At 38.9% G+C, this 288,358-nt stretch overlaps 2 protein-coding genes across 2 annotated transcripts; one reads left to right on the forward strand and one right to left on the reverse strand.

Annotated features, from left to right (window-relative positions):
• Positions 1 to 8,347: 8,347 nt before the first annotated feature.
• Positions 8,348 to 43,914, forward strand: LOC134882360 (sodium- and chloride-dependent taurine transporter-like). The gene is made up of 15 exons (XM_063910003.1): positions 8,348 to 8,590; positions 19,185 to 19,414; positions 19,510 to 19,644; positions 26,607 to 26,695; positions 26,994 to 27,148; positions 28,275 to 28,407; positions 29,307 to 29,441; positions 29,940 to 30,043; positions 30,151 to 30,275; positions 33,400 to 33,512; positions 34,901 to 35,038; positions 36,472 to 36,574; positions 37,292 to 37,392; positions 38,410 to 38,580; positions 38,721 to 43,914. The coding sequence occupies exons 2-15, from the start codon at positions 19,186 to 19,188 to the stop codon at positions 38,877 to 38,879; spliced, it is 1,890 nt and encodes a 629-aa protein (XP_063766073.1). The 5' UTR covers positions 8,348 to 8,590; position 19,185; the 3' UTR covers positions 38,880 to 43,914.
• Positions 43,915 to 55,198: 11,284 nt separating this feature from the next.
• On the reverse strand, positions 55,199 to 233,193 carry LOC134883617 (glutamate receptor-interacting protein 2-like). The gene is made up of 25 exons (XM_063912076.1): positions 232,871 to 233,193; positions 107,938 to 108,015; positions 103,018 to 103,153; positions 102,398 to 102,543; positions 100,462 to 100,548; positions 99,892 to 99,967; positions 94,765 to 94,910; positions 93,678 to 93,825; positions 92,527 to 92,696; positions 85,623 to 85,778; positions 85,234 to 85,386; positions 84,962 to 85,148; positions 79,516 to 79,661; positions 77,796 to 77,876; positions 74,651 to 74,714; positions 73,952 to 74,097; positions 70,745 to 70,889; positions 67,447 to 67,586; positions 66,143 to 66,337; positions 65,193 to 65,349; positions 63,069 to 63,183; positions 62,414 to 62,609; positions 62,020 to 62,243; positions 58,969 to 59,115; positions 55,199 to 57,931 (listed from the first exon to the last, which is right to left on the reverse strand). Exons 1-25 carry the CDS (start codon positions 233,019 to 233,021, stop codon positions 57,767 to 57,769), a joined length of 3,555 nt encoding a protein of 1,184 aa, XP_063768146.1. The 5' UTR covers positions 233,022 to 233,193; the 3' UTR covers positions 55,199 to 57,766.
• Positions 233,194 to 288,358: the final 55,165 nt, after the last annotated feature.

Below are 288,358 nucleotides of genomic sequence, written 5' to 3' on the forward strand. Positions count from 1 at the left end.
ACATCAACACTAGTGTAAACAGCATCACCACTTTCCCAAATCAGAAGCCGTGGATGAACAGTGAGGTTCGCCTGCTGCTGAAGGCACGTGACACTGCTTTCAGTTCAGGTGACTCTCAGGCCTACAGTTCGTCCAGGGCTGACCTGAAGAGGGGCATCAAAAAGGCCAAGCACAGCCACAAGCTTCGGATCGAGGAGCACTTCAAGAGCGGCTCCGACCCCCGACGCATGTGGCAAGGCATCCAGGCCATCACAGACTACAAACCAATCAACCCTTCCCCCCAAAGCGGTGACACCTCCTTCCCTGATGAGCTGAACAGCTTCTATGCCCGCTTTGACAGGGACAATCAGGAGGTGGCCATCAAGGCTGTGCTCACAACAGACCATCAGCCCCTCACACTCTTCCCCACCGATGTGTGTGCTGCACTGAGCCGGATAAATGCACGTAAGGCTGCTGGCCCTGATGGCATCCCCGGACGCGCGCTCAGGGCCTGTGCTGGGCAGCTGACTGAAGTCCTGACGGACATCTTCAACCTGTCACTGGCCCAGGCAGTGGTCCCCACGTGCTTCAAGACCACCTCCATCGTGCCGGTGCCCAAACACTCCAAGGCAGTGAGCCTTAATGACTTCCGCCCCGTTGCACTCACCCCCACCATCATGAAGTGCTTCGAGAGGCTGGTCCTGGCTCACCTCAAATCCTGTTTACCACCCACACTGGACCCCCTACAGTTTGCCTACCGCAAGAATAGGAGTAAAGAGGATGCCATCTCCACGGCACTTCACTCCGCCCTCTCTCACCTGGACAATAAAAACACTTATGTGAGAATGCTGTTCATAGACTTCAGTTCAGCATTTAACACCATCATCCCCTCCAAACTGATCACTAAACTGAGGGATCTGGGCATCAGCCCTTCCCTCAGTAACTGGATACTGGACTTCCTAACCAACAGACCCCAATCTGTCAGGTTAGAGAACTACACCTCCTCAACCCTCACATTAAACACTGGTGTCCCACAGGGCTGTGTGCTGAGCCCTCTCCTCTACTCTCTTTTCACCTACGACTGCATACCTGTACATGGTTCTAATACCATCATCAAGTTTGCAGACGACACTACGGTGATTGGCCTCATCAGCAACAACGATGAGTCGGCCTACAGGGATGAGGTCCAGCGCCTGGCTGAGTGGTGCGCCAACAACAACCTGGCTCTCAACACAAAGAAGACCAAGGAGCTCATTGTGGACTTCAGGAGAACCAAAGGTGGCACACACACCCCCATCCATATCAATGGGACGGAGGTTGAGCGTGTCGCCAGCTTTGAGTTCCTGGGTGTCCACATCTCCGAGGACCTCTCTTGGACACTCAACACCTCAACTCTAGTCAAGAAGGATCACCAGCGCCTCTTCTTCCTGAGGAGACTGAAGAAGGCTCATCTGTCCCCTCAGATCCTGGAGAACTTCTACCGCTGCACCATCGAGAGCATCCTCACCAACTGCATCTCGGTGTGGTATGGCAGTTGCTCTTCTGCGGACCGAAAATCGCTTCAGAGGGTGGTGAAAACTGCCCAGCGCATCACTGCTTCTTCACTTCCCACCATTGAGACTGTACAGCACAAGAGGTGTCTGCGGAGGGCACGCAGTGTTGTCAAGGACATCTCTCACCCCAACCACAGACTGTTTGCCCTCCTCCCCTCTGGGAGGCGCTACAGGGCCCTCCGATGCCGAACCAGCAGGTTCAGGAACAGCTTCTTCCCTTCGGCTGTCATCCTGCTGAACTCCGCACCACGGTGATGGCCCCCCTGGTTACCCCTACCCCACCCTGCACCTTCCCCAAGCCACTGAACTTTTTGCACTAATTACAAATGTTACTGTACATATTTTATATTTATTCCGTTTATACACTGTACCTACCTCAGCACCTCATTACCTACCTCATTCTGCAATTTCTACCTCTACCATCACTTGAATTCAACTGCACTTTACATACATTATGCCATTTGCACTACCTTGCTGCTGTTTACTCATACATACCTTAAACTCATCTCTGTTTACTTTTTACCATTCTACTGCACATACCTAATTCGAGCTGTTCATATCCTTTATTATTTATATTTCACTACCTTCATATGTATATACATTCTCTGCACTTTTACTGCTTTACTTGCACTTCTGGTTGGATACTAAACTGCATTTCGTTGTCCTAGTACTTGTACTCTGTGCGATGACAATAAAGTTGAATCTAATCTAATCTAATCTAAACCTAACACAAACATTACAGACTGTTCATGTCTTTGAAAGTATGTAAACTAACTAAATTGACAGGGGATCAAATACTTATTTGATGTATATATACAGTATCTCACAAAAGTGTATACACCCCTCACGTTTTTGTAAGTATGTCATTATTTCTTTTCATGGGACAACACTGAAGACGTGACACTTAGATACAATGTAAAGTAGTCAGTGTACAGCTTGTATAACAGTGTAAATTTGCTGTGCCCTCAAAATAACTCAACACACAGCCATTAATGTCTAAACCGCTGGCAACAAAAGTGAGTACACCCCAAAGTGAAAATGACCAAATTGTACCCAATTAGCCATTTTCCCTCCCTGGTGTCATGTGACTCGTTAGTGTCACAAGGTCTCAGGTGTGAATGGGGAGCAGGTGTGTTACATTTGGTGTTGTCGCTCTCACACCCTCTCATACTGGTCACTGGAAGTTCAAAAAGGCACCTCATGGCAAAGAACTCTCTGAGGATCTGAAAAAAAGAATTGGTGCTCTACATAAAGATGGCCTGAGCTATAAGAAGATTGCCAATGCCCTGAAACTGAGCTGCAGCACAGGGGCCAAGACCATACAGCGGTTTAACAGGACAGGTTCCACTCAGAACAGGCCTCGCCATGGTCCACCAAAGAAGTTGAGTGTACATGCTCAGCGTCATATCCAGAAGTTGTCTCTTGAAAATAGACGTACAACTGCTGCCAGCATTGCTGCAGAGGTTAAAGGGGTTAGGGGTCAGTCTGTCAGTGCTCAGACCATACGCCGCACACTGTATCAAACTAGTCTGCATGGCTGTCGTCCCAGAAAGAAGCCTCTTCTAAAGATGATGCACAAGAAGGCCTGCAAACAGTTTGCTGAAGACAAGCAGACTAAGGACATGGATTACTGGAACCATGTCATGTGGTCTGATGAGACCAAGATAAACTTATTTGGTTCAGATGGTGTCAAGCGTGTGTGGCGGCAACCAAGTGAGGAGTAGGAAGACAAGCGTGTCTTGCCTACAGTCAACCATGGTGGTGGGAGTGTCATGGTTTGGGGCTGCATGAGTGCTGCCGACTGTGGGGAGCTACAGCTCATTGAGGGAACCATGAATGCCAACATGTACTGTGACATACTGACACCCTTCGGAAACTGGGCCGCAGGGCAGTATTTCAACATGATAACGACCCTAAACATTTCTCCCTTCAGATATACGATATCAGGATCGGGGTCTAATAGCCAAAGACTATTAACATTTCTATCACATGATGTGTCTGTCAATAAATGTTCTTTAAACAAACATGAAGTCTCTCCTGATTGAAATGGTCTCCAAAGTCTAAAATTCATAGTTTTGTAACATTATATATCCCTATGTAACACTCGCACTTTTATTTGCTAGCCCTCCAACACATTGTAAGGGATAGGGTAAGGGGTGGGACATCTCCAAGCAGTTGACCAATCACAACAGAGTCGTCTAGCTAACTAATCAGAGCACACTGGGCTCTGGTTTCAGACAGAGGGTGAAAAGAGGTGTTGCAGCACAGGCAGTATAGGAAAAATAAAGAGCTTTTTGAACATTAAAGCATGGAGACATAGAGGCACTTAATACTGATATGAACCTGAAATTGAGCATAATATGTCCTCTTTAATAACTGCAAGATGTTTCAAGGACAAGTCGAAGTAAAAGCTCACCAGCCAACGTGACTGTTATTTCCTTGAATTAAAAAGTGTATTACATTTGGCCCGTTTGATTTTAAGCATATTGTTGCTCAGTAGATGCAATAGCAATCTAACCCTTAGATGTTTTGGTTTCTCATGAGCAAATTATGAGTTAGCCCTTACTGTAGTGCAGGGGTAAGCAACAGGGCAATCGCGATCGACTGGTCGATCTTCAAAGCCTTCACTGTCGATCCCTAGCATTTTCACATTTTCTAAAAAAATGTTCATGCTCTGGTTGGTTGGTTGTTTTAACACGCTTTTTAGACCTAGCTCTAGCTTGTTGATTTGAATCACGCATAGGTCATTTTACAAACTCCAATTGTTTTTTTTATATGCTGAGGTCTATGCTGAGGCTGCATGCAATTGTGGGCGGGGTTAAAAAAAAAATATCATATCCTAACGGTCATCTTGAGAAAGTAGTAACTTTAAACTGTGCCAAGTTTTGCCAACCTTAACTAACACTTAATATAGATATGGCTGAGGGTCCGGCAAAAAATAAATCAAAAACGTATTATTTCCACCCGGAATGGGAGCATGAATTTCTTTTCACATCAGCAAAAGAGAAGACTATATGCCTCATATTCCAACAGGCGGTAGACTTGCCAACACGTGGCAACCTGGAGCACCATCATGCTAGCACCCATGCTAAATTCAAAGACTCATATCCACTCAACAGCGCATTAAGATCAAAAATAATTGATGAACTGAAAAGGGGACTAAAAGCACAGCAGTCGCTTTTCATTGCGCCTACAGCAAAGAGCAAGGCAGCTACAGAAACGTCCTTCCGAGTTAGCCATATTTTGGCTAAGCACAAAAAACCATTTACAGATGGTGAGTTGATCAAAGAAGCAATGAGCGTACAGCCGACGTCTTGTTTGCTGATTTTAAAAACAAAGAGGACATAAAAGCAAGGATAAGTGTACCAGTTGGTGCGCTGTAGCCAGACGAGTCGAGTCATTGTCCGAAGATGTATCCCAGCAAGTATTAAAAGACTTATCTTTCTCTGAATACTTTTCAATTCAATTTGACGAGTCTACCGATGCCACAGACACAGCCCAGCTAAGTGTGTTTGTCCGAATGGTTTTCATGGATTTTACTGTCAAGGAGGACTTTCTGGCCCTTATCCCATTAAAAGAAAGAACCAGGGGTGAGGACGTGTACAAAGCATTCAAGGACTCTGTTGCGTGAGTACAAGATTCCCATTCATAAAATAGTGTCCGTCAAAACCGATGGGGCACCGGCGATGATCGGTGTTCGTTCAGGAATCGTCACGTTGTGCAGAAAAGACCCAGACTTTCCACCATTTTTAAACTATCACTGTGTAATACATCAACAGGCATTGGCAGCTAAAGCAATTGACATGTCACATGTAATGAATGTTGTTATTAAAATAGTCAATTCAATTCGCGCAAAAGTGCTTCAGCACCAACTATTTAAGTCTTCATTGGACGAACTTGACTCTGCATATGGAGATTTGATCCCTCACGCAGATGTAAGGTGGCTCAGTCGGGGCAAGGTGCTCCAGCGTTTTCTGGATTTGCTGCCAGAGATCATCAGTTTTCTGAAGTTGAGGAACGAGGAATATGAGCAGCTGTCCGACGATACTTGGTTATTGGACTTGGGGTTCTTTACCGATCTGACCGCAAAACTCAATGACCTTTACCGAGAATTGCAAGGGAAAGACCGAGAGCTTGGTCACATGATTAGCGCAAGCTTTCAAAGTGAAGCTCAGTTTGTGGACCACTCAGTTAAGACATGCGAGGCTGACACACTTCCCCAATCTTGAAAAGGTGTCACAAAACCTAACAAACAAAACTGCTTTTCATTCTGAACAATTCTGCGCCCATTTGAACAAACTGACATCAGAATTTGGCGCTCGATTTGTGGAGGTACAAGACATGGGGCAAGTAGTTGGTTTTGTATCAAACCCTTTCCTCAGCATTGACATTGAACAGCTGTCAGTTAAAATGCAGGAGGTGTTTACATTACCTATGGGTGTTGACATGGAGATTATTGAAATGCAAAGCAACATTGAAATTGAAGGCCAGAGCAAGAAACCAGGACTTTTGGTCTCTCGTGAGTAGAGAGAGGTACCCACTGATTGTGTCATGCGCGCTTAAACTGAAGGCCTTACTTTGGCTCCACATACTTATGTGAAATGGCCTTTTCACAAATGAAAATGACAAAATCCAAGTATAGAACTCGTATGAATGATGCTCATCTTACTGACTGCCTCAGACTGGCAATCACTAACTATCAACCAGATTTCAAAAGACTTACAGATAATGTGCAGTCACAGCAGTCTCATTAAAGTCAGGCTGATAGAGCAACTTGAGCATTGAAAGATATTGTGCATTGAACAGAGAAACTTAATATGGATTGTCTTCATTGAACTGTAGGCTAATATCTGTAAATGTGAATATTATTAATTGAACTGAGAAACTAAATATTGTGCATTGAACAGATACTGTAAATATGGATTGATTGTATTGAACAGATATGCCTACCGTAAATATGAATATTGTGCATTGAGCAGATAACTGTGCATAACTGTGTTTTTCTTTGTGTGTATGTATGCACGTACATTGAGCCTGTCTATCCATCCATCCATCCGTCCATCCGTCCGTCCGTCCGTCCGTCCGTCCGTCCGTCCGTCCGTCCGTCTGTCTGTCTATCTATCTATCTATCTATGAGAAAATTCACCTAACCATATTGACCTCTGAGAACTATTTTTTTAAATTTTGGATTTAACGTGAACTCAATTTTTCATTTTCAGTATATTTTGCTCTGGAGAAATTGTGAGTCATAGAGAAAATAAAGTATAGTAGAGCTTAGAGTAGATACTGGAGTAGTGATCACAGGGTCAACAATCCTCTTTCAACCATCAAAAATGTTGTGTACCTGCAACAAATCTTGAATAAACAAAGGGGAAATATCACAATAAAACTACACATTCCACTGGAAAAATATAATAATGTATGGAAAGAAAAATAACTGAGTACAACACAGTAAGTGCCTCAAATAATGATACCATTACATAAATGATACCATACAAAGTCATCCACTTTAAGGTGGAAAATAAAAAGAGTTACCATCATGACATCAGAGAAACTGATGGATTTCAGTATTTTTCACAAAATAAGATCTGTGGTAAAAACATGTTTATGATACTTACACATGTTGTTCAGCAGGATAATCTCCACATGACCACCACTTTATGATTTTTGAAGCCTGAATGCAATTGCCAGAGGTAAAAAGCACACATCACATCACATGACTACACATCACCATCACTAAGCTATAGGCAGCTAACTTTCTTCATCATGACGTTTAGTAATCTCAGTTGGACGCTTGTTAGAAACCGCCATTTCTAAGAAGTTCACATCCACCAGTGTGGTGTTTACTTTCGTATCAAAATCTCTACAGCATCTAAACAAAAACACCTTTGAAAAACCATTGAGATCAGTGTGGGAATCAGAAGTGCTTGAAATGCTAACTAATTTACGGGTTTTAGGACTCATTCCTGCACCATTATATTAGACTCATATAGCTCCACGGAACAAGTATGAATAGTGACTATCGGACACTCATTAGACCCTTAAAGAGATGTACAGATGGTGGACAAAATAATAGAAACACACACTCTTAGAGTAACACTGAAATAAACAGTAGTCTGTGGCAGGAAGACATTGAATTTTACATGTGTTCATTGCATTACAATGGATAGCAACACTGTAGGGGGTTCCTGTTATTGGGTATACAATTATTATGTCGGATTAAAAGTTAATAAATACTTGGTGTTGAAGCTGTTCCTGCTAATACACTGTATCGATGTAAAAGATTATTCTTTAAATGTTGAGTGAGGCTCAGATGCTGTTTCTCAGCATGGTAGATCAGCTGCCTTTATTTCCTGTGCAGCGTGCGCACCAGCGCATGCTCACGGGCACGCGCGTAGTGTGAATGGGCGGGTGTAAGGTAGCATGAGCGCGGCTGAGAAAACGAGCGTGAGCCTTGAGAGTCGGTTAAGCAAACCAACCATCGTGAAATGGGTCGGGGGGGAACTACCAGTTAGTGCTGCCTTCAGGTGCTTCTCGTAAATCTCCCCTTCCTACTTTGAATAAAACACAGCTGTTTCACTTGGCGGAGCCTTAAATTGCCAATGATAGGCCATTGATGATAAATGGAGCCGGGTACAGAGCCACTCTGCGGCAGAATCAGGAGGAGAAACAGTGCATAAATGCATTTTAGAGTTGATCCGATGGATTCGGAAGGATGCGCCGGTCGTTTGCATCACTGCCATTCCAACTCGCTGCTGCTTCGCTCGTGTGACGGCGCACTTGACAGATATCAGAGGCGGGTCCTAACAGCGTCACACTGCTCTCCTGTTGCTCTGAGAGGAGGCAGGCCGGTGTTTTTCCACTGTCTCATGTCCCCCGGTTAGAGAGACAAAGGTCAGAAAGAGAGGCTTATAAACAGGCTAAAATAAAGGCTTCCGACACGCTCAGACCTCAGTCGCTCTCAGAGACATAAGAGGACACGGACAAGACGAAACCCACAAGGGACTGCTCAAAGGACATTAAAAGGACAAAATAACAATATTTCATCAACATAGCAGGTAAGGTAAAAACTACCCCTACAGCCAGGCTCTCATTCATTTTCTCATTTTTTTTTTTATTATGATTTGAATTTAAATGCGTTTATTTGTGTCTGTGTTGAGTTTGAATTGCATTTTTTTTGGTGCAAATAATGATTTAAGGAGAGATACTTTGCACGTGTGGATGGACAATTCAATTATCAGGGTTTTTAATTCGATTGTATTTATTGATGTTTTCACTGGTGGCAGGGTGTGTTTGTGTGTGTTTGTGTGTGCGTGTGTGTGTGTGCAGGTGGTGAATATAGGTGGGGAAGCTGTGATGTGCATTTAGATACATGCTACCTATCGGTGGATTTCTTAATAAACGAAACCTTTTTTTGCATTAACATGTTTTTTCACGTATTCTTTATGTGCTAAGTGAGGACTGCTGTCCAAATGCTTGAGTAAAACGCTTTTATGGTATATTGCATGTTTTGTGTTATTAGTAATTGCTTCTTTTTCTGTCTTGTTGGTCGAGCAGACCATTTTTTGAGCTCCTTAGGTATTTTTTCTCACACAGTCATACAGCATTTTTCACCTTTGCACATCAGCACAGTCTTGTCTGTTTTTTAAACATATGTGTTTCATTAATTCGGGGTTTTTTGTATTGGGTAAACTATACGAGAAAAGGGAAGTAATGTTTTTTCGAGGGTGAGGAGGCGGAGATGCTCGCGAGTCGCACGTTTCACATCGCGCGCGCCTCATCACCAGCCTATCTCTCTTTCTCGCGCGTGCGCTCACCTCACCCTTCCGTTCTTTGTCGGATCGCTTAGTTTAATTTGATCATAACATTATGGTTACTAACCACTTGAACGATGAAAAAGAGAATATATGAATATATAAAGAGACTCCCATCTGGCCTATACGTCGTGCATTTTTGTCAGTGCATGGGAATAAAGCCAGTTTCCAACATCTAGTACACCTTAAATGTCAAATGCATGCTTTGAAACATCGATTTTATAATTTAAAAAAAATAGTATGGATATTAAAGGTCAATCAAGGGGTTGTAAATAAATAACTTGGTACATATCTTGCAATGTCTGATAAAGAAAAGGGTTTGATAAGGGCTGCAAAATGTCTTGAGTAAGGTTGGGTGCTGATAGCAATCCTTTTGGATCCGACTCAACGCTGGAAAATTACCCACAGTTGTTATGGCTCAGAGTCCAACAACTGTATAATGGACTTTTTCTCAAAAGCAAAATGCACTGTACAAAACATCACGACAGCCAGGTGTTGTTAGACATATGTAATATACATAGCTACATTTGATCATATTTTTAATTTAAGTTATTGTATATAAAGTTATTCATACCATTTAAAGTCTAAATATCTCAAAGGTGAGCGTGGATGGTTTTGATAAGCCATTTTAAATCGAGATTAGTGTCAACACGATGTTATCACACTCCAACCAAGTAGTCTTCAGGATGACCATGTTTGGTGTCAAAATAACACCCTGCAGGGTTACACTGCTAACCCTGCAGGATAGGCATTTCGTAGGTGATACTTTTATTTTGTATTTTCCGCTGTCAGTTGAGACTTTCATAGACTCAAGAAATGTAGTCTACTCAATCAGATTTTGTCCACTAGTTGTTTATTTTTTTTGTGACACAGATGTTTTTGTGTGTGATCTCATAGCCTTGAGTTTTATCTAACATTGGCTGCCGTAGAGTCAACACCACGCTGGTGTGTGAAACTCTTTTGAAATTGGCCTCTGTAATTTGGCATTGAATCAGATATATTGCACCCAGAGACGCACCTAAGGGTTGACTACGTTGATCCCTTTGCACCCTCTGGTTGTTTGTTTGTGCAATTTGGGGAGTTAGTATCTAATCTGGTGTTGATATATATCTGGCTCATGTATGCTGTAACTTGACCCAATGTCTGCTTACTCAGTTATCAATTCTTGTCAAGAGTAAACATCTTAATGCAACATTTAGGTAGTGTTGCAAAAAAGATACACTTTTTCTAAGGTGGCACAGTTACTCTTACTGCTCAGTCCTACCCAGTTATTCATTTTATTATGAAAAACATTCCTCAGACATAGACACAGCAAAACGTACTCAGTGCAACATAATACATTTCTAGCATCCAGTTTTGTTGTGAGCGATGGGGACAAAAGGTTTCTTTTATTTGCATGACACGGGACAACACTTACGTAGAAAAACCCTTGAAATTCCTAAATTCCTTTTTTAATATTTGTATTTACTTACAAAAGATTTGACTTTTCCTGCAGGTTTTGCTAATGTTATATCCCTAAAACCCGACAAAATACTGCACAAATTGATGATAAAAATGAAATAATAAATAATCTCACTTACCTCGTGAAGGAACTGCGCACAAATCACAAACAGCAGCAGTCAAAGCAGCTCCTGGTAACGGCAGACTTGTTTGCTTTTGAATAATTTATTAAGTAACCTGAGGTTAGTGAAATTTGTGTGTTTGTGAGAGTGTGCTGAAGAAATCACAGCACACGTCTGAATTCCAAAAGTGATTTTTACATATAAAAACAGAGAGCCTACAGTGCCACAGTAGATGAAAACGTCACCAAGTAATACTGTAAGAGCTGCTGTCAGACTTGAAGTATGGTTAAGATGAGTGTGTGTCCTTGACTCGCTAAAGCTGCATAGCTTCTGTACATTAACATTTGTGAATGACTCACCAACATGCGTTCAAATTAGACATATCACGAGAAATTATGGTTCCAATGATCCAAAAATCCAGTTTTTTCCTGAAAAGCGCTTCATTGTGAACAACCAATCTGAGTTTAAAGGAGCGAGCACAAGCTTTAATCTGTTAGCAGCCGGTGAGCGAAGGTCACATGACTTTGCATTTAACATTTTTTTAAGATATATTCAGTAAATTGGTTGTAAAATATAGTTTTTGGTGAGAAACTTAAGAAAATATAATATTTTCACTTAGATATTCTAGAAAGATAACTATGGCCTGTTCACATTTCTTATGAAAACTGAAGTGGATGCCGTAGTAAAGGATTGTATGTTGACCTTGGTAGCGAGAATCATGGATATTCAATGGCATTGGTATCCACAACTACATTTATGATATCTTGACATCCCTAATGCAATTGCCCCTGTTTAATCTTGTATGATTATGTCTATATCTGGTTTTTGAACCGCTAATAATCGTGGTCTTTAGCTTTTGAAGGTAACATTCACCTGGCAGCTGAAGGTGAAAGCAGATGATTTACAGCTGCTTCTCATGGGTTGGTCAAGCTTAATGTTCTTAAAAGGAATGCGAGTGTACATCTTCAGGCAGGATGATTGAAGTCAATCAATCTTACGCAAGGTGAAGGACAGAGTGTACAATATGAGCGACTTGTGAAGAAAAAACATTTTTGTTAGATTTTATTAGTACTGAAGAGATGGACTGGAAAAAGCAATAAAAAAACACAGCATACGATTTAAAACCCAGGTCATTGCTGTGCGCTCTCAGATCAAGTGTCATTTATGTACATGGGAAATTAAGTGTAGTTCCTCTATTTTCTAGAACCACATGACTCAGACTTACTGGCCTCAGATTAGTTTGTGATATGACTCAAGTCACAAGTTAGTCTTTACTTCCTGCAGATCATATCAAAGCTGTGGTAAGATGATAAAAACATGCACATTTTTGCAACCAGCAGATACTTAATTATAAACCCAATCTTGGTACTAACCTCATGAGAAGAGCAGGGATCTTTATACATTTACACATCCTCTCTACAATACCCTTTGGAAGGACTGAAGCCTGTTGACAGAATAGGAAAAAAAACGTTGACTTAGGTTAGATAACACTCAAAAACGTGTTTTTCTGTAACTTTTTATACTCCTGCTATTTAATTCTTTTTGCGTCTATCTCACATGAACTGTTATTCTTGCTATAATTTTCTTTGTGATACTTTCTTGGCACGTCATCTTGTATCTAATCATACTCCGTTTCTTTTTATCTATTTTTGTCAGTATCTGCATGTGACTTTTCTTTGTCTCTGTTCTTACTAACCCCTGTCTGTATCTGTATCTGTATACCCGTCTCCTGTTTATTTTTAACTCCCCTTTCTCTCTCGGTTAACTTTTAACAGGTCTTTGTTTCACTTTGTCCCACTGCCCCTCACCCATCTCTCCCTCTTGGTTCCCTTCCCCAGTTTTTGTGTTTTTTCATCCTCTGTCTCACACATTTATACACAATCTGTCTCATTTCTTATACTCAAAAATGAAAGTGATGCCTAAGGAACAGGGAATACAATGATAACACTAAGAGAGTCATTAGTCGAAGATGGAGGTCAAAAAGAGTTCAGAGGGTAAACAGCCGGGAGGAAAGAAATAATGGAAACCACACAGGTGAGGACATGAGGAGAATAGGGAGTTAAATGAAGAGGGGAGGTTAAGTCAAGAGGATGGTGGTTAGGAAGAGAAAAGGAGGGGGATGGAAAAAAAGGTTACTCCAACGAGGGATAGAAGATGATTGGAGATAGAGGAGAAGGAGTGAAAGAAATGTGGAGCAAAGGAGGAGGAGGAGTGATTTAATAGGTGGTCAGCCCAGTGGAAATGTACATGGTCTTAAAATAGGAGAGTGTGTTATGTAAGTGGTTTGAAAGCGTGCATGTGTGTGTGTAATGCTGGCTGGGTACTGAAGTCACTACATGAGTCTTGGCTCAGAAATCAAACACACACAGACACCAGACAATGAGTCTCTATGTTTTACAGCAAGCTTTTGGTTTCAGCTTTAAATCATCTCACTGTTAATTGCTCTTCACACAACAGGGTTTGCTCTCTAGAGTTCGTTTTGTAGGCGATTTTCCAACACAAACATTCCTGCAAATGTATCACTGTTGTCATCTGAGAATGTTTTAACTCTGATGACTTTCACTGCGATCATAACTATGAAATCTGCCTTTTGTAATGTGATTCTGCAAATTCTTCATCCGTCAATCAAACTTTAAATCCACATGGTGACTTTGGGTCTTCTGATGGAGCTTCTCTGGATGGCAATCTTTCCTTAAGAATACGCCATGGAGTCTACTTTTGGTCATTATCACCGCTATCTTGCTTCCTCGGTTTCTGGTGGCAGACGGTTGCAGCTCTTTCACACATAGAGTCACGGCCTATCACAGTCTCCACCAAATTGGTTGGCTTGGAACGCCTCCACAAGAAAGCGTTCAGGAAACATTCAAAACAGATGCCAACACCACCTCAGCTGGATCGGTTTTTTTTTTTATGCAAAGGAGCAGCAACCATGCAAAGTCTCTTTTTATACATGATCTTATTATACATGATCTTATTCTGTCGGCCATTTCCCCAAAGCTCAGAAGCAAAGATGATCACCCATATGTGTGTATGTACGTACTTGTCAACATGACTGACCAACGTTTTTTTTAAATTAAAGGCTTGCAACAGATTATTGTTAGCTTTTTTAAAAGCCTGACAACCAGCCCTATGTCTAATTTGTTTTCGCTGTAAAAACAACACGCTAGATCATATATTTATATCATCATTATGCTTTCCCTCTAACATCCATAATGGCTAATTAGGTGTTGAGAAGGTGTGAACAACTATGGAGAACACTGTTGCCTGGAAGAACTCATTAGCATTTTCCATATAGTCCATATTGGTAATACAAAATGAATCACTTCATGTACAGCAGCTGAGGATTTCCAGGTTGTAAAGCACTACCAGAAGGGACATTTTTAACACAATTGTAAATGCTATCATGAAGTTGACCGATTCCAAGATACAGAAATGTTAGGAAGCAAACCAAACATATATATTAAACCATTCAGAAATGTTCATTAATAATTCATATTAATTTGCATCATTATTGATTGTGGATCTCATATACTCTAATCATCCTCTCTCTGGTGCCTTCATCTTGTTTAGCAAAATCCTTATGTGTTGTAAATGCCCTAAGGTAAGGCTTATATCCTGGAAACCTTTTAAAATTGGAAATAAATACATTAGAGATGGGGAATGATCAACAAACATTTTGTTGTGCTCAAGTGAGTTCAACGCATGCATGGAGTTCCACAAGGCACCATTTTGAGTCCTCATCCTTTTTATACTTTTGGTGTTTTGTTTTGTTTATTTTGAGTCATTTATTTGCGGATGATACCCATCAGTTTGAACGTATTGTTATCAGTAGGATTCACAAGAAAACACAACTCATTTGCTACGTTATAATGAACACAAACAAGGCAGTCAGACTTAAATCAGACTAAAATGTATGTATCATGCTGTATACATACAGCATGATACATACGCTTAAACAGCGTTCATGTAGTCTTGCATGCCCGAAAAAAGTTATAATAATATTGAATAATAAACGGTGTTACCAGAAACATATCCTCGATTGTTTTATTACTTTGTGTTAAAACCATCAGTAGGTCATTTTGCACGATTTCCTCTTATCTCTAACGAGCTCCTTTTACACATAGTTACTTACTGGGATAGCATTTTAGGTTCCATTTAACAATTTTCCCTTTACAGCCCAATTAAGAGCATTTCTGCTTTGCACATTTTCACGCATGCTATGGTCATTCTGAAATAAATGGGGGGATGGACACTCCAGTTGCTGTAATGCAACAACCATGGATGCCAACCACCATTAAACTCAACAGAAGCAGAAGCAGAATAAGATCAGTTAGGGATGGACCTACATGTATATTTCTCAGGAAGATGGTGTGCTTGGAGCTGTTTTTGTTTGGTGCTGGATGTTTGTGTAATGTGTTGAATATTCAACGTTGACGTCAAATCACCTGCAAAAGCATAGGCACAAATGCTATTCTGTAAAAAAATTGCACATTCAGATATAGTGCTGCGTACCGGTACGCCAAACCAGTACTGGACTTGTAAAAAGTTTCAGTTCAAGTCTGGTTAAAACCGGAACGTCGGCAACCGGTACTTGGACTCGCAAAAAAACTAGCACTTGCGTATATTCTCCTTTTTATTCTAAACCATCTAAAACTTTACATAGATCGAGAAATTTGCGCTGAGAAAAGATGAAAAACATTGTGTCGGCTTCTGATATAGCGGCCATTACTGAACTCACCAAGTCTTGCGAAATATCGCAAGTGCTCGCAAGATCTTTGTGACGTCAAGGGAAGGTAGCGATGTGATTGGCTTAGACATAGTGGACAGCGTGGGCTGCTGTGGTCGCCATATTGGATATTTGGTAGTATAGCTAACTCCTTTGTTTGGTCTACGGCGTCATTGGTCATGTAAACACAATGCCGCGGGGCTTTAAATCCAGTAAGGTGTGGGATCATGTGACGAAACTGCCGCTAGATACTTCAAAGTGTAACCTGTGCGGGAAAGTGATCAAGTGCGCTGAGGTAACATCGAACATAGCGAGGCACTTGAGGCGAAACCACAAAATAGAAACTAATCTACATGCAGCCTCAGCTACATTGGCGGCGATGTTTGGCAGGCAAAATAACAACGATCGAGGTAAGCTGAACAATACTTTTTGGAATTTAGGCTTTCATTTTAAATAGGCTTGTAAAAAATAGGCATTCTTAGCATTATATTATAAGATATACTAGTAGTAGCATCATGACTAGCCGACTAGGGCGTTTATTCAGCGTCATCTTTTCTTGTGCAGGGAGCTTTTGGTTTGGTTGCTTTAGTTTGGTAAATGAAATACATGTTTGAACTTTGTAGTACACTAGTAGTTTACTGTAGTTGATGTCATTTGTAGACTAAGTGGCAAAAAGTGTTTGTAACTTTTTTTTTTACATTTGTAGTTTGTAGAGAAATGTAGACACAAGTTGGAAGGACAGTAGCAGGGAACACAATAAACCGGACAAGTTTGAATTTGAGTTGATTATGAGTTTATTTTCAATTGATAATTAGCTTACAATAAGTTCACTTTAGTTACTCACACAAGCCATGGGTTCAGGTCCGGACTTATAACCCTAACCTGAATGTGAGTCTAGGTAAGCAGCACTATTCAGATATGTCATCTGCATGTTCTAGTGACTGGTTTTATTACTAAAAGCAAAAGTGTCTCCCCTTATATTTTCCCTGAATTATTACTAGGACTTGAGGCTGGAATTTGGCTTCACAGATTTTCCTGAATACTGATAACTGCTCCAATGCACACATGAACCCATGCAGACAAAAAAAAATCCTGAACTTTTCAGGGATATACTGCATGTGTGAAAGGGCCTATTCATGGTAGCTGGTTTACTTATTTACCTCAATATGCCAGCCTGCGTCTATTATGGACATTATATTACTATCATTTGTGGCAGTTTACAGTCAAATGCTATCATCAGTTTGTCACAGACATAATGGAGTCTACTGTCTTTCCAAGCAGGAAATACTTAGACACACGCACACACACACACACACACACACACACACACACACACACACACACACACACACACACACAGACACAGGCGAGTGCTTTCAGTTTCCTCAGTGTTATTAATTAACTGTCTCGGAAGTTAGTCATGAAAAGAAAAGTGTGTGTTTGTGTAATGATTAACTACCTTGAGGGGTCTTTAGGTGCACTAAGAGATATAGAGCAGATACTTAACATATACGTCACAGTTGTTCTTTTTCAGTTTTTAGTAACTCTCTTTGTTCATATCTCCAGTTTACAATATTTCCTCCTTCTTTACGTGTTTTTTTGGTAGCTTGTGGATCAATATTTGTAATGCGCAGTGTAAATATCTTCCAGAAAGTGAAATAGAGATGAATGAATGAGAGCGACAAAGACAGAGAAGCTCATAGCACAGCAGTGTGGCAGATGGAAGAGATTAAGACATGACATTTTCCACAATGACAGACATCTGCTGACTACTAAGTATGTCTGTCTCTCCCTCTGACTCTGCCTCTCTCATGGCCATTGTCGAGTGGAAATTTACAAGCTCTGGCTGTGTCATTGTCACCCTGATCTCACTGCTTACACATTCTGACTAATCACATTTCCACATTTAATAGTTTTAATTAAGGAATGGAGGAAGAAGGGTGGAGTTTAATTTTTAATTAGAATTTTCTTGCCCTTACAAACACACACAGGACTTAGGGGTTCTGACTTTTAAATAAAGTTAGCTTGTCTTGGCTTTGTTAACTGTAGATTTTATTCAGTGCAGGTACAAACAATAGAATAACACACATTTCCTGTACACTGTTTAATGCTGACTGTTTTAGCAATGACCTCTTAAACTTCGAAATGGCTATCAATGGCTACCAAATCTCAAAAGTACTCAGTATCGTTGTTCTGTGTCCACTCTTCAGTTTTTTTATCTGGTCAGATCACAAACACAATATGATCTGAGCTGCCATACAATCACCCCGCTGAGAAGTACACATAGTTGGAAGAAGTTCTCAGATCTTGTACTTAAGTAAAAGTAGAACTGCCAAAGTGTAGGAATCTTCCCAATGTTTCTCCAATAAAGTATTGCGATCTAGTCTTATATAAGTGTTGATCATATTTTTCATTTTCATTAATCCATATCGGCAAAGTAATTTAAGGTGGTTAGGTAATGATATTGTTGAGGCATGTTCATGGTTAACATCAGAGGGCTTCAATTAGGTGGTCTGCGGAGTTACTGCAGTAGGGTCACAAAATTGTTGGTTGATTTATTTTTTATATATATATAGTGTGTGTGTGTGTATATGCACCTGTGTATATTAACCTGTGTATGAATTGAATACTTAGTATTGAATGCACAATAACAGGGTAGCTATGTTTATACATGGCACAAGGCCCAGTTTAATATAACACACCATTTTATACAATATATATAATAGGGTGTCCCTGCTCCATCTCCTTGGCCTGAAAAACATTGAAGACCCCTGGTTTACATGATTGAAGGAAACCTGTGTGTGTGTGTGTGTGTGTGTGTGTGTGTGTGTGTGTGTGTGTGTGTGTGTGTGTGTGTGTGTGTGTGTGTGTGTGTGTGTGTGTGTGTGTGTGTGTGTGTGTGTGTGTGTGTGTGTGTGTGTGTGTGTGTGTGTGTGTACTTACACAAACCTCCCCAAGTCAAACCACAGACAGCAGAGAAGCCAAGCTACAAGAATCCGCTTGTACCCAGAACCCTCAAAGCCACTGTTAGGCTTGTGGTGGAGAAAAGGTTATAACACTTGTGACAACATAGCCAAACATGGAATTAATAATGGAGGCTATCTTTATTCCATTTAAGCACCATGCTGTAAAAGTCTAACTGAATGAGTTATCCTACAACTCATGAGATAGACTTCTGGCAGCTTGGAAGCATTAGTTAGACATTAATCAACACTTTAAAATGTAATTGCTGCAAACGTAGTGAAACACAAGGTATTTTAATGCTCTTGGAAGTCACAAAAGTTACCATTATACTCCCTGCTGAAGTAGTACTACTTCCACATCTGCTGAATAGTCGAGAGAAATTGATTCTGCAACTGTGTCTGTAACTATAGGACCACAAGTTTGATTCCCAGCGCAACTAAAGTGGTTTTATATCGATTAATTCTGGTAAAATCTAGAAAAACTACTTTTTTTGTATTGAAAACAGTTTTTAAAGACTGTTCTGAAACGCTGAAACTATTTCAGACCAGTTCTAACTGGATTCTTCCTCTGCTTCCTGTTTCTACAGAATGGCTCAAAAAGAGAAACTCCAGTGCCTGAAAGATTTCCACAAGGACACTCTGAAACCATCTCCAGGTAAAAGCCCTGGCACCCGGCCTGAAGACGAAGCAGAGGGCAAACATCCCCAGCGTGAGAAGTGGGCAAGCAAGCTGGACTTTGTTCTGTCCGTTGCTGGCGGCTTTGTTGGTTTAGGGAACGTCTGGCGTTTCCCGTACCTCTGCTATAAGAATGGTGGAGGTGAGGCCTTTGGATCTCAGTCTTTTGAAACGTGCTCTGATTTTCCATATTGGTCTTCTTTGAAATAATGCTAATTATGTTTTCACTCCACCCAGGTGCATTTCTCATCCCCTACTTCATTTTCCTGTTTGGCGGAGGTCTACCAGTCTTCTTCCTGGAGGTTGCCCTGGGTCAGTTCACCTCCGAGGGTGGCATCACCTGCTGGGAGAAGCTCTGCCCCATCTTTACTGGTATGTAGCTCCTTACTTATGATTAGATTATCAAGTAGCGTTCCATTCGGCACACAATGTGTTTTATAAACTGAATGGTTGTAAAGAACAGGAGAAACAATGGGTGTGGAGGTGGGCTGGTGGGAGGATGAAACATTCACACTCATAAACAGTGACCCAGGTGGGTTTTGACCATACACCTGGAAACCCTAAACATACTCATGGACACACAGTCACATTTTTTGAAATTGTGGTTTGCATTCACAAATGATCATTTGTTCTCTCAAGACTTGAAACCTGTGTTGTTGGACATTAGTAGGACAAAACGAGGACATTTTCGTGACACATCACATGAACCGTTCTCACATTATCCTACTGTGGGCTGATGAGAATCTAACATGGCGTCACAAACCTTTTCCTGCCCAACTCCTGGGTTTGAATTTTTCCAGACCTCTGTTGGTTTTCACAGAGGAATGGCTGTGCAACATAAGGCTGAGTCACGCCAGACTCTCCGCCAACCAGAGCGCTGAGACTGTACTCTGCAACCGTTTCTAGGCAACCAGGCTTGCACGGGTACAGCAACACACTGAGGCCTCTATTCTGCATGAACCTTCCCCAGCTCTCACCTCCTCTCCTGTGAAAACCCCCTCTCTTCAAGGAAAGCACACTCACAGTTCCTAGATGTAGCCCCTGATTACAGGTATCAGACAGAGGCAGTTCTTTTGTTTTTGCGTGGCCATACTTTCCTTTCTTGAGTCTAATTCCCATGTTATATTTTCCATTTTTGTAAATGTGTATATATATATATTTATTGACTCAGATTGATATGTACCATGCTCAAAATACAAAATCCATGTCTTTACAGGCCATATAAGTAAAACAAAGAAAACAAAACTAACATGGTATGCCTGAAAAAAACAAGGAATGGAAAATGAAATACTTAAAGTAGTAGTAATAATAATAATAATAATAATAATAATAATAATAACAATAATAATAACAATAATAATAATACAATGTTAAATAATTTAAGTAGTTTTAATAATAATAATATTTAAAAAAAAGATTATATATGTGAGGTCATTTTAAATAAAAATAAGATACACATATATATAATAATGAGCTATAATAATATTAATAAAGATAATATAATAATTTATTGGTTTGTTTATGTTTTGTTTTAACCTAATGGCTGCTATCTAAAGTTGTGAAACAAATAAAGTGCAGTAAAAAGGAAATTGCTCAAAATGATAATATATATTTCATAAATAAATACAAATTAAATGTATTATTAGAAAGCAAATATTCAGGTGAGAACATACCACTATTTTTCCTTGCAAAGTACTGCAAATCAGAAGATATGAAAACATTCTTCTGAAAAGGCAGATTGATAATAACATTTTAATATTTAATTTGCTTCACTCTAAGCTTCTCCTTTTCCTCCTTTCCCTCATCAGCTCTTCTCACCTCCCCCTCTCCTCCTGCTCACTAAAGATTAAGGTTAATGCATTCAGCGCTGTTTATTTATCTCTCAGTGGGTATCTTTTCGGTTTTCTCTTTTTAAAATTAATGCTGATGATTCGCTCTGATCAAACAAACATAAGCCTTCTCTCCAATTCTTGTCTCATGTCTGTTGAATTCAGTTCAATCATTTTATCGTTACTGACGACAACCGTGACCGATCATTGTTTCATTAACTCCATTTAATTATTTACTCATGTTGCAGTTTTCACTTTCACATTACACACATTCTGTCTTTGTTTCGGACACATTACCCCTCCGCCATCTCACACACACACACACACACACACACACACACAACCGAGACGATGTACAGAGTGTCCCAAATCACACGTTGCTACGGCAACAGTGAGGCAACACATCAGAGAGATGAAGAGAGAGAAAGAAAAGCAGCAGAGCAGCGAGATCTGAGGAGCTTGGAGATGGATTGATAAAGACTAGAGACAAAACGGGGGAGGAAAATAAAGGCAGAGAAAGATGAAGGGTGGAAAAGACTGAGAGGAGGGAGGAAGAAGGAAGGAAAGGAGGTAAAGACAAATACAAATGGAAGGAAATGAGGGAGACAGAGAAGAGGAGACTGTAAAGGGACGAGCCGAGAATGGACGACATAAAAAAGACAGAAAGGAAATAAAAATAATGAAAGCAAGAAACGGAGAGAAAGAGAAAATAGGAGATGTATGAGAGAGAGCCCTCTTTATGTCTTATGTTTCTGTAAACATGATTGGGAAATATAAAGATATTACCGTTCATGCAGATATAACATTATGGCTCTGACCTGGAATAAGAACGAAAGAAGAGAATGGAGACGTGTCGTCCCAGATGTCTGATTGGCTGCCCACGTGTCGGATTTTCAAGAGATTAAAACATGTCACAAATGATGATCTTTGAAAATAACCAAACCAATTACAGCTCTGCCTGTCAGTTAAAAGAAAGAAATGACCACAAACTGTGACTCGATAAGAACTGCTGTACAAGTAAACGTTGAGATACAGAAGTAACAATGATAATCAACAGAAGTCTCGACTTCTGTATTTCAACGCTTTTCTTTGATATACATGGAAATCGTACAATTCTGTAACCATCACCAACACCATCGCTCATTACAATCTTTATTAATGAATGTATAATGAATACTACGGAGTATCATGCTGTGTTGTGACATTTTAATGGATCATAAATCAGTGGAAGCACAATCCACCTTTATAATGACTACCACTTAGTCACTTGTAGACATTGACAAGCATGATTGTTGTGTATTGTATGTTGTGCTGTGATGATGTATTTTATTAGGCCGACCCGGAAGTTAACATTGCAAGGACTCCCTCCACAAAAAGCAATGGGATGTTTAAATTGGATTTTGGAATATTGCAGAAAATAAAATCAGTGGCAAACACACGTTTATCATACTTATCACATTTTGTTCAGTGGTATAATCTCCACATATTTACACCTCTTTGTGATATTAAAAGCAAAAGCAAACAGCAGAAGACGTATTTTAGTAGAACACAACATTTAAATATGTTCAGCCTGTTAATCACTTATGAAGGTAGATATGGTGCAAAATGCGAGAGCTTGTAAAGCCTGATGTGAGCACAAAACATTTGCCATGAACTGACTATACTGGCATATGACTGTGACTGACCAGAGATTGCGCCTGGTTGTTCTGATTGCTCTGCCCCTTCTCTCCAACCCCCCTCCCTCCCCCACATATGCAGTGAAAATTACTTTAGTGACACATTCATCACAAGAAGTGTAGCAAAAGTCAAGACTGCAGATTCGTTGATTATAGTATCTTGGTTAAGCTGCCTTGGGCTCATTCTGCTGTACACATGAAAATGTCCCCTCTGTGGGACGATTAAAGGTATTCTGATTCTGCCACAGAGCAGATTCATGAAGTTGTAATGACCGATTTGAGAGGGTGTAATAACCAAGTTGCAGTTGTAATGAAAAACATTTGGAAAAAATATGTTTTTTTCTGCAAGTGAAAATTTCATTACTAAGTTCCTTTTTTTTCTTTCTACAAGCTACAAAATGTTATTTTTTTTTCTGTGACTTCATATTTTGTTCACAGATACGTGGATATTTTAAGTGTAAATGTATGCTCACAAGCTCAGATTTTTTTTCTGCAAGTGCTCACATCAGGTTTTACAAGCTTTCGCATTTTGCACCATATCTACCTTCATAATCACAGACCTTCTAACCAACACATTCCATAGGAAGTGCTAAAAGGCTACATCTTTCCCGAGTTATAGGACTAATTCCTTCAACACTCTACTGTGAGTGTTGTTTTATTTGCCGGTGCCAAAGACAAATTTCCATTTCATGCACCTTTTAATGGACAACAAAGATGTTACTGCTATTAGCTTATGTTCAAACTAAGAAAATACTGTTAGGTACTGTACACCAGTCATAACAGATTGGTTAAAATAACTGTCCCAAACTGAACACAATGTCAGACTGAGTCATAAAGGTAAAACCAACTGCAGCATAATTACCCGGCAACATGTGATTAGCCTGATCTCCTAAAGCTGGGAACAGGCTTAAAGATTATTGACAAGGACATAGAGAATACAGCCGACCCATAACAACTATTTCCACTAACATCCAGCAAGCGGAACATATTCAATCATGAAGTAAATGCATAGAAACACACAGGCCAACAGGTAGACTATTATTAGACTTGGGTTGCTTGGCAACTAACATGCTCTCGACACGTTCACCTACCAAAACAGAAACAAGCCATTCATCAAAAACAGTTTGACTTAACACTGCCCCCCAAAAAATGGATTTTATGTTTAATAGAAAGCTGATAAAGTGGATTATATAATAACAGTCTTGCAGTTTAATAGGTGGTTTTAAATGTAATGTTATTTGTTGTAAAGTTTTATTTATCCTTCAATTCTTTAGTATTTGTTCATCCTTATCGCACACATGATGTCAACAGTCCCCAGTCTCAAAGAAGACTCCTGTTTTGATACATTTGTGGAGAATAGCTGCTTGAGTTGTAAACACATTACATGAAAGATCTGCAATATAATGACTCCACTCAGAACATAATCTGAAAAATAATTTCATAAGCTAGTAAAGTATTATAATGATCAGAGGACAGAGAGGGAATAATGCAATATTAAACAATGTATGACTGCAGGATTTTTTATACAAAATGTTCTGCTAGGACCAATTCTAGTTATAGGGTCTACATTCAAAACCAGTTTCGGAGTACTTTAGATATCTGCAAAACTCCCAAAAATTGGTTTCACACTTAATTGGCAGTGGTGGAAGAAATATTCAGATCCTATACTTAAGTAGAATTAATGATTCTAAATTGTAAAAATACTCTGTTACAAGTAAACGTCCTGCATGCTAAATGAATAAAGTTACAAAAGTACAAAAGTATAAGCATCAAAATATACTTGAGTACCAAAAGTAGGCTACTCGTTATGGAGCATGGCCCTTTTTGGAATAGTATATCATGAATTACTGTATTTTTTTGTTTATCTCTTCAGTTATCTTGGTAGCTTAACCAAGGATAAATACTAATTAGGGATGGGTACCGAAACCCGGTATTGAACGGGAACCGGGGCTACATTTTCAAAGACCGTTGTATTGATAAACTCTAAAAAGTGTGAAGTAAATAAAGTGCAGTGAAATGTTCCAGTACCAACTATTTCTTTAAGTTCAGTATTTGAGTAAATGTTATTTTCACCTGCTAGTTGGCAGATATTAAACCTTTTTGTTGTTGTCTAAAAAGGCAGATACCGACAATATTATTGTTACGCCGACAGATTAAGTTATTCTTCCAGATAATGGGAATCCTCACATGGAAGGTGAATATTTTCTTCCCTTTTTACCGTTTTTCTGTGCATTTGTAAAGGATCAGTTGTTCATGTAAACAGACAGAGTGAGGTCAGCCGAGGTCAGCAGATGAGCACAAGAAGTGACATCATGGAGGAGGACGCATCTGTTTGTTTGATCAGCACTGTTCCATGTGATCCGAGCAAGAGAGAGAGAGTGTGTTTGTGTGGGTGTGTGTGTCCGTAGAGATGTAGATGTTTGTCAGCTGCTAATTAGCCGAGTGATCAAAAGGACATCATGCAATGGTTGTGCATAACGCAAACTCTAAAATTCAGGAAAATGTACCGAGTCTAATGTTTAACGGCCTATGACGCTGAAAGACATTTTATCTGGATAAGTGCCCTCTGTCGGTGGTGTGTCCAGAATGATGGTACACGCACTTACACACATATAAGCACTAATATACTCAGCAACTTCACTGACCGCGATCATTACTTAACCTCTCACCCAAAACCTAATCCATGTTGCAATCAGACCCGAATTCCAACTCGTGCACCTGCTCCCGTCTTATCTGTGTGTCCTTGTGTTTTAGGGTGCCAGGAACACACAGAACAAAGCCTTGATCCTCTATTTACCCTGACCTCTGTCTCAAGGCCAGTACTGTTGCAACGAAACTCATCTCATCGGTCTTCCAAATCAGTTTACGTTAAGGACAACTTTGTAGGTTAACAAAACTAAAACAATATTGCAGTTAGCATCTTAAGTATGGTAAATGTGCTATAGTTACGCTAACAGAAAAATCTGTATAAAAATAAAACAAGTATTTTCTTCTGACATTTGAGTTTATTATTATCAATTTATTAAAGAGGACCTATTATGCTCATTTTCAGGCTCATATTATTTAGTATTTCTACTGAGTCATGTTTCCATGCGTTAATGTTCAAAAAGCTTTTCATGTTTCTCATACTGCCTGTGCTGTGCACTATGTTCGGGAAGTGGCTATGGCAACTTAAAAAAGGAAGACCAAGAGGCCAACATAAACGCATAAATCCAAGCCTGGTCAGGTTATTTCTTGAGGATAAAGTTTTTCCTCTTTTTTTTTTTTTACAAAATGTAACCCTACCAGAATGTTGTAAATTGTGGGTATTATTTAGGGGCACTAAGCTCAAACTCATATTTACGTTGATTTTTTTTTTACATTTCACAATGCATTTGACAGACGGTACCATTTAAGCCTTTAGTATCTTTTATTAAAAATTATGTTGCTCTTTCTTTGTTTTTCCCACAATCTTTTAACACAAAACAAGAACAGAAAACGAGACAGAAAAACAAACATGCCTCGTCTGTATCTGTATGACACAAGGCAATGATATGAAAACATTATGCAGAAAAGAAATGACACAATGTCTCGGGGACTGCACCTATTCACCCTCATGACTATTAGATACATTCAGATCCTTTACATAATCAATGAACGGCCAACATACATGCTGTCCGGACCTTAATATATAGGATATCTTCTCCAATGGGAGGCCTGACACTGTTGCTCTTTCTTTTACTGCCTCCTGGTCAACAGAAAGTTTTGCTCACTTTAATCTTGAGGACCATTTTCTGGACTGTTGATGGGATATTTTGTATCCTTAATCTGACTTCTCTTCTCTCTCCAGGTATTGGTTACGCCTCCATTGTGATCGTATCTCTGCTGAATATCTACTACATCGTCATCCTGGCCTGGGGTCTCTACTATCTGTTCCAAGTAGGTTTGAGAAACTGGTGGCAACAAAAAAAAAATCTCCATCTTTCTTTAATTTCTCTTTCTGTCTCTTCCATCAGAGATGACTAACTTTGTAGAAATAAAACTGGATTTTAACAAGACTATTTGACCCGTCTGTACTTACTAATACTTAATACTGAGTGTATTGTCACACTTAGGCCATGACCACCTATCATACATGTAGAAAGAAATGTGCATATTGTCATAATTATTACACCAATCAGAAGAAAGGCTGTCCTTAAGCTAAATTGTCCTCTAACTGCTTTTGTATGTCTTTCAGTGTTTTCAGCCGGAGTTGCCCTGGGCCAAGTGCAATCAGCCCTGGAACACTGAACGATGCATCGAGGACACCTACCGCAAGAACAAAACCCTCATGATGGCTGCCAACATCACCAACTTTTCCAACTTCACCTCCCCCGTCACCGAGTTCTGGGAGTGAGTAACATAAGAGCGCACGAACATGCTCACTTGCATAACCTCTAAAATTTTCACGTGAAACAGTAAGATGTGTCATGTTTAACTAAAGGATAAGTGAGTAGCATATCTCTAAAAGACAATGTATTGCCTCTTTCAGTAATAATCCATCTGAATCATCACCTGACTATGAGTCACTAGATGTGTTTCATTGTGTCTGTATCAACAGAGTCCCTGCCCTCAGCTTTTATTTTCTCATTTTGATGTGTTGGGGAAGTTTCATGGCGTCCACTGATATAAAAAGGCAGCAAAATATGGCAGGATTCTAAGCATACATCTATAGTTCTAAAGGAACCTGGACCAAAGATTGTAGAAAAAAGGTGGATGTAGCCAAGTGTAGTATTTTAGACTACGGTTTTGAAGCCTCTAGTTTGCAGTCTTTGGCCTTTGCCATCTTGTTCTTTTTATTATCCACAGTTGACACAGGAGGATAGCGCTTAGCAAAACTGTATGTTGAAGAAGAAAAGAAATATGATTAACTTTCTACAGCTTAGTAAAGGGGTTAAAGTGTCAAGTTCTAGGATGAAAACATGGACAACAACAATGTAGAAATGCCCCTAAGCATACCCTGCTATCATCTATTATCCAATTTACTCAAAATAGAACCAGAATATTGGAGAAGACTCATTAGAAACATGTTTACTGGGCTAGAAAATCAAGTCAGAAGTAGGTTCATTTTCATAGACTTTTATGCAATTTGGCTTGTAAAGTTGCTGGTCCTAGGACAAAATACCGATTGAAAGGCACTTCCCCTTTTGGCTTCACTTCTCACAGCGGCTGCTCGGCATGGGCACATTCGAAAAACTAAAATGAATGAAGGGTGGCATGCCTTTACTTTTTAGAATATTTAGATGGCAGTGCGGTTTGTCAGCCCAGCCAAAGACAACATGTCCAACTGTCCAAAGAAAATAAGAACATTACACAGTTATTTGGTTATTGCACATATAGATTTACACACATGTGATACGCCCACTTGATTAACTTAAAATGGATCAAATCCTCTCTAGCTTTTTGTCACTGTGTGATAATGATTTGAGTCAAACACATGGACCCACACGCTTACGAAGCTTTCCTTTCTGTGTTGCAGACATAATGTGCTGGGTATCAGCAATGGGATCGAGGATATAGGTCCAGTTAAATGGGATCTGGCTCTGTGTCTACTGCTGGTTTGGGTCATCTGCTTCTTCTGCATCTGGAAGGGAGTCAAATCTACTGGCAAGGTAAATAAATGTTTCTGTGAACCTATACTTTCCGGCTTGATCTGTTAATACAGAAGAACAATATTTTGTTCTTCCTGAACTTTATGAACTTTATATAAAGGCAAGAACTGATTGGTCCACTTTTATCATCGCTGCATCATAATGACTGCCTCAAACCATGACATGGTGATGCTCATATGACTTTTTTTGATGTGGTCTTGCTAAGAGAAAAATAGGGGCTATATTCAAACTTAGTGCAAGTTTTTTTTCTCAATGCCTGGTTGTGCTGAGAAAACACAAGTACATTTGCTTGCAATGTTGAGTCTGTAAATCTATATTATTTTTCATCCTGTTTTTGACCCCATGCATTCAACGAATTGTAAGACAGACAAAAATACCGTGGAAAATATGATATTGTTTTGGATGAATAGATAAAGAGAACAAATCAGACTTAGGTTAATTGCTGCTACAACAACAACCACTTTCCGTAGACCAGAAATCTCAATCAATCCCAGACTGCTCTTTTTATAACCTCAACACTATGTATTGATTGGACTGGCCTGATGGATGCGCTCTGGCTGCTCTGAGTTGTAATTCTGGTAATAAAGTCACTCCTACAAGGCCAAGTGTGGTAGCGGCTTTCCAAATAACAGCTGATACACTGCTATTGATTTTAGGGACTGTCTCTGGTCTATAATGGTCAACATCCAAGCATATCTTCACACAACCAACCAAATACCCTGTAACAAAACCACACATATTAGCAAGTAGACCAAACACATTAACAATTATTTCAAGGCCAAGGCAGACCATTTTGAAACTGTAAAATTGTAGCTTTCCTCTGTAAAAAATTACAAAGTCGAACATTTTGTATAGAGTTTTACCTAAAAGTACCCTTATTTTCTCTGTTCCTCCCTCAGGTGGTCTACATCACAGCAACGTTCCCTTTTGTCATGCTCATCGTTCTTTTGATCCGTGGTGTGACACTGCCGGGGGCTTCTGCCGGCATCAAATTCTACCTGTACCCAGACCTGGCTCGTCTGAAAGACCCAGAGGTAGGTGCCATTGTATTGCCAGAGTGAGAAGAATAACAAGTCTTTCTGGTTGCAAATAAAATGTCAGACATGTGGTTAACATCACTAACTTCTGGTTTAGTCTGAACAGAATACTTATACTAGATTTGTACAGACCCTAACTTACCTAGTCCATATAAGTGATACAAATGACCTAAATAAACTAAATTCTAATATCTTTGGACCTACATTTTAATGGAGCAATTCACCTAGACACTGGAGTGAAAAATGTTGACAGCTGTAACATTAGACCATCAAGCGCAGCAATTTATGACTTAGCTAGCTAGCTAACATTTATATCCCGGTTCAAATTCCTGCTAGTCCAATTCTGGCAAGACACCAGTGTTGCTTTTGGGTTAAATTGTTACATAAAATTGCTAAATTCCACCCTAGCTAGCTTCTTTAGGCATTACCCATGCCTTGTAATTGCCCTCATCATCAGGCCTCAGCCTTTTTGTATGTGCTCTCTCCTACTTACAGGTGTGGATTGACGCCGGTACCCAAATCTTCTTTTCCTATGCCATCTGTTTGGGCGCCATGACATCCTTGGGGAGCTACAACAAGTACAAATACAACTGCTACAGGTGAGGCATCAGTTTTCAGTGAGGGGTTAGCTGTAGTGGAGAGAGGGGGAGACGGGATCGTTGTGTGTTCATTAACAAATCCTCCTCATGACATATGTGTGACATAGGGACTGTTTGCTGCTGGGAGCCCTCAACAGTGGTACCAGTTTTGTGTCTGGCTTCGCAATATTTTCCGTCCTGGGCTTCATGGCACAAGAGCAAGGGGTGGACATTGCTGCTGTGGCAGAGTCAGGTACGAGGGTTCTGTAAAGGTGGCAGTGATGGTGGGCGCTGCTTTCCTGGTTAACTAAATAAACGACAGTAATGACAAAGAAAAACAGCAACGAATCCCAAAAGAGAATTAGCCAATATGTTTATTTTTCGCCAAATGAATGGTAACTTGGTATTAAAAGGATTCCTGGATTAATTACAAATGACGGCATCGGTATATGGAAGTTTCCGCAATCAAACACTACTTGACAAAAGCAGAACGTTTCGATCGGTTTATTAGCGCATCATTCCAGTGAAGCAAGATGGATGGATTTGGACTAAGAGAGAGATGTTGGAAGATGTATTTAATTTTCGAGGAACGAGAGTTAGACCTTATATTAACCATAAAAGGCATACACAAATAAGATAGAGTTCACGCTTAGAACAAGCGGTGTGGGGATATACAACGTATCCTGTGCCAGTGTGCTAGCCTAAACATCCACAAGAGTTTTGGTCCTGAGGTTCCTTTTCTACCTTCATGTTACAAACTGATGTGACCATTGCTGTGGTTCCTATCTGGTTGACTGACACATTGGCATATGGTGTTATAAGTTGTTTCTACAAAAGTTTTTTTAGAATTGGCAACTTCATCTTTTGTGAGTTAATAAAGTCAGCCCAGTTCAAGCCAGGAGCCATGCCTGGTTTTCCGATACAATCAGACGAAAGATGTTATTAATGCTTGTTTTTCACATCCCAAAGCAAATACAATTTGAATGTTGGCTTGTTTTAAAAAAAAAATACACTCAAGATTACCCTTGAAGAAAGGTGTTAGCACACCAACAGAGAACTCTGTTTTATCTAGAACAACTATTGGGTTTGTTTGGAAAGTTTGACTCTCGTCTTTTCTTGATTTAACTCACTTCCTTTACATGCTTAAGATATAAGGCATTCTGTTTGAAATCAAATAAGACACAAGTTAGCAACTTTTCATTTTGGCTGCTAACATAGCAATGATGTTGTTACTGTAAAATGCTTTTGTGAAACCCAGGCTTTATTTCCCCAAGATCATCTAGGTTGACAACGCAAATTTAGATTAGCGCATTCCACTTACTCCAAACACTGACTATGCTGCCAACCCAGTCGATACGAATATTGGACAATTCTGTACTCTCCTATTTACATTGCCATGCCATTTTTTGGATGGCCCATTTGACCGACAGCCCATTATCCCAAAAACCAAAGGCCCATTGTTCCAATAATACACACTCTTTGCCAAAAGAACAGATGCCCATGGCCAATTTTTCTGCTTATCTGACATCTTCAGGCATTCCGTCTATGGCGAAGGCATGACCCGCCCTGATATGTCTCTGGTTGCCTTTGCCTTACTGGTTTCACTGCCAATGCCTAAACATGTCCAGCGCAACCAATAAAGGCAAAGTTTACAGCTGTGATGAATTCATTCTGCACAATGATTAGACATTTGCTTCTGTTTGATGCAGAGACAGGTAATTAAACAAGTCATTCTGGAGCAATCGACTTTTGGAACAATGTGATTTTGGCTCCAATTGCACATTTTTCAGACTTTTTGTATTTTGGAATTACGGGCTGTCAGAACGATGGGTAATGCCCCAATCTTAGCAGAATTATCCAATATCAACGTTGTGTTTGGTGAGTGGGTTGATGCCTCACAGGTTAGCAAAGCATAAAAGTGTATATTAGAGGAACTAGGCAGAGCAGCAGGGAACTCAGCTGTTAATGAAAAGGTTATTTTGTACTTTTTGCTGAACAATAGAGATATTTGAAAGGGTAGGAAAATCTCAACTAAGTCTGCCTTAACTGCCATTACTTGATTCCCATGTTCTTTGTAGATGAATGTTACCAATACAGAGATTATGCTAAAATATACTGAATATACATATCTTATATCTCTTGCTATAGAATCTACAAAGTCTGTACTAAGAAGAAAAAGATAAAGAATAGGTTTAGATATTTAGGTGTTAGTTATTTGTACAGTTAAGTAATGATATCACACTGTATGATGATGTTTTTTTTTAGGATTTTAATAAACTTGATTAGCGTTCTGTTAGCATTTAGCATCTCAAGGAATGGAGGTTTGTAGTTGTTAGTCAACGCGGTGTTTGGTTGGATGCCTTGTCATTATTTGCAACAAAAGCTGAACATACTTACACACTGTATGATGCTATCAGCTGCAATGCTGTTTTGCTGTTATGGCTGCTTTCTTGTTTTTTCACTTCTGTTTTACAGTTTCCAAGTTAGAATCAATGTCAATTTAGACCTCTGGTATTAAAAAATAAAAATAAAGCCTTTTGCTTTTTATTCGACATCCCAGTTTATATCTGCTGCTGTTTTGCTTCGGCTCTTTTGCATTCCTCATAGAGACAATCTTTCTTAGTTCAGTCAGGGATGCAAAATGGCTTCAGTGATGTAGGTGTTATTTAAAAACTATATAATTTGAGAAGCCGAGATACACTTGATTAACCTTTTCCAGGAGTTAACTGTCTTCCAGCTGCCTGGAAAGGGGAATCAAGCTCAAGCAGGTTAAATATTTAATAAAGTTAAAGCAAAGTTGGATCTATGGTCCTTTAGTTATCTCAACAATAGAAACAACAATAACAGTCGTCTACATTATGTACTTGTATATATTATTTATATTATTCTTCACAATTTCTCTCTTATTTATTTCCACAGAGATGCAGTTACACACTTCTCAGAACAGTGTACTTTACTTAATATACTTGATATGTTCTTTATAAGTGTTCTGTTTTCCTTTGTTAAATACTCTGTGTTCAATTGTAAGAAGTCCTCGTAAATAGTATGAAATAGTGTTAAGGGCACACGGTTAGAGATGTTGTACGTAATGTTTATAAAAAAGGAAGTTACGGGTAAGTAAAGATGTGTATAAGACATTCTTAATACCTGTTTATTCACAACACCTAACGCTAAATACCAAAACCCAACACAGAAAGGTGTAGATGCAGAATGGTAGCACAGGTTAGAGCATAAATTCATATCTGGTTTTGCATCTCCTTTGATTGGGTTTTCTTCTTCCCACAGAGAGGCAGATCAGATGAGCTTATCGTGATACTAATGTTCCCTCCCCCCCATCCCTCTCTCTTTGCTTTTACCCCACCACCCCTCCTCTGTAGGTCCAGGCCTGGCGTTCATCGCCTATCCCAAGGCTGTATCCATGATGCCTTTCCCTACAGTCTGGGCTGTTCTTTTCTTCATTATGCTGCTGCTGCTTGGCCTCGACAGTCAGGTTAGCAAAAACACATTTAAAGCTAAATTAACTTTTATCTCAGAGCTCATTTTTTTCTCTAAGAATTCTGCATTGACTTGGTCAAATCTCAAAAGAAAAATGTACGTGGCCCTAATCCTTTTCCGTAGATATTGTAGGCAAACAATACCCTTGAAGAAACAGAACACCAACAGAGAACTCTGTTTTATCTAGAACAACTATTGGGTTTGTTTGGAAAGTTTGACTCTCGTCTTTTCTTGATTTAACTCACTTCCTTTACATGCTTAAGATATAAGGCATTCTGTTTGAAATCAAATAAGACACAAGTTAGCAACTTTTCATTGTTGCTGATAACATAGCAATGATGTTGTTACTGTAAAATGCTTTTGTGAAACCCAGGCTTTATTTCTCCAAGATCATCTAGGTTGACAAATTTAGATTAGCGCATTCCACTTACTCCAAACACTGACTATGCTGCCAACCCAGTCGATACAAATATCGGACAATTCTGTACTCTCCTATTTACATTGCCATGCCATTGTTTGGATGGCCCATTTGTCCGACTGACCATTATCCCAAAAACCAAAGGCCCATTGTTCCAATAATACACACTCTTTGCCAAAAGAACAGATGCCCATGGCCAATTTTTCTGCTATCTGACATCTTCAGGCATTCCGTCTATGGCGAAGGCATGACCCGCCCTGATATGTCTCTGGTTGGCTTTGCCTTACTGGTTTCACTGCCAATGCCCAAACAAAACGTTTGTTCTTCAACAAATGGTGTGTTATTGACATGAGTAAGGAAACCAACATATATTTCTCCAACAAACCCTTGAATCTACAAATGTGGGTTTGTTTAATGTGATGGTAAATTCTGAGGGGCACTTCAACATTCAAGATTCAGGATTCAAAGCTTTTAATGTCATATGCACATAAGCTACAGTGTAGAAATGGCAATGAAAATCTTAAATCCTGAGCTGAGAGTTATATAAGACATTAAACAGTAAAACAAATCAAAAAACTAAATAAAAACATAAAATAGTGCAAGCAGAAGTCCATATACACGTACATAGAATATACGAGTGCTTAATGAGGCCCATTAAAGAGCTCAGGTGTTTAATAGTCTTATGGCATGTGGAACTGTGAAAACAGGTGAGGGGGTGCTAATTAGCTAACAAGTAAAATTTAAATTATAAAGAAACAAAAAACAAATACTTTGTATTGCGTAAAACAATATATAGCAAAAAAAGAATGAATCAATTTCAATGAGCTTTAACCAATTCAGCAGCTGCACACAACAGCAAGAGAAGTGCACCCTGAAATGAGACGTGATGGTTTTTAAAGCATGGGAACTAAACATTTGTAAAGTCATGCTATCTATATTAAGATCTAATTTTGTATTCCCTGCAGTTTGTGGAGGTGGAAGGGCAGATCACATCACTTGTGGATCTGTATCCGTCCTTCCTAAGGAAGGGTTACCGCAGAGAGATCTTCATCGCTATCATCTGCAGCATCAGCTACCTGTTTGGACTCACCATGGTTACCAAGGTAAAAAACACTGCCAACAGGAGGACCAGGTTCTATGTCACAGTGGGAGGGAAATGGTAATATATGGATACATGTGTTCACCACAGTGACGGTAATTATCGAGTTTAAACATGCACACAGCACGTTTTGATAATCGTAAACACGATGGCTGCTGACTTTATTTCGAGCCTTAGCCCCCTGATGAATACACCAGGAACAATAGTGTTCATACAGCTATTAGTGTCAGTCCCCGGGGAGATGACAGAGGGCTATTTATACTGCCAAGTCATGAGAACTTCCCTTCCCTTCTCTGGTATTATTAGAGCCAGCAGACCTGACAAAGCTTTTCCAAATTCTTTTGCTATTTATGTTTCTCATCATGTCTTTCCTTCATGTCCTCCCAATCACATCAACTCTTTTCTCTATAATGCATTTGTCTCTCTTCTGATATTCTTCCTCTTTGCATCTGTCATGTTCATTCTCTGTTTTCCGTCCTTAACTCTGTCTGGAAAATTCCACATATGCTCCCCCATGAAATATACAGACACACCATTGTTATGGATCATCCTCCTAACACTAGCCCTGTAGCAAAAGACCCTTTTCACTCCATATGGATTCGCCAAATACAAGTGTAACTGTCATTATCTGCCAGAGCTCTGCTACTGTGCATGTTGGCTCACTGAGGCCAGCGGGTCGCCTACGCAGAATCCGAGTCAGTTGTTACATTTTAGTTTTCATGGACAGGGAAGCATATCAAAACATCTATTCAGGCTGCTGACATTTTAATATTATGACCTTTAGCGAAAGGCCTTTGTCTGTCCTCGTCCTCCCCTTCCTCTCACACTGTCATTCTATTTCCTGCCTCCCTCGCTCCCTCTCTTCCTCTGTTATTCCCATGACAACATCTTTTTATGGCTCCAGTGGCCTGGTTCAACTTTAGGATTCCCATGATTGTTAAAGCAGTCTCACACTGGACACACACATGAGCAAACACAGATGTGTACGTACACACTCAGAAACAGTAGCAGACTCGTATTTAGAATATTTATAAATATAAATGTTATTTATATAGCACCTTTCTAAACAGGGTTACAAAGTGCTTTACATAAAAACAGAATACTTTTTAAAAGCAATTTTACAAATTTAGATTTTATAAAATAATGCCTGATATATACAAATTTGAGTTTTAAACTCCTTTAAAACTCACAGAAGCACAATATAAAACAAATACAAATGAATTAAACATAAATTAACTTGCATTAAAGCAATTTTAACATTTAGTTTTAAAGCTTTTAAGTCAGAAAGGCAAACTGAAACTGTGTTTAAGCTGTATTTACCGCAGGACACCACAATATATACCGTCAACATGTTTTTATATTCATAGTGAGATGAAATATTGCCTGAAATGTCTTGAAAAATGTGATATTAAATCCTGTAATTGTGTTTCTCTGCAGGGTGGCATGTATGTTTTCCAGCTGTTTGATTACTATGCAGCTAGCGGTGTGTGCCTTCTGTGGGTGGCATTCTTTGAATGTATAGCTGTTGCCTGGGTTTATGGTGAGTACCATTCAGAAATATAACAAAATATTCTGAGCCTGTAGGATGTTTACTTAAATAACTAGTTGACTTAAGTGCACAGGAAATGATTGGCTCTCATGTATTGTTTTTATAATGTCTCTGTGCACTGAATCAGACGTCTGCCTGTATTTGCACTCTCTCTAAGAGCATCCACTTTGGATAGATAACAGACACACAGCAAAGTCTATTTAGGAACAGCAAATGTATTGTCTACATGCATACAATATTCTGGAAATGCACTTGAGATATACATTTTTACATCAAAGTCGTTTTCATGGTACTTTCGATGCAGATGACTTTGGGCCTACAAAGGAGAAATTAACCCCTAACACACATTTTTCTGACTTTGGTTGTCATAAATACCAACTTAAAGGGGCCCTATTATGCTTTCTGGAGCTGAAAATAAGCCAATAGGGCTCCTTCATGTATTAATGTACACACAATCTGCAAAACTGCATCGCAAGAATATACTATATCTGCTTAAAACTTAAAACATGAAATTGTAGCTGTAAAGTATCCATCCTCAAGGTATGACAAATACGAAATCACAAATAAAGGGTTCATTTATGTCTTGGGTTAAGCATTTTGAATTGCCTCTTTGCCCAAACATAATCTTGCCTTTTTGTGGTGAACTCTGTGCTGAAGTAAGAATTTAATTTCAAAAACTAATAACAAGGTGTTTTACTGTCTCCACAGGCGCTGATAATTTCTATGATGCACTTGAGGACATGCTTGGCTACAGACCAAATGCTTGGATGAAATATAGCTGGAGTTATATCACTCCTATACTGTGCATGGTAAGAGAGTTGTTAGGTCTGCCGATAAACTTTTAAAAATAATTTGACTTCTTCTTCATTTTTTTTAACCACCTTTCTTCTGCTTGCTCAAACTTGTGTCATCATGATGTGGGCATGTTTCTTAAATACACATTTCGCCATTTCAAATTGGTCAACTTTCTTGAAACACAATCTACATTTGCCTTGGACCTTCTGTAAATGATTCGTCAAAATGTCTCAAAAGCAGGTGAAAACAAAAAGATCAAAAAATAATTGAGTAATTATATATACTCCATTGGAACCGTTTAGTATATATTACAAATTGATAAACACTCAATAATGCTGTTATGTACATTTGGGGTGTAACACATTTAGGTTTCTGATACATTGGAATGATAACAAATACTCTTTGAACTTTAGTAAAGCAGACATGGAACTGTTTTCAATTTGACTCGTTAAAAACTAAAATGGCGGTTGTTGTGAGTTGCTATGGTGAGAATACACATAAGTTGAGCACTAAAGTTTGGTAGCAGTTCCCTGTCTACCTAGCCTCCTATTCTTCTAATCTTTCTGTACCCAATGTGGCATTAGAGCATGGCTGAAGATAGCTAGCGAGCTAACTATCCACTGAATAGTTAGCTTTAATGCTCTGCTGGTTTCAGAACACGACCTGGAAATAGTTGTCACTCATCTCACAATATGAATGTGTTATAGACTGCCTTAAACTGCCAAAAATATCTGTAAAAAATAATTTGCCCCAAGTTCAGTTAAAAACATTTAAAAACCTTAGTTCCGATCAGAAATCCTTAGCCGTGCAGCGGAGAAAATAACAGTGTGACAGTACAGATACTATAGGAGGCTACAATAATAAGAACTGCTCACATAATATTATAGAGATAAGCACACATTCATAAAACAAAGAATAAGGATAAAAGAAGTAGCAGTAGCAGAATTGTTTTATGTCACCTAAACCAATGTGGAACTTTCTCTTTAAAGGCTGTTATTTGTAATAAAACATGTGTTCCTCTTCCTCTTCAGGGCTGCTTTATCTTCTCCTTGGCCAAATACAAGCCATTGACGTACAACAAGATCTATGAGTATCCTGATTGGGCCATTGGAATTGGTTGGGCTCTGGCCTTGACCTCCATGATCTGTATCCCTATGGTGGTTGTGATCAAGATCATCCGTTCTGACGGGCCGCTCATTGAGGTGAGTGGAGCCACCATATGGTTAATTTTAGTTTTTGAAGTTGGCTCTTCTGAATTACCTACTGTAGGTAAAGAAGTAAGCCATTCTTTAACATTTCTTTGCCTCATCCTTCCTTCCTTTTTCTTCCTTCTTTTCTGCAGAGGATCAAAGCTGTGGCAGCCCCGGTTCGCGGTGGGGCCAGCTCCCGCCCCGCAGACCACCGTGGCCTCAAGGAGCTCTCCTACCCTCTGGACCCCAACGGGAACAAGGGCCTGTTGATGAAGGCTCCCACCCACACCATCGTAGAAACCATGATGTAAAGGAATGAGACGGAGGCTCTCCATGAGATCGCTCTCCTCTCCTCTCCTGTCCTCTAACATGCTTCTAAAGCTAGCTAGTTTTCTGTCTTTCTGTCTGTCTGTCTGTCTGGTGGACTGATAAGGGTTATAAGGAAGGAAAAATCCCCCGGTTTCAAATCTTCTAGGAATACTTTAGAAGTAGTTTGCTCTTGGTGGATTTTCTTAAGAGGGTAGCAATCCCATTTCAAATCTATTTCTGAAACAATTAATGGTGCTGGTCTTTATTTTCCTCTTTATAATATCCATGTGACTATATGTCCCACTCTTAACTTGTTTAAAGGCAGAGTGGCAAATTAGCACCAGCCTCTGGTCATCTGTGGTACATTTGTTTGTTCCAAAAGCAAATGTTTTTGCAAAAGTGGTCATTGAGTCTTGGAGTCAAGCAGCTTTTTGCAACCACCAAATGAAAAAAAGATTAACCACATATAAGAGACAACCAGCAAACTACATGTTTTGGGGGAAGTTCTTGGAATATATAACAGCTGTTTGACTGTGATACAATGAACTGGGTCCACTTATCTGAGGGCAAGGGCCACAGGGTTATTTTGGTTTATTATGGTTTATTTATCCAGTTGAGATGGATAAATTAAAGATAGACATATATGAAGTCACATGTCTCCCTTCAGAAATCAGCACATTTTTCGGTTGCTCAAGGCAAGAGTTTCTTGAGAAATATGACTAACCTACATTTCTAAATGTGGCTTTGAAGTGTCTCAATCTCATACATCTTCTAGATTGTTTTCTGTGCTACAATTGATTTAACCAGTACACAGAATTCCCTGTTAAAAGGCTAAATGTAGAGTTGTCACAGCCATGATTGCCAATGACCCCAACCAAACCAGGTTTCTGGTTTTTGCACATTAGCACACATATCCCCATCTTCCATAGCCATGATCTATGGGTCAAACTAGCACTGAACGCATCAGGAAACCCGCTCCTGCTCGAAGACGGTGGTATCTGAAAGGATTTGAAGTGTGGAGGTTGAACCCTTGAGTGTGTTGTCTGTGGCGTACTGTACAGTAGTAGCTAATCAGTCTATCTATATCTATCTCTCTATCTATCTTTCTCTGTCCTAGACCAGTTTACAGTACATTAGTGACTGCACTAGGCGCTCTTGGCTTACAATTTTTGGATTGGATTTCTTTTTTATTTTACAGGGGACGTTACATTGTTATTAGTTGTTCCTCTGTCAATGTTTGGATTTTTTTTATTTTATTAAGACTATAATGTTATTGGTATTCACTATTGATGATAATCGCCGTAGTTATACATAGAGGAATGAAAACGTCTTTTATCGGGTAAACATTTTAAGCTATTATACAAATCATACATTTACAGTGGCAGCCATTGTAGTAATAATCCTCTTTGTTGATTTCCTGCCAACTATTCCTTCTTTTTATTATCAAAAAAACAATGCAACTGATTTATCCCAAATATTTTTCTCCTGTGGTGGTGTGGGTCAAACATTCAGTGAGCAGTTCAATGTACTGTGAAACATGGGAATTCTACAATGGCTCCATCTGTAAGTTCCTGGTGTCGGGGGTTTGTAGCTTTTTACTGTAAAAACCAGGGGACAGTATTTCATTTGGATAAATGTGGCTAGACAGTGGCCAATGGTAATACAACATGTCACCCACTCAGTGGCTTTGAGAAAGCACCCAGCGTCAAACTGTCCAACCGTCTGAGTGTGAAACTATCTTCCAGACACTGACATGGGCAGCTGGCTGCTGACAAATCAGAGCCGATGAATGACAATGAATAAGATCCCTCATGTATTTGCTTCATCTTGTTTCAAATGAACTAAAAGGCTGAATTTCAAAAGCCAAATGTTCTTAAGAGCAAATGAAAAGCTACCTAACCTTGTGTTCATTGAAACTTCCATAGAGGGAATTGTTTGTATCATCATTTGGGATAGAGTCTCTTTAAAGTCAGACATAATGAATTTATGATTTAGTTAATAAAAGCTGTGAAATTAGACACTGTTCAAGACAACGACAGCGGGAAGTTGTGTCTGACACCTCCTAAACCTGTACTTTACATAAAATAATACGCTGATTTAAACTGTCTTTAGACGTCCAGAATACTGTTGATGTGAGCCATTATCTATGGAAAGCAGACATTCACTTTCATATATAAAGTCTAAAATATTTGCATTCTGGGTGATAAATACTCAATTCAAATCAATCCGAATGAATGTTTCTGTCTTAAAGGCCTCACAGATTAGAAAAGCATACAGCTTCCTTACCTTTGTTATCCACAAATGTAAGCAAAAATAAGGAAAGAGTGAATCAATGAGACTTTTTATTGCACCTTATTTTTAAAATGTGGCTTTCATATCAAAGTATGTGGCCAAAAAAACTAAACACTGCCATTTTTTATTCAGGGCCCCCCAAAAAAAATCCTACTACTCGTAAAACCCTTAAGTTTAAGCGCTTCTGTCCTCGCAAAGCAGACATTTTAAAATAGATCAAAACATTAGTAAACTATTAATTCACATACAGTTACACAGTACATTGCAGGAATTTGACCAACAACATCACATCAGAAGTGATTCTTGAGACCATGGCCTCATTATTGTGTGTCATAAGCTTTGATTATTGTTTTTGTCACTTTATTTAATTTTTTTCGACTAGATAAAGTAGCTCATATCGTTAAAAGGGATTTGTGAAACCAAATCCGCAGCAGACATCTATTTTCATACAGTAACAAATGTTTCCTATATAAGTCGTCTTTGTACAGCTAAGCTCCCACTGCAGACCTCCCATTTTAATACGGACACAAAGCTTCATTGTGTTTTAAACTTTTGTACAGATCTGACTCTTGATTCCCCTGAAGGATCTTTGCACTGTGGTTAAGACATAAGAAAAATGGACGTGATGAACTAAAAGATCTGCCAGCATCTGAAACCATTCATAGAACATATAAAAGAACGAGTTTGAAAACAAAAATTGGCGGTTAAATATCATTTATTACGTCTACTGTGAGCCAAGAAATTATTACTTTTTTGGATTCAGCATTTCTAAGATGCACAAAATGGAACATTAATGTTTTATTTAGGGGACTAAGAACCTGCAAAATATATAAGGTTTTTAACATTAGTTTTGACAAATAGCTAAAACACAGGCACCAAAAAACATGTTGCATACCCTCAAACCTGAGTAATATTTTCCCAAGTGCTAATATCCTTCTTTTGGTTGGGAAACATGGGCCAGACATAATACTATAATGCAGTCATGTATGGGTTTATTCTGCCTCTGTGTGTATTTACTGTATGTACCAGTCCCTCTGCCTTCTTACACTCCCCTTCAGTTAGCCTGTGTAAACCTTATGTTAAGCTAAGCTAACCGTTTTTTTTTTATCAGAGTTAATGAATTTGCAAGAGAATCGAAGCATTAGCAATGCACAAGTTTTTACCGCCGAATGTCGAAATGTGAAAGTCACCTGCGGGTGAATGTAAAAGTTTCTGAAGATTTATTTTTTAGCTTAAAAAAAAAATTTGATCCTTTTTTTATTTTTGTTGATCTTGTTTTTTTGAATTCAGCAGTTTTATTTTTGATTGTGTTTCTGTCACATTTGCCTTTTGTATTCCAAATAGTGTATTTCAACCTCTGTCATTGGAGTAACATGTACAACTATCAATCAACAAAAAAAAACAAGCAAAAAAAACAGCTACGTTTTGTTACGTGCAATACTTTGTAGAATACTTTTATTTTTCTTGTTGTTTTTCCTCAAAGGTGCTGGCCTTTGATGCTAGCCTGTGAATTCTTGATGGAGAAAATATGAATCTTCAGGGTCCAGTAAAATTAAATCCTGCCACAAAATGCTCTGCAGTGTGGAAACCCAACAAAGCCACTACTCCATCAAAGATCATGTGGTTTGAAATGCACTGAGACTAAAACTTTGTCGCATCAAAACTGAATTTCCTCGTGAAATGCTATTTTTATTTTTGTGACGGACCGCTAAGTAGTGAGTTTGTAAGAGGTATAAAACACAGTAACACTGCCACTAAGCCCACCATCTTTCTACTTTTTTTATTTCAGGACTGCTGTGTTGCTAAAAATCAGACAATTCTAAAAGCTAGCAGAATTTCAAAAATTAGCAAAAAATATTAACAATATCCGAAAAAAGTAAGCCAGTTCCCTATGATGATTGTAGGCGTCTTGCTCGTGATAGAACAAATACCCTGCAGTAGTTTCACCTGCTTTTGAAAGGCCTGGCTTTCAGCAACATTAGCAGTACATATAATAAATAAAAAACACCATATCAAATGTGGGCATTTCTTTTAGAACTTTGTATGCAATTTATACATTCTGCTTATTCCAACAATTCTATCTTATTCCAACCCCACTTTGCCAAACCCTGCAACCTCAGTGCTTTATCAAAAACAAGTAGAGAACCAAATTACATCTACGGGAACAGAAGTTAAAACGTGTCCATCTCTGTTATGAAAACACCATATCTGCAGGCTTCATAATGTCATTGGTTGTTTCTGTGATGTATCTTTAGGTTTGAAGATAAACAGAGCTTCATTTCCTTGAAACAAATGTGATGTTTGGTTTGGAGTTTGGTAAATATGTGACCTAAGTACATATTTGGCATTTTAATTTTGATTCATGTTCTCAAGAGGCTAACAATGACACAAAAGGCTGTAAAATCATCTTTCCTCAAATGCTGGTAATCTCAGCGCTAAGCCCTCTGGGAAATGGAGTCCCAATCAACCTCCATTCTGATCATGGTCTCCAATGACAATGCCTCCGTCTTTCCTGCATTATATTTGCCAGCCCTCCTTTTTGAGAATGTAAATGAGAAAATGTTTTTTAATTCTTAGTGAAGAAAAAAACATTTTTTTAAAGAATTTGAAAGGTTTTATTTTTTATTTCTATGGCCAACCTGTAAGCTAGGTAAAAAAATGAAAAAATATGTGTTTGAACAGGTTTTACAAAAGGTGTAAAACTTTTTTTATTTCTTAATAAAAAATGTGTCTTCAGAAAATGAACTCATGAGTTTTATTTGCCTGCATGATTTGTAATTTCCGGCTGTATATCGTTACAACACACACAACAAAAGAGACACAGTTAAAACTGTACATAGACACCCACAGCGGAACACTTTTACACACATACACACAAACATCATTCCATTCAAGTTCAATTTCCCAACTCGTGGAAGTTATGTACCCAAATCCCCTCGACAGCATAATAAACTGTAATCCTACAAATCCTGTAATACAAGAATGAAGGTTTTCAAGCCAACACAGGAGGCTCCATTCCAGCACAGTCATGGATGCCAGTTTTCCTTAAATGTGAAAGTAGTCAAATGGGCTGGAAACTGATTATGAGGCAAATACAGGTACTGTAGCCTGTATGTCATTGATATGTCACCTGATTAATTTTACTGTTTATTTGTATAATGCCAAGCATCAACACTGCTACAGACACTGTTACAGGGACTAGCATCAAACTGGTGCTGTTACTAGGAGTCACTGGTTAAAGTGATGTGATTTTTGGGTTTTCCCTTTCCTATAGTGTGTTATTACTGTGCATGTAAATGGTCTGCAAAGTCGAAAATCACTGTCTTCTCTCAAGAGGTAGTTTCTCTCCCACACACTACCCCACCCTGCCTGAAACGCCTCCATGTGACTCCTTTGTTTGCTCACATACACACACACATTGTCAAGGGGAGGGACATTTCCAACACATAGCAGTTTATCAGTCACAACTGAGCTGGCCAGAGCAGATTGGGCTCTGGTTTCAGACAGAGGGTGAAAAGAGGTGCTGCAGCACAGACAGTATGAGAAAAATAAAGAGCTTTTTGAACATTAAATCATGGAGACATGTCACAGTAGAGGCACTAAACTGAAAATGCCTTGTGCTTTTTCGCAGCTTATGCAAATTGTCCAATTGTAAATGGCCTTAATCTCCACTGGGGGTTTGTTGTCAACAGTACATGCAGACATTAGCATGGTATAAGTAAAAAAAAAAACACATAAAAAAAGTAATTCTCCAATCTGATGCACTTGTTAACAATTTATGAATGATCTCAGAGGGTCACAGAGCCGTCACTTTCCACATACTATACCATGTATATATATATATATATATATATATACTTACTATATTATATACTTTTTTAATTACATTTCCAAGACAATAGACTACATACAGACTGGATGTAAGGCTTTCACTTGTCTTATAATAACAAAAAGCCTATCATAAATACATTCAACCAAAACAATGTACTACAAATGAAACTTCAACTAAATTCATACTTAAACTGGAATGCTACTTAAACTATTGTCTTTTTGAAGCTATGAGAAATAAATGCTTACAACTCTAACTTAACATGTACTGTGTAAGTTGTGTATTCTATGGTATATGTCATTGGCTGGGTTAAATGAATGTGCTTTTTAGTGTTGATGGTTTCTTTGTGTGAACCCTTTGGGGAAATACGGCGGATAACATGACTTTAAAATCCACTCTTATTTGTATGTGTTTTGTTTTGAAGTAAATTATCCGATGCAAAAACCTCTGCAACCGTGGGAACTGTTAGTGTGAGTCATTGTGTTCTGTATTTTTCCAAAGTAAGGGATTTGTCTTTGCTTCAACAAGTGAGCTAAACAACCCCCACCTGTGCTCATAAGCTAAGCTAACTACTGAACAACACAAACCACTTCCCAGCCCTCATGAATTTGGCTGGATGTTCTGAAATAACTGCAGTAAGCAGCTCTGTAAACAGCTTCGGTTTATGGGATATTTTCACCCACACATCTGTTTCACAACAGGCAAATACAGGCTCAGACATAATGGGGATTAATGGAAAGCCAGTTACTGGAAACAGACAGTTTTCCCAGACCGTAACTTTCCCTCGATAGCTGGGGTGAAATTATTTTATATTCAAAACAAAAACAACGGACTCCCAAGAGAGTTTTTACATGCTACATAAAACTCTAACATAAAATGTCCTGTTTATGCCTAACAGTAAGTAGTCACTGAAGACATAAGGCTCTTTAGGGCACAGTCACAAGGCTTTGTTCCTCATAATGTCTGCTTATAATTTTGCCTGGAAACATGGTACACAAATACCACCATGATAATAATGTTTATTGCTCCCATGTGACCTGAAAAAGAGGATGTTGGTAGCTAACAGCTGTTGAAATAGCGTCATATAAATGTTGCAGTTGTTTTGTTTTGAGCTTGAAATAACCATCACTCCAAAGAGAGAAACACAAAGTTGACATTTCCATTCAGCGCCTGCCGGCTCCCGGGATAGACTTCACTGCTAAAAAACTCTTGTTCCATTAAAATACTCATGACAGTGTTTTGGCCTTCACAGAGCAAAAACAAATCTGTGTGTTTTCAAGATGAGTGTTTCATGGTTTTTTCAGGGTTGTTTTTTGGACTGTGAAAATATAACAGGAAGTGGAAGGGTAATGATGAGTAAGGGATGATGTGATAATCAAGGAAAGCCTTATCATGTTTGGTTTTGATCCCAGGATGTTGTGGTTTCTTGGTGCAGGCCAAAGGGACACCCAATACAGACTTTTTCCATGTGCTTTTTGCAGATTAATCCAAGGTTCATTTCTATTTGGCATGTCCTGTTCCCTCCACAATGTATCCCAGTTACTATCATATAATTATCAGTTGTTTCTCTAGAATGGCTTTTTCCATTTGCTTTACTCTGTTTTATGTGTTTAGATGCTTTATTTTTTTAATTTTTGGTGTGTTTTACCAGTTTTAGCCTGCTGTTAGCCAATTTAAAGGTGCTATATAAATACAGCTTTTTTTTCATTTCTATTATAGTTTATGTGTAATTAAAAAAGCTGGAATTTCATAAAAAATAACATCATTTGGTAAGATGTAAAAAAAGGCCTTGATAATATTATTAAAAACTCTCAAAGTGTATTTTGCCTTAACATTTCCAAACACATAGTATAGTATGTTAGTATATTATCAAAAAAATGATGGTATAGTCCGCCATCGAATTTTGTGCATGTAATGGTTCATTGTGTCATACAAATATAAATAAGCAGTCATGCTATTGCAATAAAAATAGAGTCACAAAATATGCCATAACAATGCTCTTTAAAAAGTCATGGAAAAAGTTGGACCATGAAAAAATGTCATTCGTACATTTAAAAAATGTCATAAAAATGCTTTCCAAAAAATCACAAGATGGTTTGTACTTAAAAATGTCAAAAAGGATTCAGTTTATTGTTCAGATGGTTTTCAGAAATGTCTTCAGCTTAGTTTAGATTAGTTACCTACACTACATAAACAGGGAAGCTCCTGGGCTTACTCTGGCACGTTTGCACCAAGCAAAGGATGTACTTCAAATACAAGATATTCAAGAAGAAATACTAGAAATACTTTACTATACTTTACTTTACTATATAGTTGGAGGATCATCAAAGACCCCCATCACCCCAGCAACTAACTGTTCTGACAGACGGTACCGCAGCTTCAGGACAAACACCACCAGAGACAGTTTCATTCCGTAGGCCATAACAATATTTAACACTTGAGCTTGCACTATTGTTATTTTCATTGTTGTTTTTTATATTTATTTCTAATGTTTCGTAATTGCAAGGTTGAAGAACCTACGATCTAAGTTTTACATACGTGACATAATTACACCATAGTTTTGGCAATGAGAATAAACCTTTGAAATTTGAATCTGTAAACAATGAGTGCATTTGCCAGTGGAGGTGGAAAGTTCAAAACTAGGGCTGTCAGTCGATTACAATATTTAATCGCGATTAATCGCATGATTGCCATAGCTAATCGCTATTAATCGCAAATTATTGATCTGTTCTAAATGTACCTTAAAAAGGATATTTTTCTAGTTTTTGTAGGTGGATAAATATGATTGCTTTATAATGAATCGTAAATGGTGTTTATAATAAATAAACAATGTTTATTTATTATTTATAATAAATAAACAATGTTTATTTATTATAAGTTATAATGTTATAATTATTATTAATTATACATAATGTAATTATATTCATTCAAGACAGTAAACATCATGTTATTGCAACAATCTGCGACGAAGTTATGAATCTTGTTTAAAGAGGCGTCTCTCCAAGGCTCCTAAGATGGTCGTTTTGACTCTAGCAGAGCCTCATCCTCCACAGTGTTCACTGACCTACAGTCTGTAGCCACCATTTAGCTATTATGCTGTCCTCTGTGGGGTCTCTGAATCAGCGCTATGCCTGGTCAGCGAGTGATATTTTAAACTCGGTGTAGGCCTACTCCGGAGGAAACTTAATTCACGTTGCAGCACGTACATATTACCTCGGTCTTTTCGGGAAAACCACCCGGCAGGGCTTTATAGCTCAGCTTTCCATTCAAAAGTGACTTTTCTTTCTCCATTTGTAGTGTGTTTCTGCTGTGATCCACAACGTTACCATGGTTTCCTGATATTTTCTTAAACTACGGAGTGGGCCGAGGGTCACAGAACGCACACGCGTTAAAAAAAATAGTTCCGTTTAAAGGAAGGTGCGTTAACGTCCTTAATAACAGGTTTAACAGACAGCCCTAGTCAAAGATGAAGACGTGTGACACAGAGCAGAGACAGAGTTTCCTGTTAGAATGCTGCTGTTTGAATGCATGTAAGTACATCTGTGCCTTACTATGTAACAGTAGACTCTTGGGGATAATTAAAGCAGCAGAAGCCGGATGTACTGAACAGTATATACACCCATACTGTAAAATAAACAATTTTATCCAGCAGACCGAAAGAAAACCAAAGATCACGTGTAGACACACTTTCCACACGGACAGGAAAATAAATACTTAAGAGGCTCAAATACTTACATGAGAACGCACTCATTCCGACATAAACAGCCACACACAGACACAACACTTACAGTGGGGCAAAAAAGTATTTAGTCAGCCACCAATTGTGCAAGTTCTCCCATTTAAAAAGATGAGAGAGGCCTGTAATTTTTATCATAGGTACACTTCAACTATGAGAGACAGAATGAGAAAAAGAAATCCAGAAATCACATTGTAGGATTTTTAATGAATTAATTTTCAAATGATTGTGGAAAATAAGTATTTGGTCAATAACAAAAGTTCATCTCAATACTTTGTTATATACCCTTTGTTGGCAATGACAGAGGTCAAACGTTTTCTGTAAGTCTTCACAAGGTTTTCACACACTGTTGCTGGTATTTTGGCCCATTCCTCCATGCAGATCTCCTCTAAAGCAGTGATGTTTTGGGGCTGTTGCTGGGCAACACGGACTTTCAACTCCCTCCAAAGATTTTCTATGGGGTTGAGATCTGGAGACTGGCTAGGCCACTCCAGGACCTTGAAATGCTTCTTACGAAGCCACTCCTTCGTTGCCCTGGCGGTGTGTTTGGGATCATTGTCATGCTGAAAGACCCAGCCACGCTTCATCTTCAGTGCCCTTGCTGATGGAAGGAGGTTTTCACTCAAAATCTCACGATACATGGCCCCATTCATTCTTTCCTTTACACGGATCAGTCGTCCTGGTCCCTTTGCAGAAAAACAGCCCCAAAGCATGATGTTTCCACCCCCATGCTTCACAGTAGGTATGGTGTTCTTTGGATGCAACTCTGCATTCTTTCTCCTCCAAACACGACAAGTTGAGTTTTTACCAAAAAGTTCTATTTTGGTTTCTTCTGACCATATGACATTCTCCCAATCCTCTTCTGGATCATCCAAATGCCCTCTAGCAAACTTCAGACGGGCCTGGACATGTACTGGCTTAAGCAGGGGGACACGTCTGGAACTGCAGGATTTAAGTCCCTGGCGGCGTAGTGTGTTACTGATGGTAGCCTCTGTTACTTTGGTCCCAGCTCTCTGCAGGTCATTCACTAGGTCCCCCCGTGTGGTTCTGGGATTTTTGCTCACCGTTCTTGTGATCATTTTGACCCCACGGGGTGAGATCTTGCGTGGAGCCCCAGGTCGAGGGAGATTAGCAGTGGTCTTGTATGTCTTCCATTTTCTAATAATTGCTCCCACAGTTGATTTCTTCACACCAAGCTGCTTACCTATTGCAGATTCAGTTTTCCCAGCCTGGTGCAGGTCTACAATTTTGTCTCTGGTCTCCTTTGACAGCTCTTTGGTCTTGGCCATAGTGGAGTTAGGAGTATGACTGTTTGAGGTTGTGGACAGGTGTCTTTTATACTGATAACGAGTTCAAAAAGGTGCCATTAATACAGGTAATGAGTGGAGGACAGAGGAGCCTCTTAAAGAAGAAGTTACAGGTCTGTGAGAGCCAGAAATCTTTCTTGTTTGTAGGTGACCAAATACTTATTTTACCGAGGAATTTACCAATTAATTCATTAAAAATCCTACAATGTGATTTCCTGGATTTTGTTTTCTCATTCTGTCTCTCATAGTTGAGGTATACCTATGATAAAAATGACAGGCCTCTCTCATCTTTTTAAATGGGAGAACTTGCACAATTGGTGGCTGACTAAATACTTTTTTGCCCCACTGTACATCCGGTTAATTATACACATTTAAATGTGTTTATGCTGGCCCCCTACCTAAAATAACTCCTTCACACACACATGGCTAGATGAGGAACTAAAACATTTTGCAAATGTTCTTCGTAGAGGTGTTTGGATGTGAACAGCTATTAGATTATATGCATGCAGCTTGTGATGTTAAAATGTAAGACTGATAGTTGTGCCTTCACTCAGAAGTATTGCCTCCACTTGGTGGTTAGCTGGACGGCTGTATTGTGAGAGGTCAACCACTAAGAGATGTCCCGCGCCTTATTCTATCATGTACAATATGTTACAATATACTGTACCATAACACACTACAAACAGACCACAATAATGACGAAACAGTCATTCAGCATAAAATTAGATATTTTATTGTTCTTACTTGGGATCTTATCTCATGTCTTCTCGAAAAGAGAAGTATAGCAGTACATTTGTTTCATAGAAAAAAACAACAACAACAACAAAGTCATACATATTTTTTCTCCTTCATAATTCTTCTTTTGTATTTCCTCCCATATTTGGAAGAGTAGTATCGTCATAGAAAAATACTATATTACATAGAATAGAATTTTACACAATTTGAAAAAAATACACAATATCAACGCATACATTATCATTGGCCCAATCCGGAATCGCCCTTAGCTTTGATGCGACCTGTCAACACACTGTAATTGAAATGACCTTCATAGAGTTACAGCCACAGTGAGTACGTTTGTGTTCATTTTTACAGTTATAGAGAAACTGGTCAGCTCATTATAGTTAGTTACTTAACTGTAGTTCTCGGGGCAAAGTGCTATTGGTTATTAGCTACAGATGCTAAAACTACTAAGTTTACTAGGTTTTTATTTGCAGAAAGCTGATGGTTAAAGTTAGCTTAGTATGTGCTATAGTTGCTGTATCTGGATTGAACAGTAAGCTAATGGCTAATGGTTAAGCTAGCAAGACATCAACAATATTTAGTTTGATAGCTCTGTCTCGTAGCCAAAGGGAACTTCTTGGACAGCTATATGAATACCAGCCCTTTAAAAAAAACAAAAAACTTAAAGCCTTCATTCATAAATCAAGATTCATAATCAATTCTTACCAATATTATTTATGGTTGAATAATCTGTGCTAGGTGGTGTACAGCCAAGCTACACACATACTGTTAACTAGCAGCTGAGAATCTCTAATGTGGCCACTGTAGGGTTTACAACTAAACGTTGCCTCTTTTCTCACAGTAAAAACAGAAAGGTGTAACTTGACATAAACAGCAGTCTTTGTTCCACATGTATCCACAACAAAACACTGAACACATGACTGTCTTACATTGTTACGAATCATGCAGTAGAAACCCCAACACGTGCTCCATCTCAAACAAGAAACAACAAGTAATGACTTGCTGCCAAAGCTGTCATTAAGAAAAAAGAGGGACAGTAACTCGTTCAACTTCCACAGTCTGGTTTTCAGTACTGGTCAAAGGGATTTGAGCTAGCATCCTCTTGGTAAGAAAGTGGGTTAGCCCAGTTAAGTTAAAATCGATAAAGCCAATATATTTTGTGTGAGTGTGTGCTTAAGGAATCGGTGCGGAATAGCAAGCATTTTAAAACACCATTCTGCAGATGATGATGTGATAAATGTTGGATTATGTAATACCTTGTGACATCTAATGACATATATTCACTGTATCAGGGGTAATGACAACAGGCTAGGAAAGGCTATGGTATGCTCGAAGGAATCCTCTGACTAACATTGCAACATATTTAAATATCAGATAAATCAAATACATTTGTAATTTTAACTTTAAAATGTTGCAGTATCAGCCCTACATTGTCAAAGCATTTTTTTTGTTATATCAACCACTTAAATGTATCATTTACATCATACAAATGTGATGAGCACTATTTCTTCCAAACTTCACACATCCTTCACACTTTAAATACGATTCCGGATTGGGCTTTAAACTGACCTTTGACCCAGAAATGCATAGGGAGTATGGATGACCACACATACGAACAAACATACATTAAAATAAACTAAAAGTTTGAAAGGCTTTCCCCACCACTTTTTTCATTTTTTTGTTGCTTTATAAAACCTTTATTTTTTTGGCCACTTGACATTTTGTAAAAAATACTCAGACATGTTTGTAAATGAGATTACTTACAGTGCATGGTATTTAACAGTGTGCTTCTTTTGTAGTAAGTGCATGGAGACCCTTTTTTTCCTATGTATGAAAAAGTTGTCTCTCTTTATACCTTTTTCAGTCTCGTCAGGGTTTCAAAGCGCACCACAGCCCTGAAAAATATCACGACTTTACAATGAGATGTACACTGCCTAGCTCTCTCTTTCTCTGAAACAATTCACACGCACACATATTCACACAAACACACACATGCTCAAAGAGTCATACATGCGTAAAAGAAAAAAAACCCACTGACATCCTTGGATACTTACATGTAAACTCACCTGTATATTGTACACACAGATAAACCTCATCACAAACCGTTGTTAGCGTACCAATACAGTCATATACACATCATTCTCACAACACACTTCTCAAAGGGGGCAAATGGATTTTTACACTATTATGTAACAATGAGGGAGACATGCAAAAAAAAGAGAGGGAGAACAGAGGTTGTGATTGTTCCTGTTGAAAAATGTCCAATCCTTCAGAGGGCAAAGGCTTTTCTCTGTCTCCTCTCTCTTTAACACACACACTACGATTACTGCAGTATTCCTGTGTGTCTTTGTGTTGTATTTGTTGTCTCTTAATCATTATCATTATTATTATTATTATTATTACTATGTGCACTAACAGCATTAGTTATCTCTATTGTGCTTACATACAGGAACACATATACAGTATACAAATATTACCGTACGACCCTGGTACACACTTTCCCTCTCAGACACACTGCCATGTGCAGTAGTATGGCGACAGCCAGTCTTGTTTCTATAATCCACAGATAATAAGGGTGAAGTAAGTTTTTGCAGAAATAAGAGGAAACACGAGGACAGTAGGTGAATGAGGTGAAAAAATCCCCGCTGTAATCAAACAGAACAAAAATAAGCGAGGAGAAATTGGAAGTGGTTAACGAAAAGTCATAAAATGTTCAGGTTTGTATACGGCATATTGGTATGGTAGTAAACTAGCAGCATTGGAGCTACAGTGGTATGCAAAAGTTTGGGCACCCCTCTGAGATTTCATGACAATTTGCTTTTCCTTTATAATAGAAGATCACAGCAACAACATTTGTTTTCCTACAAAGATGTAGACGTTTTAGTGTTTTCCAGACCAAAATTCTTAGGGTAGCATTACATAGTTTTATTATAATAAAATAAAATGCAAAAAATGGGATGTGCAAAAGTTTGGGCACCCTTATAAATAGCATTCATTTCAACACCTGTACGGATTTATAGCTGACAGGTTGCTGCACAAAATTGCTTTGATTAGCTCATTAGACCTTCAATTACAAAGACAGGTGGAACCAATCATGAAAAAGGCTATTTAACAGAGGTAATAGCTGGCTGTGCCTGGCCTAGGTTCTTTCTTAGGGAGTGGCAAGATGGGGACCTCAAAACAACTCTCCACTGACCTGAAAGCTAAGATAATCCAACATTATAAATTAGGAGAAGGGTACAAAAAATTATCTGACAGGTTTAAACTGTCTGTCTCCACAGTCAGAAACGTAGATGGAAGGCCACAGGAACAGTCCGTGTGAAGGAAAGATGTGGTAGGCCGACAAAAATAGGGGAAAGGCACAGGCGAAGGATGGTGAAAATGGTCACAGAGAAGCCACAGACCACCTCCAGAGAACTACAACAACATCTGGCTGCTGATGGTGTAGTTGTTCACCGTTCCACAATCCAGCGTACTTTGCACCAGGAAGAGCTCATTGGAAGGGTGATGTGCAAAAAGCCTTTCCTGAGTGTTAATCACAAGAAGAGTCGCATGAGGTATGCAAAAGCACATCTGGACAAGCCAGAAGCATTTTGGAACAAAATACTGTGGTCAGATGAGACCAAGATTGAGTTATTTGGTCATAACATGAACAGGTATGCATGGCGAAAAAAACACACTGCATTCAATGAAAAGAACTTGTTGCCCACTGTAAAATTTGGTGGAGGATCTATCATGTTATGGGGCTGTGTGGCTAGCACAGGTACTGGAAAACTTGTTAAAGTTGAGGGCCACATGAATTCCTTACAGTACCAGGAGATTCTTGACAAGAATGTTCTAGAGTCAGTCACAAAGTTGAAGCTACGCCGGGGTTGGATTTTTCAGCAGGACAATGATCCTAAGCACCGATCAAAATCCACCAAGGAATTCATGCAGAAGCACAGGTACAATGTTCTGGAATGGCCATCCCAGTCCCCAGACCTTAACATCATTGAAAATGTATGGATTTATTTGAAGAAGGCTGTCCATGCACGGAGGCCAAGAAACCTGACTGAACTGGAGACGTTTTGTGTGGAAGCATGGGCCAAAATACCACCTGCCAGGCTTAAGGGACTTGTCTGTGGCTACAGGAGGCGTCTACAGGCCGTTATTGCAGCAAAAGGAGGCAATACTAAATATTAATGGAATTATTTCTTAGGGGTGCCCAAATTTATGCACATGCCTATTTTTGTTTGAATGCACATAAACATGTTTCTGTTTGACCAATAAAAGTTATTTCACTACTGAGATGTTTCTGTTACCATAAGGTATAACATATGTTAAAATGAAGTTGCTGCTTCAAAAGCTCAGCAAGTGACAAACTGATGCAGTGGTTTTCCTAAGGGGTGCCCAAACTTTTGCATACCACTGTATTTTAGGCACACTGACAGTTGGAGCCCTTCTAAGTTTCAAATTAGCATTTGAATCTTCATCAAAGCTTGTGGAAGCTTATTGCTTTTTTAATTTCCCTCAATTTTGGAGGAATTTTCAACAGAAGTGAATCATTTGTTTAATAAATTTGCACTTCTGACTTGCGTTATCTCCAGAGCAACAGCAGCCAAATCTTATGGGTATTGTAGTATGAAGTGCCATATGCCATGCCAAACTGATGGACCAAACATGATTTTCTCAGAAAAAACATTTGAAATATTTAAAAGAAGCGGGAAATCATTGAAAGGGTTATTAAAGTATATGGAACATTTCATGTTTTCTTTTTCAATCACAATGAGGACATCATTAAAATACCACAATGGCAATTACTTGAGGAAGGTGTTGCTCCTACTACTCTGAAGCTCCATGTACGTATGTTGAAGGACCATTAGTTGCATTTATTTGATCTAAACTCGCTGCAATTCTTTTCCTAATAGACAAATGCCAGGTTACTGTGCAAAATGCAATCTAAAGTTCATCCCAAATTGAGCTGGATGTAATGTGCATCCCCCTTTTCAGATATACCCAGTAAGATAGAAATGTGTAGACAAACAAATATACCTGTACATTTGAAACAGAGATGCAGAATGTCACATCCAAACACACAAACACATGAAATACAACATATTTCATGTCCTTGTGTTATCTGTGCATAATGGCTCTGTTTAGTAAGAAAATATCCTGTAAACAGCATCCATACTCTTCAGCTTCATAACAAATTCAACCTCTATGCAGATGATGCAGTCCACTTCATTCATGATAGTTGTGCTGCAAATAGGTCAGTCCTCCTACAAAGTCAAACAGCAGTTAGTGTTCATGGTTGATCTATACTGTAGATGTCATTCATTTGAGGTGCTATGTGAAGCATGTTTGCCACAACTTGGTATTTATTAATTTCTTGCTTTCAGTAATCTTTTTAAATCACCTTGTTGTTCACACTGTAGGTCTGCACAAGGGAAGCAACTACCTATCTAAGAATCTAGTCAAATAATAATTCAAACTTTGCTATGCTTGTACTTTTTACTATCATTCGTACTGAAGCAGCAATATGTGCTAGATTAAAATGATATCAGTCCAAGTGTGAAGCATAAACGCTAAATTGAATCTTGCAGGAGAAAACGTGAACTCTACATAGTGTGATCTACTGTTAAGACATGTATCTTTGGCTCTTTTGTTATTTTTGAGTCAGTGCTCGTGGTCAAATGTTTTTGTATGTAAGGGGAAATTACAAATGTCCCCAATAGTCTGTATTCTTTAATGTTAAATCAAGTACATATTTTGTGCTTTATACATCTTTTGTATTATTATCATTAAAACTAATGAGGTACTAGATATATCGTAAAAAGTGCTTCACAGACACCTTAAATTAAACAAATAGTTGTTTTTTTCTGATTATTGAGAACCCTGACCATGACCAATGCTATTTAAATTGCATACATATTAGCTACTGCTCTTTGACTTTGTAGTTCAGCAATAAGCGGAGTCGATACCAACCCAGCATTCAAAGACAACTGTCTTGACAGATTGGGAAATGTAAATTGGCAACTCTTCCAGCAAAAAAAAAAAAGGTCAATAATCTAATAAAAGGTGCATTTCCATAAGCACAGCTGCCCCATTGTTGAAAATGTTTAAGCAATACAAATCCTTCCCTTTTATTCCCTTCCCTTAGATGATTGGATAATAAAAATTAAAAGTTGGCAGTTGTGATGACATCAGTGTCTTGACCTTGTAACTATGGCACACATTTATATACATCACTGTGCTGACCCCATTATGTGCAGAGGTATCTAACATAGTCAAACTTCATGCGCCAGCTGGAAAGAGAGCTCATCTTGAGGTTTCCAGGAAATAACTCTTCAAATTGAGCAGATTCTTAGCAGCAGTATGGACTCTCACAACGGCTACATTGTAGAAACTGTTGGTTCAATCTTAATAATGAGCAATAATAACTTTTCAAGACAAAACAAATAGAATCTGCAAACTGAGCAAGGCAGTTTGAGCACTAGATGTTTTTAAGAACCTTGCATTAAAAATAACCAAAATTACATCACCCAAATTGCAGGTTTCTATGATTATTTTTAAGTAAAAATAATATTTAAAGAGTCAAAAATCAGTTAATGGCTGGTTAAAGTGCCAAAGAAGTGATTGTTTATGTTGGAACAACACTGAACCACCAGCCAGCCTTAATGAGAGTGTCCCTGGTGGTTTCTCTGCACGATCCCAGTGCTTCCATAGTAAATAATATTGTATGACAGCAGTTCTACCCAGTGTGAATGTGAAGGGGTGATTGTGTGAGCATGCAATTCACAGTGTGTGTTTGTTCCTGAAGGAGTCTCTGTGTTTGAGTAGAACTATTGCAAGCCGGTGGAGTGTGGTGTAGGTTTGGGCCAGTTCCAGTTGCAACTTCATCACCAGTTATTGTACATCCCCTGCCAGTGTGGCAGAGTGTATGCATGTGCATGTACAGTATGTCGAGAGATTTATCTGACCCTCTTTGTTGTGTGTGTTTGTGTGTTACAGGTCTAGATGATGGTCAAATGCGTTGTTATTGTCCTCTGCGTCGTCATCGTCATTAGCCAGTGGGTTACGACTGATGACCAGCTCCAGTCTGTCCCCGGCCTCTGTGATCAATGGCACCGCCAGGCAGCAGTCAAAGTCCCTCGTCCTTACGTGGTTCACCTGGACAAAGACGGGAGCGGCAGAGAAAGGCTGCTTTTGTAAATTATACTGTTGTTGGTTAGCTGGCTAACACAGAATGGGAAAAGCTTTTGCTTTGTGGATGATTCCTGATTGCAACCACATTTTGTCATCATTCCGCACGTATCCGTTTGTGGTGGTAAGATGTCGGAAAAGTCAGACCAACAGAAATTAAGATGTGTGTGATATTTTTCCTGGTGATATTCTGCCAGGCCTTTACTGCATGTGTCTTCACTTCTTGCTTGTGGCAAGAGATATAAAGGCTAGATCACTTATTAAGGGACTGTTAACATGCAGCGTTTTTAACACTTGAGGCACTTGTTGAGGCACTTTGATTGGGCTGTAGATGCTTACTGTTGTTCCAATTTTTTCACGGCAACTCGGGTAAGTTGCGCCGACATTGTTAAGCGACCCTGACAATCTAACTGTATAAACACGTGTTCTTCCTGGTGTTGTTTTTTAAATATGTAATGAAAACCTGCCCATGAGACACCTGTATCTGTCTCAGCTCTGTCCCACTCTACTTTGTGTCTATGTTTAGGTGTGTGTGCGTGTTACCCACCAACATTTGGGAAATAATAACAGTAGATATTAATGATCGTGCAACATTTTAGCAGAGGTGCAAATGAAATTGATAGAGGTGTATACAGTATGTATGTCTATGTATAGATCTTTAAATTCTGAGTATTGCTCCCACGTTCCAAAATTCTTTCAACTCTGTGAGCAGCTGTCAGGCCCTTATCATGTCTTGAAAATAGTAGGTTATGAAAGCTGGTGCGCCATATTGTCACCACTCTCTCATTTGAGCATGCCTGCAGCATGTCTAAAGTGAAGAAAATGGGAGTCTGAAGTTTTTACAGCGATAATAGAAGCTGCATTTAATTTGTCTTAACCTGTTAGGAATATATGCCACTCTCCAGCTGCTTTGTCATATTCTTGGAACTTTGAATGAATAGGTTTTGGGTTTCACAGTCTTTGCCCAGAAATTAATAATATAAAATAGATTCCCTTTACGTTACCTGCAGGATCCTGTCATAGGGTCTGAGGCCCGCTCGGTCTGCAGGCCCGTCAGGTCTGATCATGTTGACATAAACTCCTTTCTCCAAGAAGCCGTCAGACACGCTGAAGCCAAAGTCATCAATCTCTGGGTCCTTTATCACAGTTACCTACAGGAAACAACACAATGATGTGAGATTGTTCTAGAAAATATTGGCTGACTTAAAGTAAAGCATTAGTACATCCAATTAAACAACAACCCATAACAATGGTCAGCAGGGGTTGTTTCAAGGGTTCATGACACACAAACAACAAACCTGCATTAACTGAAATATGGTGTCACATCTGATAACACAATGTTTCCTGGTAAAAGTGGCTTCCAATGATAACAGCTGGCCATTAGCTTAAAGTGAAAAACTTGGTCAGGAAATGATTGGTCAGCGACTCAACAACTTAACCACCCATTATGTCTCATCATGTTTCAGAAGTGAATTGACATCATGCCTGATGAAAAAATAGCTACGGTGAAGGTGATGTTGGTTTTGAGTTTGGAAGAAAAAGCAAAGCCTATAAATGAGGAGAGACTGCACTCAGTGGTAACAATAACCTTTACCCTAACCCTAATCAACAGACACTGAAAGTTAGTCAGAATTGCTAGAGCCCTTGCTGTTGAAACTCAGCATGTCTTTTTTACCTGGCAAGGCTTTTTATTAATTTTTCCCTATTTTTAAAGAACAGTTCAAAAGATAGAAGATAGAATCAGAGGATGAAACCCTCTTTATTAGTCACATACAGTGGGGTAAACAAGTATTTAGTCACCCACCAATTGTGCAAGTTCTCCCATTTAAAAAGATGAGAGATGCCTGTAATTTTTATCATAGGTACACTTCAACTATGAGAGACAGAATGGGGGAAACAATCCAGGAAATCACATTGTAGGATTTTTAATGAATTAATTGGTAAATTCCTCTGTAAAATAAGTATTTGGTCACCTACAAACAAGCAAGATTTCTGGCTCTCACAGACCTGTAACTTCTTCTTTAAGAGGCTCCTCTGTCCTCCACTCGTTGCCTGTATTAATGGCACCTTTTTGAACTCGTTATCAGTATAAAAGACACCTGTCCACAACCTCAAACAGTCATACTCCAAACTCCACTATGGCCAAGACCAAAGAGCTGTCAAAGGAGACCAGAGACAAAATTGTAGACCTGCACCAGGCTGGGAAAACTGAATCTGCAATAGGTAAGCAGCTTGGTGTGAAGAAATCAACTGTGGGAGCAATTATTAGAAAATGGAAGACATACAAGACCACTGCTAATCTCCCTCGATCTGGGGCTCCACGCAAGATCTCACCCCGTGGGGTCAAAATGATCACAAGAACGGTGAGCAAAAATCCCAGAACCACACGGGGGGACCTAATGAATGACCTGCAGAGAGCTGGGACCAAAGTAACAGAGGCTACCATCAGTAACACACTACGCCGCCAGGGACTTAAATCCTGCAGTTCCAGACGTGTCCCCCTGCTTAAGCCAGTACATGTCCAGGCCCGTCTGAAGTTTGCTAGAGGGCATTTGGATGACCCAGAAGAGGATTGGGAGAATGTCATATGGTCAGATGAAACCAAAATAGAACTTTTTGGTAAAAACTCAACTCGTCGTGTTTGGAGGAGAAAGAATGCAGAGTTGCATCCAAAGAACACCATACCTACTGTGAAGCATGGGGGTGGAAACATCATGCTTTGGGGCTGTTTTTCTGCAAAGGGACCAGGACAACTGATCCGTGTAAAGGAAAGAATGAATGGGGCCATGTATCGTGAGATTTTGAGTGAAAACCTCCTTCCATCAGCAAGGGCACTGAAGATGAAGCGTGGCTGGGTCTTTCAGCATGACAATGATCCCAAACACACCGCCAGGGCAACGAAGGAGTGGCTTCGTAAGAAGCATTTCAAGGTCCTGGAGTGGCCTAGCCAGTCTCCAGATCTCAACCCCATAGAAAATCTTTGGAGGGAGTTGACAGTCCGTGTTGCCCAGCGACAGCCCCAAAACATCACTGCTTTAGAGGAGATCTGCATGGAGGAATGGGCCAAAATACCAGCAACAGTGTGTGAAAACCTTGTGAAGACTTACAGAAAACATTTGACCTCTGTCATTGCCAACAAAGGGTATATAACAAAGTATTGAGATGAACTTTTGTTATTGACCAAATACTTATTTTCCACAATCATTTGAAAATACATTCTTTAAAAATCCTACAATGTGATTTCCTGGATTTTCTTTTCTCATTCTGTCTCTCATAGTTGAGGTATACCTATGATAACAATTACAGGCCTCTCTCATCTTTTTAAATGGGAGAACTTGCACAATTGGTGGCTGACTAAATACTTTTTTGCCCCACTGTATGTTGAGCGCAATTCTGTAATTCTAACACTTTAAATGCTAAATTGACATTGTTTGAGATGAATTTGTGATGTCAAATTGACATTAACACATTTCCCATTTTGGACTTATTAGCTAACATTACGCTGTTATATGTGGTTGCTCTTAACATTGGCAGTGATTCATTTGGAAGTGTCTCCTTCTATTTATTGTTGAGGTTCCTTGACCTCAACAATAAATAGTTTGATTATTTAATTATGAATTAATAGTTTTCTTTAGGATTGACCATTAGGCCATCTACAACAATTATAGCTTTTAGATATTGTGTGATGGTAAATGTAAAGCTGTCTTAACAAAGAGAAACAATGTCAACTTTGCATCAAGTATCATTTTTTCCGCGGTGCATAACGTCCACAGATATGATTAGACTAGTAGTTATAAACTGTGGTAAAGAAAGCAAATAATCATATTTTTTAAAATGCCAAATTATTTCTTGAAGCTGAGTTAAGTCTCTGCACTGAAACCTAGATAAACAAGACTGTAACATAAAACTCTTGCTAACAGCACATCCCACTCTCACTACTGGTTCTTGTTCTTAGTTTTCACCCTACACTAAAGCCCTTAAATCAATATACTGTATATATCAATTCCTAATCAAGAACAGACACCACATCCTGTCTTCAGACGGTTTGGACTCACTTTGTGCAGCTCCAAAGGCGTTGGGGAAAGAATCCCCTGCATCTCCTCTTTGATCCGACGAGACTCCCACGTCCTCTCTGACACTCTCAGCGAGGCTTTAGGCTTGGACTCATGGTGCAGGAGGGATTGGCTATCTTGGTGGATGTAAGCGCCCTGGTGCATGTGGGCCTCATGCTGCAGGTGGGCTTCATGGTTGAAATGGGCCTCCTGGAGCAGGTGGGCATCTGGGTGGAATTATAAGGTTAATACAACAATTAAAAATAAATATTATTTCAGTTCATCATTATAATTCTTCCCAAATTAGAAACATTTTGTGTTAGCCTATAAAGTCCTATACTATGAGCTTGGGATGCAACCACCCCTGCCACACACATTACATCTGCTGTTTACATACCTTGGTGGAGCTGAGCCTCTTCATGCAGGTGGGCCTGCTCGTGCAGGTGTGTCCCCTGGTGGAACAGGTTTCCCTGGTGCAGGAGAGAGTTCCTCCGCATGGGGCTCATCCTGCTGTGGCTCAGTATGGGCTCAGCTTGAGGCTTGTTAGCACCTTCTACACCCAGACTGATGGCTGTTCCTGTCATTATTGACGCCTGCACACCAACACACACACAATTAATTGTCCACTGAAGCTTCTCATTTGTGAGCGATACTGATTTAAAAACATTAGCATATCAAGGGCTCATCTTGTTTGATTAGCTAAATAGGTTTGGATGATAGTGTGGCTGAGGATACTTAATATCACTAATGCTTGCATATTGATCTTAAGCATTTACAATATCTCCATACATTTTTTGGGGGTTGTTACCAAAAGCTGATATCCTATGTTGAATTATGATAGCAAAGCTATAGAAGGACTGTCAAATCCGGCTGGATTGTGCGTAAGTATATCATTTGGGGAGAGTTTTGTTCATGTTTGATGCTACTGCTGAAATGCTATTGTAACCAACAGCTAATTTGTTTGTGGTATCTCTAGGGTTCAAGCATTTTGCTGAATAAAGCTTAGGACTTGTTAATCTAAATTGGCGGAGGATGCTTGCATGCTACTTGACCTCAATCTCTCGGAGTAGTTCAGATTGGCCGCAAGTCTCCAGATCCTCAAGCGCCTGACACCAGAAACTGTCATCTTGATCCAACATTATACCGTCTGGTTGTTGGCCAATGAATCTGTCACATACAAACAAAATGTAACAAATATGTAAAGTGTGCTTTTTGTCTATACATAAGCATTTTATTTTTCCTTGAAAAGCGGTGGAAAAAGTACTCCAAACTTTTATTTAAGTACAACTAGCAAAACCAAATTATAAATTAAAAAGGTATTGCAATGTAAAAGGTCTGAAAGAGGACAAGTGCTCTTTTTTTAAGTTCATATTTGTATTTTTTGCTTCAACTGTGACATGTTAGCATGCTCTAATGTTCAAAAAGAAATTGGCCTGTAGTCAGTAAAGGTGCAAGTGTGACATAATGATGTCACTGTGTTACAGAAGTAAACAAAGGAATCCAATGGAGGCATTACAGACAGGGGGGGAATGAGTGGTAGAGAATCTACCTTTGTAGGGAACACAGGGATTTTAGCATTTGGAGACCATTTACAAAAATCTATACAGCACACTACAAGAAATGGAAAACCCAAAAAGCATAATAGGGCCTGTTTGAATGTACCAAAAATAAAAGTACTTTATACTGGACGTTTCCGAAATACATGTATATATATTAAATGCCTGTATATTTATTATTGATGCAGTTTTCTTCACAGCTGGTAGGTGAATTTAATTCTTATATATACAGCAAGTTCCTATCTTAACCTAAAATGACATGTCCCTGTTTATTTATTAGTTGTTTTATATTCTGATAAAGTATCTATAAAGTGACTGGTAACCAATGCTGTCAAATAAATTCAGTGGAGTGGTATAAAGTATAAAGAACAACACTTGAAGAGTAAAGAAACTCGACTACATTCCACCACAGCTTAAAATATTAGGATTATGTGACTAAATATGAGTCATTTTAATAATGTGTACTGTGGAATTGAGTCTCCACATACAAGCAGAAATGAACGTGGTATGTGAAGACAGAGCAGTGTTAAGACTGTTTGTTCTGGTTAACTGCATCATGAGTAATGTTTTAACACTGAGCGTCCTCGGCTGACAGCATTAATTCAGTTTCACTGTGCAGCTGATATTTTTCTCACCTCATCCTCACTATCTGTCTCTCCAATCCCCATTAGTGTTATATAACCCCGGGTGAATGTTGCTATCCTCACAAGGATTAACCTCCTGACTCCTCACACTGACACAAACACTGCTCTGTCAGTTTCACCGGCCACATGACTCCACTTCCACACTGAAATGTCCAACACAAACAATGTGCTGACACTGGCACAAGAAATGAAATGTAAATACTGGATTGTATAATTTAGACACCAGAGTGATGAAAAATGTAGTTATTTAATAAATGAGAAATACATTAAAAAAAGATTTCTATTATATATTCATATCGATTTATCATAAAAAATGTATCATCTTTTGGTTTTGGAATTTGAAAACACCACCCTGGGCCCAGAGCTTATGCTGGCCCTTTTGTATGAAAAATACAATTAATTGACTTAATTTCACTAAAGAGGAATTTCCAAAATTGCAAATTGTCACACATTTTCATAGTTTTGGCTCTGAACACCATCACTTTTTTTAAAGGCTGAACAGTGTAATAACTATTTTTCTCAATCTTTGATTCAGATCTCAGGACAGTGATAGGCGGTGTACATTTACTTGGTATGCAACCAGCCCTAATATAAATGTATAATTACCATAATGTAAGGAAACAAGTGAATAATTGCATTTTATCGATCTAGTCGTTTACAAAAAAAGCTTAAAAGGATCACATCAATGCCCATTTTCTTAATCTTTGGATATCAGCTTTACTACTAAACTATACTATACTATGACGATTAATCTGTACATCATTTTCTTTCAATAAATCAGCAACAATCTTAGTCAGTGCACACCTGCATGGTCGATGAGATGCAAGAATGAATGGAAATAAATATCCTGCTAAACAAATATATCTGAAATCGTGTTTCACATGTCATCGTGTTAGCATGCATCAAAAAATGGTCGGATAAAGCATAAAGGATACCAAAATGATAGTTAAAAAGACCAAACAAGGTTCAGTCCTACCCCGGTGGTTTGTCCCAGTCATCCTCACTGAAGCCTCCGTCACTGAACGGGTAGTTCTTCCGGCGACCTGGTGGAGGTGTGGTGCTGCGCTGTTGCTTGGCGCTACGCCACTCATGGGGGTGGAGGGCAATACCAGCTGCCTGGTGGTTGTATGTACCTGCAGGATGAATAAAAACAACATGAAGTGCTCATTTATAGATTGACATCATACTGTAGGAGCAACCGGTGAATGTAAAGAAATGTCGGGGTCAGAGCACTGGTGGCTAAAAGCAACATGCTACATATAGCGCTAGCAAAGCAGCGTGGGGGCATGCGCTACAGTGATTCACAGATACAATAAAAATGACTAATCAATTAAAAGCTGATCAACCCCACTCTAAGGATGATTTTAATCTCTGGACTTTAATCACGTTTAAAGTGAGTCATTATTTGGTAAATTGTGTGGCAACGTTAGCTAACTTCAATTGACTCAACAACACTGACAAAAGCAGTGGCCAACAGGTAAAGATTAAAGGATAGCTTTGAATGGCAAACTAATTCCTAATATCCATCCATTGTTTTCTTGCCACGACGTCTGACATGCTACAAATGTTCCCGGGCCAATCGAGCTATATGGCAGCCCTAAAGAGCACTTTGATGTGATATGATTCGGAGTAAAAAGGCAATTTTGTCCTTTCACCATCTATATTTTTCAATCTAGGGTGACAGTTGCTCAGTCTGCTTTTGAACCAAATTGAAACTTGTTTAAGTCCCGAGAGAAGCAAAGTTTGCTCTGATACCTCCCTGTTATGCATGTGTTTGTTCACGTGTTTCAGGTGTACTGTATCTTTTGTAACAACAGTTAGTTACCTCTTGTGGGATTTATCTAGTAATGTAGGGCAGATGGAGACGCGGTTTGGGCTTCCTTCCCCCTGTGGGATTAATACATTTCCTCTTCCTCTAAAGCTTACCCTGGCTGCCATATCCAGCATCCATCCCTGAGCCGTCCCATGATTCCATGGCAGAGTCCACGCTGGGTATGGTTGTTGAGTAAAGCTCTGAGAGCTTATTGGTCTGTTGGCTGTCCGTCAAATCATCCTCTTCAGTGTCACTGATCTCGTTTTCCGTTGTGTCCTCTGCCTCTGCTGCCTTCCTATCCTCTATATCTTTGAGAAGAGAGAAAGGCTAAAGTTAATCCATTAAATGATCATTAAACAAAAAAGAAAATGTTGATGGTAAGTCAGAAGCCTTCATTTCTATATTTTAAAATGCAATCAAAACCTTCTAAGAGTTTAAAAAGTTCTTAATGGTCATGACTAACATCACCACTTCTCCTTTGTTTGATGATAGATAGAATCGGAGGATGAAACCCTCTTTATTGTCACATACATGCACACAGCAGAGCACACACAGTGAAATTGGTCCTCTGCATTTAACCCATCCTAGTACTAGGAGCAGTGGGCAGCTATCGTGCAGCGCCCAGGGAGCAATGGGGAGGGGGGATTGGAGGTGTCCGGTGCCTTGCTCAAGGGCACCGCAGCAGGGCCTAGGAGGTGAACTGGGACCTCTCCAAGTAGCAGTCCACTTTCCATATTTCAAATCTGTTTGGGGACTTGAACCGGCGACCCTACAATTCCCAGTCCAAGCCCCTACTGACTGATCCACTGCTGGACCGACTGAGCCACTGCTGATGTCCCTTGTACTAACTCTAAGGTTCTCAACAGCGCGCTTTTGTATTATTCCAAAAGTCCCCAAGATAATATGGGATAGCTGCTTTGATATTTTTTTATTGTGCATTTGTTTATTATGCATATGTATATATTAATAAACATCAGTATGTATTTATGCATTTTTAATTGAGTCTTAAAAAAGAAATATATATATATATATATATATATATATTGTATATACTGTACATGCATATATTTTATAATATTATCAGTATTATTGTTCATATATTTATTAGCTTATTATATTAAATGTTTTAATTGTATTACATGTATATATTTTTTTCATCTTAATATATAAATATATACTGTATATATATATATATATATATATATATATATATAAATATATATATATTTGTTTTGATTATGTCTTATTTCTGACTTACTCATACTAAGTGGGTTAAGTTTTGGATCATTTTATTTTATTTATTATCTTCTCTATGTTACCATCATGTACTATGCTGCATGTGCGTGAATATGTTTTATCCTAACATATTACTTAGTAACATATTCATCTTTTTTACTATCACACGGTTCATACATACTGTCAAGTTGTTTTTTGATCTTGAGGGTGACGGTCTCCCCAGCCATCTGCAGCAGGTGGATGGCTTCACTCAGGGGCTTCCCTTTCAGACTGACACTGTTGATAGCCAGGATCCGATCCCCTACATGAATAGCCCCTGTCCTGCACACACATGAAAACATAACACCCACACCCAGGGGGAAACAAACAGAATAATGCACAATTAGGTACTATGCTCACAACACCAGATGACTATCACACATGAGGTAGGGATACGTCATAGTTGATTAAGATAATGATTTAATATCATGAACGCTGAGACCACAGTTTATATTAAATACAAAGGGGGAAGTCAAGAGTAAAAAAGGCAGACACATTCTAATTTGATAATTCTAAATAAAAAAGAGTATGAAATTTGAATTACAGACTTATTCCAAAACACACTGTACAGTATGTGCAAGTTCAGACTGGCTGTGTCACATGTTATTTACAGAACACAGTATTATATACAAACCGAAAACATAAGGGTTCAGCTTTCAAGGGATACTGTCAATGTTTACAGATCAGATTTAGGAATTTATTTTTAAGTTATGAGTGTTTCAACTTGATTGACTCATCCACATTTAGTCCCATTATCGCCAGCCACTGCCTGAAACCAGAGTAAATGCAAACCACTCCTTTATCTCGCAGCATACTTTGATACAGATATTAATGCTTTTGATTACTTATCTCATGCATGTTCATGGAATAATATATAAAACTTACATGCCTAAAACATACAGAGCGTAAGTGATTAAAGCCAGAGAAGTGTGTGTTTTGTGAAGCATTTTTATCCATTTTATATCTTGAGTTTCTATTTAATCAAGCTGATTTAGTAATACCAAAGCTCACAATGTGTTAAAAGAAAAACGAGGTTGGTTTGAACATTGTTCATGAGCCACAGAATACTTTATTTGGGGTTAATTGGTTTTGATGACAGTTGCTTGATTTTAGGGTGCAATAAAATAAAAGATACATTTGAAAATAGAACACAAATATTCAACAAAAAAAAAGCTCAAGTAAAGTAAAAATGATACAAATAAAAATAACAAATTAAGACTTTTATTTAAAACATAGAACATTTAAAGTCAAATTTCCAATAAAAATGAAATAAAATAAAAAGCAGTTATTTGAATTGTAGTAGTCAGGAACGTCCCTCTATATCATAAGTATTTGTTGTTGTTTTCTTTTTTAATTTGTTCATTGAATATTTTATTATTTTATTCCGTTTATTTCTTTTTTTTTTTCTTTTACATTTTTGAGCTACATCTGGTGTAATCATGTATAATTGTATTTAAAATGTAAAAATAAATTCAATAATAATATAAACATGCTTTCATCCAACAGGTCTGTTTCATCGACAAAGACAGGAAATAGAAAAATGACATCACAAACTCCAAGTTACTTTGGGTGTGTTATGGTGTAGTAAAGCGCTCGCCTGTTATTAAAGCAGAGTTTATATAAGCTGCATTTACCAGTGGATGATTATGACTCAGAGAACCATTACGTCATGTTCTGTTGAGCCCTGTTGCTGTGCACACTAGCTGCTGTGCCACCTCTCAGCATCATGTTTCTCGTTATCTCATCTGTCATCGACTCGTCTCGTGGAACCTGCTGCACACTCAGCTGCTGCAGGGGAATCCCTCTATTTACTGCCCGAGACATCTGCTATTATTTCTCCAAATAAGGTTTTACCCCACTGCTTCATGATGCCTAAATAAGGCGGCCCAGTCTGGCTGAAGTTTCCTTATGTGCCGGAATGATCAAAATATAGTTCTTGATATGAATCTCACGTACACAAGATGACTTCACTTCGGATCATTTAAATGGGACAATTCTGACTATGTTTTTTCTAATTCAGCAACCGCGCTTAAGAGACAAAAGGTTGTGACCCTAATTTCACTGTTAGGACCTTAGACACCAAAGCGGATAATTGTTTTTCTGACTGAGGAAGGAGGAAGCTGTCTTTAATCTATAGCTCTGCTCCATCAGTGCAAGTTCAAGCTGTGGGTCGCAAGACCATTTCTGTGGGTCAGCAGATTTCTGGGGAAAAAATAATTCCGACTGGGTATGGGCCTTACAGATTGACTGAAGCACACAATGGGCTAAAAGACAAACTAAGTTTGTGTGAACATTTTTCATGAGCCCCAAAGAATCCGCACCGGAAAACTTTATTGGTGGGAATAGTTGTCTGTGACAATCAAAAAGAAACTAAAAGCTAAAATGTAATCTTGTTCTATTTTCATTTATTTTATTTTGTTTATTATTTTAGAATAAATATCTTTATTTTATGTTTCCCTTTTTTGCAAGTTGTTAATTTAGCTTTTTTCTTTATACAGTATGTATATTTCTGCTCTATTTGTTTATTTATATTTTATTTCATTCTAAAAGTCACCGAAACCAATATCCTGCAAATAAAGTATTATCTTGTTATACACATGAAGAATAATTCCAAACTATATAACAATCATTTCTTTAGTGTTTCAATTATTTCTGTGAAAGGCGCCTTAAATAGTGTAGTTTGGTATACTGTCTACTGTTGACCCCTAACACACATGTGTAGTGAGTCCCCTTCCTCAAAAAGCCCAAAACAGGGCTGACGTTTCAGCATTTTAAACTGACTTAGGTTACTTTTATCTGTGTTTTATTAGCAATCTGCTTTCTTGCCTTTGTTGTTTCAACGTTTATTTCAGCTTTATTGTTCAATAAAGCTGAAATAATTATAGTTCCATAGTACTTATAGTTGCGTAAGACTTCACATGGTGCCTGATCACAAATATTTACCATACTAAGTAATGGGTTAAAGTGAAGTTAAAATAGGTATTTGTTACATTTATTTTGTCCTGTAAACCTTTTATTTTTGAAATGTAAAATAATATAAAATACTTCTTTGAATAGTTCTTTGTATACACCTTTTTATACCAAAGAAAATTCATTGTATTTGGACATCTACTTAATTCACCTGATTCTGATCCATCTGTTGAAAACATAGCAATAAACTGATTCATAGGACAATCATTTCTTTAGTGTTTCAATTATTTCTGTGAAAGGCGCCTTAAATAGTGTAGTTTGGTATAATGTCTACTGGTGTAATTTCATTTAGTTATACAACGGTACTGAAGCAGTATTTAACAATGTGAAAAACAAAACAATTATCTCCAGCTGCTTCTCTACTGCGCCAAAACTCTCACTGGTTTCCTAGATTCCTCAGAAGAGACAGCGTGTGTGTGTGTGTGTGTGTGTGTGTGTGTGTGTGTGTGTGTGTGTGTGTGTGTGTGTACCTCTCAGCCAGGCCTCTCTTGGTCAGGCCGGATATAGTGATGGGGTCAAAGGGCTCCTCGGTGCCTGAGATGGTGATGCCCAGAGGGCCCCCATACCTCTTCAACTCCACTGTGTAGATGATGCTGCCCGACGTCTCCTGCTCATCTGAGAGAGACACACACACACACACACACACACACACACACACACACACACACACACACACACACACACACACACACACACACACACACACACACACACACACACACACACACACACACACACACGTGTTACTCTAATGTTTCAACTCCAATGAGTAGATGATACTGCCTGAGACACATACACACACACTTGTAACTTGCTTATTCTTTATCATGTTATCTGTTCATGTGAAATGCACACACACATCCTCCTTAGAGATGCCAGCTCACGAAAAAACCTACTACTCATAAGTGCACATTCACACACACACACACACACACACACACACACACACACACACACACACACACACACACACACACACACACACACACACACACACACACACTGACACAAATCTCTTCAGCTTACTTGCTGATTTTTCATCACGTTATCTGTTCATGTGAAACAAAAAACACACACACACACAAATGCTCTCTTTCCAGAAGTGGGTCAAACTGTTCCCGAACCAACACTGGTGAGGAAGAGGCAGTTTCCATGGTAACTGGAAAAGACTGCCTTGTCATCATGTAGCAGAAACACATAATCTCTGCAGTTTAACATACAGTGTGTGTGTGTCTGTGTGTGTGTGATCACATCCTCCGAGTGATAATCTGGCAAGATCGCACAATCCCTTCCGGTATCCGCTGTGTTGAGTACATTTACTCAAGGATAGTATAATTTCTGGGTACGTGTACTTTACTGGGGTATTTCAATTTGTTGCTACTTTATACTTTTCCTCATCTGCATCTCAGTGTGAAATACTGTAGTATTACTATTATTTGACACCTGTGGTTACTTTTTAAATAAATGACATATTGTGTTTTCACTACGGGACACAAAATATGCTCTACATTAACAAATAACAACACTTAAAAAAACTCTTACAAACAGGATAACATAATATTCTATAATAATGCAACTCAAATCACAAAAGAGCAAGAATCTGAATCTGTATTCTGCATTTTGTATTCATACTTCTAATGGAGTCATTTTAGACTGATACTTTTACTGAAGGAACTTAAAAGATCTGAGTATCATTTTCACCACTAGGTATTCATGTGTGTTCTTTTCCTATGTAAAAAAACATCTCTGCATATCCTGGATGATTTAATTTAAATGAACCTATAATTTACACAGTTTTCAAGAGGTTGGCTGTAAGGTCAGTAACGCGTACATGACGAAGTGATAGAGCACTGTCGTAGGAGCAACTGTCCTGCGCTGGTTTAAAATATACCATTACATCACCAGGATATAATATTCCTACACATTTTTTTATTATATCCATTCAATGTCTTGTTTTCCCTTTATGCTTTTTCTTACTTGTTTCCTCCTTGATCACTGAGATGGATAAAGATACATTTTATGATGATCATTTAAAACTACATCAGGAGCGCTTGAGCTGTGGACAGCAGCACCACCTGGTGCTCAAACACTGTCAGTGCATCTTCTTAAAACTTGCCTGCTGAGCTCATGATTATACAAATATTTGTTTTTGTCATTTGCTTTGGCTTATTCTTGAATCAAAATTATTTTTAGCAGAGATATAAAATATTTAAACAATTAGTCCACAACATACTTGAAATATGTCATTCATTACTTTAGAGAGATGTGGATGGGTTTGTTCTGGCACATCTTTGTAAACAAGTAAAATTGTCAACATTTTGACCAGAGCTTGCTGTTATTCTTTCATCCTTTGAGCCATAGTATGTTATACCGCCCATTCAATAATCAAAAGGAGGCATAAAGTATTTTTGATAAATATTTAAGACATTGAGTCATGTATGCATTGCATCATGTCATTTGTTAGATGCTTCTCTCCAAAGCGACCTACATACATTCAATACACTGGGCAATCCCCTCAGACTTTTACACTTGGGGAGAAGTCTCAGGGACACAACGACATGCTGTCTGCAGTGGGGACGGAACCAGTGTCCCCCTGATCCAAAGATCAGCGCACTATCCCACTGTGCCACAGCCTATGCATACTATGGGTGTGTTTTTATCCATTTTTCTGCTTTCAGTATGAATGACGGGTGCTTTGTGTTTTTTGGTCTTGTCTGTTTTTCCCCCCTCCTGTCTTCTCTCCACCTCATACTCACCTGGCCTAAATCAACAGTCAGCACACCTGCCCTGCAATCAAGCCAGCTCCAGAACCTAACCCTTTTGCAACAGCCAGTCTCTGCCGGGTCGCTGCCATACATGGTTTGCTGTGTGCCAGGCTTCCAGCGTTTGAAACTAGCATTGTGCCAGTCTGTTACTAGTGTGTTTTTGCCTGCCTGCCTTCTTTCATAACACCAGCTCTCCGTTTCCCCCAGGAGAATCTGCAAGTACATTCAGCTCCTCCAGCCAGCCTGCCCGCTCCTACCCCGGATCCTTTTTTTCCCTCACCACTACACTTACTTCAGCCCACAGGATTCTTTCAATGAAATTACTTTTTTCAACTATCTGTTTGTCCCAGTGTCTGTCCTTGGGTTCAGTCTCAGAAGCCTGACAAAGGGGGCCAGGCGATAACATCAGAATAATGCTGACGGAAATTTTTGGCCAGAGTGACATGAGTGAAAGGAAGTTGACCAAGGTTAGCGAAGAAATGAGAACTAGAAGAACACAGTACTCATCATTTTGAAGACTGCAGTCTTTTCCAATTTGGCTTAGGTTTCTTTTTTTGGCACTTGAAAAATCAATCTGAAAAATCAAAGATGTTTGTTCCTTTTACAACACATGTGCTACAGAAATACTGTACATGTACCATACATTTAAAAATGTGCAAATCCTTATTCAACAATCTTCTTTTGGACAGTATTGACTTGGAACAGCTTCAAACATCTAGTCCTTCAACAATAAGAATAATAAACAATGATAATGTTACCGCCAATTTACTGAAACAATAACAATTGAAGCATCAATAAAATGTTTTGGGTGATTAGTTGCCTTTTGGGACTTTACAGGAGTCATGTTGTCCCACAAAACAAGTTGTTGATTGCACTTTGGAGAGCTTTAAGACTGGGGACATGCACATGTACCAGAGTTGTCTTCATCTTTGCGTATTTTCAGTTTGACCAGCTCCTCACACTGCTGCAGGATCTGCTCTGCGTCGTCTTTGGAACAGTTCTCCAGCCTGATGTTGTCGATGGCCAGCAGCTTGTCCCCGGGCTCCAGAGTCCCTGTTCTGAGGAGAGACAGGAAACAACGAAAAAAGAAAAATATGGGACCAGAAACTTTATTCATAATGGTTCAACTGCAGCAGCCTTTATCAGATGTCTGTCAAAGTGTACAGATATAACAAAGACAGTGAGATACATTGAGGCAACAGGTGTGAGATCTCCAGAAGAATATACTATAATATATCGCAGTATAATTAAAACTTAACGTAATAGAATGTATCCTAATAGAATAGAATAGAATGCAATATAGTAGATACAATCTGATAAAAACAATGCAATATAAAATAATATAATGTAATAAAATAAAATGTAATATCATTTTATATCAAATAAAAAAGATACTATAATAAACTATAATATGATATAATATAAAATAACATTTTATGATGTTATGATATGATATAATTAAATACAGTATATAAAATAATACAATATACTATGATATACCATAATGCAACAACATATTAAAATATGATATAATATCATGCACTATAACACAACAATATAATATGATATACTATAGTACAACAATATATATTATATAGTATAATAATATACCTGTGGGCCATGCTGCCCTTCTTGATGTCAGAGATGATGAGGGGCTCTCCTTGCTTATTACTGACTGTGGAGACAACAGCAAAATAAGTGTTTAAAGCATTTCTGACAAATATGCAGCTGTGGAATCTAACTAAAAAACATTTACTGAGTATTGTATTTATATACCATTTTGAAATACTAGTACTTAACTTTAGTATTGTGTAATTATAATTATTCTTCTACTACTTTATTCTTTAAAAAGGGACATACTGTGTTTTTACTCCACTCAGATTACTATTTGCATTTGAAAAACATGCTAAACTTCAAACCAAATTACTTTTCTAAAGATTACAGCAGGGAAATATTGGAGATAAAAAAAGGTCAAATCATCAATCATAGAGAAAGTCCTCAACATCAGTAATATGACCATCACATCTGTGTTTGTCTACTCATTCAACGCTATAAACAATCTGTGTCAATAACACAATCAGATATGGAGGCTCTTTTAATGTAGTTCTTTTACATTTGACGCCTTAAGTACAATTTGCTGATATATTTTGTATGTAGAAGTATTTTTGATATTGTATGGGTGCTTTGATTCAGTAAAGGACGTGAATACTTTGCCTTTTTAATACTGTAAATTGCAAAAAAAGAATGAAGGCCAAAATTATTTGATATAACAAATTAAATTGGCTGAAATATTTTCTAAAATGAGTTGGAGCATGGAGCCATGAATAGTATTTTTCAGAAGATGGCAGTATTGCACCATGCTGTCTCAGAGCCAGCCACAGTACAGCCTGATATTCATAATTTATGAAGTAAAACTGCAGAGGTGTCCGACACCAATCAAACCTCATTCACCAACATCATTTTTAGTATACAGAACATAAACATAGCCTGCAGCCATTTTCTCTTTCCTTTGCACTTTTATGCTGATGAATAAGTCTGAGTCTCTTGTACTTGAATTGATTTTTTGTTACTTAAATAATTCTACGTCTTTAAATCGAACCTTTCTAATGTTCACACAGCTTAACAATATTACAATGCAATAATATAACATATATTATTATTCTGAAATGGGTTATGCTACAGGTACTTCTACTGTGGTACTTCAACTACATATTGAAATTGTCATACTTGTACTTTTATTTTATGTTTTGTATTTGACTATATATGTATACGAGTATTTCAACACAGATGGTTTTTTTTTAAAATAAAAGACTGACAGTGCTAACACCTTCACAGATTCATCAGCCATCTGAGGAATCTTTTGTATAATTTTCTGTTCATACATGCTACTTAATCTTTGAAATACTTACAAATGTATTCATATATCTTTAGTCAAAATATTAAAAAATGTGTCAGGTTCAACAGTGTACCAGCCACTGAGCTCAAACTACTTAAAATACAACAGTTCTTGTTGGCACACTTCAATAAACACACTTTCTAGATGAATTATTAGTATTGCCACTGTAGCAGACCAGCATTGAAGCTTCCCAGTGAAGTGTTAGACTTAATCACTTATTATAATAAAGCCCCTCAACAGCAGAACATAAATAGCATTTCTGACTTCAACCACTATAAGACCTTCAAATAAAAAAGTGAGAACATCGGTGTTGGTTGGTTACTGCATTTAAATATCATGTTGGTCGTAAACACAGCAAGGGTACAGTTATATTGATACCCCACACATCACAGAAATGTGGGTATTAATGTCCTGCTCTTTCTGCCTCAACTTTCCTGGGAAGAGTCCTTGAAAGACTTTGGAACGCAGCCACAGGGATTTTCTAACTTTCAGACAAGCTTTAGTGAAGTCTGGTGATAAGACCTGACTCGTGATGGGATTAAGGTCAGAGCTCTGTGCAGACCAGTCCAATTCTTGCACTCCAAACTGGGAACACTATTTATACAGACCTCTTTCTCTGCGTACATGTAGATAACGGAAAACTGTTCCAACAAAGTTCTGTTTAGAGGACTCATTTAATGCAGTAGCATTACAAGAGGTCTGCATTAAACTTCGAAAAACTATGGTGGCCGACAGGTTCAAATGTCGGCCCAGAACACCTCCATTAGGAGAAATGCAATGCAAATGAAGAAACATATTCACCACCTTCACGAAACATGCGCAGAGTTGAAAAGCGCTGAATAAACGAAACACTTGAAAAAGAAAACTTGGCAAACAGAAAACTCTGCAAGAAGCTCAAAACACAACAGAAAGGGGATACATAAAAGTGATGCACATAGCTGGGATCGGACCGCTTGTTGAGTTTTGGGGATTATAAAGTTGGCCAACTGTCACTTTCACTGGAAACTTGCCTAAAATGTAAGTTTTATTGGTTTATTTTAACAATGTGATGAAATTATTCCTTCTGATATTATTGCGGACCTACGGTAAGCTATCTAGCTAACGTTGCGTAGCGAGTCATTTGTAATATACTGAAAAAATTATGAACACACTAACTCTGCAAACAGAGATGGTTGGCGAACTTTATAATCCCTGAACGCCAACAAGCGCTCCAGTCCCAGCTGTGAGCATCATGTGTTAGTGTCCCCGTTTCCAGTGTGTTCTGAGAGTCTTGCAGCATTTTATAATTTGTACTGTTTTCTTTTCAAAGTGTCTGGTGAATGCAGCACTTTAAGTAAGTGCTGCAAATGTTTCATGAAGTGGGTGAATGTTTTCCAAATGTTTCACATGAATTGTCAAGATGCATGTGTTTTTGCACATTTGTGATGTTAAATTTGTATCATTTTTGAAACTGCAATGGAAGTGTTTTCGGCTGATTGCACCTTTCGGCCACCGTATATATCTGACAAGAAAAACAAAAAAGGACAATGTGTAGACAAACTGTGGCCATATGGTATGAAGAAAAAACAGACTTTGAGTGTGGTCTGGTAGGTTTAATTTGAATTAATCCAGCTTTTCTGCAGGCTATAGTCATCTAAACAAAAGTGTGTGTGTGTGTGTGTGTGTGTGTGTGTGTGTGTGTGTGTGTGTGTGTGTGTGTGTGTGTGTGTATGTGTGTGTGTGTGCGTGTCTGAAAAAGTGCAGGGTGGTCTTTAAACATTCAAACATCCTGCCAGCAGTTAAACATAAAAATTATATCATATGAATAACGTTTGGTATGTGTGTGTGTGTGTGTGTGTGTGTGTGTGTGTGTTGTCCCACCACTGATGGTAAGCCCCAGCTCCACTCCTCTTTTCTTCGGCAGCTTGACGTGGAATGTACCACTGCTCGGCACCACGGACTCTGAAACACAAACACATGAAGAAAAGCCATTATAATAAAGAAGCAAGAAATAAGTCTTTTTCAACCCGCTTAACATTTGTAATTACAAGGCTTTCAGCTCTTGCTCTTATCTCCTCTGAATTGCTCTCCTCCGGGGCAAACAGAGACTCCAAATCCTCACTGTTTGCAAGCATGAGTCAAAATGCTAATTCCAGCCGTAAAACAACTCGACATCCAGGCACAAACATGACGAGTTATAGGCCAACACTTAGACTGTTTTAACCAAGCTATTGAGTCACTTCAGGATCATTGAACATTGCCAAGACGCGCTTATCATTCACTGACAGGATAAATGTTAATTTCTTAATTACTCACTGGCTGTGTTTACTCATTACATGATACAACAAATGATGCCAAAACAGCATAACAATATTTTATAATGTCATAGAGCTACTCAGCCACTCCAAAATATACATTGTCTATAACAGCTTATCCTAATGTTTTAAAGACGACATCATGCTAGTTTATAGATTGATATTGGTATTATGTCTCTACTGGGACATGTCTCCATGCTTTAATGTTCAAATAGCTCTTTATTTTTCTCATACTGTCTGTGCTGGAGCACCTCTTTTCACCCTCTGTCTGAAACCAGAGCCCAGGGGGGGAGGGGGGTTGTATTTACATGCATAAAACGTAATATATTACAGGAAAGGGAAAATCCCCCAAACCATAATACAGTCCATAGAAAAAGGTTATCCCCTAAAAATATAAATTCAAATGTGGGATCCAGCGTACCATAAGAAACATATTCCTGAAAAAACATTTGAAATGAGTTTAATCTAAAGGATGGAATATTAGGTTCTTATCTACATATGTATTTCTGGCATATTTTCTTGTACCAACCATATATATGATGCATTTTGGGGATGAAACTCATTCCACAGGTCACCTTTAAATGCTACTTTTCAACAAGGTCAAGCCACGTTGGGTTGAAGATTAATCCAAAAAGGTCAAGATTATACAACAGTTAAGAAGTCAAAGTGAGGAAAAGCAGCAGATGTGTTTTGCCTACAGGTCCTACATATTAAATACTGCTTGGAAATATATATTCAATTCAAAACAAACATCAAATTCCCCTTTGAAGAACTTGGATTGATTGACCCTTTCTCTGTGTGTGAGTTCAACAAGGCATGCAATGCACCTTTTTTCAATCTAAAATCAGAACTAATGACACAGCTGCAGGGTATCTGTGTGGTTGTTTCACTTTCATCGGGTTAAAAGCATGCAGACAAGGCCGTGCCCTGCAGTGAAGAGCTGTAATTACACTCTGTCCACAAAGCTCTCAGCAAATGAGACCAGTGATCATGCTCTCTGCGCAAATTTGTCTATTTAAACATCCTCCAACAAAACTGCTAAATACTTGCTGAAAAAGAAAGCTGTTTATAACATTTGCTCTCCAAATTTCCTATACAAAAATGGTTTAAATCCTTATAGATGAGCAAAGAATCCAAATAGTTTTAAGGATGTTGCACGATAATCCATAGTTGACATGATCTTAAATAAAGTGACAGGGTAAACGTAATAAGAAACCTAATATAGAGGAAATACATCTTGGTGTAAAGGAATCATAAAACAGAAATCTGGGGACGACTTCACAAACCTGCTACATCAAATTCGATCTCCAATGAGACCTTATTGGTCAGCGCCGCGTCTCGGAGAAGCTGATTGGCCTCTTCTAGTGTTCCGTCTTCTGTGGGGATCCCATTAATCGACAGGAGGCGGTCTCCAACCTGCAGCAGGCCACACCTACAAAAGGAGTTACCATGGTGATGTCAGTAAGATTAGATACCACGAACATTTCTTCCCCTAATAGGACCTGAATATCACTTGGTAAAGTAACAGTGGTTCTTTTTAAAAACTACAGCTCCCAAGTTTTTCCAGTGCAGTAGCATTATTCAGAATCAGGTTAATTGACAGGTATGTTTACAGATAAAAAGGAATTTAAATGAATGAGGTAATAAAAACGTAATAGGATCAGTTTTTGGATGAAATTTGGGTTTAAACCAGTTTTTGGGATCTTTTAATACAACATATGATTTTGTTTTATTCTATCTATTTCTATATAGACCCTTTTAAATAATCACTCCAACTCGAAAGCGTTTCAACATTATCTGGAAGAGCTGCATGTGAGAATGCAAATGCCCGAATCATTTCGACAATCATTTGACATTACCCCTTCATCTTCCTAGTACAACATTTGTCCTGTGTGAATATAGGTGCTTATTCTCCAGAGAATGTACTGTGACTGGGCCTTTCGATGATGCTCCCATAGGGCTGCAATTAAGCGGGAGAAACAAACATCAAAGGGTAAAAAAGAGGGGTCATTTACAAAAAGACCCCATCAAAAATATCCTTGACCTTTCTCTGTTAAGGCTTACAAACTGCTGGATTTTGAACTACAAAACAACCACATGACGGCTGTGTAATCCACATCATGTCGTGCCTCCTTTCACTCTTCCCAGGCACCAAACATACTTATACTTTTTGAGAAAGTGAGAACAAATAAAAATATGACGGGGACAATCTGCTGTTATGTAGTATTTGTATGAAAGGGAAACTCTGGAAAATTACCGGACCCGATTCCCTGGACATTGTCCTGAGTTTATATGAGAATGCTGCTAAATAGGCTTAAGAAAAGGTAGAGGTTTGTTAACTGTACTGTATTATCAAGGAATCAATAAACCTGCTCAGGTTCTACTGTCATTTTAGTCTGAAATGCCTATGAAGATTCCTCAAATAAGAGTGAATAAATGTTTTCCAACAACATCCTGAAATTACACTCGCTTTATAGCGATTCCTTTATAGCCATGACTTAGATATGATTCCTTCCAAGTTTAAAATGCTCACTAAGGGGTAAGAAAAACCCAATCACGTAGGTGTACCATCATCATCAGGCCCCTCTCTGGGATGTTGTTTCCTTTAATTCATTTTACATGGAGAGATGAAGTCAGAAGACGCTTCAGACACCCTGCTGTGTAACACTTCACATTATTTTTGGCTAAAGTAGCTTCTGCTGTTTGGATGTTTAAGATTTCTGTTTTATAAAATCCATCATTTCGACACCCTGGAAGCTGCCATATATCAGCTCTGCAATGGAAGTAAAGCTCATTAGCGCTGACTATAAATGTCATTAATTATGTAAATACCTTTCCTTGGCAAAAGATGTATTACAAGTACTCATTCAGTCTTTTGATGCATTGGCCTGGGAATGCAAGCTATGCTAGGAACTGCTGCTAACTGGCTTAGAATCACTTAGAAAATAATACACCACTAATACATTTACACTCTCCTACTGGTATAATGTGTGTTCATGAGGTAGCGATGACTTTTTCTTTGTATAACTAAACAGTCAGCTATCAAGTACTGCTATGTCCTCAACATTAGGTTATTTAAATGCAATGCATTTAATGACATTTCTAAACTGAAATTGTATCAAAAACCAAGTTTCTGAGACTGCTATTCCAAATCACCCCCCTTTATTAATGGACTCACCCTTGGCACACCTGACCACAGTGCAAGCAGGATAGCATTATCTGCCGTGAACTACTGACTCAGAGTCTTTAACTTGTATTGTGTGTTGCGGACCTGTGTGCGTTTTTGAATATGTAGTTGTGTTTATGACCCAAACACAGCACTAACTGTGCAACATAAGGCAGTTAGCATCAGCCAGCATCTGTAAGCTAGCTCTGCAGATCATCAGGCTTCATAGGGCACGGGCATGTCTTCACAAGTCTAGTTGTATTACTCTACTGGTGTTAACATTCGATTGCAATACGAACGGGACTACTTCATACGGGAACTGTGCCTGTTCCTCATGGTAATTATTTCGGTTAGGGAATTCAAAATAAGGGATCATTTTAACGTGTAAAGGAAAAGCACAAGCTAACAAAGCGCATCTTGTCGAAAGCCAGCTTCTTTGCAAAACACAGAGCTTACCTATCCCCAATGTTGGTTCCTTTCTCATAATCGGAGGAAAAGATCAGCAGTGAGTGACAGTGAGTCAGGCAGTAGACTGACAAATATATAGTATAACCATAGTCAAAAATATATAGCGCATATTTTCAAGTGTTTCCGATTTGTCATTGGTGTGTTATATTTATTTACATTTACTCATCGCCTAAATTGAGGAATACTGGTTGACTAGAAACATCTTTAGTCGAGTTATTGGTTTGGCCATTGTTTTCCTACATAACTTGCCTATTAGCAGATGATGTTTTTTATAATAGTTGGGCCCTTACATATGCTACATTTATGAAAGCAGTACAGCTTTGGCTGAGGCCCTCTACACATCATCAGCATTCATTTGCAGACAACAGGTTATTTATTTCCAACATAAAAAGTGAAGAACCTCACCGTAGTACTTCCTTTGATTTTACGCCTCTTTGCTCCACTTACAGTTAAATCAACTTTGACCTTGATTTTTGATGACCTAATAGCGCCCTTTGGTGGTTAAAAATCTCATTGCCTGTTTGTCGGAACTGCTCCACTACAAGTTAAATCATACCGCAGTTTTGGCAGGAAGGTTATAGTGCGGTTGAACGGGATTTAAATTGCACAAAGTACACCTTTACTGTTCTCACAGCTCGAGAACCTTCAGTGTTCTCTGGATTGCCCAAGGGTCAAAAGTCACGAGTGCAATTTAGAATTGGCGCACTCAACTGAAATAAGAGCCATATTATTAAATGCTCCTGAATGATTACAGTCAATCCGTTTCTGACCCGAGGAGACTTCTCACATGATAAAATGATGATGAAGTGATTTGTCTCACTTTAAGGGCTTCACATTTAGACAGTTACTGCCCTTTGGATTTGCAGGGTACTTAGGATGGTCCCTTGTCTGAATGTCACACACACACATACACACAGTTGATATATCTTCCAATAAAGTCATGAGTGGGTGACCTGTATTAATATGCACTCAGACATATTCATTATGATCTACTGAGGATTTAATGGCTTGCCAAGACTATTGCCTGGTCTCAATGTCTCCTCTGTTTCTTAACTCTTTTTCTCCGTCTCATTTTCCCATTGCTTTTTTCTTTAAATCATTGTCTAGCAAGTGTTTATTCGTTATTGTTCCTGTTGAGTCCTTTTTTATATAATCTTTCCTTAATCTGCAGTTCGTACAATGCTAGTTAGTATTAAATTGGTGGTCTTATTTGGTCTTGCAAACAACTTTATGTCCTGCATGATCAGCACTGACTGAGCGCATAGTTTATGCATAGGCTTAATTCATGTTAATGGACATTTAGCCTGTCGCAGTTTCAGATTGATTGAGGTCAGACTCTTGTACATTTTTGCTATTTTCAACTTTAACCTTTCTTATTTGATCTTACATCTTATTTTTCTATTAGTTTTTGTTTTCCTCTGTGCCCTGTCTAAAGAAGAGTCCTGCAGAGAGAGATTTTGTTAGTTTTTGTAAGCGTAGCTGCTGTTTTGCATCCACACCAAAGCAACCACATGGCCGCCTTGTTTACACCAGGGAAAAGATAATTGCGCTGAGGACGGCTAGCATGGTGTTCGTAACAATGGCTGTTCCCAGTAAAATCTGGTGAAGAACAAAGAGGATGCAGGGGGACACCGAAGAGACGAAAGACTCGAGATAGGTCCAGATTTAAGGGGAAAAGGAGATATAAAGTGCGTTTCCTCTCATCACCAGCATCTTAAGATCACTGGCTAATTGAATGGACAAGCTAATGCGGGCAGCCAGCAGTTAGAGGTAATATCTGGAGTAAATAACTGTTTGTGTGTACCATACTCAATGTCTGACTCAGTGATACAAATGAGGGCATGAAGACAACAGCAGTCACCAAACCCACTTAATAACATTGCATTTAAACTGGCTCTACATTGACAGGAGAAACGTCATACTTATCAAAGCATTATCTGCAGGCAATTATTATTAATAATAATAATAATAATAATAATAATAATAATAACATTTAAACAAATGTGTTTCATTCTAGTCTAAACCTATCCATTATAGATCATACTTTTTGTATAGCAATGTCAGCGGTTTTATAATAAAAGATATTGATTATGGTGGTACACAATGCTCAGTATTAGTTGCAGATTGCATAATAAATGTCTTCAGGTAGTTTTGGCTGACACAGAAACTTGAGGTAGGGAGAATCAGAATGCAAATGATCCAAAATGGCTGCCATCGCCGGTCACCACTGCACAACACTTGTGGTATTAAATACTATTAATTATAGTTAAGCATAATTCAGGGTGGTGTGAAGGGGCTTTATGTGGTTTCATCCTGTCAAGCAGAAAGGAAGGGACTTATTGATTCCTCCAGCGTGGGTGAAGCGAAGCTAACTAATTAGTGTTGTTAGCGTGGGCACTAATGGAGGGACTGCAGCCTCGGGGTGTAGAAGCACACCCCGCACTTAGAGAAGCTGGTAATACAACGGGAACATCAATCATTAAACACACACACACACACACACACACACAATGCTTACATAATTGAGGATGCATACATAGAGAGTTCAATGAAGTCGTGGCAAATTAAAGTGTAACCAAATATGTATTGTAAACACACTTGTAAGCCAATATTTGGGAAACCCTACCTACACTCCTGTACATATAGAAATGCTTAAAAACCTTTATACGCCCACACAAGACACAAAGCCAAGCAGAGCTGTTTATGAACTGCCTACATCACCCACACACACAAACTCTAACATTGACAAACACACAGGAAAGCTAAGCTGCTAACGTCGCATTTAAAGTCAGTATTTTTAATGTTACTCTGTTGTGACATAAAACCTATGTTGCAGTGTGGTGAACCTTAACACTTATGTATTTAACGTTGTAGCACAAAATGCACAAATCTCATCAGCTTGTTATACACAAGATGCGCAATTAATAATTTATCCAAAAACCTGAAAAACCATTGACTTCCTAACAAGGCATCCTGGACTCATTCCTGCAAATCTCTATTCGGCTAAAGAATGAAAATGAACTTGACTAACATATTTATGTCCGGAAGGCTGTACATCACACATTTGTTTAGTCATGCATGAACGCATTTGTGCTCACCTCTCTGCAGAGCTGTCGGGCTCTATGAATCGGATGAGTGGGGGTGCAGAAAGCGTTTCGGTGGCAAATATTCCTCCCTGCAGCTGGACACCGAAGCCGTTGAGTGGGTCGCCTGTTAGGACCACCTCACTGGTCTCCACATGAACCACCTGACCACCCGGACCCACTGAACTGGATGCCAGGGACACTGAACACACACAACAGTGACCTTTGATATTTATTTCCCCTTCAGACAATGATATTATTGTACAGACCAAGACAAAAGGACTCACATGAGCTTTTGTGCTCTTTCTTTCTCTGCCTTCGTTTGAGCAGTGAGTTACGTGGACTCATTGGAACTGTGGGCCTTGGCAGGGTGCTGGAGCTCTGGCTACTGGGGCCCGATGTTGTCGTAGAGCCGGGGGAGAAACTGGCTGATACTAGAGCTGAAAAAATGTAGTGGAACAAAAAACATGGCTATAACCTTTCTGAAATAGGAAATGTGCTGAATCAACTTCAGGGGTTTCAGCACATTATGATGTAAAGCAGGTATTGTTCCATATAACATCTTGGCTTGGCAGGTAAGTTTATCGAATCTCTAGTATTGGCATACTGAAAGAAAAATAAATTGTATATATATAAATATTTGAAAACTGTTTTTTCACTGTGTCTGTGTTCTTACACTTGCAGTAGTCGAGGCTATTGATGGTGTTATTGTTCGAAGCAGTCCACGACTTGTTGAGGGTAGCGCTTGTATTGCAGAGGCTGGAGTTTAGAGTATGACCAAAGTTCACACAAGGATCCCAGGAGTGGGGGTGGTCCGACTTCTGAACCTTCACTGGATCACAAACAAATGATTTGGTTACTTGAGAGGAAATTAATTCACCCTGGACACTATGAACCTTTGGGTTTGTTAGGGATGTTGAAATACTATATTAGCCACTGTTATTAAAACTTTGAAGGTGCCAAGTGTTTTATATTTTGTTGACAAAAAACAAAACAATGAATGAAATCCCATTCCAGTATTGTTTAGCCAACATAATTGTTGCTAGCTTGTAGTCAGCCATTGCTATGGTTTTTATATCTTACTGTCATTAACTGCTGATCAGTCAAATAACATTAAATTAGTGTAACTGTGTCAAAAATAACATATTAATAGTCAAATGTGTCACAGATCTAAGCTAGGTTTACAGTGGTTGTGTTAAGCTAAGTCAAGCAACCGGAAAAAAGCTTTGCATAAACTCTAGCCTAAAAACATGGTTTTGTGGGAAACTCTAGGCATGAATGCTAAGCTTTCTTTAAATGCTACAATGTGCTCAAAACGTTAGCTTCTACTACCATGCAAAAGGGTATAAACCAATGGCTGGGACAGCAAAAACAAGCTAACTATGCTAAGTGAAGCAAATGGTAGCCTATGTGACTGATTTGAGATAGTCAAGGTTATTTTCCTTCTCTTTTAGTAAAACACACCTTGTTTAATGTCCATGGTAGTGCTGTTGAGCCTAAGAGCTTTTAAACAATGTTCACACTTGTGTTTTTGATAAGAAGAGGTAGGACTATAAGGTAAAGGTAGGATCAGACTATTTATGGTGTGACAGTTTGTGTTCAGTTATTTATTTCCCCCAAATGCTCTAAGAAAAACCAAGACACCTGTAACACACTAAATATAGTCAACACCTGCCAGTATTTCCCCAAAAATACCAACTGGAAATCTGTTGTTCATTAGCTTATCATATGAAATCATCTACTTATATAGTGCGTTAACTAGATTAACAACACAATGGCTATACATAAATCAAACAGAAATGCTCGTGCGATCTGCTGAAGTCCATTTCCTCAGATCTCTAGGAGAGTTCATTCTCGGGAAACTCCCACTGTCAGCATCTGCATACAATCAAAGCTAAACTCTGTCAACCTACACAACTTCATGTGTAAATCCTCACATCATGCACATATCTCCGCTCTGAAATAGATCCTAAAATGCCTGTGCTGCCACATCTTTCCCGCCCGACGTCATCTTATCTAAAGCGCTGTGTTGGCAGGAGGTCTGAGGAGCAGAAGCGTTGGGTGGCCTCAGGGTGAGATCTGAAGATATAACGTCTTTATGTCCAGCCAAACACACTGTAGAGACATATCGGCTGACAGGAATTGGCTAGTATTTACATTTTTACTCCACTACCCTTATTTCAAATCTTCAGTTACTTAAAAATAAAAAATAAGCTGATAAATAAACATTGGCATATAACCTATATATATGTAGGTTAAAATATCCAAGCTGACAAACTTTATTTTGGTTTTGTTAACTTTCTAACATTAGCTAACTTGATAATATATCCGGCATTATTGGTAATGCCTGTATTCATTTCATAGCAGCGTTACCTTCAACTGTAATCACCCAGCGAAAGATGATCATCTTAAATTTACAATGTGCCTTTACTTTGAAACCCAGGCTGTTCACTTTAAAACATTGAAAATCGCTGTACAGTATATGTGATACATTTGTTATGTTTTACATTGTGAGTGATAGGCTAAGGGACGGGGCATTTCAGACGCCTCTATAAGCGGTTGACCAATCACAGCAGAGTTGACCAGCTAACCCATAAGAGCAGACTCGGCTCTGGTTTTAGACAAAAAGTGAGACGAGATGCAGCACAGGCAGTATGAGAAAAATAAATAGCTTTTGAACATTAAACCATGGAGACATGTCATAGTAGAGACTTAAATATAAAGCTGAAAATGGGCATAACATATCCTCTTTAAGTAAGATTGTGAATACAGGTCTTTTTCTTTTAATTCAGCTAAAGATCTCTTCTTCCACCTAGCATAAGCGCTTATGCTAGCTTACACACCTTTAATAGAATAAATAATACATCCCCACAAGATTAAGCAAATACACAAACTTTTGCCCAGACTCACCATCACTAATCTTTGCTCCATACACACACAAATAGAGCAAACCCTTCAATCAGATGTCTATTAATAAAGCAGTGGCTGGCTGGCCGCAAGGTCTCCTGCAAGGCCATCAGTATCTTAATGAGCTGTGTTCACTTCCTAACACACACACACACACACACACACACACACACACACACACACACACATAGAACCTCTCTTACACACAAATAAACACAAAGGAGGTCACAATCATGATTAGAAAAAGAAAGGGATTTTGCTTCAAAGAGACAAATGAAGGCGTGCGAGATGAGATGGTGACCTTTTGACTTTTTGATTGTGTGTGTGTGTGTGTGTGTGTGTGTGTGTGTGTGTGTGTGTGTGTGTGTGTGTGTGTGTGTGTGTGTGTGTGTGTGTGTGTGTGTGTGTGTGTGTGTGTGTGATGTCCGATAAGGTGTAGCTTCTAATACTTTGTCCATTTTTTTGTTGCTTTAACGTAGATTAGAATGAAATTAAATTACAGGGTAGGAGAGATAAAAAGAGGAAAGATGAATAAATGAAATGGCGGGGAAAGTTGAGAAAACAGGAAAAATTAGGAGACAATACGAAAGAAAAGACAGGAAGAAACACGAAGAAGAGGAAGAGAGGAAACTAGGAGAGGATGTTGTAAGCAGCATCTGACAGCATGCAGGAGAGTTGTAATGACTTTAATTAAATACCATCCTGCCTTTCCACACCCGATCACACACATCCGTCACTTCTCCTTTCAACTTTCCTGCCGTTGTCATACTGAGATGAAACGCTGCCCGCTAAAAATCTATAAAAAAGTAGAGCTCAGTCAGAGGTTTTAGTTTTTTTCTGCCTAGAATTCATCCTCTCTACATCAATCTCTCTTTTTCAACCTCTCACAAGTCTTAGTTAAGAAACACACAAACACATTTGTCTCACTAACCTGGAAGCTAAAGCTGAAAGGGTACTTTAGAGAAAGAAGGAGGGATTAATTTCTGACGTACGTTTCTACAATACTGGTGGCTTTATCAAAGGTTCTACAGGTGGGTGAAGATGTATACAGTATGTGTGAGTTTCTATGTTTGTACACTTTTCACTTCATGTGTGTCAAACTTAAACCCCCCAGCTGTTAGGTGGTAACCTGGGATAATCATAATTTCCCTTATAAATCCACTGGCACTTATTCTCCTGCACATGAAAAGCCGACACTTGGCTACGGGTGAAGAAAAACTCCTCCGACTAATTACACAAAAACTGGCAAAAATATTTCTTAATGTGTCTTTGCAAGAGAGGAGTGGATAGGAAGACACCTGGGTGGGTCGCTTCTGTTCTTTTCTGATCTGTTAAATGCCCTACTTCTGGGTCCACGTTTATCCAAAAAGATTGGTGAGAAAGGTGTTATGTTACATTAGAACAGCTACAAACATAAAAAAAAAGCTAAATGCTGCGTTGAGTGGACCCTCGCACGTCCATGTGTGCAGGCTTGGGGAGTAATGGATTGCATGAAATGGGTTTACTGTACGTAATCAGAATACAAAACAAATCCTCTGCTGTTAAAAAATATATAATCAGATAGCAGTTACATTTCTAAAAGGATTCAGGGGTTACTCACAGGATTCAAATGTTAGTAAAAAACTAAAAAGCATATTTTGTTTGTTGTAAAAGGATCACATTTTGTTCTCCTTTGTAAGCTGTACTGTTCTGTAGGCTAATACTGTCATAATAATCTGCTTCATGGTTTTACTTTCTTTGGTTCATTTGTTCTGTTTTTAATTCAGCAGGTGAACCTATGTTCATAAAATAGTGTTTGTGAGCTTAACTGTGTGTATTAAACTAAAACGGAGCATCTTCTGTCAGCTTTTTTTAACTGTAGTGTGTGCTAATGTGTTTCATTGTTGGTGTACAGTATAGAATACTGCCTGAATATGCTGAATGAAAGGCAGCTTTTCTTATACATAAAATCTGAGAGCAGGGGACACGTTTTTTATACTTATACACTTTAGTATTGCTATTTCTTTTCTCTTGTATTTATTTCCATTGCATTTGATTTGTAGGTAATCCATAAATAACAGAAAGTAATCAGGTTAAACTACTTTAATTTTATGATACTCAGATGAGTATCAATCATAAGGGAATGCATTTTTTAAGTAAACCTCCCAACCCTGCATCAGTTGGGGTCATGGCGGGATGCTGGTGTTTGCTGTGGTGCATTGCCTAGACTGTAGGAGCCCGGACAAACAAGTGAACATTACAATTAAATAAACACTCCATTCAATTGTAATGTTCATTTGTTCGTCCAGGCTGTGCAGCGGTGGAATTGACATATTGCTCACCGTACGCATCTTCCTGTGTCCACTATCTAGTGCTATACATGTAAAACACAAGCTTGAAATACATAATGTTTTTCTATACCATGTGCAGAACAAACAATGCAATTTAACACAAGGCAGACTTCTTGTTGCCAGAAGGTGGCACAATTATTATGACTCCTATACTTTCACATGACTTCTGATTCATTTCAGAGTGTAAATGGAGTCACCGCAGAACTGCTCCATCACACGTCTGACACAACATCATCAAACAGCTGTGGTGGAGGACAACACAAGGTGTAAAAGAACAACATCAACATCAATTTGAATTTGGCAACGTAACTAAACACACACCATCTGTTTGACAGCGGTCCAGACAGTAATGTGTTTTGTGGGTGATTGAAGGATAATCACTTTATTCAAGCCATGATGGCACTCTGCTTTCTTGAATCATTCAGTTGTATGTATTTGTGTCAGGTCTGCATTGAACACCTGATAACCACAGGAACACTTGGAAATACCCTTGACATTGTAACAAACTTTAACATTTCTTGTCACTTGCAGTTCATTTTTGCAGTTCAGAATTAGAGTGCCAGGTTGCAAAACTGCAGACAAAATTGAACAATTAGTCCAATTTGTCACAAGCATATCAATAAAAAGGCTTGAAAGATAAGTTTGACTTACTCCATAACATATGATGTTGTAGTGTAACAAGTCATATGGGTTCAGTAAAGAGTCATTACAAAACACAGCTAAGATATAAATTAACATATAACCTCACCCTGAAAAAAATGGAAGCACGGTTTATGCCAAGAATATTTTTTTTCAGATTCTGAGATCCAGATTTTCTTGTTTTGTAATTCATGATATATTTGTGTGCATAACCCATCTACAAAAAAAACAAATTAAAGTGCCACAAAATCAAAAAATGGCTGCTGAAATATTAAACAACGAGCCGATGTGAGACGACGGTGACGATGATAGATGGACAGCATCATACGTTTGCTAGTTCACATGAGATAACCGCCATCTGCTGCAGCTCCCTTACTTTGTTCCACTAATTAGTAGTTGCTCTTTCTCTTATTCAACATGAATGCAGCAGTGGATGAGACTAAGTAATGATGAACAAAGCGATATTGAGAGTAACAAGTTCAAATGTAGCTTTCAGTGTTGACCTTATAATGCATTTTCAACAGGCTGCTGAAGCGTGTGAAAGAGTCCCAATGAAACTACCACCTAAGTGATGTGACCTGATGCGAGCCTTTTAAAAGGGGCCTTTCAAAACTTGTGCGTTTGTAAAAGCAGCATATTACGACACATATTTATGCTTGGGATAACCACGACCTCTAGTAGAAGTAGTCGTTATGATAGTAGCAAAGTATTGAGCAGAAGATGGCAAAAATGCTGTGTATGTCAGCCGGAGGATGAGGGTTCATGACTTTCAAATGGCAGTTAGTGTCAATTTGTAACCCAAAAGGCACATTTAATATACATTTTCGTAGATGTTTATGTGCTTGTGTTATGCCTGTCCATGTCACAAATAGATGTATTTTATCAAAACAACAATCTTTTTTCTTAACATTACCAGGTAGTAATACTAATTGCCTATTTTCACAATGTATAAGAAGCTAAGTCTTTAGGGATTGCGAACCGAAGGGTCTCCAGTCACACCTGCACACAAAAAAACTGAGTCAAAGCTAGAGAGGGGCACTGCAAGGCTCTCAACTCCCAACTACTCCAGAGCCCCGTCATTCTACCGCCTCTCCATTAGTGCCTATCTATAGGTCCTGTTGGTGCATGTGTGTATTTCTGGCCTGTTCTAAAAACAATAAGTAAAGAAATGGATTTACCTTTGGGGATTAATAAAGTGGATTTCTTATCTTATAAGTGTTATTTTTAGAAACTTTGGCCATTAGAAAACACTTAGGTCACACAAATGGGGCGAAGCCTGCAAGGTGGTTCAGGCAGTCATCTCGAGCACCAATGATACATTTCCACGTGACGTATCTCGTCCCTCTTACAACCAACCAAACACTCTCCTAAACCTGGCGCTCTAGTTAAGTTGCCAGATCTGCCTGCCTCTGCCTCACAAATGCTGCCGTTGCTACTTCCACGTCGCTGCTGCTCGCCTGCCTAAACCACCCCAGCTTCCAATCTGTGGAGTCTAGAGGACAAAGACTATAGACGCCAGACTCAAACTATATGCTGCTTCTAATTAACATATCAAGAAACACATGAGTTGTCTCCCTGAATGGGTTTAATACTTTTCTTATGTATTACAATTGTAGAGGTCAAATTATTAGCTCATTACTTTTTCAAAAACTTGAAGAGAACCAAGGTCCCACATCCAGGAGGCTCTAAACTCTTTTCACCCACCTGTGTCGTGCTGTTTCCCAGTCAGCCTTGTTTGATGGGAGGGGAGGATTTCTAGTTTCACCAGTTCTGTTGTGCTTGCTATTAGCTGTGTTGCCTCCAGGACCGTACAGTGTTCTGTCGAGGTCCCATCTATGGAGAGCAGATGATCCCCAGCATGCAACGCTCCACATCTGGTACAAACAGACACAGGGAGAATAAGTACAAAAATGCAGGAGAAAGAAATAGAGTTTATTTGCCACTACAGGAATACTTTGCCTCATTTTGGTTCTGTTTGGATACCAAACAGAACCAAAATGTTGTTTGGATACCAGCAATGACAGAGTTCAAGTGCTTCATGTATATTTTAGAGCCAGACTGAGGCTTGGGAAATATCCTGTCTGCTACTGTCTGTATTAGTTATTAGGCTGAAATAACAGCCTGTGTGTGTGTGTGTGTGTGTGTGTGTGTGTGTGTGTGTGTGTGTGTGTGTGTGTGTGTGTGTGTGTGTGTGTGTGTGTGTGTGTGTGTGTGTGTGTGTGTGTGTGTGTGTGTGTGTGTGTGCGTGCAAGTGTGATAGACAGAGGGAGAATACATTGCATTAATATACAATATACGTATGTAAGAGTACTGCAAAGGTTTCAGAACTGAAAAGGGTCATAAGAAACACATGAGCTTCCTGAACTAAAACATGTGATTTGCTGTAGTTACATTTCTATCACATTTTTATATTACAGATTCCTCTTCGTTGTAATGCTTCTTGTCAGGTCAACACTTCTATATATGGTCTAAGATTAAACAAATTGACTTAATATTGATGCCTTATCCCTAATTTCAATCCCAATTACTTTCTAATAGCACTGTCCTTTACTGCTTTATCGTTGTGTGCTGTTCTATGTGGTTTGAGGAGAATATGGTAATGAGGCTGTGAATCCATATTCAGTACGAATATATTTTCCCAGAAAAATATTTGGAGTTTCTTTCTGGCTGTATGTGACCTTCACCACATTAAGCCTGCATGTATCCTGAGACTTGAGAACCATTAAAAAAAGCAGAACATAAATTCTGTTTAAACCTTGAACACCGACTCAGGAGTTATTTCATTTGAAGTACACCAAGGACAAACTGCAGGGGGACACGTGAAAAAATATGTGTGTGTGTGTGTGTTTGTGTACCTGTCTACCACGCTGCCAGGTTTAACCCGGTCGATGACGATGACCTGCTTGTTCCGATGATTGGCCGATGTCATCGTGATACCCAGTGTTGCTCCCGGCGACTTTACTATTTCCACTAACAGCGGCCCAGAGGCATTCGTTACTGTGTCTGGGGAATATCAATGATACACATTTTGGTCGTAACTGTGATCTGCCACTCCTGTGATATGACAGAACCACAGGGACATGCTGTAGCAGCGAACCTTTTACATTCTGTATCACCAACATGAGAAGTATGCCAGCTTGAGGAAAAAAGTGATGACAGAGGGATTCTTAATGCATCCTGGGTAAGTTAAATTGAGCAGTTTTACAAAAAAAATGCAGAGCTCAGCCTGAGATGGAGATGACATTACTAAGACAGGGACAAAACACATCTGATTTTAATGATAGAGTGGTGTAGAGATTACATATTTACACTCTATATATATACACTATATATATATTTAGCTCTGGACAAAAGACCACTCCACATTTTTCTTAAATCTTTATCTCTACATGTATGGCAGCCATTCCAGTGTCCGTTGAATTCCAACACAGAGAAAAATTGTCAGGAGTTGAAATGAATACTGTATATCTGCACTTTCTTTGGTGTTCGGAGTTTGACTCTTAATGGTTTTTGTACTTATTGTTAGTAACTTTGGATGAAAGCATAAGCCAAATTAAATAAATTGTAAAATACTATGAATAAACTACATGGCCATAGCATGACTTTAAGTCACCACGGCTAAGCTGAAGGGGGCTTCTGTTAAAACTCATTTAGCCACTCAGCAGTCGACAGTTCATCAGTGGGGTATTTATCGACGTATAGAACAAAACATGAAAATCTTATAAGCTGGTGTTAACCACAGACCTTTCATTAGACAACTAATAAAAAAATGACCTTGAAAACAAGGTTACCAGAAGTGCTAAAGTGCTAACTAGCATCTTAAGGACTCATTTTTGTACCACCAGTGCCATTTTAAAGTTGTTTTGTCTGTGTGTTTGAGTATGTGTGTGTGTGTGTGTGTGTGTGTGTGTGTGTGTGTGTGTGTGTGTGTGTGTGTCTCACCCATGATAGTGATGTCATACTCTATCTGGAACAAGGCTTCCTGGCCACACTGAGACAACACACTGAGGGCATCGCAGTGGTTGGCGTTGTGCAGCGGCACGCCGTCCACACTGAGGAGACGATCACCGGGACGCAGAGTTCCTTCTCTGAACACACAGACAATCAAAATTAATCTGTAGTTAAAGTACAATATTTCATGAAGAAACACAAGAATATCGAAACATAGACAAACCCAAATTATTGTAGCAAATTAGAGCTGCACGATTTGGAAAACTATTGCGGATTGTGATCGATGTGATGTGATTCACAATGTTGAAACAATTGTTAATCTTTGCATCATTATAATTGGAAGATATATTTGAAATGATCATGGTGTGATTCGCACCAAATAAAGACATTTTCTTAACACAATTTGTAGGCTGGAACATCTCTGCAGCACCATACAACAAATACTGTGCCTCCTGCAATCTAAATATTTACAAAAGAGGATTAGGGCCACATATTTCTGAGATATGACCAAAAGTGAATTGTATTTAATAGTTCTGATAACAAAATAATCTGAGTGATTTTTTAGGTCTATTATTTTGAAACTGTACATCAGAATGTCCTGACATTGTCTGAGGACACTATAGTCCCTCTGTATTTAGATAAGAATACATTAAAAACTGCCCCCCCCCCCCCCCCCCTCAAAATAAAAGACCTTGGAAAATCCCTTATATGAGCTATCGTTTTGAGCTATTTTTTTCACTCATTGCTACCTCCACTGTATAAGGGTTAAATGTATCATATTTGTTTTGATTCGGTAACATCCTTTATAACATAAAGCAAATACATTTATGTACTGTTTGAAAACAGGGAACAACCATGTCAAAATGAATTACTTTTCTCATCATCTCCAACTTCCTCTAACGCCTTCCTCTCATATCTTTCTGTGGAAGTTTCTTTCCTCTCACAACTTTTTCTGCAAGCCTTACTTTCAAACAGATTTCTATCTTTTAACACCTCTCTTATTTTTGGTCTAACTTCCTTGCTGTCCTACTTGTTCCAAGCCTCTCTCTTCTCCCACCTGAACTAGCCTTCATCTTTCTGATCTCATCCTCTCTCATCTGTCTGAGACTTATAATTTATCATCCAGTTCAAATGGAGGACAAACAGTGGAACCAGCAGTTAGATGACAGATTATCCTGCTCTGGTTTGCAGTATTTAAAATATTAGGATTGAACACAACACCATGTTATCTAGTTTTACCACTAACCATTTAATTATGTTAATTCCCTCCTAAAAACAATAGTTTCTCCATATTCTAAAATCACTTAATGGCACATTTCAGGCTACTATTTATTCATTTATTTTTGCTGCATTTTGTTTGTTTTTTTCATGCAAAAAGATTCATGCATTAAAGAGCTGGTGGATGTTTTATGCATGATGCCGGAGAGTGAGTAATGCAGAGCTGTCATCAGAGCAGCCAGGAGTTGTAAAGCACGATACTCGCCCTGAAGCTTTCCAACAACATGATGCACACTAAGCTCAGGCCCAGGGGCTTTATTAAGGCTGGGATGAGGATGTCTGATTGATGTACAGTATTTTAGAAATGAAGTTTTACTAGAAATATGGGGTCAAATATAAGTCTTTGCAAAAACCTAGGCAACAAAATTGATACCAAAAGCAGTTGGATGTCCCAGGAAAACACGTAGGCAGAGCAATAATGGCGGAGTAGTTTTTCCTCATTAAAGAAACTGAATATTGTGTAACCCTAATCTAATGCCACCCATCATTCTATTTGGTCCAATTTTAAGTTTCGTATATGGAGATAGGTAGATTTGTGCCATTATTATGTGTGTGAACAGATCAACAATCTGTGTGCAAAACACCTTAAATGAAAAAAAGGATTGGTAGATCAAATATAAGTTGCAAATATATAACATCTGCAATTGGCAAAAAAACGTTATATATATGTCAATATATTATATTGCTTTACAAGTAAATACATTTTTTTTATACAGTTCTTTTTCAGTCTGGTTGTCACCATCTTGCTACATGGACACGATGGCTGTGGCGCAGTGGGATAGTGCACTGATCTTTGGATCAGGAGAGGGTAGGTTTGAGTCCCACTGCAGTCAGCATGTTGTTGTCATGCTGGGCAAGACACTTCACCCCTAACTGCTACAGTGTGGATTGTCCACATATTGGATTTATGTAAATCGCTTTGGATTAAAGCATCTAACAAGTGATATGTAATGGACAGCATATTTTATTTGTCATGTATTCTTTCAGGGATCAATATAACCGACAGTGGTAAGAGTGAGAGTAGCTTTCCCTTTAGAGATAATTCTCTCTCTCTTAAGAGTCTTATTAAAAGTATTTTCAACCTCACCGACATAAGTTTTGTTTTAGGAGATGCAATTTTATTCTGTTCGTAAGATATAGCCGTAACAACATCTTTTCCAGGTCCTACATAAAGCAGCATGTCTCTTAAACTTTCAGAGTTGGTGCATTAATTCCCACTGGAAGTGCTGAATAATGAAGGCAGTCCTGGGATTGCATGGTGCTACGGATTAGCTTTTCTCCAATTGGCATAAAAATGGGATATAAAGCAGCATGAACATCGCATTCGTTACCCCTGGACTGACCCACATTTTGAAGCAGATTTATTTTTTTGGAGTGTAGGATGAGCTTTGGGCAAAATAATGCAAAAGTATGATTTATTCTTGGTATTGTCCAAGGCTGTCAGTGTGTGTGAAGCAATGATTGATTTGCAATCAATTTTGACAACTTCTGCTAGAGCATGCATTCATTCATGTATCCGACTGAACATTAGACTTAATAACTGTCATTCTTCCTAGCTTTTTGCATGTGTCCTAATTTCTTCCTGCGTTCAATTTTTCACAGATAGTTGCTACTAGAATAAAAATAGCATCTCAGTTTTCAAAGTCTAGCATCCGAGTGATTGAAGCTGCGAGTGATCAGAGGAGGGGTGACACTTTATATTTTTGATATTTTCCTGTATCTTGGCTGGAGTAAAAGCATAGACACAGCTGGGAAAGAATGCATTTTTCTAATGGCAATACTGCATTGGCTGACAGGTGCAAACGCACTACAATGCCAACAAACTTCCCTTAGGAGAAACTCACTGCAGTTTCAAAAACAATGCAAATATAAAAACACAAACATTCCAAAACACAGGCAAAGCATTTTCAAAAACGGGCGGTGGTGGCAAAGTCGTAGGGAATTGGCTTGGGAACCGGAAGGTCACCGGATAAAGTCCTCGAAAGACCCAGTACTACAGAGATGTCCCTGACTAAGGCACCGTTCCCTACACTGCTCATACATATGGCAGCCCACTGCTCCTAACACTAGGATGGGTCAAATACAGAATGTAAATTTCCCCTCTGTGGGACAATTAAGGGTTCCTTCTTATTACATCTTCTCTAAATGTGCTACTAAGCTAAACGCTGTTAATAAAACACAGAAACCAGGAGATGCTAAAGTTAGGCACACAGCTGAATGCTTGTTGAAGTTCAGGGATTATAAAGTTGGTCAACTGTCACTGGAAACGTAGCTGAAATGTATGTTTCATAGGCTTGTTTTAAACATGTGATCACATGACTCATTCAAATATAACTGCAGATAAGCTGTAAGCTAACTAGCTAACCCAGTTCTTTCAAAAATACTGAAAAACTATTGGAATTAGGAAACAGGCTAGCTCTGCGACAGAGACAGTTTATTTGTAGCGTTTTTTCTTTTGCAGTGTTTCGTTTATGCAGAGCTTTTAATAAACTCTGTGCAAGTAGTGAGTATTTCTAAATGCTACACGTGCTGTCAAGTTAGTGAAGATGATTTCTTCTTTTGCATGTTTCGGCACATTCGTGTTTTTATATTTGCATTCTTCATTGCAATGTGCGTTTCTTCAAACGAAAGTGCTTTGGGCTGTTGTAGCGCAATCTGTATCGTATTGGTGACAATTTAAAAGAAAAAAACAACAACAAATAGTGTCTTCATCTGTGTTCTTTTTTTCTCTTAAATTCACTGCGTATACACAACCTGTTTCACTGTTAATTAATCCAAAATGGAAATGGCAAGGCATCTTTATTCCGTATAGCAACATTTCAAATGGTGTAAATGTCAAAGAAATCCCGACCTGGATGAACAGAAGGCTGAATCACTCTTGCGCTACATCACTTGAAAAGTCACAAAGCTGACATTAATATGGAAATGTTAGGGATTAGAACTTAAATATGGAGACAGACACATGATGGCGACATTAAAGGGATACGAGGTGATTCATGCCGCTGCAGCTATGAGTAACACATAACTGTCAACATAACAGTGACGATGACAGGAAGTGACAATATTATCCTCGAGGTTTAATGGCATGAAGACAAATCTCCTACACTCCTGACTCCGTGCTGCTGTTAGTGTAAACTCAATAGAGGTCATTGGGTACTTGGCTTTCATTTTTCCTAGAAATCTCTTTTTTTTCGGGTACTTGCTCTTTAAAACAACATTTTCCCTCTTTCAGTGCTTGAGAGTTTGCTTTGCAATGTCTTATTTGTATCTTAATACACATGTTGCAGCTCACAGTGCTATGGCAAACATAAGTGAAAATAAGTAAATACAGGTGAAGCTTCAAAAGATTGTGACACACTCGATACATATGATTCCAAGAAGGTAAACTATGCAAATTAATAAATTCAATAACAATTCCGACATTTAACAACAAATACACCAATAAGGAAAATTAAGAAAAAGGAACAAGACAAAATGAATAGCTAATGTCAGCGGTGTCAGTGGTGGAATGTAACCAATTTACTCGAGTATTATACTTTAGTACCAATTTTCACATATTTGACTTCTACTTCATTACATTTTGGAGTTAAAAAAACAGTAGTGTACGTTTACTCCACCATATTTTAATAACACTCACAGTTAGTAGCTATTTTGCACTTATAAAAAAAATTGATATGAAATTGAAAAGAAGTATTCTGCATAGTGAACAACTCTTCCTGGTATTCATTTTGAATTCAAAACTTTTTCTTGTAATGGAGTATTCAATCACCTTATTATTTCTATTAATATTTTAGAAAAGGATGTTCGTCTTCACCATGTGTGTGTTTGTGCCTTCAGTACCTGTCTGCAGGCCCTCCTGGCCTGACGTAGGTCACCACTAGGGGGCGTGACTTGTGCCAGTCTTCGTGTGAACCCCCTGCAGGTAAAGTAAATGATAAATCTGTTTACACAAAAAAAAAAAAACTGCACCGACTTTGTTTATTTCAACATCTCGTTCATTGTCCTGAAACCTTTCACCTCTAAATATTGTGAAGTTTGTGTAAAAACATGTCTGGCTGTAAGGGGCTAAGCTAAAACCTCAATAATACCTCACAAATATGTCTACACCAACAGGACAAAATAACAGAAACAAATGTCTTGCTGGAAAGCAGGGGATCATGTAAAAGAAATGAAGAGTCCACATATTTATGTTAATGTGACAGAAATGTGACATTTTTGTTACCCATTGTAATGCCATGTTAGATCAAATATATCAGTAAATATAGATTTTAACAGCTACGTTTTATTTTTTTGGTGCCAACGCAAATAAATAAATAAGGACTTCTTAATATGTGACACAATTCCACTATGGTGTAGTGTTCATTTTTTCACATAGTTCAAAGACATTTTTTTTTATTGTTTGGCTGTTACCTCTCATCACGAATCCAAAGCTGTTTCCCTCCTTGTGCAAACAGATGTCGATTGTCTTTGATATAACCCCTGAGGTGCTGTCTGGAGCTGTGAGGGAAGGAGAGAGAAATAATTTGTGCTAGCTGTTTGTCTATTTCTAAGCATAATTTACTTCTATTGTTCCATTATCGTGAGAAATCAAGGTTTTTGTTCCCTTACACAAAATGTAACATCATGCTCATGAAAATTGTAATACCTATGTTCGTCTTTATGGGGTCTACTGTGGCTGCTTATATTACAATAATTTTGCCTCAAATTGCACTTTAATAAAGTACAGTGACAATAATTGTATTCTCAAGAGCATATTGTGTCCAACAAACCTGTTCCAATGTTTTTCATTTAAATAGTAGCATTATTCCCTTGTGTATGATATTCATGGTGAACAAATCCTATGGTGGCCGACAGGTGCAAAGTCACTACAAGGACCCAAAACATTCCCGCACGCTGCAGTTTCAAAAACGTCGCAAATATAAAAACCCAAATGGGCCAAAACACATGCAAATTAAGTAATTTCTAGAAACCAACAAGAAACAAATATAAATCCAAAATATTTTCAGATCTTGTAGCAAACCTAACTAACCCAGTAATATCGGAAGGAATCGTTGGATCAGGTTGTTATAATAAGTTAGTAAAACGTAAATTTTGGGTAACTTTCCACCAACAGAGATAGTTGGCCAACTTTATAATCCCCAAAGGTTAACATGTTCTCCGGTCCCACTTGTGTGCATTACTTTTTAGTGTCCCCATTTCAGTTGTGTTTGAATTCTTCAAACACACAGCATTTTTCATTCACAACGTTTTTATTTGTATCCGAATGGAAACTTTGGGGCCGTTGTAGCGCTTTTGCACTTGTCAGCCACCATACAAATAGCATCTCAATAAAGGCACCAACTCTCAGTGATGTAAACATTATATTTCAGGAAAGATTGTGGCCAATCCCTCCGATCAGAAGACACAAATGTTTTGAAATTCCCAGGGGAAGATCATTACATCATTCCTGATACAAAACACATTGCTATCTCTTTAAAAACAGACCTTTTTCCATTAAAGTTTTGAAACACTGCACACGTTTTATTAATTTGTCATATGCTTGTACATTGTTTGTTGTATATATATATATATATTTTTTAATTCCTTGCAGACATGTATTTCATTTTACTTTAAATAGGGATTTACATAGTTTTATACAGTACTTGCTTTGTTTTAATAATCTAATTCCTCTTATGTGTGAATATATGAACCATTTTACACCTACTACACCTTCCTTGCATTAGTGTAAACCTACTTGGCGATGAACCTGATGATTCTTCTAACTACCACAACAGCCTTATCATAAACAAGTGTAAAGTTGCCCTGAGCATGACTTACCTACTCTCAGAGTTCTAATTTTTTGTCAGCATCACACTTTTTTTCCCACAAGCTTTAACAATCACCTACAACAGGGATTCCTAAAGTGTGGTGGGGTGCGCGAGATGAAACATGTAATGGTGGTCTGGTGTAAAAATATTACAGTGTTGTTTTTTAAGTGGGCTTTTTCCATAGGCTACAATAAAAAACAGGAACAATAAACATTTCCTTTGTAATCCCTTTTATTTTAAATAAAAAAACTAATACTGTAGCCTAGGATATATGAGCGCCAACTCGTTTCATTCATTCTTTCAAATATGATTAACTGGCTGAAATCAGGGAAACTGTCAATTGAACGTCTCATGACAAGTTATTTATATGGCGATATAACAAAGTTTTGTTGCGTTTTTTCCTTTTGTTGCGTTTTTTTGGGGGGTGCGTTCAACCCGGTTGGGACGTAGAAGGGGGTGCGCCGCAAAAAAGTTTGGGAAACGCTGAAATATCTGCCCATCTTCAGTATACGTGTGTGTGTGGAGCTGAAGTGATGTACCTGTAGGGGGCAGCTCATACTCCACCTCCAACAGAACTCTCTCCCCGACGTTCTTCAGTAAACTGATGATCTCCTCGTGCCGCAGTTTGGTCAGATTGATACCATTCACTGACTTTATGTAGTCACCGACATTTAGCTGGTCACTCCTGCACAACAGAAAAGAAAAATGGAAAAGAGGGTACGAATGACTTTCGATTTGATCACATTTAAAACTTTAAAAGCTTGCAGGCACTTTTTCAATAGGCATTCTTATTTTCACTCGTTTGAGACGTACCATTTGTTATTTATTCATAATTATGTTACTTCATTTAACAATATTGATATGTCGCTGAATATATCGTAATATACATGTTTTATATTGTAATACAGTGAGAAACTGTTCTTTTCAGTGTTTTCATTTTAGAAAGATCTTTATTGTATTTTATTTGAACTGTTTTTGGACAGTTTTCTTGAAATGTCTTGTGTTTATACAAAAAGCTTTATTCTTTTATTTTCATTGAACATTTTTACTTTAGATATATATATATTTTTTTATCTTCTAATTATATAGAACAAATGTCAGGAAACCAAACATCCCTGACACAATGTTCGGACTGATTCTTTACTGGTGTTGCACCCACCTGGCTGCCAGCCCTCCAGGCCGCAGGTTCGATACCCGGGGTTTCCCGTCCTTGTCCGTACCTCCGGAGATGGTCAGTCCCAGCGTACTGCCTTCCTTCTTCACCAGCTCCACCATAGTCACCCCCCGCAGAGCTTCTAACCAGAAACACATATACACATAAAGACAAATACACACACATAGACAAAACAGGGACAGAAATGGACACACACACAGATGTGCAAACAAACAGATACAGCAGAGAGGTGGAAAGTGGTTAGCGGCTGCTCTTTGTCCATTCTGATTGGCGGATTAAAAGGAAGCTGAGTTACAGGAAAGATAAACGAAAAGATGTTTGCTGCTGTGTGTCCTTGAGTGAGATCCCCCGTCTGCTCAATATGAGAGAGTCAGCTGAAATGACTAAAACGTAAATGTGAAGATCAGATAAGATAAGCATCAGCTAATGAGAAATAACAAAGCCTCCGTGTTTCATGCTGTTTCTCCACTCGAAGAGTTCCTAGCAGGGATGGAAAAGCCTTGAAAGGTTAAAGCGCATCATCGGTAACAGCAAATTACAACAGTCACTCTTCGCTGTAAATTATGTGCACTACAAAATATATTTGTTATGACACAACACAATACTTAGCCCTTACCCTAACCCAAAGAAGAGGCATGTTTCTGTAGAGATTGGTTTTCACTGTTGTTATAGTGTGGCCTGTATCACACTTAATTCTCCTCATTAAATACCTGATTATATAACAGTGCATTGACAACCATTAAAGGCACTTGACCGTGAAGGTCTCTATAAGGGAAAATGTGATAATATTTACATAAATAGTCTCTGTGTATGTGCAGTTTCTCCAGCTAGATTTGAACTAATAAGTTAATAATTTATAAAGGTCTGCCTTCTATAAACTTTCTTGTAGAGAGATGTTTTGTTATTTATGTTTTGTTGTAGTTGTGCATCATTGCCGCTGTTGCTTGGATGCCTTGTTTACATCAGGGAGAAGCTAATTGCGCTAAAGCCAGCTAGCTTGGTGGTCAGAAAATTGACTATCCCTACTGCAATCTGGAGAATGACACAGAAAATTTAGAGCTAAACCGAAAGACGTGAAGTAGGAGAGCATGGGCAATGTTAGATCACTGGCTAACGACATGGATGAGCTAACAGTGTTAGCCAGGTGATGAAGCATCTGGAGTGTAGTTTGATGTGCTTTACAGAAACAAAGCTGTTATAGGATACATCTGAAAACAATGTTTTCATCGTCCTTCAGGTTGATAAGGATTGCATTGAGAGCTCCACCATGTCTACACCATGAGCCTGAGTCTTCATCATGTCTTCACAATGAGCTTGAGTCTTCATCTTGTCTTCACATTGAGCGTGCTTCTTCATTGTGTCTTCAGAATGAGCCCGAGTCTTCAGCATGAGCCTGAGTCTTCATCATGTCTTCACAATGAGCCTGAGTCTTCATCCTGTCTTCAGCATGAGCCTGAGTCTTCATCTTCTCTTCACATTGAGCGTGCTTCTTCATTGTGTCTTCAGAATGAGCCCGAGTCTTCAGCATGAGCCTGAGTCTTCATCATGTCTTCACAATGAGCCTGAATCTTCATCATGTCTTCACCATGTGCCTGAGTCTTCATCTTGTCTTCACATTGAGCGTGCTTCTTCATTGTGTCTTCAGAATGAGCCCGAGTCTTCATCCTGTCTTCACCATGAGCCTTAGCCTTCATCATGTCTTCAACATGTCTTCACCATGAGCCTGAGTCTTCATCATGTTTCACCATGTCTTCACCATGAGCCTGAGTCTTCATCAAGTCTTCACCATGAGCCTGAGTCTTCATCATGTCTTCATCCTGGGACTGAGTCTTCATCATGTCTTCATCATGAGCCTGAGTCTTCGTCATGGCTCATCCTGAGCTGAGCCTTCATCATGTCTTCACAATGAGCCTGAGTCTTCATCATTTCAGCATGAGCCTGAGTCTTCATCATGTCTTCATCCTGAGCCTGAGTCTTCATCATGGCTTCACCATGAGCTAAATCTTCATCATGAGCCTGAGTCTTCATCTTGTCTTCAACCTGAGCCTGAGTCTTCATCATGCGTTCAGCATGAGTCTGAGTCATCAGAGGGTCCTTGTGCTGTGGAGGACATCCTGCCTCTCAACTGTGCATATTACACTGTGTCTCTGTGGCTACAAGGAATTTTATTAACTGGAAATAAGGATCAAAGAACTGTGGATCGCTCTGATTTATTGCAACAGGAAGATGATAAACTACTGTATAGTTCAATATTCCCTCAACACTCAATTCAACTACTGTACGAACAAAGGAATCCCAACATCTAGACTGCAGCTACTCTCGGGCTGAGTGAAGGCTTCATGAAGTAAACTTCATGGGTTGAGCTTTTTTGAGGGTTTCAAGGTTAAAAGTTCATGAAGAAAGACTTGTTACATTTTATATCAGACATCTACAAAACATAATGAGTTTGGCTGCAAATCATCAGCAAGCCTTTGAAGAAGGTACTGAACACCAAACTGTTGCAAAAACAGAGTACATATTTTCTCCCAAATCCTGAAGCCTCCTCCTTAGCTGCTATATACAGCACTGCTGTACTCCTCTTTGTTCACCACCTCTCTGAATGCATACGTCCACAGTTTGGTGCTAAGCAGGAAGGTTTTAAGAGTTTCTTCATTGAGGAGACAGCTGCCAAACTATGAAAGTGTGTGTGTCTGAATCAGAACTGCAGATGAACAATGAGCTTAAACTCACCATGAAGCTTTGTAAAGCTGATAGGAGGTGGAGTTTGGATGATAAATATTTGTAGGTGTTTTACAAATATTTGTAAATTACTTGTGTATTACTCAGAGCAACCACTTTCCAATTTCAGGCTTAGTAAAATGCAATAAAAAGAGGAATGATGATTACAATTTTTCACTCATCCTACAGTGTGTTTTGTGACATCTCCATTGCATCGGAAAATAAATGTATTAAAAAAATATTTATATTAAAACATGTTTACATAAAAATAAAAAAGATTTTAAAAACAGACAATAAAAGACAAAATGAAAACAAGTTGTCTACCTTCACAATAAGCTCAAGTAAAAATATTCATTGATAGATAAAATATGTATATGACTGTCCACAGGGTACAGTAAGTTACAAAAATAATAATTGTAAATAAAATAAAGTAGAATATCTAGCAGCATCCATTTTAATGACATTAATAATACAGTTATGCGTGTTAGTCGAGGTGGTTAGGAGAACATTAGGAGGTAAAATGAGAAAAGCATTGATGTTAAAAATACAAATTAAACTTACACACACACACACACACACACACACACACACACACACACACACACACACACACACACAGTTGAGATAAAGCTTTGGTGTGATAGATGGTTAGATTAGTTAAATCCCTGAGGCACACTGAGGATCAGTGAGGTGCTTCACAGTTATATCTGGCGGTAACAACACACACATATTCACACAAACACACATTACCTTCAAAAGGCACTTAATCATTCATTAGTGCCTGTACTGTTCATATTTGCATAAAAGCATTAAAGCTTTTCACGTGTAGTTTGATGCCGATATGTTCTTCTGAACTGAATCCATCCCAAAATGAGTTATTTTATCAACAGATGCAGGAGTGAGTGTGTTGGGATTCATAAAATGTTATCTACCATTTCATTTTGATGCTCAGGAATACACAGGAGAAGATTGTACAACACAGACAGAAACTGATGAAATGGTTTTTATTATCAAAACAGAGAACCAAGGAATGTTATTTCCCCTCTAATGATGATCAGCAAAATGGAAAAATGTTATCTCCCTCAAACACACACATAAAGGTATGGAGGGAAATGACACACATTTAGACAATTGTATAGGCTATTAAAACAAGGTGATGTTTGAACCTATATGAAGCCGAGTTATGCATGCATGCATAAAGACTGGTAAAGAAAATAGGGGGAAACAGCAAAGAAGAAATAGAAAGAAAGAAGAAATAGAGAGATAGGATGGTGGACTCAATGGAGGTATTTGGACACATTTATAAGGGAAAAGGAAAGCTTATACATGAAATAGTGGGCAAGGGGGGAGTGTGTGTGAGAGAAACTCCCTTTGGAGGGATCTTTGGGATTTTAGCCTTTGCAGACCATTCACATGCACACAAACCTATGTAACACACTACAGCAAATGGAAAACCCAGATTGCATAATAAGGTGTCTTTGAATGCATTCAGATGAGATAGAAAGTAACAACGATTAAAGATTTAAAAAGTACAATTGGGCAATATGAAAACGAACATTTTAAAACAATTGTCAAATAATACAGACATTGTTTAAGCTTGTACTGTTGGCTCTCTTTAGGCCATGTGTCTGCTTGCAGGCCCGGCCCTGACCATTGTGCTTGCCTAGGCATGATTTTAGCTGGCACAGTCGTCTGTCCACTGTTTCACAATAACTGGCTGAGCATTAGTTTACTTTTATAGGACATATTGTTTTCATAACGTAAAATAAAGTAAAAAAATTCATCGAATAATCAATGGTAAATGTCTGGTTGGCTTTAGCAACAATAATCAAAATGCATTTAGGGAACCTTTCAGAACAGGCACATTTAGTAGATAAAACACAACCTGGGAGCTATGTGTTATCACACTTTATCTACAGACACAAGGTCACACTGCCATTGGAATACAAAAAGATCAAAATCTCATACTGAACTAGAGTGAAAAGGATCTCGTTTGCACAGCAAGTTTTTGTAAATGCTTCAAGCTCATTGAGCAAATCAATCACTCAATACTATTTAGGCATTTGTCTGAGCCATGTTTTGATAAAAGATCATTATGATGAATCAGTGTGGTGACAAAGTCTGCATAATAGCGTTTACAGTATTCCTCAGGGATGAATGAATGGATGGATAGACAGATGGATGTACCTGGTATACTGTGTCTTCTGGAGGCCATGGTCTGTTCTGGTCCGGAGATGTCTTTCGTTTTTCCATATGGTCCGTCATCTACAAAGAGCAGAGACAAACAAAAAGTTTTAGAGGTATCGATATACTTCTTGGGTTTATCTCAGATTGGGATTATAACATTGGTTTCATTCTCATGTTCTGTAATCTAAAATATTGCCAACAGAACAACATTTTTGTATCACAGGCATTCTGGTTTATGATTCTATTCCTATTATTATGGTGCAGTAATGTTCAACCAGGCTTTTGTTGTAACAGAGTGGCAGCCTGTTACAGCAGCTCCTACTCACCACTGAGCAGTTTCCTTTATGTACTTTATTTAACATACTTGTTTTTGCTCTACTTATTGTATTTAGCTCTACTTTAAGTTATAGGTTGCACTATGGACGCCAGGCCCATCATTTTTGCACTGCTTTGGATACTTTTTCTGTTCACCACGGCGTCTGGGATTTCCTCGTTCAGTGAATGTCCCATTGTTTACACTCGCGATCAGCTGTTAGCCTCCCGAAGCATGGCGATGCTAACCGGCGATAGACCCGTTGTTCCCCGCGAGCTGAGGAGAAAGAGACTGGGACGCCGTTCAGGGGCAAAGCTGCGAGCAAGGAGGAGACGTTACAGACCTGTCCTTCCTTCCATCATCATGGGGAACGTAAGATCTCTCCCAAACAAGATGGACGAGTTAGCGGCGTTGACCTGGCATCAGAGGGGGTATCGGGAGAGCAGCATCATGGTGTTTACAGAGACGCACCACCCAACTGCCCTCATCCTGATCTCTGGGGACTTCAATCATGCCTCTCTCTCCAAAACTCTGCCCACATTCAAACAATATGTCACCTGCACCACCAGAGACAATAAAACACTGGATTTACTGTAGGCCAACACCAAGGAGGAGTACAGTTCATCACCCCTTCCTCCCCTGGGCAGATCTGACCACAACCTGGTCCACCTCTTGCCCGTGTATCAACCTCTGGTCTACAGACAGCCTGTGCCCACGCGCAGCGTGAAGAGGTGGTCTGAGGCATCTGAAGAGGCCCTTAGAGACTGTTTTGACACTACTGCGTGGGATGTGTTCGATGACTCTCATGGGGAGGACATCAACAGCCTGACTGGCTGCATAACAGACTATATTAACTTCCGTGAAGAAAACGTCATACCCACCAGGACTGTACAGTGTTTTCCAAACAACAAACCCTGGATTACCCCTGAGATAAAGGCTCTCCTGAAGGACAAAAAGAGGGCCTTTCGATCAGGCAACAGAGAGGAGCTGAAGGTTGTACAGAGGGAACTGAGGTGGAAGATCAGAGAGGGGAAAAATAACTACAGGAAGAAGATGGAGGAACAGCTGCAGCAGAGGAATGTCAGCGGAGTCTGCAGAGTGCTAAAAAGCATCTCTGGCTACAAAGGGCCAGACACCCAGGTCCGGGGGGACCATCAGTGGGCAAACGACTTGAACATTAATTAAATAGATTTGATCAGTCAGGCGCCCCTACCCCGACACATTCCCCCCTGCTGCACCCCCCATTGTCCCCACTGCCTGGAAATGGCCCCTCCCACCTCCACCCAGCCCCCGACCATCAGCTCATAGACATTCTTCACACCAGCCCGTTTCTTCTCCCCCCGCAACCCTCCCACCCGCTGATGGCACCTTGTCCCTAACAACCAACCAGTTGAGGAGGGAGCTGCAGAGGTGTATGGAGCAGAAGGCAGCGGGTCCCGATGGCATCAGCTCGAGGCTCCTGAAATCCTGCGCGGATGAGCTGTGTGGGATTGTAGAGTTTCTGTTTAACCTGAGCCTGAAGCAAGGGAGAGTACCACTACTGTGGAAGACGTCCTGTGTGGTACCCGTGCCAAAGACCCCACCTCCCAAGGACTTCAACAGCTACCGGCCGGTGGCACTGACATCGCAGCTGATGAAGACCCTGGAGAGGCTGGTCCTTGGACACCTTCGGCCCCTTGTGAGATCATCGATGGACCCGCTGCAGTTTGCCTACCAGCCTGACACTGTGGTGGATGACACTGTCATATACCTGCTGCAGAGGTCCCTCTCCCACGTGGAGAAGGCTGGACGCACTGTTAGACCATGTTGTTTGATTTCTCCAGTGCCTTCAACACCATCCAGCCGCTGCTCCTGGGAGACAAGCTGCAGCCCTCTGGGGTGGATCACCACCTCACCTCCTGGATCCTGGACTACCTCACCAACCGTCCACAGTACATGAGGACCAGGGAGTGTCAATCAGACACCATAATCTGCAGTACGGGGGCCCCCCAGGGGACGGTGCTGGCACTGTTTCTCTTCACCCTCTACACTGCAGACTTCACCCACAACACACCGGCCTGTCACCGGCAGAAGTTCTCTGACGACTCCGCCATCGTCGGCCTCATCTCCAATGAGGACGACAGGGAGTACAGGGAGCTGACACAGGACTTCATCCTCTGGTGCCAGGAAGGAACCCCCTCCAGCTCAACGCAGGGAAGACCAAGGATCTGGTGGTGGATATCAGACGGCACCACCACTCCCCCCCACACCAGTGAACATCCAGGGAGTGGACATAGAGATTGTGAAATCCTACAAATACCTGGGTGTTCATCTGAACAATAAACTGGACTGGTCCGATAACTCTGCTGCTCTCTACAAGAAGGGACAGAGCAGACTCTTTCTGCTGAGGAAACTGAGGTCTTTTGGGGTGCAGGGGGCAATCCTTCAGACTTTCTTTGACTCTGTGGTGGCATCAGCCATATTCTATGGTTGGGTCTGCTGGGGCTGCAGCATCTCGGCTCTGTGCTACGGAGTATTCTGGACACTGTGGAGGTGGTGGGAGACAGGAGAATGGCAGCCAAGCTGTCCTCCCTGCTGGACAATGTGTCCCACCCCCTCCAGGACACCCTGTCTGCACTGTGCAGCTCCTTCAGCGACAGGCTGCTGCACCCGCAGTGTCTCAAGGAGAGATACCGCAGGTCCTTCCTTCCTGCAGCGGTCAGACTCTATAACCATCATGGCCCCCAGTAGACCCCCACACATATAACAACACTGATTATAACACCCCCTGTTGTGTTAATAACTGTGCAATATGTATCTGGCTGCTATACTTTAATTTGTGTGTATTTTCCTAAACTGTGTGATTCTTGTTTGTTTTTTTTCGTATCTTGGTGTAATATTAAGCTGTCTTTGGCTCTTTCTGCTGTAATAATGAAAATGTCCCCTCTGTGGGACGATTAAAGGTATTCTGATTCTGAGATACAGAGTATAGTGGTCAAAATGCTATTTTAGAAACTACCAGCTTCTGTCTGATGATGATTTTGCTGAAAATGAGCCTGCAAACTGGCTACTTGTTAAACAATCCGATTGTTGATGCATCATCTTGCATCCCTAATCCTAAACTTGCATCTCAGGTCGATAAACTGACTGTAAACAATGAACAGAAGTATTGGCCAGAATACTTGTTGCATAAAGGGACCGTGAAGCTGTAGCTCCTAGATGCTAATGGTTGTCAGGCCGATAGCAGATGGGATATGAGACTTGGCTTTTAACCAAAATAAACTGTACAAACTATTAAAGAGTATTCCCCAAAATGAAAGTTTTGATTTTTGCTACTTTTATTTTTTCATTCAGAAAGCTTTGACAGCTGTTGGTGAAAGAGGCGAGCGTGATAAACCACCAACTTCTACACCCAAAAACCCACTTAAAAAAAATACTATATTTCTGACACCAACACTGACACACTCATACAGAAATGATTCACTAAAAACATGTCAGCCAACAGTTACTCATCCTTGAATGTATTTTTTCTCACTTATGACCCATGAATCACATTTAATGAATTCCTTCCTACACACTGCTCATCTTTTGAAAACAACACACAACCCCCCACTTTCCCCCTACACATTGGTGGGGATGATCATAGTAGATGTAACTGATTATTAGTGGAATTGAATATGTTCTACACTGCGTTTGGCTTCACACACTGAATGAAGCAACATTTGAAGCATTGTCTTGATGAAGTTGCAGAAGTACCAATGTAACATTCACAAAACTTGAACAAACAAACAAACAAACAAAACAAATCTTCACCTCACTCTCTTTTGTAATTCACATTTATCACTATGACTGAATTAGGTCATTCATAAGGGTATGATGCACATTTAGTTTCATAAGATAAAAAACGCACCATCTTTACCTCACATTTCATTATAAATGTCAGTATCCAACAAGCATTCCATCGATGAGAAAAAAACTTGACAAAAGAAAAATCTTTACCCTTCCTTTATGTGCTCTTATGTATTTCTGTATTTGCTGATTTGCTTTTTGGTAGATTCTTCCAATAATAACCCAAACTAGTGGCATGGCTGTCGGGACGACAATGTCCATTTATCATTCAGTTGGTCCAATATTTTGCAGAAAAGTGAAAAACCTTGAGTAAAATGTTGTACAAACATCCAGAAATGTCCAGAGAATGAGTCAAAAGGACATCGGTGAGCCCCTCAATTTTCATATATTGCCACAGAATGTCCTCTTGTCTGGATTTAAATGTGACATGTGAACATTTTGATACTTTTTTGAAATCTTCAAAATACATTGAACAGATCCAGCCACACTGGATCTCACTGCCTGAAGAGCTGCTCTCTGTAAATGCTGTTTAAATACTGAAAAACCTTCCTCACACATAATCTACTTAGCATCATCACAAGTGCAATTGCATCTACTTTGTATGTATAACCTTGTAAGCTGATTATGTGTGAGGATACTTTTGCAGGAACTTGTGAGAAAAGGTAGTTTCAGTCACAGTTACTGCTCTTAACACGTTGGTAAATACACAGTAAGGCCATTTTTTAAGGGTTGATTGGTCTCATCTATTCTTTGCCATCACTGTAAAATGTCACAGGGGGGAACAGATGTTCTGTTTTATGGTCTGGCTGAGACTGGCAGAAACGTGTGAGGATTTTAATATTTCATATAAGGTATAAATCCAGTTCTCCTCGGGTCTAAACAGGTGTGTGCAAGTGGACTTTTAATAATGAATGAATAAATGGCACAAGCTAGAGGATAATAAGTCATTGTCCAACTCCAATGGTAAATAGCCAGCCAACCAATCAATCAGCCAGCAAATTAATATATCAATTATAAATTACCTATAAATGTAATCTTTAAGAGGCTAAGACGACAGTAGAAGAAACAAAAACAGAGCCTGGGATGAATAGGGTAAATCATACATAAAATAACAATATAGTCATGGACTCTATGTACAGTATTACTATGCATTTCACATAAGTATTGCATTAAAAACTGGTTGTGATCAAAAGACTTCTACGCAAAGATAAAGTATATCACCAAGTAATCCAACTGCTGTTAGCATTTGGATTTCCTACAGCTGGTTATGTTTTTGACTATGGCACAGGAGATTAATGGGCAAGTCATGGATGTGAATAAACTGAAATCAGGCCAAAAATATAATCTAAAAAAGCAAGGCTGGAGATTTAGTTTTGCAAATGTCAAACTCTAAATCCAGGCCACTGCAAAAAGTAACAGCTAGAACCTTTTGAACAAAGGAATGTAACATATCCTGGTATTTTACAATCGGAGTCACTATTTTAAACTGCATTATTAGTTTTGTTTAGATCTGATTCTAATGTGTTTCCAAAAGAGTGGGATGCAAATAAATAATGAAAGAACTTAATGAAATAAATTGCTTTTTTACAACCGCTTGGCCAGACACCCCCCACAACAATGAAACAATTCAAAAAGATAAGAGAGCACAACATACTTTTTCATCCTTTTTTAAAGTTTTTTTAAAATGTATTCTTATATTTGCCTTTGTTATATGTTTGTATAATGTTATTGTTATTATGTTTGTTGTACACACTTTTGGTATCGACTGTAAAAGATTATAATAAAAAAAGAAGTTTTTCACGGGAAGAAAGTGCAGGTAACCTTGAAGCTTTAACAATCTTTACAAACATGACAGAAAGCCTGATAACTATAGGAGTATTTCAGAGTTTTCCTCGCTTCTTTGGTGGCATAATTACATAACTGTCGATGAACCGGGGGAAAAACAACAACAGAAACGTCAGGACGATGCGACCGGCGCGAACTGTAGTGGGGAGGGGGGCACATGAGGAGATCAACATTTGTATGGTTCCTTTGAATAATAGGGAGCCTTTACTTTTAAAAGATCGATAAATGGATGTTGTTTGTGGAGAACAGTGTACTTAATTCTCACTATTGACATATTTACAGTTGATAATGTCCTTTATAATATTTGATTGATTTGATTTGATATGAAGGCTAAATGAAAAATAAGGCTAAATGAAAAATAAGGCTAAATGAAAATTCTTTCTTCAAGTTACTTTGAAAGATGAGGAAAAGAGGAAGAACACAAACAGCGATCTCCAGCTTCTTCCAGCAGAGTAGTCATGTAAGAATTGTTTTTCTTGTGTGGATGTTCAAAGGTGTGAAAGGTCAGAAAACCATCACAAACACACAGCTAATACAACTGTATGCTAAGTGTCTTGCATAAATATATGATATAGTTTAACAAAATTGAATAATACAAAAAATACAAGATGTATGTGACAATTAAGTTGTACCTTTTTAGTATCAGTTACACTCACTGTTCTTTGTATTAACTTATGAAACATATTATATTGTATATCAATCAGTGTAATTATATACATTACCCAAAAAATGATCTGGTCTTCCCCACCCACAAAGACAAAAACGTGGCTGTACTCCACAAAATTTGCACCTCAAAATGCAGGAAATAATGTTTCAGACAGTTATGAATTTCCACATTTTTCGAGGGGGGGATGCCCCTGGGCCCTCCTACAATACTCGCGCCTGTGGCGCTAGCGCGTTGCTAGGCCATTGAAAAAAGATTGGACACCCTGTAAAAAAAGCCTAGCTAAAGCAATAGGTTTGTATCATTTTTTTGGAATGTTCTAATATTACTTCACTATTTATAGTTACAGGGTGATATGTGTAAGACAGATTACAGTTAAAGGTCAGGTTTTATACTGTATTTCAACAATATATTATGTCACGCATGATCCGAAACCTAATTCACCTATTTTTTTTTACTTGGATCCAGTGGGGAAGAGAAACAACACACAGGGGAGACATTTAAAGGTATTAAAGACATTGAAAAGTGTATTTTGCATAATAGGGGACCTTTAAGGGGCTTTATTTTCATCTTTTTAAGATATTTTACTTTTAGATATCAGCGTTTATTCTTGAGCACTTTAAATTTCAAATGACATATTCTAAAATCTCATCTCTAATATATGATGAGATATTAAGTATTTTGCTAATCCTCACTCTATGACTCAGTGTGACAGCTGCTGTGACAGCGGAGTGTTGTTGTGGCTCTGAGGGGAGAGGAAGTGTCCTACTTTACTTCCTCACAGGGGCGGGATGAGTTTAACAATTCATAAGCCAATTCGCATATTCTTTATTACTCTACTCCAGAAGTGTCATTTAGTTGCATTATAATCACGGACAATTATACCGTGGCTTGCAGAATAAATATGTGTTTGTAATACTTTCGGCACCTGAAGTGACATTTTCAAGCAGCTTAATATAAACCTAAAGTTAGAAAGGATTTTTAAAATTTCCCGAAAATCCTTTATCTTCTCAGCCTTTAATTCCTCTTTAAATTACATTCACACTCTATTTAGTGTGAGTACCTTCAAGTCTCAATTTCACTGTGACGAAGACACTGCAAAAGTTATCAGTTTTTTGCTATTTACTCAAGCTCAAACTTGAAACTTAAGTTGTAAATTACGTGCTTATTCACCCTGAGACAGTCCAAACACATATAGGGTTATGACAAAATAGCAAACAGACCCCTTCAACGTCCTCCTACTAATCCCCAAAATAAGGTAGACATTTAATATTGCCATGCAGATGTGTCTAGTCAGGAAAACAGTACTGGTTGTAAAGTCTTGTCTTGTCACAGGGACTGTTGCAAAACCAAGCAGCTCATAAACATCAGATTTAACAATTAGAAGAGGTTCACAAAAAAAAGAAGAAACACCTCTAGAGATATGTGGGAGTTGTACAATGGAAAGTGTTATGCTCTATACATCTGTGCCATGCTTCTCTTTTATTATGTTGTCATCTTACCTAGCCGACAGTCTTTCTTCCCATGTTCTATGAACTTTAAGGCTATTGGATGCTGCTCTAAAACTACTGTTGCACCCCTTTTACTCTGGCTTTCATACTGACTTTTGCAAAATAACCCACCTAACAAAAAAGCTATTTCATCTCCCAAAAGAAACTCAGATTTCTAAGAGTTCGGTTAAATAAATGAAAGAAAACTTTCATGAGCCATTTCAGAAGTAAGGTAACAAACACACATTACAACCACTACAAGGACATTTTGAGTTGTATAGTAATGCCTTGTAATTGTTTGTTAATCAGAACAGGCCAAAAGAAAACATAGCTGCAATTTACATACCATATAGCACTTTAAAATCTTGCATAAATTCAAAAGGCAAGATAAAACACAAACAAAACAATGAGCTGAAAGACAATAAAACACTCCTTTAAAGTGAGGGACACTGCAGGGTTTAGTCGTTAGTCTGTGCAATACCTTCATACATTCCATAAAGTGTTATTTGAAGCTAATCCACGCAGTCAGTTTATAGTTAGTTAGCTGGTTGACTGAACAAGGGAAATATCGCAAAGAACCTACAGTTCTAGTTAAAACGTGCCATTCAATGTATTCCTCCACTATAAAGTGTTTTCCCCTTTTAACTATTTCTATACGTGACGCATTTTCCTGACAACCCAATGCTAAACATGCAGCACTTTCCCCCCCGGTAATGCTTAAAAAATCAGTCCTCCTCCCAGCAGACAGTGGAAAGGAGGCCATTGTTGTCGCGTGTCATAGTTTAGCGATCCACAGAGGTGTAATGACTTTAATAATTCATAAGTTGCGGATTCAATTTCGCTTTAAACCATTTTCATAAGTTATCTGGCTGGCTGCTTTCCCGCTGTGGGTCTGTCACAGACATAATGGACCCTGGAGGCTGCTCATCAACACACACACAAGCACAAACACTCACACCAGCATGCACCGCCTCTGGCCGCACAGACTGATGCATACCCAAAAGGATTTTAAGCAGCCAACATACACCTGCATGTGGGCACCAAAACATACAAAATAAAAACAGTGTGTTACAAGTTCAAGTCCTACACACACTCTTATATAAACAGTACACAGAGTGAGAGATGCATCGCTGAAGGCAACTTTGCCATCCCTGTCTCTGTAACTGGATGTAAGACCAACTGTTTTAGTCACAATTTGCCCCCATGCAGCAGTATGAATCCTCAGCTCTCATTCTACAATCACAAACATTTTTCATGGCTGATGTATCGACAAACAGGCTGCTGGGAGCAGAACACACGATCTGTTAGTGCTAATGCATATTTATTTTCAGAGGATGTACCATTCGAACATATTTTCTCATCAAACGTCTCTTTTAAACTGTCTTTTCTCAGTTCTCCAACTCTGCCTGATAAATTAGTGTCTCCTGGTGACTAATTTGAATGTGATTAGGCTAATGAGTGCTGGCGCTGTCAGCTTACTGAACAGGTTGAGTTATAGATGAAGCATCAGGCCAGATTTCCCGCCTGCAGTAGAAGCACCGGCATCATGTGAGCAGCGGGAGCATCTTTTAAAACGGTGACAGAGATGTTGTGAGCATGTGCAAGGCAGGTCGATAGACTAACACAGTGTATAAAAGCATTTTTTTCAAAAGTTCAGATATGTTGTGTCTCAATTTGCATATTTCTCTTCCTACATGTCATCTTTTCAGTTCAGAAGTGGCAAAATGCACTGTGATTACCTGCAAGGTGCGCTCATGGTGGTCAGAAAGTTGAGTCTGTAAGTTGCGCAACAAGCTGTAGTTTCATTTGCTCTTGTCAACACTGCAATACCAAAATGACACTTAATGGGTTGTTGTTTGTGATATACACCTACCATCATACAGTACTAGTGTCAAAAAGATGCAATTCTTCATTTTATTGGGTTAATTCAGCGGTTTGAAATTATTTGTTGCTGCGAAATAACTAGCTAGCAAGCACTGTATTGTTTGCTTATCGTTCACCAGCTAGCAGGATAATAACTTCAGCTGGTAAGGAATTAAGAATGATTCAGGATTCAGACAATGGTTCCTGGCTGAAATGCACACTCTGCTCAAATGTCCACAGTGAACGACATGAAGTGAACTAAAGAGTGTCCAAACTGGGACAGCAATCGAAAACAGCACTAATCTGTTGTTGCTGAATGAGCATTTTTTTTTTCTTCTGATTTAACACACGCATTAAAGGCAAAGCTGAAGGTATTTAAACACGTATTCTACATTTTAACAACTCCAATAACATTTGGTTTCTCTGTCGTCTAACTGCCTGTTTTTAAGCAATCAATCAATATTGTTTTCTACTTCTCACTATTATCAGAAATGAAACACGTTGCAGTACCAGTTGTGGTAGACACCAGTTAGATGTAAAGGCAAACCAATGTTATTGTCACAGGCAATGCACACACACTTCAGTGTGCATGTTAAAAAACATTCCTGCTAAAAGTTCAACACAACATGTTTCTTTTTACCAAAAACCACAGAGCCATATTATTCCGCTCTGTTGAAAAGGAGATGTGTGACAGTGGATCTGTAGCAACATAGTTGAAATGTTTTAAACCTGATACACTTTCTGACAAACACAAAATCACGCGCAAATAAAGTTTAAGTATGATCCCAGTGTTCAATATCTTGTGCTTGTTTTACATGGTTGTAGTTGGAAAATGTCCACTGTTCAGATTAAAACCGTCCGGCTTTACGCAGAAACACCTGCTAGGCCTGTGTGTGTGTGTGTGTGTGTGTGTGAGACATGCATGAATGAAGTGAATACTAACAGACACGGCTCTGTCGTATCTTACAGGATTCCCTCAAGCTTTTAGCAAACCTTTAGAGGAACACACACCGACAAACACTACGTTTACAGTCTGACCACACACACACACACACACACACACACACACACACACACACACACACACACACACTAGGGCTGAACGATCTATCGTTTTGGACCGAAAATCGCGATCTCAGACAACACGATTTTGGGATCGTCAAAGCTGCGGTTTTTGCTTGGTGCATATTAATAATCATTTCGTCAATAATTTCACATGAATGCCCAAGGCTCTGTGTCAGCTACTGATCAGAAAGCTGCAGGCTGCGCGTGACCAGATCACGTGTTCGCCACCCAAGTCAGTGTGTAGCTCGTCATTCAATTTCAAGCATGGCTGAAGCAGGAGCAGAAGCGGAGCCGACGAAATTAATAGCAAAGAAAAACAGCACGTCGGTCATTTGGCAGTATTTTGGATTTGAGGCCACTGATGAACACCAGAAACAGGTGTTGTGCCAAACATGTCGTGTAAAAGTGGCTACATCGGGTGGCAATACCACCAATTTACATCGCCACTTGAGAATTCACCACCTGAACTTGTATGATGAGTGCATGGCGAAAAAGAACTGTGAAACATCAAGCAGCAGCGATACTTCGGCAAAACAGCCAACAATAACATCATTGTTCGCCAGTGTGACGCCTTATGAAAGAACTAGCCGAAGACACAAGGAGATTACCACTGCCGTAACGACTTACATATCGAAGGACATGGTGTCTGTAAACACCGTGACCAAAGACGCATTTAAACGTTTGCTACGCAGAATGGATAAGAGGTATGTTCTGCCCTCCCGCACATACTTCAATCAAGTTGCCATCCCACAGCTCTACGCAGAATGTAAGGCCAAAGTTGTAAATGAGCACGAAAACACGGAGTTTTATGCATCAACTACTGATCTGTGGTCAAGCAGAACGACCGAGCCCTACATGAGTTTGACCGTGCATTTCGTCAACGCCAACTTCGAGTTGTGTAGCCGCTGCCTGCAGACAGCATACTTCCCCACTGACCATACCGGGGAGAATATTGCCATGGGGCTGAAGGAGTGCTTGGCCAACTGGGGTCTAAAAGAAGAGGCCCAGACGTGCATAACAACAGACAACGCTTCAAATATGGTCAAAGCAATGGGACTTAACCAATGGACCAGACTGCAGTGCTTCGGACACAGGCTGCATCTTGCAATTGGTAAGTACAAGAATGTGTGTTTGTGCGAGTGTGTATTTTTACAAGGTTACTACAAGTGTGAGAGTTCGTATTATCTGGGGACGAAGCGCCGGGAAGTTTGTTGTCAAGCTGTCGTTAGCTGACCAACTGTTAGCGCAATGCTACTTTAACATACTGTTTATCCTAGGGAGAAAAATGAACCCTTTCATCGGTAAACTTTGTGTGTGTGTGTGTGTGTGTGTGTGTATGTATGTGTGTGCACGTTTTAAGGGTTAGGGATTAGTGAGGCCATGTAATGTGTGTTTCGGTGCGAGGGGGAAACGTGTTTTTGGTACAATAAACAGCTAGCGTGTTTTTGGTACAATAAACAGCTAGCGTGTTTTTGGTACAATAAACAGCTAGCGTGTTTTAGTAGTAGCACATGTCAGGCTGGTGCAACATCAGCTGATGCCACTATACAGATTAAATGATTTTTTGGTTTTTAGTGGAATATCTAAGAAGCATATTAATTGCTTGTACATTAATTACCAATTACAAATTAATTTATGGGCAATAACTTCCTGTGGTAGTACCACCTGAAGTCTGCTGCTAAAAAAACGTCATTGAACTAAATACAAGATGACAACAGATGTAATCAATGGTATGTTATGAATACTGTGTTATGAGCTATCCTTATGGCTTTTCATACTGTAATACATGTAATGTTTTCCCCCAGAAAATGCTGTCAAAGATGAGCAAAGAATCAAACGGGCCACAGGACTTTGCAAGCAGCTGGTTGCGGTCTTCACTCACAGCTGGAAGAAGAAGGCGGCACTAAAACAGCCACAGCAAGACTTGAACCTACCTCAACAGTCACTGGTCACTGAATGTCCGACACGATGGGGCTCCCGGCAGAAAATGATTGGGAGGGTGTTGGAGCAGAGCAAGGCACTGTGCCAGGTTCTGTCTGAAGACAGGAAGACGCGGCACCTGGTCCCCACTTGGCAAGACACAGATGTCCTTGAATCTGTAAACAATGCCCTCGGTCCTCTTCAGGAGTCCACAGACGCCCTCTCAGGTGAGGACTACGTAAGCGTGTCATACCTGAAGCCAGTGCTCCATCTCCTCAGAACAGCAACGCTTGCTGAAACTGACCAGGACACGAATCTCACCAAGGAGATCAAATCAAGAGCTCTCCACTACATTGAAGAGAAATACAGCGACCCAGTGACACAGAAGCTCTTGGACATCACATCCTTCCTTGATCCAAGATTCAAGAAGAGCTACATAAGTGAAGAGAATGTCCCATACATCAAAGACAGAGTGAAGATGAAAATGGAACAGGTGGCACAAAAGGTAAGCTTTCCTTTTTCTTTGTTGTTTCAAAATAAAACAAAGTTGTATTTGTGTTTTTAATTTTTAATTTTTGAACTATACTCTACTGACATTTTAAACTTTTAGACAAAATGCCTCGTTGGTCTTTATCACAACTGATAGCAAAACATTGATGCCTCTTATTACTGTGTGTTGCAGGAGCAGAGGGCTTGTGTCACAACCCATCCCATGCCCCTGAGTGCAGAAAAAGAACCACCTCTACAAAGCGAAAGCGGTCACTGGGCAGCTTTTTCAAGACCAAGGCGGTCCCTGCTTCCTCTACTGTGCAGTTGGAGGATACCATTAAAGCAGAACTGGACACCTACCTCATAACTCCTACCATTGATGGAGAGCAAGATCCACTGGCCTGGTGGAGAGTGCACAATGTCAACTTCCCATGGCTTAGCAAGTTGGCTCGTAAGTACCTTTGCATACCAGCAACGAGTGCACCATCAGAGAGACTGTTCAGTGCCAGTGGCAATATTGTCACATGTCAGCGTGCAAGTCTGAAGCCAGCAAAGGTTGACATGTTGGTTTTCTTGGCCAAAAATCTCTGAAGGGATGAAGGGGAAGATTGATTTTTGTTGTTGTTCTTCTGCACCTTACCCTGACATGTCTTTGTTCCATTAAAAAGGTGTTCACTCTTTTTTACTTATCTTTTGTTTACAGACTAGATGTTAAATAATGTAACCAGTTGGACATCTTTTGTTGATGAGGAAAATGTATTTGTTTTATTATTATTATTATTATTATTATTTATTTTTACTACCTTTACATTTCACTTCCTCTTGCCACTTTATTTGAAGAAGAAGCACAGGTTTCTGAATACACGGGTTGAATATCTGTAACTGCTGCTGATGTTGAGGTTCATAAGCTAGCTCCTTTGAGCCATTTTGCACTACTTTTAAGGTAAGACTTCTTTTTTTGCTCCACTTTGTTGTTACACTGAAACTTGTTTAAATAAAAAAAATCGTGTTTGAAATCGAAATCGCAATCTCTGCCAGAAAAATCGCAATTTCAATTTTTTCTTAAAATCGTTCAGCCCTAACACACACACACACACACACACACACACACACACACACACACACACACACACACACACACACACACACACACACACACACACACACACACACACACACACACACACACACACAAACACACACACACACACACACACACACACACACACACACACACACACACACACACACACACACACACACACACACACACACACACACACACACACACACACTTCCTTGTGCAGGATGTTGAGGAGGAGGCCCAATGCTGACACCGGAGGCCAGAAGAGATGTGATTATCTGCAAAGATCTTCCTGATCTTGCAGCAGTTTGAGGTTCTCTTCAACAAAATGTCTCTGTAGATAAGAACACCTTTGTACATTCCTGGTCCAAATTACAATTATTTGTATTCAAATATGCAGAAAAATCCAGGCTGGAAAAATCATGTGAGATGTTACGGCTTTTCCACCAAAATGATTTACTTGCACTGCAGCAACACCGGCTCTAGGCCCAAAAAACTGGTTCTTTTTTTTAAACCAACAATCTGTTGCATGCGTCAGAGGGTCACGTTGTAACAACCAGCTTGTATTTTAAGCGTAGTTAGAAAAGAAAAGGTTCGGGAGTGTGGAAGCGGGGTGTGGTTAGAGCGCCGGCTGCTGGAGTGATGGAGTGGCTCAGCCAGAGGCCAGACTGCTGATCAGAATAAGGTAAACAGTCTCTCAGTAAAATCATGCCAGTAACCAGGTTCTGGTGTCTTTGTAGAGACAATAACTCTACAAAGTTGCGGCCACCAAGGACACTTTTCAAATAAAACGTGTTTGTTTTCACCATCCAGCTTCTCCTTCCGTCATTTTTACCTATAGTGTGAGCTAAAACGCTCACAGGGAGCTACAGTGGTTATTCAACCTGGGAAAGAGAGGTACTGATACATTTAGTGTACCTATCCTCCAAATAATAAAGTTCCCCCTCAAACTAAAACCTAGACAGTGTGGGACTGGCATCTTAAAAACGGTTTAATGAGCCCAAAAAGCAAATAGCAGGCAGTATCCAACTTAAAATGCAGTCTTCTTGATTGGCTGGATATTCCCACAAAAGCAAAAAAATAAGTCCAAAGTCACTCCACATAAATATAATCCCAGACAGGAAAAAAAAGCAAGACCATATGTAACCAATCAACTTAAATGTTAAGCTTGGTTAGCAAAAGAAAAGGTTCGATAGCTACTTGGCAACCTGGCAAAGTGAGGGGCTGGTACATTTATTGTGTCCTCCAAATCAGCGGTTTTCAATAGTTGAGCCAAAAGAGCCACAGGGGAGGCGCGACGTGCGAAGAAAAAATAACGTACACATCTGTATGCAGCTCTATTAGGATCGGTAATTGTTTGTGTATTAGCTGTAAAATGCATCGTTTCCTTGTCCCAAGTCAACAGAAGTCAGCAGTAAGGGAGGAGACAGGACCCAGCGAAAAACGTAGGAAATATGATCCTGAGTACTTAAAGTTTCACCTGGCCGGGGTCCGAGGCTGCACCTCTGCCGGAGTGTGGTCTGCAAAGAGGTGCTAGCAAATGACAGCATGACACATTGAAACATTGAAGCTAAGCACACACATTTAGTGAACAAGCCAGTTGAGTTTTTTGAGAGGAAGCGTGTTGATTTTCAGTCACAAAAAAGCATAATACAGTCGTTTGGCACTATTTGAAGGCGACAGAAGCATCTTATCGTGTCGCGCTACGTATAGCGAAGGCAGGCAAACCCAATAACATCGGCGAAACATTGCTACTTCCTGCAGCTAGAGATATGTGTTCAGTGATGCTGGGAGAAGCAGCTGCAGCTAAACTTGATGTGATCCCTATCTCTGACAGTACCATCCAGCGACGAATATCAGACATGGCTTGTGATGTCAAAGAGCAGGTCCTGGACGGTGTTCGTGAAAGCCCCTTTCGCGTTATTCAACTATGAGTCCACTGACTTCGCACACTGTGCTCAATTGATGGTGTATGTTCGGTTTATCAAAGAGCTCAGGGTGCAGGAAGATTTTTTGTTTTGCGTTCCTCTACCCGCCCGCACAACAGCTAATCCCCTTCACCTCCACCTACTTGTGTGAGTGTGGGTTTTCTGCACTGACCCTGATTAAAAACAAATACAGATCAAGGCTGCAGGTGGAGGACGACTTGCGCGTATTTCTCTCAGCAGTGCAGCCCTGCATCGAACACCTCTGCGCATCAAAAGCGCGGCCTTATTGTTCCCACTGATATGGACGATTAAATTGAAACTCAAAGTTGTGTTGTCTTGAATGCATAAATTGGTTGGGCAATAGGGTGGATTTCGCTCTTGTAGTGCAAATGACGTGAATGGCGTCATTTTTGTTGTTGGTTAAACCTGAGGCTTTATGTGGCTGAAAACGTTAAAAAAATGTGATGAAAATACGTGAATCTGCTCGATCTGATAACATGCCCTCAATGCAGTTGACTGTTAAATGTTATGTGTTCTGTGAACAACCAGCGTTGTCGTTCATTGATCAGAGAGCTGTCAATTGTGCTGATTTTGTTCGAGACGTGCATCTCCTTCAAATGTGCGCTCAAGGCCCAGACACACTGTGCCGATTGTTTGACTTGTGGATAGGCCTACTGATGTTCAGGGATTTTAAGTTGCCTCAATTAGGCCTGCATGAAGTTTGAAAGTATTTGCTGTTGCAAAGATCGTTTATGAATGCACTTTTTAAAAAGTTGTGAAACTAAAATGTCTTCAAATACAAAATTAAAAAATATTTACATTTTATCAGTTTTAATGAAACTCGTCATTGCCTGCAACACACAAAAGATGGCATTTACTGCAGAGGTGTGTGTGGGTTAGGGCAGGCGGACGGGATTTTGGGGAAGGGGGGCCTCGGCTGTCCTTTCCTATTCTAGGGGAGGCTCAAATTCACCCAATTTGAAAACCCCTGTTCTAAATACATCTCCCTGCAAACCCTGACCTGCCTCGTCACCCAGTTCTTCCTTTTCAATGTCTGCCAATCTAAAGTCTCTTTAAAATAAATGCTAGTGAAAACTACCACCAAAATCAGTTTATCTCTAAACCATTTAACATAAGTTCCCCATACTGGCCACCATGTGTACTAGGGCTGAACGATTTTGGAAAATAATGTAATTGCGATTTTTTCCCTAAATATTGCAAATGATAATTTACGTACCGATGGCAAGATGTAATCGGTTCCCAAAACACTGCAGTCTGGTCCATCCATTTAGCTGTGCTGCCATCACCATATTCGATGCGTTGTCCGTCGTTATGCAGATGTGGTTTTCTTCCTGTAAATCCCAGCTGGCAAGCCCCTCTCTCAGGCTGGCTGCAATATTTTGCCCTGTGTGGTCGACCGGCAAGTAGGATGCTTGAAGGCAGCGAGCTTTGAGATTCAAGTCTTCGTCAATGTAATGCACCGTTAGACTGATATGGCTCCGACGTACGGCTCAACCACAGATCAGTTGTTGTCGCAAAAAACTCCAGTTTTCAGCTCGGCTGCAACTCTCTCTGCATTTTATGTATAGATCAGGTATGACAACCTGGCTAAAATGTGTGTGTGAGGGCATTCTGTACCGCTTATCCAGTGCGCTCACCAAAGCCGCAAACCCAGGATTGGCCACTACACTAATGGGCATCATGTCTTTCGCTATGAACTCCGTTATTTCCGCATGTCGTTTCGAATTCTGTTCATAATGAGTAATACTTTCAAACAGCAAGGTCAGTGATCCCTGTCGGCTGGTACTTGGAAGTTGTAGCACTGGTCGTTGGCATTCTAGCCATGCAACTATCGTACATGGCTTTGTGTTTTTTTTGTGTTGATAAAGGTTTGTAGTGTTACCTCGTGAGGTAGCAACAGTAGCGAGGCACGTTTCGCACAATACCTGACGTTGCGCAGCATCTTCCTTTTTAAAGCCAACATAATTCCACACAACTGACGTGCCGCCCCTCTTTGGTACCAAACTTCAAGCCGTGCACTCTTCTGACGAGCCTGAGGCCATTGTGCAACAGGTTCAAGCGCAGCGTTGACTTCTTTCCCTGCCTGCTCGGCTTCGCTCGGTTCTCTCGCAAGTCACGTGACCAGATCACGTGACCAGTCAACTCGCAGCCTTTGCGGTTGGAAAATCTAATTTTGTCATATCGCGATATTATCGAAAAGGCAATTAATTGTTCAGCCCTAATGTGTACGATGAGCAGGGCTCTGCTAGTGCTGCAGCTTGGTCTCCATGCTATCCCCATCCGGTTTCACTCCGAAAATAAAGGTGTGGAGACCGACGTTGCTGCTTGCTTACAAAGTCCAGGGGCCCACACACTTGATTGGCCACTTTCTATCACTTCAATATCCTTCCAATCGCTGGCTCTGTCATTGAAGAAGAAACAAACTGTCAGACGATCCCTTACTGCGTCTCCAGCCAACAAACCTGCAAACAGCAGCACTCCTCGGGAAAACGGGTACCGAGGCTTTGTGAGGTACTGAAGTAGTTCACTATCACCAGTAGGTACACATTTCCTCATCACTCCAGCATCCTCCACTGAAGTACATGTAGCCCAGTTATTCCCTAGTTTAATCAGGGAAGGGCCCTGAGTTTGTTAACTCTATAAATCAAATTTACAATAAAGAATACATAAGGTAATGTTATCTTATTTCTCTTTCGTTATCCTGTTTATATGTTACCAATGTACCCTTTGTGTTATCTTGAGTCCCTTTAAGCACCTTTAAATAATGTAACTTCACTAGTCACTTACCTTAAACACATTAGTTTAAATACCTCTATTAACAGAAATCACCAAATTTCACACTGGAATCAGTTTAAGAAATAGAGATCTCAATTATTTACTGTGTACTTGTGAACAAACAACATGAAATATACAGTCAGAATGTGCCTTCAATATTGTCAGATTAATAGTCCCTTTAACTGGAAATTATTATAATATCAAACTAGTTCAGATCACCTTTGTATCAATTTCACACTGAACTCAGTGGGCCCACACTCATTCTCACACACACACACACACACACACACACACACACACACACACACACACACACACACACACACACACACACACACACACACACACACAAGCCTGCAAATAATATTAACTAAAACCCCTCACGTTGCAGGCCTGATGTGATGCTTGAGAGCGTTGAAAGTCAAACCTATTTGTCCTCTTCACTCAAATGAGCAATAAAACCAAAGCGATACCTGAACATCTGCAACTCCAAACTGCAACTGTACCGAACCCTCAGTCTCAGATGGCGATCAACGGCGGCGGGAAGGTGTCCAGCCACCACGTGCTCTCTGGTATTGTCCAAAACTCCTCACTGTGTCACCCTCTTGCAGCAAAACTGCTAAAGATCCTCAGGGTGTTCATGCCGAAAAACCCCAAACTGAAGCCAATAGCGCAAGAAGAGTTAGCTATAACAAGTTTTTAGGCATTAGAGCAGGGACACAAGGTGACAAAAATATATGTATGTCCCACGACATACAAGAATATTTATGGGGAAATATGCATCAGGGGACGTAAATAACTAAACGCAGGAGGAGCTTGAGCAGCGTACCACTCCACCTCACTTTGGAGAACAGTATAAAACTGTTGGAGTTGTTCTTAAATTCAACGAGGTAGTGTAATGTGAATCAAGAGTGACTTAGTGTATAACCACCGTGGTAAAGGAGCAATGTTAAGGTTGTTAGAAAAGCAATGTTTGTGCAAAGCAACATATTGGTATTTTTCACACTTGGCAACATGCGAAAGCAATGCTTATCTCTCCTGAGAGCACGAAAAAAAAAGGAACGGCTCTAAAAAATCTATGGCACAATATAGAAAAGGTCAGAACTCAGCCATGTTCAGAGACTCATGTTTAAAAAAGGCCATCATGTGAAATTTGAGAATCACTGAACAGCATTAAGACTTTGTAAAATCACCTTTCTACTGACCAATAAATGAAATAAAATAAGTATGAGAATGTTGCAAGTGACAAAGGTGGAAGTATTTGCAGAAATAATTCAAATATACTATATACATGTCAAATAGAACAAGATAAAATAACAACTGAATGTTATTTAACATACTGAATAGTGAAATAATATTTGGCTTACCGTAGTAATAAATAGATATGTTAGCTGTAACAGATGTATGCTTTACACATGACGAGTTCCTTAACTTCCCCCACCGTATAAATATAACTTTTGCATTTTCGCTATGGTTAAATGTATTACCAATTGCGTTAAAAAAAATATGTCATCAGATTACTGGTTTATTTAAGAAAATAAATTGGATTAAAAACAGGATTTCAATGTTCAAATACATTTAAATATATAATTAGGTAGACGTATTTCTATTTCCTTTTCATCCTTCTATATTTAAAATAAATAAATATATATATATATAAATATATATATATATATTATTTATATTTAGCAGGCCTCCAACTACTGCTTTAAATAAATATAAATATATATATTTATTTAAAGCAGTAGTTGGAGGCCTGCTACTTACTACCTACTCGTCCTCCTTGCTTTTATGATTACATTCTCAGATTTGGTTCCTAATTACATTTTTCTAACATGTAGCTAGTAATTGTAATGGAATGCATTGTTAAAGTAACTCTTCCAAACCTGGTCATACATATGCATTTAGTTATTTCACATTTTGCCTAGAGGTCAGCGGATACCGACTAGACAGGCAGTGTGCCAGACAGACAGAGCGAGAGACTGAGCTCAAGGCAGTCTGCAACAAAACACACACACATAATTTCACACAGACAAAAGACGAATATGAGCGTGCTCTGTCAGGGCGATACAACAAACACATTCACACACACAATCTCTGTTTCTCTTTGTCTCCCTCGCTCGCGAACACACACTTGTATAGCTCTGCCAGCGGGCACTGCTGTGCTAGTTGTGGTGACCTTACATTATCTATGGTGAGACTCACACATGTTTCATTACATCCCAATTTTCTAGGCAAGAATTTGGTTTTGTTTGGTTTATTCCAAAATGTTCAATAATCTAAGAGTACAAAGAGCAACTGTTCTCCTGCCCTGTGACTTTCTCTAAACATTTGCTGTAGTGTTGCAGGAATAAGTCCTTAAACCCGTAAATGTGTTAGTATTTTACCACTTCTGGTTCCTTCGTCTCAAAGTCAATGTTTTTTTGAGCTTGTTTGTTGTTAAAAGCCTGGTAATAAGGTCTGTGTTTAACACAAGCTGAACAGACTTTCAATATGTCAATAAATACCCCACTGCTGAATGTCCGGAGCTTCTATGTGACGTTAAAACAGTGGTTGTTAACAACTGACTAAATTATTGACTTACCATCATCACGCCAAAACGAAGCCGCCTTTAGCTTAGCAGTAGTGACGCGAAGCCATGCGAACGAGGTGTAGTTTGGGTTTATAGCGTAATGTTAGCTTTTTGTTTTTGTTCCAGTCAATTGCCTTAACTTTTCATAAATAAAGAAGCAGTCCTTTGGTCTCCTATTATACCGTATTTGAACCATATATTGCAGGGCCATATCTATACAAAACATGTCTTTGAAGTGCTTTGATCAAAATACCAAACAGCTCCCCCATTGAAGATTAGCTTTAGTTTCACACTTGACAAAATGCATTGTTACATTGTAATCATGCTAATGCTAATAGTTTACGTTTTAAGTACCAGTAATCCGATTACTTTTTTCCTTTTAGTAAAGGAATACAATAACTTTTTTTAATCCTGATTACATAATCCATTTTCATGTATCCCTCCCAGAGCCCCCGGAGAGACTCATGGCCAAAACACATCATCATGCACAGGATGTGCTGCATTTGATATGCAAAGCAAATGCAAAGTATGGCAGCAGACACCCAACTCACCCCCACACAGAGAATCCTACATGCACGGCCTCACAGCTTGTTTTGTATTTGATATTTGATATTCACAGCACATACAATGTTCATGAATAAGCATTTATCATATGGATAGATAAAAGCAAACATACCAACATGTTCATTAACATGCAAAGATCCATGAAGAGATGTTTCTGTATGTGGATGTGTGGGAGGACCAGCATTATGATCAAACTTTGAAGGCAGTGTCACTTTAGATTAGTGTGTTTTTTGTTTGTGTTTTGAAATTGGACTGTGTAATATCATTGTAGCATCTTTCCTTAAACAGATGTGTTTCCTAAGGACCAAAAGCAAATCCTGTTAAGGACGGTGGCTCTGAGAGCTGGTGAATACATCATTTTAAAGCATTGTTTTGACATTTCGCAGACAAAACCTTAAAAAAGGTTATATTTAATGTATATTTTTATCAAATGTATGTTTTATATATTTACGTTTGAAATATATCATCTTTGCATATCACAAATTTGGAGGCACAATGATTCTCTCAAGAAGAATAAACAAAATATAAAATATGTATAGAAATAAAATATATATAATATAATGTTACGTTAATAAATATTTTATACTATTTATAATTCATATTTAAGTTATACTGTAATGAATACTTCTGATGTGTTTAATTGTTCAACTTTGACCTTTTCTTGTTATCAAATAAATTAAATATGTAAGTAGCATTTTCAATTGTTGGCCGTTTAAGAAAATATGTATGTAAGAATTAATCTTAAAACAGAACAACATATAATAATAATAATAATAATAATAATAATAATAATAATAATAATAATAATAATCCTAATAATAATAATAATATTAATAAACATAATAATAATAATAATAATAATAATAATAATAATATTAATAAACATAATAATAATAATAATAATAATAATAATAATAATAATAATAATAATAATAATAATAATAATAATAATAATAATAATGTGTTTCACAAATGCATTATTATGTTTTAAGGTGGTGCATCATGAATATAATATCTTCAAACTGTTCTAATCCCATTTAAAAAAAAGTCAAATCCAACATATGAAACCCTTAAGTGAATGCTACAGAAAGTTTTGGGGTGGTTATTAAAAGTTATATTAAACTTTGGTCTTTATTAAAAAACCAGGTTGGAATAATTATAGTCTCAGCTCCTTAGGTGTGTTTGTTTTCTCTGACTGACGCACCCTGAGGTGGTTGTTTTGATTCAGAAGAACCAATCAATGTGATCTAATTGTAAGATATGTGATATCTTTCTGTTTTTTCAAATTTTCCATTATTTTCTGCCTGTCAATATTAAGACCGCATTTAGAATGCAGAGTTATTAAAGCTGTTTACCTACGCATAGAAAGGCTTTCCCCTCATGCATTCATTAATACTCTGCTGTGATGGATCAATAACTTTATACACAACTACTCCCACACACACTTTAGCAAATGTTCATACTATTCTGTATCTTACTATGAGTACCTTTCTACTTGTGTTAATGTTAAATGATTCAGCAACATGACCACTGAACATATGGAACACTCACTTCTTTATGTATTTACACATTATTACAATAATTTTTAAATGTACATTCTGTTTTTATCTTACCTTACCCTATCTTGCATGTATGTAGTTTATTTACTCTTTTAACTTATGCATTTAACTTGCACCACTGACTTCCTTGCACCATTTTCTCTCACCCATTTTGTTTCTGTTATTTTATTGCAAAATTTGTATTTCATTTTTCGTTTTGAAATGGGCCCTATTATACTACTTTCCAGATCATATTAGTATTAAGTGTCTCTACTGGGACATTTTTACATGCTTTAATGTTCAAAAAGCTCTTTTCACCCTCTGTCTGAAACCAGACACCAGTCTGCTCTGATTGGTTAGCTTGCTGGCTCTGTTGTGATTTGCCAACCGCTAAAAGATTTCCAGCCTCTTAGCCTATCACGTACAATGTGGTGGAGCGATATCCAATAGAATAAAACCTCGAAAAGCATAATAGTGCGTCTCTAAATACAGTATATTGTATGTTGCATTGTTTGAGGAGCAAAAGCCTCAACACCTATTTTGTCAAATATACACTTAATATAATTTTTATTTGACAATCAAAAATTAACATTTTGAAATTGCATTTATTTAAAGAGCAACCAACAGAGAATTGTAGATGTATCGGAAGATATTTTGAGAAATATCTTGCTTTAAAATAGAGCAAATTGTGATACAAAACCCAAAGTGCACCTTTTTCAGTGTCTTTCACCAACAAAAACTGATGCATTATTATAACAACAGCAGCACTCTGTCCCTACTGTCTGAGAAATGAAAGCATGTGTTATTTCTGTGCAAATCGTATCTGGGTCTAGTTTTAATATGACGCAGGATTCTTCCTATTGTGAAAACAGAAGTACTAAATGAAAATTTCCAAATAACAATGTGTTGGCCAGGCTGCAACAACAAATACATGTCCAGAAGGTAATAGCACTGTACACAATAGAGGATATTAACATAATAATGCTGACTATTTATGATGTTTTGTTGTCAGAGGTAATATGCACTGGTACAGCTGAAACTACAGGAGTGTGTGTTTGTATTGGGCCGCTGCCATCTGCTATTGTCTGTATTAAAAGTGAAGCCTGACGCGGCTGAAAAAAACAGTGGCAACACTCAGCCCGTCTTATCTGCCTACATGAAAGAAAACACAAGATGCCATTGAAAGGAGTTGAATTGAGCGGAGTAATCCACTCTCCCTGTTTCATTTTGGTAAATAAGGCATTTAAGCCAACGCGTAATTATAATCAACCAAGTATTCAGGGAAGCTGCAGGTAGGCGTCACAATGAAACACGCTAAAGCGATAAAGCAGCAAACACCTGTTCACTCAAAGCGACAATACAGAGAGATTGGCAGAACAACAGGTCTGAAAATCCTCTTTCTCTAACCAAACATTATTCCATCAGAAAAGTTACGAAATTGTTCATATTATCAATTTTTATTTTCACTGAAAGTTCTGCTAACGTTTATGACTCAAACTCAAACAGGAACTAAAATACAACAATTGTAATAAAGGTATTATGGCATAATGCTTCAGGCAATAAGACCATGCTGATAACAATGGCTAAAGAACCATTGTTTTGTGCCATCAAATCCGTTTAATATAATCCACATAACATTAAGGCACACAATTATAACAAGTAAAACATGAACTTCAAATAAAAGTATGTTTTTATCAGTGTGAATAAGGTGTATTAGACACAGGTTTTTTTTGTTGCTTTTTGAAACACATTTGAAAAAGACACTTCCACATTTGGAGAGCAATAGGGCAGATCAAGCCTTTGTGCACGTGCCTGATCAAATGGATTTCATAGACCAGGGGTGTCCAAACTTTTTCACCGAGGGCCACATACAGAAAGATTCACGGAGAGCTGGGCCACTTATAGAGGTGATATTGCCTCATAAGTTATAAGTTAGCAAAACAAATCAAATGTAGGTGAATAATGCGCAATACCATTTCACATTTACAAGTCATGTGTTTAATAACAATGGCAGATGAGAAAATACTCATGGAGTCATTAGACACAACCTATTTAAGCATCATTTAAGCATGAGGACATGTTGATCACACAGTTCTCGTGCACAGAAACCCAAAGCAAAACAAAAAAAACACATGCACACACACACACACACACACACACACACACACACACACACACACACACACACACACACACACACACACACACACACTGAGTTATTGAATGCCAAAGCGTCTGATTGCGGTCATTATGGTGCTGAAGGCGGTAAAGATGTGTAATTAGCTATTGTCCGTGAACACGCTGGCACACATAGTCATACTCACACACACAGATACACACAAACACACACACAGACAAACACAAACACACACATACAGTACATACATGAGAGAGGAAAACAGATCAAGTGAAACATGTTTTCCCTCTCACCATTAACAAATACAACAGGTATGTGAAAAATAAATTGAACAAACAAAGGACACAATGTGCATAACTAACACACACATGTACCTTACACACACACACACACACACACACACACACACACACACACACACACACACACACACACACACACACACACACACACACACACACAACTATCTCTCACCCACACATATAGAGAGGCTATGGAAGGAACAAGCAGTAATTAGGACGGTTAATGGCTTCTCTGTTGTGTTTAATTGCAGCCTGTATGGATCTGGTGGGAAGGGGTGGGTGAGGGCCGAGGGGGGGTTGTGAAGATGGGTGTCACCACCGCTTTATCTCTAATGAGCTCATGTTTTTTTTTTCTCTGTATCCTTTTTTACCTCTTTTCTCTCAAAATGTTCTTGTTTCTAACTTTCAAACAACAATGACGTAACTCATTGTGATAATGTGAAAAGCAACTCAATGTCATACTTTGAAATAGTTCTTTGTAGCAATTCATAGATTGATACTATACCATAGGGGAAAATTACCTTACATACTGTAGATGGGATCTGGAACATTCTAAAACTGATTTTGGGTCGGTAAAACTACATTTGCCATAACCAATTGTTGTTTCCTTTGTATTTTTATAATGCAATGCATTAGTTATTCATTGCATTCAAAGTAAAAAGTTGATGCTTTACTGTGAGATGTTTAAACCGTTGATACGTACTTAGGGGTGTGTTTGATTAATTTAAGGGTGGGAGGAATCTCAACTTATATCCATTTATGCTCCACCTTGTTGCTCAAAAAGAAAATGTCTTACTTTACCAGCTGACACACTATTAGCAAGTATTTAACCAAATGTACACAGTTCAAAAAGACACACTATTGCAAAATAAGACTAGCCATATTAAAAACTAATATGTCTTTTAAGATGTTTTTATTGCTACCCTGCATTTGCTGCATATAGCAACTATGGTTAAGATCAAGGACGGTTTTAGTAAAAACCTAAAAAAATATATACAGTAACTAGAATCCCATAGAGAATATTTTTGTGTATATTCTTGAAAACCTTACTGCACATTTTATTCAAGATGTAACCAAGGCAAAGCAATTTTCTGGAAGCAGCAAAGGGTTAGGGTTAGGGTAAGGAAATGACATCCTGCAGCTATACTCTGTCCGTCATAAGCCCTAACATCAGAGGAGGACAGGCCTATGCATACACTTAATGGAGTTACTTGTACAAGTACTAGTCATCCATTCCAAACCTAATTCTGAACATTGATTACTAGATATAATTATTATCCTGTTTCCTTCATTAACTTGGGCCTGTGAGTCCTTTGACATGACACACCGTTAAGGAATCTGAATAGTTAGCCACTGCTGTTTGATGTTTTGCGGATCCCTCTCCCCCGGTCTGTACCCTATTAAGACTTGGTCATTCTATAAACATGTCAACCCACGTTGTCTTTTGCTTCGAAAAATGGGTTGACTTTGTGCACGTCCTGAAAGGATTGATGTTTTTTCTTGGGCGGACAGTTTTCGTCAACTACAGATCTTTAACTCAACATAAACTCTCCTGCATAAAAGTCTGTAAGATACACACTTATCAACCAACCAAACTGCAATCCTTTTATCCTGGAACTGAATGCTCCGTCACAAGGATTACATACATGATTGTACTTTCCAAATTCAGCTATTCACAAGAACTGAAAGCGCTTTATTTGCCTCTAAAAGCAAAGAGTACCTAAACCATGAAAATTACTGACTGTACAACTAAACTGATGTTTGTCATCGAAAAAAAGAAAATGATGTGATTTCTGTGTAAGTTCTGCTTTTCAATCGTTTGACACATATGACACAAAGGCCTCCGTAATAGGAAGGCAAACCTCCTGAAAACATGACAAACAAAAGGAAATCAGGATTTCCAAGAGGGAAAAAATGTCTTGCAGCTGAAGAGAAGCAGGCCTGAAGAGGAAACAGCTTGGCAGGTGTAGGGCAGGAACAACAACACTTCAAAAAGTGCTTTGAAGTTACAGTTTGGTTTATTTCTGCCAACACTATGCCACAGATCAGACATAATGCTCAGTTAGCTCTGTTGACAAGGTTCAGCAAAGAACTGGCGAATGGAGACAGATGAATAGATGAAAATGAGAGAAACGTGGGTTTTGTGGTGAGAGAGACCCTTCATTAATGTGTCACATGGTTTGACTCTTGTGAGCTGCCATACCTGAGTACTGCTTGTAAGCTGCTTGAAGTAAGAGCGTTATCTAAAAGCCTTAAAATGTAAATGACAGAGGGAGAAGCAAATTACAAAAACACAGAGATATTTCTATTTCTGAGTCTATCATTATAACATATGACGCATTCAAGTTCAGCTACAGCTCCAACATGTTATCAGAAGGTGCATGTACAGTATGTGTGAATATGAATTCTCATCTTTTGCCGTTTGCCTGCATGAACAGATGCCCTCTTGGAGGATTATGGTTACAACACGCTGAGCGAAATACAGTTTGTAGAGAACAGCAGAGAGAAACTGCACGCGTCATGCACAGCTGATGATAACATCCAACACCCTCGCCGCCTCGCCACAGTCTCTATTCAATTCTCAGCGTGGTCAGCTCAGTAATGCTAAAGTGAATCAACTTGTGCATGTGGCGGAAAGCCAAGATGGCAATAAACCCCTCATCATTCAAATGTTCCCCATTCCTCCTCTGTTTTTATGTGCTCATATCTTCAACAGTGATAAAAAGATTAAATCAATAGTATAAACAATGCAGACATCACTAGGAATAATGAACAGGCATGGTCCCAACAGTAAGGATGAGCTTCATTGAAACACAAATCAAATGTGTCTTGACCTGCTGTTCTCAGACCTCAGCTTCTTGAATTTTCCAATTAATCCCTCTTAAGGATGAAGCAAAAGTGCAGCAGTGGTTTAACAAAGCATGCAGTGAAATGGGAGACCTCTATAGAGTCTGAATCTACATAAAGCTAAAATAAATGAGAGTCGCTTTCTGAGCTCCCCTGAACAGCTATCAGCTTAGTTAGTCTCTGAGGCCATAGAAGAGAATATAGCTCCCACTATGCTCTTTGGTGCATGAAATAGGATGGCGCTCACCTTATTAATACCTCTGATGCATATCTCAAACTCTGCTTATAAAGTTGAGGGCAGAAAATAATAAAACCTGCTTTGTGCTGGGTTCATTTTGTATGTTTTAAATCTGGACTATGAAGGTTTGTAGAACTCTTGACTACTGGAAAGTTATTTAAAAACACTGTCAAATATTAAACTAAAAAACAAAACAGTCAATTATCATTTTGACAGTCTATTTAACTTTTGCAGAAGAGGGTTAAGGCCATTTTTTTATCTGAGAAAAAAGTCAGATTTCAGACCGTTTCGACACTCACCTAGGGTCATCGGCTTTGGGTACTGACTGGAAGAATGAATTGGCAGTTAGAAGACGTCACAGTGGTTTGGACATCTGATTGCCATTTAATCGAGGCTTTCAATCAGGATGCCTCCCAATAGATTTACCAGCAGTGATGGGCAAGTTACTTCCAAAATGTAATACAGTACATTACTTATTACTGTCTTTTTAAAGTAATAAGTTACATTACATTATTACTGTCTCTGAAATGTAGTGCTTTACATTACTTTTGCGTTACTTTGAGTTACTTTCACCAAAATAACCACAAAAGTATTTAAATGCTAAAATGTAGTTTATTGCAGCTCAATAATTAAAGCTATCTATGGCAGTATGCTGAAATTAAACGCATGCTCCGTTTAAGTGTGCTGAATAATATGTGATACAGGTAACACTACGTCTCTGTGTGTTATTGATAACATGTTAGAGGAGCCTCTGCACGGCCCTGTGACCTGCTGTATATGAACGAGTCTCTATGGCAGCGTTAGCTCACCTGGTCATTGGTGTGTTAACGGGGATTTGGCTGACAAACTTTCTAAAAGCCGGCGATTCCACAGAGGACAGAGGCTGCAGATCTTCAACACTCTGCCACGAGTCTCTGAACTTCTCTGGGTTCAAGCAGCAGCCCGAGAGAAAGTTACCTTCTGTTTCCGTCAGTAGTAGATAATGTATCTTGCCTGGCTTGGGAACGCCTCAGGGACAACCAGGAGGAGCTGGAAAATGTTGTTGGGGAAAGGAACGTTTGGACTGCCTTTTAACATGCTAGCCCTATGACCCAGATTAGGATAAGCAGGAGATGGATGGATGGATGGTTGGATGGATGTATGTATGGATGGATGGATGGATGGATGGATGGATGGATGGATGGATGGATGGATGGATGGATGGATGGATGGATGGATGGATGGATGGATGGATGGATGGGTGGGTGGGTGGGTGGGTGGGTGGATGGATGGATGGATGGATGGATGGATGGATGGATGGATGGATGGATGGATGGATGGATGGATGGATGGATGGATGGATGGATGGATGGATGGATGGATGGATGGATGGATGGATGGATGGATGGATGGATGGATGGATGGATGGATGGATGGATGGATATGGATGGATGGGAATCATATCATTTGTTGACAAGCATCATCATTGCTTGTCAACAAATGATGAAACTCATTTACATAACCTTAAATTCTAACTTTTATACGAAAGAAATATGGAAAGGAACAAAGCTTTCTTCTAATGCATAAGCAGCACAGTATTGTTGGTGGGAACAGAAATAGCTGGTTATACCACTGGAAGGCATTTCAAGTATGGAAGTTCATCAGGGACCAAAGTGAAGTCCCATAATATCGTCTTTTCATCCCCATTAAATGCATTTTGAATCTATCTCTGGTGGTCTCTTTAAGATGAGTGTACTTTTACAGTTGGTTTATGTCATTGTCATAAAATACGTAACCAAGAACGAGCTGCTATCAGGCTGCTTGAGTGTTCTCATACATGTTCATGACGCTACTATAATAAAAGGGAAAGATCTGGCAAAGACATTCACAAGAACATACGTGATAATATTGATGTGATTTCATCTGCTTCTGACAGGCATAAAGCAGTAGTCTACTTTCCATACACAGTAAGACTATTTTGACACAGATTACAGAAGCAAACATTTTATATTTTAAAGGAAGAACCAGTGCCATGTATAAAATATATAGAGTCAATATACAGTAGGTTGGTTTCAATAATAATAAGGAAAACCAAAAGCAGAAAACAAATGAACATAGCAAAGAGCACCACCTACAGAAACCTACACTTCAGCAGCAGAAAATCCAAGCAAGAAGATGCCAAAGAACCTTTAAGTACTACTTCAATGGCAGGTGATTTCTGGGAAGTGTAGTTCAGAATCACCTAAACTGCTGCAGCTCAACACCAATGAATGAATAAATAAGTGACTTCAATTTAATCACTGAAAGAATTTCCGTGGGTTCTGCACTCACCAACATTGTTTTCCCCTACATCCCTCTTCAGACCGCAAAACATGACAGCAGACATTGAATTTCCCTCATTAGAGTCACATCCAACGAGGAGAAGAAAAGAGAGACCAATGACTCCAAGAGAGAAGAAAAAAGGAGGATACGGAGAGAGCAAGAGACACAGGGAGAGATGTGGACTGCTGAGCGTTCAGGGAACACAGTGGCGATGATCAGAGATGACTGGCGCTTACGTTACGACCGCTCAACCCCCGAGAGAGAGAGGGAGAGAGGTACACATTGTGAGAGAGGGTAGGAGTATATTAGGAAAGAGAAAGTGTGTAAGAGGGAGGGGGAGGCAAACAAAGGAGAGATGTGAAGAGTTTGAAAGCAAGAGACATGAGAGACGGAGGGAAGAAAGAGGGGAGCAAAGGTGATTGTTTTTAGGTTTGAAGTGATATTTGCCCGTTCATCTTTGTTTAGTTTAACTATGGAATTCCTGTGTACTTCCTCTGCCCCTGGGTTGGTTTGTCCCTAATTCCTTCACCAGTGTTGGGGAGTAAAGCATGCTCCTGCAGGAGTATGTTTTAAAGAGGCCCTATTATGCTTTTTGAGTTTCCCCTTTCCTGTACTGTGTTATATAGGTTTTTGTGCATGTAAATGGTCTACAAAGGCCAAAATCCCTGTGTTCCCTCAACAGGGAAGTTTCTCCTACACATTGCCTAAAACGCCACCTTTGGACTCTTTTGTTTACTTCAGTAACATAGTGACATCACTATGTAACACTTGCGCTTCTATTGGCTAGTGCTCCAATTAATTGCAAATGATAGGATTAAAGATGGGAATTCTCCACGGCCTACACTTCTGTTGGAAGCTTCAATGGAGACGATTCCATTCACTTTGAATTTGGTGACCTCAAGCTTTGCCGAGCTGATTTGTGGTTCCGTTGCTTCGCTATGCCTGCATTGCTCACGGTGAAAGTTGAGAACATATCAATTTTTCAAGCGTTGACGGAAGCGCCAGCCAATCAAATCCTGTTTATGCAAATATGCCAGTACAAACCCTATGTAAGTACCCTGGGAGAGCCATAGCGTGGGTCATTTTGTAATTTGGAGGAGAGACACCACGTCTCCTCTGATACATTGCATACACAATAGCCACCTTTGCTACCAAATTGGCATCCATTTTCGAAATAGCAGAGCTCTAGCAAGCGGGCTTTTTTGATTTGTGTGTCCGGGGCGGGAGATTAAAGTGATTGGTTGTTGGTCGCGTTAACCCCAAGCCATGCCCAGACATGCCCACCAGCAAGCGGCAACACAACGGAACAGCGTAAGTGTTTGATCATTAACAAGCAGAGCAGACCAGCTAACCAATCAGAGTAGACTGGGCTCTGGTTTAAGACAGAGGTTGAAGAGGTGCTGCTGCAAAGACAGTATGAGAAAAATAAAGAGCTTTTTGAACAGTAAAGCATGGAAACATGTCACAGTTTAGTTAAAGCGGTATTTGCCAATTAATCTCTGTTTACATTAAATATGACTTTCCTGTTTTTATCCTCTGCTGCAGGGTTTGTTTGTTTCAACATATTGCCAATGTAAACAGAACATATCCTTGTTTTTGTACAGTATCTGGAAGGAAAGCATGCTCCTGCATGGATACATGATAACATCATTGCAAACCTATGCAGAGAAGGTTGATATGGGTAGCCTACAGTTATTCATAACACTGACGGCAAGCTAATTGGTTCAGCCAACATCCTGTGAGGATGTTTTCTCTGGAGTGTGGGCATGTATTTCAACACAGTACTGCCATAAATGATCTTCGAGCAGAGCTCAGAAGAAATTCCTTCCCAAGTTTTCTCAATATTGTTGCCCATCTTGTCGTTTCCCTGTCCATTAACTTTGATAAATCCAAGATGCACAGGTAGTTAGGGAGCCGAACACTTCCAAATGTTGTTGAAGGCAACATATGGCCTTTAAGATTTTTCGTGGAAACAACTATGAAATCAGTATAGGAAATCAAGTTCAACAATAGTAAATAAATTACAAAACAAAACAAGACCAAAGGTATTGTAAAAATGGAAAATAACAATACTATAGTCAAGTGTAGTCTAATATTGCTGTGAAATTAGTTATTGTGCCTCATGCTAATGATCACCAGTATGATCAGCATTAAAAAGGCCCTATCATACTTTTTGGGGTTTTCCCTTTCCTGTAGTGCTAGTAGCGTAGTGGTCCAATGGAGGCTTTTCAGTGTGTGTGTGTGTGTGTGTGTGTGTGTGTGTGTGTGTGTAGGCATGAACTCTTTGTGTGAGATTAGATAGAGAGAGGATTGACTGGTTCCAGACATCCCACTCCACCTCTTCCAGCTTATCTCAACGTTTGCATTTATGTTTTGTTGACACTTTAATCCACAGCAGCTTCAAACCGCATCTTAAATGACCAAAACAACGTACAATAAAAGTTACTTAAATATAGATTTGATGTAAATTCAATATTTTATTTATTATCAACAAGGACTTCTCTCCTTCATACCAGCAATTTCTTTTTTCTCTTTCTTCCTGAAGTACTCTCCTCCTCCTTTCTCTTTTATTTTTTTCTCCATCTCTTACTCTCTTCACCTCTCTCTTTTTGCTTAGTAAGGTAGCAGCTTCAGGTGCTTCCCGCTGTTTAAAATCATGAAACAAAATATAAATGCACATGCATAGTAAATACATGCACAGCTGACCTGCTTGCACACACACTTGCACACACACAGACTAATCTGTCTGCTGGCTGGGTGAGGGGACAGAGACACTAATAACCCTACTTATTACTCTCTCTCTCTGCCTCATCGTCAGTACACGATGAAGGTTGCTCGCCCTGCGCTGCCTGACCTAGATTCCTCCCAAACATCTTCCCATCAGCAGATGTTCTGAGTCACATTGCTCCGTCTCGTCTGGCTACCAATCACCCAGCAGTGGATGCCGGCGCCACACGTGAGTGGTCAAACAGCTTTTCTGCTTTTTTGAGCTGTTAAATGTGCGATCTAATGTTCGTAATCTCAAAAACAATGCACGCTTCAATATAATATGCTTAACGGACTAACAGGGATATTATGTATCCAAGAACAATCTGACTACATAAGTGATTAAGACACTCAAAATGCACTACAATTAAAATGAACAATAATGATACTAATAATACTACTACAACTACTACTAATACTACTACTGCTAATATTATCATTATTAATAATAATATTAATAATGATAATAAAATAATAATAATAATAATATTAATAATGATAATAAAATAATAATAATGATAATAAAATAATAATAATAATATTAATAATGATAATAAAATAATAATAATAATAATATTAATAATGATAATAAAATAATAATAATGATAATAAAATAATAATAATAATATTAATAATGATAATAAAATAATAATAATAATATTAATAATGATAATAAAATAATAATAATAATAATATTAATAATGATAATAAAATAATAATAATATTAATAATGATAATAAAATAATAATAATATTAATAATGATAATAATAAACCAAAATAACAATCATTATTATTATAATGCATGACATTTATAAAGGGATTTTCACAGTGCTTTACAAGCAAATAAACTAAATAACAACCAAATTATAAAATAATACAAATTAAAATATTGAGGATGAGAGGAAAAAGATACCAATACTTAAAACATTTCTATCACCAACATTTAAAACTACTGATACGTTTTTGGGAAAAATCAAGGCCATATTTGGCCCTGCCTTTACATTACCAAATTGTCGAACTGCCAATATGGTGACAGCCCTTGTGGATTGTTTTTTTAAACCAACCGATGAGTGACATCACTATTTTATATCATCCTGCAAATTATGTCAACTTGCAGTAATGTCAATATGTTTTTGGGCTACCCATTGTGCTGGCAATTCATTTATCAAATGTGGATAGGAATTAAAACATTCAGTTGTTTTTTATGTATTTTATTTCTTGCAAGAAAGTTCAGTCAATCATACAGAGAGCAGACTGTCCGCAGAGTGAAAGACAAAGAATAGGGTTTGGGTTGCATATTTAAACACAGAGAAAAAAGGGGGGGCTCAAGCTTGGTGATAATGAAAGGAACATTCAGTAAGCTTTAGGGAGGTAGGGAGGCCGTATCAGGATGTTCTCAACAGAAGTAGAAGGTCAAACTGTTGATGCACACAGAGTGTAACTAACATTGCAACAAATCTTCTTGATAAGGAATTTTCCCAAGCTCAGCATAACAGTGAAAGCCAGTAAATAGAGATAAACATTAGAAAATACGAATCACACAATGATATTAATAAAGTAAGTAAGTGAGTATAATATTTTTCCATTACACCGTGCCTATAGATGTGAAGGTTTGTGGATGAAAAACAAAAAAAAAACAGAGCTGGTTCTACTCATGGCTTCTTTAAAACACAGCTAGGAAGATCTGTGGCTAAAAATACCTGCAAAGTCTTTCTTCATCTTTACTCCAAACTAAGTATAGCCCGTGCTTCATCTCGTACTGACAGAGCCAACTATATTTCAACTGGAAGGTGAAAGGGGTTCATAATGCTTTCCCTGGTGTTTTCGAGGTGATACAACATTTACAGTATCCATTTTTAAATGCCATATGTTACAACCATAAATGCAGCAGTACTGTCTCTTCAAGATGTTTTCAGTGCATTTTCAAAAGGAAGTAGGTGCCTGTGATGTCTGGGAGATTGGACAAATCTGCATTACAAAGAGCAGTAGGAGAATGAGACTGATAGAAATGTGTTTACAGGAAAAAAAATGCACTTTCATCTGGCAACTGTGATGCATCAAATCATGACAAAAAAATACAAGATGAAATCTCTTATCCATCCGTCATTTTCAATTTGTGGGTCGTAACTATTCTGTGATACATTTCTTGTCACATCACCAAATTTTGGGTGATGGATTTTCAAACAAATGTTCAAAATCAATGATGAGCTTTTTTCATTTGGTGTGTCATTTTGAAGACATTAGTTATTTTTTAAGGTGTAAAAATGTGGCTTGAATAGTCAATGATGCAATCAAAAAATATAATGTAGGATGCTATAAACTCTGGCAAACGTTATCTACCAATACCCCCCATGTCCACATCTGATAAGTAAACTCTGATATCATCTGCAAAAAAAAGTGAATTCTAATCAGATGTCAACCAAACATATCTATGGATGCAAACTATTTCTCTGGTTGCGTACTAAAGAAAATCACATGTAACTGCACAATGCTCTTTTTCTGACCACAGGCCGACAGACAGGCCTGAAGTCACACAGATAACAGAGACAATTTTACCCTGCCTTGCTAGGACTACTTGTTTGTGCTCAGAGGCTCTTAAGGTTTGGAAATTGGCATGAGTCACTGGTTTGAGAGCTCAGGGAGGAGGATGACAAGAAGTACAAGTACAAGTCTGAGACCGGGAAACAAATTCAGGGATAAAAGACTTTACAAACAATTAAAAACACTGAAGAGCCCTGAAAATAAAGAAACATAGACAAAATAAAAGTAAGTCAAGAGGAACTCAATGTCAATTTTGTATTGAACAAAGAGCTTCTACTGGAAGTAAAAGAACAAACAAGACAAGACACAGACACAAACATAGTTAAATGATTATCTTGTCATTAAAGCAGTTTGACGGCTTTATGGAACAATTTACTTTGTGATCAAAAATATTATCTTAATATATTTGATTTAATATCTAATTATTTAAGTATTTTGACACAGAGTGGTGCAGTGATCACATATTTTGTCAGTCGACTCAAAAGCATCTCCCTGGCTCCCTTGACCAAAAACCATTTTGTATATTCCATTGTCTTTTGGAATATTTTTGAAAATGACATTGTTGGCAAACACATGTTAATTATACTTTCACGGTTTGTTCAGCGGGATAACCTCCACATATTAACACCACTTTAATGACTTTTGAAGTGTAAATGCGATTGCCAGAAGAAGAAAGCTAACGTTATGCTTCCGAAACAAACTACCGCTAGCTAAGCTCAAGGTGCTGATGTTTGACTCGATGTGGTTTAGTAGTCTCATTTAGAAACTTGTTAGCATATAGGCTTCAACAGTGGGGTTTCTACTGGTGCGTTTTATGTCATATAACAAATGTGAAAATATTTTCAGCTAATCAGTTCTTATTCAGCCACATTTTTTTTTCTGGCATGTCACCAAAAACAAGTTCAAAAAAGGCATTGGTTTTGAGAGAATGGCATATGGAAGTTGTGAAATGCTAACTCATTCCTGCACCACTTTATTGAGACGGAACAAACACCCACACTCTCTTAACCTGCTACTCCTGAAATCAGTGTGCTAAGAGATTCATTTGTGTGTGGGTGAGCTAGCGCTTCATCTGTATGTTTTTGCATCCCTACTTCCATCTCGATTAATGTGTTTTATGCATGGATCTACATGTGTGTGATTAAGTGTGTAAGAAATGCGTATAAGTGGGTTGGCCAATTGTGTGTGTGGGTGTGTATCAGCGCTCATCAGTGAGTGTGTATATGGGCATCCCTCTGAGAGATTTCCTTAAGGCTGCAAAAAGAAGAAAAAAAAATGATGTAGGGTGGAAGAGAGGCCGAGGGAGGAAGGAAAAATAAGCAGTCAGGAAAATGAGTCATGTCAGCTTGCTCCTTCAGACACACACGCACACGCACACGCACACACACAGTCTTGACACACTTGAGATCATATTTACTGTTGCACATGGTCAGAGTTTTTCTCATCTTGTCTCTGCGTCTCATTTCCTTTCCTTTCTAGCTCTTCTTTTCCCTCTTTACCCTTCTTCTCCCACTCTCTGATTCTGTGGGTTTCAAGTGCAAATGAATCCACACTCCGAGGATTATGGGTAAGTACTTTGAAGTGGCGAATGATGGCCTCCCATGGCTTGATGCATGAAACACACATGCACTCAGACACATCGGATATAGCACATTCAGGGGTTTGCACACACACACACACACACACACACACACACACACACACACACACACACACACACACACACACACACACACACACACACACACACTTTTATGCATGACACAAAGCACTCTCACACGCAGCTCGTTAAGAAAAGCTTTGCGTATAAATGTCTCGACAAAAAGACAAACTATGCAACGTACACGGTTGCTCGGTTAAATTCCCAGGGCATGAGATACAGACGTTTTGTCATTCTCCGTGGCAACTGATATGACACACGAGACACCTTTTAAGTAACTCATTTTCAATATTAAAGAGACCATTCTATGCAATTTGGTGTTTTTCTTTCCTGTAGTGTGTTATATAGGATCGTGTGCATGTAAATGGTCTGCAAAGGCTACAATCTCACAATTCCCTCAACACGTTCTCACTCCCAGGAGTTTGTCTTCCATACACTTCCATGCCTTGTTTGCTATTGAACATATTGACATCACTATGGAACACATGCGCTCCGGTTGGCTAGCGCTCCAACATATTGTACGTGATAGGCTAAGGCGTGGGACATCACTAAGTGGTTGACCAATCTCAACAGAGCCGGCTAACTCCAACACATTGTATGAAAAACTGTTATTATTATAAATGATTTTGCACAAATAAAAAAATATGTGGAGAATAACAATGAAGATAAATAATAACCTTAAAAGAGATCTTTAAATGTTCAATTGCTAATAGAGCAACGTATACAGCAGGACAGCATTAGTAACATAGGCTAGTTGCAAAATCAATATGTGCATATCGTTTGGCTTCCTCATAAATACTCCCATAGCAAAAACAGGAAACAAAATGGTCACAAAAAGTGGATGCTGAAAATGTTCAGCAATATGAAACATTTAAATAATCACAATTTAGAAATGTGTTGAAACAGGAACAGGGCCTTATGGAAATAGAGGTTGGAATTGCATTTGTTTATTTCCTTGTGGTTTAATGATAATTACTTTGCTTTATTATTTTTTATGAGCAATAAATCAGTCTCTCCATACAGTTGTAAACCCTTCTGTCTCGGCAGCATTTTAGTTGCACTTTAATGTGGCTCTACATCCTCTCCAGCTCCTTTAACTCCCTCTGTTTATTCCTCTCTGAGTCTATACCTCCCCCTGCTGTGCATCTCATCCTATCACTGTAATAGCACTCTGCACTGCAAGACGCACATGGGGGCAGATGGAAACTAAAAGTCGTCTGACAAGACATACAAAAAAAAGAGCCCTGCGAAAAAACGAGAGGACAGAGGAAGTCATTTGAAATTGGCTGATTAAAAAAAAAAACTAAATAAGGACGGAAAAAGGACAATAAACCACATTAACGAAATTACAGAATATGGCCCCCTTGATCTGTTATTTTTAACAATTAGCCTGAATCCTATGAACTTAAACTAATATAGACTTTTCAAATATTGTTCCATTATAAGCATATTTTGGACCAATCAGAGAAGCAGCACACAGTAATAATAAAATGACAACAAAACAATTCAAATAAAAAAGACAACCAACAAAAGGATAACATAACATTAAATGTTCTGTTTACAAAATAAAAGTATAACAACATATGTATCAGTATCAAACTAATAGCGCCAGATTTCTGCTAATTTTCTTTTTTTTCTTTCTGTGCTTACACAACGGCATAGCTGTAGACATACTGTAGGCTACATGCATAAGAACATTTGAGTAGATAAAAAGAGAAGATGAAAGGAAATAAAAAAAGAACAAAACATGCTGAAAACTAAAACAATCTTCAAGAGAGACATAAAACAGACAGTTGAATAAAACTGCAGGAGAAGGGTGAAATATTGAGATGTAGGGACATGTAATGAGATGGGGAGAGAAGAGACGGAGCAGAGGGGGAGAGTGCAAATCAGCAGGTTTCCTGGCATCGCACAAGTCAGGCGAGTTTGAAATGCAAATGAATCCCAAATCTGCTTTCTGCTCTTCCTCCGTGGAATCACAGCGTTCTGCCGTGCCAGCCTCTACCTGTCACTCCTCTCGTAACTCACTCTCTTATTTCCCACTCAGCTCTCCTTCTGTTATACTTCCTTTTCTCGTTCTTTTCCTGGATCACGGCTGCCGAACACAGATTACAAACTCAGAAAGAGCAGGTGTGACTCATTGTTTCTTGTTAGGGTAGATGTGTTAAAATAACTCCTTTATAATAATCTGTAGCATCTTGTTGTCCATTTTACTGTATTTGTTTATATAAAAAAAAGACATTTATTTAATTTTTTTATGTAACAATAGATTATATGCTCCTTTCCTTCCAACTTTTCCTCTTAATTCCATCCTCAAATTCCTTGTAAATAAAAAAAATAAAAAAAGTTTTGTATAATAAAGATAGATTTCTGGCATTTAAGTCAGAATCTGAGGGAGAATATTTCTGCAGTTTACCTGACAATCATCGTGACTAAAGATTACAAATGTGGGCCAGTGTGCGGGCTGCCATATAGAGTTGTAGGCCAACCCAGAAATTAGCATCGCAATGGGCTCCCTTGGCAAAAAACAATTGATTTTGGTATGTGGCAGAAAACAAGCTTTGTTGTCAACACAACAAGGAAGAGGAAATGTTGAGCAGGATAATATCCGAACATAACCACTACTTTGTTATTTTTAAAGAATAAATTCAAATGCCAGATGTGAAAGCCAGATGAAGAGTTAGGCTATCAAGAAGGTACATCACGGTCGCATGGCTGCGCATCACCACCGCTAAGCTAAAGGGGCACTCGTGTCAGCATTATGGCGTTCAATAGGTTATCTAGGCACTTCTTAGCAATGGGGTATTCACTGATGTATTTTAAGTCCTGGTACAGAACGTGAAGATCCCTTCAGCTCTTATAACCTGAGACCTTATTTCAGGCATCTTACCATAAACATGTTCATAAAAACATTGACTGTAAGATGAGAGGCACTGGAAGTGGTAAAATGCTAACTAATTTCCGGGTTTTACAACTAATTCCTGCACCCATGGCTGACTTGGTAGAGCTGGGGGCCCATATAGCCTACTAGGGCTCTGTACCCTTGTACAGTAGAGGAACCAGATTGGAATCTGGTCTGGGACTATTTCCTATTTTCGTCATCCCCTTCGTCTCCCCCCTTTAACACTGTCACTCCAATAAAGACACTAATGGCCTGAAAAAACGTCTATATAAATAAATTATAATTGATTATGTGGCAGGCGTAACAACCTCAGCTTCGTGTTTCGGCTGAAAGTCTCTAAACTCATGGATCCTTTCATAAAAATTAACTTCCTGGATCCTATCTGATGTCGTCAGTGTCTTCTATGTTTGTTAGAGTGAAAACAACCGCTCCTTTTTGATTTCAGTCTTGTCCTTGGACACAGACGGTGTCAGATTGCAGATATCCGTCATCTCTTATCAGTCCTCCAAAGAAAACAAATATAAGGTTCTTGTCATTGCCTCCAAAAACAACTTTTAAAACAGTGGTCCTTATCTTCAGAACCATAGTTGTTTTGTTGGAAATGAATACCACCATGAAACAACCATCCAAAAGTCCTCATTTCCTCACCTCTAAAGGGAAGCAAGGTTGAAATAATACTGTTATGGCATTTTTTTAAATATTTTTTTTATGGCACTACAGAAATATCCCATCACTCCTGTCTTTGCGTATTAGAAACAGCACTCATTATTTGTAATGTACGAGTTTTCTACGAGTAAACTTTCCACCTCGGCTAGGTTCTGTCCTGACATGCCCTCTGATCCCTTCTGTCTACTCATTTTATTATTCTCTTTCTAAATATCACTCCCCCGTTTGTCTCTCTTCTCCCTCCTTTAACTCTTTTGCACCCCGGTCTTGACGTAATGAGGCCAGCATGCCAAAAGTGTGAACCATACATCTCTCTTTCTCTTTATTTTCCTGTCTATTCCTCTTTTGGATCTATGTTGTTCTATTTTTCTTTCTTCTTTGAATTCATTGTTGTCACTGGCAGCAATCTAAGGGAGCTGAGAAAGGCCGAACAACTGTTTTTCTGGAAAGGTTTCTTAAAGGGCCTCTTCAAAGTGTCAGCCCGTGCCCTTTTCTGCACAAAGCTCCAAACAACCCTGGCACATGCCACTGCCTTCGTCCTTTTTCCAAACATGTAACACAGCCATTACTCTTGATTAATATCCTGCCCTCTTTTCTCCTTCCTCTTGCCTGCTCTTTGTGTCTATCTCCTGCTCATATCCTGAAGGCTGGATTGCCTTTTCTGACCTCTCTTTCATTAATATCAGCTTCTGACTGTCTATCAACCCTTTGTTCATCATTTCCCCCTATTTCCCATGTTACTTTCTTATGCTATCAATGCTGTTCCCGAATAACCTCCATATTCCATGATTAATGTGTTTATTTCTTGTTGTTCTTTTTTACCTGTCTTTCTTTTTGTTATCTGTAGAATACTATATTATTCTCCCTCAGTGTTTCTAGACAGCCTCACATACGGCATCACTAAGCAGACAGTGCTGCGGATATACATAAGAAATAAATGCAGCGTCTGTTGTTTGTTCCTCGAATGAAACCTGAAGCTAGTTCTCAAGAGCTCTGCCATCCGCTCAGTCAACTGCAGTGTGTTCCTGGAAGTTGGGAAGCACTTTAATTGGGAAACTCTCAAGAGCCAGAGAGGTAGCGCAATGAAAAGGTTTGTATCAATATGTTGGTGGGACATTTTAGTCAAATAATTGATGAGTCACAGTTCTGTTACCCCATTCTTCTCTATAAACTCTGATTGGATTATATGCAATCTTGCTGTTATCCAGTGCAAGACTTCTTTTACTGTTTGTTCCAGAGAGTCTTCTCGTGATTTTGGTTTTTGGTTCATGCAACTGAACAGGTTAGCAGTTAGCATAAGCAACAAGTACAGTTTTTCGTCCATCGCAAAACTCTGTTAATCACAGAGTCAATTCAGAGCAGCTTGAGGAATCCCACGAAAGGTTTTCTCCCAAAAAATGATATGGTATTGTAAAGACCAATATCAAATTAGTTCCGTAAAGCACTACATGCTTATCACATTTCGTTATGTAAGAACTATTTTAAGCTGTTATTTTAAGGTAGTTACATAATGTTGATTCAAATTGTTTTCTGCTACAAAAAAAGTAAAACAGGTGATTTAGGCTAACATTTTCTCAAAGACTTCTATACAATCACACTTCTTTTTCCAATCAGGAGTCGCCCCCTGCTGAAAATTGGAGAGTATTTGCCCTTTACTTAGACCTGATGTTGCCACTTCTTAAAGATCATCACAAGAGTCCCTTAAGACCAGCATGAAAAGATATGCATACAGGGACGTCTGAATGGAACACACTGATTGGAGTTTCTGCTAAGACTATCATCCTCCTGCTGCACCGGGATAATAACTTCTACTGCCTCGATTAGCATGTTGCAGCTGTTAGCAACATATCAAACAACAGGACAATGCTACACATGCATGTTAGTCGCTAGGCATAAGAAATTGCAACGTTTGGGCATATAGGGGCTAACAAGACATAACTATGGACATGTTGCTACTTGCCCTTGGACAAAAAAAGATGAAACACTGTTTAGAAATGGGAAAATGTATTTCAATGTTAATCACTGTAAAAGTTGAAGGGATGTTGCTGTTGCTAGCCTGCCTCAAACTGGTGTAAAGTGTTCCAGAAAATGCCACTTTCAGATTTAAAGGAACAGCGAAAATAACTACAAGCGCACCCGTTCTGCCTCCTGGAGGCACGAACTGTGCTGATGCACCTCTATTTTGTTCACAACAAATTAATAATAAAAGGTTCTTTGTTACATGTTGGTAAGTATTCTCTCTTTGCCTGAAGCTTGGCAGTGATTTGCATGCAGAATGAGTTTTAAAAGTCACAGCGAGTTGAAAACTGACAGGGATGTTAATTTTTGGAAGTTTCAGCTTCAATAATCCACATTTGTCCAGATTGTGGGAATTAATCAGTGTATTTGCTCCATATTCTTCTATACTTTTTAATGACATCTCATCCCTTATCTCTGACTCCCTCTATTACTCCCTCCCTTTCTCCGTGAGTTTACTTACATCTTAAATTCTCGCCTGTCTTTTTATCTGTCTCACTCTTTTCCAAGTTTAATTTTTTCCTCTGTCTCTCTAAGTACTTCTTACACTCTCTGTAACCTTTCCACATTTCTTTAGACCATTTGGTCAAGACCAGACACCCAGTTGTTTGCTTTAACACCTATGTGTATATCTCACAACCACCTCACCATACTTCAAATCATAGGTCTAATTTAGGGATGCTTGGGACATGTCCTTATCACTTATTGAAATGGCTGATTTTGTCATAATTTGTCTACAAACAAAAATGTCCTATAAATATCCATAGTATAACCAAGTACCAAGAACGGTTGACTGACAAATAAAAACGTTTTGAGAAGGTTCATTTTCACAACATACAACACATAAAATGCTATCTTAATATGTCCAAAAGCTGAAAAAACCCCAGCCTTCTTATTCTCTAATGATCCAAAAACATGCATACACTGATCAGTAACTTCTCCCTGTTTTCTTTTTCCTTCTGTGTGAGTATCTACTCTGACCTCAGACCGATCCATGCCTGACCATTAGCCTCACCATATATTTGAATACCACTTTTCAACACAAGTCATACCCTTGCTTATAAAACCTGTATGTGGACTTTGTTCTCAAGGTACCACCACGGTAGTCTTTTGTGTATTCTGTAATTCTGAAGTATGGTATAGTATAGGAATGGGACACCAAAGTCGTTTTTCATTTCCTCTTCCTGTCTATCTGTATTTTGTTCTCCATCTCCAGTTTAGTGGCATTATTTATTATTAACCATTTCATCCCCTGTATTTTCCTTCCTGCTTCTATTTTAACATAATATGTGCATTTGTATTTATTTGCCTTCCTCTTTCTCTTTTAGGTCAATTATTTAGGACTAGGACAACAAAAACACCATCATGAGGCATCTGTACCTGTTTTGAATTTTGGTTGAAAAGACTTGCAGATTTTGCTGTGTTTTTTTCTCTTCATGTCTATCATCTTATAAATGTTTTTTCTAGGTAAAAGATCTTTTTTTATTTATTTTTTTTTACCATTTTAGGCCTTATATTTTCCTTCTCCACCACTGCATTATCTGACATGTTCCTCATATACTTCTTTCTCTTTCATTTGTGCCCCACTTCTTTCTCAATACCCATCATTCACTCTTTCTCAGGTGTTTTCCCATTTCCATTTTCTGTCTCAGTTTATCAGTTTATCGGTCTCTCAGTCTCCTCTCCTCTCCTCATCCCTCTCTCGGCAAGAGGTATAAATAGGACTCATAATAAAGTGCTAATTAATCTCTGGTGACAAAATCAAAGAAAGCACATCTGCATTGCTGAGAGGAGCAAAGGAGGAAAAGGAAAAGGGGTAGACGGAAGAGAGGGCAAACATGGGGAAAGGGAGGAGAACCACAGAGAGAGAAATGCTGAGAGGTAGAGGAGAAAATAATATTTAAAAGAAAGGAGGTTGAAAAACAGCAACAGATAGACAAAATGTCTTCAAAGGGTTTGATTCAATCTTCATAAAAGTATAAAATACAATATCAAATCCAACATTATTCCGTTAATTAAATGTCAGCTTTCCACTCCAAGTAACAGGAAAAACATAACTTTGACGGAGGCATTAAATAAATGTACATCTCTTCAAAAGGATTTATGAAAGCTTAGTTTGGACACTCGTGTGAGTCATCAATCAGCTGATGAAGAATTTAAACAGCTGTCTAAAGTTTACGTCTTTAGCACACAGTGAAATCATTGCCATTCTGCTGTTATTTTTACACCGTACAGTTTAGGAGTCCCACATTTTGAAGCCAATATTTGAAAGTAAAGTTACATGATACTGCTCCTAATTTCCGTTTGTAGACTTCATTGGGGATACGTTTTGACGCTAAGTAGAGTCATTACTTGCTGCAGCTCCTCTTTTCACCCTCTGTCTGAAACCAAAGCCCAGTCTCAGATTGGTTAGCTGGCCAGCTCTGTTGGGATTGGTCAACTGCTTAGAGCTTTCCCACCCAGTAGCCAATCAATTTGTTGTAGCGCTAGCCAATACAATCACGAGTGTTATATACTTATGTCAATATATTGCAGAAGAAAAACAAAGGAGTGAATATGAATGAATATGTGACACTTGTCAGTTTTGGATTTGTCAGCAGCCTTTGAAAAATCTCCACCAAAAGTCAAACTTCACCTTAAAGTGTGCAGACTTCCTTTCCTGGGGAAGGTTCTAGACAATACAACGCTCCACTGAAACTCAAATAGTGATACACACCCATGTAAGAAATTAGATCAAGACATCATGTTGGAATTGAACTCGCAGACACTGTGTGAAAACGGAGACGGAGCTTGTGGCGTTGCAGTGGCAGGGTTCCCGGTGGACGGGCAGATAATCTGCAGAACAACCATCAGCCGCCCGCAGAGAGGAGACCAGTTTCAAAGGCCCCACTGCCTGGTTATTCCCTGGGGTTCTACGTGTAATAGGTTTGATGTAACTTCATAGGCAAACCTGCAGGTCCTCACATTATTCAGAGAGAACTGTTAGAAAAAAAATCACAGGCCACTTGTAGTCCCTGCAGCACGGCAAAGCGGAGCAACATTGGGGACCGGCTTTGCAGAATGACTAGAGGGCCTTGATGTTTTTTCCAGGATTGAACAAAGGAACATTGGTTAGAGCTGCATGGTGAGAATGGGTTAAAGTTCCCTGTGTTAGCAGGAGGGGGAAATTACTTAATGGATATTGAACAACTCACAGAAAAGTTGAGCTTCTGGTCCTTATCCTGACCTGTGACCTTCCTGTTAGGAGTGGTAATAAAAAGCACGTCGCTACAGAGTTTGTCCCATCTGTTGTGTAGTCATAAAACAATACAGTTAAACATGCACTCTTTTAAAACTATGGTGTCTCCAGATTTCAGAATCCTTAAACCAAAATCATGTTGTCCAAACTATCGTTTAGAGTGTCGCATTGATGAAGTAGGGGGACCCAGAAATTAGTATCGCAAGGGCTTTTGACAAAAAGCAATGGGATATTCCAGAAAATAAGCTGTGTGGCAAACACACATTCATAATACTTAACACGTTTTGTTCAGCAGGATAACCTCAATATATAAACACCACTATGTGATTTTTGAAGCATAAAAGCAATTATCAGAACTAAAAAGTATAAGACATGAAGCCAAAAACCAACTACATCACAATCTCATGGCTTCCCATCATCCGCAAAGCTAAAGGCGGCTAATGCTCAGCCTGAAGAAGTTTAGTTGTTTATTTAGTCACTTGCTAGCAACCAATATTCTTAATGACACAAAGAAGTTTCAGATGTTCACCAGAAGGGTATTTAATGACATATTTTATGTCATTGAAGAATATTTGAAAGTCTCTTCAGCTTGTGTTAACCACAGACCTTATTTCAGACAAACACACACAAAAAAAAGACTTTGACAAACCATAAGTGGTAAAATGCTAAGTGTGTAATGTGTTTTAGGAATCATTTCTACAACACTATTTTAATAACAAGATGAGCTATACTCTCTCTGTTTTCTTCAAATGATACTTTCAATTCTGGTCATACAAACTTTTCTTTCTCTTAACCTCATTTTTTTGGATGTAGAAAAAAGTCCTCCTTGGGTCCAAACATTTGAAATGTCTTAATTTTGTGTGCCATATTTCAGTCAGAACATCTCACATGCATACAGCTTTTTGAACAGGGCCCGTCTGCATGTACAGAGCTCTTGTTAGGCGGAGATACATTCTCTTCATGCAGTCATGGCTGAACTTTAACATTTTCACTATAATGTCACTGATCTTTGGTGAAGCTCCTTCGCCTCACTCAATCGAGAAGAGAACATTTCCTAAATGTCACAGAAGAGAGTCCTCACCATAACACACATACTAAATTCATATAAAGGTGAGAACACAGATACAGCAACTGAAACATTCCCAGATTTAACTGCAGCCAGTAAATGTCAAAATGTCAGATTTGTTCTCTAAGCTGTGATGAATTGCTCCAAATCTGCTGGTTTACAGAAATTAGGCTTCTGATCTGGAGAAGCTGTGACAAACATCCCCTAATAAACGCAAACTGATGGGATAAACATGACAGTTGTTTATGTCCTACACTGTGTGGCAATAAAGGCAAGTCATACTCGCATTTGCTCTGGATATTTAAGTTTTTATTATGATAGTATTCCCACAGCGGGCTGCAGTGCGCACAAAAGGGCGATAGGTGGCGTTTTGTCCCTATTTGCCAACTTTTCCAATGCGTCTCCAGGCATCACTTCAAAGTATCATATCCCCAAATTCATTAATAAATCAGCAGAAGAGGGAGAGGGGAGAAAACTGCACATCTCTCCTCTTCAAACACAGGCAGAGGCGGCTGGGGGAGCGCCACAGAAACCGTAGCAGCATAACAACACAGCGTGATAGAGATTATGTGCAAGATAAATTATAGGAAAGGGATACAAAACACAGTAAGAGCTCCTATAAGGGCACTTTTAATCAACACTACACCTCTCATAGCAGTCCAACAGTCATACACACAGGAAATAGAACCGCCTTTATGGAAATTTAACTGTAAAAAAGATGCAATTCCGCTAAAATGTACCGTTTTAAAACTCCAACATCGCCGCTTTATCGTAATCAATTCGAATTAAAACATCACAAATCGACATACAACACATAACTAGGTCAACATTTGGTCATTAACTTACTTTGGAGCACCACATTCCCAAATAAGGACTATTCTACAACATGCAATCTATCCAATCAATTCCATATGTCCCTGTAATTTAACGATACAATCATTTAAATCCCGTGTGCAGTCAGATCTTTGCAAAACATGATCAGAATGAGCAGTTAGCACCTAAATGTAAGTATAAACTACATAATTAAATCGCAAGACACTACAATATCCTATAGCCTATGACTCATAGTCTGTCTGTATATAAAAGCACAAATAGCAATCTCGAGGGGACCAAAGAGCACGAAAAGCAAAACAAAGCATTCACGTGTTGCTTATTCATCATGTTAAAACACACAGCAATTACTTTTTTTTAATGTATATTCGTGGATAGAGGATGACCCAGTAAAACATGTTTGTAAAGGTGCTGACATTAACCTAAATGGAAGGGTAGAAGATCGCCCTCTGATACAAAACACTTCTTGTGCCTGGGCTCACTGCCAGACACATCCTGCGCTGCCAGTCACCGTAAAGTGAGAAAAGCCCGCCTGAAGGGGGGATATCTATCTGTCTGCAGAACAGAGCTGTCAATCACGCAATGATCGATGGATAGCAGATGACGTGAACGTAGCCCTGAGCAGTTTAAGCGCAAATAGTAAAGTTAAAAAATAACCAGATTTAGTTTTTCCTTTACCTTTCTGCAGCAGCCTTCTTTTCAATATAGCCTGAAGAAAAAGCATTTTCCCCCACACCGACTCCAGACTGGTGATGGGTGATTCTCTCCTCAAGGAAGAGCAGAGGAAGTGGGAGGAAGAACTTCTGTCTGCATGCATGCACCTCTCTCTCTCTCTCTCTCTCTCTCTCTCTCTCTCTCTCTCTCTCTCTCTCTCTCTCTCTCTCCGTGTTTTCTCTCAGTGACCCTCCTCCTCTCTCAAAGGGACCCCCTCCCTGATGACTCCAGCTGAACTGTAGGATGTTTGTTTTTGTGTGTGAGCTTTAACTCCACTGAAGACAACAGGAAATAAAAAGGCATGTCTATAGTCAACTTTAATCAGGTTTCAGTGTGATGGTATTGCGTTTTCCTGTGTTCTCCTCCTCGTTTTCTTTATGCACTAATTTAATTACAGGATTCTTCCCCTCTTCCGTCAGATTCTCTTCTGATTATGCGAAAAAAAATTGTAGCTGTAAGCCTCCAGGACTCTTGATGCCCTAGTTTTTTTTTTTTCCCTCTTCTTCAGAGTCTGTGTCTTGTGGGCCTGCATGTGTGTGTGTGTGTGTGTGTGTGTGTGTGTGTGTGTGTGTGTGTGTGTGTGTGTGTGTGTGTGTGTGTGTGTGTGTGTGTGTGTAGCAGGTCTATGTGTGTGTAAGGCCATTGAAAGTGTAGCCAAAAGATGAAAGCCTCCAACACGGAAAGCCACCAGATCATGACTTATTTCTTGACTGCTTGGTGATCACAAGGTGACCGATGTCGCTTGAAGTGACATGAAACTAAGAAATAGTCTCTTCCTGGACATGCACACTCGTCCCATCTATTCACACTGAATGATTTCTGTTCAGGGAGTCGGGGCTGGAACGTGTTCTCAGCATATATTGAGCAAAAGCTAAAAAGTCCTCTTGCCTGGGTCAATATTGAAAAGGTAAAGTTCGTAACAATGAATAAAATGTGGCAAGTAATAAGTTAGTTGGACCAGCCCATTGTGCAGACGCTGTACATAAAGAGGTGACGGCCCACATATGGTGTAGAAATTGCACACTTCTTAAACACAGCCGCTAGGGTCTGCAGGCTCTATTGTTCAGTCATTATGGATGTGAACACCCACAAACTCCCTTGAAGCTGAGTCAGCAATTTAAGCTCCTCAGTGTTTCATTTCACATCCTGGAGTCCTGGAGAGGAGCGGCTATACTGAAAAACATTTCACTGGAGTGACTAATGCAATGTTCTAGTTTAACACATTTTAAGGACATTTCCCCAAACTTGTGCTTGGGATCACGTTGTTATGTTGTGGATAACTTAACTTTATATGGATTTATTTAAATACATGGTCAGACACAGTTTAGGAAAGCTACTGTGTTGCAAGTTGCCAATTAATTCATAATGGAGGAAGTTAAAGTATGGCCAAGCTCCCCCAGGGGGATACCTGGTTGTTTAACTAGCTAAGTAATATAAATGACTTTGCAAAACAAAATAAGAAACAATCAAATTGCGCATGGCCTATTAACAAATTGAGAGACACAATTTCTCTTTCAAGTTTCTGTAGTTGGCTTACCAAAACAACAGCAAAAAAAATGTTTACCTACTTCAAACACAATGCTAATATGAAACTAATATACCTACCAGCAGGCTACTGCTAAAGGGAGTTAAACAACTAGTTAAATCAAACGTAATTCACAGTTCCTGAACACAGGTTATACAAACAGCATCTGCCCTGAAATGAAAATACTGCGATTGGCATTTTTTGGGGGATGAATTTGTAATGTAAGTCAGCCACAACAAACAAACAAGCCATAAAACAATAGTGGGCATTGCCGATCTTCTCACAAACAAACTACTACATAAAAAAAGACATTATTTGGTTAAATAAGCCACTGAGCAACCCAGTCTGGAATACAAAAAACAAAACAAAAACAGACAATAAAAGATAGATAATCAATAAGACCTATGGGGCTGAGTCTTGATCTTCAGCACCACGGAAAGCGACTGTTATCCCCCTGCAGTCTCAATCCCTCATTCATTTTCTTTCCCCCGAACAACACTTTTGGAAGTTGAAGGGGGGGTGAAACTGGGACATCTTACCTTGCACTGGGCAGTGGGCAAAAGGCAAGGTTAGACATCACAGGGTTAACACACACAGGCTAAACCCTGATGTACACACTCCCAAAACTCCTGCTGAGTCCACAAGGGCTTAGAACTGCATCACTGCACAATCAGCAAGTGCTTAAAGGCTCTGTGAAGACTTTGGTAGGAATTCAATGTAGATTTTTTTTTATTTCTCGGAATCTGCAACCCTTTACACTTTCTAGAGGTAATTGTTTATAATTTAGGAAAAACAAGCAGTGATAACCACATTTGAAAATTCACTTCAAGCAAACTAAAAGAAAATAAAGCATGTTCAGATGGTTTAGCTCTCAATATGTTTATATATAGAGTTTAAATTCTCAGCCAACTGCGTATAGAAAAATCTGTTTACATTGCTTAAATGATAAAAAACATAATGGTATATTTATGTATAGATAGTAGCACATTTGTAATCAATGCATTATGTGACATGTTTTTCTCTTAAAAATACTAGATCATAAGACATCATGGAGTTATGTGAAATAGGACAGTGTATCAAACGGAATCATTTATAGTAGAAAAACACCACCTGAACCAAAGAACCTAAAACTAAATTGAACCCTAATTATTAAATGGTCACAAAATGGTAATTCTATTTATCTGTTAATCTTGAGTTCACAATTATACCATAACAATTAGCTAAGGAGTCCAATGGAGGCATTTCAGGCAGGGGGGGTGGGGGGGAGTGAGTGGGCGAGAAACTCCCTCTGAAGGGAACAGAGGGATTTTAGCCTTTGCAGACCATTTACATGCACAGAAACCTCTTTATGGACATCCACTGATAGCCCACCAGCAGAAGAAAAATATGTCAGTAAAATGATTCACGCACATGTTATTACCTAACGATTGGTACAAACTATAAACACCATGTTCATCTTCCAAACTGACAAGCAGTGGAAGGCTGCTATTGCACCAGACAGCTTCTAAAATAGATCGCTATAAACAAGCAAGCATTTCCATAAACATAACCAGGGTAACATAAAGGTTAAAAAAAACACCACCAGCTTCTGTGGTGCTCGGCTTAAAACGCTGTCACTGAGAGAAGTTTCATGAGTTTCTGTCTGGGGAAAAAATCTTTTCATGTCTTCATGTGTCAGCGGTGAAATATCTGTGGAACGGAAAACACACAAACCAAAAACAAGTTACTGCAGAAATTTTGATTTGTATCCACCATTGCACACCAGTGACACAAGGAAGAATGATGGGCAATATATAAAACAGTAAGAAATGGTAAGGTATTTATATCTTTGGCTTTAGATCCTCCAGATATAAGGAGATACTACACAATAAACCAAAGGTGATACATTTAACTTGCACCAATGATCACTGGTTCTGAATAACGCATGACATTATAGAATGTGTTCACCCTGCTGTTGGTTGGCTAGGGCTAGGGTTGTGTAAAGATAAAAGTGGCACAACTCTCACTTTATAAAAATATGTTTCCAGATTGTCTTGAGTAAAGTTTTGCATCTTTAACTCTTCTCAGGGTGAAAACACATTGTTTTCTAACATAGTGCGCCTAGAATGCTTGGTCCTGTTAGTTCTGTTTTCACACAGTCCTTCACCATTGATTGTATTTTTTTTTTGTAAGGGAAGGTTTCATCACATCAGTCAAAGTGTTGATCTTCAGTCACGTGACAACATGTGGCAATCAGGTGTCAACCTCCTATGCTTCGAAATGAAGTCCATGCCACTAAGGGCACTTGAAAAGGGCTCCTTAAGCAATCCCAATGGAAATCCTATGTGAAAATAGAAAACTTTATGGCTGTTATGCATATATATGTCTTCAGCCTGTTCAAAATAAAAACAGGGGTTTCATTTCTGTACAACTCCCCCTTTTTATTAATTTTCTTTACTGCTAAAGTTACAGTATGCATAAAATAGTGATGCAGTAATGAGTCCTAAACCTGGAAATTAGTTAGCAATTTAGCATTTCTACATTCCCTTGTCACAAAGTCAAATTCTTTGGAATGTCAATGTCAATGTCACCACAGTTAAAAGTCGAAACATCATCACGCCAAACATTAGCCCTCGTTAGCTTAGCGATGATGACAAGACGTCATGCATTTGCGTTTCAACTATTATAAAGTGCTGTTAATATGTTGAGATTATCCTGCTGAACAAAATCGTATTTTTGTGTTAGTTCAAGATCGTATTTTTCTGCAAATCCCTATATCTATTGTTTAGGTAGCCTGTGTTATGCTATATTCAGGGTTGGCCTACCAAAAAGACGTCATGTCGGTGTCATTAAAGCGGGTGTAAACAATCCACCTTTTGTCCATTTTTGGATATTGCAGAAAAGAAATGCCCTACAAACGTTTTTCTTTTTTAAAATGTTTTATTATGATTAAATCCAATGAAACTGCAGTGAAATTGCTTGAAAATGACCACAATGATGGATCATTACCTCCTCTTACAAAAACAGTACAATCCCAGACAGTTAGTGTTTGTTGCAGGGATATTGCATTAGTTTCCTGCATGATGCAATCAATTACAGTGGGGCAAAAAAGTATTTAGTCAGCCACCAATTGTGCAAGTTCTCCCATTTAAAAAGATGAGAGAGGCCTGTAATTTTTATCATAGGTACACTTCAACTATGAGAGACAAAATGAGAAAAGAAATCCAGGAAATCACATTGTAGGATTTTTAATGAATTAATTGGTAAATTCCTCGGTAAAATAAGTATTTGGTCACCTACAAACAAGCAACATTTCTGGCTCTCACAGACCTGTAACTTCTTCTTTAAGAGGCTCCTCTGTCCTCCACTCGTTGCCTGTATTAATGGCACCTTTTTGAACTCGTTATCAGTATAAAAGACACCTGTCCACAACCTCAAACAGTCATACTCCAAACTCCACTATGGCCAAGACCAAAGAGCTGTCAAAGGAGACCACAGACAAAATTGTAGACCTGCACCAGGCTGGGAAAACTGAATCTGCAATAGGTAAGCAGCTTGGTGTGAAGAAATCAACTGTGGGAGCAATTATTAGAAAATGGAAGACATACAAGACCACTGCTAATCTCCCTCGATCTGGGGCTCCACGCAAGATCTCACCCCGTGGGGTCAAAATGATCACAAGAACAAAATCCCAGAACCACACGGGGGGACCTAGTGAATGACCTGCAGAGAGCTGGGACCAAAGTAACAGAGGCTACCATCAGTAACACACTACGCTGCCAGGGACTTAAATCCTGCAGTTCCAGACGTGTCCCCCTGCTTAAGCCAGTACATGTCCAGGCCCGTCTGAAGTTTGCTAGAGGGCATTTGGATGATCCAGAAGAGGATTGGGAGAATGTCATATGGTCAGATGAAACCAAAATAGAACTTTTTGGTAAAAACTCAACTCGTCGTGTTTGGAGGAGAAAGAATGCAGAGTTGCATCCAAAGAACACCATACCTACTGGGAAGCATGGGGGTGGAAACATCATGCTTTGTGGCTGTTTTTCTGCAAAGGGACCAGGACGACTGATCCGTGTAAAGGAAAGAATGAATGGGGCCATGTATCGTGAGATTTTGAGTGAAAACCTCCTTCCATCAGCAAGGGCACTGAAGATGAAGCGTGGCTGGGTCTTTCAGCATGACAATGATCCCAAACACACCGCCAGGGCAACGAAGGAGTGGCTTCGTAAGAAGCATTTCAAGGTCCTGGAGTGGCCTAGCCAGTCTCCAGATCTCAACCCCATAGAAAATCTTTGGAGGGAGTTGAAAGTCCGTGTTGCCCAGCGACAGCCCCAAAACATCACTGCTTTAGAGGAGATCTGCATGGAGGAATGGGCCAAAATACCAGCAACAGTGTGAAAACCTTGTGAAGACTTACAGAAAACGTTTGACCTCTGTCATTGCCAACAAAGGGTATATAACAAAGTATTGAGATGAACTTTTGTTATTGACCAAATACTTATTTTCCACAATCATTTGAAAATTAATTCATTAAAAATCAGACAATGTGATTTTCTGGATTTTTTTTTCTCATTCTGTCTCTCATAGTTGAGGTGTACCTATGATAAAAATTACAGGCCTCTCTCACCTTTTTAAATGGGAGAACTTGCACAATTGGTGGCTGACTAAATACTTTTTTGCCCCACTGTAATTTAGTCTACAGTGTGCCGCGAGCACAAGCTGTTATTTTCATTGTCATTGCTAATTTCCTCAACTGAAGCCAGTTGATTTCAACTGAATTGTTTTGTAACATGTTCGCAGAGCTGCTGTCACCATGAGGAGTGTCAGAAAAGTTCTCCCCATCTGAGGGAAAAGGTCTTTTCATCTTTTGCTGTGTCAACAGAGAACCATGTGAAGTGATGGCCCTCTGTGAGAGAGGATGTGGAAGTCGGCTGGAAGTGTCTCCTGGTGCTGCGTTTCATCTCTCATCGTCTACAAGAGAGTGTGACCTCAAACTGCACACTTGAAATTGGCAGTGTAATGTTTTCTCTCGACCTCTCACTTTCTCAGTCTGCCGCTATATATTATAACATAACGTACGAATGTTCCTGTGAATTATTAAAGTCTACTTTTCATATGACAATACATGTCTAAAAAGGTAATTTAACGAAACAATAGAAAAACATTAAAAATAAAAATCACACTTAAGGTCCAAAAGGTGTACTGTAGTTGCTTAAAGAGGACATATTCTGCTCATTATCAGCTTCATATTAGTATTTTCTGCCTCTACTGTGACATGTGTCCACACACAAGCGTTGTTCTCATACTGCACCTCTTTTCACCCTCTGTCTGAAACCAGAGCCCATTCTGCTCTGATTGGTTAGCTGGCCCGCTATGTAGTGATTGGTCAATTGCTTAGAGATGTCCAACATGTTAGCCTATCACGTACAATGTGCTGGAGTGCTTGCCAATAGAAGCATGAGTGTTACATAGTGATGTCACTCTGTCACATTAGTAAAACAAAGTAGTCAAATAATGGCGTTTCAGTCTGAAACAGAGGATATCCTCTGCTGATATACATTTATGGGAGGCAAATGCTTGCTTCTGTAGCTCAGTTACACTCCCCGTCAGTGTGAACCAGAGTTGTTAGCTTTACAAATCCTGCGTGAGGTGTTAGTGACATTTCCATTGACCCCATTCAGATGACTCATTTTTTGCCTTTATGGTGATCCAACAATGCTTTAGCCTCTCAGGAATCACTGGATTTTTTATGTTGACCCGGTGCTGAACCTAAAATGCTAGACAGGCCACTGAATGAGTCATGATTCAGCAGATGTAGAGGCCCTGTCTTTTTATTTTTTTTTACAATTATTCATTCAACCCATAAGAACATTCGAAAAAAAATCTCAGCACTCCTTCCACAGCACCTTATTTAGTATGATCAGTAGTGAAAAAATAACTTAGAATTTACTTTTAAGTAAAAGTACTTATACTGTTAAACTACTCTGTTTAAGTGTAAAAGTGTGGCATTAAATATGTCGGTGTTAAATCGTACAGCAAAATGCAACTGAAGTATTACATGTAATCAGTGCAGGAAATCTAAATAAAAAATGTGATTCATCAACACCTAAAAATGTATTCAAAGAAGTAAAAAAATTCCATAAATGTGTAAGGATGCCGATTATTTTTCTCTTAATTGGATAGTTCATTTGTTGTCACATACTCTAGCTTTTCTTGCGTTGTACAATTGAATTAAAATGAAAACATCATAAATTATAAACCGTTTCACAATTTATTCAACAACCTTCATTATTGAAGTTACTTGAAGCTACAAGATAAATGTAGTGAAAAGTACAATGTTTAATTTTGAGTTGTAGTGTAGAAGAAGTATGACGTGACATGAATAGAACATATTCAAGTTAGTGTATCTTAAAGTTGCACTTAAGTACAGTATATAAGTGAAAGTACTTAGTTACAGTCCACCACTGAGTTTGATAAACTAAAATCGAATGCACCCATACCTGGGGAGCACATATTTTCTCCGGGTCAGATCAGGGTGATTAACTCTGTCCCAGCTGGTATGTCAAGGTGATTAAATCGAACAGCAGCACGCAGAAGCTAAGTGTTCATCAGACACACACAAACACTGAAAACACACACACACACAAACACAGAGAAACGCCGCTAACATATTGTGACAGGTCCCGGCTCCTGACAACTTCCTGCAGAGCCATCCAGTCAGTCAGGGGTTTAAATCTATTGGACAATGGAGAACACTATGTGTAATTTAATTGGAATAGTGTGCATGACTTAATGTGATTGGGCAGCCTCTTGTTCACAAACACAGCTGGAGCTTAGCATGCCACTGTGTGCTCCTGATGAAATAAAATGGCATTCTTGAGAAATTCTGCAGAAAAACATATTATTTATATCTATAATTATATCACTTCTTCCCACACAGTGAGCTGAAATATAACAGCATCACATGTGTGTATAAGGTTCTGCATCTCCACATTTTTGCAATTGGTATCTTTGATGTGCGAAGGGTTTTTTTTTTGTTACGATGGCCGACAGGTGCAAACACATTAGAAGAAACACGCTGCAGCTTCAGAAACAATGCAATAAAAAAATAAGACTAATGGGCCAAAAGACATGAAAAGACATCTTGACCAATTTGACAAAATATGCTTTTAGCAATTATCACCAACCTGTCGAACCATGCAAAGCATTTACTAAAACTGCTGCATAATCACAACACTGCAACTGCAAAACCCTGATAATAAAGCACACTGAAAAGTTCAAGGATTATAAAGTTTGCCAACTGTCACTGGAAACTTAACTAAAATGAAAGGTCTATTGGTTTATTTTAACAATATGATCGCCTGATTATTTATTCATTGCAGATCTTCTGTAAGCTAGTTAGCTAACGTAGCAGATCTAGCTATACTGACAAAACACGTATAATTAGGAAACAGACAAACTCTACCAACTGAATACTCTTGCAAATATACAGAATTACGGCTAAGCAACTAAACCAAACCAAACCAAACCTGATTAAAGTTAATTAAACAATATATTTTTATACACATGATGGGGAAAAAAACCTCTCCTTCTGGCCCGAAAACATTTCTCATCCTTACTTTTTGTCTTGGAAAACTATTGGCATGTCTCAATTACCAAGGAGTAGTGTCCAAAGGTATTTCTTGACAAAGGTTTGACTACAGGTGCAACAATATCCTCTTAACATGATACAAGACACAGTCCATGCTTTTTTGTCCCTTCGTCTCCATCTACTCGCCGAAAGCTGTTGAGACTACACGCTGCCTCCTTTAACAGCTGCAGTAACTTCTGCGAGATTCTTTTATTGGCCACTTTACATTAGCTTATTGTGTTTGTATAAAAATGTATTTTGTTATTGTATTTAACTGTTATTGCACTAATGTTTTCAAATTAGCAGTTCTTATTTCAAAAATACATCAGGAAAGCATTTAATGAGGGAATCAAGTGAAAACAAATCAGAATTTACTTATAGACTTCTATATATATGAATATGGAAAAGTGCTAATTAAATGGCTTCTATTATGAATATCTTATACTTATTTTTGACTTGTGCACAATGGAACATAAAATACTACAAAATGATGGTCAAAATATGACACAGATTAATAAACATATGAAGAAAACAAAGTCATGATTTGGCTATGGCGGAACAGCAAACAGGAGGGACACAGGGCAACATTATTGGACAATTTACCCAAACCTATTGTGTCTATATAAATATATTTAGTCTAATTCTATTTAATTCTGTTTAACTTTTATTGCACTTACTAGTGATGATATAGATACAGTATACTTTATTTCCCCCAGGATGATTAACTTATTCTGATTTTGCTCCTACAGGCTGCTGCAGTGATATGAGTCCAAAGTGTCCATGTTTAAAATGAGTTCCCTTGATATGAGATTTCCACAGACTGCCACTGTGAATAATGGATTAAAGACCTGCTGAGTTAAAGGTGATGCTGCCGACACGACGACTTCTCTGACTGCAGCGGTAATGGTTTTAATCTTCTAACGGGCAATGCAAAGTATACATGAATAATTTGAATACATTAACTTTGCTTCAGTTGTAATGGTAATTTATAATTGGTCTTATCTTCTTCTTTTACTAAACCTCTGTTTCCAGACGTGTTGATACAAAATAGATGTCTAGAACTTTAATTCAATTGCTATTTTTATGCTCTTCAATGCATTTTGCAACTTTCTACAGCTTATAGAAAATAGAACACGGAGCATTAAGCATGCAGATTCAGCAGATGTTGCTGTCAGTTTCTTTCCTTTCTTTCTGCCTTTCCCCTTTCTGCCTTCTTAAAATGTAAATTTCTGTGTGACCTCATTTCTTTATTTTGCCTATTTGCTTAGTGTTTATTTATTTATATATTAAAAATCTGCACAGTAGCACAGCCCTACTTGTCCACATGCATAACAGACTCACAAATATGTGCATGCATGCTGGAAAAGTCCTGCCACAGTTAATAAGGATCCCTTAATGCTCCCACGCACACACATACTCACGGACATTCCTAGTGGGCTCTGCTAGCCTTAATTAAACACAGATGAGAGAGATTCCACTATTGATAGATACATGGGGCTCATTATTTTAAGACAGATTAAGAAGGAATACTTTGTTTTAAAATTATAAGAAATCTCTGATCTATACCACACAATTCTCTTATAGACTTCTATAGAAATAAGTGATGCAATAACATGAGCCCCGATTGTCCGACCACAGTCTTTCAATCCTATTTATTCAGCTAAATATGTACTCCTTAATCCTTCCACAGTGAGGCAGAAATAAGATGCATAACAGAAATGTATTTAGATATAATTTCAACATATGTTGTCAAAAGAAAATGCTTCCTACATCATTCTCTTCTGTTCTGTTCAGTAATACCTGTTGTATTCATCTGTACTGTTAGATTGCACAAGCTCTTCTCGTAGAAAGGAGAAAAGAGGATTTGCTGTGTTTGATCATTGGGATCAGAACAAATGGCAGGACTCAGCCGGGCCACATGGGGTAGAATAATGAACAAGAGAATCAGAGAATCCAGGGAGGCTGCAAATACTGTTGCAGGTTTTTATTTTTTTTATTTTATCTGTGATTTGCTTGTATTGCTGCATGTGTCTGTTGTACTGTGCTAGTGTAAATCATTAATATTAAGGAGGCCTGTGGTCAGCAACAGATGATCATTTGTAATATGTGGGTTACGTTTATTTGCAAATAGTCACTTTCTCCCAGAAACCTTTATTTCTTTGTAATCTGATTCATATTTGAGAGTGCTGCATAATAAATGAGAGTAGCTGAGGCTTTCAAAAAATTCCATAGTTATCCAAGTCAGTCAGTAAAGGGGATCATGGTGATCGAAGGCATGTCAAAGGTTTCCAGTGTATATTTCCAGCGTTCAAAATGATATCCTCAGCAGGCCAGGATTGCCAATTGAGGGGTTAAAAGCAGGGGTAACTTCTTATAGATAATATAGATACATGTATATTTTTTAGATACATATGGAAAATAACTTTATATCTTCCAATATAAATGGCTTCTATATATGTACTTAACATGAAATATTGCAAAATGATTGGGATAAAATATGGAGAAAAAGTCAAAGTTTGGAAAACACAATGCAGGCTAGTATTTGTTTGTTTAACTCTGCTGTTTCCATAACAAAAGTAATAGAATACAGCTTCCAATATAAATATAGCTTCTAAACATGTGTGCTTGATATAGCATAAAGTATTGCAAAATAGATCAGGAAACCTTTTACTGGGGGACTTGAGCTAAAAAATAGGAAACTTTCTCATAGACGTCTATACAAATACATAAATATGGAAATGTACAATAACTAAAAGAGGTTTCGATATGAATGGCTTCTAAATATTGTAGTGTGTGCACAATATAGCATGAAATAATTCAAAATGACGGTCAAAATGATAACAATGGATGTAAAATATGAATTTGGCAATCGTGGAATAGCCCTTGAAAACAGATGAAAACAGGGTCATATTTAAAAGGTCTGGTAAGGTCAATATTTTCCTTATCGTCAAACGTTGTCTTTTCTTAGGATCTTTGTAAACCTTATCACCTTCTCAGGCTGAGTCCTTGATCTTAACATGTCAGCCATATAACTGATGCTGCCATTGGAGCAACACAGAATGAATAAGCCCTACAGAGCTGGCAGGCTGAAGCAAACAAGTCTTCCTCAGTGATAACAGCCTCATCCATAACAGGCCACGACCGGGGAGAAGGTGTACGCATGGCTGACCTCAGACAGGGAGGTTTATTAAGCTAATGTGGTGTGAGAGCATTCACCTCTGTGAGACTGTAATGAAGTGAAGTTAAAACTGTTTGTTTCCTCGGGGTCAGACTTGGCTTGGTCTCCGTCACGTGGAGTGGAAGCTAATGTGATGGGGGTTACTGAAGGATGCTGCTTCACAAACTTGCTTGTATGTTTAGGTCATTCTACCTGGTCCAGGTTGAGTATCATTGGGTTGCATATCAATGCATTTCCCATCGGTTTATCTTTCAAATAAATGTACATTTATACCCTCAACCTTGACCGAAATACTGCTCCACAGTCCTGAAAAAACAACAATGTATACATTTAATAATTAGGTGATGCTTTTACAAGAAGTTTAAAAGACACATTGACCCTCCGATTGCTGGACCCCCATTTAACCGCTGAGTCAGAGCCAATAGAGCAAACTTACTTAAAAATATGACAGTCCTTCAGACTTGACATACTTTGAATTTATAAATTGATTCTCTCAATACGTCTCTGCATTTCTATTTCTCTCATCTCACTTTTGTCTGATGATTGCTTTAATTTGGAAGTGTATTTTTGAAAACTGTGAAAGGTAAACAGGTTAAGAACCCCAAATCATGTGTTGTGTCCATCTACTCCGCAACACTTTGCTCTGCCCGACTCAGTAGGCTACCCATGAAAATGCCAGCAAGCTATAAACAAAAAATATCTTAATCAAAAGGGATAAACACAATAGCTGAGCCCTCTAAAGTCCCTTATACGTCCTCTATTATACTTTTTCAACAATATAAGCTAAGTCTTAGATATATACAAAACATGTCTCTGAAGTGTTTGCAGAAAGACCAAAAAGCTCATTGTAGTCCCATAAACCCCTCTGTTTCAGCCCTGTTCCAAAAGTGCTGCTTCTGTGTCTGTAGCTTTAAATGCTAATGAGCTGCTGTTGGCCACGCCCCTCTGAGAGATGATTTGTTTGAAAAGAAACACAATAGAGCTCTAGAAGGACATTTAGGTGATAAGTTGGGCGGGTGTTACCTTGGTTGGTTATTTGCTAATGGTTGTCCAACCCAAAAAAACAAGTGGCCAAGATCTGATCAGCTCATTTTCAGACGGGTGTTTATAGAGATGGATCAGGACAAAAAGAGAGAGAATCTTTTTTCCTGCAACTTTACCTCTGTGAGATTCCATTATTCGGGCTATATATTATATAAGCTGTCTCTAGTTTGTTTGTATATTCTTATTTAACCATGTAGAGAGAAGGCTGGTTCGTTAACATTTTTCTAAGTGAAGTTCTCTGGTTAGGAATATTTACAGCAGCTTTAGAATAAGAATATGTTATCAAGTTGTGTCTGGCTAATGTGAGCACGTACTCTGGGTAACTGCAAAACATGTTCCTACTTTGGTTAGATATACAGTTCATTAAGTTGTGATGTTAAATAAGGACAAACGAGGACAAAGACAGCCAGTCAGAATGGTTTTGCTGAGTAAAGATTATTTTCTACTTATAGGAATAACGCCTGGTTGGATAAGGTTGTGCTCACAGTCAACTTGCTTTTCAGAAAATACTCTCCGTAAAGATGTAAAGCCGCTTTAGGGAGCAAATTAGAACTCCTGAAATATCAAATAAGTCTTTTCATAGGGTCTTTGTGCTGAACGAGTAAAGTGTCTACACAGAGAAATTGGATCTGCCGGAGTGTTAAAGTTAAGGCGTGGTCTCAGTGATCCTCCTCTCCCGTTACAAAGACTCATTGTTGCAGCAGCTTCGTTCAAGAGCTACTTTTTTAGTTGCAAATTAACGTATTGTGAGTCATATCAGCTTGCCCAAAAATACACTGAGCATTTTTAAGAAAGGAGGGGGTGAAACTCTCTCCGAATCTTCTCTGCTGCTCTTTCAAAGCTGCCGTTTCATGACTGCAGGAAATCATAATTACACTAAATTGCAATCACTGTAATTATAGAATTATGGAGAGTATTATTAGACATTTTCTCACTTATAGAGTGATTGTGTAATTCAAGGACTGACAGAGACCTAATTGCCATGGCTTTTTGTTTATTTTTTTCACCCCTACTTTTCTCATATGTAAATCTACATCTCCCTAATTATTCCTCTCTCCTCACCTCTCCTCTCCGTTTTAATGATCTTACTTTTCACTCTTTCCTTCAGGTTTGCAGACCTCATTTTCCTCTCTCTCATTTATTATTTTTTGTAATTATATCTTGTCATAACTATCCATCCATCCATCCGTCTGTCCTCCCCCTCGCTGTCACATTTCCTTATCCATCTCTCACCTTCCTTTTCTAATGAGCAACATGTCTTCTGTCTCTGCTCCAGATATGTCAGAAATCTCCCTTGACACACACACAAACACACACACACACACACACACACACACACACACACACACACACACACACACACACACACACACACACACACACACACACACACACACACACACACACACACACACACACACACACACACACACACACACACACACAGCATCCCCTCGTCTCTGAGGCTTCTGAGGAGGGTTTGATCGTCTGACGGGAACAAACACAGAGCTTTCCTGCCATCCTTGTCTACTTGCTCCCTTCTTTCCTGTCTGTATACAGTACACAGGTAATGATGGGTTTAAAATAACATGTTGCTCCAGAGACTGTGTAAATATTTCCTCTGGGATCGGAACAAAAGACAACTGTGATCTTGTCGGATGCATTACAACATCTGGCATCCTGCAGCAGATTAACACAAATATTAAGGGGAGGAAAACTAAGGGTGCTAAACCACTTCCAGCTGTATGAAATTCAGAGTGATAGTGAAAGACAAGAAATTGCAGAGTCTGGAAAACTTAGAATTGGGATCTTGATGAGTTTGCAACCATGAGACATTTTCTCATGGTCCCCATTGTAGCCCACTGTAATCCTGATGTCTTGTGCAAAGTCAAACATAATACTATCCATGGTTGGCTCACAGCAAGGGGCTATCAAGTATCTCACAGTAGGTGCGATTAGTAGTAAGAGTGAACTACTTTAATGACGTAGGTCTGGATTTATAGGTTTTTAGGTGTAAGTTGTCCAGTGGTGGAATAAGTACAGAGAATTGTAAAGTTAATTCTGCCTTCAAAATCATGAAGAGGACACACTCTGCACATGTTCAGGTTCATATTATTATTTAGTGTCTCTACTGTGACATGTTTAATGTTCAAACAGCTCTTTATTTTTAATACTGCCTGTGCTGCAGCACCTCTTCTCACCCTCTGTCTGAAACCAGAGTCCAGTCTGCTCTGATTGGTTAGCTGGCCGGCTACGCTGTGATTGGTCAACAGCTTAAAGATGTGTTAGAGATATCCTGCCCCTTAGACTATCAAGTGCATTGTGTTGGAGCACTAGCCAATAGAAGCACTAGTGTGAAAACAAGGGAGTCCAATGCATTTCAGGCAGGGGGTGTGTGGGAGATACTACCTCTGGAGGGAACACAGGGATTTTGTTGGATATTTTAATGTATTTTTTCTATCTATATTTTTCCTACTTCTTCCATGCAATCAGTATGTTTGTTAAATTATGAGCAGATTAATGAGAGATTTCTCAACTTGATTAACAGTTTTTCACATCACCATTTTATAACTAACAGAAGAAAACACAAGTGACCCAAGCTGAGCAAACAGCACTTATTTCAGTGCCCATTAACACATAATCATAATTTTAAGAAAATGTTCATTTCTGATTAATCACAACCATTTCATTTATAGCATTATACCATTTGGAGCTTCATAATGCAACAGCTTGATTGATGTATGATGCTAATGTATTATACAGTAAGATGTATTGGTATTCCTGCTGATGCAAGAGTCAATATGTGAGCTGCCATTTGTTTCCAACTAAAATAAATGATGCCATAGAGGGCAATGTTACTATTGTTTTAATATTTAATCAAACAAAACTAGGCCAACAATTAATACTATTTAATGAACAGTACATTATATAGTATGTTAGCGTTAACAGACTTCTCTGATGCATGACTAATGTTAAGGAGGGAAAGGGATTTCTGTAGATATTTTGGTTAAATAGTATTTTCCAAATGACAGACTACTCATCTCAACACTGACACCTCAGTGGCAAAGAAACAAGACATATTTAGACATCAACTTTAATGGAATAGCTGCAGGGTAAATAATAGTTAAAACCAACTGCTATTAGGTGTCAGATACTCAGTAAAAAAGTTCCTCTTATACTGCATAAAACCTGATAACCTTGAACACAGATGTGAAGGCACCATCAATCAGCAGCAGAGGGCACTGATGGCACAGAGTGGGGAGGCAGAAACGAGAGAGAGTAGAGGATGGAAGAATAAGGGAGATGAGAGGAAAATAAGTACTGTATATTCATATAAAATATATGTAGAGGGGAAAATGTATAAGTAGAGGAGGAACGTGATACAAAAGAGGAGGAACGTGATACAGAAGAGGGGCATAATAAGACGGGATGGAGGACATTCAAGGAGAGGAATAAAGGAAATGTAATCGTAACAAAAGGAAAGTATAGGAGAACAATGGACTGAGATAATAGAGGGATTTGAGGGGAGTGACAAGTATGAGTCTGAGGAATAGTGTCCTTAATCTTCAATAATTACTAAAATTCCCTGAAATAAGATGTGTATGAAATCTAGTATATACAATCATCACCATTATATTACATAGTGTGTCATAAGGCAGGACTTTATTGTTTAGAAAGGTTATTTTGATCCGTCTAGTATACTTTAGATGTTCCACTGGATATATGAAATCTTTGACCAGAGGAAGTGTCAGGGAATCACTAAATCCACGAGGGGTTATCCCTTGGGATCATATTCACTGTCAGTGCAAAATATTTTGGTGATCCATTCCATAGTAACCAAGATTTCTATGAAGTCCCCCAAAACAAAAACCCCTCTTGACATTACACAGAAAAGTCAAAGAATCACCCTACGATACTAAGATACATCCTCTGGGAACCATGAATGTCTGTACAGAATTGCATGGCAATCCATCACAAGTTGTTGAGGTACTCACCAACTGAGAAAGTGCTGTTGAAATGCTTAAGCCAGTTTATTGTCTTCGTCCTTCAAATGCAGTTAGTTCTCTACATCCTTCCGTCAAGCAGCTTAAGTAACAAGGTGTTTGATGTAAACCACCTGCAAAGCAGCCACTAAAGAGAACATAGTATGTTAATTCAGCTTCATATTTGTATTTTATGTCTCTACTGTGTCATGTCTCCATGCTTTCATGTTGAAAATCTCTTTATTTTTCTCATACGGCCTCTTTTCACCCTCTGTCTGAAATCCGAGCCCAGTCTGCTCTGATTGGTTAGTTGGCATAATGTTCAACCGCTTAGAAATGTCCCGCCCCTTAGCATAACACGTACATGTGTTTTAGCGCTAGCCAATAGAAGCACTAGTGTTACATAATGATGTCATTATGTTACGGAAGTCAACAAAGGAGTCCAATGGAGGCGTTTCAGGCAGTGGAGGGAGTGTGTGGGAGAGAAAGCGATTTTAGACTTTGCAGACCATTAACATGCACAAAAACCTATAGAATGCACTACAGGATAGGGAAACCCCCAAAAAGCATAATAGGACCTCTTGAAACCCTTTGGATCAATGGCCTTTCCCAATCCTAGGTGATGATTGGCTGTTGGAGTCATATGGACTGTTTTCAGAAATGTGATGTTATCCAGTGTTAAGTGGTTTCCATAGTGAGCAGGCTTGGATCCACCTAAGAAAATAGCTGTTTTTGACCTAAGAAAAACAAACAGATTAAATTATGCCATAACAAAGAACATGCTTACTTGGCTCAGGGCTCCACTGTGTTCTTCTTTCTTTAGTTCATAATTGTGTAAAACAAACTCCTTTCTTACCGCAAGCACAAAATATACAAGTTCATATGAATTACAAATGGTGATTATGCAAACATATACAGACAATATGTCGGCTTCATTGTCTCTCTGACTGTCTTTGGCTCCATTCAGGGCCTTAATATCTGTGGAAAATGAACTATCCCTGACCTAAAAGCAGACAAATCCACATTATATGTACAAATAATACACATTTATTATGTACATATATACAAAGATGATGACTAAATTGGTTCTTTCTTTGTGTCCTACAATTCAACACTGTTTATATGACTCTTTCATGAATGACTGCAGGGTAATGCCTTGGCTTCATTCAGTATATCAAACAATGCCTCCTAACAATAGAAGCCATTTCAGTGCTATTCTTATTTTTTGACATGCATTACAATATCCGCTGCAACACTTTACGTGCAAAGTGAACATAAAAGAGCAATATGGAGAGGAGTTATCTGCCAATTCTGCCAATAAGTTGTGTCTATCTTTTATTAAATGGTGCTGTGCTTGTATCATAGAAGCCCAGAGCAGCTTCAATTCATTTTAAACACCTACTCATGAAATAATGTGTATTGAAAACAATCTGTGTCATTATCACAAAAAAAGTATAAATGTTTGTTAAAATGCAATTTGGTCTCTTTGTTGTTTCTGACTATCTAAAGAAGTGATGAAAAAGAATCACGTTTTTGGGAGTGCTGCTGAAGAATATGCAAGTCAAAATCTGTAGTATTTTATTACTCTAATTGGACTTAGAATACAGCAGCAATTGCTGTCTTTTTTCTTTCTTTTGCCAAATGGAATACAGTGAAGCTCACATTAAATGACTCTGTATTTGCTTAGTTTAGCTCTCCACCTACTGCTCTGCGACCCGTGGTTGGTGGTAGATTGGAATGATTACTTAGTTTAGTGGCTGATCTATTTAATTTTAAATCAGGAGAAATTGAAACCAAAGTACAAGGCTGATATTGTTTTTTGCACTTTGAGGATAATTGTATTGAATGAGACTAAATCAACATCCAGGCCTCTCAGCACTTCCAACACTACGCCAATGTTAATTTCATCTCAGCTATCACTCTCGTTGAATCCTTATTGTGTTGTAAAGCTCTCTGCGGGGAACATTTGCTATATTCCTTTCAGCAAAATTGTAGATAAGAATATGATGCATCTCAATATTCTGACATCAGCGTTGCTGCGGAATTCTCTGAAATACAAACTGAGATGATGTCAACCTCATACATATACACACGTATAACATCCAGATCTGCTCCAGTTGTGGTTTCTCAGACTGGATACGACCAGATTCACTGTGCATGTATGTGGGCTAATGCGTATGTATCAAACTATGTATAACATTGCATCAGTGTGTGAATGTGTGTATGTCTCTTATGTCATGGTTCTATGAATAATATACAATGTGAGATTCTCACTGTGCTGACACTGTATAATGCACTAAGCCCCAGCAGAGCGCTCCTGATGTTCGCCTCTCGCTTAGCAGCAGCAGCAGACTTAGCGTGTTACATCCTCGCATTTCAAGAAAACTAAGCTATGCTGACACTGTGTGGGCTACAACCACCATTATAACACACAAAAGCAAAGTCAAGCCCTAATGACATGCTGGGAAAAACAGCCCCAACCTATGAATGCTGAAAACTTCTCCTTGGACAAATATAATGACTATACCCCCTTCATTTCTCGCTCTACTCTGTTAAAAGGAATATTAAGTACTTAACTTCCACTCAGAGGTCACAGGAATATGTTGTTACAAGTGTTTTATGTCAGGCTGGTTTTGACCTTTTCACTCATAGTTGTTTGTGTTCTCTAAGAAATTACATCTTTCAAGTTCTATATTAGCACCTCTCGTAATTAGAAAATGACAACCCTTCAGACAGGTACATAACGCACTTCATTTCATTATGCTGATGCAAACAAGCAGTTCAGTTAGCCAAAGGACAAAATAAATAACATGAAACACAACATAACAGAGCCTTTGGAAGGTCACAAAAGGAACTTCTTTTCGGTTTTGCCTTGCAATATTTTTGTATAACCAATGATCGATAAACAATTTATTTTGGGTCAGCTATTTAGGCACTGGCATTGGTAATCCCCAGAAAGTGGCGCTAAGGCAGCTCTCACTACAGTATGTATTTACTGCTCATTACAGTGCTCCTGTTATGTTTTTTTGGGGGTTTCCCTTTAGTTATCGTGTGTTATATAGGTTTTTGTGCATTTTAATGGTCTGCAAAGGCTAAAATCCCTCCAGAGGGATTTTCTATCCCACCCCCCACAATGCCTGAAATGCCTCCATTGGACTCCTTTGTTGACCCTTGTTCATCGTTAAATCACTATGTCACATTAATTATTTTATTGGCTAACACTCAAACATAATATACGTGATAGGCTAAGGGGTGGGACATACCAAGGCAGTGTACCACTCACAACAGAGCCAGCTAGCTAACCAATCAGAACAGACTGGGCTCTGGTTTCAGACAGAGGGTGAAAAGAGGTGCTGCAGCACAGGCAGTATGAGAAAAATAAAGAGCCTTTTTAACCTTACAGCATGGAGACATGTCCCAGTAGAGGCACAACATACTAATATGAACCTGAAAATGTGCAGAGTGTGTCCTCAATGATTTTGAAGGCAGAATTAACTTAAATATTATCCTCAAAATGTTAATAATAATATGTCCCCTTTAAGTTTATTTTTGCTGGCTGAGGTGTTTGTTGTAGCTGCAGAGATGGTTACTGCTAGCACTCAACCCTAGCATATATCCTTGTTAGAGTTCAACCAAAACATGAGTGACTCAGTCAGGTCACCAATACAATTAAAGCCTAAGTTCTGGCTACATAAAGTGTTGTGGTGCTTCTTTGAAAACAACTTTGGAAGAAACCAATTACTTCCCACTGGAAATGATGAAAGCTACACTTAGGAGCAATCTAGTTTGGTTGACTAAAGCAACTGAAATAAACTAGGTCAAACTATGTGCATAGAAAAAGATCAATTTGTTAATGCACGTCAGACTAAACAGTCACATGGCAGCCAACACAGCAACAGAAATAACCAATGCTGGATCATGCCTTAACTTGTATAGTAATTGTAGCCCCTCTAAGACATGGAGTAAAATTTGACAACATTTTAACAAAATATGATCAGGGAGCTTAAGAAAGCACATCTGACTTATGGCTATAAGAATGAAGAAAAGCTGTCAATGAAAACAGAAGAGCTAAAACGTTGAGTCAGGACCCAAGGTAATGGTACATTTAAAATGTGTCCCACTGCATCAATTTCTGCTGCAGTTAATATGACCAGTAACGGAGGTGTCAGCAGGTTGCAGGAGCTTCCCTAGGTGTAACGTGTGTTGGTATGCGAGTGAAAGATGTATTATAGTCGGGAGAAGAGCTCGAGGCCAGCGTGTTTGTTTTCAATCAGTGTGAACAAACTTCCCCTCCAAGCCAGTGAAGGCTTTACAAGTTTTATGTGGGTGACAGAGTACATGACCTAAAACACTGAAGGCTGTTAAGCCTCTGTGCTGTTCCCTTCCCACCTGGAATCTGCATGTCATTACTTACTGCTCAACACAGAACATAAAAGATAAATGAAAAAAATGTTTGCAGAGAACAGGGGAGTTATAGGTGTCTGAGCAAAAAACAATAATAAGTAGCGTCCTTGACTATCCAACTTTTCTGCTGAAAAATGACACTGTTATTATATAACAGGAATACATAATGGGGCATACATAAGACCTACATTAATGAGTAAATAAGGGATGTCAACGTTAACAGGTTAATGGTCAGGATAAATCTAGACACCTTATCGATGACACATGGCAACTGCACTTGACTTTAGGTGTCGTGTAAAAAAAAGAAAGCCATTTTGCTGAAGCATGAGTTTCTTTCCAGTTTCTTGAAGTTCAAAAGCAGATGCCCCAAATAGCGCACATTATACAGAGGCTCATCACAATATAAAAGTGGCAGCGACATTAATTCTATACGAGCATATGCCCTGTGTATGGCAAAATATACCGAGGGTCATCACAAAATGATAGCGCCGGAAACTATACAGCCAGGTAGGTCACTTAAGTCTTCTGACCAGGGCCTACTGGCTGTCCCTCGCTCGGTTGAAAAGGAGACGGTGCCTCTGAAGTAGTGGCTACAACTCTATCAAACTCTCTCCCTACACACATTTGGTCTGCAGTCTCTGTGGAAGCTTTAAAAAACAACTGAAGACCCATCTTTTTTAATTGAACTTTGTGTCTCCCTGAGATGTGAAGTTAACTTATTTTGTTAGTTCCTTTTAGGAGTCTTTGTTGCCTGAGTTTTGTTTTATGTTAACTTAACTTTGTGCATATATTTTTATGTTTCTGCTTTACTAAATAAACATAGTATTATTAATAATATCTTCTGGTCATCCCAGCGGCTCTGTGTGGTATTTATTATGTGCATTAGCTCCAAAAGTTCAAAAAACTGGGGTAAGGATGAATAGAACATTATTTTCCCATTTAACTTTTTCAAAAGTAAAGGGAACTCTTATAAAAACGTCATAAGAAACTTTGTTTTAGCTATACATTTGAGTAATTTTGACTGCAGAAAAGTAGATCTGGTTCCAGTTAATAAAATATAAAGAGCGTTGTTCTCCTTGGTGTGCTGGATTCTCCGGAGACGAATATACCTGCCATCCTAATTCTATTGAGATCTTATGTAACAAGGTTTGTAATACATTTTTATTAGGTTGGTCTCAACGCGAGACTAAATGATTACATTTTGAGAACATAGTGAAAAGGTTGAGAGAGGAGCCACATGCAGCACCAAATCAAATGCGCATGGAAAAGTTAATAGAGTTAAGAGTGACTTTGGACAGACAAGCTGAATTAAGCTATTCAAACTCTGTACCTGCAAATCACTGCTGAATACGTTATACACTGTACTGTTGTTATTTCTAGGATTGCAATATTCCTATGAGTACTGATGGGTTTAATTGCCCTCCTGCGATATCATACTTGTACTAAACTACTTGTACTGTTGGACAACTTTTCAGACTACAAATATGTGTAGAAAACCAAATTTAAAGCAATAAGTCTTCAGTTATGTTGGAATTCAGCCTGGTTCTGAGAGGCTGGACTTATGAGCAGTGCTTTGAGTGAAATGCTAATGTTAGCATGGAGAACTGCATTACTCTAAAGGGAACATGTGGCAGAAAGGAAATGTCTCTGTATTGCAACACTTTCAAGGTTTCAAAGTTAACCTTGAAACCTTGAAACCTTGAAAGTGTTGCAATACAGAGACATTTCCATTTAAATTTCAACTTGAAATTCAGGTTACCACCAAAGTCATAAGGATACCTCATCAGGAAACCATGAATTTCCATATAACATTTCATAGCAGTCTAGGGACATCATTTCCACTGAGGATGGAATTGATATGCCTCTACCCCCTAACCACACACAGTTCAATTCCATATCTCATTCACAGTTTTTTAAAGTTGCTATTTTTCTTTCAGATTTACTTTTCCACAGTTTATAGTGCTATGTTTTCCCTGGTTCTCGCCTTTAAGGCAGCCTCCAGGTTGTGCCTTCATTCTGAATCCCAATAATCAGGTACCCTGTTTGTATGAATTGCAATCTAATATATATTTTCAAAAACATGCAGTAATGATCTGACTAGACCACTTTGAATGCAGTGCAGCTGAATCTCTACAGTAGTGAGCACAGATAAAGTGTGCAAAATGTAATCTTTGAAAAATCAAAAAGTAAGCACATTTATTAAATGATTCAGACATGGCTCACCCACAAATCTAATTCAAGATACAGCTAATATGATTTTACAGACACTTCTGTATTGGAATTTGTATTCTGAAATTATTTATCCAATGTTTGAAAATGAGGCCAGTTAGGATGACAAAATGAATGCTGACATAAACGTCAAACTAACTACTGACTGTATTTGATTACAGAAGTTATTTGGTACATTTCAGAAGATGGAATTCTTTGTAGGATTACAGGGACAGTCGTTTTTTCCTCCCTCTGTAACCTATATTTATAGACTTGAAGAGTTTGAGGCGAAATCAAGTTCGCTGTGAATGTGAGAAAGAAGGCACAGCTGGGAAATGTGTTTTAGAAAATGTGTTTGTTATTTTTGCGGAAATTATCTTAAATATATACACACTGCTCGATACATTCATTGTAAAAAATTGATAACATTTGTCTGTGTATTTTGCAAGGATTTCAGGACTGATTTGAAAATGCAGAGAATAAGGGATTCATATGAACAAAAACAGAGATCCAACCAAAAGTGAATTCTGACTTTTGTGACTCTGAAATTAAACTCAGAATTCTGAATTTCTTAGAATTTTGACCTTTTTCTCAGAATTCTAAGAATCAAGTAAACATTTGGCATTCTTTCAGAAATCAGATTTCATCCCAGAATTCTCTATTTTTTCTCAGAATTCTGACCTTATTTAAATAAAAGCAACCTTTGGTCAGATGTTACAAATAAATTCCTAATTCTCTTCCACACTTCTCCAATGTTACGCACTCAAGCATTTATGGTTATTGCCCACACTGTGAAATTATCACACTCAAAAAGAAACCACAACAAATTTCACTGTGGTCATTAACTGTTATCTTCACTAATACATTAGGTGTGGAAGCAGAAGCTTCACAGTGAATGTTCTAAGGCCTCGTACTGAGACAGAAACATGCCATCAGAGGGGCCTGAGGGTGGAATTAAGCTGAGCCGTGACAAATGAAATGAGCCTGGAACGGCGGTGTTTCCTTCAGGCAAACACAGAGGCATCAAACACACATAATCCAACACTTGTCAATGAAGAGCACAACAACAATATGTCAAATAATTTACACTGTAGTTATCAATCATAGAGCCACACAGAAACAGCATATGGTTAAGTCAATGTTGAAGTTGGTTATGACGACTGGCAGCGTTATGTGGAAGTTTACTGCTATGTGTAAGCTTTCTTAGTTCTGACATTAAGTCAATTCAGATCAGACACAATATGAATTGATCCTGAGACCTTTTTCGCCCCTGAAACTGTCTCATTACACCACTGCTTTATTAAAGAAAAGAAAAAAACACTAAAACGATTTTCTTCCCCACCGATGCCTTTTCTGATTTCCCAATGAGAAAAAGTATTTTTGGGCCCCAATGACGTTCATCCTCACAGATACAGTAAGTTGTAGTACCACCATTTGGCCACTGCGAACATTTGCTTCGTCAGGCGCACATCCCACGGGGCTTGATACAAATGCAATAAAAACTGTGATTTATGGGATGATTAAATACCATCAAAAGTCAACCTTTTTTAAAACTCAGGCTGAACGAAACTTGGCTTCAGTCTGCTTTGATCTTAATTCATGTCATTTGAGAAACACAACAGAAGGTGTTTTACTTTAGATATTGGCCTTTCTCGTGTTGAGCTGTTGACTTGCAATATTTTTATATCACCTGAGGATAATTTAAAATCATATTTAGCGAATACTGCAAAATGATAGTTTTCTCTCCACGGTTAATGGTAAACAACATGAGGAGAATACATTTTTCTTGGCGTTTTGTTTCCTTGCTTTTATTTTGTACGCCATCAGTTTCAAATCTAAAGGATTGTTTATACTTTGATAGAGCCAAGAAAATATTTATCCAGCCTCCCATTGACAACCATTAAAATTCAGTGAACTGATGTACAGTATGTACAAATGTGTAAATACAAATCAGAGAGAGTCAGAGTTTGTCTCGGTTGCCCATTTAACAACGGACAGAATAATGACTTGATGCAAATCAAAACTGGTTTGTTAGTTAGAGATTTCGAGGTGAAGCAAATGTTACACTGGGGCCATCAGTGTGAGGTGTAAAAAAAGTAAAGTCATAGCGGCAGTGATGGGGAAAGAAAGGCGAATACAAATGTTGATCTACATATTCTAAATTATACCTTCAGCTACTGCTTCACCCACTGATTAACTGTCTTATTGGATGACGGTTCATCAAGATGAGAGACAACTTTGGAGGCAAGACCAGAGGGGAAAACAATATTCTGCACTCTTGAGGACTTTAAAGAACAAGCAACTCAATAAAGATTAAGAAAAAACCATAACTCAAGGCATTTTCTTCGCAGGTGAGAACAGGATATGTATCTGATGCAATAAAAACATCTACTTGGCAGTAGAGATTCTACACATACCTCTCTGTGGATTCATTTATATCTGATCAGCTTAGAAGGCAAGGTTGGAGCGGGTACAAGCGCCTTCAGACAAATTACCAACACTTTGTGTATTTCCGACACATCACACCCAATGTCTTGTTCTCTGCCCTCTCATTTAACGTTCTTATTAAAGTTTTCCAAGGGCAGCAGACAGTGATGGATCATCAGGAAGTCACTTGCACAGTCTAAGTGCAAGACTTGGGATGTCAGAGTTTAATACGTTCCACATAAAGTAGTTCTGCTCAGAGTCCCGAGGGCTCCCTGAGGGATGGGAAGGTGTAGCTAATGAAGTGAATTTAAAAGTGCATTGTGCACACCTTAGATTTGAATTCCCTTTGAACGTGGCACTGAATGAATAATGGAGACAAAAAGAAAAGAAAATGACTGGTTGCATTGTCTCTTCTTTGCTTTGTAAGTCTTGGAAAAAGGTTCAAGTACAAAAACGGATGTTCATAAACATCTGTTCTGTGTCTGGTGAGAAGGTGACGTCATATAGCATTTATTTTCTGTTAACCATGGCGCATTGCATTTTAAAGCACTTCTGGTGTAAGAGGGAGCCATTAGACACAAACGCACTCCCACAAGGCCGGAGATTGGTTTCTTGCTGTCTCTATTCATGTACTTTACATTTGCTGTTTGGAGTCAGTAAGTGTGCACTAGTACCACAGTCTAAAAATAGTCCACAACAAGTAAAAGTTGAAATGGTTGTTTAAGTAAAAGTACAGAAGTATTATCAATGCAATGCACTAAAAGTATTTAAAACAAAATAATTATTTGTGCAGGCTCTTAAATATTGTATTATTATGGAATGTTATATAATTTAGTTGTATCACTATTTAGTACACAAGAGTTGTTATGTTATGGTTCGTTAGTGTGGAGCAAATACTTTGTGTACTACTGAGTTTATTAGTAAATGATACAAACACATCATGTTATGTTAAAAAGTACCTAGTTAATACAATTGTTAAATAAGTTGAGTTGAACATACAATATTTCTCTGGAGTAAACATATATATTGTCAGAAAATGAAAATACTCAAGTAAAGTACAAGTACCTCAGAATTATACTTTGATACGTTACACCACTGCACATGACATTCAATAAGTTGGGATTGGAACGCTTTAAACTTCTTGCTCTCAACAATTGCTTAACAGAAAAAACACTCAGGACTGATTGTGGTTGCTTTGTAATGTTCTCAATAAATTGATGCAGTTCAAGACAGAACTTTGTGTGAGTGAATGTCAGTCCAAATGAAACAAAATCAATGTTCTTTTAAGACATATGGCCAGAGGTGCAAAAGGGTTATTTTTTACGAGTTTGAGAGATTGATTGAGTTGGTATATCACAAAAGAATTATACATAGCAAAGTTGATGAATTATCTTGTATTAAGTATTAAAATAAAGTTCATTATCACTTTTAATATTGATATTTTATTATCCCCCCAAAGCTGTATTTAATAGAATACATAGTGCAGTTATGAAGTTGAATATTTAAAGTTCGGTATGATGTTTTAATAATCAAATGTGTATATAATATTAATATGACATGTTTTTTGTTTGTGCAGTGGAAGTCTTTAGCAGTTATAAAAACAACCTATTTTTCCCGGCGCTTTCAGACCAACTCCGGCTGGACCGATTTCAACACAGCTGTTCCTGGGGTTTAAGAATGACTGAAGCCCGTCCAATCAGGACACTTCACACAGTTGAACTCAGCAGGTACCTCAGCCAAACTATGGGAGTTACTCTTGATGAATAATAAGGCTCCAGCAAGGCCAGTTGTTTAAATTCATGAAAATGACCTCAATAAATCCAGTCAACTTTAAACCAAACACTTATTTGAATGGGAAGGGCTAAGGTTAGTCTGAAACAAAAAGGAGTCTATAAAATCTGTAACATAAACATAGACCCAAGCTGTTGTGCATTTTAGTCAGCAAAGTAGGTAAAACTGTTCAACTTAGATGAAAAAAGATCCATCTACTTGTTCCAATTAACCAACAACTGAACAATAAACAACAATAAACTGGGACAAGAGGTTTAGTGTTATTCAGCAGGATCACCTAAAAATCCCTTCCAATAAAACTAAACTGCATTTGGAATTTGAGAGAAACTCATTTTGTCCCTGATACTCATATTTATGTTTCTAATTTTTATCAATTTGGGAAATCTCATTGAAATCTGTTTTGTAAGAGATGCGTCAGAGCAGCAGGGGAAGAGACACAATACAACCAAACCCAGAAGTGCAATCAGACAGCATCAGAAACAATCAAATACATGTGTATAAGGTTTCATAATAAAATATAAAAGGAGAATATGCTATAGTATAGACAGTATGCAGAGTACACATTTTAGGCAAGTAGATGTAATCCAAGTCTCTCGATAATTGTTGGTTATGTGCCAATAAGGCCCTCGGAGACATATACAGTAGCAGCATTTAGCGAGAAATTAGACGTAACTCCGCTAGGATAATGTAAGTGGCTTTAATCTCAGTTATGTGTGAATGAGTACTGAAGTGTGAATGGAAAGTGTGAACCATTTCCTCTGGGCTATGAATCTATATATGTACGTGTGACTTTGAGAAAAGAAAATAAGGAGAGAGAGACATCTGTGGATGTTCCCCTCGAGGGACCAGGGTATCCCGCCTGTTTCTTTATCAGGTTCTCTGAGCTTTAATGCTACTCCTGCTGTCTCCTCTCATAGCAACTGCTGAACCTTCTGATGAAACCAGGTTAGACGTAGCACATTACATGTATTGTGAGTGTGATTAGATCTTCAAAGAAAGTCTTGTGAAAGCTTTGATGCTTCCCGTAAGTCTCCAGTGCTCTCACACAGACGGACACCATGGTGAGGGAGCTGGCAGACAATCCACTGTTTGTCCCGAGGACATTCCGTCAGCTGTTGTTTGGGTCAGTTTAACAGAGAGGACAATCTGTTGCCACTTCTGTTAATAGCATCAGCTTCCTCTGACACAATATTGTTGCATAACAAAATGTGTCACGTTAGCAACAAAGACTATGCCATTTTGTTTCCAACTATACCATATTTTTGTATCATTCTCAACAAGAAGAAGATGACCACTGAAGACCTCAGAGCAAACAAGCTGCCAGAACCTTTGGTGCCAGGGTTAGTGTCAGGGTTAGCAATTAGGGGAAAGGGGTTCCTTGCCTTTGTAGTGCCTAGATGTTTACTGGCACCTCTCCAGCTACCAGTCCACCCTTCATTCTTTTGTCAGATCAGGACTTGAACCAGCGACCCTTTCGTTCCTGAGACTTTGAGACAGGACCAGTCCCAACAGACTGCGCTACTGTCTCTTAAAGAAATTACTAGGAATAAAAAGTTCAATTAAGTGTGCTTTTGGATTTAATGTCGTTCTTTTCATTTTCTGGTATTTTATTTAGATTTTAGCACTGTAAATAACTTTGTGAAACATCTATCATTATTACTATATGTTATGAAACGTATCTTTTATAAAGTGTGTAGTTTCCACACCTTAATACTTTGACCAAAAACATTGAGATTGGATAACTCACAAGAGCACCTTTTCCCTTTGTGTGCTCTGCTCTATGCCCTTTTGCTTCAACTAATTATGTATTCTGGTAACTTGACCGGGTCAGTTGACTGGATTGTTACTAAGACAAAATAAATAGCTTGAGGTCTCCCAGTTCATAAAACCCTCTTCTAATATCTAAAATGAACTGGTTCATGAATTTGTATGTTGTCATTTGGCTTTGTGCCAGCCAATAATGTATTATGTATGTAATAATGTATTAACTAGGGTCGTGACAATATACCGGTATTGACGGTAACTGTGATATTTAAAAAATGAAATATCTGGTTCACACTCCAACCAGTAGGTGGCGATAACGCTCCTTAACTGTGGTTGCGCCACCACTCCATAAACCAGAAAAAAGAAGACGCGGTAACTAACTAGCTAGCAGCTACTAGCACAGTGTGTGCTGTGCTTTGTGGCATCTACTGTCGCACAAAACCACGAGATTACAGAGGAGAGCGAGACACCCCCGCACCCAAAAAGACTTGCCTCGCCAATGTGGGAGTTTTTGGGATTTCTTAAACGGGGTGTTAGAGATAGAGACCTCAGTCTGCAAGAAGTGCCAAGCAACAGTAAGCGTAAAAGGGGGCAATGCGACAGACCTGTCTACACACCTTCGCGTCGATCACCCTGCAGACTTCGCCACGGTACAGAGAGTAAGTTGCAGTTAGTTTGCTAGCCCAGAGACGGTAAATGTCACATTCCGGTCTTAGTTGTGTCAAAGCTTAGTTATCATGGCGTTGGACTAAACAGTATTTTCTTTCCCCTGGTTATTTGTTAGGCAGCCGCAGCGTCAACGAAGCGATACAGAGCCAGGGATTCAGGTCAGCTAACGGCGTTGAGTCAATGGATAAGAAAAGGAAAGTAGACATGGCTAGTGCATGTCAGAATGAAGCCATCACTAAATCATTGGCCTACTTTATAGCAAAGCATGATGTCCTTTAGAATTGTTAAAGGCCAGGGTTTAAAGCACTGATGACAACAGTTGCTCCAAAATACTAAATCCCAAGAAGACAACAGTTTGTGTTGTTATTTTTGTAAGCTAGACACAAAATGAACAATAACCTAATGAATTTGAGATTAATTTGACTGATAGCATTATTATTATTATTATTATTATTATTATTATTATTATTATTATTATTATTATTATTATTATTATTATTATTTTGTAGTGAAAATCTGATATCATGACAGCCCTAGTATTAACTTGACCCATTAAATAATGAAATGTCCTGATTCTATAAGTGTAATGCAATATCTTCCAGGTGGATTTTCAGGTTATTACCTTACGGAAGCTAAAGTATATGCTTTCTATGAGTATAAGAAAGTATTTTAATATAATTTGGTCCATTCATGTCCTAAACTAAAGAATCATTGTGACAACCATCTGACAAAATTGCAGTGCAGCAGGGAGCTGAATCCCTCTGAGCTGCAGAAGTGCTGTTCTGTGTCAGATCCTGTGCTCTAACTCATCTTGAGGTGAACTAATAAAGCAGCATTTCACAGCAGGGATCAATGAAGCAGCCCATTATGATTATAGTAAGGTATAAACATGCCTTCAGCAAGGCTAGATTGGAATAAAGAACAACCCTGACTTTGTTTTATTTATATGTGTCTTACAGACTGTTATGAATTGTCTTAAAAGAGTGTGGGAGATAAACTCCCTCTGGAGGCAATACGGGGGTTTTAGCCTTTGCAGACCATGCAGAAAAAACTTATATAGGAAACTACAGGAGAGGGAAGACCCCACAAAGCATAATAGGTTATCTTCTATAGGATATCTAAAATCTGTGAATGAAATGAGAGGAAGTGACGAGAATATTTTCCAAAAGAAAGTCAAAAAAGTCCACTTTATTGTCAAAGTTTCCACATGTGTTATACATACAGAAAATTGAAATACCGTTTCTGGCCGTCCCACAGTGCAAATATAAACAAGAACATATAACATAAAAAGGGGGGAGTAAAAAGGGGTATACAAAAAAAACAAAGTAATATATACATATATTAGACACAATCAACACCCTATCTTGCAGATATTAAACGGTTGCAGAGAAAATAAGAACCCTATTGTCTAATGGCCAGGGTCAATGTGCATCAAAGCACATGCTGAAAATATTGTGCTTAAAGTTTAATACTCTTATAGACCAGGTAAAACTAATTCTCTGTAACAAATTAAGCTCCACAGAGATCGCCTGAAGGCCAGGCATGAGCACCACGGATGGCGCCAGAGGGATAAAAAGAAGTAGAGTGTGGCAGATAATCTATTTTCTAGTCCAGGTGCTCCATTTAAAGGATCATAGACCTGCAGACTCTGCTCATTGATCAGCATTGAGGAAGCCTCTGGTTGGAGGAAAAAAAAACTGTCATACATCAAATAGTTTCCACAGAGGAGCTAAAGAAGTGTAACAAACCCCATGAAACTGTCTTGGGGGGATCAAAAACAGAAAGAGTGAAAGACCCTTTGAGGATAGAAGCACAATGACATCCTTAGACCTTCACCTGCTGAAAAGTACCACACATACATTAAGAGTGTTATCCAACTACTTCACTATCCAAAAGATTTCAACTGCCCTACTTTATTATTCTTTTGGAGATCAATGTCAAAAACATATAACACTAAACCCAGGGCCACTTACCGTTCACATCAATTTCCTACAAGCAGTTAGCAGTATTCTTCCATTGTCCAGCATAATGAATACTTAGAGGATAAAAATGTAGCCTTAGATTTCCATTGCTTTAAAAAAAAAAAAATCACATTTAATGTTCTGTTATTATTGGACTGAGAAATGCTATGTACACATTTTCACATTGGGATTACTGTAAGACCAACCTATTTTAAGAATACTTTACTGATCTATTTGACTGGCTACTGTGTCATTGACAGGCCACTACCACAGTGTTGTCCAGTTTATGGTCTTAGAAGTCTGTTTTTACTTTATGAATATTGATTGTTACTATTTGGTTGCCTTAAGAAATGTATAATACCCGGTCGTGTCACTTCTTGAAACACCATACAGACGGCCAAATACCAATATGGTGACAGCCATAACACCGAGCTCATTGCTTCAAAATATTAGTCCACAATCTTATGGTGATGTCATGGTTACAACTTCAATTTGTTTACCTATATACAGACAAAATGTACATTTCACTGTTATTTCATATACCCAGGATAAAACGCTTTTGGGCCATTGGTTCAGCACCAATTTTAGTGAGACTGAATTTTAAAACAATATGGTGTGAAGAGAAGACACATGGCTCCTGATCTGAGAGACCTGATAATGTTTGCAAAGAGTCTTTCAAGTTCAAGAAAAGGACCTTTAGTAGGAATACAATATGTGAACAGGCTGAACCTCAGCAGTAGTACAAAATTGAACAAATAAAATAGTGTTTTCTACGGTTATCACTGGTGGGAAATCTCCACCTACAGAAACTGATGAATCACTGAAGAATCCACAACAATGTTATCCAAAAAAGAAGAAGCAAGTGAACAACATCTTTGATAGAAAATATGATGACTAATGTCCATTTTACCCACTGCTTTCTCTCATTTCATAATCCAATAAGTTAGTATTTTTGAATTTGAAACACCAAACTGCTTTTTGAGATGAATATACACATGAAAAGGCCAACCAGCTCTTTCACCTATGCAGCAGCAGATGAAGCTACTATTTCCAAATCCAACCCCACCATTTATGTTAAAATAATAAGTTGTGCAATATTTCTCATATCCTGAAATGGTCATACTTGACATGCAAGTTGGATGAATAGGAAGAAGCTGAGCAGGAAATATCATTTTGAGACTTTAAAGTGGCACGCCTCAGCCATTTAGCCCTCTGAACTGTGTAAACCTCTTATCTAAGACACCCAGCAACACCTCTGCTCTATTGATTTCTGCACCCACCACTAAGTGAGGAATCCTGCACACACAGTGTTTCACTCAAGCCTCCTCAGCCTTATTTCACAAAGGTATTTCACCAAAGTAGAGTTTGCTGAGCATACCGTTCTCATTTGAACGTTCACACGCACCCTTCTCTGAGGGAGAAGAGAAATGCAGTTCAGACTTTACAGGAATTATTATTACGTTTTATTTGAAGGGAGAAGAAATACTTTTTTAATGAAGGAACAATACTATATTGGAAAAAATATTCAGTAAGAAGTAAAAGTCAAAATCTGTGTGTTCAGGCTAACAGTGGATAGGTCTATTTGTTCTTCTCAAAGAGTTACATTTGTCTTATATTCACAGGCAACGTTTTGTAAGATGATAAGATTGATATCACTCTCACATCCATCGCTAAATAAACTACCGCAGCATCCAGCTAACTTAGCTTAGCACAACGAATAAACAGCTACCCTGTTTCCGTTCAAAGTTAATTCAATTTGCCTACCAGCTAAAGCTAACTCAGCACTGGCATGTTTTATTTAATATGTACAAAAAGTGAAATGTGTAGAACTGAGATATCGTTATTTAATGGGCGATTATGTGCCAGACTTTTTATTAGCCAGGACCAGTAACTTCCTGTAGTGTCCTCTGGTTGCAAGGCATCTGCTTAACTAGAATACCTGTGTCTCAATTTACCTACTGTCTTTAGCAGGCTGCATCTTTTACACTGTAAACACATGTGCGCCATGTGAATTACGACCTAGTAGTGTTGCCTAGCTAGCTAACAACGTTATTGGTTGTGGAACTTGTGGTAGCGATTCATTACAGATGGTTCAATTAGGCCAATGAAATGAACAGATTATTTTTTAAACTACAAAAGTGGTGCGTGTCCAATCGCATGTACTGCTCCGGAAAAAAAACGAGACCACTCCACATGTTTCTTAAATCTCATTCTTTACATGTATGGCAGCCATTCCAGTGTCTGTTGAATTCTAACAGAGAAAAATTAGTTTAGTTTCAGTAGTTTATAGAATACAGTAACATACATATATATATATATTAAAAAAAACAACATTTAACTCAAAGACATACCTTTAAATAGTAAATCCAGAGAAACTGATAATGCTGAAGTGGTCTCTTCATTTTTGCCGGAGCTGCATATATATATATTAAAAAAAAAAGACATGTATAACTTTTATTGATATTATTAACTTTTGCAATACTTCAAATTTGCATGAGTACAGAATTATGCAAATTGAAACACAGCTATAGTCTGTTATTAGACTGTGTTACCTTTAAACAAAGCCAGGCTAGCTGTTTCCCATCCTTTCCTTTCCCCATTATGTTATCTATTTGCTTAGTGATTTAGCCAGATATTTGGCCAATAGGAGAACGCTATACATTGTTAAAGTGTTGGTCAGTGTTATTTGACACCTAGGTCTTGTAATATCTTTGGAGTTGAGGAAACACACTTTTATATGTAGTGACTTGTGGTTGGGATGTGTTGCTATTGATAAAACTTCAGTGAACTGTGAAAAGTGAGGCAACTCATGATTTCTATTCATCTTCAGCTGCCAGCCATGTCCCTGTTACACTCTCCTCTGAGACTAAACATCATTCATCTTCACACAGACAGTCCGTCAGAAAGTGTTTAACGACACATTCCTCACTCATATGGACCCAGAGAGCCAACATGCCAAAACACGCACACAGCTTCAAATACATAATTTACATACCATATGGAAACACATTTTTAGATCACCTGCTCTCGCAGCCACATAAGTACTCAACAAACGCCACATGCCCCATGCCCCATGCTGTGAGCAGTGGCCTCATTTGTAATGAAAGTCAGTAATCGGAGAGAAAGAGAGAATACAGAGGTCCCCACAGCTTGCAGAGATTTGAAGATCAATCAGCACACACAACAAACTGGCCCCAAGCTCCACTGGCAACCAACTATGCATCTCACTCACACCAGCACATAAAAAACACAAACAGTCACAACGTACTGTATGCCATACATTAAAGATTAAAGACAAACAACCCACATACAGCAGCCTCTCCTGTACTAAGAGGCAGGTAGAACACCAAGAACCCCATGAACATGTTAATTCAATTGAAGAAACAACATACATATTTATCAAATATAATTTAATCCAACAAAGACACAACACAAGTTATTGCATATTTTTCACAGCGTTTCATAACACATTTCCATAATGTGCATGCACAGAACTTTTAAAGTGAAGTTCCTTCTCCACAGGAAGCACATTGGTTTTAAGCAAAAACACTTGATTAAGTTTCGGAAAAATAGTGTTTTGGCTTAAATTGCTGTAGAGATGGTGAAGTTACATGACATAAAGGTAAATGTTTAGGTATAAAACTAGCAAAATGGTGAAACAAAAGAAAAAACAGATTCAGGGGGAATTTTTTCCGTCAGAACTTGTCATTTTTTCAACAATTATTATAAATGTGTTGAAAGAACTCTCAAACATCCGTTGCTGAATCTCTTGATTTTAACCTGGAAAACAAAGGGGAAAAAAAATGCCTGTTGGTTATTATGTGGTTGATGTTTTTTTCAATAACCTAATTTTGATGCCAAATTGAAGAAAAGATAAAGGGTTTCTGTTGTGATGAATAATAAGCGTCTCCAGCTGTGTCATTTTACTACATTGAGTCAATTTGTTGAATAAAACAAGAGTTATGTGCTTTATATGCTCCCGTCATAAAAGTTTATGAACAACACTCATCCAGCCTCCACTAACTTTTTTATATTCCTCACACACATGCACACACACAAACCCAGTCACCATTAAGTCCATCAATTTCCATTATATACAGTGCAGATGCCTCAGTAAGCATAAAGCATCTGATGGAAAAGAAACCCATTTATGATTTGGCAAACACACAACATAATATGCAATCCCATAATGTATCTTGAGGTTAAGACAAAAGAATGAGTATCAAGAGCTTTGATTTTTTCATCTCTGACAAATGTACATTAAACTGAGTCAAAATGTGTCTAACTTGACTTAAGTTCCTAAGTTGTACTATGCAGAGAGACTAGCAGCCAAATAAATAAAAGTCAATTCAAACCCATTCACAGAACTTGAAAACCTAATCTATCCCAGATATTACAATAACACCATTTGTCCAAATTCACAACTGTAAACAGAATATAAAGTATTTTATTAATATTAAATGACTCACACAGCTAAGCAATCTACACTCACACAGACAGAGAAAATCAACCTGTCGTTAAAGAACGAACAGCATGGAGTCGCTGCATGGGAAGAAAGGGATTTAGATTTCAAAAAGACAAATCGCTTTGTTTACCCATGTCAAGAAAATTAAATTGACTTAGATGTTTCTGTCCAAACCAAAACCTCATTCAGAGATAGCGAGGCTTCCTCTGGACATAGAGCCTTGGAAACACAAACTAACACAGGTGAAGTGTAGGCGTAAATGTGTAGAAGAAGAAATCCAAGTAGAAGGAGGACAGATGAGAAAATAACATGCCAACAACATCAGCAGGAGGGGAGCATCTTGCTTTCCTCGTGGCACACACGCAAAGAGAATAAAAACACACGAAAACATGTACACACACACACACACACACAGTAGGAAGTGTATACAGAGAAAACGAGGACTGTGCATGAAAGACACACATCGAAGACAGTAAAGTAAACAAGAAAAAACACACAACAGCAGTGTTGTTCACACAAACAAACACACACACACACACACACACACACACACACACACACACACACACACACACACACACACACACACACACACACACACACACACACACACACACACACACACACACACACACACACACACACAGTGGTCAGTATTCTCTTTCCCCTCTGAAACACACACTCACTGTACCGTTATTTTTGCGCCTGATGACCCCTAAGCGACACTTGAGTGAAACGGTGAACATCCCTGTTCCTCTTTTTTTTTTCTTCTCTATCTTCTTCCTGCTTTCTTCTTCTTCCTCCTCCTCTTCCTCCTCCACCTTTTATTCTTCCTCCTCAGTCAGACAGACATACTGTGAGCCGAGCAGACGATGAAAGAGTGAAAAAGAGCGGGTACTGGAGCCGGTCACATGGCAGTAAAGAGAGAGAAAGCGAGTCTCTGTGTAACGTTGAGAAGAGATTAGTCCGTTCCCCCCCTGAAGAGTCTCGCTGAAGCTTCACCTCTGTCTCTCACTCTTCTTGTTCTGTCTATCTTGTTCTTTCTGTGTGGGAAGTAGTAGTGTGAATTTAAGCTGCCTCCTCTTGCTCTCTTCTCTCTGGCGCACTGTATCCTCCCTCTGCCTCACTGTTACTTCCTTTCCCCTACCTTCTCCACCTCCATAATGACTTGTCTTTCATCCTGATCTTCTCTTTTATTGTTGTCCTTTTCCAAAATTGGTACTCCTATTTTTTCTCTCTTCGTCTTTCATGTCTTTCTTTGACTTTTTCCATTCTCTAAATCCATTCCTATTAAAAAAAATATGGTTTGCCTACCTTTCTTGTTCTTTTTTAACTGAAATAATCCTTCACTATTAAGTTTGCAAGTCTCAAGTCTCTTGCGAAGCATTATTTCTTTCCTGGCTGTTTAAGGGGCGCTATAATGCTTTTGGGGGTTTTCCCTTTCCTGTAGTGTGTTTTAGATTGTTTGGTGCACGTAAATGGTCTGCGAGGTTCCAAAAATCCCAAAGTTCTCCCCCCCTGCCTGAAACACTTCCATTGAACTCCTTTGTTAACTTCCGTAACACAATGACATCACTATGTAACACCCGTGCTTCATTGGCTAGCTCCAACACATTGTGCTTGATAGGCAAAGGGGTGGGACATGACTAAGGGTTTGACCAATCACAGCAAAGCTGGCCATCTAACCAATCAGAGCAGAGGGGAGTGTATTGGAAGGAATATGGGGATTTGGGGGATTTGACAAAACACTATTTATTCCTTTGTAATGTTCCATATAAAACCAGTTTTCCATTCTTCAGTGTTCATTTCCTGTCTTAATTTAGCTTTTGCCTTACAGTAAAAACAATACAACTTGTCGATACCTTTTTCTGGTTTATCTTTCAACTCTTTTTTTCTCTTACATCATTTTCTCTGTTGTCATCTCTCGCCCCTAATCCACAGCACTCTTTTCTCTTAATTTAACCTCCCTCACTTTACAATCCTCTGTCTCTAAATATCTTCTCAGCACCCTTTAAATCTCTCAGTGTCATGGTAACAGTGTTGAGGGGGTGGAGGATAGGTTGAAGTGTAAGCTTTAACAAAACGACAGAGAGATCAAAGGAGCAAATAGCTGGATTCAGCAGAGGAAAGGGTAAAAATAGTGAGACCGTGAAGGTGTAAGTGTGTTAAAAAGGTAGATTGAGCGAGGTTGAGGGGAAATAAAGAAAATGAAACATAGCGTTGTGTTCAATCAGAAGGGAAGAGAGGCAGGAAGATGAGAAACAACTGTGGCAAAAGAAGATAGAGGAGGATGACAAAGGTGCAGGAGAAGAAAAAAATGGAATAAGAAGAGGAAGAAAGTGAAGCGGAGAATAAAGCTGTTTATTTGTGCTTTGAAAATGAGGGTGGGATTAGCCCATAGAAGAGAGAGGGATGAAAGGTAGACGGATGAGAAGTGGAAAAGGAGAGATGACAGGTAACGTCCTGTGAAAATGGAGAGGATAAATGAAGAGGGAGGTAGAAAGAGATAAAGGAGTCGATGTTGTGATGAATGATGTTATTCATAATTTCATACCTATTTCCATCTTGTTTTTTGCAAACATGCCATTGTGTAACACTCAATTCGTTTTGGGAGAGTCATATAAAAGGAGCAGGAGGATGTTGAAGGAGTCAGCTCAGTGGTACACTGAATGAAGACGTGCCTACATAAACACAGCAACAGTCTATTTTAGGTCTATCATGTCTATTTTCCTGCCTGGTTTGTTTATAAGGATAACAAAGTTGGAAGAAATAAATCAATACTACAGTATCCATCCATGCTTAGCCACTTGAATGGTTTTAAAGCCTTCAAATTATGACCTTAGGTATTGCTTGTCAACAAGATAGCAATACAACAGTGTGAGATGCAGTCACAAAACAACACATGTTGATGTTAGAGATAAACATGAAGACTAAAGGTCCCAAGATTGCTGGTCTAAACTTCAGGTTGGTTATCAATAGAGTGGTCCAGTGATGACATCTTTTTGCAGGCCAACAATGAAGTTAACATTGTGAGGGCTCTTCCGACAAAAAGCAACAGGGTTCCCGGTTGGATTTCAGTATATTGCAGAAAATAGGCTTTGTGGCCGTTTATGATACTAATACCGATACTCTTTTTCAGCAAGATAATCTCCACATATTTACACCACTTTGTGGGTTTTGATGAAATGCAATCAGCTCAAATAAGGTAACGTAATTCTATGAACAAATGTCATCATGGTCGCATGACCATGCATCAACACCGCTAAGCTGAAGGTGCACTTGTGTCAGGTGTGATGACGTTTAGTAATTTATTGAGTTGCTTTTTAATAACTACATTGTATGACAAATCAAAGCGTTGTAGTATTAACTGATGTGTCATATGTTGTGGTACAAAACATGAACATCTGTTCAGCTTATTTCAGGCATCTAACCACAAACACGTTGAAAAAAACATTGACTTTGAGATGAGGGAAGCACAAGTGGTAAAATGCCAAGTTTTTCCCTGGTTTTAGGACTAATCATTGCACCAATCTATGGTCGTTTACTCATAGAAGGGTGAGTAGTTCCATTCCTAGCCCCTGCAGTATAAATGTCAAAGTGTGTTAGGGCATGATACTGAAAAACAAATTGCACCTGTAGGCATAGCCAACTGTCTAGAGGTGCTTTACAAGTTGCTTTGGATAAAGTAATCAAAATAAATGTAATGTTGTGGTGGTGTGGCACAAGAAGTAGGGGTTTAAAACGTATGAAAGGCGCCACTGCCCTCCCATACTTTGGCCCCTGGCTTTAGCGCCATGGCTAGGTAATGACATCCAAGATTTTTTCTGAATAAAGTTGTTAATAAAATAAACAAATATTTAGAAAAGCTAAGACTACGTAGGCATATCCACCCACATGTTTAAGCATTCACACATACACTCACACACAAACAAACAAAACCTTATAAACCCTTGACCTCCGTGCCAAATCTCAGCCCACTAGGGCAAACATTGTGGATGCTAAAGGATAGGAACATGTATAGTTTGCCTGACAGAGCCAGCTTTAGAACAGCTGCCTAAAAATTATCCTGTACAATTGCTGGAATAATGGAAACAGGTAGTTGAAATTATAATTTAAAGTTGCAAGAATGAGTTGTTCAACCTACAATTGAATCAGCATTTTAGCACTTCTTGTCAAAAGTCAAAGTCCACTTTATTGTCAAAGTTTTCACAGTGTTATACATACAGAACATTGAAATACCGTTTCTGGCAGTCCCACAGTGCAAATATAAACAAGAACATATAACATAAAACGATAAGAGCCTAGAAAAAAAGGGGGAGTAAAAAGGTATACAAAAACATTAAGTAGTATATACGTATATTAGACACAATCAACACATCAGTGGCGCCTCGGTAGAATGAGAGCATGACGGGGGGGGGGGGGGGGGTCCTGACGAAGTAGAGGCGTTGTGTGCTCTTTTCAATGTCAAAGTCAAAAGGTTTTAAAATATGTTAAGGCCTGTGATTAACACAGGTTAAGATTTCCACGTTTCGTCTTACTGCATGATAATAAAATATGTTAAAAAATACCCTACTGTCTGAAGCTTCTATGTTAACATGTGGCTAAATGAGACTTTTAAACATTCACAATGAACATTAGCTGCCTTTAGCTTGGCAGTTCATAGTCTAAAGCTAGCAGTTAACTTCTATTTATGCTTCAACAATTATACAAGTTGAGTTTAAAAGTGGATATTTTCCGAATCAACATAACATATAAGTATCATGTGTGTTTGCCACAGAGCTTATTTTCCGCTATAAGCCAAAATCCAAAGGAAATACACCATTGGATTTTTGTCAAGGAAGCCGTATTGATGCTCACTTCTGGGTTGGCCTACAGAAATACATCATCCTTGCACCTCTCTATGACTAATCAATAGCCCTGCACCTTATAAGACTTCCACAGAGGCCTTAGTGTTTGCTATGGTAGCCGATTCTTGGCAATAAAACCAGTGAGCAGGAGAGGAACACCTGACTTGATGGAGACAGAAACTCCCCACAGCACCCTGAGGGAGATACACATTTCTCCTTGGCATATTCATCCATCACCTACAGAGGAACGGATACATATTTATGAACCCCACATTGGCAATCTCCTCTACTGTGCACACTGAATACACACACACACACACACACACACACACACACACACACACACACACACACACACACACACACACACACACACACACACACACACACACACACACACACACACACACACACACACACACACACACACACACACACACACACACACACACACACACACACACACACACACACACACATTAAAAGAATGATTATCTCATTCACATTGTAAATGCCTTTCTTAAAACAAAGGAGGAACCACAAAAGCATTAACTTGTAAACACTCTTTTTGGCACATGTAATTGTTATCCATCACGCACACACACAAAAATATGTGTGTGCTACATACAGAAGCACAGCTGTAGGCACATCCCTTTGAAAATTATAGGGAAACAATACTTTCTCCCACCCACCACTTACACAAACACGCAGGCATTCATGAGAAAAGGGCACAGGAAAAAAAAAACATACACAAACATCTGCCTGCACACGGACACACACAGAATGATATACTGCCAGAGGCCGGGTTGGGGGGGGACAGAAAGAAAGAAAAGGAAGGAAAGAAAGAAAAAAATAAAAACTGTTGTTTTGTTTTGTTAAAAAGGTTTAAAACAAGTTATATAGAAATATGAGCATAACATGTTTGTATAGTTATAGTTTGATAGTGTCTTTTGGCTACCACTTGGGTAAATGGTTATAACTTCACGGCAACATGACGGTTAATCCTACAAGAAACCAATGCGAACAGTATGAAGAGGAATCTTAACTGTGGCTTTGTGAATCAAAGTGTGTAAAACCATGAGGAGAAATGTAAAAGATATGTTTCGAGTTAGGTCCCATGTCCACATAGCGCCCTTTTGCTGAACGCTAGAATCTTTTTTTCAATTGATTCCAATTAGAACTCTGTTAATGCTGTCAGGAGCAAAGTGCCCAGCCTCTTTTCTGTGAGCTTCGTGTTGGTGCTCCGAGCACTTTTCAGAAAAGCCCGCAGTGACTTCAATGTAGAAATTGGTGGAAAGGCTTGTCATTGACCGTGTCCTTTAGATACAACTATCATAACAAAAGACTAAAGCGCGTTTATTGAAGAAAATTGGCTAATTGAACACCGGTTTTAAAGTATATAGCGGAAGACTACAGTTTTCCAAACACATTGTTTGACACAGTGTTAGGGTTAGGGTTAGAGTTAGGATTACTCACTTCAGTACCCAACTACCTCCTGAAATGATTAGTGGCTCTATGACAACATCATACCAACTCCTCTAAAAATGTGGAATGAGAAAAGTCATCAGCAGCTGATTAAAAGCCCAATGCTACAGTTTTCTGGTGAGGACTGTCTCTATATTTAACTTATTTGCAAGACTTTCAAGCTTTGGTTAATATTTGCTGGGCTGATGTATGGAGATAGGGATTAATCATTACTAAGTAAGAATTATAGAAAGGCTTTGCAAAATGCAACTGCATCATTTTCCGGTTCCTATTAGAGTCTCTTGTGTGTGAATGTTCAGCAGAGTTATTAATCACAGCGCTGCTGCATAGCTAGTGCACTTTATCACCCTTCTACACACTCAGGGTGCAGATGTGCAAAGCAGCAAGTCTCTGTAGCTCTATGTATATTCAATGAATGTGTCCATACAGAACTGTGCACAATGAACAGAAATAAGGGTGTGTTGCACCAAGATTATCTGACCTGGAGACGAGAGCTACTGTAGGTCTACACAGAGAAACACACTAAGCTAAAATGCGGAGGAGCAGAAACAAGGTACTACCCCAACTCTAGTTTTTGAATAACTGACTTTGAATGTTTAGCATTAGGCAAATACCACTTTAAAGTGGAAACTGTTTGAATACAGAGAGAACAGATTAACAGAGCAGGAATGGAGTCCAATGCTTGTTTAATAAATCATTCCAATAGCAGAGTCCACAGAGTGAAGCAACAATCCAATATGGCTGCTCTGTTCTACACATAATTCAATATAGAGTGAAACTAGAGACGTCTGGAGGGTTACAAAAATAAGCACCACCATGGGTAATTTAAGTCTGGTACTTTTGATTACTTTTTACTTTCAGATGAAGCTTACTTTGGATAAAAATGTTCTCGACACTTTGGTAGATTTCCATCGAGCGTACAACAATACATGCGACTTTCCTAAATCAGTTGTGTAGAAATAGCCTGAAAATGATTTAGCGTCTTAGCTTGTCCATGTTCCCTGTCTCGAAGCCAATGTTTTCTTAGATGGGGTTTGGCTAGATGCCAGAGTGTTTAAGATATCTTTATGTTTTGTTCTGCAATATAAAAATACATCAATAGGGAATGGTTAAAGCTTGTATATACCTTTAAAAAATAAGACTTCTAAATGGCATCATGCAGACAAGCTAGCTTTAGCTTAGCGGTGTTGACTTCAAGTCATGTGACTGGGATGTAGCTTGTTCTTACCCTACTCTTGGCTTTTTTCTTTAAATACAAAAAGAAAAGGTTGTTTATGTGTGGATCATGCAGCTGAACAAGACATGTTTGATCATGTTTATAAAATATTGTATCGCAATGTTCCAGAATCCAATGAAAAAAATCCCATTGGTTTTTCTCAAGGGAGTCCATGAACACAGAACACAGCACTTTAAACGTGATAACCCTAACAAGTCACCAAACTCATGTGAACATGTTTTTGAAGATATGAGTTAAACTCGTGTATCAAATGCTGATGCTAAAAGTATGCCCTGTATTGCCAAGTATAGGATCACTTATCTTTCTTAGACCAGGAGTAAAGAGCGAATCAGACATCTATTACTTCAACTCTGTGTGACCTTAACCCCACAGCAGGATTTATGCAACATAGACAATATTAATATTGATTTATTTAGATTGAAAAGCAGCCAAATCCTGGCAAAAAAATATGGCAGTTACAATAACACACATCCTGGCAGCTAATCAGCAACAGTTGGCTAATACATGTGTTTATGTTGTAGATTTTAGAATGTAATACCTAGTGGACTTAAATAGTCACTTCTTTTTGTGGATGTGATAAATTATGTCTCAGATTGATGAACCTTTTCCTTTTAGAACAACTCCTTTTTAGAAAATATCTGACCTTGCTTTTCTTCCTTTACTGCCCTGTCTGTTGTGTTTTGGCAGAAATGGAAGTGCCAATATCAGAGCATGAGTCTACAGACATACAGCAGCACACATGCACATAAACACACACACGTGCATGCATTCAAGGCTCTCCTCCCACACAATGTGAGGGCTGTGTGTACTGCTGTATGTGTGATGCTTGTTTTTTGGATCTGTGTGTATTCACATGCAAGTGTGCTCTCATTCTCTCGATGCATGCTGATTGCCTACGTGTGTGAGGTTGTTTGTGTGTCTTATATCTAGGCCAAATCTTCAGATTTCACCCCCTAAACAGCATCACATTAGAATTGAAATTTTTGGATTCACAGAAAAACATTCAACAGCCAATAGCCTGCAGCGATGACGTATTTAGCCCGATTCTGTTATGGGATTTTATTATGTCACTCGAAATAACCAATTAATGGGAAGAATATGCAACCAAACATATTTTAGCTTATATACTCTTTATTTCAGATTTTTTTAAATGCCTTTTGTTTGTGGATCCATTACATAACCACTGAGGAAGACTCTGATACAACACCAGAAACGCAGACACTCTTAAATTAAAGATTATATTGGTGTGTGTATGTGTGTGTGAGGGGGTAGATATGAGGTAAAGGAATCTCAGAGCTGCTTGGCAATATTCATTTATAGATTGGAAAGAGAAAGAGAAATACGGCGAGGTTGATGATAATTATCTTGTGTGCACACTCGAGAGGTAATAATTGTGATGGTGTGCAAAACCTCCAATTTTCACTTCAGATTTTTCATTCATAAACGTATTCATCTCCACTAAAATGTTAGATGATGAAAGTCAATGAAATAACAATAAACTTAGGCTTTAGTCTTTAACTGGAACTTGTGTTATAAGAGTGTAAATGTGTGAAATTTTAAATATTTTTGGGTTATATTTGACAATTTTAGACTTCTGCCATTCCCAACAGTGACAATCTCTAAAAACCAAACCACAGTAAAGCATTGAAATACAGTGGCGCAAAAAAGTATTTAGTCAGCCACCTATTGTGCAAGTTCTCCCATTTAAAAAGATGAGAGAGGCCTGTCATTTTCATCATAGGTATACCTCAACTATGAGAGACAGAATGAGAAAAAAAAATCCAGAAAATCACATTGTAGGATTTTTAAAGAATTTATTTTCAAATGATTGTGGAAAATAAGTATTTGGTCAATAACAAAAGTTCATCTCAATACTTTGTTATATACCCTTTGTTGGCAATGACAGAGGTCAAACGTTTTCTGTAAGTCTTCACAAGGTTTTCACACACTGTTGCTGGTATTTTGGCCCATTCCTCCATGCAGATCTCCTCTAAAGCAGTGATGTTTTGGGGCTGTTGCTGGGCAACACGGACTTTCAACTCCCTCCAAAGATTTTCTATGGGGTTGAGATCTGGAGACTGGCTAGGCCACTCCAGGACCTTGAAATGCTTCTTACGAAGCCACTCCTTCGTTGCCCTGGCGGTGTGTTTGGGATCATTGTCATGCTGAAAGACCCAGCCACGCTTCATCTTCAGTGCCCTTGCTGATGGAAGGAGGTTTTCACTCAAAATCTCACGATACATGGCCCCATTCATTCTTTCCTTTACACGGATCAGTCGTCCTGGTCCCTTTGCAGAAAAACAGCCCCAAAGCATGATGTTTCCACCCCCATGCTTCACAGTATGTATGGTGTTCTTTGGATGCAACTCTGCATTCTTTCTCCTCCAAACACGACGAGTTGAGTTTTTACCAAAAAGTTCTATTTTGGTTTCATCTGACCATATGACATTCTCCCAATCCTCTTCTGGATCATCCAAATGCCCTCTAGCAAACTTCAGACGGGCCTGGACATGTACTGGCTTAAGCAGGGGGACACGTCTGGAACTGCAGGATTTAAGTCCCTGGCGGCGTAGTGTGTTACTGATGGTAGCCTCTGTTACTTTGGTCCCAGATCTCTGCAGGTCATTCACTAGGTCCCCCCGTGTGGTTCTGGGATTTTTGCTCACCGTTCTTGTGATCATTTTGACCCCACGGGGTGAGATCTTGCGTGGAGCCCCAGATCGAGGGAGATTAGCAGTGGTCTTGTATGTCTTCCATTTTCTAATAATTGCTCCCACAGTTGATTTCTTCACACCAAGCTGCTTACCTATTGCAGATTCAGTTTTCCCAGCCTGGTGCAGGTCTACAATTTTGTCTGTGGTCTCCTTTGACAGCTCTTTGGTCTTGGCCATAGTGGAGTTTGGAGTATGACTGTTTGAGGTTGTGGACAGGTGTCTTTTTTACTGATAACGCGTTCAAAAAGGTGCCATTAATACAGGTAACGAGTGGAGGACAGAGGAGCCTCTTAAAGAAGAAGTCACAGGTCTGTGAGAGCCAGAAATCTTGCTTGTTTGTAGGTGACCAAATACTTATTTATCACGCACATATAACCATACATGTGACTTATACACACAAAAGCATACACCCATATACACATGTACCCATATACAAGTGCATACTCGCAAGTACATATGCATCTGATCCACCCAAAAGGAGAAAATAGATAAATAAATACCTAGCATATGTAGGCTCCCATAAAGTACACTCCTGCACAGAAGACATGATGGGGAAAATCTTATCTGTTACATAAATCCAGCTGGTCACTCTACATCTGCAAAGGCTGGCATGCTAAAGGGATGTCAGGTGAAAGATATGTTCTCAACAAACTCTATAAAGGGAGTCCAGGTTTGAATAAATCTGTCTTTGTTTCTGTTACGGCTATATTTTAGTTTCTCTAGTGGAATCATAGAGAGCACCTCTTTAACCCAGTGTTTGAATGAGGGAGGGCTTACCGACTTCCACTGTATGAGAATTGATCTCCGCGCCATCAGGGTTTAAAACGCTACGGCATTCATCTGTAAGTTAGTAAAAAAAATGTCTGGAAGTATTGTCCCAAAGATGGCGATTACTGGGTCAGGGTCTACATTAACACCACGTATATAAGATATAGCTTCAAAAATGTTGGTCCAGAAGCTGTTTAGAGACCTGCATGACCAAAACATGTGACCCACTGTAGCTGGATTGTGGCTGCATCTTGGACATTCAGGATTGACGTTAGGGTATATTCTGGCCAGTTTCTCATTTGAATAGTGCAGTCTATGTACAACTTTAAATTGGATAAGACCATGCCATATGCAAAGAGATGTGGTGTGTATACGCTTCAAACTTTTTTGCCATGTCTCCTCGGATAGTGCAATGTCTAAGTCCTTTTCCCATGCCAACCGAGTACTTTCCCATGACGGTGGGTCCATATCTTGTAATATTTGATAAATCTTGGCTACCCTCCTCCTTCCACTAGGGTCTAGCTCCAATATGGAGTCCAAGACATCCTTAGCCGGTAAGTGAGGAAATGAGAAGTGCTTCTTGGCAAAGCTGCGCACTTGCAGGTATCTGAAGAAGTGTTTTTTAGGAATATTATTGTCTTTCTGCAATACGTCGAAGGAAGCAAATGTGCCATCTACAAAGAGGTCTTTGAAGAACACCAACCCATTTCGATGCCATGTTTCAAAAGCAGTGTCAGCTTGGGATGGGGGAAACAGGTGATTTCCTACCAGGGGAAGGAGAGTTATTGATTGAGGTGGAAATGTTTTCTAAATTGCAGCCATATCTTTAGGGAATTTCTAATAACCGGCCCCTGGCGTTGAAGACTTAAATTACTGGGCAGGGGGCTGCTTATGATGGAGATCGGTGAAAGCGGCGAATTTGATTCGAGTTCCATTGTGGCCCACAATGGCCCCGCTTTGTTTTTATGTAAAGAGATCCAGTAATTCAACTTGGAGATGTTAGCTGCCCAGTAATAAAACAGTAAGTTAGGCAGGCCCAGTCCCTCCGTGCTCTTGGGCATCTCTAGTGAAGTTCTCTTAATTCGCGGGTGGGAGGTGCCCCAAATAAAACTAGTGATGTGGCTATTCAGTTGTTTAAACCATGACTTGGTTAGCAGAATCGGGATCATCTGAAACAAATATAAGAACCGTGGTAGCACTGTCATCTTGATTGTGTTAACTCGGCCCGCAAGTGTGATAGGGAGAGCTGACCATTCAAGAAAGTCCTGTTTAGTACGTTCTAACAAAACTTTAAAGTTATGGTCAAATAGGTCCTTATATGACCGTGTAACGTTTATGCCCAAATAGGTGAAAGCTTGTTGTTCTAATTTGAATGAGAAGCCGCTATAATCTGTGGATTTAGCTAGTTGATTTATGGGGAAGAGCAAACTTTTGGTTAGGTTAAGACTATAACCTGATAGTTTTCCAAATTGCTGTAGAGTGTGTATAAGTTTGGGGATTGATTCCATTGGGTTTGATATATATAATAAGAGGTCATCTGCATACAACGACACTTTATGCACAGTTTCATTTCTGGTGATACCCGCAATACACTGTTGCATTCTCAAGGATGCAGCAAGCGGCTCAATGGCCAGATCAAATAAAAATGGTGAGAGGCAGCATCCCTGCCGTGTACCTCTATGTAGCCTAAAGTAACTGGATCTAATGGAGTTTGTACGTACTGAGGCCATGGGTGATGCATATAATATCCTAACCAACGAGGTAAAAATGGGGCCGAATCCAAATTTATCAAGCACAGTAAATAGATAATCCCACTCAACCCGGTCAAAGGCCTTCTCTGCATCGGGTGAGAGCACAACCTCTGCCTGCGGGCTTGAGTGGTTAGAATAGAGCACATTGAACAAACGCCTCATATTATAAAACGACTGCCGCTCTGGTATAAACCCTGTTTGATCCGGATCAATCATTTTTGGTATCACTGTTTCTAAATGACGCGATAGAGCTTTTGTAAGAATCTTGTAATCACAACACAGTAGGCTGATCGGACGGTATGAGCCACAGTCCAATGGCTACTATATCAGTTTTGTTGAAGAAAGACAAGGGTCTTTCTTCAACAAAACTGATATAGTAGCCTGTGTCATGGTGGGAGGTAGTTTCTTGTCTGAAGTGATTTCTTGAAACAATAAACGTAAAAAAGGTGCCAGCTTGGAAACAAACGTCTTGTAAAATTCTACAGGAAATCCATCTGGACCAGGCGTTTTTCCATTTTGCATGGATTTTATTGCCTGTGTTATCTCCTCTGTCGTTATATGGGCATCAAGTAAATCTCTGTCCTCCGTAGTGATTTGTGGTAGGGGTAGGTCATCTAAGAAATCCTGAAGGGCCACCACGTTTGCTGAAGCCTGTGATTTGTAAAGTTCGGTATAATATGCTTTAAAGCGATCATTAATAGCTTGTGGATGTGAAGAAGTCGAATCTGATGAGACACGAATTTCTGGGATTGCATTTGTATCATTCTTTGTTTAAGTTGGTGACATAATAACTTCCCTACCCTCTCACCATGTTCATAGTATTTTTGTCTTGTTTTTAACATCATCCGTTCAGTCTGTCTTATAGAGAGGTTGTCAAATTCTGTTTGTAGCAAAAACCGTTCCTTAAAAAGTTCAGGTGTCGAGTTACGGGCCAGTTGATTGTCTACATTCAGTATTTGTTGGTTCAACTCCTTGAGGCGTTTATCGCGTTGTCTTTTCTTATGAGTTGCATATGAGATAATCTGGCCCCTGAGATATGCCTTAAGCGAATCCCATATGATGCCATATGACATTCCTTGGGTAGTGTTTGTCAGGAGAAAGAAGTCTATTTGGTCAGAGATACATTTTTCAAATGATGGTTGTTTTAATAGCAGCGGGTCTAGTTGCCATGAGCGCTGGGGCACAGAACTGTTCGGAAATGACATGTCCAACTGGACAGGGCAGTGATCCGAAATTGTGATACTATGGTATCTGCTATCAGTTACAAAGGACAATGTTCTATAGTCAATAAGGAAAAAGTCGATTCTTGTATATGAAAGGTGAACTGGCGAAAAAAAAGAAAACTGTCTAGTGGAGGGGTTGGCGTGTCTCCAAGGATCATATAATTTATAAGATTGCATGAAGGATATAAGTAGTGCACCTGATTTGGACAAGTTGTTGTTTTGTCTAGGATTAGATTTGTCTAAGGCTGGTTGTAAAGTACAATTAAAATCTCCCCCTAATCCAAATACTTATTTTACCGAGGAATTTACCAATTAATTCATTAAAAATCCTACAATGTGATTTCCTGGATTGATTCCCCCATTCTGTCTCTCATAGTTGAAGTGTACCTATGATGAAAATTACAGGCCTCTCTCATCTTTTTAAATGGGAGAACTTGCACAATTGGTGGCTGACTAAATACTTTTTTGCCCCACTGTATAACAACAACTCCAAACTGGCATTAAAGTACTTATGAAAAACAGAACAATAACACATCGTCTCTTCGCATCAGAGCTTTAAATACCCGATCAAAGAGCTGATTGAGCCAAGCATTGTGGGCCGATGGAGGAAAACAACACAGCAACAGTGAAACGCATCAGAGACAAACAGCAGGATTAAATCACACAGGCAGAATAAACCACAGCAAACAGAGAAACACAAACAGTGCACAGAATCATCCACGAGTTAGTCAAACATTTAGACAACAGAGCACGTACGAACACATGTTTAGTCAGCCAATATGGAAATATGAATATGAAAGAGACAGTACAAAGCTGCAAATATAGCACCAGAAGATGAATGGATGTCCTCTTCACTTACTATATTGATTTATTTTTCCTACTTGTCAATCCATTACTTACTCCTGTCATTTATTTATCTTTTGTCACTAGATGTGTCATTTTTCACCTCCTTCTCTTTTTTAGATATACTTTATAAAACTCTTCCCTTTTATTGTATTTCCTTATCTTCCTTTCTTTCTTCTTCTGACACTGTTTTAATCTGCCTCCCCCATATAGTTTTTAGTTTCCATCCCTGACTTACATTTTTATTTCCTCTTTTATTCCCTTGCAAAATCATCTCTCCATTATCCTCTCCCTCTTCCTTCCTTACCCAACCACTGCTTACATCCTTACTCCTCTCTAAACATCTCTTTTCTTTCCGTTTCAACATCTGATGCAACCCAACGCAACAGCACCCACTGCTGCTTCAATCCATCAATGCAACCACTAACCACCACACTCCCCGGGCCTGTAAAGGCAGAGTAAAAGAAATGTGGCAGCTGATATTGTTCTGTGTTGTTCCACAGAGGGACGATAACACCAGCTTCATTCTCTCTGTAACTCTCTGTAGGGACTCGTGTATATGGCCTAAATCCAAAAACCTTTTCCCATGAGTGAAAGTTGGCAGGATGTGCCATAAAAGCATGACACAAAATATCACTAAATGCATAAGACAAAACAATATAAATTGGTCAAAGTCTAAACCAAAATCAGGTGGGATAAATGAATAGTATTTAAACATAATAATAAAATGTGCTACAAATAATGGGAAATCTGGAAAATTACACGTTGATTATTCCAAGTGTTAAAGGCAACATACAGCTCTGGAAAAAATTGAGAGACCACTCCAAATGTTTCCTAAATCTTTATCTTTACATGTATGGCAGCCATTCCAGTGTATTTTGAATTCCAACACAGAGCAAATTGTCAGTAGTTTATAGAATACAATAAACATAATTTGTTTTTAATTCATTTAACTCAAAGACATACCTATAAATAATAAAACAAGAGGAAATGATAATGCTGAAGTGGTCTCTTAATTTTTTCCGGAGATGTACAGTATACTATCCTCAACAGGTCATATGCAGGTGTTAAAGTAAGAGGTGGCATACATAACAGCATGAAATATTCCCTGCAACATCCAAAGGATGATGATGCATTTTTATTGTTATTGGTTTATAAAAAAGGACTCTAAGTGTCAAACTTTTAGTCTTTAATGTTTCAAATAACTCTACAAAGAATAAATACATCAGTAGTTGTGCTAAACAGCATGTACTGCAGACAGATCAGATCTCTAAACATAAATTAGAGTGAAGATGCCTCCAATCACTTCAACCAACAGAAACAAAAAGACAGTATTATTTACGTCTTAAAAGTAACACTACAGATTAAACACCCCCCTCGTGGCAGTTCAAACATATAGCATGTGCTATTGTTTGCATTGATAAATATGGACAATCTGATAATTGGTATCCTATACTGTGACAACGGCGCTGTCACAGACACTTGCAAACAGTCATTCAAACACACATTATTCCCATCAGTCATTGTGGAAAGAGCACACATCACAATTAGTCTACAGTTTTAGAATATAGAGCTTTGGGAAAACTGTCATTGTTTAGTGATTTATACTTATCTTTAAAGTGTTTTCTGATGTTCCCCTACACCACAGTCCCCAGGTTTCAAACAGAGCACCTGAGTAGTGCTGGCTTAAATAGAGGCCTAATCGATCAGTGCAGGTGTGCTCAATTGGGAGATACCATGTGTACCAGGAGCATGGGTGAATTTACCTCATCAATAAAAGTATTGTTATTTTGGGGTTTATTGTTAGTATTTGAGTAGGATATGATGACTGTGATATGTTGTGTTTTAATACTTGTAAGTCAAACTGACAGTAAAACTGTAGTTTATGTTTAAACAAGCTTATCGATTTCTTAAACAGTTGCTTGGTCCAGGGGACGGGGCTAAATGTGTGTAAGCCATTTGCTCGCTTACGTTTAGCTATCAAGCTCCTTTTTTCTGGAACCAGCTTCCTGTTTTCATCAGGCAGGCAGGCAGACCTTATCCAAACTTTAAAGAGTTTGCTGAATAATTTTTTTTAAAGTCCTAAGAGTCCTTCATTTTATGGTATTCAGTTTTAAAATTGTCATTATTTAATGTCTGTTATATTTGATCTAATTTTCTTTTTCATTGTACTTTACATATGATCTGTTCTTATTATTTTATTGTAATTTTATTAATCTTGTAGCACTGTCATTCATGTTGATATGTTAAGCCCAGTGAGACCAATGTGTTTTGTGATATCATGCTATATAAATAAACTTTGATTTGATAAATAAAAGCACATAAGTCTGCGTTTGCATCTCTTGTCATCTTGTTACTTTTTCATTGATTTTTAACTCACAGTTTTTGTTAACATATACATGGATGAAGCATAAAATGTCGCAACTCTGGTGCACACTTCATTGGAATAAACGTTGGCAACTGCGCTCAAACATGCTTGGCAGAGTAAGAAAATATGTTGTGTAGCTAAGGAAGCTAGTTAGCTAAACTTTCATGTTAGTCTGAGCACAGTTGATAATCCTGAACAGAACATGCTTGAAAAAAGTGTTTCACTGACATGTCTGCACCATGTAAATATTATATTTTTTGTTAGAAGGGGACTCACTGACAGCTACCTCAAAGGAAAAAGTTAGAGGTGCTAATCTTGGTACACAAAAGCAGAGGGAGGAGACAATGACAGACAATTCATTTCATGATGCCACCCCTTACCGTTGAGGAGTTGATGATGTGAGCTAATGGGTCACCCATCTGTATTTTGTATGTACACGTCCTGTACTTTTCTGAACTTTCGGCTGAACTAAAAGGACAACCTGGCTTTTATTTTCTATAGCCCTACCTTAGTTAGGACATCACTCTACTCTCAGAGGAAGGCTTAAAGCTGAAGCCTCAGACCACAGGAGATTTACTAACAATAGGTCCAATTAGGCAAGGAACCGAAGCAGTCAGGTTGAGAGAGGATGTAAACTGTTCCGATATATTTCGAAACTGAAGACAGGTGAATGATAAAACTATTCTTCTCTTGTACTCATCCATCACAGTTTGCTGACCAATTTCCTGGTGCAACTTTGATCTATCACACTAGCGGTGATTGTGCCCACTTACCGTGCAGTGAGGAACTATTTCAACATCATGGGTGTGCTAACCTTCAATTGTTCCGCTACACAAAGGGGTTTAGATACTCTTATTAACCCTGTGGCATTTTAACCACCTAGTTTGATCCTGTGACAGCTAATTAGTAATGCCTCGTTTGGACAAGTGTTTAAATGTCTGACAAAATCACTGGTTCTTTGTTTCTGATTAGCTGATTTGCAGGTTTTGCTAATCAGAAACATGGTATTTGTAAGCCATTCAACTGTAAACACTTGACTCATGCTCTGAAAGATGGAAATTAACATACATTCAGCAGAAAAAAAGTCACAAAAATGTGTTTTGGTTGTCACTATGTCATAATTGGTTAATGTGGACGTGTGAGTCAACTTCCTGGAAGTGTGTGTGATTCACTGAGTAATTCATAACCACCTACAACGCTTAATCACTAGTTTCATAACAGTAGTTGTTACAGAGAAAGGGAAAGGCGGCTGGTCTTAATGTCATGTTTACCGCAATCACAATGCTATTGCAATTCAACTGCAACCGCAACGCAACTCAATCCCAATCCTTCCTCAATCGTAATGGTATCACAATTTGAATGCAACCACAACACAACAACTATTATAATGCAACCACAGTAATGCAATTATAATGCAACTGGAACGCAACCACAAATATAATGCAACCAGAGTGCAACATAATCACGATACTAACACAATTGCGACTTGACGTACCACGAAACGTTCACTACACAATGCAACGGAACTGGAATTGCTCCACACTAACAGTTGTTCATTTAGTTTTTTTTCTATGAAGAGAGTACCATGACTGCAATTTCCCTTATTTACAATAAAGTGAAAGGAACAAAAATACAGGCTCTTGTTCTTTTTCTTTCTTGTTCTTTTGACAGACCTCCCTGCGTTAGTGTAGCTGTTACATTGTTTTTGTAAATAGTGGCTATACAACATCACTTATTGACATCATTTTACTGCAAAAAGACGCTTAGGGCGCACTTAGTACTTTTGAGATTTCCATGTTTTCACTTTTTCACCAAAACTGAATAAAATACATTTCTAGTACCGTGTTCAGTGCTCAGTGTACCAGCATGATTCCTCCGCCTAAAAAAACAATCAGTTAAAGAAATCATAACTGTGAAAGAGAGACTCCCGGTGGACACACAGCCTGTAACAGCAGGATTCCACATGAGAAGAACTGCTGGAGGGCATTTTCCTTAATTTTGAAAGCATGCATGGGGAGCCGCCCAACTCCGATTTCAGCATTTTAATCTTCCCTTAAGTTTGGCAATTTGCATGGAGAATGAACGCAACAATCTGTGCCATTTGTCCCTACCGCTTTCCATTCAAATCATCTCCCTGATGGAGTGAAGAGATGAAGAGAGGGGATGACACAAATGTGCTTTCCTGCCTCCCACGCTGCTCCTTTCCAGAAATAATATTCCTCTGCCATCTATCTTTTTTTCCCCCTGTACCCTTTATTTTATTTTTTCCCAATCTTTTTTTACCGTAATTTGTGTCAGTGCTGAAAGTGAAATGCTATGTTCAAAAAAGGGTTGAATAGTAGTAAATGTAATCAAAAAATGGTTCCGCTTAAGAGCTTTCAGTTATTCATTTTGGTGGGAAAATGACACATTTAGAGTCGTGAAGCACATTTTAAAGATGAGCCATGATGTGCTTCAAGGCGGATATATTTATTCGGAGTAAATTGTTTTTTGGAACCTTGATTTGGGTCTACTTTGAATTCTTTAATATTTAATTGCTAGTTCTGTGATGGTGACATTTCCAGACTGCATGACCTGATTTAGGCATCATTTAAAAAAAGATATCTGCTTGTAATTCATAGAAACTGAAAACTAGGGCAGAGGAGAAATTGTTTTCTGAATAACATAATTGTAGTTTTAATAAACTGGTGGGGATTATAATATAAACTGTTGGCATTTTGTTGACAGCCCTGAGACAAAGACAGACTGTATGACACATAGCAGCAATATTTAGCTACTGACACTGACATGACAAGGGATATGCTTGAAGATAAACCCGTCATGTATCCACCTTTTTATGCATTATTTAGCGTGGTTCTTAGAATTTCCAATTTATAGTATAAAGCCAGGCTGCTCATTATACGTTCATGCAGCAGTATTTATTTATAATCCCTACTTTGATCACTGACTGGCTGTTAGTGTACTATTGAAATTCACGGGATAAAACACTAGACACATATAGTATATTAAAAATGTATTTTCTCGCTCAATTCTTCACAGTTATTTCTGAACATTGTCGTCAACAATGTCACATACCTCCCAAACCTTGCTTGTCTTGTGTTTGACTCATTAACCATTGATATAAGAAAACACAAACATTTCAAAACTTGTTCCAAAACAAAAAAGATTTGTTATTTCAGTATTTACATCACTTTAGAAGTCAATGGTTACCTCACCAGCTATATAGTGAATTATTAGAGTTTTTAAAAGAATATTTTATATACATTTTTCTCCTATCACCGCAAATAAGTCATGTCCTTCCACAACTTTCAGGAGCTTCGTGCATTGATATTGTAGCTCATAAAAATGCAGTCATAAAACTCATAATAACTTTCAACTTACTTATGCTTGGAAAAAATATTTATCTACTGCGAAAATGTGATTTATTCTACCAACATCACTGAATGCAAACTGCAACTCCTTCAAATGCCCGTTCTTCCAATCCCGACCTAACAACACACTGTGAACAAAGCATTTGTAGTACAGTACATGAATAAAATTAAATAGTAAAATATGAAATTCGAGGATGTTGAGAGTCTCCTTGACAATGAAAGCACCAGCAGATGTAAAAGCTCGTACAGAACACATGATGTTTCTCATGCTCCAAAAAGCATCAAGAACAAAACACAGCAAGGAATAGAAACAGTAGCGATGAAAAGGAAGAGATGCTTTATTATTTCATTTTCCTCTCAACACTCACGGCAGAAAACTGTTTGACGTTTAGATCAAAGTCCAAACAGTGAAAAAAGAAGTTCCCAAACCACCATCCTCTCTGTCTCTATACAATCATTGGTTCAACATAATGCCACAGCAACACTTCCTGTGTGTGTGTGTGTGTGTGTGTGTGTGTGTGTGTGTGTGTGTGTGTGTGTGTGTGTGTGTGTGTGTGTGTGTGTGTGTGTGTGTGTGTGTGTGTGTGTGTGTGTGTATAAGCAGTCAGATAATTTACTTAAGTAAAATTACTAAAACCACACATGTACAACAACCCTTTACATTACTTAAGTGAAAGCAACTTTGTATTATCAGCACAATGTACTTGAAATATGACAAAAAAATGCATTAACAACCTAAAAAACAACCTGCATTAACAACCTAAAACACAAATTAAAACATTTAAAACACATGACTGAATCAGAATCAAGTTTATTGCCAGGTATGTTTACACATATAAGGAATTTGAATTTGATTTTCCTAAATTGTCTTACTGATAAACGGTTCATGTCTTGTGTATTGTATGCATGAATATTAATTATTAAACTAACTAGGAACTGGATGTGTAACATAAATGTAATAAAGCAAAACACATTTCCCTTTGAATAGTTGAGTAGAATTAAGTAGCATGACAAGTATAGTGCATGTACTGTAAAAGTACCCTCAATTTGCACTGAAGTACACTACTTAAGTAATTACACTTGGTTACTCTCCACCACTGTGTGCATCACGGTACATGTCTGTAGGAGGGAGATAGAGAACGAAGAGCAGGGTAGAGCCGAACAAAAGAAGACTGTGATTGTGTCAGCGCAGGCATTTATCTTTGCCATGCTCTTTTGTCCTCTATCTCATGCTCTTTCTCACTCTGTCAGGGTAAGTGTGAAATATTGAGGATCCTACATTGTTCTTTCTTTGCATCATCGTGGGTAACTGGTGTCTAAAGCCTGCATGTTCAGGCTGACACATACAGAATCTGCAGTAACTGCTTGGCCGCATGAAGAAGACTGAATATATAGAAAAACATTCTAATTATTAATAAAGAGATGAGCAATCAGTCATAATATTTTGGGCTTCGACATGAACATATAGGGTTTATCTGCATGTCTAAAGCCACAATTATCAGACAATTGTCAATCTCTCCTCTCCAATCCCTTGAGGCTTTGAATCAACTTAAAAAAACTTCATTTGAATTTCTTTTGCATAGTTGTTTGATTTGGGTTAACAATAAGGGCACACTTTTCTCTCCCTTAAAAGCTTAAAGCAACTACAACTTCTTAACATATCAGACCATACGATTACTGTAACCTAGAATAACTTAATAACAACAGATTGTAACTTATCTTATGACTGAAGTTTTTTATTTCACTTTGAACAACTGAGTTAAGAAAAACAATGTTCAATGACTTGCATTCATATACCGATTGTCTGACATAAAGAGCTCACACACACAGCAACACATACAGCCAGACACAGCAAAAAACAGAGCAATTTTGAATACTATTGTTTGGATTAAAGTCACCTCAACAAATGGACAGTAAGAGGACAAGGACAGCCGTAAATGATAGAGAGACAATAGGAGAGTACATTTAAAGTATTACTATTAAAGGCAAACTTCAAACACAATATATGATGTTTATCTCCCACACCCAGAATCTCCCAGAATGGAACACAGCCCGCTGTCCCACTCATCATTTTTAACCATCATGTTCAGAAGTCTCTTAATATATATGTATTTTCTGGGAAGTATTGACAAAGATCCTACTATAAAGAAACTTCCAGATCTTCCAGATCTTATCTACAGCTGCACTTCCTCTCTCAGTCACTGAAGCTGGACGTGCATGGCTCGACTTCATCAGCTCCTGCACACAAAGTAAAATGGATTGACCTCTACAGTCAGGTGGCTCAGATGAGGAAGCAAATTGCCAATTTTGCTGACGGACGAAATGAGAGAGGTCAGACCTTATTAAGCAAAGCAGAATCTGGCAGATCTTCAATGGACCAAACTCTGCACAACAAAGAAAGCATTCTCTGGTGAGGTGTGCTTTTAAAGCTCCCGAAGGCTGTCACTAAAGCACTTGGATTGAATTAAATCTGGTCCCTAAATGTTTTCAGTGATAATACAGTTCCAGGTATCGATCAAACTTTGTCTGGTTGTTAATTCTCATGCCCAACGGAGTCACAGGGTAGCGATGCGTGGCTTGGTTATCTTGATTCGATCATCGGTTTCTGCCAGCCAATCGACCTCTTGACCCAGACATTTCAGAGTGGAAGCAAATTGCCAATTTTGTTGTCAGTGGCTGCTGAGCTGACTTGACTTGTTGTAAGCACATAGCTGCTCCTTCTTCCCGTGAGCTGCCAGCAATCAGTGGTCAACCTGCCCACTGTGTATCAGCCCCTTCGCGTACCCATCCAGACAAGTGGCAATTTCATCAGACAGCCAACAGCTTATAGTAAGGGTTTAATCAACGAGGAAATTTACATGAACAACATTCCACAGAGTTATCGACTGCCACTAGGGATGTTGGTATAAAACATCATGGTCAGACATTTTTACTACCACTACAGTGGAGTTTGGTAGCATTTAAAGAGGCCCTATTATGCTTATGGGTTTTCCATTTCCTGTAGGGTGTTATTCTGGTTTCAGACAGAGGGTGAGAAGAGTTGATGCAGCACAGGCGGTATGAGAAAAATAAAGAGCTTTTTGAACATTAAAGCATGAAGACATGTCACAGTAGAGGCATACTGATATGAACCTGAAAATGTCCTGTGTTAACATCATTCTGATTTTGCCTAGCAAGAAGCAGCTTTTGTGTACCTAACTGGTAGATGGACTGCATTTATATAGACCTTAACAGTCTCTTCAAGATGCCACCTGCTCAGGGAAACTAAGATTCACAAACATTCACACACTGTTGACCATCTGGAGAAATGTGGGGTGGCGCATCTTGCCCCAGGACACAATAACATGTTGACTGCAAATGTTGGGAATCAAACGGCATCAACAGTAGGAACTTCTTGTGGATGTTTCAAAAGACACCTTAACCCCTATGCCAGAAGATTAAGAGGCAATCAAATTCAGTCACATAAAAAAATAATCTTAAAATATAACACAATAGAAACACTTACACACTGGTGACCAAAGTTAAATATTATATTGTTGAAGAACAGTATAATACAGAACACTTGCGTCAAGTACGCAAAAGTATGTGTCTTGAAGAGAATTAAAACTCTCGTTCAGCCAGTGGCACTGTACATCTTTACAGCAGGAAACACACTGCTAGCAGAAAGAGGACATAACATGTTCACTGCAACGCCTGGGAATCAACTACCAGCCTTCTGATTGCGAGACATCTAACACCAGGGACACAGCCGCCCAAATAAGTATCTTTACTTATCTATCCTTGAAGAAAATCAATATGCAAATATCCCAACAATCTGTATTGGCTATAAAAACACATCTTACATTATTTTCCATGCAACCCCTGTGTTTGCTGCAAATTTGCATTCACGCTTCTTATCCCAAACAAGTCAGATTTTGTAGAGTCACACAGATGGAAAAGTAGAGAGTGTAGACTTGGCAACCTGCTTTCCCATGGGATTAGAAAATGAATAACACAAACACATCAACTCCGGCTAAACATGATGGACTCTGACGGATGGACTCCTGATGGATGGACTCTCCACTCCAATTTAACTCCTCTCGAGTCAATCTATTCCTCAGCCCACATACTGCACAAGTATTTCACCCCTTGGTCTCTCGAAATGTCTCTTTGGGATATTCTGCAGAGAGTCAGGCTGTACAGATCTCGTTACTTGTCTCCACACTTGTCTAAAACGCTGTTGGAACGGTACATAACTTTTTCATCCTGAATGAACAGCCCAAAGAAATATACGAACAGTAGAATGGACATACCCCTTTAAATCAATGTAGCATGGCGGTAATTTATGCCATTACAATTATAACGGGATAACTTTTGGAGGCGAGGTTATCCAGTGTACCAACTTTACCAAGCATTGAGAATTTACCAAGCATAGAGAGCCAAAGTAAATCACATAATTCATAATAATTCCACATTCACAACCATTGTGTCAGGACAGTTTCAGAAAAGCATGTTGCAAATGCTAATGGCTAATCCGGATCCTCACCCTTACGAAATTCACAACCACACTTTTTGGGCCCCAAAGAAATGTTATCACAAAACAACTGGCAACCACCAATAGCACTTTCTTTCTTCTGTACTCAATGACCAGGGCAAACAGTGTAATGTTTGTTCTAATGCATCTCTATGTTTTTTATGCTTTATTAAATGTAAGGGAAATTAATCTTACTGAGGAATATAATAATAACAGCATTGATATACCTGGGTTGCTGCTGGGTCAGGATTTTTCCAGTTATGTATTTAATATCGAGTCTGAACTATATATCTAATTTAGAAACGCTTAAGCAAAGCACCCTAATTATCCCGAGACAGGCCAAGAAGCTACGTCTTTAGAGAAAATGTCTCACAACAGCATGACATGTTACATTTCAGACATACTCTGATGCTTAATTGTTCAATTGAGTGCACAACTGGAATGATCTTCACTGAAATGATATGCAGTGCACAGAAAATAAATAAAAAATGAAAAGTAGATCGGAATTTGTAAGATAAATCATAAGACATTACCAACAGAACATTCAAATTACATTAATTAGTTCTGGCCAAATTAATATGTTCTTTTAATCATTCATATTTGTATTTTATGTCTCTACTGTGACATGTCTCTTACTGTGACATGTTTCCATGCTTTAACGTTCAAAAAGCTCTTTATGTTTCTCATACTGCCTGTGCTGCAGCACCTCTTTTCACCCTCTGTCTGAAACCAGAGCCCAGTCTGCTCTGATTGGTTAGCTGGCAGCTCTGTTGTGATTGGCCAACCTCTTAGAGATGTCCCGCCACTAAGCCTATCATGTACATTGATTTGGAGCTTTAGCCAGTAGACGTGTGAGTGTTTCATAGTGATGTCATTATGTTACTGAAGTATACAAAGGAGTCTATTGTAGGCATTTCAGGTGGGGGAACTTCCACTGGAGGGAACACAAAAACCTACAAAAGCACAATAGGGCTCCATTAAATAATTACACACATGCACAAATCAAACAGTGGTATCATTTTATGCTGTTTCATCATTTTTTTTTTTTTCATAAAATAAGTTATCTATCAATTAAATGTGACATGCATTTTACATATATTGCACACACATCACAAAGCAAATGTACACGAAACAAAGCAGCCACAGCAGCAGATCAGGGACTTGCAGAGCTGCAGTCAGTGATAGCAAGTTAGGAGGAATGAAACATCCTCCCACACACAACTGTAGTATCTCTCAGAGAGAAGGAGGAGGTGACGGAGAGCGCTAAAGGAGAAGCATAGAAAGGAATTAGAGTTGGGAGACCAAAGGAGCATGATAGAAAAAGGACTGGGGGTGGAGAGATGAAGGAGCAAAGAAAAGGCGGATTTAACACCCAAATTTAGCTGCTAAATGAGCATCAGGAGCACACACACACAGACGCAGCAGCCGTAAAATCTGATATTCAGGGTTGATTACGGAGACAATTTTCCTAGTTTTAAAATCACTGAGACGTATAACATAATTTCCACAAGATATGATGTATCACTAGTGTCAATGTGGTTCTACATCAACAGTAGAAACTCCTATGCCAGGGGATTAAGAAGCAATCAAGTGTAGCCACATATAAAAACACAGGATTAACATAAGTGATGACCTCGTAACAATGGAGTCAACGTTTAAGGAAAATTAAGAGAATCTGCAAAAGGAAGTCTAACACAAAACAACAGGGATTTAGATTTCTAAGTGCATGCTTTCATGCCTCTAAAATATAGCCAAACTTTGTAAGACATGGGGCTTTTTCCTCATGGCTTCCACTCCATTAGCAATCAAAGTCATGTAAGTCATTTCTGTCTTGTTTTGTAATGTTGTGGATCAGATACCTAAAAGAAGAATTTGTTTACAAATGTTCAGGTTCATGTTTGCATGTTGTGTCTCCCTGACATGTCTTCATGCTTTAATGTTCAAAAAGCTCTATATTTCTCTCATACTGCCTTTGCTGCATCACTCCTTTTCACCCTCTGTCTGAAACCAGAGCCCAATCAAAGTTTATTTATATAGCCCAGTATCACACATTTGTCTCAGTGGACTTAACAGTTTGTACCGAATATGAATATGACACACTCAGTCCTTGGACCCTCACATCGGACAAGGAAAATCTTCCAAAGAAACCTCACATTTAACGGGGAAAAATGGAAGAAACTTCAGGGTGGGCAACAGAGGAGGGAACCCTCCCTCAGGACGGATAGACGTGCAATAGATGTCATGTGTGAATTAAAAAGACTCCACACGACATAGATAGTCCAAATGCTGGAAAATGCATGTGTCTATAAATAAGAAGAAGATACATTCAGTCTGCTCTGATGGGTTAGCTGGCCGGCTCTGTCGTGATTGGTCAACAGCTTAGGGATATCCTGCCCCTTAGCCTTTCACGTACAATGTGTTGGAGCAGTTGGCAATAGAAGCGCGAGTGTTACATAGTGAAGTCACCGCGTTCCAAGAGTGAATGGGGTCCAAGGGAGGCGTTTCAGGCAGGGGGGAGTGTGTAGGAGAGAAACTCCCTCTGGAGGGAACACAGGGATTTGAGTCTTTGCAGACCATTTATTTACACACATACCTAGGGAGGGAACACTGGTAAGCATAACAGGGCCTCTTTAACATTCTTCAGTAGTAAACACACTGCTAGCAAAAGGCCAAACTATAATAATACAATAGTCAACCATTGAGAACACATGAATAAATTAACAATAAGGATTCACAATATTGATTATTCCATTAGTTAAAAGATGTATTCTACAGTCCCAATAAATCATACATAACCTTAGTGGATGTAAATAACTACAAAAGATTAGCTGTCAGAACTTGATACCAAAATGAATCAGATACCTGGTAAAGAAATCTATAAACGGGGATACGTAGCAGGATCATAATCTTACAGTACATACAGTACACTGTAACTAGTATAGGTAACAGATTACACTTCTGAAGTAACCCACCCAACCCTGCATGGGGCAGTGGAGTACGGCAACTGACGTCTGCATTACTTGGTGCCCCACAACTCAGCAGAAGTGCCCTCTGAATTAATAAAACATGATAAAGTGCCCTCTAGGTTGCCCTTCAACTGGATAAAAAGTGATGCGGTGCCCTTTAGGGTGCCCTTAAATGGGGAAACATGATTAAGTGCCCTCTAAGGGGACCATCCAGTGGAGGAAACATTATATACTAGTTTAGAGGCTGCCCAGCATGCTGGAAAACTTCCTTTGAGCCGTTGCCCCACCTCATGTAGCTGGTGACCTTTTTATTTGATTTGGCCCTGCCACCCTAGGCTGGTGTCTTTACAGTTCGTAGAGCAAACCTGTGTGCCTGCAATGTTGAGGTTTTTAGCTTCATCCCTCACAGCATCAACTTGGAAGAAATAAAGCAGATTATACAAACACACGCAATTTAAAACATGTAAATGCTCCAACACATTAGAATAAAACCCAAACTACAGTATATAATACATGAGTAACCCGTGATTCTGCCAAGTAATTATCCTAAGAGTTTAGTAAATTGCATATTGAAACATCACAGTAGTAATCAAGTTTTGTCCACTGTCATTACACATTGTAAGCTGTCTTATCACTGTGCCATTTTCTCTCTGAAATGATGAACATGATAACAACACTGTAAGTCTAGTTAGAGATGTAGCTAATAAGATAATCGAGGAGATATGATAGGGTTTGTTGATCCCTAAGGCAAAACTGGGTCACTGCAGCTTCCAAATTATAGCCTCTAAAAATAAATACACACTCAAATACACTCAAATATTTTGAAAACAAAGATGGAGCATCCAGCACACAGTAATGCATGTCTGTTGTTCGGTACATTTTTATCAAACATGGAGTATAGACATGTATGAGAAAGACAGTTCATGCAGTCAAGCACACATGAGAGATATTTTGCAACAAAATATCTTATATTAAATGAATTGAAATTGAAACATGTTAATTATTTTTTATTTTTGTATTATTAATCAAGTGACATTACTTTTAAATTGTGAAACTCAGATTGGATAACTGATTAAATTGTATTTGTACAGGTAACTGGAACATAATAAAATAAAGTAACCCTCCCAACCCAGGTCTCAGGACTGCTTTACATCTGTACTGTTTACATTGACCTCAGGCAGTGTGCATCATGATTATTTTTACCTATTTGGAGTAGTCTTTTATGTCACATTTCATTACCTGCCCTGTGTGATGCCTTTCTTTAGCTGAGATGTTTGTTTGTTTGTTGCTTTTTTTGCTGGCATATTCAATTATCTTCCCTCCTTGTTGTGCTTTGATGCTGATGTAGCAATTTAGCTAGCTGTGGATGACCCTCTTCAGCCTTGGCTTTCAATGGGCTGATTTAAGAGGTTTTCCTCATCTTTTGTGCTTTTGATGAGCCTCCACAAATATATATATATTTTTTTTTCCAGTTCACCGGTCCTTCACCCACTCCCAGTTTTTGTAGATAAGCCAGGGATCTCATTTATTTTGTCCATGGTAGCAGTGATAGGACATTTATCGCCAAACTCAACTGCCAGGTTCATTATTTCTGAACAAAAGTAAGATGGCAAAAATGAAAATGGATTCCCAAATGACACTTATTTCCTGTTTTGATGGCTGTACGGAAGGAGCCGGAAAACACATGCCAAAACCAAAATTATGTTGGCGTTTGTCTGGTGGGAAAAATCAATTCATAACTATACAAGCCTAGCATTGAGATAGTTATTTTAAACTCAAATACTTGCTCTGAATAAAAAAAAATGACCCCTGTTCACCATCACAACCAGATTACATGAAGGAAGCACTAATTCAGATGAGTTTGTTTGGAATAACAATGTCATGATTGTCGGTAGCATTAACATCAACTCTACTCTAACTCTAATATGACATTACATTTCACTTGCTAGATGCTTTTATCCAAAGCGATTTGCATTTACTCAATTCTGTGGGCAATCCCCACAGGAGCAATTTGGGGTGAAGTGTCTTGCCCAGGCACACAACAACATGCTGTTTGCAGTGGGGATTGAACAAGTGCTCCCCTTTCCCGAAGATCAGCCCACTAACCCCCTGTGCCACATCCTCCAGGTTATTTTGTTGGTTAATGTCAAATGCATTAAAGCCAGCATCAATTTGACTTTACTAACTTGATTAACTTTACAGTACATTACCCAAAACAAATTAAATATGACAACAGTGATATTTTAAAATAAAGGTTCACATTTGTATTCTGTGTCTCTACTGTAACATGTTTCCATGCTTTAATGTTCAAAAAGCTCTTTATTTTTCTCATACTGCCTGTGCTGCAGCCACTCTTTTCACCCTCTCTCTAAAACCAGAGCCCAGTCTGCTCTGATTGGTTAGCTGGCTGCCTCTGTTGTGACGTACAATGTGTTGGAGCACTATCCAATATAAGCAACCCTGCTGAAGTGGAAAAGGTGTGTTGGAATTATTATGCAATACAAAACTAAAGCCTTATTGCAAAATGGAATGCGTCACAATAGATGCTTAATCTCGAAATTGTGTTTGGATTTTTCTTGGAATCTAAAAACTGTTGCATAGTCACTATGTTACATTTCTGTACCATAGTGACTATGGTACAGAAATGTAACATAGTGACTATGTTACAGAAATGTAACATAGTGACAGGCGTTTCAGTCAGGTTGGAGGTGTGTAGTAGAAAAACTCCTTCTGAAGGAAACTCTGGGAATTTAGCCTTTGCAGACCATTTACATGCTCACAAACCTATAGAACACACTACATGAGAGGGGGAAAGTCATGATAGGGCCTCTTTAAATGAAAGCTGATTACAAGGCAGTAATAGGGGACTAAGATATATCCTCATTATGTCTTGCAGTCTACCTCAATGTTTACTTCAATCCATACCATTTATACTTCATCAAAAAGAGGGATGCTTTTAATAATATATCCTATTAGAAATACTGTATGGATCTCCAATATACATGTACCTATGTAGATATTGCTCATATACAGACCTACCTGCAGGTGCAGACATACAGGGAGCAGATAAGCAGAGCTGAAAACAACCAGTATGCGGCAAAGAATGATGCTAATAGTTCTTTCTCACATGTTTTTATGTAGCATATTGCTTTTCTTCCAAATCAGTAGCAAGATTAAATTCCCACTTACTGCTGTAGTTGGGTTGTGAAATCCATGTTGTCACATTTTATTATCTCTTGATGAAATGTGATCATTTGCCAGTGAATACAATGCAACTCATTGCAGAGTTCAGTTTCTGACAACAAGATGAATTTGTTAATGTGGACTATGAGCTTTAATAAATCAATGCACGACATAATGAGAGCAGCTGTTTATCATTATTTAACAGTTGGGGTTTCACAATGTCAGGGGATGTATTAGAATCCATTTGTATGAACAAACCATCATCATAGTTTCTTCTCATTTAATGATCGTGAGTCTCTGTTCTCTGCATTCTATGTTTGCAGACGAAAGCAACAACCAATGGAGGCTACTGTGTTTTAACGTTTACTCTCTCTTTGTTCTGTTTGATATTCTAAAGGATTTCTTAGAGGTTAAATGAAAAGGACACACGTGCCAGTCAAATCCTTTTTGTAGCACCCTGAACATGCTTTGACTCTGAAATGTACTGAGGGGTTTGTTTATCTGTAGCTCCAGTAAAGGTGAAGCTCTGACTGTTGAAGCAGGATTTGGCTCTCGGCTGATTGTGATTTCCCACTTTGATCACAAAATCAAATTTAGTTTGCATTATTTGTCAGATGCTGCAAGTAGTTCAGCTGGAGTTTTATCATTTCAGTAAGTAATGCGTGATTATGAGATGCACATTAGGGATGGAAATTGGCTTTCATGGAAAAAATGCAGAGGCTCAGCAGCTTTGGGGTATGTTTAGGTTACATAACACACATGCATGAACCAAATCTGGCAGGGTTAGACAATATCAGTGGCTCCGGGGTTGACATACAACCTTACACTCACTCACAAACACACCACTAATCCTTCTGATGGATGATAATCAGTAAAAAGGGCGTTGTTTTACAGTAAGACTTTGGTTACTGTTCTGTTTTAAAGCAGAATTCTACACAGCATGTCTTTAATTTAGTAAATGCAGGGTGGCTTTTTTAAATTAAATCTCCTTTTATGATTATTGCCACATTATCTGAGACAAACCACCTTAATACATTTAGAAACAACAATCTGTTTGTCATTAAAGAGAAATGAGGATCAGAGAATAGTAAAGACACTTTGACAGCAGACAAGTGTGAAGGAGGGACATTTGAACTCTGGGTTATACTTGAACATGGATAATTAGTTGCTTTAAGTCCTTATTAGTATCAGTTATTATATGGTTCTATCAGGAGGAAAATCCTGGGTCTAAAAAGGGAAGCCAATGTACAGCAGAAGTACTTTAAACCTGCCTTTTTTCTCTAATAGCCAGCAGGGGGCGACTCCATGGGTGCGGAAACAAGTGTGATTGTATAGAAGTCAAAGAAAACATAACTCTTCTTCTTACTTAATGTATTTCTTTTGTATGCCTTTTCAGACCAGTTTATGGTCTCAATCTGTTTTTGGCATTCATCTTCATTAAAAATAAACACATGATTTTTCAAGTTGTAAGCACGTGAGGAGATGTTTACACAATTACACTTTTATATATGTAACTTATATATTACTACAACAATTGGGGACATTGTATACAATTAGAATTTATCCAGAACATACTTTTTGTGTTTTGTTAAACACTCTGAATTGTTTGTGGTTTTCAAGAATGGTGAAGTCCATTATTAAACCCTAAATTATATGTTTGGCACCCATTTCAACCGAAACCTATTTGCATATCCATTTTATCATACATACCAACAACAGTTAAATGTTGACAGTACATGGATCTAATATTTGCAGTTACTATTAATCATTTGTTTGCACTTGATCACACTGTTTGTGCATATGGAATGTTAGTTATGTAGGGTAGGGCTTTAAATGCTCAAATGTAGTTTATTGCAGCTCAATAATTAAAGCTATCTATCTATCTGGCAGTATGCTGAAAATAAGAAAATAATCAGAAATTAAATGCGTGTTCCGTTTAAGTGTGCTGAATAATATGTGATACCGGTAACATGACGTCTCTGTGTGTTATTGATAACATGTTAGTGGAGCCTCTGCACGGCCCTGTAACCTGCTGTATATGAACGAGTCTCTATGGCAACGTTAGCTCACCTTGTCATTGGTGTGTTAACGGGGATTTGGCTGACAAGCTTTCTAAAAGCCGGCGGTTCCACAGAGGACAGAGGCTGCAGATCTTCAACACTCTGCCACGAGTCTCTGAACTTCTCGGGGTTCAAGCAGCAGACCGAGAGAAAGTTACCTTCTGTCTTTCTCTGTTCTTTTCTCCGAGCCTGCAGCTCTGCATTGTGAGCCTGCAGCTCTGCATTGTGAATCTGTTTCTGCAGCCCTCTTAACCAATAGTAAACAAGGCTTACTGAGTTACTATTCATAATTATTTCTCTGGTGTCGGAATGTCTCTCGATGTTTGTGAATTCTTAGAAACAAAACACCACATCACTTCGGGTCAAAATGTGTTGTAACTGCGTTACTGAGAATTGTAACGGGTATTATATTACCCACATTTCAGAAGTAATGCATTATATTACTGCGTTACAGCTAAAAGTAATACATTACTGTAACTCTGTTAGTTTTGTAACGCGTTACACCCAACTCTGTTGATAGTATAATGTTCCAGTATGGCCCAAAGGCAAGGCTGACACTTTCCAGAATTCCAAAATTGTTATCATATTTCACCCAATCCAGTTATTACCCTCTTTATTCCCCACCTAACAGACATTCAATTCACACACACACACACACACAAGCTGTTCAGAGATAATGGACAAATTGATCCATGGCTTTCTTCTTTCAGATCACTGCAGGTTGTCTTATCACCATCTGTCAATTACTGCACTGAGTTAGGGTGTTGTTAGACCTGCAGTTAACGAGGATCATTGAATTGTACTGTCAAATGTGGGTCTCTGATTGATGGGACTTGGACACGTTGGGAAATATTGTTACACCATAGATTGTCTAACAGCTTGTGCTAATATTTAATTTATTAAAGAGGTCCTATTGTGCTTTTTGGGTGTTTTCCCTTTCCTGTAATAAGTAGTATAGGTTTTTTTTATTTATGCAAATGGTCAGCAAAGGCTAAAATTCCTGTGTCCCCTACAGAGGGAGTTTATCTCCCACACACACATACAAATATGAACCTGAACATTGGCATAATATGCTGTTTAAAAGTATATCGATCAGAGCAGTAGCCACCTTTGGAATACCAATTGTGTTTTCTGAACTTACAACTAATAAGTGTACTTAGATTAAATGTTTTTCCATACCAGGTGTGGAATAAGATCAACACTTAGGTTTAATTATGCGTATGGGTCTGATATTGCTTCCTGAAAAAATGCAGTACATTTGTGCAGTGCAACTACTCCCATGGGAAGAGAAAAACCTTTGAGTGTCACAAAGCCAGGGAATGAAAAGGTAGAGTGAAAGGAATGTCTCATTCACTTTTCAACAGAGGATACCTTGGCCAGCGTAAGACCTCTGACATTTTTTAAAGAGAATGACTGCTTGTGATAACTTTGTTTTGGTTTATTAGCGTCTGTCAGACTTCCCACTCACAGTAATCCATTTTCCTATCAAAAGTCACATTGGTTATACATTTAATTTCCTGGCAACAGAAAAAAGTTGTAAAAAGCATTTTTGACACGTGGGAAGGAGGTGCATTTGAACTCTACATGGTTTGGATTTAAAAATAGATAACTTAATAGGAGTCAGTCGAAAACTATTTAGCTGCTTCTTTAACTGGACTGCAGCTATCCATATCAGAGAATAAAAAGGTTGTTTGGTTTGTTAATAGGAGGGACTGAAAATGGGAGCCGAAGCCGGCGAATGCCTTAAAAAAGCATTTTCTTTTAATATCCAGCATGGGGCGACAACATGGGTGCAAAGAGAAGTATGGTTGTATACAAAGTCTACAGAAAAAACGAATATATTACTTCAGTAAAAAAGATTCAGACCAGTTTATGATCTCAATCACTTATTTAAAGTCTTCATTAATACATTATGATCGGCGTATACTTTTAGGACTGGCTACATTAGGTCGCAACAATATTTATTTTATTTAATGAAAGAGGATTGCAACATGTTGGTTACCTAAAAAGCTCATAGTGACGTTGCAACATCATGTCCTTTCTGGTTGCAAAAAAACAACACGGCCATATCCCTTGAACCAAGATGTGTCATCCAAAAAAACGTACTTGAAGCTTCAAAACTGTAGTCCAAAAACCAAAGGTTACCCTTCTGAAAAATAGTCGATGGTTAATACACAGCAGTAAGACAATATGTTGGTGAATCCATCCATTGGTCAATTCTGGATTCAGGCTAAGTATGTAAACTATCCTGTTGCAATAAGATACTCTGGATAAAAGCATATGTCATGAGAGAAGAAATAAATGTATTGTGCTCGAACAGAAGAGGACATTGGGAAGTTTGCCTTGATATATCCAGGTTCCCTCTGGTTTTCAATGTGATCTTTCCTGCAGTGCAATGTTTGGTTTTCTAACGGGTTGTTTGATGTTATTTGAAGTATGACTACTCCAGTTTCTGATGGCACAATTCCCTCTCTCTCAATATGTACGTTTACTGAAACATACACTCTTTCTCTATGTGTTCTAACAAGCTAACACTCACTCTTTTCACTAAGCAGTAAGTGCACGATCAAAGCAAGTTAAAAAAATTAAATAAAAAAAAAACTGAACTCTCCGTGAAACACTTCCCAAAGTCTTTGAAGAACATGAGGTAGCTCACAAACTGTAGCATCAACAGTAACCGGCTCAGAGCTTATTAAAGGCTAGCGCTAGCTAATTAAGCAATTGGAACACTACTGCAGCAAACACTGGCAAACAGACAGCAAAACAGTGTCCCTGAAGGAAAACTTGTCAAAAAACAAGTCAAAGTTTTATGTCCCTGCTGTAGAAAGTGTCTTGGACATCTTAGCAATAACAGAGTGCTGCTGAATAACATATATGCAATACTTTCACATTTATAATAGTCCTATTTGAGCTTGTCTCATACTTATTAGGAAGAGAAAGTGAATGTGAGCACATCTTAGTCAAAATGGAGCCACTGTGTGAAAATTACTAAAGGCAATTGAACAGCATTTGCATAGCGTGGGAAGCATCAGGTCTTTGTTTTCACAAAATGTCATTGCTGATACAAAGTAGTCACATTTTGTAACTTATTGGAGATACAGTGCGGTTGGTGACTAAAAACAGCAGGCTTACTGGAAATGTTTTTTATGTTCATAAATAAGACGTCAGAATGCCTTTATCAGCCAATAAAATCATTAACAACGGGTGAAAGTACTAACATCACCCAAGTTAGTAACTAATCATGGTTTGTATTTTAAACATGTTTGCAAGTGTCTAAAAAAGTCCAAAGACATGAAGGTTGTGTAAATGTAAAAGCGTTGATGATTGTCTGTCTCTATGTGTCAGGTATGTGATATGCTGGTGAAACGTCCGGTGTGTATTCTATTTTTTGTCAATTGGAAGCTGGCATTGGGTTCCAGCACCATACACATCACACCATTAAATGACTCACATGAGTGTTTACTTATATACCAAATCTATAAGGTCTAACGAACTGTCAGGACTAAAGATTCTGAGAGAATGTTTATGCTCATGATTTTAAAAAAATGATCAAACCAGTGTTTTAGTGTAGACTACTTGTGTGTTTGCTATTGAAAGCATTGGTGATTTGATCTGGAACAAATTCTGGTCGGTTGTGAAACAATGCATAGATATTTTAAGTTATCCCACCAAATGATAAGCTGATAAAACAAAATATCAGCAGACTGAAATATGAAATGACAGAAACTGGAAATGTTGTATCTACCCAAAACACACAGTTTGCCTCATAGCTACCAAAGTACTTATTCTAACATTTCTTAACAAGCCTCACATCTAATTTTAAACAAGCCCCACTTAGTCATCACTTTGTTTTAGACCAGTTTTCAGTTGTTCCGTCTCATCATTGGTCAAACTTCAAGCCCACATCAATCGACTTTAACAAACGCCCTTGCTCTTTAGCAATGCTGAATGTGTTTTTAAAGCTATATAAATATCTATTGTTCGCTAAATAAAATAAAAAAACATTAGACACACCTGCAAACAGGAAGTGAATGCCATTTGGTTCGTTTAGCAGCGCTTGTAAAGCTTTCAAATCAAAACAGTCCAAAGAGCTAAAGGAGTACACGACTTTCTGGAATACACACCAACACACATACTGTATGCCTTGTTGATCAAATGGAAAATCATTCACACATAATTGATATATTAACCCTAACTCCATTCAAGCAATGCTGCTTTTTCCTTTTCTATCATTGGCAATGCATTACTGTCCTAGCATGCACAGTCAGAAGAACACATGCCCATTCTCTGCCATGGTATTAATCATGAACACCCAACTTCACAGACACAGACACACACACACCCACACACACACACACATACACACACATGGCGGTACGACCTCTCACCACTGATGCAGAGGCTGAAGCGGCAGAGTTCGTCGCACAAGGTGTCCGGGCTCTCCAGATCTCCCAGCGCCCCGGTTTTCCCACCTTCTCTCCTTTTCTTCCTCGGCGACATCCTCTTCACCATCTTCATTACTCGCTCCACTTTGTCCATCCTGGATGATGGATGTCGGACCAAGTGTTGTTAGACCTCTTGTTTCTCCTTCTTCCTTTCCCCCTTTCTTCTCTTTGTTCTCACCCCTTCACTTCTTCTTCGTCTGCCACTTCCTCCTCTTCTTTTCTAACTCTGTCTTTCTGGATATCTCGATAACTTTCCACACTTACTTGTTTTTTGTCTTCCTCTCTTACCTCATCTTTCTAGAAAAGTGGCTTTCCAAGATCCCTCTTCCCTGTTCACAGATTCTGCACCTCGATTTGTCCGTCTCTTCACGATGCAGCTTTTAGTTGCTTAGTCCCACAAACACTCTCTTTATCGCCTTTCTTTCCTCTCCTCTTCAGCTCGCTGAATTCCGCTGAGCGAAGAAACGAGAAAGTGAGACACTGAGGGAAAGGAGAGGAGAGGGAGGAAGGGAGAGGCAGCACATTTAGTTCTCCCTCTCCCTCTCCCTCTCCGTGCACCCCCACCTCGTCACCTCCTACATCAATCCTTCAAAACTCTCAGCTGGTGCTTCCAGAGAAACAGAGCGGAGACATAAATAAAGCAACTTTATTTTTCTTTAACAATACTCAGCATGGTGCTATTTTTTGGGGTTCTATTGCACTATGCTCCATTATCTACATGCACACACACACACACACACACACACACACACACACACACACACACACACACACACACACACACACACACACACACACACACACACACACACACACACACACACACACACACACACACACAGTTTGTCTGCCTCCGCTGTGCAGCCCCAGTTGATTGATTACAATCAATCCATGTCTTCCTCCCTTCTTTTTTCTATTGTTTCTTCCTTTTCCTAGCTCTTCCATATATTCCTCCCCTATTATCCCTCCTACTGCACATTGTCCTTTGACCCTAAGCATCCTTCCTATCCTCCCTCCATCCTAACTTACCCTTTGTTTACCTTTCGACATTCTTCTTCTCTTTCTATCTGTCTATCTTTTTCTCGTCTCTTCTCTTCCTCCTTCCCTCGGCATGTTCTCATCTGCTCTTTAATCTCTGATTCGTGTCTTTCCATAATAAGCTCATCATCTATTCTGGAGACACACACACTCGCACACACACATGCATGCACATTCACTGTTCAAGCAGGCAAGACAACACACTTCTATTAAGCTCTCCCTCACACACAAAATGACAAAATCACACTCAGAAGTACGCCCCCTATTAAACACACTCTGCCTTTTATGCTGGCTCTCACACACACTGCAGAGATAAGGGTGTGATCCCCAGGTAGCTGTAATGAAAACTCACACAGGGTTTCAGGACATACTTTTTAATCACTTACCCGAGACGATTCTGCAATGAACTTTTTACTCTTTGATAAATGTGACACTTGACAGAGTTGATGGCAGACAGGAAATTAAAAGTGACCCTGTGAAGATTAGTGAGTTATGAGTGTCTCGAGGCAGCTGCTTCTGAAGTGGAAGCACTTTAGAGAAGTTATCATTCCTGCTTTTTAAGCATGATTAAAAGGACACCTAGCTAAAATATTTCCGGATTTGAAATAGCTTTTGAATTAGGTGTAACCTTTGAATTGTGATTCAATAAATGAAAAGTAATTATATTCTACAACTCTACACACTGCACTGTGTTCACAGCTATTACTTTTATGCTAAATCCATTAGCAATGGCAAAAACACACTCGTTGTATGTATGCACTGCCATTAGCTAGTGTTATGAGCATTTTTTTATTCTACAATTGTGCTCCTTGCATAATAGATTTTGGTTTAAAAAACCTCTGAACATTTCTTTTTTTTTTTATTCCCTAATGCTTAGGCCTGGGATGCCTCCAGCCTTGCAAATGGTGTTGGAAACCACGGTGTGAGAACAACATTTTGTACTGATTATTAAAATCTGGAAAGGTTATACTGAGCACTAGGAATTTTGAAAAAGTGTCAAGTGTCATAACCCCAATAGATGTATCTTAAAGAGGACACATTATGGTGATTTTCAGGCATATTTGTATTTAGTGTAGTGTGTATGCTTTAATGTTCAAAAAGCTCTTTTTTTTCTCATACTGCCTGTGCTGCAGCACCTCTTTTCACCCTCTGTCTGAAACCAGAGCCATGTCTGCTCTGATTGGTTAGCTGGCTAACTCTGTTGTGATTGGTCATCCACTTACAGACTCCCCGACCCCTAGACTCAGGTACAGGTCAGGTGTGTTGAAGCACTTGCCAATAGAACCGAGAGTGTCACATAGTGATTTTTTGCACACCATTTACACGCGCAAAAACCTAAAGACTACAGGAACGGAAAAACCCCAAAAAGCATAATTCTGTAGGGCATCTTTAAGACTTAAAGTGTATGGCAAGAGAAACTGGGATACACAAAAAAAAAAATAGCAAGATAAAAAGAGAATTCATTGTGTCTTTGAATACATATATTGGTTGTTTGTATATAGATCTCAATGAGAATATTTTGTAGTTGTTAGTAAATTCCTAAAAATTGAGTGAAACTGAACTGGAAGTTTGTAAAGGAGGTCAGCTCCAGACTGCCAGACATCCTCAGCACTTTTTTATGATTGTCTTCAGCTCACTGCAGAACAACTTTCAAAGTATTATAAACTCTGCGGGGGTCTGAAAGACAGAAATAGACTCAATTCAGTTTTTGGGCTTTGTCAGCGAATTCTTAGACATAATACCAGTTGTTTCTTCCTGGCTGCTGTGTGCAATAAGAGGAAGTTAAACTCATACATAGCTAAGATGTCCTGCCGAACAGCATTTCATGTATTAATACTGTTGCCTGCTTGATTCTGCTTTGTAGGCTAAATTTCATTAAATGTATTCTGCTCACAACTTGAGTTAAATGTCTGAAACATCCAATTTATAATAAACTGCATCTTGTAGGGATTAATTATTCTGGCACTACAAAACTAATACATTTAAATATATTTCAATCATCAATGTATCATTACATAAACTAATAAACTCCAAATGGCATCTTGTAAATGAAATACATGTAATGGAAAAATCATCATGAATTATAGGAAGAATGGGTGAGGTAACACAACACATTACTACTGACTCTCCGGTAGGTTATGAAATGTAATGTAACTGTATTTCATTTTGGTTGTTTGCCTGTAAAATGCAAATAAGATGAAAGAAACAACATTTTATTTGAAAGGAAGTCACATCACCTTCAAACAAATAGACCAAATTAGTTTTTACATTACTTAATATGATGTCACACTTTTTAAAATGTCAGCCAGCCTTCACAAGGAAGCCATTTACAGAAGCCCAAGGCACACCATTCACAGTACATGCAGAAAAACCCATGTATAGTACACACTACAGGAAAGATAAAACCTCAAGTAATGCATTTATTGATTTAGGATCCAAATATTTAAGGTATTTGACCCGTAGTTGCTCCTTTAATGCAGATGTTAACCAGGAAATCAACTGCAGTGAAAAGGTAAAGAAAGTGAGAAATAAGCACAACAGAAATGCATTGCACTGACTGGAGACACAACAGTAAGCATCTCTCACTGTTACGGCAGAATGGAACTGGTTTGCTTTAGGTGTGGTAAAAACAGAGGAAAGACCTTTTGCTGAAGAATGTTCCTGTTGTTTTAAGCTGTAGAGGCGTGTGAGATAGCAGACAGGGTACTGTAGGAACAGATTGAACAGCAGCAGACATAATATGCCCTGTGTAGAGTACATTATACAGGGGGGATTCACAGCGGCTTTCTGTGATAGCAGGTTTGTTGATGCTTTAGCTAAGTGTCGGAAAACTCATTTCTGAAAATAATAACAAAGTAAATAACCTCTGATTTATTTTACCAGTTTCTATTTTTTTGTTAAGGCAATTCATTTTTGTAATGAATTAACAGCACTTTCATTTAGCATAACCATAAGTCCGTCCCATAAAAAGCTAATGAAAGATAAAATATTATAGCACAAAGTCTGTGACCATGAGCCTTTATATAATGAAATGACTTTAAGAGATTTTATTTTCAATCATCTATTGTAGTAGATCCTCATAATGAGAGAAACAATTATCAATAATCCACACACACACACACACACACACACACACACACACACACACACACACACACACACACACACACACACACACACACACACACACACACACACACAATTTGTAAACGTTGCTTTCTTTCATTAATTAACTTAAAGGGATGATTCTCTGATGCCAAGAGGGTGTTTAAACTTTCATAAGATACAGTGTCTGTGTGTAATAATGTGTGTGTGTGTGTGTGTGTGTGTGTGTGTGTGTGTGTGTGTGTGTGTGTGTGTGTGTGTGTGTGTGTGTGTGTGTGTGTGTGTGTGTGTGTGTGTGTGTGTGTGTGTGCGTGTCAATGGTACTCTACACGACCTGGTTATGAAACAGTCTCACTAAGTGGGGGTGTTTGAATTAATCACAGAAGTTCTGAATAACTTAAACCCTGCACATCAAAACATATGCATGAAACACACTCACCGTAAAATAAAGTGGTGACCCAATGTGAGTGACTCATTGATACATACTTGACAAGCTATTTAAATTCTTGAGTATTATGCTGTTAAAGAGTGCAGCGTGGGATTGGAGCTAATATGTCTGGCAGGAATATGTCATGCAGCATCTGGTATGGGAAAATTATTGACAAGGTGACTCAAAGAATGCTAAAATGGAGTGTCATTTTTCAATGTAGCCAGCTTCCTGTTCACACTGATTATTTACAACTGAACTACTCATTTAGTGACTGTCTTACTGCATAATTAACAGGCATAAATGCGCGTAGGAGGGATCAAAAGAACCTGAAGCCAAGTTCAGTCAGGAACACTGGCTCCATATCCACTCATTCTTCAGCTGCATCAAATCAGCTGGTTAGAGGCATTCACTCAACCAACAACATTTTGACCCAATCTTCAACAGCAAATCACGTGATTTGCTAAGGGGCGGGACATCTCTAACCGATTGACCAATCACAACAGAGTCGGCCAGCTAACCTCTCAGAGGTTTCAGACAGAGGGTGAAAAGAGGTGCTGCAAATATTGTCAATCAGACATTAGATAGAATTATATGGAACAGTCAGGTATCTCTCCGTAGCCCGAGGGCTGTTGACACATTTTGATGACACAACCCATCTCCACACATCCCTATCTTCTGCTTGTGTCATATCACCACTGTAACTTTTTCCATCTATCCGCCAGCGGATCGAGAACAGAAAAGAAGCAACAGCTGAATGTAATGCGATGCAATAAAGTAAGTAAGGTTTATTGTAATGTTTCAGGGGTGATTGCAGTTCATGTGAGCTTTCTAGGTGTGTCTTTTTTTTTATGTGGTTTGAATTGAGTTTATACTCCACAGAAGACACAAGCATAACAAGGATAGGTACAGGAGAACATTCCTTCCCACTGCTGTAACACTTTACAATAATTCCCCTCTGAAGAAGAAGAAGAAGAAGAAGAAGAAGAAGAAGAAGAAGAAGAAGAGAAGAAGAAGAAGAAGAAGAAGACATACTTTATTAATCCCTTACAGGGAAATTGCTTTTCTCTACTCTGTTGTGTTGACACACATTAAACACACAGAGGATATACATGCACAGACAGGCAGACAACTCACTGCTCCGTAGCCTCTCTTGTGAACTGGACCTAACACACACACTTTACACTTTATATTTGTACATTTATATTATATTTTATTTAATATTCCATTTCATTTACTAATTATTTGTTTTGCTTCATATTGTATTTTGCTGCAGTAAGGAAAACATTTCCCAGTTTGGGATGAATAAAGTATTTCTGATTCTGATTCTGATTCTGAACACACCTCTGTCACTCTACCATGGTCACAGACGATGTGTATAACACGCCAATTCCTTTCTAAACCTGTCTTAGCGGTCTAACCAATTGGTTTGATAGTTTCACATCTGATTTGGCCTATCCATATCAAGTTTGGGCTTTGAATGCACGACTATTAGATGTTTTACGTTCATGAGAGCTTCTGGTAACATACTATTTTTCTCACCATACCCGATGGAAACTCTTAGAAAACTGCCATCTACAGCCAATGTTTACCCAATGAGACACAAACATATGAAAATTGAATTTTCATTGAAATTTTAAAATATGAACAGTACACATTGTGTGTAGATGGTAGCCAGGTTGTTTCATGAAAAGATCCAAGGACTACGTTTCTATAAACAGAAATAAGAAAGAAATATGTTATTAAGGGATGTTGAATATTTGAAGGCTTTTTACTTTTAACAAACTTCTGACTCAGCCTTCTCAAAGCTAGGTCCCATATTTACGATAATTATAATATTTTTAAAACAAAGGAGATGTCTTTGTGTGTTTTGATGTGGTTCAATTCCTGGTGTCTGCAAGCAGAATAAGAAGCAACACAAACAGCATACACACGCATATGGGTTTTTAAAGAATTCAGCTGATGTCAATGGGGCACCTTGTGATTAACTTTAAATCTGAACATCTCATATTTCTAATTGCATATTCACTTTTGCATATAGCACTTGGATTAAGCACCCAGGGAACCAGGCTATTCAAAACATCCGTGTGCCATATTGGCAAACCACAAGACACAAGCTCATGACCCATTTCTTGGTTCCACTTTGCTCTACATTCACTTCAGCTTTTGCATTTCTTGCTTCAGAAGGTAGGTTGACTGATTGGGTTATTTCACATCGTAACAAGTAATGTATCCATATTAAAACAATATTGCACATGTACTGTAATCTCAACTTCCCAAAAAAAAAAAAAAATACAGAAGAGACTACAGTACAACTTCTACCTAATTTAGCCAACAATTCAGACATCCAATACATTTGGTATAAAAAGATGAAGTAGGACATGCTAAATACCGGATTTCATGCTTGGAAGGCTAAGCAGAAGCAATTCTTAATGTAGCTTGGATAAAGTAAATTGCACATTGATGTGTGTGACTGGATATTTTTAATCCTTAGAACCATTTACAGACATAATAAGATATTCAAGTTATTCATCAAAAAGGGGTTTCAAATAACAGTTGAGCAATGATGAGCTCCAACTCTAGTGCTAACCTTTATTAGCTTATTAGCACTAGACAATTTTTGCTCCCTCAAGAGTTCATTATTTCTGCACCACTCTAATGAACTTTTGCATTTTGTTTTTATTTCTACATTGCACTATTGTTGTTTATTTGTATGTCTAGAGTATATATTGTGTGTTGCATTGTTGGAGGAGCCTGAGACTAAATATTTCCATTGCCAAAACTATGCTGTGTTGTGGATATGACAATAAAGCGTTTGGGTACCACTTTACAATAAGTCTACCCTTATAAAGGATTCATAAAGTGTTTATAATTAGGTAATTAATTACGTTGTAAACACTTTATTAATCATTAAGAACCATTTATTAACCAGTTCTAACATAGTTTTCATACATCAATACAGGCTCACTATTCAGCAAGATGACTAAGCCTTATATTGGCTACCTAGCTTACTCCGTGTTCTTCATCAGCGTCCTCGGTATCTGTTGTTCACTGAGTTGATTCTCCCCTCATTCATCTTGATGTTTCTTGGCATCTCTGTTTATCTCATGTCTTAAAAAAGCTTATTAATGATTTATAAAGTGTTCACAACCTAATTAATAAATGAATTACAAACTATTTGTAAACCTTTTATAAGGGTAGTCTTATTGTAAGTGGTACCAGTTTTTGAATTTAAATGTAATTGTGATTCATGTGACAAGTTGGCTTGTACTTTGTTGGCATACAAAACTGAAAGCATGGTCTACCAATCAAATTAGAAGCAATGATTACTTTGATGTTCATTTTGACATCATATCTGCAATAATATAAGTGAGCAGCCCAAAACATGTGCACATGTTAAAATGTCTACAGATTTAGAAGAAGGAACCCTTAATGGTCCCACAGAGGGAACATTTACATTCTGCATTTGACCCATTCTAGTGTTAGGAACAGTGGGCTGCCATGTGGGGGGCCGGAGAGCAGTGTAGGGAATGGTGCCTTGCTCAGAGACACCTTAGTAGCACTTGGTCTTTCAGGGTCTTCAACCGGTGACCTTCCGGTTCCCAAGTCAAGCCCCTATGACCTTTGCCACCAAAGCCAAGTGCTTATGGCCTTTCGGCACCACCGACCTAGAAAGCTAAAACAGGACCGGTTAGTTCAGATCAATTGGATTATAAGCCCTTTTATGAGTGTATGGTAAATGTTAAGATCACAAAAGTACAAAGGTGTCTTAGTAGAGCACAGACACTTAGCACATTTCTGGAGGGAATCAAACAAAACTCGAAGCATCACAGTGATATAGATAAACAGGTTATCAAATCCCATTTCTTAGAAAGCAACTTTTCAACCTGTGACCAGTCTTTCTGCAAAGCCAAGAAAATCGACTGCCACTAATTCACCACAGAGGCGATGAGAGTAGTGCCTATATCTTATAATCCAACCATTCATCGGAACGCTTAATGTTAACCTCCCACGGAACTTTAGACAGCAAAATGTTTTTATTTTTTTACAGTATGTCACCAAACACTTAGAAGTCACTTGATCATGGTTGTGTTATTTCTACCCGAAATATCAATTAGGTTTAGCTTTTCGATTTGTTTTTTTTGGGGGTGGGGGAGTCATTTTGAGAGGTTTTCTTTGTACCTTTTTTGACTTTTCTTTGCATTGCATGTTGTCGAACCTGCTTAATAGTTGCTCATTGGAAGGTTAGAAAGCCACTTTTATGCCAGATGACATATACATCAAAACTGCATTAGATCCTGAGCTAATTAGAGTATATGAATCATTATTTTCCAATATGATAAAGTGTAAGGTTAGTTGCTTTACATTGTTCTATAATTTATTCCAAAGAAAGCTAGTTGGTGGTTTAGCTGTAGGCTAAATGTGTCAAAACTAATTTGAAGTGTAACATTCTGTTTTCCTGAACCTTCAAAAAGGACACATTATATAAAGACTAACAAAAAGCCTGCTTTTCTCACAGGGCCTTGTTGTATCTAAAGTATTGTCTCTTCCCTCCCTTGTCCATCAGTCACTCCCACTCTTGCATTAGCTTTTGTTTTATGCCACAGTCTCTGCCATGTTGTCAAGCTATGATCTAAGTCTAAGCAGGGGTATTGTACCCTAAGTGCTTAATTATAATGTAGTGTAAACTGCAGTGAACTGGTGAAGTGACAGGCTTCCTAACTGCCAGACACCTTGGATAGAGTGTGCATGACGTTTCCTGAGGCGGATTTAGACGTGAAACAAAAAAGAAAAATCTCCAGAGTTAATTAATGTCGAACAACTTCCAGTGACTGTCTTGGCATCGGATTTGTGAGTGTGACTGTTGACACGCCGGATATTTAAAACAAGAAGAACATGCAGAAAAAATGTACCGTACCGGCTTAAAGAGTTTAAATCGGATTAGGCCGTGCGCTATCTCACCATACAGATTTATTCAGATTATGAGGCATCTGCTTCTGGTATTTTGGTGCTATTCAAGACCAGATGAAGTGAGAGAAATGATATCTGATAGCCCCGCAAAAATACTAAAATGTCCACCAATGAATTTGAAAAGAGGAATAATCTTAGCGATGCATATCTCAAAACCCTAGACCAACAGAATTAAGCTAGATAATGTTTTCTGGGTGAACCAATCTTTTAAGACTATAGTTTGATTTTTAAAACAAATGAAAAAACTAAACTAATAAATATGTCTTTGTTTGTTTTTAATGATACAATAAGAAAGGCTTACTTCCAGGTTATCTCCCTTAGTAATATTGTGTATTTTAGACCATGTTTACACATGGTGTTAACATGGGATCTGGATATGTTACACCGAAGGTCTTCTCATAACATCTTATCTTCAATCTGACCAAATATTGATCAGATCCAGAAATGATCATAGGCTGGTTGGATCCAGAGGTCTTGTACAGTAATGTAGTAATACAAACAGCCAGAAAAACCTTTTTTTTTTAATAATGCGGGGTAGTTTCAATAGATGGCTTTTCCATTTCCTGGACTGTGTTATAGGCTTTGCAAATCCCTGTGTTCTCTCCACAGGTATTTTCTGGTACAAGTGTACATACGATGTCCTTTTTAATGAAAATGAGTCAGAAAGCTTTTTTTAAAGTTCCAAATAAAGCCAACTAAATGCTGATACAAACCACATGCTCTGCAGCTCAGGACCACTGTGTAAGTGCTAAAGATTGGAATACTACCAGGTCCAGCTGGTTTACTTGGAATGGTTCTTTCAGGTAAACCAGTTACCATCTACTGCCTCTAACGTACTGGGTAATCTTGGTTTGGACCATTAACACATATGTCTCACTCTATATTTCAAATGTATTTATCTACTGCAGTTTATGTGAGTAGCCACTTTTGGGAAGAAAACAAAATCAAAACCATGTTATACTTCTGAATACACTTAGTTGTCAAAAGTTGGAGGAAGCCCCTGAGTTAAAAACATAAGAATATTTGTTTCATACCAATTATAGGATTTGAATTGATAGTGACAACTTCCTTCAGAGCTACAATAGGAGAGATAATAAGTGCATGCTGTACAGGAATATTTGTAGTGTTGATGAGTCAAGTCAGTGCTAAGGTGACGTGTGCAGGAGTGTACCTCTGCACTGCATCACTGAAAAAATCCGAGAAAATAGACGCAGTCCGAAATGCATGCACACACATCCCTGTATAGGTTATTTTTTGGTTCAAGGAGAGGAGCAGAGAGAGACGGAGGGAATAGAAAATGAGCTGGTAGGGGAAAGTTAAAGTGAGTATGAAGAGAGGTATAGGACAAATTATACCTGTGAACTGCAGAGCAAACACTTTCGGGCTCATAAGGGTTGTATACCCAAACAAATGCGCACACACGCACACACACACACACACACACACACACACACACACACACACACACACACACACACACACACACACACACACACACACACACACAGAGCATACGTTCCCTGAGATTGCTTATGAAGATTTTCCGGCATCTTCTCCCTGAGTGACATACCAGTAAATTCAGGAGTGTTCACACACACAGATGCACACACTGTGAGCGTGAACAAAGGAAAAACCAGGCCGTGTTCCAGAAGTTTCAGAGCTTTCTTCTCTCTGCTTTAACTTCTACCGGAGTGAGCAGGGTGTGATTGAGAAAAAAGTGGGCCATATGGGAAATACAGATGTTGATGTCTGTTGGGGAGTGAGTGGTAACGATAGAGACCCCATGTAAGAATAAGTATGGTAAAACCTGAAGTGAAAGGAAAAGCTGTTTTTGGGGCAATATGACTGCGGGGTACGATGAAACCAGGAGTTCACTATGAGCTGCAGGACGTGTTTGCACTGTTGAGCCTAAGTGCTTGCTGATAACAGGTTTGCTGAACAGCCTCAGCAACATGGCTCTGCATGCAGAAAAATAAATGAAAAACTTTGATAAAACTTTTACAAAAATAAGGTGGACTTATGTTTATTTTATATTTTGAGTCTATTTGATCATTTGTAGTGTCTTGAGGGACTTGAGGAGGCCCCTTAACTCTTAAATGGGCCTGTAGTGTGTTATATCAGTTTGTGTGTATGTAAATGGTCTGCAAAGGCTAAAATCCCTCTGTTTCCATCAGAGCGAGTTTCGCTCCCACACACTCCCCCCCTTGCCTGAAACACCTCCATTGACTCCTTTGTTTTCTTTCCGTAACATACTGTAGAGACTTCACTATGTTACACTTGTATTGTTCCAACACATTGTACGTGAGAAGTGGCGAGACATCTCAAAACGGTTTACCAATCACAATAGAGCTGGCTAGCTAACCAATCAGAGCAGACTGGGCTCTGGTTTCAGACAGAGGGTGAAAAGAGGTGCTGCAGCACAGGCAGTATGGGAAAAATAAAGAGCTTTTTGAACAATAAAGCATGGAGACATGTAAAAAATACAAAATCTGAACATGACAATCTTTAAAAAATACATCCTTCCTCTAGCTGCACAGTTCCTGAAAAATAATACAGCCTTTGTTTCTGTTTCCATACACCAAGACTCAATTAGATTGTATAAGTATAGCCCAAAAGGGGGGCAATAGGGGCTTATACACACTTCAGCACTTGTGTTCAAACATGCCTGACCTTCTCTAATTGACATGCAGATAACACGCAGAAGCACCTGAATGCTAACACAAATATATAGGCTCTAACACACAGGCGTTGCCATGGGTAACAGCATTGTGTCAGTGGTGTACAGAGGAAATTAAATGGGTCAGGAGCCGAGTGGTGTGTGGAGCAGAGATAATGTTGAGCTGCCACACACTGCAGTACCTCCTGAACACACACACACACACACACACACACACACACACACACGCACACACACACACACACACACACACACACACACACACACACACACACACACACACACACACACACACACACACAATACCCAAATGGTGAGTCATTTTGTCCAGTAATGCAAATGGAGGGATTAAGTCTAATGAATAGAAATAAGTGTCATGAATGCCATATGCCAGTAATCAGTATGACTCTGTATGAATGTGTGTGTGTGTGTGTGTGTGTGTGTGTGTGTGTGTGTGTGTGTGTGTGTGTGTGTGTGTGTGTGTGTGTGTGTGTGTGTGTGTGTGTGTGTGTGTGTGTGTGTGTGTGTGTGTGTGTGTGTATTTGTTTCTGTATGAATAAAAATATGAACTATCTTGACCAGGGCCCTTGTCTTCCTCCTTAAAACAACTCACTTGAAGTTAAAGTAAGTGTGTGTGTGTGTGTGTGTGTGTGTGTGTGTGTGTGTGTGTGTGTGTGTGTGTGTGTGTGTGTGTGTGTGTGTGTGTGTGTGTGTGTGTGTGTGTGTGTGTGTGTGTGTGTGTGTGTGTGTGTATGTGTGTGTGTGTGTTTGTTCCTGTATGTGTGTGTGGAGCAGGTGTCTCATGCAGATACAAAAAAGGAATAAAGATTGTACCACACTAACATTTAAGAAGCTTAATTTCTCCTCTGCTGTTGTGATTTACTTTAGGCTAATGTAAAATTAATTCAATGGAAAGATTAAAGCAACCAGGTAAACAATACAAATAATGTATCTCAGAATTACCAGTTTGAATATTTCTAATCGTCATATTTCTTCAGTCAAAACAAAGGTTATGTATTGTAACCTTAGTTTTACTAGCAAAGGCGAAGCCCTCTACTCTATTCTTTGGGTAATACTACATTTGCATAACTGAGCCAGCCATTCAGTGAGAGCTTACCAAAATACCACACACTATATAAAGCAGCTACATTGAATGTTATCCTACAATTCTGAAATGAGCAATGCAGGAGAAACAGGGCCCCTTGGTGGAAGTTAACAGACTAGAAAAAAATATGGTCAAAAAAGAAGACATGTAGCCCAAGTTAGCCGTTTATTGGCTGCCCATTTGGTAACACTTGCTCAAACTTGTATTTTAGCATTGGAGAAGCATCAGGCTGTTTTGAAACATTTTGAGTTTGAATTTATGAAATGACAAAGGATGACAGCAAAAGTATATGTCCAGAAATGTAAAAATCCAACCACGTAACTAAACCATTTTATTTTTAACCCAGCAAGTAATTTCACTTTTTACCCTGCTAGGTTCCTGCTTACCAAAAAAGGACAAACAGACACCATGCAAAGACCACCCGTGTGTGTGTGTGTGTGTGTGTGTGTGTGTGTGTGTGTGTGTGTGTGTGTGTGTGTGTGTGTGTGTGTCTGCGTGTCTGTGTCTGTGTCGTCTGTGTGTCTGTGTGTGCTGTGATAGAGGCTGAATGGCGGCCTGGGGAAACCGTGATATCTGCGAGACTTGCAGGAGATGACAGGCTTTCTAATTAACTCCATGCTGGGTTGTTATACAGGCTAATTAATTAACAATACGACCTAAGGACTCTGAGTGTGTGTCTGTGTGTTAAAGAATGTGTTGATATGAAAAAGTGTGAAGTGGAAATGTGTTCAGGCACATTGTCTTCTCTGCAGCAATCCATTTGCTTGTGTGTGACTAAGCGAAAAAGTTTGTACGAATGCGCGTGTGGTAGGGTTATTTTTGCATATGCAGTGAATAAAAGGCAGGCGGTTTTCTGTGTATGTCAAAGAGCGATAGGGTGACTTATTCTAGCATTGCTGTCTAGTTCTCTGTTGTGCATGCTGGCTCTGAGGCCAAACAGCAGCATATCACTAACAAAAGGATTTGAGGGAGCGTGATTCACTGAATACTGGGATTAATCCTAACACCAGGGTGCCATTCACTGTGTTCCGGCTCTTTTAGAGTCCCAATACTCAAAACATTGGTGGCTTTGGACTATACCTTAAGGGGTTGTGGTCAAAGGTGCAAAAGATCAGACCCATCCACATAAGCTAAGACAAGTGTTGATGCGGTTGAGTGACTTGAAGAGGAAATATTATGGTTTTCTGTTTGTTGCCTTTCCTGTAATGTGTATGTTATAAAGGTTTTTGTGCATGTAAATGTTCTGCAAAGGCTAATATCCCAAACATTCATGCTTCTATTGGCTAGCGCTCAAACACATTTTACTTGATAGGCTAAGGGGCGGGATATTTCTGACACCCCTAAGCGGTTCATCGATCACAACAGAGCCAGCTAGGTGACAGAGCAGACTGGGCTCTGGTTTCAGACAGAGGGTGAAAAGAAAGGGTGCACATATTTTCAATCAGGAATTATATAGAATGATATGGAACATTCACGTCAATCTCATAGCCTGAGGGCTGTGGCGAACTTTGATGACATCACCACCATGGATGTATAATAAGAACTGGATACAGCATCGGAGGCGGGACCCTGCTCATTGGCGCATGAAGAATGTGCGTGCGGGTTATAACGTAGTTGTACTTATTATGTTCATGTTCTCTTTTGTTTCAGGACCACACACACACACACACACACACACACACACACACACACACACACACACACACACACACACACACACACACACACACACACACAAACATATATCAACCCCCTGTAACCATACGTGTGCTGCCCATTGGTGGCTTAAATACATCAATACAAGTGGTTAAAACATCCTGTCGTCGTCTCCTTGCCTTCTCCAACGTACACCTCATACCCTGAACATCCTGGCGGTGAAGTAGCTGTGTTCTGGCCGACACTCCAGAGTGTGTACGATGACAAAACTTGAATAGCCCCTTTACTGTCCTACACACATCCACTAACCCTCACCCACAATGATGGTATTTGCAAGTGACTTGTCAAGTGTCTGAACCACTGTAACTTAATCTGTCAGCGGTTCGAGAAACCCTACACAGTCATAACTACCATGCACTGTCCATGTCACCCTGAGGTTCCTCTTGTAGCAACTCATTTTAAAGGTGTTTACTCTACTCTCTCTTTTCACTTCTTGTATTGTAGGTCCAGGTTTCGCATCAATAGAGTGCAATGGATGTAATAGGCAGTGTTGGGTGTAATGCATTACCAAAAGAACAGAGTTACAGTAATGTATTACTTTTTGCTGTAACGCAGTAATATAACGCATTACTTGTGGGTAATATAATACCTGTTACAATTCTCAGTAACACAGTTACAACACATTTTAACTTGAAATGATGTGGTGTCTTGTTTCTAAGAATTCACAAACATCGCGACACATTCCAACACCAGAGAAACAATTGTGCAGGTAGAATAGTAACTCAGTGAGACTGTTTACTATTGGTTAAGAGGGCTGCAGAAACACATTCACGACTGAGAGCTGCAGGCTCGGAGAAAAGAACAGAGAAAGACAGAAGGTAACTTTATCTTGGTCTGCTGCTTGAACCCAGAGAAGTTCAGAGACTCGTGGCAGAGTGTTGAAGATCTGCAGACTCTGTCCTCTGTGGAATCGCCGGCTTTTAGAAAGCTTGTCAGCCAAATCCCCGTTAACACACCAATGACAAGGTGAGCTAACGCTGCCATAGAGACTCGTTCATATACAGCAGGTTACAGGGCCATGCAAAGGCTCCACTAACATGTTATTAATGACACACAGAGACGTCATGTTACCGGTATCACATATTATTCAGCACACTTAAACGGAGCATATGTTTAATTTCTAGCTCTTTTCCTGATGTTCAGCATGTACTGCCATATAGATAGATAGCTGTAATTAATGAGCTGCAATAAACTACATTTGAGCATTTAAATACTTTTGTGGTTATTTTGGTGAAAGTAACACAAAGTAACGCAAAAGTAGTGTAACACATTACAGTTCAGAGACAGTAATAATGTAATGTAAGTTATTACTTTAAAAAGACAGCAATAGTTAATATGTACAGTATTACATTTTGGAAGTAACTTGACCAACACTGGTAATGGGTGAGTGCATCAGTTTAATTTTTACGGAAGGGGTAATTAATACTCCATCTCTTATATAGAGTAGTTTCACAAGCTGAGCTGTAGCAATGACCAATCTTCTCCTCACTTCCAAGTCCAAGGTCCATGCGTGTTTAACTCAAGGATATACAGTATGCTTCCAGCACCTTCCCATGAGCTTTCACTGCTTTTCCTCATCATTCACCTGAGATGCTACCATCACTTTCCTTTTCACACAGTTGTTCTCCATGCCATATCTCCGAAACATAAAACATTACTATGCTAATTTTGATCAACTATGTCACTAGAACAAGGTAATTTCAGGCTGATACCATGTGGTCGGATCTTGTTATAGACATTTTGGACAGGAGTGTTTTGGTAGTCTATAGTTTGTCAATTTGTTTCCATATGCATATTTATATCCAGATGTTTCTAATCTCCATGAGTATTTGCTACCATCTTCTCCCTTCCTCTTTTAGTTTCTGTGTCCCTCTCCCTCTCTCTGACACATATTGCTTCCAACTGCTTTGAGGTCCAGCTGGCATTGAGATGACTCTCCCTCCTGCAGCGAACCCCTTAATAAACCGTGTGCTCCTCTCGCTGCCCTGGGGTGATGATGATCAGACATCGGGTCTCGGCTCCCCTCACCTCCCTTGAGAGTTCCACAACTACACACACACACACACACACACACACACACACACACACACACACACACACACACACACACACACACACACACACACACACACACACACACACACACACACCAATAATAAAATATTTGCTCTAACACGCCTCAGTTCGCGTCGCCACTCTTGCCTCTGCTTGTCAGCCTGCGCCGCGATGATTATGCATAACCACAGAGCTATTTCTCCGCTTGGCTTCGACTACACCTCCTGCTGTGCGTCGATTACTTTGGTCTATGTGGGACTGAATCCAGAATTCCCCCTGGCAGGAATGTCTGGAATATTATCCAATTTAGAGAGGTGAAATTTCAAAAGTTGTTGAAACCTCTCAACAACTCAAGTAAGTGAAAAGTATTATTTTAGTTTCTCAGAGAACTTCAGCAAAAACCAGGCTGTTAACTCTTTATTTTATTAGATTTTTTTAGCTTTTTCATGGGCTGAAAAACATGAACAAACCCAAACGGAATAACATTTTTGGGTCATGGGGAAAGCTCCAGTTATCCAAAACAGTTCTAGCTGAGCTTTCACATCAGATACACAGTGTGACAGCTGAGATGTGTCCTCCCGTAGAGATATCAAGATGTTATATATTTTACACTCGGCAGGGATCAGTCGTGTGAGACCGAGCCTGAATCATGACTTTGGAAGAGCTTGGGGCAGTGCAGTAAACTTAATATGAATAAAAATTGGGGGGCTGTGACAATCAGAAGTTTGTGGATTTGATCCCAGTCCTTGTGGTCAACATGTCGATGTATACTCGGGCAAGATACTTAACCGCAAGTTGGCCAACGGTGTGTGAATGGGTGTGAATGTTCGCTTCCGATTGGCAGGTGGAACCTTGCAACTTACTTGCCTCTGTTTGAATAGGTGAATGACGGCTTGTAAAGCGCTTTAAAGAGTCGTAGAAACTGGATAAAGCGCTAAATGCGGTCTATATAGCTAACTTTGTCTGGGAACCAGGCTCAAAGTCTTGGATTCATGGTGGTGTTATTCTGTATTCAACATTCTAAGCACTCAGACATTTGTCATACAGTTGATCAGTTGATGCTGTCAGATTTTTGTAAGCATGCATTATGTGTTTGCATTCACAAAATTGTGACGCAACATCGACATATTGCCCTCGTTTTAACTCTCTCTACGTAACCCTATCTGACCGCAAACCTTTAGGCCGGTCTTCCTGTTCCACCATTTTGTTAGCGTATGTTGCTAACAACATACTGCTAATAGTAGCATCATATTGTTTGTTCTCTTTCTTAATGTGTGATGTACATGTCATGCATTCTTGTTAGAAAGTTGGAAATAATTTGTATAAATGTATGTTTTGCCGCATCAAGTCAAAAGTTGTTTTATTTATTTTTTTAAGTGTAAGATTAGGAAACTTGAGGAAATCTCCCCAAAACCTCAGACTTTACATTTCTACAGTGCAACTGGAAAGCAACTTTCATTTGAATCCATGCTTGCCCTAGTCTTTAAAATGCCCCAAGCCAATTCAAATCTCAACAAAATGCCTTGAACTGTCATCACTAGCATGCATAGTGGGCCTTAACCCATTGCCTCACTTCCTGCTCACCTTTATTATACATTAAAGATGTGACAGTCTCCTGAACAATGTCATTTATCACTCTGAGTTAAACAGAAGCCTAACGCTGGGGAAGCAAATTAACACCAGCCACCTGCCAAGCACTATGGTAAGTGGAAATTGATGTTTGCATCGTTATATTAATAATGTTCAGTTTGGATCAAATCTTTCTCTTGTTTTATATCTATTGCTGACTCTTATATATATATATATATATATATATAAGTGTATGTGCATTGTTACATTAGCTTACAAGCAGGCATTAGTCAGAATGCATGTGTGTTACTTTAGCAGGAAATCAGCCATGTGTTTAAAATCCTAAAACTCTGTTCTCTCTCTGCTACGAAGTAATTCAACTATCTATGTGATCTTGCATTTGTGCCTTTACAAATACTTATTACTGCAAAAAAATAATGGCTTCTAATAGTTTCTGCAAAATATCAGCAACAAATCAGGACTGTACTTGAAATACACTCCAAAGTCTGTTCATTTCATTTTTTCCTTTCCAATAGCACAGCATACTCCAGTGGTTATGCAGTTAACTACAGTTTCATTGTATTCTTAAACTGCTCAGGAGTTGGGCTAAAATGCTCATAATGGACTTTTGAACTGCTGCCAAAAAAGAGCAGATAACTATCTATATGGAACTTTATTCATTCAGCAGCTAGAACTTATATAGGTGTGACAACAGGAAGCTGTATCTGCGTCACACTATAAGTCTGGGGCCTTTTAAAAGCTGCAATTGTGTCAGAGTCGCAGGAAGTGTAATTGTTTTTTTAAAAAGGTACTCTGTCATTTTGGGAACAATACTCCCTGAAGGAAGGCTCCAGAAAGTCACTGCTACCTGTTATCTTTCACGAAGAAGCAAATTAACTAAACATAATACGAAATTCTACATTTGTAAATTGGTGACCCTCAGAGTAGTGAGCAGTACACATCTGAACTTGACCCAGGCTAGCTCCCTTATACCTATAGTCTATTGCTAAGCTAATCGCACTCCAGCTCCTACTCAACACAAACACAAAAAAGATAGAAACTGAAGAAGAATATTTCAAAAAAGGTCAACATATTTCCTAAATAAAAACCGCAGCTTTGACTAGAGCAGGCTAGTTAGAAAGGAGAGAAAAACATTAAAATAGTGATGGCAGGAACCACCTAAATTTGATGCGACTGCAGTATTCTGATGTGACATTTCCATGTATAAACAATAAATATATTACTCAAAATCCATCCAACTGGCAAGCAATAGCAGTTTGTTTTTTGTGGCTGGGTAGCCAGTGGTGACAGATGATTGGTGAATGGAAAATGTATGTGTGTCTCTGTATTGACAACCACAACACCTGAGGTAAACATTCAGTCTACAAACAGAAAAGAGTCAGACAATAACAACAACAATAAAACAGGTGAGAAAAGTAATAATTGAACTGACCGAGAGGGTGGAGACGTTTCAAGAAAGCTGTAATGCAAATAGATAGATAGAAAGATAGATAGATAGATAGATAGATAGATAGATAGATAGATAGATAGATAGATAGATAGATAGATAGATAGATAGATAGATAGATAGATAGATAGATAGATAGATAGATAGATAGATAGATAGATAGATAGATAGATAGATAGATAGATAGATAGATAGATAGATAGATAGATAGATAGATAGATAGATAGATAGATAGATAGATAGATAGATAGATAGATAGATAGACACAGCAGAGCACACACAGTGAAATTAGTCCTCTGCATTTAACCCATCCTAGTACTACTTCTTTATGGGAAAAGCAGACACAAGGAAAGATACAGTGTTAGTGTTTAGAAGTTTAAGGGATAGGTAAGAATAGGTTTTAGTGTTAGCTTGGAATAAGTCATATTATCAGGTTTGAATAAGTTCTGGTGTGAAGTTATAAATACATTTTAGGATGAGGATTAGAAAGTTTAAGGGTAAAGTTAGACTAAGTTTAAGTGTAAGGTCAGAATGTGTTGTATTGTTCAGTTTGAATAAGTTAAAGGATTAGTTTAAAATAAGGGTTAAAATTAATTTTAGAGAAAGGTTAGAAACAGGTCTAGATAAGTTGCTAGGGGAATTATTATGTCAGTAAATGTCACCAAAAACATATGATAAGTACAAATATGTGTACATTTTGGACAGCAGTTTGTTAAATGTATACGATATTCACATCGCGTAGGATTAAATATGAGCTAATACAAATGTTATGTTCACAATAAGCAACCCTCTTCTGAAGCCAATGCAGAAGAACTTCCATTGATGTGGCTGATTGAAATCTAATGTCTAATGAAATCTTGCATTTCAGAGTTGTTTCTCCAGGCCTGTATGCACTTATGGAAGTCACTTAGAATAAAAGCATTGGCTGAATGAAACGTAATATGATCTTTCATTCTTTCACTTGGATTTCAAAATGATTTTATTTGCTTCACTCTCCCTATCATTGCTCTCTTACCTTCCTTTCTCTTTCCTCAATAACGTCCTGCTCCTAGCATCACCCCTCCTTTCTATCTTCATCTCTCATGCTTTGACAATCCCTCTTTCTTTCCTCTATTCTGCCTCTCATCTCCTCTCCTCTCCTCTCCTCTCCTCTCCTCTCCTCTCCTCTCCTCTCCTCTCCTCTCCTCTCCTCTCCTCTCCTCTCAGGTCCTCATCATTCCTTTAACTGCACGTCATTTGACTTCCTCTCTAGCCTCACATATGGTGTGGAGGTGGTGCCCTCTTGTGGTGATGTACTCCTCTTATCAGGCTATTAATACATTTTCTACTAATATCAGGCAGCTTAAACTGGAATGATACAGCAGGAAGCAGACCTGTCTTTCATCTCTTTTTCTCCCAAGGGGGCTCCTTCATGTGACCCAATTCCCTGAGGGAGTCACTAAATAAACATTAGGAATGACTAAATAAAGCATCAGCTGACTTAACATATATCCTTTGAACCCCTTGTTCCAAGCTCTTTTTCTTTTTCATACAAACACATTATTTCATCTTTTTAAAATACACTGGCAATAAAAACAGGAACATGTACTCTCTGTGGTTTATGTTGTTGACTGATCAATTAGTTATAAAATCAAAAGACCACTTCAAGTGTTGTGTATGCCGAAGATGTGCTCCTACGTTATTTGTATTTAATGAGACCCTACTATGCCAGCAGTGGCTCAGTCAGTAGGGGCTTGGACTGGGAATCGTAGGGTCGCCGCTTCAAGTCCCCGAACAGACTTGAAATATGGAAAGTGGACTGCTACTTGGAGAGGTACCAGTTCACCTCCTAGGCCCTGCTGTGGTGCCCTTGAGCAAGGCACCGGACACCTCCAATCCCCCCTCCCCATTGCTCCCCGGGCGCTGCACGATAGCTGCCCACTGCTCCTAGTACTAGGATGGGTTAAATGCAGAGGACCAATTTCACTGTGTGTGCTCTGCTGTGTGCATGTATGTGACTAATAAAGAGGGTTTCATCCTCCGATTCTATCTATCTATCTATTTGAGGGTTTCCCTTTCCTGTTGTATGTTCAATGGGTTTTTGTGCATGCAAATGGTCTGCAAAGGAACAATCCCTGTGTCCCCCCTGCCTGAAATGCATCCATTCGACTCCTTTGTTTACTTTGCATGGAAAAAGCCTCCAAAAATTACAAATGGCCTAAAGAAATTCAACAGAACGACTTCAACCAAAAGGACCTTTTTGTCTTGTAATCTATGTCTATGGTTGATATTGAATTTGTTGCATTGATAGAGAGAAGGTATTAGTAATCTTTTGTCACTAAAACAGTCTTCCTTTCTTCAGTCTAGTGTAATACACAGCTGTGTCTTATGTTTTTTGTTTGTATTTCAAAAAATGAATGACATCAAAATGAAATGGCTTGAAAATGAGATGAAAAAGAACCAGTAAAAATCCTAAACTGACCTGCTGTCTTCTGGGTGTTTACTAAAGACATTGTTATGCTATCTGTCAAGCTAGAACTCACTCAACATTCTAGTGAGGGCAGAATATGTATTTTAATCTAAACGTGAACGCATCTGAATAGGGGCCATGTGTATTCAGTGGCGGCTTTTTGTAGCTTTTCCCACATCTCATAATATATGCCCCTCTGGTTCTCCCCTGTGGTCTCTCTGTGCTGCTGTTTTTCAAAGTTTCAAAGCTATGTGCTAAAAATAAAAAACTTTGATAAAGGTTTGCATTGTTGGCAGGGTCGTCTGTGAACTAGCTCATGGTGGATCATTTTGGAGAATAGTTCAAATGTTATTTTCTGACAGAAGAAAAGTAAAGATTAATAATCTAACAATTTGCCTCACTCTCCATCATTTAACATGTGTAGGTGTCCCAGTGTAAGTGTTAAAAAGAGGCTTTTCATCTACTCACATTTAACTACAAATAAAAAGTCTCATTCAATATTCATTATCTTTGTTATATTGTTAGAATTGACATCCCTTCAAGACACATGTATAATGTTGTCAGAGCCACAATGAAACAAAGGTAATATTCAGATTGTTACTTGATGAATTCATTTATTCTACACCCCACGCTGTGTAGTGGCTTTTTGAAAAGTTTGGATGGCTCTCCAAATGTGAACTGTTGCATGTGTTGGATGAAACAATACAATAGGCATAAGGGTGATGTTTTAAAGAAATGCTTGACATTAATTGGGATATGTTGGAGTACTGGTGTCTGATCTCACTTTTCCATTTGTCATAGCCTAAGGGCATGGCTAAAGGGGAGAAATATTTTTATCGTTTGGGATGCAATGTGTAATGTTAATTGTGTACTTGCTGTCTCTGCATGGAGAATATGCTACTTTCAACAACTACAACATGAGTTTAATGTCTTGATAATGTCATTCTTCCTATAGCCTTCCTACTGATTCTTTGAAACACTGACTCAAAGGTGAGTTAAGTCCACATTACTGGTTAATAATGTATACCATTAAATGTAGATTACAGTTATTAAAAGGCAGAGGATCTGATGTAAAACACTTATCCACTCCGTACTAAGGAGGTGGCTTCCCTGGGGTTTGATGAAGAGCCTTGCAACCGCTGCTCATTCCACCTGAGAACAAAACACACAGCTGTTCCCAGCTGCTTCCACTAATGGACCAGAGCTACTTAAATCAGGCAGGCATACACACACACACACACACACACACACACACACACACACACACACACACACACACACACACACACACACACACACACACACACACACACACACACACACACACACACACACACACACACACACACATTAAAGGCAAAGCTGAAGGTATTTAAACACGTATTCTACATTTTACCAACTCCAATAACATTTGGTTTCTCTGTCGTCTAACTGCCTGTTTTTAAGCAATCAATCAATATTATTTTCTACTTCTCACTATTATCAGAAATGAAACATGTTGCAGTACCAGTTGTGGTAGACACCAGTTAGATGTAAATGCAAACCAATGTTATTGTCACAGGCAATGCACACACAGAGGCACCTTCAGGTTGCATGTTAACAAAAACATTCCTGCTAAAAGTTCAACACAACGTTTCTTTTTACCAAAAACCACAGAGCCATATTATTCCGCTCTGTTGAAAAGGAGATGTGTGACAGTGGATCTGTAGCAACATAGTTGAAATGTTTTAAACCTGATACATTTTCTGACAAACACAAAATCACGCGCAAATAAAGTTTAAGTATGATCCCAGTGTTCAATATCTTGTGCTTGTTTTACATGGTTGTAGTTGGAAAATGTCCACTGTTCAGATTAAAACCGTCCGGCTTAACGCAGAAACACCTGCTAGGCCTGTGTGTGTGTGTGTGTGTGTGAGACATGCATGAATGAAGTGAATACTAACAGACACGGCTCTGTCGTATCTTACAGGATTCCCTCAAGCTTTTAGCAAACCTTTAGAGGAACACACACCGACAAACACTACGTTTACAGTCCGACTGCACACGCGCGCGCGTGGTTCCTCTCCATTTGCTCACCCCACCTCTTTCCCATTCCTGCCTTTGGTGCACACACACACACACACACACACACACACACACACACACACACACACACACACACACACACACACACACACACACACACACACACACACACACACACACACACACACACACACACACACAGAAAAATTACTAAAAAGTTGACCTTAATTTAATGTATTATGTCAACAGATTTCATATAACTGTATTAGGTTAGTTGAAAGCAATACTATTAAGTTTCAGTACAAATATTAGGTTCAACTTAATTGTATTGCTTTCAACTAAACAAAGACAGTTATGTGCAGTTTGTTTACACAATACATTTAATTAAAGTCAACGTTTCAGTTTCTACAGTTTACGTGCACACACAGAAAGCATTCATGTGTGTGCTCAGCCTGCAGTGAGGCCATGATCAGACCACAAGCCTTTTTAATAACCATCACAGACACTTGTGCCTTGTCACATTGTGGTTCTGTTGTTTGATACAATTATCATTACATTTTCTTTTGCACAAGGTCAATCTGAGCAAACACCTTGGATGGTACCCATTTCTATATCACCAGAGCAAAAGCCTGGAGCAATTCGGTAGAGAGAGGAAGATGTGAGCAGGCATGCATTGCGTGTCTGGGATGGTGGACCTGGGCTGAGATTCAATAAAACCAACAGACTGAAAAAGTGTCCAGCAGCAGCTTTTGGCAATATCGGGAATTTAAAATAGGCTTTTGAAAAAGATGACTCGACAAATGTACCTTCACCTGTTTAGAGACTTTTGAAAGCCCTGAATGCCTTGGTACCAGTACAATTGTTGTATTGATAAAAAGTAGACGGTGTTAAAGAAAAATAAGTTACTATAGAAGGTCAGATAGTTGTGCACACAAACCATGGTTATAATCGACCCATGTGTATGACCAGAACCTTCAATTTTCATCCTCTCTGTATGGAATCATTGTCACATTGTTTCTACAAGGTTGGATTATTTCACTGACAGATTACTGTGACCATAACAATGACAAAAATGAAGAATGCTCTTTTCAATTGTTCTGGGAACCTGAAGTAGGAGGAAAAAAATGGAGCTGCAGATGTTTGGAAGATGCAGACAATATGCTCTGTCGGCTCTGCATCCAGTTCTGTTTTATATCGCCAAACGCTCAGTCAAGACTACAGATTCATTCCAAACATGTAAAATATTCTCCAATAATATCAAAACAAGGTCCCTGAACTTTATAATAGATGCAATGATAGCAGCCATAAGAGAACATGATCTGTGAAATGCGAAATTCCAGGTTCATATTTGTCAGATTGATTGATTGCTAGCTAATAGAAGCGCAAAAGTTACAAAGTGAGGTCATTTGTCCAATAGAGGTGTTTCAGGCAGGGTGGAGAGTGTCGGAGAGGAACTCCCCCTGGAGAGCACATAGGGAGTGTAGCCTTTTCAGACCATGTACATGCACAGAAACCTAGAGAACACACTACAGGAAAGGGAAAACCGCAAAAAGCATTGTTGGGTCTCTGTAAAATTGACTATAGCCCCCGAAAAATGTCCTTAATGCAACCTATTATCTAATCATTGATTTGCAATTAATGAGGAACTGTGACCCTATCAATCCAAATGGCTACTGATTTGGCGATTCTTAAATGAGGTTGAGGGTCGTGATCAGGCTAATTCTACACACTCTGCCTCTATACACAACATCCAAGGCATTTTGACAGGTGACAGAGATATGAAATAATGGGCTCTTGAACCATGGCATGGTTCAGTGTTTTCTTTAAAGCTTGGTGTCTGCTGCTTCCTCTTGCCCTTCACTTGTTGCCTTTCTCTACTTTTCCCTCAACAGCTTCCCTGTTCGAGGTAAAAGCAGCAGCAATACACATGTATACCATGATGCATACTACTTCTTATCTTACTCTATGCCTATTATCCCCTGAGAATGGAGTTTAAAAGGCTCCTTAACACACACACACACACACACACACACACACACACACACACACACACACACACACACACACACACACACACACACACACACACACACACACACACACACACACCACACACACACACACACATGTGTACGTACATCATTAAGCTGGGGAGAAGCTCTTAAGGCTCAGGAAGCTTTCCACTCCATTAGCCAGTGTCATTATTGTAGGTACTTGGATTGAAGATGGAAATATGTATGTGCTTTCAGTTTGAGAATCGCTGCCGTGGCTGAATTATTTTGGTGTACTATAGTGTTAAAGGTCCTCTATCATATCAAACAGATCATTGTAGTATGCCATAAACACCTCTATTTCAGCCATGTTCCAAAAGTGCTGATTCTGTGTCTGTAGCTTTAAATGCTAATGGGCCGTTGTTGGCCACGCCCCCTAGGAGGACATGCAGGTGATGTTACCGTGGTTTGTTATCAGCAAATGGTTGCATCAAAAAGTGACCAAATCTGATCAGCTCATTTTTAGACAGGTTTTTATTTGGAAGGATCAGGACAAAAAGAGAGAGAAACTTTAGTTCTGAAACTTTCCATATCTCTTTACACATTTATGTAAAAAAACATATGAAAAAGTGGATTTTGCATAATCAGATTTTGCCGTGATCTGAATGCAATTAACGGATCTGAAAGGATGCTGCAATAACTGCAAAAAGTCTCAATACATTCTTTGTCAGATTTGTCTGCAAGAAGGCAAGCACACAACTTTAAAAATGCTTGTTTTATGAATGGAGTTTGGTTCAATCGGGGAAAGGCTTATAGCTAGCATTGCAACCACTGCATTAACACTGAAAATACCATAGACAAGGTATGAAGACATACAATGTTACACAAAGATTTTTGGCATAAAAACGTCATAAAGGGCTTTTTTGCATTCAGTACAGACAGGAGTAAAACTTTCTACAGCCACTTGTTGAGTTTCTAGAAACAGTCCCAGCTGGTGAGCAACATATCTGAGATACTGAAAGTCTGCATATGCACAAATCTACTCACTATATAATCAATGTAAACTATAAAACATAAACCACTTCAGACTAAATATACCTTTTATTTCACATCACTAAGCAGGGAATAACAAAAACAAGAAGTAAGCCTACCCAGTTTTTACCTATGCACCCGCCCATCAAAAACAGAGCAACATGGTTATATTGTGTGATACAACTTCCCAAAAAGTGAAACTAGACATCTATTCTATGTTATTTTTTTAACATTCTAATATTCACCAGTGTGTTATCTCTTGTTTGATGTGCTAACTTAGAGAAATAATGTGTAATCTGCCTCTTTCTTTACAAGGAAATCATTAACATTATTTAACACTGGGCATAGCTTTTGTTAGCTCTTATGCAGGGAGCAGCTCATTTAATACAGAAGCATGTCACTCAACTGATTTGATAACCATCCTGCATTCTGTAATAGATGTATTTATTAGTTATGTAGTGTTGGTCATTTTCTGCAAGCTGTTTAATGCATTTTAAAGAAGTGTGTTACTGACTTTGTCTCCCATCATCGATTCAGAAAATGAGTGGTCAGTAATTGTCATCTTTATATCACTCCACACACACACACACACACACACACACACACACACACACAAACACCAAATAGAAACATTTCACACACTGAAGTTATCACAGTCTACATTTTTTACAGTTCACAGAACTAATACGTTATTTTCACTCACACTCGCCATCCTTGGTTCCTCTCCATTTGCTCACCCCACCTCTTTCCCATTCCTGCCTTTGGTGCACACACACACACACACACACACACACACACACACACACACACACACACACACACACACACACACACACACACACACACACACACACACAGTTTCATTCATTCACAGAAGCTGTCAGTGTGCTCTATCAGAGGCCAAAGCAGAGTCCGGGCACTCAGTCACTGTCAGCGATTGAGACAGAGCCTGAAGAATGGCTCAGCAAACTGCAGCCAGCAGAAACACTCTCAGGGAATCACGGGACATCTGGACACTCAGACAACAAAATCGAAGCAAATGTGTTTTCAGCAATTGATGTCAATAAGTCTACAATGTTTGTTTTGGGGTTGCGAACTTAATTTAGCGCTATACATGTAGTAGAGCATTCATCACTCCTCAACTTTATGTGAGAGTCTTTGAAATCGTTGCATCTTTCAAGTTAACAATTTATTAATTTGAAGGGACACGTGTAAAGCTAAGTTCCTAGAATCTTACTCAAAAAGCTGTAAAATGACCACTATTATTTCCAATTAAATCTAAGAATTGCCAGTTGAACTTGAGTGTAGGAGTGCAAATAATCACCAAAAAGCACCAGATTGAGACACTCAAATCAATTCGATAATGGATGATTGGGCAATGTGTCAATGGTATAAAAAACTGCCTAAAGATGATTGAAAAGTCCAGGAGAACAGACTAATAAGACAATAGAATGATGGATGGAACGTCACAAAGTTTAACTTTTCCAATTTCAAAATCATTTTCCCATGTGTTTGCCGGAGACAGAGCACAGGGCATGAAAGCTGCTCCACCTAATTCACTTTGGGCCCCGGGGACACACACTGTAAAAACAATTCCTTTAACCGAGGGAAGCAATTTCCTGCATTTTTTTCCTGAAATAAAAATACAGAATATTATGTAGCATATATCAACATTACTATAAAATCCACATTTAGGGTTTTCAATTAAGTCATTTTAATGTCCAGCAAGTTCACCAGGTAATGCACAGTGAGAAATTAGAAATAGGTTATTGGTCATTAGGTACACTGTGCATTAATGTACTTATTTTCCACGTAGGGTGATCAGGTGTACCTCTCTTTGCTGGACTGGGCAGCATTTTAATCGTCTGACCCTCAAATGAAGTCAATGTTCAACATTTCCTTGACAGTCGCCCATCTTAAACTTTACTTGTATCCAATGGTTGTTTAGAAAGCTAGATCTATCACCATTAGCTGTGTCAGATGTCAATCAATCAACCAGGATGGAAGTGTTGTGTTATGAGTATATCCGGCTATTCCGAGAGTTTTTTGAGACAATCACCATAGTTGCTTTTCTATTGTGCATGGATGGTGAATACGATTGTACATGAAGATGCACAAGAAAATCCTACAAAAAAATGTTGATATTTGGATACATTCCTCCTGAAACCAAAAGAGGGTTACCAAACAGATAAGGTCACAGCAGCTGAAATAATGAACGCTTACCACACGATGCAGCAATTGTACAGGTCACCAGTCTGTGGTATTAATCTAGCTCTGCTCATTTTTCTAGACTCAGAGAATGCAAAAAAGATCATGTTTGTTGGGAAAAAAATCCATTCAAACTAAATATATTTAAGTAAGTTAGTTGCATAGATTGTGCGAAAAGTAAAGATATAGTAAAGTGGTGTTATCAATGTATTGGCTAGCAGTTTGACTAGAAATGTTTACGGTTGGATGGACATTATATAAAAATACACACTACCTCATCACATTAACATGTCCCACATGTGGCTTGTGGGCCACCCTATTTCCATGCCTGCACATACAGGACAACAGTTAAAGGGTAGAACTGTAAACCACAGCACATAAGGCACAGTAGGATTTGAACACAAAGTAAAATCTTCAGTATAAAACATTTGAAAATACTTGGTTCTGATTGGCTGACAGATATTATGTTACAATACTTCAGGACACCACTATTAATAACTTTTTAAACCATCATTAGTAACAGTTACTACTGACTTGTTACTTACCCTCAGTCGTGACACAGACCTCAAATAATATGCCTCTTTAAACACGTCATATGATCTGATATGGCAGACTTCCTACCTCATCTAGTATATTTCTATAAGAATTCAGTTCATTCAGTTTATTTCTTATTAATGAAGCTCACCGCGAGTTCAACCAGGAAGACTGTCTTTATATCTGCCATTCACATATTTCCATCTTACTACACTCACCCTCTCAATCAGCCATCAGAGGGGTCACTTTACTTTGCCTCTATTCGCACAAGCCATTCATTAAACCTTTAAATCTGCTCTCTCCCCTCCTCACAGTTTTAATTTCCGGTGAGTCGACACAGCCTTCCTCCACCCCTTCCACCTCCTGTTCCTCCATATCCAGGGTTCACGTCAAGCTTAAACCACTCCTCTTCAGACCGACCTTCATGCCTCCACCATCACCAGTGTCTAGACTCCAGTGGGGGTTTTATAGGCTCGGTTTTCCCCCTCCCGCACAACGGGGTCTAATCACCAAACACCATTACTTCATCTGTGTATTCTTGGCAAGAAACATATATGGTTAAATCAGAACAAGTCTTTCCTGATTAAACTAATAGCAGGATAGCATCTTTGGTTCCACTTATCTCCTAAGTAATTGGGATTTGGGAACTAAAAGGGTAACCAACAGGATCCAATGTCAGCGCTTTGTGCACCCATACATCCCAACGTTCTCTTACTACAGATAAATACCATGATCTTATTGAAAGCACTAGGAAAAAAACCCTGTGCTGTTGTTTCCCAGCTTCCTTTACCCATTAGGCAGAAATGTCAACGTCAAGCATAATGTGCAAGAACATATGAAACCCATTTTTAACTTCTAATTAAACAAAGACATTTTAAAACAGATTCTATCAATCAAAGTCATCACATCTTGTGCTAAGTTGTGGATGATTTTTAAAAATATACTTTAAGGTTCATTTTGAGGTTCATTATTAGAAACATTGACAGGGGACAATCTATCTTTGGAAGAGACACTTGCAAGTTAGAGATAGCAAAGCGGAGATAGAAAAGTGATGAATAAGTTGGACAACATATTCCCTGTTCCATATCTAACAGGGATAGAAAACAGTCAATCAAACATAATCATATACTGAAGATAAAGTGAATGAAATTGCCTCTGATTGATGACAATCATGTATAGAAAGAAGTGTGTAAATTAGAGGGTTCATGTTTGAAGCCCTGACAAACTAAGAGGGAAAACCATAAAGAATGTGTTTTTTCAGCCGGTGTTGTGGACCAAGACAGTGTAGCAAAATCAACATGTCCATTTGTATTCATTGTTACACGGCTATAAGAGCAGTGTCTGGAGCAGTTTGAGTCTGACAAGTCCTTCCTAACTATTGAAGGTGTAAAATGTATCAAATTAAGTTGTCAACTAGGTCAAATTAGTCACATTAAATTACTTTCATCAAGTCTTGCCCTCAACATTCTCAAGAGAGTGAAAATATGTCCTCCATATGCTATTATGACAATTACTTTCTAGGCAGCGCACTCATACACACACTTGAAATGACAGCTAATCTTTTTCACTTACAACCGAGCCAGAAGGAAACGGCAGAGGTACTTTTAGCAGGGAAGAAATGTCCTGCTTCACCTGGGATGCATGCAATAAAGAATACTGAGGGACAAGAGGAAGAGGAAATCTGTTAGATAACTGTCGAACTGTGGGACTACTACGTGTTTAATTGTTTATTACTGCTATATGCTGCAATGTTTTATGCATTTCCTTTTTTTCCCTGCCAATATCATTTTATCGCAGGGTATCACAACCTCAAAATCTGAGTCTTGGTACTCTGAACTGCACCCTGAGGCTATGAGCTCCAGCAGCACCGCTCTGCTGTCTCCACATTACTCCACTGATTGACAGCTCAGTGCGACCCGCTGCTCTCCACACTTTGTTTCATACCTGATGGAGCAGAGAGAGCCGGTATCAGTCAATCTCATTGAAGAAATGTAAATACGTAGCAGCTGGAGACAATTTTTCAGTGTGGAATCAATTACTGACCAACAGAGTCTATCTACCAGCGTGTGCTGCTGCATCAAAACTGTCATCTGAATATGCTCTATATTAGGACAATGTGCTCATGCCAATCCCCCATCTCTCTGTTCCTGTAAAATACTCCTTTATTTAACATTGCACTCTCAAAACAATATGGAGTCCCGATTTACAGTTAAAAGCAAACGTATCAAAATCTATGCAGCAGACAAAGATAGATCAGCATTTTTATTCAAAGATTTCTCCATCTGGGTCAAAATTGAATGCACATTGAAACCCTACCAAGTGTATAGAAAGTTTTGTTGTTTGTGAACGTACATTTCATGAGGCAGCATAGTAGTAGACAATCAATAAAGCACTGGAATACTGCATCCCATTAGTCTTTTTGGATTTTTGTTGCAGAGTTTGACAGTTTATTATTAACCGTGGACCCATACACTCTTGTATAAGTGTGTGAATATTATAGCATTAATATACACACACTAATGCATTTTGTTTTCATGACAACATTAAATAGGCCCTATTAGGCTATTTGGGGTTAACGTTTTCCCTTTCCTGTAGTATGTTATTTAGGTTTATGTGCATGTAGATGGTCTGTAAATCCCAGTGGTGTAAAGTAACTAAGTGCATTTACTCAAGTACTGTAGTTAAGCACAATTTTGAGATACTTGTACTTAACTAAAGTTCTACCATTTCATACTACTTTGCACTTCTTACAACTAATTCAGAGGTATATATTGTACTTTACTCCACTACATGCATTTAATCCCTTTAGTTACAGATCTGGATTAATGATGGTAAATATAATCAACCCTGAAATCAGACTTTAGTTCACCTGGAGTAAATTCAGCAGCTACCCTGCAGAATACAAAGCCATTCAAACTAGCTGCACCTTTACCAGCTCTGAGAACACTTTAATGATCAATCATTATAAAACATATCAGAGATATTATTCTGAAATGGACCAATCAAACAATGACTACTTTAACTGTCGCTACTTTAAGTTCATTTTGTTGAGAGTACTTTCTACTTTCACTGGAGGAACATTTTGAATGCAGGACTTTCACTGTGACAGAGTATTCCTACACTCTGATACTTCTACTTTTACTCAAGTACAAGATCTGAGTACTTCTCCCAACTCTGGCTAATCCCTGTGTTCCCTCCAGAGGGAGTTTCTCTCCCACAAACTCCCCCCTTGCCTTAAATGCCTCCATTGCTTACTTCCGTAACATAGTGACATCACTCATTCCTCTATTGGCTAGTGCTCCAACAAATAGTAGCGATAGGATAATGGGTGGGACAATTCCCACACATCTCTAAGGGGTTGACCAAAGCAACAGAGCTGACCAGCTAACCAATCCCAGCAGACTGGGCTCTGGTTTCAGACAGAGGGTGAAAAGAGGTGCTGCAGCACAGGCAGTATGAGAAAAATAAAGAGCTTTCTGAACATAAAGCAGGGAGACATGTCCCAGGAAAGAGAGATATATGTGAGAATGTGAAGCTTATGTTTTGAAATGTACACAGAGCATGAGCAGGAAATGAGTCTGAAGTGTACAAGATAAGTGACATCAATATGTCTCTCTCTTTCAAAGTCTATGCCATTATCATATAATTATACATTCAAATGTGCCTTATCAAGTTCTCTCTTTCCCAGATAAAACTTAAAGATTGAGGAGATATCCACAAAAATATGTGTTGGAATATGTCAGTATTTTGTCACGTAGAAATATGTGTAGGCCATGAGATAAGAGAAAACTATTAATAAAGATTCATTAAGAATAGGACCATTTCCTTTTAAAGTATTGAAAAGCTAAAGAACACCATTAGCTATAAAAAAGAAAAATAATGTACTTGCATAGTAACAGCATCTTGTCCACTCAGCGTATCAGAGTTCCATTAAACAAATTACAAACATTCCCGCAGCACAGTGGAAAGCAATGGCAGCTAATCAGATCGGGTAACATCCGACAGGTGACACATTTTATAAAAAGGACGTTTTGCTCTGCTGACCCCATTATGGCTTACAGCTCACAAAAGCACACTCAGCAGAAATGCAGGAACACGGCTGAAAATTAAAGCCCAAAATGAGAGCCGTACCAAAAAACAACAATAACAACATCTGTGTTAAGTGTTATTATGGATTCGCTCCATTGATGGCTCCATTAAGACTCACAGCTCAAATAACAATCTCTAAATGGCAAACAAATAAGGATCCCCGCCAAAATAAGGAGCAACTTGGGCTTTATATTATTTGATGTCATATTTTCCATTTTCCATCCATCCAGTCTTTTGCTAGCCTGGCTCCGCCCTCCTATGTACTTCCGCTTAATGTTCATTTCGCTTCAGTACTCTGTCTGGGTTTTCGGTATATTTGCGGGTTTTCTCCGGCTAATCTTTACCTGTCCAATCAGCGAACATAGGGAGTGGCTGAGAACGATGACGTTGAGGTCGTGCATGAGTTTGAGTTGTAGTTCAGCAATGGCGGTGGAGAAAGATGCGAGTGAAGCCATTCGATCCGTTGTGACAACGCGGCAACCAAACGTTAGCAATTGGTTATGGCAGATCCAGAGTGGCACTGGGCAGATCCAATAGTTTTAAACTTCAACAGAGTACCCGCCTTCAAGTAAAAAACCCTTGTCAATGCAGGGTGGCCAGTAGTACGAGAGTCTGTTAGGACCAGGCTAGTCTTTTGCATCCTTATGTGTCTGATATAACTTTACATTATTTAACAAGCACCTTGTCAACTCGAAGTGCTCGTTTATTGACAATAATAATTAAAAATGTTTCATTTGGCCTCATTTGATTAGCCGGTGTTCATCAGCCTATTTCTGATACAGAGGGGTAGGTTTCTTTTCATTTTGGTTAAGCCCTAACAAATCAGTTAAGTATTATGTAAATCCCACATTGTATCTTCCACTGACAGTGAGTTGGCAACGTTTTTCACAAATATTCAAATCTACTGTCGCCATTTCTTATGGAAATGTTCTTAATTATCCATTTCTGATCCTACCTACAGAGCTTTGATTGGTGGATTGTTTGAATAACAGTCAGTGGACACAACACTGTACTATTGTTTGTATTTTTTAACAAGCTGGAGCTGTGGATGGCAATTCGGTAGACATGCTCGCTACGAGGCTGAATAAAACAAATCAAGACGTTACAACTATGCGTGGAACATAGTTGAGCTACCAAACTTGCTAGCAAGCAAGGGCAATTTGCTGTGTTGGTGATGTTTATAGGGCAAGGCGAAAGAAGCATCATTCAGCAGTTTAACACACAACTAAATCTTAACAGTAAAGGACATATTTTAGATTTACAAACATATACTATATATATATATGTATATTGTATATACCTACGTATTAACTGTAATTTTATTGCTTTTACTTATTACTTACTTAGTTTATTTTATGTTACTTTGATTTTACCGCTCACTTTGTGTTACTTTCCCACTTTGTCCTGCTACTGTTGCACAGCAATTTCCCTCGGGATAAATAAAGCTTCTTGAATCTTGAATATCCAAGGCACATGCGTCCAAAAATGGTTGGTCTCTCGCTGTATACTTTCAAACATATTTTTATTTTTAAATATGGCTATGCGGGACATTGGCAGGGCGGGAATACGCTTCTCTGTAGAGTGATGCAGGGATGAAGTATTTTTGTCTGAACCCTCAGTTAGCATCACAAGGGATCCCTCGACAAAAAGCTTCATGATACCCACACGTTTGGTTTAGGAGGATAATCTCTACATATTAACACCAATTTTATGATTTTATAAGCATAAATTCCATAAGCACAAGTAAAGAGCTAACATTAGGCTATAAACAGACTACATCACCAAATCGTCAAATCCCAAAACATGTTAAAAAACATTGAGACCAGGGAACCATAGGTGGTTAAATGCTGATTCATATCCGGGTTTATGAACTCCTGCACCACTATTTAGCAATTGCTGCCTAAATTAAACTGCTATATTCAGCTTTTTGACAGAACTGTGTCCAAATGTCCACTTTTTAAGAAACTCAGAGCCATTTAAAAAAATAAAATATGCTGTGTCAAGACACTGTAAAGACAACTATGACATGCCATGACTACCAGCATATGCATGGTTAAATTAAGTTCAGATAAAACTACTCTTCAACTTTCACAGAGTCAGCAGGAATGTAACAAGAGGAAGAGAGATGGGGAGAAAGATAGAGACAGATATAGGGGGGTGTTAGAGTGAGAGTGGGGCTCGGGGGTGGGGGGAGATAAAGAAAGAGTAGGAGTCAGCTCGAGAGAACAAGACCAGGATGAGAGAAGAAGAAAGAGCAGAGTGTAGCATAAAATCAATTCATATAGAGGAAGCTCTATTTCTGATGCAGCCTTAATCACTGTTTCAGCATGGGCACACACACACACACACACACACACACACACGCACACACACACACACACACACACACACACACACACACACACACACACACACACACACACACACATGGGAATTTTAATTACATCCTGCTATGTGAAGAAGCTCTCAGTCACTGAGCCATTTACCAAACCCACCAACATCACAAAGCACCAGAGACCAATCCTCTTAATGTATGTTAGTACAAATTGGGGTATGGTTAAAGGATGTGTGTGTCTGGGTGTGTGTGGTTGTGTGTGAGTGTGGGTGTGTGTGCAAGAGATAATTCTAAGGGAAAGATGAGTAGCAAAAGAGCTTGTTATGATATTGTCACACCAATACATAACTGAAATCTGATTTTTAACATCATGTTCCTTCTACGTATGAATGCACGTTTAAAATTAATTACAGATTTTAATTAGTTTTTACACACAAACAGTCAGAAAACATATCCATCACCTTCATGTATCACATGTAGCCTTTGGGATGAAAGGAGTACATGTAAAAGGATTAATAAACCAGAAACAAAATGTAAAAGGTAACTGTATTCCCTTACAGATTCATTGAGAAAAAGCATATTCAGATTACTGGCACATTTTTGTGTGGATTACGAGCAGGCAGTGTTGTAGTCAAGACCACTTAACCAAGACCATAGTGTACCAAGACAAGACCAAGACTTTAAGAGGTCGAGACCAAGACCACGGCAGGACGAGACCTTCAAGACCGTTTGAGTGTGTGTGAACGGGTGGGGAGAGGTGAGGGGGTAGCAGCCATTATAGATCAGTCCCGTGTTTACAAGCATTGAGGCGCATGAGCACAACGGTTTGGAGTCTCGTGAGTGGTCTAAAGTAAGTCAGTGAAGTCATGTTATTGGTTGCATTTGAAATAGGGTGTTTTACATCCGATCACATCCCCCACAGCAGTGGTCTTGACCAGTCTGGACATCAAATCTTGTAGGTTCGAGATAGAGACAAGACGGAGTAAAAAATGCAGTCGATTCTGAGACAAGACCAAGACCTTTAAATGTGTCACTGGGTGTTTGCAAAGACATCAAAAGTTGTCAAAACAGCTAAGGACTGTACAACAGGTTAAAATGACTCGATTGATATTTTCTGTGTGATTTCATTAATTATCTAGCTGGTCTAGTTACATTTTACATGGTTGGAGTACCTGGTCAGCAGGAGGCGCTGTGTGCATAAGGTATCAATAGCTGACGCCAGTCACTAGGAGAGTGAGACGTCAGACGGTACGAGTAATGCAGAGGAACACAGACGCTGAGGACTGATATCCATGTGTTTCTGTCAGAGGTGGGATCAAGTCATTCTTTTGCAAGTCACAAGTTAGTCCCAAGTCTTTGCTTTCAAGTCCCGAGTCAAGTCCCAACTCAAGTCCCAAGTCCTACCGTTTGAGTTTCAAGTCCTTTCGAGTCCTTTTAACAACGGAGAAATATTATTTACACAAATCATGTATGCTTTTAAGATCTGTATATATTTATCAAACCAAGAACATTGTTCACACACATTTGAAATAAACAAAGGCAAATGTAATTTCCACAGAAAGTGCTGACATTGTAATTCCATTGCTTATTGCACTATAACTGTCTCAAAAGATCCTCATTTTTGCAAAACACTCTTCACCTTAAAACTTAAATCTAGCCTTGAAGTAAAAAACATGTCTTCACCCTCAAACAGGTATTTGGAGGATCACAAAAACTGTTGAATGTAACTTTTCCAAATGTGTTACCACTTTATAAAAAAGATTTCAGTCTTTTTAACTCATTTCAAAACCTAAGTGTAACCTTAACCTTTTCAAACATGTCACCACTTTATACAAGATATCTTCACTCCCCAAAAAGTGTGTGTGTGTGTGTGTGTGTGTCTGGAAGGGGACTAGATGTGAAGTCTCATGAACATGAAATGCTGCATTGCATTTGCAAAAGATCAAATTGGCCAAAAGTCTGTCAGTCATTTGTGCACGATGGGGACGTAGTATGATGCCACCATGGCTGAAAACTCGCTCCACTGGAGCACTAGAGGCAGGCACTGCCAAGACTCTGGTGGCCACTCGGAAGAGTGACGGAAGAGACTTCATGTTCAGTGCCCAGAACAAAAGGGCGTTCTGTCCTTCGGCTGTGTCTAGGTAGTGACTTAGCTGTAGTGCTGGAGTGGTCCCAACATCCTTCTTCTGCCTCCTATGGTATGCAGCAAACAGCCCTTCTCCTTGTCCAAGGTCCTCTTGCTCTTCTTCATCAACCAAAGGTACAGGTTGCTCAGTCTCTGCAGCAGACACAAAAGAGCCCTTATTACCATTGGTGTTGGTGATACAGTGTTAGACTGAAAAATGCAATTACTGATGCTGTCAATAAGATCAGACTACGAGAAAGAAAGTTGCATTGAAGTCAATAATATTTACCTTTAACTTGTTGAGCCACCTCTGCCTTGATGTCACGATTGACCAGTACATGGTGCTCCACCCACAGCAGAGAAAAGGCTGGATCCAAGGCGGCTGCTTTGAGGTAGACTGGGTCTGAAAAGGGGGCAGTGATCCCATCTTGAGTCCCGGCCATTTTCACATTAATGAAGATCCCAAGAAATCTTTTGTTCAGGGATGCCTGGAGACTTCCGACCAGGCCGCTCAGGAAACAAACCTCAGGCTTCAGCTTCTCAAGGGGATGATTGAGGGACAAGACGGATGGAACAACTGCACTGATTGTGACAACCTTCTCTCCCTGTGTCAATTCAGTTGCTTCTCCAAACGGCTTCAAGATGTCCACCAACTCCTTCAACAGATTTGGCTCTCGTGGTGTGAATGACAACTCCTTATGCCCAGCCTTTTCTAGAATGGCACAGAGCTTTAGATGATCACACTGGAGAACTGCCTTTACTTGCCTCAGTGTTGAGTTCCATCTTGTGTTGACTGCAGCAGGGACGCCTTTCTGTTCCCCAATTTCACTATCAAACACATCTTTGAATGTTGTGCTTGTGTGCAGCAATGAGCTAAGTTTTGATAACTTGGAAAGAGAAGGATATGCCACTTTTGTTTCTTTCAAACCGTCTCCCACCACCAGCTGATAGTATGCGCAAAACACTGCAGGAGCTGTTTCTTTGCCATAGCAGCATCTACCGTTTGCTGTTCTTCCAGGGTTAAGTCACACCAGAGATCAGGGTCATCAAGATGATCTCTGTCATCATCCCCTTGTTCACTGGGGAAGCACACAGTGAATGCCTTTCGCATGTTAGAAGCATTGTCACTAATAATGTAGTCCAATTTATCTTTGATGTTGTATTCATCGCATATTGACTCAAATTGGTCACAGATTCGTGCCTTTGAAGCGATTGCAGACCAAGAGATTTGTATTTAGCTGTATCCTCTCTGTAGCTGTCTCTTTCTCTATCCAGTGGACAGTGACACAAGGAATCCCCACATCTTTCGGTCAGACCAAATGTCCACAGTGACTGAAACATGCTCAGTGTTACTCAATTGAGTTTTTAATCTTGAACGTTTCTCCCCAGCGAGGCTCTCTGTTTTTGATGTCAACGTTCTGCAACACACTGGGCTGTACTTACTGTCAATTACTTTCAGAAAGTGCCGAAAACTCTTGGGTTCCACAATAGACAGGGGAAGGTTGCAATCAATAATCAAGTCGGACAGTATTGCGTTGGTGATAGCCTTCTGCTGTGAATGACTCATGCTGTAATGCGCTACACGACTGTCCAAGAACTGTGAGATTGAAGGCTGTTGTGGTTCATCTATGAACCTTGGATCCATCTATTCTTCAAATCTGTAACAGGTAAGCATATGAAACAGATGTCAGAAAGTCCCTTACAGCCACACATAAATTGCATTTGAAACTATCTCCTCATATATCAATGCTAACACTGTGTTAATATTTATTTCTGTATTATTATGAATTGTATTGTATACCGTAAGATTGTGTTTGTTTTAACATTGAATTGATAAAATACATTTCCATTTTCAGTGTACACTTACTATATTAATTTATATTGTTCCTGCTTTACCTTGCCATCAAGCAGCCCTTTCCGACAGGAAACTGAAGTATGCTTGTTCATTCACTCTCTCCAGCACACCTGACTCCATTGGCAAAAACAGCAATTTTACCTGCATCACACATAAATTGCTGGTCTACTGCTGGCTCAATGATTAAGTTTAATTGTGCTATTCTATGTCTTCGTTGATAGTTCAGCTTTGTTGTGATTTACCTAAATTACATAAACGACCTGAATGAGGCACCAGTAGACTAGCAACTCCTTTGTGCTGCAAAGTAAAATAGCCATTGTTGTCAATAGAATCTGGTGTGCTGGAGAGAGTGAGATATACTTAGTTTTCCTATCGGAAAAAATCGTCTGGCAGCAAGCTCAAATGGTACACATATTTATAATATAAAGTACATTAAACTGACCCTGATTTGATTAGGCTTGCTTTAGTTTTGCTGCTGGCAGCAGTCTACTGTGTATGATCCACTGACTAGCTGCTAAGTACATCCAATCTCACTTCAAAAAATCCTAAACTATCCTTTTACAATATGAGTATGGATACGTTCACTATTTTGCACTTTGAGCCCCATTTCTGGTTTGTCTAGGATGAAATAGTGTGTTTGACACTGACATTTCCCCCATGCTTCATGTACGGGCATTCATAAAGTGGTCCTTAAATCAACCTTAAACGTTCGTTTTCAAAGATGTGCAACTCACCGAGTGCTCACTGGTTAGTGGTGATGCTCCAAAACGAGTGTCTTAGCGAAATACAGTTTCTGTCGTGTTTAATTTGCCATTTTGTATTCCAAATATCCAGCGGAAGTTAATAGCCTACTCAGTGAGGTATCTGAAAACATAGTTCCACAATAGCAAATAACAGGATGGAAACCAAATATTTCGCCGATATTTTTTTTTACACAACTACGAACACCACTTCCCACTCGGTGGATTGCTCATCTTTGAAAACGAATGTTTAGGGTTGTTTTAAGGACACTGTTATGAATGCCTGTAGCCAACCATTCTGAATCAGGGGGTGATTCCAAATTAGCCAAAAGCTGGAGACTGGACCAATCGTCAACATTTCTATTTCATCCAAGATGACCCAGAAAGGGGGCTCCAAGTGCAAAATAGTGAACTTATCCATTAATGAACCCACAGGAGATACCGTTTAGCGTGTTCAGTGTACAGTCTCATTGATATGTAGCTAGCTGTTGGCTTTCATTCAAAACTTACCGTTCTTTGTGCAACTTCAAATGTCGAACGAAGTTGGAAGTTGTCGCGTCTCCATCTGTTATATTCATCCTGCATGTTTTACAGACTGCAGTTCTTTTTTTGTTGACCACCTCAAAGTTTTTATATCCAAACGAAACTACCGGTGGTATCATTGTTGCCTACTTGGCGCCTTATAGTTTGTTCCGCCACATTGGTTGTCCAGTACTTTGTTTGGTTGGATGCTGTCAGATCAAAACAACGTGGATCTAATTTGATTGGATGTCATGCCACACACGTTATGCACACAGATGCACACAGGTGCAAAGAGAGATATGGCGGTCCTAACCCTAACCCTAACCCTTTGGGTTTGGGGAAAGTAGCAAGTCTTTTCGAGTCAAAAGGGGCAAGTCCAGTCAAATGCGAGTCACTGATGTTAAAGTCAAAGTCAAAGTGCAAGTCTTTTTAGATTTTGTCAAGTCAATTCAAGTCTCAAGTCATCAAATTCATGACTGGAGTCCACAATTCTGGTTACTGTTACTGTTCCTACAGCTAAGATGCTCAGACATCATAACCAGAATGAAATATTAATATTATAACATGTAAAAGCCTTAGACTGTGACATGTAGTGATTTTGAACGTGACTTTGAATGGAGATGAGTGAGTCCATAGTAATGAATATAGTTCAATATGGCGGGCGACGCTAATGATATTGAAAACGAGCTATGAAACTGTCTTCTAGTGAGAAATGTGCAACAGTAAACAAAACCACACACAGGGATGATAGTTCGAGGCTAGCTCTTGCTAATGAATGATGTGAAAAGGTTTAAAAAGCTTATTTGTGTGTGAATAAGCGAAGGCTAATGACACAGATGCTAACCTTAGCAAAGCCAGCGTGCATTTCGGAAGATATATTTAACATGGGGTTTCTCTGTTACGTTTCAAAATAAGAGTTTAACTTGATTTCAGTATTAAAGTTTATGACTGTTTTTGGTGAACGTAGAGTGAGACGTGAGACGGTACGAGTAATGCAGAGCAACACAGACGCTGAGGACTGATATCCATGTGTTTCTGTTACTGTTCCTACAGGAATACAATTCAATGTGCTACACAAAGGATCGGCCACAGCGTCATTCTTAAAAGTGTAACATAAACAGCTGTTTCCAGATCAGTCACAAGTAGTAGAACACTACTAGCAGGTTGACAGTCTTTCGATGTATTATAAAATAAAGATCAATATACAGTTTTTTTAAAGTAACCCTCTCAACCCTGGTCACAAGGTCCGTTTTTAACCATTACTAAACCCACCAACATCACAAAGCGCCAGGACACCGGACAGGAAGCTTTTTCCACAGGACATTATAAACATTTCTCTGCATATTGGCTTAAAAACTGAGGATATTTTTTAAAATTTTACATGAAAATTATCATAACAAAATGTCCAGATGTCCTGGATCTTGTGGTTGTGACACAGTTCATTCATCAGCTGATATGAATAGACCAAAAAATATATTTCTATAACTCGATGACAACAGGGCAAACTCCATCTGACCATGAAGACCATGTGATATGACCAAGACTCCAGAAAAAGAAGACCTTGTCGTCTACACTGCTGTTTTCACGGTCACAAATTAACTTTGACTCTCAACTGACTCATTTGTCACTTAAGATTAAGATCACCTTTTTTAATACCCAATGGAAAATTCCACTGCCACCACAAACACTAAATTAAAATGAGTAAAACCATTACACAAATAGTTGATTAATATATACAAAAATAAAGTAATATGTACATTTTGATAATTAATCATTTTTGCAAAGTTAATCTACCAGTGCAAAAAAACAGAGATTGTTGGGTTTCTCAATTGACATGTTACATGTTCTGCCAATCGACTACCCTCCTATAAACTTCAGCGTGGATCCATATTGAACATAATCGTTAGCTGCAGCCCTGAGGATGTGCTTTAAAGTGTGTGTATGTGTGTGTTCTCAGCAGTTCAGCCTGAAGCAGATTGAATCAGAGCCCTTAAAGGTTCCCACGAGACGAAAAGACAAACAGCCACAGTGCTGCCGCATTCGGCTCCATCAGCTGCTACTGTGTCTCTGTTCCTCTGTGATGTACAGTGCAGCCCTGGGCTCTGACAAACACAGACGTTACTTTATTGAAGTATCAGACCAGGTAAAACTACCAGTAAAAAGCACCAACAAACGCTTTGTTCATCTTTCTTCATCTCACCATTTATGATTCTCTTCTTCCTGAACCTGCAGCAATTACTTCTTTCCCTCAATTCTCCCATTTCTCCAAACACACATTTTTTCTCTTATATCCTGTCTTCCCATGCCCTTCATCTCCCGTATTTACAATTTATTTCCCCTTGTCTTTACATTTCCTCCTTAAGACATCCCCTTCCCATCTCTTATTTCCCCTCCATCCTTCTCCTGCCTTTACAAATCAATTTTTTCTCCACCTTCCTCTTCCCGCCTCCCTCCTTCTTTCCTCTTTAAACCTTCACGGATTCTTTCTCTATTAAATATTTTCTTCCATTTTCTCTTTTTATTCCAACTCCCATTAACCTTCATTTTCCTCTTCCCCTTTCCATCTTCCTTTTTTCTGCTTCTCAATTACCTTTCCTTCCACGTCTTTTCCTCCCTGCCCCTTACCCAGCATTACCATACAACCTCAAGGTAATTTTAACCTTACCTTCCTTTGTACCTCTTTTGCTTCTCTTTTTTGCACTCTCTGTTTATATGTCCTGTGACCGGGAGGGATTTAGGTGTTACTAATTTTTTTTCTTTCCTTTCTTCAAATGCTTTCTCTCCCTCCTTCCATCCCTTTCTCCATCTGCTCTGAAACAGACTGTAGCCCGGGGCTGTCTGTATCAATAGTAACAGACTGCAAAAAGCTCTTTAATAATGCAACAGACATGCAGCAACAAGCGTACAATCTGTGTGATCGTGTCATATGTGATATTGTTCGTACAATAGTGCTGACCTCATACTTAGAGGCCAATTTCATTTCCAATCTATTAGTAACTTATTAATAATGAACAGCTTCTGTTTCCATTTTCCTGGCTTCAGGTAGGGAAAAAACTGTTGCTGCCCAACGGGAAGCCCCTGCAACTGATACATTCAACAGTACATTTCTAGTTAACACAAACAGTAAGTAATCCCATCTTTAATACTGGGTTAGCAATATTAGGTTAAACAATGTTAGGACTTTCATTGGTTGGATGATGCCAAGACAGCATCCAGTGTTTCCATTTTGAGGAATGTTGAGGTATTATAACTCTAAAATAGATATTTTAAACATGTTCCAACCCAATCCAAAACCAGATGGCTACATTTCAACGCAACTTACAGATATGTTGAAGTTGGAGCCAGTAGAGGCTCCAACTCTGCCTTCACAACCCGCCCAGAGGAAGGGAGACGTACGGTTTGGATTATGGGTGATACAGTTTTATGAAGGTGAATACTTTGCATGGACCCAACCAGGTGATGTCACTGTACCCAGAGTGAATCTGGAGTGGAGTGGAGGAAATCTGTCGCTGGGGGTTCAGGTCTGCCCCCCTGTCTGCCCCCTGCCCCTGTTCTCCGATCTGGACACTAATGTACAAATTTACACACACTTGTGAGATAAAAAATGTAATAGGCATTAGGAAGTTAAAGTTAGAGTCTGCAATGATAAGACACAATGAAACAAATTAAATGAAAGATGTTTATATAAAACTTATATTTGTTACTGGACATTTTAAGTCCAATAACAAAAAATAAAATAACATATATTTATAAAACCCTTTGGCTTCAAAGTAAGACTATGAAGCTTTGAAGCAAATTGTACTGCAATATATAAAATCAATATTACCATATATACAGCTGTTTATTAGTATTAAGTAGTTATTAATTCTAAATTGCAAAGTTTAAAAGGGTTTGACTGCTGATGGTGAAATATGTCTATTGACTTGGACTACCTGACTAACAATACTAACTTTTATCTTATTCCCATTCATAAATGTGAAATACATCAATAAATCAAAACTGCTACGTTAATAGCTGTCATACACTCACATTGATTTATTCACAACCAATTATTATGACTTCTCAAGCTTTACACAGAACAGAATTGAGTTTCATTAACAAGGTTGTGTTTTTCTGCATTTCAGTGACATTTGGAAGCTTCTGGCTTCTCTTAATCTTGTGTCAATGTTGAAAAGATTATTTATCAAGAAGAACGTTGTAATATTTGCCTTATTCTTTCTATGAAACATTCTGTCTCTTTCTCATTTTAGTTTCTGTCATTTGTTCATTGAATCAACACCTTCTTAATAACCTCACTGTGTGTTTATGTGGTTTTTCATTTTCTAAGTGGAACTTGTTTGCTCAGTTTGTATCCAGCTCTCGGGCATCTTTTAACTAATTAATTATTCATAATGAAGGTCATGCTCCAGGGGAAAACTTATTTCAGTCCTTAATGTTTATTTGCTCTCAATTATCCATTCACTCTCTAATAACGGTGTAAAATGCTGCAACCTGTCAGAGGAGACAGTCTGGTGGTTTGCATTTCCATTATATTTTCTCCCAATTTTTCCTTTAAGTCTTCTCTCATTTTGTGCCTATTGTTACACTGATGAAAGCCTTATTTCCCAGGGATACATTTGCCACATTAGCGTCCCTCTTCTGCCTCAACACAATAATGTGCCAATTGGAAGAGGTTTTTATCGTGTTTCGTAGCTCCAACAGATCAGCTTTTGGAGAGTAGAACTCCTCACTCTGGCAGTGTTAGCGAAACTATTTGCGATATAGAAAAGATGGAAATGAACCCTTAGGGCAGGAAAACTGAGATAAGGAAAGCATTGAAATCTGGAGATCTTCCTTCATAAATTCAGTGAGGATAACTAGCGACTGCTTAAATCCTAACTGAAGGATTCCATGGTAATTTGCCATTAGTTTTGTTGCTGTCATAACTACTCAAGAGTTTAACATGCGTCCTTTTTCCTTCTACGTTTTTGGAATGGTAGTAGAAGTGCAGCGATGACGTATTTTTGTTGGCAGACCTGGAAAGCTAGCATCACAAGGGCTCCCTAGACAAAATGCCAATAGAAAATAAGATCCTTGGCAAACATATTTAAAGCATAAGTGCAATCGGCAGAAATAAAAAGCTAACGTTAGGCTATAAACACCACGGTTGCATGTCTTCAAAAGCGCTAATCCAAAGATTAAGATCTCCTTTATTAATCACAGAGGGGAAATTTTATTCTTCACCTGTGTGTTAGGTCGCTTAAGTACACACATAGGCCGGAAACACACACGAATAACCAGGACCTATAGACATGCACTAATGGAGAGTTTGCAGAGACCGATGGGGGTGCCAGTGTTCCTGCACCGGTGAGCAGGTGGGGGTTCAGTGCCTTGCACAAGGACACTTCGGCAGTGCCCAAGCGGTGAACTGGCAACTCTCCAGCTACCAGTCCACATTCTGGTCTAATTGGGACTTGAACCGCTGACCCTTCGGTTCCCTAGCCAAGCCCATACAGATAGACCCCAAAGGCAAACTCATGTGTTTTAAAATCTTATTCAGTCACTTGTAGGCAACCTTTCAAAATGTGGGATCAATAAAGTACATCTTATCTTATCTAATCTTATCTTGTCTTAGGCAACTGCATTTTTAAACATGATAAAGCTTTGGATATTCACTTTGGGTATTTATTGACATATATGATGCCGTAGAACATACCTGAAAAACATTGCAAGCTTGTATAAACCACAGGCGTCTTCCTAAAAATTCACTTTGACTTTGAGGCAATGGAACTTCAAAGAACTAAAATGCTGACTCATTCCTGGGCTTAGGACTCATTCCTGCCCCACTTTATTGGAAAAAAAATTAATCAAAACATCCGACATCCTAACTAACTCTTCATATAGAAATGTGTGGTTAAAAACTGCAGGTCAAAGCATTCCACTGTCACTGGCCTTCTGATGAAAGGTCTGTAATGCCGTGAAAACCCAGAATTTTTATCCTTCTGTAATGATGGATATTGCAAATGCTGGTTTACATTTTTTTTTCGATTGCATAAACACTAAAATCAAAAGTATTACACAATTTTCAAAACCTTACATTCAAGGAGCAAAACATCAGCCCATATTTGCACCACTGTAAGCACAATGTCAGCCTCACACTTTTTGCAAAACAATGCACACAGTGATTTGCAAAACATTAAACAAACTTGTATACATTAGACACAGAAGTATATCTATGAGCCAATCGGTTAAACACAGCCATCAGGTGTGCAAACACATGATTGCTTAATTGTAGACACACCAATCAGGTTTAAGCACTATAAAAATGCAGCAGGTGGGTTCACCTGTCTTCAACCAAAATGGAAAGAGTGATACGTAGAAGAGTGAGGTTGAGAGGGGGAATCCACGGAGGAGGAGGAGGAGGAGGAGGAGGAGGAGGAGGAGGAGGAGGAGGAGGAGGAGGATATAGAGGAAGAGGCGGAGGCCGTGCATACTTTTACATGTACAATTACTGTATACTAGATCTATGCTGAACTACACAATCTTGTCTTTCACTGTATTTCAGAGAGTTTTACAGATGGATGCTGAGGAAATCCCACATGAATTCATATTCATTCACATAGATGAGGCAGGCTTCAACCTCACAAAAGCAAGAAGGAGGGGCAAAAATATAATTGGCCACAGGGCTATAATCAATGTCCCAGGGCAACGTGGGGTCAACATCACCCTTTGTGCTGCCATTACACATAATGGGGTCCTCCTCCGTCAAGCCAATATGGGCCCTTACAACACACCTCACATTCTCCCATTTTTGGACACAATGTACAACATCGTCACAGCAGTAAACCAAATGCACCAGATGCAATACATTGTAATCTGGAACAATGTGTCATTCCACCGCTCTGCTCTGGTCTAGAACTGGTTTCAACACCATCCACAAATTACAATATTTTACCTTCCACCATGCTCTCCATTTCTAAACCCAATCGAATAGTTTTTTTTCGGCATGGCGGTGGAGGATTTATGATCTCCAGCCCCAGGCTCAGGTACCCCTCATTCAGGCCATGGAAGAGACCAAATCGACGACACAACTTTGCAAGGATGAGTTTGACATTTAAAACGGTTCTTCCCGCATTGTCTTGCCAATGAAGATATCGCCTGTGATGTTGATGAAATTCTCTGGCCAGATCCAGCAAGGTGAACAGATAATGTCTAGTATTTTCTGTACTCTGTATATTCAGTTTTTTTTCAGATTTTTTATTTTATTTTTTACGGTAATTGTAACCTGTACTGGATTCAGTATTTTATGTTTGTCTGATATTTGCTGAGCTTACAGTGGTATGCACACTACTGTAGTAGCATGAAAACTGGGACGTTTTGTTGTGATTCTCCATGTTGACATGTTGACTGATTGGGTATATGGAGAGAAATAAATTATATTTTCGTCAGTCTGCAGAATTGGTCTTGTATAGTGTTTGGTGAATTTATTGTATATTTGCACTTTCTCTGTGTACTTCACTTACAGTACTCTAATCAGTAGAATTGCTAAAAGTGTTTTAGGTTGGCAACAGCAGTGTGTAACTGGTTCAAACAGAATTAAGTCATGTGAAATGTGTGTGTTTCATATGGTGACAAAATATGGTTTTCATAAATGAGTGTATAGATTTTAGAAGTGTGTTTCAATTTTCAAAGGATCTGAGGTGTTCTGCTTATTGTGTGTAGTGTTTTGAAAATTCGGGCCCTGTTTTCAAAATTGTGCTTAAGCAATCGAAAAAAAAAATATAACTCTGGAGCTCGTGTATTTTGGACAAGGGAAGCCAGGGTTTCTCTCTGTGTATCCTTTCCTCTCCCTTATTCCTGGGGTAAGAGTACTTTTCTGTAAGTGGGGGGTTGTGGGTAAGTGTTCACGGTAACTTTCCCTCAGAAGAGCTTTCCATTTCCCAGGCCTTTGTTCAGATATTAACCCAACTAATCCTAAAGGCACAGTTCTCTTACTGCAGCATCCTTTCCCCATGTGTGTGTCTCTGTGTGTGTGTGTGTGTGTGTGTGTGTGTGTGTGTGTGTGTGTGTGTGTGTGTGTGTGTGTGTGTGTGTGTGTGTGTGTGTGTGTGTGTGTGTGAGAGAGAGAGAGTGTTGGATGGCCAACAGATAGACAATGGCTCACATTTTATCGGTGTATGTTTTCTGCGTGATGATCTGTGTGTCCTACACTCAGCCTATCTTCAGATCCCTAATACTGCAGCACTGTTTTCCCGCCAAATTGTGTGTGTGTGTGTGTGTGTGTGTGTGTGTGTGTGTGTGTGTGTGTGTGTGTGTGTGTGTGTGTGTGTGTGTGTGCGTGTGTGCGTGCGAGCGTGCATGTGTGGCCATGGTTGACTGAATGACACACACACAAATGCATTTCGCTCCCTCGATTATTGATTTGACTTAAAAATACACTCTTTCTCCTTTCCTTTCCAAAACTTTAACTCTGTTTCGTCTGCATTTCACACACTGCTAATGTCTCCCCCTCACACACATGCTCGCACAGCCGATCCCCATCTCTCTTTTCACTAATTAGTTTTCTGCATCACTCCCTATTTCACTCTCCCTACGCTACTTTGTCTTCCCCTCTCCTGATAACTTGCTTATATCATTTACTCTCTGTCGATCAAACAGGCACACACACACACACACACACACACACACACACACACACACACACACACACACAAACACAGGAAGCTGTGGCTTGGCAGGAGAGTCTACTGCAGTACCAGGGTGCTAAACTCAGATTTACACACACACACACACACACACACACACACACACACACACACACACACACACACACACACACACACACACACACACACACACACACACACACACACACACACCACACACACACACACACACACACACACACAGCCTGGCAGGACCACTGCAGCATTGGGTGCAGTGTCGGTAGCTAACGTTATGATTACCTGAAGGTGATCCTGCTATTTCACCCTTCAATAACCAACGAGGTAGCAGCAGCAGCCCAGACAAAGATACACACACACACACACACACACACACACACACACACACACACACACACACACACACACACACACACACACACACACACACACACACACACACACATCTAGCTGAGACACTTCAAATCAATGTATTTTTGGGCGTAATTTCTGATTCGAACCTCACTTTTCTTGTGCAATTTTACCATATTTCTTAAAAAGTTCATTTACCATATTATATTTTACACCACTAGAAATAGGTATTTTATCAGCCAACACTTTTCAGGTTTACATGTCTTGTCTAACACTGTGTGCAGCTAGCCTGCATGTAGTTAAAGAGGATATATTCTGCTTATGTTTAGGTTCATATTTGTATTTAGTGTCTCTACTGGGACATGTCTCTATGCTTTAATGTTCAAAAAGCTCTTTATTTTTCTCATACTTCCTGTGCTGCAGCACCTCTTTTAACCCTCTGTCTGAAACCAGAGCTCATTCAGCTCTGTTGTGATTGGCCAACCGCTTTGTAATCATGTACAGTGTGCTGGAGCGCTAGCCAATGGAAGCGCGAGTGTTACATAGTGATGTTACTATGTTACGGAAACAAAGTGAAGGACAAACTCCATCTGAAGGGAACTTTGGGATTTTAGCCTTTGCATACCATTTATATGCACATAAACCTATAGAAGACAAGCAAAGGAGAACCCCAAAAAGTATATATGGCCCCTTTAAATGCATGAGCAGCTTTTAAGATAAGATCACAGTAGCAAGTCATTTCCTATTTGTAACACTGACCAACCTTCATAACTGTACATGACAGTAATACAATGCTTGCTTCGTCGTTAAAATTGCAAGTAACCAACCAACCATCATTTCTGTGTTTTTTATGTACACTTAATTCATTTATCACACACTTTGAAATACACTTTTGTCCTGTTGCCTCAGCGAAAATGCCTGTTTTAACCCTTGTGTGGTGTTCATATTTTTGTTACTCCAGTGTTCGTGGTGGACCTGCTGCATTTTGGGGTTTTTTATTCAACACAATCAAACTATTTTATGTTAAAATACTCAACAGATGTGTATTTCATCCCAATACAAGCAATAAAAACAGCATATATTGTTAATATTTGCCCATTACCTTTGTTAGCACACATTCATGAATTAAAGTGCAACTCGGTTTCTGTTGGTTTTTTCATAAAATATAATAAAAAAAGACAATATATTATAATCAAGATATAAGTGGAATAATGCAACCCATTTACAACTGAAGCAAGGTTTTACATGACAATTGATTTTTGATTTATTTGAAATTCATCTGAAATTCAACCCATTCACATCAGTTTACACAGCACACGCTGACCACAGCAACCAGCCAGTCTAGACAATACATTCGTCCCATTGAATACATTGCCTTTTCATACCAGGCTATATAACACATGAGGGGCAGAGTTTGTACTGTGTATGGGTTGCATATGTACATTGCACTTGATGCATGCACTTGTGTTTTTCTGTCCATCTTGGGTCCACACACTTTGCGTGTCAGACATGTACTGCAACAACATTACACACTTACTTCAGGCTCTGCAGATGGTGGTTCTGTGGGTTTGGTGTAAGTCGTTTTGGAACTAGCTGATGCTAAATCTCATCCTCTTCTTCAAAGTCAGACTCAACCTTTTCAGTACTATGATCCTCAAATTATGTAACCTCTTCATCTACATCGTCATCAAAATCTTCCATTTCTTCCAAAATCAATTGCAAGGCCCTCTAAGCATTGAATCATTTACCCATCTTGATCAGTTGTGATAAGGAACCACACTGGCAAAGCTATATTTATATTGTCCTGTCCTCCACTTTGAGACTGGGATAGAATAGGACAAAATAAACATTGGTTCCCGCAAGACAGAAGGTAAAATGTGCGGAAAAGTGAGTGCAGACAGGTGTCCATGCTTGAATATATATTGCAACAATGTTACAACCTTGTGTGAGAACAGCAGGGGCACACTGAGACACACACACAAACACACACACACACACACACACACACACACACACACACAACACACACACACAACACACACACACACACACACACACACACACACACACACACACACACACACACACACACATTCAATGTGGTCATTGAAAATGGGTTCTGATATATGTTCTTCATAGTAAATGAGCCAAGGCCATTGAGTCTGAGTTTGAAAAAGTAATTAATTGGATAATTATTTGCTTGATAAAAACTGAAAACAGGTCCCACAGACCTGAACACCATACAAGGGTTAAGAGAATAAACTGTATACCAACTGTCACAACAACAATTTAGCCAGTTACTATACTATAGACTCCATGTTGATTCCGGTGTAGTGAACCTGTGTTTGTTTGTGTGTGTGTGTGTGTGTGTGTGTGTGTGTGTGTGTGTGTGTGTGTGTGTGTGTGTGTGTGTGTGTGTGTGTGTGTGTGTGTGTGTGTGTGTGTGTGTGTGTTTGTGTGTGTGTGTGTGTGTGTGTGTGTGTGTGTGTGAGATTGTGTAGTGGGCTCAGGTTCTGGTCATGGTGCTCTGGTTTGATGCTGCAGCCTGTTTTCAGCAGCTTTACTCCAAATGCTGCAGTCAATAGTGAAAGCCAGACTGAGGCTTTGCTGGAGCTAATCCCTGCTTTTTAAAACAATTCCAGACCACATGATTACATCCTTTGCAGCTGGCATTGAAACTGAATGTCAGGTGGGAAATCATATTCAGTGAGATTTAGTATATCATGTTCCATGAAACTGAGATAAATGTGCTCAGTCCCAGAGCAGCTAAAGGTATTTTTTTACAGGACCTAACATTTATAGTGTTGCTGTAGATCCTGCAGGAAAAAACAAGACCTACAGACAGCAGCAGAAACAAATCTGCCCCACACCTTTAACCTGTCCACCATGAGTCCAGGGTACACCTTCATGGAGTAAATGACTGCAAACTCAATGTGGGAAAACAGGTTAATAGAATGCTAAGGAAAAAAGGCTAAACGAGAGATTATTTCTCAGCAGATTTCAATGTTTTTGAGTTTTTTTCATGCCTTCTCTGATGAATGTCCAGCAAATGTTGATTCCGCTTGTTTGAAACATTACATTACAACTGATATATGCATCAAACAGACTATTCTCTGGCAGTGTTTGTGAAAAAAGTTGTGTTCTGTTGTCTCAAGATTTTAGACTGGGATTTCTGGTTCCTTCACCAAGTTCTGGGATAATGACATCTTTAAATGTGATCATGTTGGCCCTGTAAGCTTCAATGGAGAAACTGAAAGTCAAAATCAGTGAATATTTTTTGATTACACTTTCCAATTACAATTTTTTCTGACCTTAAAAAACACACGTGGCATTTTGTTTCTTTGTGAGGAAAGATGGTCCGCTCGTTTGATGCATGTACAACTTTACATGTCAAACAGCTGATTCTTTTATCCACTTGCATACACTTCAATACCGCAGGGCCATACCTACAGGACACATTTGGGTTATGTATTTTTCCTTAGGACACTTTGATATGTTAACTGCTCAGCCACAGCTGCCGAATGCATGATGCTTGAAGTCTTATCCAAATACACTTCAGTATTCACAGGAAACAATTTAGTTATGCAAGACAACAAAACAGGGTGGTTACATAGTCTAGGTGGAAAATATTGGGTTTTAGCTACAATAACAACCAGAGTTATATTTCAAATAAATACGTTCTGTTCCAACACAGACAGAGGTCAACTGTGAGAAAGTCTGATGTTTCAAAACCCACCCTACACTAAAAACTGAAACGTTGACTTTAATTAAATATATTAACTGGACATATAACATTCACACATTCAACTGTATATATTCTTTTTACTCAAATGCTGGTTTATTTTCTTTCTATTTTGAGATGTTTATATGTTTAGAAATGTTTGGTTCTACTTTTAATTTCTAATTATGTGCAGTGCCTTGTTTTTTGTTTTATGCTGCTGCAACGCAAAAATGTCCCAGTTTGGGATCAATAAAGTACCTCTTATCTTATCTTATTGTGTCAACAGTTTTCACATAAATGTTTAAGGTTAGTTGAAAGTAATAATATTAAGTAGAACCTAATCTTTTTTTATTGAAACTTAATATGATTGCCTTTAACTTAATAAAGTTATACAAAATCTGTTGAAATAATACATTCAATTAAAGGGATGTTTTTATTTTTTCAGTGATTCGTACAAATCTCCTCCCTGTAGGCAGACTTTGTCTCTCCTCATATAAACACTGTATGAGCCTGCCTTACAGCCACTGTCAGGCAACCAGATGAAGATGTACCTCTGTAACATCAAACCTCCAACACATTACCTAGGACAAGTTAAAGGCTCTACTTCAATATATAAATAAGCCTTTTTGCTTGAGTGTGGTCCAAACAAAAAACAATGTT

The sequence above is a fragment of the Eleginops maclovinus genome, chromosome 20, assembly GCF_036324505.1.
Source record: "Eleginops maclovinus isolate JMC-PN-2008 ecotype Puerto Natales chromosome 20, JC_Emac_rtc_rv5, whole genome shotgun sequence".
Classification (NCBI taxonomy): domain Eukaryota; kingdom Metazoa; phylum Chordata; class Actinopteri; order Perciformes; family Eleginopidae; genus Eleginops; species Eleginops maclovinus.

Bases quoted from the DNA above. Each gene is read 5' to 3' on its own strand.
- LOC134882360 (XM_063910003.1), top strand. From the start codon at position 19,186: ATGGCTCAAAAAGAGAAACTCCAGTGCCTGAAAGATTTCCACAAGGAC. The intron at 27,149-28,274 runs GTGAGTAACATA...TCTGTGTTGCAG, and splicing joins CCCGTCACCGAGTTCTGGGA to ACATAATGTGCTGGGTATCA. The intron at 29,442-29,939 runs GTAGGTGCCATT...TCCTACTTACAG, and splicing joins CTCGTCTGAAAGACCCAGAG to GTGTGGATTGACGCCGGTAC.
- LOC134883617 (XM_063912076.1), bottom strand. From the start codon at position 233,021: ATGGACAAAGTGGAGCGAGTAATGAAGATGGTGAAGAGGATGTCGCCG. The intron at 92,697-93,677 runs GTACACAAACAC...TGTTTGTACCAG, and splicing joins CCTGGCAGCGTGGTAGACAG to ATGTGGAGCGTTGCATGCTG. The intron at 62,610-63,068 runs GTCAAGTAGCAT...GTTGGTGTGCAG, and splicing joins AACTACTCCGAGAGATTGAG to GCGTCAATAATGACAGGAAC.